We start from the raw sequence: 288,358 nt of genomic DNA, 5'->3' as shown, positions 1-288,358 counted from the left end.
AGGAGAGGCCATTGTAGAGTCCTATTTGACAAATGGCTTCCTGATGGTCAGCACGTGGTTCAGCAAGACAGACCATCACAAGATCACATACAAGAGTGGCCAACTTGCAACTCAGGCAGACATCCTCCTTTTTAAAAACGGACATTAGGGTAGAATCAGCAATTGCAAAGTCATCCCCAGTAAAACAGTCAGCCCACAGCTCAAACCACTAGTTGCCACAATCAGCTGCTGGCAGTGGTAAGAGAAAGTTATAAGATCAACTGGAAGTTGACTGGAGAGAAAGCACAAGAGTTTAAGGAAATACTCAAGGCTGTATCACTTCAGGAAAAAGAGAAAATAGAATTGAAGAAGAATGGCAGTGCCTCAAAACAGCATGCTTGAGGACTATAGAACAGATATTATATATAGAACCACAAAACGGAGAATCGGTGCCAAAATAACACAATTAAACACAAAAAAGCACTGATGGAAGGATGATAGCAGCTTCTGTTTAAGCTGCTTTAATGTCAAAACAAAAGCATGCAGTACACAGCATACATAAAATGCCTTAACGTATCACCGTGTTGATCGCCCACAAATAGATGTCTTCAGATGTTAAATCACAATAATCCAAGCCTTTTTATCCAAACATCAATTATAATGCCCCAATAAAAATTCTCTATTAATAATTAATATTGAATTTTATTTTTAGAAATATTAAAAGAAGTATAATTACGTTTTTTTTTATGTAAATGTTTATTTTATTTTTGTATTTATCCTATGCTTCCTACATTTATAGTGTTTTATAGTTTTGGTTCGTTGATTATTTAATAGGTAGAGAATTTTTATTGCAGCATTATAATTGATGTTTGGATAAAGGGGCTTGGATTATTGTGATTTAACATCTGAAGAAGTCTGTTTGTGGACGAAAAATGCTGTGATACATTAAGGCGTTTTATGTATGCTGTGTACTGCATGGTTTTGTTTTAACATTAAAGCCTCTTAAACTGAAGCTGGTATCTTCCTTCCATCAGTGCAGTTTTGTGCTTAATTAGATATTACATATATAACAGATATTCAGCCAAACCAGGTATGAAAATAAGGTGAATAAGGAATGCTGGTGGAGGAATGCAGAAGTCCGGGAAGCCATCAAAAGAAAGAAAGAATGCAAGAAAAAGTGGGTGAGAGAAAAGACAAACCAGGCTAAGAAGGAATACTGTATGACTCAGACAGCAATTGCAACAGCAAGGAACACGGTATCAGTGGCACTGTACCAGTTTCTGGAAAGTGACTCAGCATGTGGCACAAAGAAACTCTATCAGGTTGCAAGGCAAAGACAGAAAGATGAAGAAGATAGTCATCAGACACCCTTTACAAGGGATGTCAACAACAACCTGCTCATCAGACCACAGGCCATTAAAGGCAGATAGAAGGAGTACTTCCAGCAGCTGCTAAATCAAGGAAATGTCACATAAGCTGTACTGCCCCGTACAAAGCCTTCAATGAAAGAATAAAAGGAACCCACCATAGGAGAATTAACAGCAGCCCCAAGGAAAACTAAGTCAGGGAAAGCAGCAGGCTTAGATGAGGTCACAATAGATATGATGAAGACATTGGATGAGTTAGGAGAGGACTGTCTCCTCATGGTACTCATGGCAGTATGGAGAGAGCAGCATATCACAGATGACTGAAGAATAAACATACCAGTGATAGTGTACAAGAAAGAGGGGAATATTCACAAGTGAGGCACCAGAGAGGTATCAAACACCGATTATAGTGCATGAAAGTTCTGGAGATGATAAATGAATATACAAGGTAAAATAGGAGATGAGCAGTTCAGATACAGATCAGGATGCAGCACAACCACCCTGATCTTTGCAGTGAGACAAATAATTGAGAAGAAGCTAGAGATATGGAAAGAGTCCACCTGTGCATTCCTAGACTTTGGACAGTGCTATAATGATTCAAAGTCCCAGAAACATTGGTAGGATTAGTGCAGCCTAGATACAAGGACTCAATGACACAGGTACAGAAAGTGTTGGGACTCCCATAAAAGTTCGCAGTGGGAATGGACATGCACCAGGGTTCAGCTCTGTGCACACTGCTATTCATACTGTGATGGACTACATTAGATAACAGGTCAGAGGAGAAAGATCAATAATGCTACTATATATAGATGTGGTATTTCAGGCAGACTCTGAGGAAGAACTTCAAAAAAGGATAGGAAACTTTAATGCAAAACTGAAGGCACACAGCTTGAAATAGAATATAGATAAGACTGTTGTAATGGCAGCAAATGGGGGAAATAAGGAGACTCCGAGAAATGAGATAGAAGGGAAAATAGTGGAATGGATTAACAACTTCAAGTATCTGAAAGAGATGGTTGAGGAGAAGGGAACTTTGAATGAGAAGGTCAAAGCTATAATCAGAGGGGCTGCAGCCAACTGGCACAGACTTTCAGGGGTAATGTATAACAGAAGAATGCCAAATGAGCTGAAAACTAAGGTGTACAAAACAGTGGTGCAACCAGTACTACTGTATGGTACAGAAACCTATGCAGTAAAGGCAGAGCACTTGAGAAAGCTAGAGATGATGGAAATGAAGTGCTTGAGATGGGTGGTAGGATGTTTAATGTGGGACAGATGAAGAAATGAGGACATCAGAGCATTAGCCAAAGAATTCCTAATTGCAGAGAAGGTCAAAGATAACAGATTAAGGTGGTTCAGACACGTGCAAGAAAGCAAAATACAATCTGGAGAAGATAATTTGGGGACAGAGAGGAAATGAGGGCAACCAGCAAAGAGATGGATGCAATGTGTGAGGAAAGACCTGAAACAGGCATGTATGACTGTTGAAAAAGGTAGGATAGTGACATTAAATCAATAGAGATAGCAACAGTTGACACAACACCCCAAACTCAAGTAGAAAAATGGGGAAAAGAGTGGATGATAAGGGTGGTGGTGATGATGATGATGATGATGATGATAACAAAATGGCATACTGTGTAAGATGTGTCCAGATGATTTCTGAAGATTTATAAAGACTTTCTTTGGCTCTATGACAGTTTGCTGAATCATAACCTATTAGAAAACAATTAAACTTAACTGATGTCCCTAAAACAGTGTCTTCTTGAAGGAAACCATATTTAAGGTAGATTCTAGCCCAAGGCAAAGTGCCTTATACACCAGCAGCATTGTGAATTTCATTATACAAATTGTTAGACGCGTAAGGGACAGTCTCTATTCACATCTCTCACTACATGCAGATAATGGAAAAAATAATGCAGCATTTTATAAACTTCTAATGCAAGTTAATATAATTGTTTAAAGATGTTAATTTTGTGCAGCAATAACAGTTTTCCACGTTTTTACCCAACTATGAACAGCATCTTAGTACTGTGAAGTCACCTCTCTGGGCCAGTAATCCAGGAACCTGAATCCTCACCACTGACACTGGAGAAGAATGTTCACTTGGAAAAAAAATAGATTTTAAGATACAGCTCTCTGCATTAAACACAATTTCCCTTAAGTGCACACAGGGAACACACTCAGTCCAGGGTCTGGATTTCTCTGTCTGTCTCCCTCCAGGTCCCCAGTAAGACTCTCTACTGGCACAGCTATAGAGTTGAGTCCTCAGCCGAGTGTCCAAGCCAAGTCCCCCAGCACCCTCTCTGTGAAACCAGTGCTTCATGTCCCTGCTGCAAGCACCTGAGACACATTCTCTTTGAGATTTAATTTTCACACACACACACACACACACACACACACACACACACACACACACACACACACACACACACACACACACACACCTTGAAAGGCTGGCACAGATTCACTAGCTATGCTCGCTTTTCTGCCCCGACTATAAGATAATTACTGCCATCAGACACTCCAAAGCCAGCTACTCTAAGGCTCTTACAAGGGTACCCAATTATACTGAGTGAAATTAATATTAGTACAAATGGTAGTGTTTTGACCAATGCAGTAAAGCTTTCAGGAGTGGCCACAGAGTCACCAAATAGATATGAGTACTCTCAGATGTTAAAATATTCTCTTAATGGACCAGCCACAATTAAAGGTTTAAATATATTTAATAATAAATAACAAAAGAACATGAAAATACTAAATATATATTTACAATAAACACCAGACTTTCAGCCACAGTAAATATTAAAATAACACAGATGAATAGATTCACACAGATACGGAAATACAGTAGTTATCTAATGTCACTATATTTTCCTGACTGATCTAAAGAATTACTATTCTCTAGTTTACTTACTAGAGCAAGGCAAGATGAAGTAGGTGAGGGATCCTTCCTGGGCAGGTTCCAGAAAGAGTCTGCTCTGAGACGTCTCTGTCATCTGGTATTAAAACATCATTTTTATCCTAGATTACCAAATGGCATCATCTGCATATGGTCATCTGGTTTCTGGTTCCCATACTACTCCCCATTGCTAGAAACTGAACCAGAATTTAGCACATATGTGTTACCAAACACACAGACAGAGATTTGCTGAGATGTGGTATAGCATCTGGAAGCTATAAAACCATAACACATTTCCACTCTTCCTATAGGAGCTAAAAAAATTCTCTGGCACAGGAATTTAGTCTCTGGCTGCAATCAGAACTGTAATATATAATCTTTATGGCCTAAACCAGGTAATTTAACTTCAGGGTATTTTTCTAAAAGTTAGCTGGGGTTGAGCTTAACCTCTTCTCTTCCAGTATTCTCTGTTAAAACATATACATGAATCAACTACAATACAGTCAAGACTCATTGTTGGTACATTTTTTAACACAATCAGCTTTACAAATACATTTTTCAACACAAGCATCTGTACAAATCATTTTGATATACAAATTACATATATTTTTTTATAAAATTCCAGCAAGCTATACTGACATATGTTGCACATCCACTGCCCTACATCTCCCGGCACAGCTGGCAATACCTCACAAATACCATAAAAATCTTAACCCATATCTCTGAAAATCTAAATATATTACACATTTTTATATTATGCACTATCAAAAGAAGCAGAATAAAATATGTATACATTTTATAACTATATTTTGTTGCCATCTACATCTGCCATCAAACCGGTGTTTTTGCTCCTCTTCAGAATTCAAAAAACATAGTAACTGCTTCTTAAACTCCAAAATCATGATGGACAGGAGAACAGGGGTGTCCTGGTATGATGCTATCTTAATGAAAGGAACAAGAGACTTGTTTGCAGTCTGTACAATGATATTGTTGTGTTTTTTTGTGTGAATGTTTCCTTACACAATACCATTCATTGCCAACACCCAGTTGCAGGGTTGATTACAGCCCCTGCAAGCCAATGGGGGTATTATGAAGACAAGAAACCTGCACCCTGACAGGTGAAACTTATCAAGATCCATTCAGTTGTTCCTCGCACCCATGACCCTCTTGCTCCTGAGTTGTTAATCAGATATGTCATCAATATCACAGACATTAGATCGCCATGTGTATCAGTCTCAGATAGGAAACAGAATGAAAATACAAGAGAGAATATAAACTTTGACAAAGAAATTTCTGGATGATCAAAGCAATACTAACTTAGTATAACATATGCAGTTATGTTCAAACAGCATTTTACACTAGTATTTTACTGTTTATAATAATTTCCAGCAGTTTCTAAAGCAAGTCTCTTGCTAATGGCTCTGTGAAATATTTGCAAATAAGTATTATTTGAGCTCAGACAATAACTGAAATCTCAACATTTGAGCCCTAATTCATGAACTCAGACATGACAGAACTAAGACTCCATTCTGCATACATATTCTGTAAAATTATGTACTTGGGAAAGGGAAAATTAACCCATGGCATTATTCAACACATCTGCAATACTAAAGACTGTATTTTTGCCTTGTCTCTTCATTTCTTACTATTGATTTGATCTGACATTGTGCACAAGAGCAAAACCCATTACAAGCACTTAAGGGACAAAATCAGCTTTAATAAAACAAAACAAAAACTGCAGCCTCACAACAGCTTCCTTGCAAGACAAATGTGAATGTGCCTGCACTTCCATTCAACAGTGCACTGCACTAAAATGAATACCAGTTTAATGAGATTGCACAAACAATACCACAGTACTGACAGCCTTTGCTGTAGGAGTTAGTGCATATTATTGACCCTCTAGACCAATGAAATAATCCCTTCAAGAAAAGGCAGACCTCCCCCACCCCTCACCCATTTTACTGTCTGAGACAAGAACATATGGACTGAGATAAGGGGACAATTTTTTCTACTGAGATAAATGTATCAGTTGTGTCAGCAACACAAGATGTTTCTGCTTTTAATTTCACATACTCAACTAACAAGCAGGTATATAATAGAATTATATAAAAGAAAAAAATGTGCCATTTTTGGCTTGTCCAAAGCCCTAGGATTCCCAACAAGCTCTGAAAAGACAGACACTTCTCTGGATGTAATACGAAACCTCAACTTACAGGATGAGGAACCAAAATGACAAATACAAATACTTGAAATACCTAAAGACCCTAAAGGGCCCATCTCTATACCAGAAGAATCCAAAGTTCCTGTAATCATGGCTGCACAGGTAAAAACCACACTCTGCAAAGCCAAGAACACAGCATCCATGGGACCTGACAACATCCCAGGCTGTGTTCTACATGAACTACAGAATGTCACAAGATGGATTGCCAACTGGCTCACTGACAGAACACCTAAGCACCATGTTCAATCATAGCCTCACCTCAGGCTTTGTGTCCACTGAATGGTGCACAGTGACAGTTATCCCACTCCACAAAGGGGGAGCCACCACGGACCCTGGGAACTACCGCCCCATTAGCCTATCGAGCCTGGTCGGCAAGGCCATGGAATGTATCATCATGGAACTTATAAACAAAGACATTGGTAATTTCAAAACTCTGGACCCCACCCAGTTCGTGTTTGTAAAAGGCAGACCATGTCTCCTAAACCTGATTGACTTCTTTGAAGCAGTCACCAAAGCCGTAGACGAGGGTAAGGTGGTTCACACATCCTATCTAGATCTCGTCAAGGCTTTTGACACCATCCCCCACTCTGGAATTATAGATAAACTCATTAAACTAGGTATAAATGCCTATGTCACAAGATGGGTTGCCAACTGGCTCACTGACAGAACCCACACTGTGAAAATAGCAGACTCCAAATCCGATTTCAGACAAGTCACAAGTAGAGTACCACAGGGTTCAGTCCTGGGTCCTCTCCTGTTTGGAATCTACTTTTCTGAAGTACAGGCTAACACAGAAGGTCTTTGGCTAATGAAGTTCGTAGATGACTGCAAACTAGGAGCCATAATTGAAACTCCTAATGATGTGGACATCTTTCAAAAGGGCCTCACTGAGACAGATGCCTGGTGTCAAAGCCATGGCCTCAAGCTCAATGCCAAAAAGTGCACTGTCATCCTCTGTGGTAAAAACTCTGTACCCATGAGCTACCACATAGGTGGTAGTCTACTTAACACCAAAAGTGTGATAACAGACCTTGGGACACAGGTGGACAGTAGTCTCTCCTTTGATAATCACATTGCTACACTAGTCAGGAAATTCTTCTACGTGGCACACCTCATCACAAAAGGTTTCTCATCCAGGAAAAAAGAGGTCATTGTTCCCCTCTACTCATCACTCATTAGACCCATTATAGAGTACAACGCCCCTTTTGGTATGTACCTCACAAGACATCTACAACAACTGGAAAGGCCATAGAAATACCTCACATACAGGATTACCAGCCTCAAACAGATGCCCTATGCGACCGTCTCAAAAAAACTCCAGACCTAAACCTTGTCACCACAATAAACAGAACATGCTGGAGGGATAGATTTCTGTCCCAGAGACTTTGCATACTCTGGAACAAACTACCTATCTATATCAAACAAAGCTCCTCATTAGCACTCTTTAAGAAAAATCTTGATGATTGGATGGGAAATAGGAAATTCACCCTGGGGATCACCTCTGTGGCTCTACTCGACATAGGGACAGGAAAATAATTTTATTGGGTGGCAAAAGCCAGGGTACCTTTTTGGCTAGGCTTTGTATAGGGCCTAGGGCCAATAGCCTAGTATCTGCCTATGAACCTATGAACCTAAAGGACAAAAGTTCAGCTGCCTGCTTTTTGCTGGAGTATGCCGTCCTGTGTCCATCATGTGGGTAGTCAGGCCCCCCAAACCTCCTGAACTCAAATATACCAGATCCACAGCTGTAAAAACACAAAGAAGGGAGACAGTTCCCAAATAAAGAAATCACTCTCGGTGCACACTTAGAAATCATATTATCGGTGCACACTTAGAAATGGTTTTCTAATGAAAACAGCAATCCACATTTTGTTCCTCAGCATCTTGTGATTCAGGCAGTTGCTACTCAGGGAATTTCACTTCAATTTCCTATACATATCGGATCCACTATGACTCTTAAAGTTACAGGACAACAAAAGAAGTAAAGGGGGAATATTCCAACAGTGGGCATTTCTTGCAAGGCCCTACAGTCTATCTTGTTGGCAGTTAGTTACATGGTCACATGACTTAGCAATCAAAGCCTGCAGGAAGGATTGTCTAATCAATTATGGAGTCATGACAGTACAATTTATGGGTACCACTTCCCAAATTTGAACATCTGGAGAGGCAGGAGTGGGGATAAATAATACCTATTGTTCGTAGCGAGTACCTCACAGTGTTGTTATCATCAAACAAATTATTTCTGCATAATAAATGGATTATAGAAAAGGTGATTGACAGGACTTAAATTGCATGCAGTTCCAATGATAAAAAAATGTTTGCATGGCATAAACATTGAACTGTCTAAATACAGTTGAAAAAATAATCTTACTTCTTTTTAACTTTTTTTTGCAGGTGGGCAAGTCCTTGTGCACCCCCACACTCCTGCAACTTTACACAGACTAAATCCACAAATGTTCAGCCATTAGTGAAAAACAGAACTCCAAATCCTACATGGTTATGCAATCACATTCAACAGCCCTACAGCCCCAGATCAATGTATCTATTTAGCAACCAACTTGCTTCCATTAATACATAGTTAGCAAACAGGTACGTCTATCATGAGGACAGAAATCCAATAACTGAGTCAAGGTCATGTTGGTCAACCTTATCACACATCACGTGGCATTAAAACTTCTTATTTAACATTATGTCACACATTACAAAGTGCTATAAGTTTAAATTCCCAGTTGTTTCCCATTTAACATTGTCACATATTTCATAATAAATTCAAATCCCCCCGGTGTCTCCCATTTAACATTACTTCACATATTTCATAATGCTGTAAGTTTAAATTCCCAGGTGTCTCCCATTTAACATTACTTCACATATTTTATAATGGTATAAGTTTAAATTCACAGGTGTCTCCAACCTCCCATTTTTTCAGTCGATGACAAACAATATGACAGAAAATCAGAAGCCATGTTCTCATTTCCAGAAACTATACTAGTCCTGCCATTATCATAGTGGTTATAGAATATGTATGTTACATTTAGTTAATTCAAATGAAAAGCTTGTAATATGTTACTGACATGATGTTAACAAGCTAATAAATGGAGCTTAGGGGTTACAAGTTCCATTTTTGCAAAAAAGTCTTTTTTAAATAGCAACCTATATTGTGTATCTGTTGGGTTGTTTTTATTTTTATTTTTTTTTTTCCTGGCCCCTTAAACTGCTAACCGTCTAGCTGCTGCTGAGATTATGCTAGTTCATTCCTCTTCACTAGGGTGAGATCATGATGCAACTACCTCCCAAGCAGCCAATATTTTTTTTTGCTTTTGGCCAAACCCCTTCTCCAGGGCTGATATTCACTCTCACAGATGTAAGAGCCTGCTATGCCTTCCCCTGATAGACACTGTCCTAATGAAAATGCTGAACATCCGCAAATCAAATAGGACAAGAGTCATTTGCTCCAGGAATCTCAGCCTAGCCTGTGACATTAACAGAACATGTGGGAGAGACAGATATATCTCTCAGAGATTGACACTCCTCTGGAATAAGCTCCACCTTCATGTGAAGTACAGCTCCTCAATGACCTAATTTAAGTGCAACCTTGACAACTGGACAGGTAACCATAGTTTCACCATGGGGGTAGCATCTATGTCCCTCATGGATAGGGACAGTCAGTGCTGAACATAGAATCACATCTGCAACAATCACCATTTAACTCTGGTCAGTTAGGGTACACAGGTTTTTACATGGCTAGGCTTGTAAAGGTGTTAGGGCAATTACTTTTTTAATTCTTGCACATGAGCCATGAGGTTACCACGTGGATGTAGTTTTGCAGTCCCAAGTCCATATCCCTGCCCCGTACTATACAAACTGTGCACCTCTGCCCCCCCCCCCCCAGGTGCTGGCATTGCAGTACTCTGAATCTTTTCCCTACCCCATGATGAGTAAGCTAACACTTATCCCTCAATCCTACCATCACTTGTCCGCTCCTCCAGAACGAGTGTCAGTCCAAAGTCATCTGCGTCAAATACAGGACTTCATTACTCTAAACTTTACACACTACTTTTCTGCTCATTTTGGCTGCTATAACCATGTATTTCTTATCTGCAGTTGTAGTTCAGGCTCATAGACAGTTCTACTTTAGCTGTATTTGTGTCTAGAATAAACTTTTTTTCAAAGGCCTCCTAGGATGCCATAGTACCGAAAGTGGAGTATCTGGACATTTTGTCTGTATCTATAGATAATTACCAGTGCATAAGTCTGAATTTTATTTATTTATTTTATTTTTATTTTACATTTGTCTATCTGGAGATATTTCCATTTTCAGTAGAGGCCCGGGGAGAAAAGCTCCACAGAAGTAAATCCAAGGCATAAAACCAACATAAGTAAAAGTACTAGAATTAGTAAAAAAAAATTAGTAAAAAACTAAAAAATTAAACTCTACAATTTAAAATTATTACTACATGAATTAGTTACTAGACTCAGTTACAATCCAAAATAAAATTACCCAAAGATAAAAATACTAGTTTTGATAGAGGTAACAAAGGAAAGGAGCTAAGAAGGAGAAGACAAAGAGAGTAATAAGAAAAGGAGAAGTTAAGAAGGGAAGAGTTTTGAAAATGAGATCAAGTTAAGACTGTTAACAGACAAAGAAGCTGTGGTAAGATGAAGTGAGATAAGAAAAGAAAGGTAAGTGGAGGAAAGAGTCACACATGAGTAAGAGGTGGATTAAAGTTGCATAATACAAGTGAAAGTTTAGTCAGGTTTACTGCAGGGACAAAGCCAGTGATTTTGGAAGTGCAGTTTAATATTTTTTTTGAAGAGAGGCAATGATGTGTTCATTGTTATGTTCCTAGGTAACAAATTCCATTTTGAACCTACTGAATTGGTGAATAGAGAGTCACCAGCAGTGTTATTTGCTTTTACAGAACTAGCCAAGATATTATTAGAAGAGCGGAGAGAGTTAAGATTGTTATAAAGGGTTATGAGTTGAGAGAGTATAGGGGTGTTATCTGGTTGGTACAGTATTTTATGGGCAATAGTGAGTTGAGGGATTACAAGAAAGTTCTGAAGCTCTAGCCAGCCTAGTTGTTTCAGGTTGAGAGAGTGATGGGTTCTGTAGGGGTTACCGGTAGCGAAACGGGCAATGTTATTATAACAGGTTGCCAGTTTGTTGAGGTTGGTTTTCTTGAGGTTGGTGAAAATGGGTGAAGCATAAAGGAGAGTAGATATAAGATGGGAGTGAGCAATCCTAGTTCTAGTTGTAGGTGTAAGACATGGTCTAATACGATATAAGGACCCTATTTTTCTGTTGACAAGTTTTATAGTGTTGTTAATGTGTTGGTTGAAAGAGAGATTGTTGTCAATGGTAATACCTAAAAGTTTAGTTGTGGAGTCAGGTGAGATGACAGTGGCACTGTTAGAAGAGATGGTGAAGTTTAAGGGGGACTTCCTGGAAGTGGGGGTGAAGAGGAGAAGTTTGTTTTTTTTTGCATTTAGTAGAAGGAACCGGCTGGAGAACCATGTTTCCACAGTGTTAAAGGTTTTTTGAGTAAGAGAGATAAGTTCTGGGGTGGAGGATGCTGAGCAGATGAGTGTAGAATCATCTGCATATTGAATGCAGGTTGCTTGAGGGATTATTGTTTGGAGATCATTAATGAAGAGGGAAAAGAGAAGTGGGCCAAGAATAGAGCCTTGTGGAACTCCGATAGAAACAGGCAAAAGAGAAGAAATATGGTTATCCCAGAGAACTGTCTGTTTTCTGTTTGTAAGATAGGAACTAAACCATTTAGTGGCTGGGGTATCAAAAGAGAGGGATTCAACAGTATTAATTAATAAAGAGTGGTTGACCATATCGAATGCTTTAGAGAGGTCAATGAAGAGGGCAGAAGAGAGTAGGTTATTGTTACGGTTCTGATTGATAGTGTCTACAAAGGACAGCAAGGCAGTAGTAGTACTGTGATGTGGTCTAAAGCCATGTTGACAGTTTGCAATTATGTTGTGAAGAGAGAGGTATTGTACAAGTTGATGATGTATACATTTCTCCATAATTTTAGCTAGAGGAGAGAGGAGAGCAATAGGTCTATAGTTCGAGTAGTCAATGGAGTTTCCACCTTTATGAAGTGGGATAATGTGAGAGACCTTCCAGATATCTGGGATGGTTCCTTCTTTGATTGTCCTATTTATGAGAATAGATATAGGGTATGCGATAACCTTGGCAGCCTTTTGAAGAAAAAGTGAAGGGAGCTTATCAGCAGAGGGGGTACAAGGTTTTAGTTTGAGAAGGAGTCTGTATATGAAAGATGTAGAGATAGGTTGTAGAGAGAATGTAAAGGCAGAGTTTGTTAGGTTATTTGCTGGGTGGAAGTTGTTGGCATTAAGTTGTTTAGCTAGAGCTTGTATAGTTTCAGTGAAGAAAGAGTTAAAAGCATCTGCAGTTTGTTGAGGGGTATCAGGGTCAGCATTAAGTGGGGGAGGTGTTTTGGAAGTTCCTGGGGAGAGGAGTCTAGGAGAGGAATTTAATTTCTTTAACATTTACTCATAGTATTATAAAAGTCTAACCTCTGGGATACAAATAATTAATGTAGCATTGACAAAGATCTTTTACACAAACTGATTCTGCAGTTTCACGTCTCTTGTAAACGCAATGACTGTACCACAGTTCAATAAGTAAAATGTAGCTTTTGCATCTGAAAACTTGATTCAGAATTATTGAGTCTCTATTAAATTTAGCAAATATAGCTTCACAGCTATGGAAAATTTCATTTGTTTTGTTACCTGATGAGTCCATATTCAGATTACATCATGAATACAACAGTTATTATCTATTAGATCTGCACCAAATGAATTTGTTTTTACAAGCCCTGATACGATTTCACCAAGACTATATGAAATTACATTTCAGATAATACTATTTTTTGTTAGGTTCTTTCTACCCATTGCCTGCTAGACACAAAGCCCATCCCTTTCCATTAAAGTACCACCTATTCATTTCTTAATGACCACGCTGAGAGACAGTTATGGTTACGGAAAGCTTTCTCCCAGGGTAGCCATTGTACTTTTATTTTGTTATTTTCCTTGATAGCTAACATGTGTCTGCAGATAGATGCTCATGCACATTCCAGGATGTGCACAGTGAAGCTAGCTTATAAACAATGTTTGGTAGAGCCAGGATCATGTCCAGGCACATACATATCATATAGCCCATAAAGCAGTGTCACTGGCTCAATAGGTAATACACTCTCCTTTTGTTCTAGAAGATCAAAAGGCTATGGTTCTATTCCCACACTGGGATACTGACATTGTAGTGCAGTGCAGCATGGGAGGGTGCATTTCACATGAGATGTTAAACCAAAGTCCCATCTATATAAGTTGGTGGTAGATCATGGGGATGTAAACGATCCACGTGCACTTATTGTACTAATATTGTAGTGCAGTGCAGCATGGGAGGGTGCATTTCACATGAGATGTTAAACCAAAGTCCCATCTATATAAGTTGGTGGTAGATCATGGGGATGTAAACAATCCACCTGCACTTATTGTACTAACATTGTAGTGCAGTGCAGCATGGGAGGGTGCATTTCACATGAGATGTTAAACCAAAGTCCCATCTATATAAGTTGGTGGTAGATCATGGGGATGTAAACAATCCACCTGCACTTATTGTACTAACATTGTAGTGCAGTGCAGCATGGGAGGGTGCATTTCACATGAGATGTTAAACCAAAGTCCCATCTATATAAGTTGGTGGTAGATCATGGGGATGTAAACAATCCACCTGCACTTATTGTACTAACATTGTAGTGCAGTGCAGCATGGGAGGTGCATTTCACATGAGATGTTAAACCAAAGTCCCATCTATATAAGTTGGTGGTAGATCATGGGGATGTAAACAATCCACCTGCACTTATTGTACTAACATTGTAGTGCAGTGCAGCATGGGAGGGTGCATTTCACATGAGATGTTAAACCAAAGTCCCATCTATATAAGTTGGTGGTAGATCATGGGGATGTAAACAATCCACCTGCACTTATTGTACTAACATTGTAGTGCAGTGCAGCATGGGAGGGTGCATTTCACATGAGATGTTAAACCAAAGTCCCATCTATATAAGTTGGTGGTAGATCATGGGGATGTAAACAATCCACCTGCACTTATTGTACTAACATTGTAGTGCAGTGCAGCATGGGAGGGTGCATTTCACATGAGATGTTAAACCAAAGTCCCATCTATATAAGTTGGTGGTAGATCATGGGGATGTAAACGATCCACCTGCACTTATTGTACTAACATTGTAGTGCAGTGCAGCATGGGAGGGTGCATTTCACATGAGATGTTAAACCAAAGTCCCATCTATATATGTTGGTGGTAGATCATGGTGATGTAAACAATCCACCTGCACTTATTGTACTAACATTGTAGTGCAGTGCAGCATGGGAGGGTGCATTTCACATGAGATGTTAAACCAAAGTCCCATCTATATAAGTTGGTGGTAGATCATGGGGATGTAAACAATCCACCTGCACTTATTGTACTAACATTGTAGTGCAGTGCAGCATGGGAGGGTGCATTTCACATGAGATGTTAAACCAAAGTCCCATCTATATAAGTTGGTGGTAGATCATGGGGACGTAAACGATCCACCTGCACTTATTGTACTAACATTGTAGTGCAGTGCAGCATGGGAGGGTGCATTTCACATGACATGTTAAATTAAAGTCCCATCTGTATAAGTTGGTGGTAGATCATGGGGATGTAACAATCCACCTGCACTTATTGAAAAAAGAGTAAGAGGAGTTCCCTGGTCAAATGTCCCCATAGTTTAAAAACTACCTCTGGCCTCCCCTGAAAAGAGGACACTAGCCTAGTGGGACTAATTTGGTCAACAAAGAGTCATAAAAAAGACTGCATGCCATACACTGCTCTTTCCTGTAGGTTTTGGCACTGTAGTGGACTGGATTACACAGTATTTTAGCCCCAAAACTGTTAAACCAACATCCGTCACTGGCTGTAGTGCCAGGTAACTAGCTGGTCATGCATCCTCTAGATTGGGGTCAGTGATTATCCGTCTGTGCCATAGAAACACAGATATCTTAACTATTTTATGCATGGAAAAGAGATGAAAAGGCCAAAGAGAAAATCCACAACAAATGTAAAATGAAATCCATCAACAGTGTTCTATCCAGACATCTAGCAATGACAAATGCCTATTCCAGAGTGTAGCAATTCAGCAGAATTACTGTTCATTGATAAGGATAAGGCGTGAAGCCGCAGTGGTGCAGTGGTAGCGTTGTTGCCTCACAGCAAGAGATTCTCCCGTTCGATTCTCGGCTGGAGCGCCTTCTATGTGGAGTCTGCATGTCCTCCCTGCAGTTGAGTGGCCTTCGTTGAAGGTTGTGCGTCAGAGCTGGCAACTCAGTACGTAAAAATCTACTCCCAATCATTAGTGGACCGGAGTTCCACTGTGGCGACCCCTAACCGGGAAAAGCCAAAAGAAAAACACCAACTGTTCATTGATAAGGCGTAAGATTCAAACTCCACAAAAACTATGACTCTCTCTCTCTCTATTTCTCAAAGAGGAGTTCAACATATATTTTTTGTGTATGTGCTTGGTTGTGTGTGTGTGTGTGTGTGTGTGTGTGTGTGTGTGTGTGTGTGTGTGTGTGTGTGTGTGTGTGTGTGTGTGTTATTTATAATATTTTGTATATTTTTCCATTGGTTAAGTCAAAAACTGAATTTGTGTAGTTGACCACATTCCTAGACTTCTTAAGTTGTTTACAAGCCTCTGGATATCTCTAAAAAAATATTTTAGTGAAGACCCCTTTATTTTATTTTTTCTTAATAAACTGGTTCTGGGCATTATATCTGAATTATTTTAAATGACAAAGCAGAACCTTCACTGCATTTAAGTGCATTCAATGCTGTTTATGCAGTCAGAGCAAGGTTCTCACATTTCTACAAGCTATTAATTTAGCAAGAGAATATTTCAGCAGAAAAGCAGCCAGCTGTTATTAAAAATGCCATAACTCCCACTGAAAATGCATGCTATGTTTGACAAAGTCAGACATACTGTGAAACGTCTTGTTTTCTTATGCTATAAAAATGAATTCCCTTTACTCTGATCATCAGTGGGTACACATAACAGGATAACCAGGATAATGAATGCATTGAGGAGCAGTGACAGCGAACCATTCTTTGTAAGGATAGCAATAATACGCAAAAATGTACCTGGTACTCAGTAACATGAGTATGGTCTTAAATGATATTCTCATTTAAAACAGGTTCTGTGCTGCAGTCTTAAAGAAATAGGTAGCACATCACATTTCAAGTAGGTCAGCTTACAGTACAAAATGTTCTTATGTTCTGCTAGAATTTATTGCAGAATTGATTATTTTGGTTATTTCTTTTGCCTTACTAGGGCATTTAAACACCACTGATATGTAGTGCTATTAGGACTGATAGGAAGCTAAAGTACTGTTAATTTAAGTGTGTAAGGGACATGTGCATCCTTGACAAACTTTATTTCATTCCTTGTCACATATATAGAGCAGAAAAACAACATGGCAGCTCATTTATTAAGATTATAGCACTGATCAGAAGGACTTTATTGAAGAATGAATGTGATTAATTAAATAGTTTAACCACAAGTAATAAAGGGATACATTCACTAATATTTGTTGCTGGAAGAACTTAGTAGCCAGCTGATGGTTGTGATTGCCCATGCCATTGTATAATTATTTATAAATGAGGGCTGTTCTTAGGGCAACTAAATAAAGTGTCAAGGCAGATATTAGAAAGGGCAGGAAGGGAGTGGTGGGCAGCTATATTTGCGTCCATTTCTGACAAAAAGTGGGAGGACAAATAGCCATTAAACCAAATCCTATCTAAAATAAAATTCAGTGATGGTTCATTTAATTGAAAAAAAATCTATTGGATTCCAGACACTTCAAATAGTTTACTGAAAAAAAAACTGCAGGCCTGAGTTACAGATACCTTTTTAGTGTCACTATGTACGGATGCAATTTTGCCAAGTAGGTATGTCAATCGAATGATAAAGCAGAGTTTTGTCAAAGAAGTTATGGATCCTTGTTGTATTTCTTTGCTTTTTCATTTTAATAATATGATATTCCTTCTTGAACACTCTAGTTTATTTGACAAGATAGGACTAGACAAAATAAGAATGCTTTCTTGGTATCATACATTCTACTAGTTTGAACTAAATGACATTCAAACCCTTATCTTCCAAATCACACACCAACAACTTTCGTGATATGAAACCAGTGAAAGCATGGTATTTTAAAATGGTCGTCCTCTGCCATTCTGCATTTAGTCAGGAATTTAAATTTCTATGTAATTTATTAATTTAGTTTTATACTGAACTGATAATTGCCTTGTTACAAAAGAATCCAGAATCAAAATCACACACAATTAAAAAAAAACAGTAAAACACAGTGATATGTAAAGACATAAACACTAGCTGCTTTTGATATTACTGATAATAATGCACTCAAACAGCTCTGTATGCAAGAAAAGTATAAAACAGAAGAAAAATAAATAAATCTACTACACTAAACACGTTAGTCTGAAACTATACAACAACGAAACTGACATTTGTCATTATCATGAACTGTACTCATTTTGAAAACCATACCTAAAGAAGCATCTACTATGACAAAACAAATACACTAGTGTGAACAAACCACTTTAGGAACATAAAATAAGCCAGCTTGGCATGAGCTACGTCCCTGTAGTCCTCGCATTGTTCCTGGGGCCTTGAATACATTTGTATACTGCCTGTCAAGCATCATCACTCTTAGAATTCTCCCTTAGACTGAGAGACAATCATTGGAGGTCATCATCCAGGCATCCAACACAATTTTCTACTTTAAGGGCCTATGGCCCTCCCCTGACAGTGCAAATGCATGATCACAATGTGTGGGTAGTTCTCTTGTTCTCTTTCCAGTGGTTTCATGCACAATTTTGCACATGCCCTGTCCAGAACATTGTTGCCTCACCACAGCTTGGCAGAGCTAAGTGCATATCTGCAGCCATATCTGCAAGCTGTGCTTTTGCCCAAGGGCATATCTGCAAGCTGTGCTCCTGCTTCACTGTGTCACTCAGACTTGTAGTGGGAAACCACCTTTCTCCCATCAATATAGAATAAGCAGGCTAGTGTTGGCCACTCAACACCATCATCCCAAGTCAGCTCCTTCAGTGACTGGACTGCTAATCCAACATGGTCACTGGGGTCATATTCAGGGCTTCACCCATCCACACCATGGTGCTTACTTTGGGTTTCTACCTAATTTTGGCTGCTGACTGACTGAAATGTCAGAATAATTTATTTATTTATTTTATTTATTTGCAGTTGGTTTACCAGGATAGTCCATTGGGCCAAAAGAACCCGTTTTCAATGGAGTCCTGGGGAGAAAAGCTCCAATACAGACGAAAACAGGTACATACAAAAAAAACTACAGTAATACTTATACAGAGTAAAATATAAAACATTTAACACATTTAGGCTCAAAAATTCAAGAAGCATTCAAAACAATACAATCTGATGTGGATTAAATGTCAGGAGAATAAGTTAAAAGAGTAATGTTTTATGCATTCAAAACAATATAATCTGATGTGGATTAAATGTCAGGAGAATAAGTTAAAAAGAGTAATGTTTTATGCATTCAAAACAATATAATCTGATGTGGATTAAATGTCAGGAGAATAAGTTAAAAAGAGTAATGTTTTATGCATTCAAAACAATATAATCTGATGTGGATTAAATGTCAGGAGAATAAGTTAAAAGAGTAATGTTATATGCATTCAAACAATACAATCTGATGTGGATTAAATGTCAGGGGAATAAGTTAAAAGAGTAATGTTATATGCATTCAAAATAATACAATCTGATGTGGATTAAATGTCAGGGGAATAAGTTAAAAGAGTAATGTTATATGCATTCAAACAATACAATCTGATGTGGGTTAAATGTCAGGGGAATAAGTTAAAAAAGTAATGTTTTATGCATTCAAAACAATACAATCTGATGTGGATTAAATGTCAGGGGAATAAGTTAAAAGAGTAATGTTTTATGCATTCAAAACAATACAATCTGATGTGGATTAAATGTCAGGGGAATAAGTTAAAAGAGTAATGTTTTATGCATTCAAAGAAGTTGTTCAGCAGAAAACATAAACTTACATTGCAGGGTAGGTATTGTGAGGGAACATAAGCTTAGATAGGAAGAGTTATGTATCATATATGTGAAGGAGAATGGGATAACATAGAATTATGAGGGGAGGGAGCAAGAACAATCCCATTGGGATCTTAGATATGTATGAAGAGATTTTTTGAACATGTACTGGTTAGAGGTGGTACGAATGGATGGTGGAAGTGAGTTCCAGAGACAGGCAAGATTAAAAGATAGTAGGTGTTTACCTGGGAGATGAGATGGTTTATGTACTTCTAGTAGGTTTTGATTGTTAGACCTTAAGACTCTGTTTGGTAGGTGCATTTTGAAGGCAGAAGACAGGGAGGGACAAAGAGAGGGGCTAAGGATGAGCTTGTGAGCGAAAGTCAGCTGTATATATATGAGATGATTAGGTAATTCGAGCCAGTTTAGTTTTTGGAGAGAGGAACAGTGGTGAGTAGCGGACCTATGGCTGTTGGCGAATTTGGCAATTTTGTTATAGCAAGAGGAAAGCTGTTTTTTTAGAGAAGTCTGAAGATTAGTCAATAAAGGAGCCCCATAGAGAAGGGAGGGGATGAGAAAAGAAGAAGCGAGTGTGATTTTGGAGGAGCTTGTAAGGTATTGGTTCTGACGGTAGAGCATACCTAGTTTTTGATGGGTTTTTTTAATATTTAGTTGTAGATGGGAGTTGTAACTAAGCCGATTGTCAATCTGTACACCTAGTAGCTTAGTTTCAGACACTAGTTCAAGGGGTGAGTTATTTAGGCTGGTAATTGAGAAAGAGTTCATGTTGAAGGAAGTGGATTTGGAGGGGGTGAATACCATAAGTTTTGTTTTGGAGGCATTGAGTGCTAAGTGATTTATTTTCATCCAATGTTCAGTAATTGAAAAAGCTTCCTGAGTAAGTTTTTGGAGCAGAGAGGGGGAGGTGGCAGAGCAGATGATGGTTGAATCATCTGCATATTGGATGATGTTTGCAAATGGGACAGATTTGTGATAATCATTGATAAATATATTAAAGAGGAGGGGACCAAGAATTGATCCTTGAGGAACTCCAGTGGGGGTACTAAGGAATGGGGAAGTGGCCTTTTTCCATATTACAGCTTGGTATCTATTTGATAGATAGCTGGAGAACCAGTTTATGGTAGAGGGAGAGAGGTTAAGTTTTGGCAGTTTAGTTAAGAGCAAGTTGTGTGAAATGTCAGGCTTTGGAGAGGTCAAGTAGTAAGGTGGAGACAATGTGGCCGGAATCACATGCTGTGTTAACAGTCTCAAGAAAGGACAACAGGGCTGTCATAGTGCTATGATTTGGCCTGAATCCATGTTGTGTAGGGGTTAGCAGGTTGTTGTCTAAGAGATGTGGCAGAAGTTGTAGGTGTATACACTTTTCTAGGAGTTTAGAAATGGGGGACAGAATAGCAATAGGACGAAAGTTACTGATGTTGCAATTGTTGCCTCCTTTATGCAGGGGGATGATGAATGCTTGTTTCCACAGTTGGGGTACAATGCATTCGTGGATGGAACGATTGATTAAAATGCTAATGGGATAAGCAATTGCATCTGCTGCTATACGTAGGAAGTAAGAGGGAATGTTGTCAGGGGCATTAGTACATGGCATTAGTACAGAATAAATGGCTAGATTAAAAGTAAAAGGGTAGGCAGTTCTGCATTTTGGAGGTCTGACCTTAGAATACTTTGCTACTTCTTAGGAGAGAATGTTGTGAAATGATGGTGAAAAGATTGTCATTTGGATAGTTGCATTCAATAGCTGATATGAGCAAACTGAAAGGCACAAGGTTGGGTACCTTCCTTAGAGATGATCAGTAAAGTACGTGCAGGATTTTATAGACTCACTTCCTGACCCTCTACCATCAATGCTTACTACCCTGCGGTGCTGATGGCTGACACATACTGAAATGCTTCCACTGAACTTTGCATTATTGTTTAAAGTTAGCTGAGTGATAAATTACTTATGTAACTGACATCCTGGTCTAACTGTCTCTCTCACTTTAAGACGCTACATCTAAATTTTCTTTACTTACCAGGTCCTGTTGAGCACTGTAATCAGGCTTGCTGAAATACCATTCTGCACATGCATGGTCTGATTTGCTCCAGCTGATGTGTGAGCTATTATCCCCTTTCCTTGCCTCCCCTCCCCTCGCATTCTCAACCCCTTCAGGTTCTCAGATTTATTTCTACTCCTTCCCAGCCATTTTCACCTGCATCACCAGTTCTTCATAAAGCAGCAACAAGATTTTCATAAAATAAAAGTACTACAAACCCACTTCAGGAAATAAACACAACTTCTGTTTGCAGGTAAGACTAATGTAGAAGGCACCTAAGCATCCACTGTTGTTAATAAACTAAATCAACCTTGCTGACTTCACACTCCCCGCCTGCTGTATGATAACTCCTCTGAAGTCACCACGTTTACCTACTTTACTCACTGGTACTGTACAGAAATCTTTTTATTATGTTTCATAGGATAAGGATTTCCACTTAGCCTTATATTGCAGCCACACAGAGAAGGGATTCTTTTCACAGACATTTATTCAAAGATCATTATATGAATCAGTACCCTGTCTAGTCCATCTCACATCTTTCATTGCTAAAGTACATCTTCTGATTACACCCTTTAGCTGTTTCTATCCCCTTCCCTAAACTATGATTCGCCCACTTCTTTTATCCCTTCTACATCTCTTGTCACTCACAACCAGCTCTTTCCATAGCTCATACCTAACAGTCAAGCAAAGCATGCCATAATTTCTCTTATTAACCCACTAAAAGCATATTACCCCCCTCCCAACCGCAATACTTCCTAAATGTAAACTAAGGACATATTTCCCAGTCAAGTACTACTTGAGCGTTAAATATACAAGCTAACATCTTAGTGGAGATATATACCTCTTAACCGGGTCTATATTGCAACACTGAATGCTTAAAACAGCGAACTATGTTACATCGACACATTTTCAGCGAAAGCTGAAAATGTCGAATTCAAAGAACAGCGATTTCTTTCCTAGGGAAAGAAATCACTGTTCTAACCCCCGCAAAAAAAAAAAAAAAAAAAACACATTACACACTTCCAAACACATACACACATACCCAATCCTAATTATACATCCCCCAAAAAACAGTAAACAACTAAATACACATATGCACATAACCCAAACATACACTTAACGGAAAAAAAACAGTAAACATTTTAAACCATATGCACTTACCTTAACTTGCACCCTAACCCTAAGGTCAGTAACTCTCGCACATTTACATAAACAGCTCCAAACACATACACACTTACCTTAACCCTAATTCTACCCCCCCAAAATAAAAGTAAACAACTGAAAACAGATACACACGTAACTCAACCATACATTTAACACAAAATATAAAACAGTAAACACTTTCATACATATACACTTACCTTAACCCGCACCCTAACCCTAAGGTCAGTAACTGTTGCACAATCATGCTCGGGAGCTATACCGAACAAGGGACCACACTACACTTCAGAACACAGCAAAACAATGAAGTGGTCAAGTGACTTCTTCCCCAGGGAAAGAATTAGCTGAACAGCTGCTTTGATGTTTTGCCTGTTCGCTCTACATGTGTCGACAAAAACGCATTCAACATAATGCATTTTCGTTGTACTCATAGGAACCCCTCTTAACCCAAGGCTTGCTACTTCACACTACTCCAACACCCCAAAATTAAATACCCTAAGACTGTTCAGTCTTTATTTATTTGTATCTGTTTTCCAGGGTAGAAGACTGATCTCTATGGACCTGTTTCAGACTCAGCCCAGGAGCACTGTCTGGTTAGGGAATCAAACCTTGCACCTCTGGACCATAGGAAACAGCTTTGTAAAAGCTCCTTAATCCTCTAAGCTAACTGCCAGATAATTACTTAAAATCCACAGTGTCTGTAACAAAATGACCCCTCTACACTCCTGCATTTAAACTCATTTCTCTGCTATACTAATATTAAAATAAATGTGCCTGAAACCTTCCATTTCCTTAATGAAACTGTAACAAAATACTCCACCACCAGCTAAAGTATATTTAAGACTTAACCAGCTATGAAAATAGTGAGTTGGAGTAGCAATATTGTCATCACAATTCCCTGTAATTATCCCTCTCCTTCGCTAAAGCAGAAATCTTTTCATCCAACTTACACATCAAAGCACAAACGTCATTAGCATAATCACTCTCTGTATGCCACTAAATAATTCCAATAATATTAGGACACTAGAAGGCTTCCAATAGCATGCATTCTGAAACATATATCCTAGGAGATGTAAATATACATTGGCGAAGTCTCCCAGTCTCCTCCCCATTCATCGGTAAACATTTTCAGGTTTACATAACTCATCTACAACCCCACATGATATAATGAAACAAAGGCATCTCTTCCATTCTAGACTAGATTCTCACTAAACATCTAGACAATATAACTCAATCAGGACTGCTACCTGACTCCCTAGGGGATCATCACCCAACCTACACCATTCACACTCTCTCTAAACTCTGCAAATCTACCATTTATAACTCAGACAAAGATATTTACAAATTTAATACAGGAAGTTTTATCCAGTCCTTAGGTCCCATAATTATAGTCACCTAAAACTCCTTTATTTAGATGAATCCATACAATACTTCAAAAACATCTGTCTTAACATACTCAACCACCATACCCTACTCAGCAAGAAAAGATTCAAAGCTTCTCCTGCTCTATGGCTCTCCTAATTAACAAAGCAACTAGTGAGACAAATACACAAAACTTGTCACGTCTGGCAATCTACCAGAGCTTTAGTCAACTATCAACAATATCTCCACCTCCACGGTGCCTAAATATAATCTTAGAAGACTAAATTACTACATTTCCAAACAAGAACCCCATTCTAAACCTTTTAAACTCTTCAGTGCAGCTATTTTCCAAATCCCGAAGCCCAGCAATCCTACATAACCTAACCCCTTGCCTTGAAAATGGACTACAATTTTTCATGTACTTTCAATTCTCCCTTTAACAACACAACCCTTTCTCTTTCAAAACTTGATACCAAACTTAAACCACAGTCAGCTTTCACCATTTGTGACAACACACTGACCTATAATTTTGAACCAATGTCCCACCTACACTATTAAACTCCACTTAAATAATTTGAAAACCACTACACTTGTTCCAGATAACCTCACACCTAATATATGAAGTTTACAACAGAAGTAATAGCATACACATTCTCAATTCTAATCAACAGATCCATCCAGGAATTCATCTTCCTTGATATCTGAAAAAACTCTTTCATATTGGCTAATCACAATTTTCGGACCAACTGACATACTATCACCCTTTCAAAAATCCTGGAAAAATGCATTCACAAACAGACAGTATCTCAACATATTCTGATGCAGGAATCTGAGTAGACTTTACCAGGGCTTTACTTCACCCTTGTTGAGTACTTAGTCAGAGAACCCTAACTATGTAAACAGTTGAGATTCTACATTGTTGGCATCTCCAGAAATTAACTCTAATAGAGATTGTGGACATTACCAGCAGAGGCATGGTCTAAGGGCTTTATGGTGGGTACACGGCTGAGCTGAGCTAAGGTAGGACAAAATGCTGAACATTCCCATTGTACAGCCACCCCTGACCATCATCACAGAAGTTGCGAGAGAGGGAGGGTATAACAGCGTAGGTCATAAATTAAAAAAAAAATCTTAGGACAGCATGACTCCCAGGATGTCCTTAAGATCCTTGCTGTCCCTGGCTAAAATTCAGGTAGTGGACCAAGGGTAAATGGAGTGCCGGTAGACCTAGTGAAGGACTGGTGCACTGGGAAGGCTGTCAGGGGACAGTAAGGGAGAAAAAAGAACTTAAGCGAAAAAAAATAGCTATCTATATCTATGTATCCATCTATCTATTCTGCATTTTTCATGTTACTGTATAAGGTGCTGGGAAAATGAGATGATTGTATATGGTATTACCTGAGATGATTGTAGTAAGTGTGACACACCCTTTACAGGAATTATGGTAGATATGTGTCATTAAATAGGCAATAGGATTTCGACTAATCCTTGATCTGGTGCCATTTTGAACTATTTAACCAAGGCAATGGAGAAAGTAGGTCTGAGAATGCCAGAAGAATTACCAGTTCCATTAATCTGGAGTGGTGGTTGAAGATCACTAAAGTATGATGTACTTGCCAAATGTCACCGCAATGTTGAAAATATGGAGAGAGAGAGAGACACAGAGAGATAAAAGAGCTTCATTTTCTAAGGCTAAAGGAGACAGTCAAGATATGAGAATTCATTCTGGACTGAAAGTAATATCTCCTGGTTGGTAGGAATTGGTATATTTCATTAGTGGGGATGTGGGGGGCAAAGCCTGCCACTTTGGTGGGTTTGACATTCTTCAGTTTGTATATTTTGTCCTGGTGGCCAAGTGGTTCTTTTCCCAGTTGATGTTTTCGGGGATGTAAAGCTTTATGTAGTTAAGGTTTTGGTGCTTCTGCCTCGCTCATATGTGATTCAAGTCAGTGAGTTTTCATTGTTATGAAGCTGACCCAGTAAGAGAATGAGCTGACCAATAGTGTTGTGAAGGAGTGACAGGTGATTGCCTACGTTAGTGACCATTGACTAGTAGGAAAAAAACTCTCTCTTTAATAATGTGTCCAAACAGTCCTCATCTGTTGTTAAAATCTATGTTTCTATGATTTTAAATGGCAAAACGGACACCGAGTCTTCCATATGTGAAATGGCATTAATGTTTTCACCTGTCAGAACATTTTCCTGACGGTCAGGAAATTGGGTTTTGGTTAGTGCTTATCGGGTATTTTGAGTCATTGTGGAAGCCAACACATTTCTGCAGAATATTTTTCCAAACTAGTTTCTGTTTCACATGGTTTTCCTATTTGCATGTAAACTATGTTGTCAGAATACCCTCTTACCTGTTATATCTGGCATTCTGGAAGGTGCGAAATGTGACCATTAACACTTGGTCTTATGAAAAATAATCCTTTTCATGTTGCATCTCACTAGAAGTGTATAAAGTCTAAAATGTCTGAGCTTTGTACAGAAGAAAGTAAAATAATTTATGTGTCCTCCAGTTGCCCTTAATTTTCTAGGCTGAAGTGATATTTTTGACTTCGGTATAAATCATTTGTATAAACAAAACTAGAATCAGGAAAAATCTAAAATACACATTGCAAGAAGCATTGTACAGTACAAATATTAGTCATTCTTTTTGTCTTTACCTTTCAGTATAATTTTAAAATCCAGTACTTACCTATTGTAATAGTTTCAGCAAACATACCAAATGACAGGACTGTAAGAATGATACATTCTAATATTTTTCAGAGTGTTTTATGTATTTGCTCATCTGTTGCATTTAGTAAATTTACTATTTTTTTTCCAAGATTGTTGCTAGCATCTTCTTCTCTTTCGGCTGTTTCCGTTAGGGGTCGCCACAGTGAATCATCTGTTTCCATTTCTTCCTGTCCTCTGCATCTTGCTCTGTCACACCAACCACCTGCATGTCCTCTCTCTCACCACATCTATAAACATTATCTTAGGCCTTTCTCTTTTTCTCTTACCTGGCAGCTCCATTCTTAGCATCCTTTTCCCAATATACCCAGCATCCCTCCTCAGCACATGTTCAAACCAACGTGCTCTCGCCTCTCTGGATTTGTCTCCAAACCGTCCAACCTGAGCTGACCCTCTAATTTACTGATTCCTAATCCTGTCCATTCTTGTCACACCCAGTGAAAATCTTAACATCTTTAATTTTTCCACTTCCAGCTCTGACTCCTGCATTTTTGTCAATGCCACCATCTCCAACCCATATAACATAGCTGGTCTCACTACCCTCTTGTAGACCTTCCCTTTCACTCTTACTGGCACCCATCGGTCACAAATCACTCCTCACACTCTTCCCCACCCATTCCACCCTGCCTGTACTCTCTTTTTCACCTCTCTTCCACACTCACCATTAGCATAATTATTAATTAAAAAGGAGGATCAATGTACATTTTTTAGTTGAAATGGGTGGAGCAAAGGATAAGGCCTTTGTCAGTTTTTTTGTGTGTATTCCAAAGATGGCAACAGTAAATGGAACTGAAATTTAATTTTCTGAAACAAATCCACTGTCAGGTAAGCATTATCTGATTTAATTGTATTTTTTATTTCATTTATTTGTAAAACAAAAATGCACAGACAGTTTTCTATTATATTATAATATGAAAATGCAGATCACAAGCAAGGCTTCTATTTTTCTATCCCCCCACAAAAAAAAAATCTGAAATTTGCAATGACTATTAGTAAAAAAGTAATAAAACTCGTGGAATTTAATGGCATTTGTTACTGTAGATGAGATACTTAGTAAGCAGAATTTTATGTATTGCAAGTCTTCTTTAATTGTGTTTTGTGCTTTTATTCTGCTTATTTAAATATAGAGTGACCTGTAATAATGTAATTACCAAAACTTATTAGGAAATCCTACATAATTCCTGGAATTTTAGCTCATAAAAATGTAATTTCATTATTTTAATAATTTTAAGTCAATGCCTTTGGGCATGCAAAATTAAATTATTCAAATCTTTTGGAAATTATTTCATTGATTTAATTGTAGTTTTCTGGCTTCTGATCTATTTCATTTGTATCTTTGCAAAATAATTCACTTTGTACAGCATATGTCATAGTGAAAAACAGACTACAGGATGTTTGCAAAGAACAAATTACTATTTAGGTGCAAGTATATTTAAATATTGTGCAGTTCAGGGATGTAGAAGACATCTTCCTACAATTTAATGTCTGAGAATAGTATGACCAAGATACACAATGGTGGGTTTCTAAAATATTTCCTGTTGACATTAGTCTGAATATATATATATATATATATATATATATATGGGTTCCCTTCAGAATCCTGAACTATTGAAATCCCGAATTTCAGTAGCCCGAGACCAGAAAGGAGAAAGTGTAGAATATGGAAACCCCAGAAGCGAAAAATTCAAAATCCTGATGTTTGGAGATTTTGAATTAGCGGTTCTGGTGTTGCGGTGTGTGTGAGTGGATGGTTGGAGATGTAGGTAAGTATTTGTGTTTTATGGGTTTTGGGTAGGGGCTTTAGTGTTTGTCCATGTGTTTTGTTATAGTGTGATGTGTGCGTGCGAGGGGAATGTAGCTTGTGTAGATGTGTTTTTGTGTGCTTGTCTGTGTAGTGCGACCTCGGAGTTAGTATATTTAAGTAGGGTGTGTGTGCCCCCCACATGGGGGGGTACAGAGCACTTGCACCCCTTTCTGTATGTCGGGTAGGTGTGTTTGTGTATGTATAGGGAAGTGTATGTTTGTGTCTGTGGTATATGTTTTACAGAAGTCATGATTTTAAATTTCGCGCTTCTGGGGTTTCGGCTTTATGGATTTTCGGCTTCATGGTCTCGAGATACTGACATTCGGGATTTCAGTATTTTGAGATTATGAAGTGAATCCATTGCTCTATATACATATATATATATATATATATATATATATATATATATATATATATATACATATATATATATATATATATATATATATATATACATATATATATTGCTACAGTCTCTGATTTTTGAGTTTAGCACCTGTCTCACTCTTAATAAGATAATGAGAGTTTACAATTAATAAGTAATATACATAACATTTGCATTTAGAAAAACAACAAATCCTGAATAAGTTCAAACTATAATCATCTGTGCTGAAACAAGAGATAATAGATTTAGAAAACACTGAGCATTAGAAAAACTCAAGAATAATTAGTAAAGGCACTAATTACACCTAATGTAAACAGTAGGGCATTACTCTACTTTTGATCAAAAATAACGGAAAGCATAGATGCTTAAAGAATAAAGTCCTTCCAGATAGCGTGAGTCCCTTGTCCTGCAATATACTCACAGCTGTTCAAAACTAGGAGACCACTGCCTCAGTTATAGGTAAACCTTTTCTGAGCATAAACTACTGAAACTAGATTTGCACCTTGCTATTGTTAGCCAGTCCCCTTTACACTTGTTGGCTGCCCTCACTGAAGCTCTATTGTACGTCATCTCCACTCTACATGCAGTTTAGGACTCGCTCTTCCCTCTTACGTGTAGAAGGATCATATGTCCCTGGCTCATAGACGATACTAAAATATGATGAAACAGAAAGGCACTGCACGGAAGGCCTGTTACCAGATCCCTCTAGTGATCATCTACACCAACCCTTCCTCACTGATAGAAAGTCCATTAGTATAGCCACTCATAGTGAAAAATATCTACACCAACCCTTCCTCACTTATAGAAAGTACATTAGCGTAGCCACTCATAGTGCAAAATGTGTATCAGACATGCCTGGCTCTATGGCACTAAGGGATCATCTACACCAACCCTTCCTCACTTATAGAAAGTCCATTAGCGTAGCCACTCATAGTGCAAATGTGTATCAGACATGCCTGGCTCTATGGCACTAAGGGATCATCTACACCAACTCTTCCTCACTTATAGAAAGTCCATTAGTGCAGCCACTCATAGTGCAAAATATCTACACCAACCCTTCCTCACTTATAGAAAGTCCATTAGCGTAGCCACTCATAGTGCAAAATGTGTATCAGACGTGCCTGGCTGTATGGCACTAAGGGATCATCTACACCAACCCTTCCTCACTTATAGAAAGTCCATTAGCGTAGCCACTCATAGTGCAAAATGTGTATCAGACATGCCTGGCTCTATGGCACTAAGGGATCATCTACACCAACCCTTCCTCACTTATAGAAAGTCCATTAGCGTAGCCACTCATAGTGCAAAATGTGTATCAGACATGCCTGGCTCTATGGCACTAAGGGATGGAGCCCTGAATGTGGCTAAGGTGACAATGGTTTGATTAATAGCTGCAGCCCTGAATGAGCCAGGCAGGAAGGCAGTGAAATGAAGGGGTATGGCCTGCTCAGCTTACTTGCTGAAGGGAGTGGTGGGGTTTGTGCACTTGGAGGCATATAAGAAAGTAGAGTGTGGTGGAGACTGGAGAACCCACTGTTCATGCTGTGAGGGAAAGTGCAATGATACTTGTAAAGATTGTCACTTACAGTAGAGAGGGGACACCTCTGCCATCATCCTCTCCACAGCACTTCACTGTGTGTGCAACATTAGAGTCAATCTAAAAAAATTAACCAACCCTAATGGCTGCCTGGATGACAACCCCTCCCAGTCAGATCTTGTCCTGTGAAGGGAATGAATGTGCCATTAGACCCAGGGAGGGTTTGATGGTTGACAGGCAGTGAGAGGAAGGGGGTCAGAAGGGCAAAAAAATCTGTTTCAGAGGAAAACAGGCTGCCTTCTCCAGTACACCTACATTTTTTCTGGAAAGAAATAGCTAACATGACATATTACTAATTTGTCACATAAGAATACTGAAATATCTAGTAATCTCAACTTTGGAGAAGACTTCAATATTTTTCTACTTACAAATATACAATATGGAATTTAACAGGCTAGTTTCCTACATTTGTAACTAATCCCCCTGCCCCCCACTCCTCCCCACACCCCCTGAGGGTCAGAAATCATTCTACTCTTGAACTAACCCTTCTGGCAGCATACTTCCAAAAATGTCCCTAAAACACCAAAGCTATATAAATAATTATCACTTCTGGCATATAGTACAGTATTCTAGTTCTTACTTGCCTTAGCAAACCAGCTGAAAAAATGGCTAAACTCCTTACAGACACATTTAGTTTGTCCTTAAGAACAGGAACAACACTGCCAACCTATAAGCATTCTCTCATACCATTTCCAAAGGCTCTTTCTATCAGTAACCTCAAAGATTATAGCTCCATTTGCAATCTGTGTCCTTTTACAAAAATAATTGAAAAGCTACTGCAAAAACAATTATTTGAACACATAAATCCCAACTACTCCCTGGAAAGCTACTTTTTTAAAATTTCTTCAGCTTCATAACAGTTATATTCAGTGCTACAAAAGCAATTTACTGTATACGAGTGTTAATTATAGTCTTATTACAGCTTTTTTGATTATAGACATAACTAAAGCATTTGAAACTTTAAATCAACATACCCAATTGCTTGCTTTAAAAGCTATCTTTGCTACTACTTGGAAGCTAGAACCTTCCAAGTCTGTGCCAATAACTAATTTTCAAAAAATGTAATCTTCAACACTGATGATTCTGATGGCTTGATGTTAGGCTCACTGATTTTCTCACTTTTTATTAATAACCATTCTTCTGACAAGACTAAATGTTTAATATTATCACTCATGCTAACCACGTATTACTTAACAAAGCTAATAAATCACAGCCAGCTCTCCAGGCATAACTACAAGAAAGGTCTTCTGACCTCTGCCAATGATCTGTTACTGAGACGCTCTTAATCAGGCCCCAAAATAGTGTCATGCTATTTTCCTCATCTCAGAAGCAAGCATACTTACCACCTCTGGTACCTTCAAGACAATCGCAAGAATATCATGTCTAATATACCCGAAAACAAGTAGTTAAGTAACTCTCACTCTCAGTCCTTCATTAACTTTCACAATCCATCCTGATAACATCACTAATAAAGTCCTCTGACAATTTATTATGGTAAAGAATTTTGCATATCCTATCAGCAGCTGCCTGCAAAGCATTCATTTTCTTTGAGCATTAAAAAATTACAGCAATGGCCTTTAAAAATCATAGCAGAAGATCAGAAAAGGGTGCACTTCCTTATTTTTCACAACAGACATTCTTTACATACTATACCTTATATAATTAGTGGTAGTGAATCATTGTATAGGTCTAGTTTATATATTTAAAAAGAGTATGTACCTACAATCAGGACAGATTTCATGAGGAGCATTGTAAATCTAGGAAAAGCAAAACTAAATCTAAGAGCCAAAATCATAACTCTGTGCTTAAATCAGAGCAGTTGAGAGATATGTCTACACCTATAGCAAAAATGTGCTTCTCCACAAAGTTAGAATACGGCCTGCCATTATCAGCCCTACAGTGATCAAACACTATATTGAGGCCTCATGTAGATGCATATATATATATATATATGGATCTACTACTATTCACTGAAAGCACATTTCACTGAAACACATTTCACCTCGCACTTTTCACAGAAAGCACAATTCACCGAAAACACATTTCACCAAAACACGTTTCACCGAAAGTGATATATGGCCTTTTCCCCACTGTAGTGTGACCCTGGAGTTAGTATATATAGTAAGGGGGGGGTGTGGGGGGCACCGCCCCTTACATGGGGGGTTGTGGGGGGCATAGCCCCCCACATATTTTGAATATTTTCAATTATATACATGGATATATGTAATTGCAATATATTACTGTTCTCTGACAATAATATATACAAAAAAATATGTGGGGAGCGTAGCCCCCCACACCACCCCTTACTTATGTATACTAACTCGAGGGTCGCACTACAGTGGGGGAAAAGGCCATATATCACTTCTGGTGAAACGTGTTTCGGTGAAATGTGTTTTCAGTGAATTGCGCTTTCAGTGAAAAGTGCACACTAATTTGGTTTTCAGTGAAATGTGCTTTCAGTGAATAGTAGTAGATATATATATATATATATATATATATATATATATATATATATATATATATATCTACCTCACATAATCAAACGCTCAAATGTTCAAAATTCATATGGCCGAGACCATATGATCGAACATTTGAATGTTCGAAAATGTGAGCTAGACCCATAAAAATAAAAAAACACACATTAAACTGTGTACAGCATGGGGGCTTCGCCCCCTGCACCCCCCCCACCCCCTACTTAAATATATCAACTCCGAGATCACACTACAGCAAGAACAAGGGAAATCTCCCGGTCCGAGCTGTATGCAATTTCCCATTCAGAATGTCGGTATTTCAAAACTTCGAACATATGGGCTGCGATCATATGGGTTTCGAAGTTTTGAATTTTGGCATTCTGAAGGGGACCCATAGATATATTTATATATATATATGTGCAGAGTTGTATTATTGGTAGATTCACAGGTGTAGCACTGCAACTTACTAAAGGGCTCACATTGGCACCCATTTCAAAGCAGAGGCACTATCCTTATAAGCAATCTGTTGTTCAAAATATTATACCTAGGATAATGCCACTCCCCACCCCCATCCCCCCCCCCCCCACACACACACACACACACACATACACTTAGACTGAAGTTTCCTCCTAGAAATCAAGTTTATTAACTCAGAAGGAATCAAATGATAAACTTAATCCTAGTCTGGCCAGGTAGAACAAAAAGAGACTTCTCCAGGGTAGGGCCTGCCATGTGGATCCTTTACCCAAATGTACTTAAGAGGACTTTAAATCTGCAATGGAAGAACACCTTCCCAAATAAGCCATGAGTATATGCTAGTAATAAAATGGTTTGTAGTACAGAGCAAGTAGTGTCACCACAAGCCTATATGTAATACTGCAAAAAAAAGGGAAAACTTGTACAGGTATGCTTAGTCTTGATATCAGTGTGCAAACTATTACAATAGACCATTGTCCCACCTTCCTATGTAAGATCCATGTCAAAGATCACTATGAATTCTTATTAAAAATAAGGAAACATGATTCCAGCTGGAATTGTTTGTTTAAACCGTAGTTTTGACAAACAATACCAGCTCAAATACAATGGTCTAACACAATGGGTTTATTTTATTTATTTATTTTACATTTGTAGTGGCCGACTTGGCCAAGGAGCGCAATTTCAGTGGAGACCCATTGAGAAAAGCTCCACATTCAATAGCATTGTAAAGATAATACAAAATCATAAAAATCATAAAATTACATACACATAATGATGCACTTAATACAAAGCTTGAACATGTACATTCCAGAAGTCCAGAGATAAAAATTAGGATGTGAGCAGCATTGCAAATAATGAAATAACAATGAGTTAAATTGATTGCCAAAGAAGCATCTATGGTGTGAAGATTGGGGGAAGATGGGTGAAGGCTGCCAGCCTAGTCAAATAGAATTTGATACATAATGATATCATTTGTGAATATAAATGTAAAACACAGCCTTGTTTCTTAAATGAAAGAAAACACTGTCAAATGTGAACTTCAAGATTGTAGCAACATTGCTATCTGCTGTAAGGAAAACTAAGCCAAGCATTTCTTCTGTTCTTTTGAAGTAAAAATTATGTCTTGTATACCCTTTTGATATAAATAATGGTGCCAAAGAGGCTAACTGAACACATTCTTTCTATTGTCTTAACTTAAGGAATAATTACTAGAGTGTACAGGTGAAATGCCTTTTATTGTTGTAGCTTCCTGAGCAGGTGTTAGATTGTTGTATAGTGTAGCATTTTGGCCAGGGAACTCCAGACTAAGTGTCAAAATGATGTAATGTGTATATTGGGAAAACCTAAGTGTCAAAATGATGTAATATGGGAGGGCTCGGCAGAAATGTGTTAGTCAGTTTAAAAACTATTGTTTAAAAAGAGACTGTAAATATTTTGATCTTGATATCCAAACCTCAGCACTGCCTTATGCTCTCTTTATGTAAGTAGTATGTTAGAAGTATGTTTTCTTCTAGAAATAGCTAGGACTATAAAGATTAGACTTGTGTTTTCTGTTATATCAGAACTCTCCTACTGTATTGTTTAAAGTTTCTGTGTGATCTCTGAACTCTTAGATATCACTGTGGTGTAGTAGTATTGTCTTGTGTTTTTAATTATTTATTATTAAATATTTTAATTTACCTGTGGCTCGTTTATGTAGAGTTAAATTAAGCTCTGAGTATATTGCATATTTATAGAGTTTATTGTACAAGGCCACTCTAGTAAGCCTTACACTGATTAGTCACATTCCCAATTGGATAATAATATTGCACAGTAATAATTGGACACCCTTTTAAGGGCCTTTGGGTAGCTGATAAGTATTAGCTGGTGGTGGCAGCAATTACTACCGTATAGTCTGAGTAAAGGGGTACAGCTGGAGAATCTGTGTCAGCCTTTCCCAGGAGTGTCTGTGAAGTTGTATAAATACTTATCTCAAAGTGTGTGTGGTGTGTGTCAGCTACCTGGGCAGGGACACGAAGCAATGGTGGCACAGAAAGGGTACTGGAGGTTAGCTTGCCAGCTAGGATGAGATCTGGACCCTATAGCTGTGCCAGTGGGGAATCTTACTGGGGACCTGGGGTGCAAGGGGGCAACCAGCCCCAGACTGACTATGATCTCTGTGTGCACTTAAGGGAAATTGTACTTTACTGTGTGTATTTGTTATCCTTTCCTCTTATATGAGACGCCCTCCCTGGTGCTAGTGGTGAGGATTGAGGCTCCTTGATTGCTGGGCCAAGGCACAGCTGTCACAGTGTGGTTGGCAGTGGTTGGGATAAGATATCCTCACATGTGGTTTGCAGTGGTGTGGGTAGAGTGAATCCTGTAGCTTACGTACAGTGATCTCTGAAGGTGTTTTGTACTCTAAATCAGCCACGCAGTGAATACTCAGAGTTCAGATCACAATTGTTTTAATTCTTTCATTAGCTTGGTTAGTCAGTGTGAGCAGGCAGCATGTCAGCAGAGGAGTATGGAAAGCTGACATGGAGCCAGCTGGTGGAGATGTACCAGGCTAGGGGACTGGTACATGGAAAGCTGACTAAGGCAGAACTGATTGCAGGCTTGGTTACAGCTGCATCAGAAAACAGCATCCAGGAGGACAATCAGACTGGCAGTGGAGATACAATACCCTCAGAGAATGGACAGCTCAACCTTTCTTCGAAGGACAATCAGAATGGCAGTGGATACCCAATAACCTCGGAGAATGGACAGCTCAACCTTTCTGCAGTGGACTTAAAAATCCAGCTGAACCTAAAGAGACTTGAGTTGGAGGCCAGGTGTTTGGATATAGAAACTGAAGAAAAGGGGCATCAGAGGAAGCTTGAGAGGGAAATACTGACTCTTCACCAGAGTCATGGAGGTAATGGGGAAGGGAGTAACTGGACCCCAGAAGTACAACAGGTCAGTACATTTCTTCCGCAATTTAAAGAGGGTGATAGTTTTGATAGTTTCTTTCATATGTTTGAGAGGGTATGCAAACAGTATAGTGTTGACCAAAGGCTCTGGGTAGAGTTCCTGACCCCCTTACTCAATGGGAACGCTGTAACTTGTATATCACAAATGCCTGACTCTGTTCTGATTATACTGCTGTAAAAAAAATGTCTTTTAGAATGTTTTAAGAAACAAGTAATCTCCGTGGTATCCCCAAAGTCTCAAAACAACCCACTAAAGTGTAGTGGGTCTAAAAACAAAACAGTGTAAGAAACTTCTCTGTGTGGAAGAGTTTCAGTCCATGTATTTCTAGTTAATCACTGCATATTAATCAGATCAGACAATAGTAGTAGAAGTAGCGAAAGTAAACTCGTCAAGTCAAAAAGTAATAATAGAAAATATATAATTCTACAGACTAAGTGTCAAAATGATGTAATGTGTATACTGGGAAAATCTAAGTGTCAGAATGATGTAGTCTGGGGGGGCTCAGCAGAAATGTGTTAGTGAGTTTAAAAACTATTGTTCAGAGAGAGACTGTAAGCATTTTGATCTTGATATCCAACTCTCAGCACTGCCTTATGATCTCTTTATGTAAGTAGTATCTTAAAAGTATGTTTTCTTGTAGAAATAGCTAGGACTATAAAGATTAGACTTAAGTCTTTTCTGTTATATCAGAACTCTCCTACTGTATTGTTTTAAGTTTCTGTGTGATCTCTAAACTCTTCAATATCACTGTGGTGTAGTAGTATTGTCTTGTGTTTTTAATTATTTATTATTTTAAAAACATTTTACATGTGGCTGGTTTGTGTAGAGTTAAGTTAAGCTCTGAGTACATTGCATATTTATAGAGTTTATTGTACAAGGCCACTCTAATAAGCCTTAGACTGATTAGTCACATTACCAGTTGGATAATAATATTACACATGGACACCCTTTTAAGGGCCTTTGGGTAGCTGATAAGTATTAGCTGGTGGTGGCAGCAATTACTACCATATAGTCTAGGTAAAGGGGCAAGCTGGAGAATTTGTGTCAGCCTTTCCCAGGAGTGTCTGTGAAGTTGTATAAATACTTATCTCAAAGTGTGTATGGTGTGCCAGCTACCTGGGCAGGGACACGAAGCACTGGTGGGACAGAGAGGGTACTGGAGGTTAGCTTATCAGCTAGGCTGAGATCCGGACCCTTATTGGGGACCTGAGGAGCAAGGGAGCAACCAGCCCCAGACTGGCTGTGATCTCTGTGTGCACTTAAGGGAAATTGTGCTTTACTGTGTGTATTTGTTATCCTTTCCTCTTATATGAGACGCCCTCTCTGGTGCTAGTGTTGAGGATTGAGGCTCCTTGATTGCTGGGCCAGGGCATGGCCGTCACAGGTATCATCACTTGTAGCACACTTAAAATGTGCATAGTTTACTGCATAGTAGCACATTTTAAAATGCCAGAGATAAGGTTTCTTAGAGAAGGGAAAAGACCAAAGTAAAAAGGGAGGGGATTGATTATCCAAGAGAACAGCAGGCACAAATCAACCTAGATGTGAGATGTTCTCTAGTTTTAATTTTAAAGGAAAAGTAGTCGGGGGTGTTTTGTATATGTTGTGGGAGAACATTTCAGGCCATAGCTATTTTATTAGAGTAGAGACAGTCGCCATGGTAGTTGCGTGACTGGGTTATTTTTGGCATCAATCTGTTGGAAGATCTAAGGGGCCTTGTATTGACTTGAGGTTCAACTAGAGAGGAAAGTAAGGGGCATTGGTTAGTGCTGCGAATTATTTTGTAAGTAAAGGTGAGATGGTCTAGTGTTAGCAGGTTGGGAAGCTCAAGCCAATTCAGTTGTTGGAAAGCAGAGCAGTGATGAGATTTATGGGGATGGTTGCTGGCAAATTTTGTGATTTTATTATAACAGCATGATAGGTTGTTTAGGTTGGTTTTGCAAAAGTTTGTAAATATGTGTGAGCAGTAGAATAAGGTAGACAGAAGTTGGGATCTAGCAGTGACTACTAAGGCTTGGTTTGTAAAGAAAGGTTTTGCACGGTAGAGAGATCCAAGTTTGGCGTGGACTTTTTTAATTGACAGAGAAACATGAATATCAAATTTCAACCTGTCATCTACAGTTGTACCTAGAAGTTTGGTATGGTTTGTGGGTGCAACTGTGGTTCCCTTGGTGGAATGAATAGTGAGGGATGGAGAGTGGTTACTCAATGGTTTGTTGGTGAGAAACATTAGTTTGGTCTTAGTGCGATTTAGCATGAGCTGGAGGTTGGATAGGTAGGTTTCTATTTCCTGAAATGCCTTTTGAGTCTTATCCTGAAGTTCTTGGAGGGTTGGGGCAGAGCAGATAAGGGATGTATCATCTGCATATTATACAATCATAGCAAGTTGGGTTGCTGAATTTATACTATTGGTAAATAGGATAAAAAGGAAGGGGCTGAGTATAGATCCTTGGGGTATACCAGTGGACACTGGTAGCAGAGGAGAGAGATTTTTCTCCCATTTGGTGGCCTGTTTACGGTCAGATAGGTAGCTCTTAAACCATGCAAGTGTGGATAAACTGAGATGGTAGGTGGCAAGTATGTTTAGGAGAAGCTGGTGGGAGACAGTGTCAAATGCCTTTGACATGTCAAGGAAGATTGCTGAGGCTAGGAAACTATTGTTCAGGAGGTGATGAATGGTGTCAGTGAATGATATTAAGGCTGTGTTTGTGCTATGCTTTGGCCTAAATCCATGCTGGGAGTGGGATAGTAGGTTGTTGTCGAGTTGATTTTGGAGTTGTTGGTGAATACATTTCTCTAGGATTTTTGCTATGGGTGGGAGGAACACAATGGGATGATAGTTTGTAATTTCCCTGGAGGGGCCGCCCTTGTGGAGGGGGATGATATGTGCAACTATCCAAAGGTGAGGTACATATTGTTCAGAGATAGAGCGATTGATAAGAAGAGATATAGGATAGGCGATAGATGGGGCAGCAATATTTAAGAATTCAGTGGGGAGTTGGTCTGCTGCATAGTTTAAGTTTGCTGAGGAGCTTTTTTATGTAGGAGGTTTGGACAGATTTGAAGGAGAAAGAGTTGGTGGTGTTACAGGCTGAGGGGAGATTGAGAAATGTAGGTTTTGATGGCTATCTAGGAGGGAGGTGATGGAGTTAATAAACTGGGAGTTGAATTGGGATGCTATGGATTCGGAGGTGTTGGTTGTGGAGGGGGAGGGATGGAGGTTTTACCTGGGTTAAGGAGGTAGTTAATAGTTTGCCAGAATTTGCGAGGGCTGTGAAGATGCCTTACTTGAGACGTATGGAAGCAGCATTTTTGTCATTTTTTTATACGTCTTTGTTTGGTTCCTTTAGCTGCTGATATAAGGTTTCATCATTTATGCTTTTGGTGGATTGATATAGAGCCTTAGCTCTATCTCTTTGTTTGATAAGACGTTTAGTGTCATGGGAAAGCCAAGATAGTTGTTTGGATTTGACACGTATTTTTCTTACGGGGGCCCAGACTATTTAGGAGTTCAACTAATTTGTTATTAAAGTATTCAACGGCAAGGTCCAGGTTAAGGGTTCTTAGTGATGAACAATCGCATCATTGTAGCAGTAGGTTGAAAGTATCAGAGGAAAAGTTTTCTTGCAGTGGGTGTATATGATGGGAAAATAGATTTGTATTCTTTTTTTTTAGTAAATAGGTGGGGGAGTGATCACTAAGGTTGATTGGGAGGCAGCCTCCTTGGTTGTTCTGGTAAGGTTTGTTGGTCAATATCCAATCAAGTAGAGATTCTTTCTGAGAGTTTGTTAGCACAAATGGGACAGTTTATGATTTTGGTATAGTTGTATAGATTGTTAAAGTTAGAAGGGCAGTTGGAAGAGCAGGTAAGCCAGTCAAGATTAAAATCACCTAGCATAATGTTTTTTTGACTGAAAATGGTGTAGGACCAGGACTGCTGGTCCAGGAGAGGAGATGTTCAATGTTGGGAAGGTTCTTACCTGGGGGTAGGTAGATGGCCATGATAATTATGGCTTTGTGTGAGTTAATATGCACACATGATATGAGTAATTCCATGTTAGGGATGTCTGGTGGGGTTATGCTTAGTTTTTTCTACCTTATGAGAGTCTTTGAACATTATAGCTACGCCACCACCTCTTTTGTTTAGTCTGTCTTGCCTTATTATGTTATAATTTTGCAGAGTAATTTCAGGGTCATTGATGTGTGCTTTTAGGCAAGCTTTGGTTAAAATGGCTATGTCAGGAGAGTAGGTGGCTAAGATAGCATGGGATTCTGTGATCTTATTTACTGGATTCTGAGATTAAAGTTGGTGATTAGGAAGGCAGTGGGTTTTAGATTGGGGAGGGTATTGGTTCCTTGCTGCTGCACCTCCCAGGGAGCCCCAAAGATGCAGAGGTAGGTGAAGTAATTTCCAAATAACAAAGGATAACACAAATTAAAAATTGCAGTTGCTACGTACTAAAAAACCTTGTTCATGCAGTTGAAAAATGGAACGAGCAGATTTATTCCTTGGCTTGATGGTATTGATGCCTGGAGAGAAACTGCACTGTGAAAAACTTTTATTGCAGGGAGAAGATCAAGGCAGTAGTTTACGTGCAAGACAAACAGGGTGCACTTTAAGGAGAAATAGAATACAAACAAATAGGAGGGTGAAATAAGCCTGAAGGGAGAATGATAGCAAAAGGCCTTCAAATTCAGATTAAACATAACGTAAATCAATAGCGAGTGTTTACATCAATAATAATAATGAGTACTTCTACAAAACCATAGACTTGTATCCACTAGTTATATGCAACAAGAACAGATGCTGGTTGTTTAAACAGTAAAGTAAGCACAAAATGCATGCCGTTGGCTAGTGTTTATAACAGTAGATCGCTACAAAAACGCAAGACATTTGCTGATGTTTTTATTAGAAAAAGACGTTCATTTCACAAAGTAACTCAATTTCAAAATGCAAAATAACTAGAGGCTAGGACTGCAGTATACTCTATAATAAAGTTTTGCGGCTCACGAGTAACCAACTATGTAGAGGGTACAGACAAGTGCATGAGAACAACAATGCTTGTGTGTAGTACTAAAACCAAAGTAGCTAGGTTGGAATTAGTCAGTATAGAATAACAGTATTTTAATAATATGTAACATAATTTCCTTAACTCCGATTATTTTTCTGATTGCACGAGATTGCTATTTTGGCCCAACCCACCTCGGCCAATCAGAGGTTACTTATCATACCTGGATCTCTAGGGTGCCATTTTCAATTTCCACACTTTCCCTTGCTGCTAATCACTGAAACAGGCTGGCAAACACGTTTTCAGGTGTATTGCTTTTCTGTTTGCTACCATCTCTGTTACAGTTAAATAACAGAATCAAATACAAGATTGACTGATGGATTTGCTTTTGTGTTCCAGGAAAGTCTAACTTGCTGTTATAAGCTTTTTCAGTAGATATTCAGGGAGAAAAGATCCAAAAATATATTACATTAAAAGAAGCATTGTGTGTGTGTGTGTGTGTATGTGTGTGTGTGTGTGTGTGTGTGTGTGTGTGTGTGTGTGTGTGTGTAGGGTTCCCTTTAAATCAGCGAACACTTAAAATAGCGAACGCTGATTTATCGACCCATTAAGAACGAAACCTTAAAATCCCGAAGACATGGAACAGCGATATTTTCCCAGGGGAAAAAAAATCACTGGGCCATTTTTGGGACTTTTCCATTTCCACCACTGTGGTATGATCTTGGAGTTGGTATATTTAAGTAGGGGGTGTGTGGGGGGTGAAGCCCCCCAGTTTATTTTGTGTTTTGAACTTTTTTTTTTTTTTTTTTTTTTTTTGTGGAACAGCGATTTTTTTTTTCCTTGGGAAAGAAATCTCCATTGTGCGTCTTCGAGATTTTAAGGTTTCGTTCTTAATGAGTCACTAAATCAGCATTCACTATTTTACGCATTCGCTGATTTAATATAGACCCTACATATATATATATATATATATATATATGTAGATATATATATATATATATATATATATATATATATATATATATATATATATATATATATATATATATATATATATATGTGTGTATATATATATATATATATATATATATATATATATATATATATATATATATCATTAAGCATCATTTTTTTTACATAAAATGAGAATTATTAAATGCATATTTGTAGAATACAGCAGTAGTTTGCACATACAATGATTAATAACATTATGAAAGGTGCATAGGTGGCTTTATGTAGCCTTTTTGCATTGTCTGAATAATGGCATTTAGACAGAGGTCAGAGACAAATGTATGTCAACATGGAATACACCTACAGAGAGAATTACATTATCTGAAAACAGCATTTAGGCAGTGAACAGACAAGGGGGGGCAGTAGCATGACATAGTTTTAGGTACACAGACAGAGTGTTTATGATTGTGCTTTAGCTACAGAAGCTATCTTATTATGGATAGGTAAATGCAGCATATTATGTTTTTAACAGGTGAAGTTGTAAAACAGACTATAGTTCTACTGACTACTGATAGTGGCAAGATATATGTTTAAAAAACTGGTATGTAGTTTTTATAAAATTATATCACATCATTGTGTGGGTGACTGGTTCTTCACTGCATTCAAATTGTAAAGCTCTGGCCATGCATATTATTTTGTTTTACACTGTGCGTCATTAGTAGCATTGCATTTTCACATTGAGAATTACTGTTCGTAGGTGTTTTCTAGGCTAATGACCACAAGGGCCTTTTTAAGCCTAGTCATGCATCCCAAATCTGATACCCTTGATAAGTCTAACCAGGGGACTGGGAAATGAAACATTTACAAGCAGAGGCCTGGGAGATGAAAAATTTACAGGTTACCTGTGCCCATTAGAGACATCGGTGCCAAAACAGGAATGAATTTCCTGTTCCCCATCCAGTTGTCCTAGTTGCACTTGAATTGGTTTAGGGAGGAAATCTGCTTCACATGGATGGGCAGCCTGCTCCAGAGATGGAGTGGTCTCTGGGATACATACCTGTCTCTCCAGCAGGTCCTATTCATATCACATGCAAGGTTTATGTCTTTACAATTGGTAATCCTGGTGCTGTTTGTTTTGTGGATATGCAGGAGGTCCATCAGAGTGAGGTCTGGCAATGCCCTGTATGCCAGGCATAGATCTCCCCTCAAAAGCAAGTAAGAGATAGAATATAGGAATAGGGCCTTGAGGCAGTCTGCATAGGGCATTTTACTCATACCGTGTATTCTTTTAGTGAGGAACCTCTGTGGACATTCCAACTGTTGGATATGCCTGGTTAGGTACATACCAAAGGGGGCACTGTACTCAATGATAGGTCTGATGAATGCCGAATGCAGTGGAACAATGACTTCCTTGGACTTGGATTCCATACTTTTGTTTATAAGTTGCCCAGCATAGAATGATTTCCTCACTACTGTAGACACTGGATGGTCAAAGGCTAGATTACTATCTATGTGTTTCCCCTAAGTCCCTGACTACTGGGTCAACTCTAAGGGGTTTGTTCTCAGTATGATAGTTACCAGGGGTGGATGACTTCCCAAAGGATACTATTATGCATTTCTTGGCATTTAGTTTTAGTCCATGGCTCTAACACTAGTCATTTGTCTGTGTCAGCCCCTCCTGGAGAACATTTGTGCCACTGTGGGATTCAATGAGAGCTTCAAATTTGCAATCATTGGCAAATTTAGTCAGCCAGAGACCATTGACATTGGCCTTGACTTCAGATAAGTAAATGCCAAAAAGGAGTGTTCCAAGAACTGATCCCTTTGGGAGTCCACTTCTGACTGGCCTCTTTGTAGAGGTGAACTCCCCAGTTCTAACTTCCTGGGTCTGTCTGTGAGCCATTGGCTATCCACCAGGTGACACATGAGTTTGTACCTAACATCTTGAGTTTGTCAACAATGCACGAGTGGGATATTGTGTCAAATGCCTTGGCCAAGTCAAGGTAGGCAGTGTGAACCATTCTTCCCTCATCCATTACTTTGGTACCTTCAAAAGACGTCCACTAGGTTGAGTAGTCATGATCTGCCCTTGACAAAACCAAACTGGGTTGGGTCCAGTGTCTGGAGGTTTACTATATCTCTGTCGATCATTTCCATGATAATTCTTTCCATGGCTTTACATATAAGACTAGTGAGACTTATGGGTTTGTAATTTCCAAGGTCTGTAGATGGCCCATTTTTGTGCAGAGGGATGACTGTTGCTGTTCTCCATTCATGAGGCACAGAGCCTGTTTAGAGGCTACAGTTAAATAGTAATTCCAGAGGCCCTGATAAGTCATGTTTCATGCTATTTAGAAGGCATCCTGGGATACTGTCTGGGCCCATTGATGTAGTGCTCTTGGTCTTAGAGAGAGCATTAAGGACCTGTTCCCTAGTGATAGTAGGTGGAGTTATATTTAATGGTATTTCCAGAGGGAAGGTTGAGGGGGAGAATGGGGCAAAGCTGGAGCTGAATTTATCAACTAGGAGGTTTGCTATATCTTCTGGCTCAGTATAGATGTATCCATTTACAATGAGCTCTGCACATGATTGTGCATTGCCTTTGAGGTTGCAGACATAGCAAAAGAATGCTTTGTGGTTGTCTTTGGCCTGGGAGGCTAAACTTACCTCAAATTTGTCTTCTGTAGTTTTACAAGATCAGAAATACATCGGAAGAATGAAGAAATGTAAGTGGGTTGCTAAAATGATAGGGTATGCTATGACAATGTTTTAATAAAGGATGTTAAATGACATGTATAAAGGTGATCAGCCTTTAACCTTCCCATCATATCATTACATGGTTTTATATCCCTGCCTAGCACAAACCCCATATGATTGACTATGGGGGTGCCTAATTCACTGAAGTTTGTCTAATTCTTCCAGCGTCACTGATGACGTTGATGGATGACCACATGTGATGACACTTAAAGGCACGTATCCTGGTGTGTCAATTTTTTCAGAAGTAAAAACTGTCCTTCTGAAACACAGTTGTGGTTTAAACATACAAATTCTCCAGCTTTCAACTACTATACGTGTCATTCATGGTAATTACAGTCTAGTCCACTCCCAAAACTAGCTGAAAATAAGAGGGAGACTGGAAAGGGACACACAATAAGATGTTGATTCAGCCTAGCATGTTGACTGCCAACAAAACAGAGAGAGCAATGGATAAAGAAAAGTGGGAGAGATGCATGAAGAAGGTGCTAGGAAGCAGAGTTTATAGATGGTCAACCAGAGTACAAGACCACTGACCTTGGGAGAAACAGCTGGAGAAAGTGGGGACTGCAGCAAATACCTGTGAGAATTCCTGTGCTTTAATGTTGGAGAGTCTACTTAATGGGAAGATGAGTCGGCAAGATTGCAGAGAAGGTAGAGTGAAAATGTATGAGAGGACGAAATGAAAGAGAAGGCAGTTATTTGGCTCCACTGCAGGTCAGAATCCCAAAGGTAAGAACTGAGAGGGAATGGGGGGGGCGCATAAAAGAAAGCATTCTGACAATCTTTTCGACTCCATGTTTATATTTAAGAGGTGTAATGAAAACCTGAGTCCAAGATCGGAAGCTGACACTCTCATGTGACGTCTCACGAATGTAGTAGTTCAAGGAAAAGGGGAGACAAGAAATGGGATAAGGAAGTCTTGGGAATGAAATGTATGAGTAGAAACTGTTCTGAAGGTGAACAAAGGCTGTGGGCTAAAGGAGCTGATCAGGTGTAATATTTAACTATTTTCATGCGAATGTGGAATTTTACTCTCATACTACTGTTAGTACGAAAGCATGAGAAGCATGTTGCAAGGTTATACTGTCATACTACTGTTAGCACAAAAGCATGAGAAGCATGTTGCAGGGTTATACTCTCATACTACTGTTAGCACAAAAGCATGAGAAGCATGTTGCAGGGTTATACTCTCATACTATTGTTAGCACAAAAGCATGAGAAGCATGTTGCAGGGTTATACTCTCATACTACTGTTAGCACAAAAGCATGAGAGGCATGTTGCAGGGTTATACTGTCATACTACTGTTAGTATGAAAGCATGAGAAGCATGTTGCAGGGTTATACTCTCATACTACTGTTAGTACGAAAGCATGAGAAGCATGTTGCAGGGTTATACTCTCATACTACTGTTAGTACGAAAGCATGAGAAGCATGTTGCAGGGTTATACTCTCATACTACTGTTAGTACGAAAGCATGAGAAGCATGTTGCAGGGTTATACTCTCATACTACTGCTAGTACAGGGTTATACTCTCTCTTACTACTGTTAGTACGAAAGCATGAGAAGCATGTTGCAAGTATATTAAGCTCATGGAAATTTGATGGTGGATAGTCTAGAGAAGGGCCATAGTGGATACTCCTGTTGTTACCTGTAATATGTTATTGTACTTATTCTTTGTACTTAATTCTTGTTCTGTAAATCTTGGAGCTTTTCTCCCCGGATCTCTGTTGAAAACAGACAACTTGCCCAGTCAGACACTACTGAGTCAACAAAATAAATAAATAAGATGGATAAAGAAAGAATGGGGTAAAACTTTAGACAGAACTGATCTAGGTAACCAAAATAGTAAAGACGTCAAGCTGCTGAATGAATGCAGAGAACTGGAAAATATGTAACGACATTGACTTGAGGGCATCTGCTGGTGGTATATTACAGAGCGGGTGTCCTGCAGCATAAGCAGCAGGTATGGGGGAGAGTCATGAAAGTCACATATGATGGATGATTTCTAGGAAGATGGGGACTTTATATGTTCTTAAGATTAACGCAGTTAATTAAGCAGACAGCACAGGTTTTATGATGAGTAAATGACCATGCTCTGGCCCAGCAATCAAGGAGTCAATCCTCACCACTAACATCAGGGAGGTTGTCTCCTAGAAGAGAAAAGGATAACTAATAGACACAGTAAAGTATAATTTCCCTTAAGTGCACACAGAGATCACAGTCAGTCTGAGGCTGGTTGCTCCTTTGCTCACCAGGTCCCTAATAAGACTCCCCACTGGCACAGCTATAGGGTCCAGATCTCAGCCTAACTGTGCAAGCTAGAACCACCAGTACCCTCTCTGTCCAACCAGCGCTTCATGTCCCTGCCAAGTAGCTGACACAACACACACACTCTTTGAGATAAGTATTTATACAACTTCACAGACACTCCTGGGAAAGGCTGACACAGATTCTCCAACTGTGCCCCTTTACCCAGACTATAGGGTAGTAATTACTGCCACAACCCAGTTAATAATATCAGCTACTAAAAGGCCCTTAAAAGGGTGTCCAATTATTACTGTGCAATATTAATATCCAATGGTAGTATGACTAACAGTCAAGGCTTACTTTAGAGTGGCCTATTACAATAACCTCTATAAATATGCAATGTACTCTAGAGCTTATCTCTACACAAATCAGCCACAGGTGGAAGGTTTTAAAAAATATTTAATAATAAATAATTAAAACACAAGACAAAACTACTACACCACAGAGATATCTAAGAGTTCAGAGATCACATATAGAAACTTAAAATAATACAGTAGGACAGGTCTGATTTCAAAGAAAAATACCTAATTAATCTTTACTAGCGTTAACTATTCCTACAAGAAATTACAGTGCTAAAAACTTACATGTGAGCATAAGGCAGAGTGCTCATAAGTCGGATGTCCAAAGTCAAAATGCTTTCAGTCTCTTCTGAGAAACAGTATTTAAACATTACTAACAAACATGTTTGCTGGGTCCCTCTCCAAATTACATCATTTTTGCACTTAGGTTTTTCCAAGCAAACAAACTGCTTTATTTAGCAATCTAACACCTGCATAGAAACTTACAACAATAGAAGACATTTCATGTGTATATGCTAGCAGAAACTAGAGCAATAAAGCACCTTCCACATCTAAATTCTAGTCATAAACTTTAGCCTTAAAACAATGGGCATGAAATCTTCATCCAGCCGCCCTGGAGCCGAATTCTAACATGAAAAGGTACAACATACACACTGAGCAGAGTGGAGGAGGGGCGTTGACTACAACTCTGATCTGAGATACAGAAGTATCCTTTTTTTTGGCTTATTTACACTGATTATTGTTTCTAGCAATTTATATATAGCACTTTTTTATTACCTACTGCATAGTTTTTATTGCATTTTATTGCTATTAACTAATCTGCACAGGTAACTGATTTGTTTGTAGTTAAAAGCATTCTGTAGAGTGTCTTTGCTCCTTTATCTGTTTAAAAAACCTTCATTATGTGGCTTTCTGTAGTGTTTATTGTCTAACGAGTGTAGGCTAATAGCTTTAGTATTGTCCTAGTTCAGATTTGCTGGCTCTGGGCCTGTTTGTCTTTACAGTGATTGTTCAAAGCATATGAACAGGCCATCTTAAATCAGCAGAAACCTTTCTTTACCTTTCTGTCTGGATTGTGTTAATTGGTTGCTGGCTAGTGGGGGCTGGTTCTTTTGTGCTTTAAAAAAAAAAACGTTGTCTAAGGTTGTATCTTCTGGTATTTAAGCCCTAATTTTGAAAGGATTTCTGTCTATACACTCTGAGCAGAGTGGAGGAAGGGGGTTGACTACAACTCTGATCTGAGATATATAAGTATCCTGTTTTTTGTGGCTTATTTATACTGATTATTGTTTCTAGCAATTTATATATAGCACTTTTTATTGCCTACTGCATAGTTTTTACTGCATTTTATTGCTATTAACTAATCTGCATGGGTAACTGATTTGTTTGCAGTTAAAAGCATTCTGTAGAGTGTCTTTGCTCCTTTATCTGTTTAAAAAACTTCATTTTGTGGCTTTCTGTAGTGTTTACTGTCTAAAGAGTGCAGGCTAATAGCTTTAGTATTTGTAGATCAGTTGGTTTAATGATCTGGTTATGCTATGTATGTGTTGGTTGGCCATAGCAATGCAGGTGGGCGTGTTCTACTCATTGCAGTTAACATAGCATTGTAACATTCCAGTGGCAGTTAATAAAGAAGCTGTTAAACTGAAAACAGGTCTCCTCGCTCATTTCAACATGGTGTCAGAAGTTGCTTGCCAATGAGCATTTTTTCCTCATTTTTCATCGTGCAAGAAAAAAAAAAAAGAGGTACGCGTTACAAGTGGTTAATGGGCTAACAGAGCATGGCGGAAGGATTTCGCAGACCAGACCCACTCGTCTTCGATGGAGACGTTGCTGAAAATTGGCGCATTTGAAAGGGAGTATGACATCTTTATTGAGGCGGCCCACTCAGATAAACCAGACAAAATGAAAGCTTATATCCTCCTCAATTTAGCAGGGGCAGAAGCCATCGAAAGGGAATGCTCGTTTGTCTATGCCGCAGAAATTAGGGTGCCACCCGCAAGAGACGGGCAGGACGGAGCCATTATTCATCCAGCAGAGTCCAGAGAGGACCCCAACTGTTTAAAAAAGAAATTTCGGGAAATATGCAACCCACAATATAATAAAATAATGGAGAGACACAAGTTTCATTCCCGAAATCAGAGACAAGGTGAGACTATTGAGTCTTTTATTAGTGATTTAAAGATTAAAGCCAAAAGTTGTCATTTTGGGGATTTAACAGATGAGTTAATCTGTGACAGGATTGTTTGTGGCATAAATAATGACAGTATAAGGAAGGCCCTTTTACGTGACAGTGACTTGACCTTATCCAAAGCCATTTCTATCTGTCGTATTTATGAAATGACTGAGGAGAATACTAGGGCTCTTGCCAAACAGCCGGCCGCAACGGTGGATGCACCGCAGCCAGGCTCCACCAGATGGCGTCCCAGGACAAATTATAAGCCTGTAAGTGGGCAGGATGTAAAACTCATCAGGAACTGCAACAATTGTAGAGGCAACCACACTGCACAGCGAGACAAATGTCCTGCGTTTGGCCAGCAATGCCACAAATGTCAAAAATGGAACCACTACAAAAAATGTTGCAGATCCAAGCCTCAACATGAACATCCTAAAAGGAAAAGTTTTGTTAAAGAATACCATAACAAACAACCCGTGCATCAGCTAGAGCTGGAGCCGCCGGACATCAACACTGATGACACGTTCTATGTAGATGGTGTTGAGCCCATTGCAGTTGTGGACAATGTAAATACCCAAGTAGAGTACAAGGATGAAGGATTTGTCACCCTGTATGTACGAGATAAGCCTATTAAAATGAAAATCGACACGGGGCAAAATGTAATGTGATGGCAAAAAGCACTTTTCTCCAGCTGTATGAGGGACAGATTTTGACATACAATAAAACAATAAACCTAGTGGCCTACGGAGGCAGCAAGATCGAAACAGCCGGTTCTGCTACACTTTCTCTGTCACTGGATGGACAACAACACTTACTACTGTTCTTCCTTGTGGATCGTGATGTTGTGCCACTGCTGGGGTTTCGAGCATGTGTACGTCTAGGACTTGTCACACTGAGCCCTCATGTCCACCAGGTCAGTACAGAGCCTGACACTGATTTTACAAAAAATGTCCGTGAACAGTATGATGATGTGTTCAACGATGAGCTTGGAGAACTTCCAATAATATATTCCATGACTCTAGATCCTGAGGTGCAGCCCATCATCCAGCCAGCGCACCGCATTCCTATAGCTATGCAAGCCCGAGTTAAGTCAGAACTTGAAAACATGGCCAGCAAAGGAGTCATTACAGCAGTCTCTGAGCCCACAGACTGGGTTTCATCAATGGTGGTAGCACACAAGAAAGACAAAGAGGAGATAAGGCTATGCATTAATCCTAAAGACTTAAACACGGCTTTAAAGAGACCCCATTACCCAATGCGCAGTGTTGAGGAAGTTGCCACCCAAATGGCAGGTGCGACTGTTCTCAGTGCTTGATGCGAAGAGCTCATTTTGGCAGATAAAGCTTGACCATAAGTCATCAATGCTAACTACATTTAGCACACCCTTTGGGCGCTACAGGTTTCTACGCATGTCTTTTGGCATCAGTTCAGCAAGTGAGGTTTTCCAGCACTCAATGGAGCAACTATTCGCTGGCTACCCTTGTGCCATCGTAGTTGACGACATCATTGTGGGAGGTTGTGATGCTGCAGAACACGACACGAACCTAAAGGAGGTACTTGACCGTGCACGAGAGATCAGACTCCGACTAAACCCCCACAAATGTAAGTTCCATCTGGATCAAGTTTGTTACGTGGGACACATGTTCACAAAAGAAGGTCTCAGGGCCGACCCCACAAAGATGGAAGCTATCACAAATATGCCAGTTCCCCAAAATTCCCTGGCTGTACAGCATTTCCTTGGTATGGTAAATTACCTGGGAAAATTTATCCCAAATCTCAGCAGCATTGCAGCACCGCTCAGGCACCTAATACACAAGGATACCGTCTGGTGTTGGCTCCCACAACATCAACAAGCATTCGAACACCTCAAATCATGCCTAGCCAGCTCACCAGTCCTATCGTATTTTGATGTAAAGAAGACAGTGACATTAACCTGTGATGCTTCACGTTACGGACTGGGTGCTGCATGTCTGCAACGTGGTAAGCCAGTAGCATACGCATCTCGCATGCTCACCGATACCGAGACACGCTACACACAAATCGAGAAAGAATTGTTGTCAGTTGTGTTTGCGTGTACCAAGTTTAGAGACTACATATACGGAAAACCCACGGTAGTTGAAGCAGACCATCAGCCCCTTGTTACAATCCTAAAGAAGCCAATCCACACTGCCCCAGCTCGCCTACAGAGGATGTTACTGCAATTACAAGCTTATGACCTAACGCTTGTTTACAAGAGGGGTAAGCACATGTACCTTGCGGATACTCTGTCACGAGCCCCAAGCAATAGTGTTTCCCAAACTCAAAGTGCAAATATCAACTTCGAGGTGATGTCTGTCAGCTACATCTCTACAGCCAGGCTGGAGGAGCTATGAGCCCACACTGCAAGGGACCAGGTCCTGCAAACTCTAAGCACAGTGATTCAGAATGGCTGGCCCAACAAAGACTGCCAGGTTCCGCCGTCTGTGCGTCCATTCTTCCCATATAGAGAAGAGTTGATAGTGGAGAACGGCGTTGTCATTAAAGGTCACAGGACGGTCATCCCCGACTCCCTACAACAAGAATATATTAATATTATGCACAGAGGTCACCCAGGCTTAGAAGCCACAAAGCGCAGAGCAAAAGGCACTGTATTTTGGCCAGCAATGAACAAAGACATCGAAAGAGAGCTGCTCTCCTGCTCTGTATGTAACAGTACCTGACCACACCAACAGAAGGAACCTCTACAACTACATCCAGTTCCTGCCCTGCCTTGGTCTACAGTCGCCACGGATATGTTCGAATGGCATGGACAACAATACATGGCGCTGGTCGACTCCTATTCAGGGTGGTTTGAAATTGACCTTCTCCGGGACACATCTTCAGCAGCGGTGATCACAAAACTGAAAAGACACTTCTCCGTCCACGGAGTACCTCACACCCTGATTTCTGACAATGCAAGACAATACACCAGTCAGCGTTTTAAAGTGTTTGCCCAGCGGTGGGACTTTGTCCAAATAACCAGCAGCCCAGAGTACCCCCAGTCCAACGGATTGGCTGAAAGGGCTGTCCGCAGTGCCAAGCTACTGATAGAAAGGTCTCACAGAGACGGGACAGACGTTTTCCTCAACCTACTGAACATCAGAAATGTCCCGCATGACAAAACGCTGGGATCACCCGCAGAACGTCTAATGTCCAGGCAGACTCGCTCAACTTTTCCTGTCAGCACCCGTCTGCTGGAACCGGCCCCAAAGGACGTGGAACAGGTCAATGTGCAACTTAAAAAGAAAAGGCTCATTCAGAAGCAGTACTACGACTCAACAAGCCGCCCATTATCACCACTCAGAGAGGGTCAAGTGGTCAGGTTGCAGGCAATTAAGGGACATGACCGCCTGGGCACAGTGAAGGAGGTATGCAGTGAGCCACGCTCATACGTCATCGAATCTAATGGTGGCATCTACAGGAGAAATCTTCGCCACATCCTACCTGTTGGTGAACCGCCACCACCTCGACAGATCGATCCTGCCGATGGTTGTTCCCATCCAGCTGACCCTGCCACACCGGACACTCCTTCCCTCACTCCACTGCCCCGGCAGGCACTTCAACCAATGCCTGCGCATACTCAGCATTCCAGTGTGCAGCAAGTTCCTGTAGCTTGCTCTCCCACCAAGAAGACACACAGTGATACCCCTATCTGACACGTTCAGGTCGCATTTGTAAGCCTAACCCCAAATACTGTTCTTAAGAAAAAAAAAAAAAAAAAGGGATGTGATGTATTAATGCATTGTATTTTGGTTCTTACTTATCTAGTATTCAGTTGCCATGTTAGATAGCCAGTGGTGAAAGCTGAACATTTTGTTCCATACCGTCTGTTTTACTAGCTCATCATTCATTATTTAAGTTTGAGTCATTGTGGTTCAACTTTGCAATACACAGCATGAGTTGGTTTTCATACAAAGGAGTAACTAAAAGGAGAGGATGTAGATCAGTTGGTTTAATGATCTGGTTATGCTCTGTATGTGTTGGTTGGCCATAGCAACTGCAAGTGGGCGTGTTCTACTCACTGCAGTTAACACAGAGTTGTAACATTCCAGGTGGCAGTTAATAAAGAAGCTGTTAAACTGAAAACAGGTCTCCTCGCTCATTTCAACAGTATTGGTCCCTCCCTCCCTGTTGGTGTCTTGTTGTTATACTTGGTGGCTTTGCAGCTGTCCACCCCTACTGTAAATTTGTTCTGGGACACTCCTCCCAGTCTAGTGTCATTAGTTCATTCTACCTAATACAGAGAGAACATCTGAGAAGGCCTTCTGTTCCTCCTTTCTCCCTTTCAAAAAATATACCTGAATCTCCCTGTGTTCTGACTGTGCTTCTCAAACATTTTGGAAATATAGAGTATATTTTAAAGCATTTATTATAACTGTATTTGCCTTAATATTGCTACACCTCAAGTGCTCTAAGTTGCACTGCATCTGAATTGTTTGTGTGTTTTAGCTGCTTTTCTGTATATATAGACTTCTATGTATATGTAGACTAGCTACTTATTCTGCTTTATTACTGCCTGTTAAATCGTTTTTCAATTGTGCACTTGCCTTGCTTCATTCAAAAAGTTTAAATTGCTAATTTTGTAGAGTTCTAATTGCATTTACTGTTTAGGACTACACACTCAAGTGTGTTAGCCTTTTCTGTGTTTATTTACTGCATTATTGCATTGTTTAGCCTGTTTTAACAAAAAAAAAAATACTATCTTGTTTGCTCATTTCCCACCTTTCCTAGCCAGTCCAGATCCCAGGCTTTGCTTGTCTCAGGACTTTATTTTCTGTGTCCAGAGCTATCCAGACCTTGCTGTGGTAGAGGGAAGTCCTACTGCTTAACAGTGGGAGTGGTGAGCATTGTACTGCCTGTCTAACACTAGAGGAGTGGTTTCCAGCTCTGAAATTGTAATTTTATTAGCCATTTTGGGCTGATTTATATCCCTTTCAACTTTCTGGCTTAAAAAAACGCATGTGTTTACACATTTTTCACATCGTGCAGCACTGCAAGGCTACAGTTATTCCAGGTGCCAGAAAGTCTGCTCTTCAAATTCTCCCTTAGAACTAGGTGGTTTCGCAGTAGTAACACTAAAATTTGAACTCCTGTGACTAGCACTTGCTCTAGAACCTGCTGGAAAGCACTAGGAAGCCTGAAACTGATACAAGCACTCAACTCTCCTTGTCACTAAGGAGAAATTAATTGTAGGCACTAAGCCTATAATTGCAAAGTACCTTGCAAAGGTAAGGGAAAACAGTTCTTATACTTTACAAAAAAAGCACCTAAACAGGCATATCCAAGGGTCAGCTTCTGGTGATTTCTCCTGTCCACCTGGTGAATCTGGGCATACTGGGGCAATGCGATAACTGCCTCATGTACACAGACAACCCTCTCCTCCTACCACCCAACACTACAACCTGCGAGAGATGCACTTACATAGCCAAACTGGAAGCAAAGCTCTCTCCAGCCAAGATTGTCCTAGACAGTCAAGAGGAGAAGGTTAACACCTGCACTACACCTCAAGCAACTCATAGCCCTTCAAAACCCACACCATCAACACTCACACATAGCAACACTAAACCCTCATATGCGGAGGCCCTTAACATTAACCAGCCCAAGCAACAAGGACCTCCGAAGCTGACACGCAAACAAACACCAGTCACAACCAAAGTGACACATAGCTCACAACACCAGTGTGCCACCCAACAACAGCCCCAAAGGCAAGACAATGTACCCAACACTTTAGTCATAGGTGACTCTATAGTGAGGCACACTGATGTCCTACTCACCAGGCTGAACAAGGAGAAAATTACAGTCAGCTGCCTATCGGGTGCCAGGATCCGCCACATAACGCATGCATTCAAGTCACGCCACAAGTACAAATACAACTCTGTCATTGTCCATGCTGGAGTGAATGACTTGAGATGTACCTTCCTGGACTACATGAAAAAAGACATGGAAGAGCACTCGGATCATGTGGCCAAAGCAGGTATGACCCTAGCCCTGAGTAGCATCCTGCCTACGCCCAGAATGATACCACAGTATAAGGACAAAATGACTTACTTCAATAATTGGCTAAGCTTCTGGTGTCATTCAAAGGGGATCCAGTATCTGTCTGCCTGGGAAGACATGATCGACAAACCACGATGCTTTGCCAGAGATGGTCTGCACCTGTCACCCCTGGTATTCAAGTGACTAGCTAAAGCTCTTGCCACCCCTATTGTGCCTTTTTTAGGCAAGGTTCAAAGGAAAAAAAAACACCACTGTAACAGATACACGCATGCAAAATCTGAAGGTAATGCTACTCAATGCTAGAAGTCTAAACCTCAAAATGCACTCGCTCGAGGCACTCCTAAAAATGGAGAACATCGATATCTATGCAGTAACTGAGACCTGGTTCAAGGCTCCAGAGAGTACCCCTGCAATACCAGGCTACAACTCTTACCACACTTTTCGGCCACAAAACCAAGACCGAAACACTAAAGGTGGAGGAGTGTCCATATTCACCAAGGATATTCACACCTCCAGGCTAGTTACCCAACACAATGCATCTGAAATTCTCCAGGTGCAACTAACACTAGGTAAGACTGCAATCCAAATTGTAGCTTGCTACAGATCCCCCACCATTCCCCAATATTCTCACTACACCTTTCTAAACATACTGGAAAATATTAAGATACAACCAAACACCCTAATACTGGGTGATTTCAACTATCCTGCCATTAACTGGAAAAACTACTTGGGTACCAACTCCTTTTCCCAACGGTTCTTGGAATTCATAAATAACAATGCCCTGATCAACTAATCCATTGTCCCACCAGGGGCTCCAATATCCTAGACCTGGTCGTTACCAACATGGGAGATAGATGCTCCACTCCAGTGGTCACCCCCTCATTGGTCAGGTCTGACCATAAGCAAATCACCTTTGACATCCACATCCCACCCCCACCCCCCAGTAAGGAAACCTCCTTAAAAAACTTCTCCAAAGTCAACTTCATGCTACTGAAGTCAGAAGTGACAAACTTCAGGACACCCATGCAGATGGGATCGGAAAGTTTTACTGCAGAATCCTACACTAAGGCACTGTATGAGCACATCTACTCATGCGTGAATTGTGCCATCCCAAATAGAACCAAGATGCTCTCCTCCAAAAAAAGGAAGCCAATCTGGTGGCCCTCTGCTATAAACAAACTATACAACAGAAGGAAGAAACTGTTGCAGAAAAGAGGAAAATCCCAGGATGCAAAAAACTTCCTCACCAGCCTCAGTAAGAAGCTGAGATCCCTCATAAAATCCTCAAAAGCTAGTTACGAAAATAAAATTGCCAAAAATTCCAAAGACAACCACAAGGCATTCTATAGTTATGTCAAGAATCTAAATGGCAATGCTCAGATCTGCTCTGAGCTTCAACAGAATGGCATTAAATATACTAAGCCCAAGGATATGGCACATCGATTTAGTGCCAACTTCACCCCCCTCACCCCCCAAAGGGCCCATCTCAATACCAAAAGATTGCCAAATTCCAGTAATCACAGCCATACAGGTAGAAACCGCACTCTCCAAAGCTAAGAATACATCCATGGGACCAGATGACATCCCAGGTTGTGTACTACTAATGAACTGGCACCTCAACTAAGTGTCATGTTTAATCAGAGCCTCACCTCAGGCTTCATGCCCACTGAGTGGCGCACAGCTACAGTTATCCCACTCCACAAGGGGGATCCACCTTGGATACCGGGAACTACTGTCCCACCACTCTGACGAACCTGATCTGGAAGGACATGAAACGCATTATGGAACTTATAAACAAAGACATTGGCAACCTTCAAATACTGGATCCCACCCAGTTTGGGTTTACGAAGGGCCAGTCTTGTCTCCTGAATCTGACTGACTTCTTCAAATCAGTCTCCAGAGCTGTGGACGAGAGTAAGGTGGTCCACACAGCCTATCTGGACCTCGCTAAGGCCTTCAACACCATCCCCCACTCTGGAATCATAAATAAACTTACTAAGCTGGGCATAAATCCCTACGTCACTCAATGGGTTGCCAACTGGCTTACTGACAGAACCCAGACTGTAAAAGTAGCCGACTCCAAATCCAGCTCCAGACAAGTGACAAGTGGAGTACCTCACGGTTCAGTCCTGGGACCACTCTTGTTTGGCATCTACTTCTCTGAAGGACAGGCCAGCACTAAGGGACTCTGGCTAACAAAGTTCGCAGATTACTGCAAACTGGGAGCCATTACTGAATCCCCAAATTATGTGGATATTTTACAAAAGGGCCTTACAGAAACAGATGCCTGGTGCCAGAGCCATGGGCTCAAGCTTAATGCCAAGAAATGTACAGTTATCCCCTTTGGAAAAAAACATGTACCCATGAATTACCACATAGGTGGCAGTACACTAAACATCGAAAGTGTGATGAGAGACTTAGGGACACAGGTGGACAGTGGTCTCACTTTCGATAACCACATCATCACAACAGTCAGGAAATTCTTCTATGTGGCACACCTCATCACTAAGGGCTTTTCATCCAGAAAAAAGGAGGTCATTGTCCCACTGTACTCATCTCTCATTAGACCCATTATAGAGTATAACGCCCCGTTTGGTATGTACCTCTCAAGACATCTGCAACAGCTGGAAAGGCCACAGAAATACCTCACTAAAAGAATCACAGGTCTAAAGCATATGCCATATGCTGACCATCTAAAAAAACTCCAGCTATACTCTGTGGAATATCGTCTACTCAGAGGTGATTTTTGCTTAACATACAAGGCCATGTCAAACCCTGAACTGCTGGACATGCTCCACTTAAAGAAATCCCAATCCCTCAGAGCCACATGCTCCAGGGATCTAAACCTTGTCATCACAATAAACAAAACATGCTGGAGGGATAGGTTTCTGACCAACAGACTCCCCATACTCTGGAATAGACTACCCATACATGTCAAGCAGAGCGCCTCCTTGACCCTCTTCAAAAGGAACCTTGATGACTGGATGGGAGATAGGAAATTCACCCCAGGAATCATGTCATTCACCCTGCTAGACAGGGGTCCAGAGAAGTAAACATTGCGGTAAGAAATATCCAGGGAATTGTTATGGCTAGGCTTGTATAGGCCCTAGAGCTGATAGCCTAGTACCAACCTATGAAACTATGAACATGCTTCACTGGGCCTGTAGAGTGCAATGTTGTCACATATTTTGCAGTTCCACATTTCACAGTATTCTTTACACTCAAGAAACATGCCTGTATTTTACATTTATTTACAAATGCCATAATTATATATCAAATTCTATTTGACTAGGCTGGCAGCCTTCACCCATCTCTCCCCACTCATCACATCCCCCCCCCCCCCCGGGGGAACTCAAGCAAGTTTTTCAAGTGCCCCTTGAGAAACATTGCTTAAGAGTGTCAGGTCTATTTGGGTGTACCTCACCCCATTCCCTGTCTTGAGAGCCCATCTGCATTGGTATTGCTACTTCCATTGCAGTGCTGCACTGACATATCATATGCTTGCAACCCCAGACTCCATCTTAGCAACTTGGCATTTTGCTGACTGGCTCTGTTTAACCATGTTAGCGGGTTGTGATTTGTCATCACAGTGAATTTTCTTCCATACAGATAAGGCTGAAGTTTTTGTAGTGCCCACACTATGGCTAGACATGCCTTTTCCACTGCTGCATAGCATTTCTCCCTGGGTTGGAGCCTATGACTGAGATAAACCACTAGGTGCTCTTTTCCCTCTGAAGAAATCTGGCTAATTACAGCCCCCACCCCATAGTTTGAAGCATCCACCTGCAAAACAAATTATTTGCTGTAGTCTGGACTGGCTAACACGGGGTCATCCCAAAGCCTACTTAAGCTTCTGAAATGCCTGCTCACATGCTGGGGTCCACACTACCTTATCTGGCCTGTTCTTCCTTGTCAGGTCTGTGAGGGGAACAGCTATGGTACTATAATTGGGAACAAATTTCTGTAGTACCCCGCTGTCCCCAAGAATGCCCTCACCTGCTTTTTGGTAACGGGTGGAGGCCATGCCTGAATAGCTTCCACTTTGGCAGGTTCTGGCCTTATCTTACCACTTCTCACTCTATGTCCTAGGTAGGAGACCTCTGCCATTCCCACCTGACATTTGCTTGGCTTAATGGTCAACCCTGCCCTCTGTAGTCTGCCCAGAACCTCCTTGACATGCTGAAGGTGTTCTTGCCAGGAATGGCTGTAGATAGCAATATCCTCCATGTAAGCAAGGGCAAACCCTCCTGCTCCTGCTAAGATATGATCTACCAGCCTCTGGAAAGTCGCTGGGGCATTCTTCATCCCAAAGGGCATCTTTGTGAACTCATACAAGCCAAAAGGACTCACAAAGGCTGACTTTTCTCTAGCACTGAGAGTCAAGGGCACCTTCCAGTAACCTTTGGTAAGATGAATAGTTGTAACATACTTAGCCCCACCCAGCTGCTCTAGGGTCTCATCTGTCCTAGACATGGGTTAAGCATCTGCCTCTGTGTGACTATTTAATTTCCTGTAAACCACACAGAACCTGGTGCTGCCATCCTTCTTTGGCACCAGTACCACTGGGGAGGCCAAGGGACTGTTGGACTATTGAATCACCCTTAATTCCAACATCTCCTGTACCTCCTCCTCCTCCCTCAGAGTCTGTTTGACTCTCTCAGGCACCATATAAGGGGCCTGCCTGATAGGCCTTTGGGGTCCTGTATCCACCTGGTGTTGCACCAGGTGGGTGCTCCCTGGTTTCCTGGTGAACATGCCCCCAAACTCCTGCAACACTGCTCGGATTTCTCAAACCTGGGTAGGAGATAGCTGCTGGGACATTGCTACCCCTTCCACCGAGGTGTCAGCCCGAGCCTTACTGAGGAGATCAGTCACAAGATCTCTCTCAGACTCCTCCTGCAGTCCACTGCAAATGCTCAGCACAAGGGCCTCCCTATCATGGCAAGGTTTCATCATGTTAACATGGTACAATTTGTGCCCCTGCCATCTACCTAGAACTTCCACCATGTAATTAACATCACTTACCTTTCTTACCACCTTGAAGGGTCCCTCCCAAGCTGCTTGCAGCTTGTTGTGTCTGACAGGAATGATAATCATCACCTGTTGCCCTACAGCATACTCTCTAGCTCAAACATTCTTGTCATACCATACCTTTTTCTGTTGTTGGGCTTCTGCCAGGTTCTCCTGGGCCAGGTCCATGAGTTCCTTGAGCCTTGTCCTGAGCTTCAGGACATATGCCACAACAGACTCCATGTGAGACTCACACTCACCTTCCCACTCATCTCAAATTAAATCTAGAGGTCCCTTCACCCTATGCCCATACAGCAACTCAAAGGATGAAAAACCTGTGGATTCCTGGGGAACCTCTCTGTAAGCAAACAACAGATGGGGCAAATATTTGTCCCACTCCCTCTTAAACTGATCTGCAAATGCCCGTAGCATGGACTTGATTGTACAGTTTAACCTCTCAACAAGACCATTAGTCTGGGGATGGTAGGGGGTCGTCTTCATGTGCTTCACCCCACAGGACTTCCACAGATAAGCCAGCCGGTCTGACATAAAACTGGCACCTCTGTCAGACAGTATTTCCTTTGGCAAAACCTACCTTGCTGAAAATCTCTAACAAGTGACCTCAATGGAGGACAAAGCCACTGCCTCAGGGTATTGTGTAGCATAATCTACAATCACTAGGATATACTTTCTTCCTGTGGAACTTGGGGTACTCAGAGGACACAATATCCATAGCTACCCTCTGAAATGGCTCCTCAATCACAGGCAAAGGCATCAAAGGAGTTCTCACCTTGTCTCCTGCCTTGCCTACCTTTTGGCACTGCTCACAGGTCCTGCAGTACCCTGTTACATCTCTGGAAATTCCAGGTCAATAGAAGTTTTACATAATATGCCTCTTTGTACATTTTATGACCTGCAAAGAGAATATCATGGGCTATGGCTAGAAGCGCCAGACAGTAAGATCTAGGCACTACCAACTGCTGTACTCTCTCACCTTCTAGCCCTCCCTCAGGGGTCCACTCTCTGTACAGTAACCCTTTGTTCCGGTATATAGATTCCCCCTTCCCTTGAGAATCAGGTGCCTCCCTAGCTACTTGCCTCAGGCCTTGCAATATAGGGTCTGAGAACTGAGCCTGTCTCAGCTCTCTCCTTGTAACCCTCCCCAGCTCCCCTTCCACAGGAAGTCTGGCATCCTCTGACAGTGGTGCTTCACTGTCAGCCTGGGTACTACTACTCACCTCTACCTTTGCAGTTACCCTGTCCAAGGGAACATCAGTACCCACAAACAGCTTTGGCTCACATTCAGTCTCACTGCTACAGCATAGCTCACTCCTGAAGTAACCACCTCAGCAGTCCTGGCTGCAAGTATGCAGTCTGTCTGGGTCTCCCCCAGGCTACCAGACCCACATGCTTGTCTCCTAGCTTCACTGCATGTAACTGCATAAGTACATAGTACTGCCTCATCTAAATCCTTCCCTCTCAGGACATCTGTAGGATGGTAGTTCCATATCCCTGTTGTCTCAAGACAACACACTGTTGGCATTTTGTCTTTCCCACTTACTGGCTCCTTCACCTTTGGTTTCCCACCTTGCCTCTGTGGACACCTGTGTGCCACATGGCCCCACTGGTTGCATTCAAAATGTTTAACCCTAGCTCCTGGACTTGAACCTGGACTAGTGGCTTCCCCTGCTACTGGTGTATTCTGTTGGGGCAGTCTGTGCTGCCCACCATGGGTTCCTTTAGCCCCATGAGCAGTACTGGGGGTCCCTTTCCTGTGCAGGGCTGCCCTGCTTGCTAGGTATAGGTCTCCCTTCTTCCCCAACTCCTCTGAAGTAGCACATTGTCTATTAGCTAACCAGATCCTCATGTCCTCAGGCAAAATGTTAAGGGCTTGTTCCCTTACCAAAAGGTCTGCCAACCCTTCAAACATGGTGACCTGACATCCACTCACCCAGCCATGAAAATAAGTAGTCAGTTCAGCAACGCATTCACATACATTTTCATCTGCCTTGTGTCTATGCTCGCAAAACTTTTTCCTATACATTTCAGGTGTTAGCTTAAAACATTCTAATAAATGTTTCTTTACAGCAGTATAATCAAAACAGTCAGTGTCATGCATTTTTGCTAAAGAAGTTACAGCTTTACCATGGAGTAAGGGGGTCAGGAACCATACCCAGAGCCTTCATACTTCATACTGTTTACATACCCACTCCAACATATGAACGAAGCTATCAAAATTGTCCCACTCTTTAAAGTGTGGAAGAAATTTACTGACCTTTTCTGGGGTCTGGTTACTCCCTTCCCCATTACCTCCATGACTCTGGCGAAGAGTCAGCATTTCCCTCTCATGCCTCCTCTGCGTTCATTTTCCTTAGCTTGTAGGCTCCTCATTTTCTCGTCTGCTTCTAGTTCCATATGTCTGGCTTCCAACCCAAGGCTCTTTAACTCCAGCTGGATTTTTAAGTCCACTCAAAAAGGTTGAACTGTCCATTCTCAGAGGATATTGTATCTCCACTGTCAGTCTGACTGTCCTCCAGGCTGCTGTTTTCTGATGCAGCTGTAACCAAGGCTGCAATCAGGTTTGCTTTAGTCAGGTTTCCATGCACTAGTCCCCTAGCCTGGCACATCTCCGCCAGCTGGCTCCTTGTCAGCTTTCCATACTCTTATGCTGACATACTGCCTGCTCACCCTGACTAACACTAAACTAACAAAAGAAATAAAAATATTGTGATCTGAACTCTGAGTATACACTGCGTGGCTGTTTTAGAGTGCAAAACACTTTTAGAATTCACTGTACATAAGCTACAGGAATTTGCTCTAACCACACCACTACAAGCCAATTAGTATGTGAAGGAGATCCCACCACTGCCAAACACTTGTGATGACCGTACCCTGGCCCAGCAATCAAGGAGCCTCAATCCTCACCACTAGCACCAGGGAGGTCATCTCCTAGAAGAGAAAAGGATAACTAATACGCACAGTAAAGTACAATTTCCCTTAAGTGCACATAGAGATCATAGTCAGTCTGGGGCTGGTTGCTCCTTTGCTCACCAGGCCCCCAATAAGACTCCCCACTGGCACAGCTATAGCGTCTAGATCTCAGCCTAACTTAGCAATCTAAAACCTCCAGTGCCCTCTCTGTCCAACCAGTGCTTCATGTCCCTGCCAAGTAGCTGACACAACACACACACACTTTGAGATAAGTATTTATACAACTTCACAGACACTCCTGGGAAAGGCTGACACAGATTCTCCAACTGTGCCCCTTTACCCAGACTATAGGGTAGTAATTACTGCAACCACCCAGTTAATAATATCAGCTACTAAAAGGCCCTTAAAAAGGTGTCCAGTTATTACTGTGCAATATTAATACCCAATGGTAGTATGACTAACAGTCAAGGCTTACTTTAGAGTGGCCTATTACAATAACCTCTATAAATATGAAATGTACTCTAGAGCTTATCTCTACGCAAATCAGCCACAGGTGGAAGGTTTAAAAAATATTTAATAATAAATAATTAAAACACAAGACAAAACTACTACACCACAGAGATATCTAAGAGTTCAGAGATCACACAAAAACTTAAAATAATACAGTAGGACAGGTCTGATTTCAAAGAAAAATACCTAATTAATCTTTACTAGCTTTAACTATTCCTAGAAGAAATCACAGTGCTAAAAACCTACATCTGAGCATAAGGCAAAGTGCTGGTAAACTGGATGTCCAAAGTCAAAATGCTATCAGTCTCTTCTGAGAAATAGTATTTAAACATTACTAACAAACATGTTTGCTGGGTCCCTCCCCAAATTACATCATTTTTGACACTTAGGTTTTCCCAGGCAAGCAAACTGCATTATTTAGCAATCTAACACCTGCATAGAAACTTACAACAATAGAAGACATTTCACATGTATATGGTAGCAGAAACCAGAGCAATAAAGCACATTCCACATCTAAATTCTAGTCATAAACTATAGCCTTAAAACAATGGGCATGAAATCTTCATCCAGCTGCCCTGGAACCGAATTGTAACAAGAAAGGGTACAAAATGCTTCACTGGACCAGTAGAGTGCAATGTTACATATTTTGCAGTTCCACATTTCACAGTATTCTTTACACTCAAGAGACATGCCTGTATTTTACATTTATTTACAAATGCCAGAATTATATATCAAATTCTATTTGACAAGCTGGCAGCCTTCGCCCATCTCACCCCACTTGTCACAGGCACCACTGAGTCATGTGAGATAAGTAAATTTTTGTCACATCATGCCAATTTAAAGTATGTGGGATGAATGCAGGAACAGGTAATAAACAACAACTGACCGGATTGCCTTCATTATAGTGTTTCCCATCCACTAGATACATATTTGGAGATGCCGAACATGAGAAAGTACTAATTCCTCGACTGAAGTTATCCACTGTCACACACCCTTCCTTCTTACTTTTGGCAACAGCAAAAGAGCATCATTACTTGACCCAAATATTTAGAATCTGTTATTTTTTTCTCCTTTTGTGTCACACCTGTCAACTGTCTCTGATATTGCAGAACTTCTATGGTTTTTGTAGTATATTTTTGCCCTGTCCCTCATTACATTTTTGATTTTTCCTGTTAAATGATTGAGTATTGCAGTTAGTCAATAATGCCTAGCATTAGTGGTTCAGAAAATGCTCATGAATGAAAAAATCTGTTGCTCTATTAAATGTTTAAGTGAGATAAAGTGATATTTAAAAATTGCACCTCATTTTGAGGCTTTGCCTCTCCCCCCATTATTTTTGGCTTTGTCCAGAATTCTTTTTTTTTTTAAACACCTATATTAATTTATCACTTAAGACATAGGCAAACATACATTAACAGAAAAGGAAACAAACAAGTTTAATGTTTCCATTTAAATACAATATACATTACATATATTTTATTTGCTACTATCATCAGTCCAACATTACAAAAATTAGTTGAATTCCTGCCTTCCCTTAAACCTCACTCCTCCTCCTGAACATTATTCTGTATGTATTATTCTCACATTCTATGTAATTTGCGTCTTCCCTTTTCTAAAGAGTCCTCTTTCGGTTCTTTTATCTGTTTTATAATATTCGATACCTGAAATAGAGTTGGTGTACACTTTGATTTTCAGGAAAGAAGTTGAGAGGTATGCCTTGTGTTACATGATAATATTTTATATTTACATATTTTGACAGCCCAGCAGTATGTCACACATACAACAACAGTATTATAAACACTAAACACATACTGTTATCTCATACAAATGTATTATAGCAAATATATGCAACTAAAATAATAAATCCAAAAGACCAGGAGGCAATAAGACTCCAACAAGGACTTTATTTAAAATACGGTTAAGTACTTTCGTCTAGGTCATGTTCGTAGACATAATCAGAACCAGAACAAATAGAATAAACAAAATAGTCAGTTAAAAACCTTCATCAAATCCACAAACCCATATCTATGACCAATCGGATCACAGTATTGCCAAACCCTGCCAATAATACTTAAGGTACAATACAGTACTGCATTGATCAATAAATGTCACATAAATGTAAACTGCTCGCTGTCATAATCTAGATGCTCTAAATGTTATTTTATTAGAAATAAAAATAGCCTCACTGAGGCCAGGAAAATTGGAAGCATCTAGATGAAGCTGCCAGAACATTTCTTTATGGAAAAGCCAGTTCTGACAATCACCGTCATGCGGAACCAAATATATTTTCTGAAGAATTAAAAAAATGAACTTAGTAAAGTTCCTGCAGATAGTGCTATGTCTAGCTAAAGCACTTTTGTTATCACCCTTGGTGTTGCTGTATAAATGTTGGTAAATCCACTTATTTAAAGCAATAACAGTTTTTCCAACTTAAAAAGCCAAGACAGGTACAGCAGCAGCAAGCCACATAAACCACCTTGTCTGACAAGCAAATGATCCTTTTCCCCTGCTCATTCATTTCTGCATACTAACAAAAAACTCATCATTAGGGTCAGTATCTATGTATGACCACTGAGAATAACAGCCGCATCACGAAGGTTTAAAAGATCCATTCTACATGGTTTGTACTGGCCTTTCCAAAATCACCTTAATGTTGGACCTATTCTTGTATGCAAAGGTTGGAAATTGACCAAAGGACAACTTCAGGTCAACATTACACTGTAAAATTGTTCACTTTGTACATAAAATGTTACAGATGTCCAGGGCATCTAAAGAATAGTATAAAATCAGGTTATTATGGTTATCAGGGCACTTGTAAAACTAGTTACCATCATTACTGCATACACTCCGAGTGTTAACTACACCTTTGTACTGTGCCTTAATCATAATCGGGGTATACTTGTCACATCTGTCACTTAAAACCTGCATATAAAAAATGTCTACTAGCTTCTTTGGATAGCCACATTGTAAAAACGTGGCTTTTAAGTTCTCAAAGTGCTCAATGCAAACTTTAACATCTGATGTTAACCATGATGCTCTAATAAATTCACTTTTAATAACATCCTTCTTTTGGTGTAAGGGGTGACTGCTTTTATAATGCAAAAATGCATTACAGGTGGGCTTTCCATAAATAGAAGTGTTGAACTTTCCATCCATTCTTTTGCTAATTTCCACATCCAAAAAAATGCATTTTACTGACATTGACATTGTGTGTAAATCTTAAAAATGTAGTTGTAGAGTCTAGTTGATCAACAAACTCAATGAATTGGTCCACTGGACCACACAACCAAAATATCATCTTCTTCTTCGTTCAGCTTTTCCCTGTTAGGGGTCGCCACAGCGGATCATCTGTCCGCTCATGACTGGCAGTGAAGTTTTATGGTGTCGAGTTGCCAGTCGGGTGCCCAACCTTCCACAGAAGGCACACACTCACACCTAGGGCCAATTTAAAGTGTCCAATTCACCTACTGCATGTCTTTGGGATGTGCGAGGAAACCCATGCAACCACAGGGAGGACATGCAGACTCCGCACAGAAGGCACCCCAGTCGAGAATCGAACCGAAGAACCTCTTGCTGTGAGGTGGCAGTGCTAACCACTGCACCACCGTGGCCAACCAAAATATCATCTAAAAAGTGGAAATAGCATTTACACTATGTAAACAAGTCAAGTTTAAAGACAACTTCCCTTTCCCACGACAGTAGTACAGCATTTGCAAAAATGGAGGCTCAAGCTGCCCCCATAGCAACATCCTGCATTTGTAGTCTCCATCAAAGTAAACAAAATTACTGTTCAAAACCAGTTCCATAAAATCAGAAATGAGTTTGACATCAATATCAGACAAATGTCCAAACTAGGAAAACACTTCCCAAAGCCAATTCAAACCAAGCTCATGTGGAATGACCGTATAAAGGTTCTTAATGTCCTTGGTCACAAGTAGAAAATTGTCACAACACTCAATATTCAAAATAGCTAGCAGTATAGCAGTATAGCAATGGACCATGACAATGATACCACTGGCACCTAGTAATGACACTTATCCCAGTAAATGAAATATACCCATTCTGAGGTCATACACCAGTGGAGAAAAAAGAAAACTCCACTGCTGGCAAAAGCTGTTTTACTTCTTTTTATTCAATTTGTCAGCACCTGAAAAAAGTGCTGCTGACTGAATGACAGGACTCCACAATTACATACATATGTATATGTGCACACATACACACACACACAAAATATATACACACATATAGATATATATATATATATATATATATATATATATATATATATATATATGTGTGTGTGTGTGTGTGTGTGTGTGTGTAGCTATATACAGACACACACACACACACACACACACTGTAGATATATATATCTATCTATATATGTATATATATATATATATATATATATATATATATATATATATATATACACGTGCACACACACACACACACACACACACACACACACACACACACACACACACACACACACACAAAAAAGGCCAAATGCCAATGACAAAAATGCAGTATCAAAGTTAATAGGGAGCTCTAAACACACCCAGAGCAGTTTTGTTAAAGGTTCGTCAGTGGGTAAAATAACAATCAAACTGCATTCTTGGCCCTTGGCTGCTCAATGTTTTTTTCAGGGAAGACCTGAGATGGCATTAATTCTACTAGGTGAAATTTGGCAAACACATAAGGGAACTTCCCCTACTTGTTGATGTTGTGAATGGGATCCATTTTCGACGAGCACTTTCTGTTTCCATTCCAGGTGCAGCAGAGGCAGACTGGAGAAAATGGGGAGGTGGATGAAGAGAGAAGGAGATAATGGAGGAGTAGTGAGAGAAATGGAAGAGAAGGCCAGTACAGAGACAGGAGAATGTGTGCAGGATCTCAGGAGACGTCTCAAAGAAATCTGTTTGTTGGAGATGAGTCAGCAAATAATGAATACATCATTACAGCTCTCCAGTTGGGAGGGTTGCAAGATGATTTACGTAAAGAATAGGTGATGCAGAGTCAGCTAGGAAACAAATTAGATATTTCTTGGGGACTTTATGGATAAAATACAAAAGAAGAATGCAGAGAAAATACTGGAAAAGAAAACATATGCAGAGAAAGTAAAAGAAGGCAAAAGTGGAGCAGCAGAAAAGAAAAAGGGAGGACAAAATGAAAAAAGGAAGTACATGCTAAGGATGCAAAGAAAAAAAGACAAAGAAATGGACAGGTATGAAGTGTGCGACAAATTAATAGCTCCTTTGGGTATAAAAGTAGGGTCAATGTCATATAATTGAACTTCCAAAATTTCGAACACCATATGTTCGAATTTGGAAGTTTGAAATATGACAACAACGAAATCCCAGAACAGCAAATTTTTTTCCAAGGGAAAAAATTTGCTGCTCCGAAAAACACACACACAACACAAGCACACCAAACACCTAATAAACCTACACTACACCTTGCATACACAACTATCTATGCACTAACATTTACCCAAGCCCTAACCCTAAGGTCCGTCACTATCGCACACTTACTTTACCTGCACCCTAACCCTAAAGTCCGTCACTATCGCACACTTACCTTACCTGCACTCTAACCCTAAAGTCTGTCACTATCGCACATTTACCTTACCCGCTCCCTAACCCTAAAGTCCGTCACTATCGTACACTTACCTTACTCACACTCTAACCCTAATGTCGGTCACTTTCACACACTTACCTTACCCGCACCCTAACCCCAACGTCCGTCACACTCACACACTTACCTTAACCCAATCCGAAACATTCGCACCACAGTACAGAAAATGTCGAAGCCACGGAAACAGCAAACCAAATTCTTTCCCTAGGAAAGAATTAGAATTTCTGTGGCTTCGACATTTCTATTTTTTTAACTTCCCCATTCGATCTTCCAAGATCCGACATTTAGAATGGTCTATTAAATAACAGGAACCCTAAAGGTATATGGGGTAAAACAGTATGTCTGAGACTGTTTTTTCAATGAAAAATTTTCTTGGAGAAGATGAAAAAAAAGAAAGATTGTAACCCATGGAATCTTTAAGTGATAAAAGCATTCAACATGGAAACAAAAAAGAAAATCCATGTACAATTTTATACAGAGGTGGAAAGAGAGGCTTTGAAAGGACATTTCAAAACTTTATATAAAGAAGTACTGGGCACTGTAAAAGTTTATGATAAAAGGGGTTTATTGACAGGTGAATGGGATTGTAATACTGTGTTAAAAATAGAAAGAGAAACAATTATACATATACCAAGCATGATAAATGTGGAGGGGAGAAGGAGTGTCATAAAAGGCTGCAGACAACCCAAAACACATATATATTTGTGGTTAAGATGCATATTTGATAAGTAACTGTGATGAAAGAAAATGTTATATTTGTGGGGAAATGGGGTATGATGCAAAAAAATTGTGACTTGAAATATTTTAAATGTAAAAAACTTGAACATTCATGTATGGATTTTAAAAATAAAAATAGTAAGGCCAAAGAAAAATAAAGAGAAGAAAATGGACAAACAGAATAAAATTTAAAAATAGTAGAAATAGAAAAATGTTAAATGGGACAAAATAATAAAGAGGACATAGAAGAATGAAATAAGTGATGAAGACATAAGATAGTAAAAGAAAAAATAATATTGGTAAAATGGTAAAAGACATAACAAAAAATTGAAGGGACAAGTACAAAATAAAACAAATGAAATGAGATGGATGAGAAAGGATATATGCAGCCAATGGTTTCTGGTTAGTATAATGGTTAAGATGTTTAACTCACAGATACAAGGTACAGTGTTTGATTTCCTCCTTTGAGAGGGAAATTAGATAGGCTTAGAATGTTCCTTTAAGGAGGCCAGCCTAAAAATTTGCTATGAACCTATGAAATCATGAACCTAAGGAAAACGGAAAATGAAAATTTTAGAGTGCTTTTTGAAAAGGTGAATAGTATTATGAATATGGTATGAGGTATAGGGATTTGGAATGGTATAATACATGTGAAGTAGATGTCATTGTATTAGAAGACACAAGATTTTTAACAAATGAACAAAGATTACAAACAGAGAAACTATGGGGAGGAAAGATAATATGGAATTTGGGAAATGAGAGATTATCTGGAATAGCCATATTTTGCAGAAATAAATTAAAGATATTCCATGTCACTTAAGCAAAAAATGGAAAGATTAACCATTGTAGATTTAAAATGGAAAGAAGTATATAGGTTCATAGGTTCATACTAGGCTAACTGCCCTTGCAAGCCATTTTAAGCCTAGCCAGTTATCCCCAGTGAGATTCAAACTCTGTACCTTGTATTTGTAAGGCAAACACCTTAACTATTAGGCCACCCTCCCAACCCAAATAATCAGCCCTGCCAAGTGTTGAACCCAGGACCCTGTACACCATAGTCAAAGCAATGTACCACTACACCATCTGAGCTGTTATAGAGGTATGATATAGAATTATAACATGATATGCTTATACTAATTTTAAAGAAAGGGAAAGCTTATTTCACGAGATTTTAGATGATGTAATGATAAAAATGAATATTATAATAATAATAAGAAACCTTAATTGTGATTTAAGAGGCAAGCATAAAAAAATGGAAATTATACAAGAAAAATGTTAGATGTTATAAAATGTGGTAAGTTATAACTTTGGGACAAAAACTCATGGACTTACAAAAGGGGTAATTAAAAAACTGAAATAGATTATTTTATAGTATCAGATGGTTTAGTTATAGGAGAAGGGGAGGCAGGTAAAACAGGATTTTCTAATCATCTTGGCTAGCAATAAAGGAAAACAAGGAATATATAAAATAGAGTCTATATCATATGAGCAAAAGTTTAAAAATGCAAATGCTCACAATCTTGAAACTACCAGACCTCCCAGATCACACTACAGTGAGGAAAGGGCAAATATTCCAATCTTCATCGTACCGCAGTCTCAGAATAAGCACTTTGAGGTCCGGTGGTTTTGAGATTGTGATTGTTCGCGTTTTTAAACTTTTGCTCATATGATATAGACCCTATAAAATAGGCAAAGGAATAAAAAGGATAAATAAGAAAGCATGGAATAAAGAATGGAAGAGAACAGTAATACAGTTATAGAAACATCATATTACTATGAGAACATTTTATAAAAACTGGTCTGAATGGTGATGATATTTAAGGACAAATATAAAAAATGTTTTTACAGTGACAATATGATGAGAGAAAACTAGAGAAAGAAAAATATAAATGAACATATAATGATGCATTGGAAGATTTAGAACATAGTGATAGACAGTATTTAGACAAAGAACATGAATTATATCTAAAAAATCAAGAAAAAATATAAGAATGGTCATTTAAGCAAAGATATTTTTAAAAGGAAAAAGAGAAGTATTGAGTTACTTAAGCAGATTTCTATAAGAAGACGGTAGAGTAATGAGAGAAAAATGTAAAAGGAGAAATAGAAAGAACCCAGGAAAACATTATGAATGGCATAGTACAATATGTACAAGAAATATTTAAAGAAAAAAAGGTAGTGAAAAATGTGGAAAGTAAAAGATTTAACAGGAAAAAGAGAATTTTATATATATATATATATATATATATATATATATATATATATATATATATATATATGTGTCATTTATATGGTGTTCTAAATTTAACACAGTAAAAAGAGGAGTTTTGTATGTAAATAAAGAGGAAGAAGATGTAGGGTTAATTAGCATAGTGGTATATGCTGCTTCATTAAATTTGATCAAAGTGTTTTCAATATTTTTTTTTTCCTGGAGAAGATAAAAAAAAAAAGATTATAACTCATGGAATGTTTATGTGATAAAAGCATTTAACTTGGAAATAAAAAAGAAAATCAATTTACAATTTCAAATCCAGGTGGAAAGAGAGGCATTTCAAAACTTTGTTTAAAGAAGTACTGGGCAATGCAAAAGTTTATGATAAAAGGGGTTTACTGACAGGTGAATGGGATTGTAATTTTTTTTTTAAAATAGAAAGAGAAAAAATTATACATATACCAAGTATGATAAACGTGAAGGGGAGTAGGGGTGTCATAAAACACTGCAGACAACCCAAAACATGTTTGTTTTGTGTTTTTTTTGTGGAAAAGTATGTATGATATTTGATAAGTAATTGTGATAAAAGAAAATGTTATATTTGTGGGAAAATGGGGTATGATGCAAAAACGTGACTTGAAATGTTTTAAATGTAACACAACTGAGCATTTATGGATGAATTGTAAAAATGAAAATAAGAGTAATGACAAATAAAAATAAAATGAAGAAAATGGACAAACAGAGGAAATTTTAAAAGCCATAGAAATAGAAGAAAAGTTAGATGAGACAAAATAATAAAGAGGACATAGACAAAATTAAATAATTGATGAAGACATAAATTGGGAGAGAGTAAAAGAAAAATAATTATATTGATAAAATGGTAAAATACATAAAAAGAAAATTTGAAGGGACAAGTACAAAAGAAAAAAAAATTAGATGGATGGAAAAGCATATCTACAGCCAATGGCTGAAGGTTAGTATAATGGTTAAGGTGTTTGACTCACAGATACAAGGGAAAGTGTTTAATTTTCACATTTGAGAGGGAAATTAGTTAGGCTTAGAATGGCCCATTAAGGAGGCTAGCCTAATAATTAGCCATGAACCTATGAAACCATGAATCTAAGGGAAAGGGAAATAAAAATTTTAGAGTGCTTTCTATAAATGTGAATAGTATTATGAATATAGTATGAAACATAGGGATTTGGAATGGTATAATACATGTGATGTAGACGTAATTATATGAGAACACACAAGATTTGTTAACACATGAACAAAGATTACAAACAGAGAAGCTATGGGGAAAAAATATACCATGGAATTTGGGGAATGAGAGATGATCTGGAATAGCCATATTTTGCAGAATTAAATTAAATATATTAGATGTCACTTCAGCAAAAAATGAGAAGATTAACCATTGTAGATTTAAAATGGAAAGAAGTATATAGAATTATAACATTATATGCTTATACTAATTTTTAAGAAAGGGAAAGCTTATTTCACCAGATTTTAGACTATGTAGTGATAAAAATTAATATTATAATAACAGGAAACTTTAACTGTGATTTAAGAGGTAAGAGTAAAAAGAAAGAAAATAATATAAGTAAAATTTTAGAAGTCATAAGATGTGGCAAGTTAAAACTTTGGGACAAAAACTCGTGGACTTACAAAAGGGGTTGTAAAGAACTTAAATAGATTATTTTATAGTATCAGAAGGTTTAGTTATAAGAGAAGGGAAGTAGTTGAAATGGGAATTTTTGATCATCATTCACTATGGCTGGCAGTAAAGGAAAACAAGGAATATATAAACTAGGCAAAGGAATAAAAAGGATAAATGAGAAAGCATGGAATGAATAAGGAAAGAGATTAGTAATACAGTTATGGGAACATCATATTACTATGAGAACATATTATAAAAATTGGTCTGAATGGTGGTGATATTTAAGGAAAATATAAAAAAATGTTTTTACAATGACAATATGAGGTGAGAAAAGTAGAGAAAGAATTATGTGAACATATAATGATGCATTAGCAGATTTAGAACACAATGATAAAAAGTACTTAGACAAAGAAAAATAATTATATTTAAGAAATCAAGAAAAAATACAAGAATTGTTATTTAAGCAACAATATTTTAAAAGGAAAAAGAAGTATTGATTCACTTAAGCAGATTTCCATAAGAAGATGGTAGAGTAATGAGAGAAAAATATAAAAGGAGAAACAGAAAGGAGAGAGGGAAAACATGAATAGTGTAGTACAATATGTACAAGAAATGTTTAAAGAAAAAAGAAAGTAGTAAAAAAGAACATGAAAAGTAAAAGATTTAACAGAAACAGAGAATAACATTTTTTTTCATTTATATGGTTCTAGATTAAACACAGTAAAAAGAGTTTTGTATGTAAATAAATGTTCCTCACAAATCTCACCACTGTCTTGCCCTTAGATCACTCCAATGGCCAGAATTCTCCAACCAGCTACTTATACCCCAGCTACATATTGGTCACTCTATCCTATCTGAACCCTCATCCTGTCTCTCCATCTCCAACTTAGTCTCCTTCTATAACCCCCCTCGCCACCTCAGTGCTACCAATAAACACCTCCTTCAGTTATACAAACTTAACAAAAACACTGATTAGACCCAATAGAAATACTCTGTATCCCATGCCTGGAACTCACTCCCTTTCAACATAAGAAGCACACAGCAAAAACACCTGTATAAGAAAGAATTTAAACTTTTACTCCAGAAGACTAGGTCGTGCCCTTGTCAAACCCTCACTTGAACTAGTCTCCTCTTCTTTACTGGTTTTCCCTATCTACTCTGTTTCCTCCTTCTACTTGCTCTAGCAAACTGCATTTATATTGTATTCCACTGGGCAATATTCTCTAAACCTTTTAATTGCTATTTGACCTTTGCTATAAACTGTTGTTTTTAAAATTTGAAACTTTACTTGTTAACTGTTATTTTACCTACACATTGTACTGATGTGCACAGCTCTTTTGACTTGTATTATATTTCTGTGACCTTACTGTAATATTTTGTAAATATCACAATTATTTGCATTTTTGTATTTTTGTCTGGAGCTTTTGTCCTTGGGTCTCAAATGAAAATTGGCCCCTGGCTCAGCTGGACTAACTCAGTTAACAAACGTCAATAAATAAATAAATAAATAAATAAAAGGAGGTTGATGCTACTTCATTAAATTTGTACAAAGTGTTAAAGTGGATACATGAAAAAAATAAGAGATTTGTGGTAAAACTGTATAAATATAAGTAAGATCAATTTTGAGGTACGGTAAAAAAGAGTACGTGAGAAAAAGAGTGTATAAACAAATAAATAAAATATTACCAAGAAAAATTATTTTTGTGGAAAATAAAAAAATGACGATATAGAAAAAGAAAGAAAACTATGGTAAAATAATGTACAGATAAAACATTGTTATGCAAAATAATGAGAAAATCTAACAGATACAAAAATAAAGCAATAAAAATAAGAAGGAAGTGCTGTAATAAGAATGTCATCATATTTTGTGGAGACTTGTAATAGATAAATTACCAGTAAAAGGAAATATGCCATATAAAAAGAAAAGTGATAGAATATGTTTACACTGTCAAGAAGAACTACTCACATGTATTTTTGAAATATAAAAGAGTGAAAAAATTATGAAGAAAATTATGTAAAGAAGTTTTTTTTAAGATATAAAAGAAGTGAATAGAATACACATGGATATGATTAAATATGGCTATTACAAAAATAGAAGTAAAAATATGTTAAATGAAATGGATAAAAAGTTATTTTTGTCATATGGGTTATATGGAATGAAAGAATAAATGAAAGTATGTTTAATGGGAAATGGATTTTAGCAACAATATTAAGTAAAATCAGATCGTGGCTATAGAAAAAGGAGTGGCGCCTAATAGGGATGAAAATTTACTATGATTTTAAGGAAAAGTATAAATATGTGTAAATTGATGTACATGTCTATATATTTGTGCATTTGCAAATATTTGTAAATATGTAAATATGTTATAAATAATTGTTCTTTTATTTTTGTATATAAATAAAGGACCCTTACTCATTTTGATAGGTGCCATGCAATCCTTTTCATCTACCTGAGCGAACTCAGGCAGATGGGGCTTTGGTTTAATATCTCATCTGAAGGACAACACACATAAGATTGCAGCAGCCTACCTTATGCAGTGTCAGCAATCCATCTCTCTGGTGTGGGAACAGATCTCACAGCCTTCTGCAACAAAGGTGATTGTGCTACCTGTTTCACCACTGACACTGCTATATACACACACAGACACACACACACACACACACACACACACACACACACACACACACACACACACACACACACATCCATCTATCCACTACACCTTCCCATTTTTGCACATGGAGTCAGGGTGCCACTTCAACAGTGACAATCTTCTATAGCCAGGGATTACACAACCTGGTAGCTAGTCCTGCCATGGTAGTTCTTCCACAACACAAATTTGCACATACAATCACACCTATGGCTAATTTAGAATGTCCACTTCACCTACTGCATGTCTTTGGAATTTGAGAGGAAACTGGAGCACCCAGAGGAAACCCATCTGAATGCAGGGAGGACATGCAGACTCTGCACAGAAGGCACCCCAGCTAAGATTCAAATCGGAGAATGTCTTGCTGTGAGGCAACAACATTATCTCCTGTGCCACACACAAATATATAGCGACATATTTATATATCTATATCTATATATATATATATATATATATATATATATATATATATAGCTCAATCCACGGTGGTGGTGCTGCGGTAGCGTTGTTGCCTCACAGTAAGATGCTGTCCGGTTCTATTCTCAGCTAGAGCGTCTTCTGCGTGGAGACATGCATGAATGGGTGTACCTTCGTTGAAGGTTGTGCGCCAGGGCTGGTAACTCAGCACGTAAAAATCAACTACCAATCATTAGCGGACCAGAGTTCCGCTGTGGCGACCCCTAACTGGGAAAAGCCGAAACACAACATCTATATATATATATATATATATATATATATATATATATATATATATATATATATATATATATATATATATATATATATATAGAGAGAGAGATGTGGGATGTCTATGTTTGGTCAAAGACTGCTTTGTTTGAAGGAAAGAAAAATCTGTACGATTCTGTACAGTTGTGTGTGCAAGACCATGGAACAGTGGGGACTGGGGAATTTGTTGTTTCCCTGCTATAGTGTGACCTTTGAGTTAGTATATATAAGTAGCAGGGAGTATGAAGGTTTGCATTAGGACTTGCACCCTGCAAAAAAGTATTTGTTATGCTTTTTATTTTCTTTAGTGATTTGAATTTCAGTCTTTTAAAATCAATGATTTCAGATTTGATGTCTTGGATTGTCAATTATAGGACATTTTATATATTTTGTGTGTGTGTGTGTGTGTGTGTGTGTGTGTGTGTGTGTGTGTGTGTGTGTGTGTGTGTGTGTGTGTGTCTCTTCTCTCTCTCTCTATATATATATATATATATATATATATATATTTATATATATATATATATATAATATGGTTTCACTTTATAATCTTGAAATACTAAAATATCAAATTTTAATATTTCGAGACTATAAAGTCAGAAGTGCAGTTACGCGAAACTGCATAATATCGAATGCGGAAATGTCGAATCCGCCGTTGTGTTGTCTCATTCTTGATGTGCGGTGCAGTTTGTGGATTTAGCTGGGGATTTGGGTAATTGGTGTTCTTGTAAGGGTATTGGGTAGGGATTTTGTGTGTGTGAGTGTGTGTAATGGTGAGTTTTATGTGTTTGTGTGTTTAGTGCGACCTCGGAGTTAGTATATATATATATATATATATATATATATATATATATATATATATATTATATATATGGGTACCTATCACTTCACCGACAGGTCAGAACATCGACACTCACATCTTCGCCAAATCATCGACAGTTCATAACATTGACATTTCAGGTAAGCGATCTTCCCCCTCACAGGACCCATGGTAGCACTCGTTTCACTATTACGAAGGTAAGGACAACGCTGTCAGGGTAAATTGTAAATAACGACGTAAACCTTAAGCGTTGTAACAGAGAAAAGAGTGCTACCATGGGTCCTGTGAGGGGGAAGATCGCTTACCTGAAACGATGTTATGAACTGTCGATGATTTGGCGTCGAAGATGTGAGTGTCGATGTTCTGACCTGTCGGTGAAGTGATAGGTACCTATATATATATATATATATATATATATATATATATATATATATATATATAAAACTAGCGGGGGTGTGGGGGGTGTTGTAGTGTCATTAGATAGGTGCATATGTGCTTGTTTGTGTGGCGGTGCGTGTATGTGAATGATCGTGATTTTGAATTTCGCGGTTTAGGGTGTCGGTTTTTTAGGCTTTTGGCTTTATAGTCTCAAGATACTAAAATTCGGCATTTTAGTATTTCGAGATTATAAAGTGAATCCATATATATATTATATATTATTAGATACTATTTGAGAAAGATGTGGTGAGTTTAGCTATTGTGTCTATGAAGGAGTTAAATTGGATAGCTAAGGAGGATCGGAGGCATTGAGATCTGGGCATGGGTTGACTTTTTTACTAGAATGGAGGAGGGTAGAGATACTATTCTAGAATATTGGGGGGTTAGTTTTCTGGTTATTTTGAAGTAGGGAGTAGTAGGATTTTCGGTCACAGGCTATATGCTTTTTGACTTTGTTACGAAGTTGCTTATACTCAGTCAGGGAGGAATAGGTTTTGTATTTCTGGTAATGTTTCCATGCTTTGTCCCGGAGGTGCATGAGGGTTGTAGTTTCTTTGGTTATTAAAGGGCAGAATTATATTTGACTTTTTTAGTTCTGATGGGACAGCCAGAGTGTTAACATGTATGAGTGTGGTAGTCAAGTCTGTTTATATGTTTATTTAAGTTTAAGTTGCAAATCCTCATTTCTGATGGGTTTGTGTGTAATGAAGCTGCTTGAACTGAACCCATGAATGTTTGACAAGCGACATAGTGTTGATCAGAACCGGGATCAGAAGAACAACTTCTACAAGCCATGAGGTACAGAGTTGAAGGTGAAGGCAGACTAAGCAGGTTGAGTGAAACAGACCTCAGACAGACAAAAAAAAGCCACAAATGAGCTAAAGGTAAAGGAAACTGTACAAATGATTTATTTGGCGAAGAAAATGGAATGGCACATTTATAAAGCATAAAATGCATTATTAATCAAACAAGTAGCACAAAAACATATTATTAATCAAATGAAAGGAACAAACCACATTATTAATTAAACAAAATGTTCAAAAGTATAATGAGCATGATAAGAGGTTAAAAGGGCATAATAAGTACAATAAAAGGGCAAAATTGAGCTTAAAGAGCAAGGCAGCTGCATGTTTTTTAGTAAAAGATCATGTTTGGTGTACAAACTACTATTTTGCATTGACCAAAGCCATTCAAAGCATAACTAGAGCTGTTTGAAGTATCTAAGTGTCCAGTGTTTGCAGAGTGTGTGCTTTATTACAGTGCAATTATTTCAAAAAGTTTGCTGTGTGCAAAGTACGGTTATATTGCAAAGTGCAGTCAAAGTACAGCCATTTCGAAAAGTTTCTTGTGCTATCTGCATTTATTACCAGAAAGCTAACATTTCAGAATCTGTATAGTTATTTCGCAAAATACAGCCATTTTGAAAGGTTCTTGTGCTGTCTACAATTTATTTGCAAAGTGCATTCATCTCGAAGTATTTCTTACTCTGAGCTTTTTCTGTTGTGTACAGTTTATTTGCATAGTACAGTCATTTTGAAGTATTTCTTACACTGATAAGGAGTGGTTTCATAAAATACAGTGATTTCAGAGTGTTCTTGTGCTACAGAGACTGTTGGCAAAGTGCAGTTATTTCAAAGAGTTTGTTGAGCTGTTTTGCATAATTACAAGTAGTGGCATACAGTTCTGGCATATATATTTATGTGTGTATATTCGTACATGATTTCAAGCACATTCACTACTGTGTGTTGATATGGCAGACGCATTTTACAGACCAAGTCCACTTGTGTTTGATCATAATATAGCTGAGAACTGGACAGTATTCGAGCAGGAATGCAATATTTTCATGCAGTTTTTTCTGACAAAGATGCACATACAAGAGCATTCATTTTGTATAACTTAGCTGGGTCAGAAGCTATTGAAAGAGAGTGCTCATCTGTGTATGCACCAAAAGTATATAAAGGAGAGGGGGACCGCCATATGGTGGTACCAGCTGAATCGAGGGAGGACTCTGAGTGCTTAAAACATAAATTTAGAGAAATATGCAACCCCCAGGCAAATGTTACATTAGAGAGGCACTTACTTTATACAAGAGACCAAAAGCCAGGTGAAACTTTTGCAGCTTATATTACTGTCTTAAGAAACAAAGCTAAAACATGCAGATTTGTTGATTTGAAAGATGAGTTAATAAAGGGCAGGATTGTGTGTGGTATTAATAGTGCTGCAGTGAGAAATATTTTGCTTTGTGACAGTGATTTAACGTTAATCAAAGCCATAAAGATATGTCAAATCCATGAGCTCACAGAAAGGCCCACAAGTATGCTTGCAAGTGATAAAGCATGGTTTTGGGTTACCTATTGTATTCTCAAAAGATGACAATGTCGAATCCGACATTGTTGACACGAGAATAGCGAAAATGAAGAACATCGAACAGGTAAACGTAAATCTCCATAAGGGGAGATTTCCGTTTAATTCAATGTAGTGCGGTTTTGGAGTTGGTATATTTAAGTAGCAGGGGGGTGCATAGGGGCTTGCCCCCCTGCCTACACCCTTTAGATTTTCTTTTTTTTATTTATTTTTTCTGAACATTCGAAATTTTAATGGTTGGATCATTAAAGGTTGACCTTTAGTGATTCGAACCATTAAACTTTCGATATTCTAATATAGACCCGATTTCAGCAGCCTCTAGAGCAAATATAGACAGAATTCAACATGTGGCAAGCAAAAACAGGCCTAAGCACATGGCAGCAGCAACCCCTGTGGGTGTGGCAGGGAGAACCAGTAGCTTTCTAGAAAGTTCCAAGACTAGCTCAGTAAAAAGGGCATGCTCAGTAAGAGTGAGTCAGCAAAACCCAAGTCAAGTCTTATTGTTAACTGTCGTAATTGTGGTGCCAATCATGAGTCTAAAAGAGAGAAGTGATTAGCATTTGGTCAGCAATACCACAAGAGTAAAAAATGGAACAATTTTCAAAAGTTTTGTAAATCAAGTAATCCTCATTCTGGTATTAAGAAATGTCATTCAAAAAAGCAAGTTGATCATATAGAGAGCTGCAACCCTACTATCAGTGGTCAGTGAAAATGTTAATGTAGTAGAATTGTTGGCAAAGAATGAAGTATTTTGTACTGTCCTAATCAATTGTAAACCCACAGAGCTCAAAGTAGACACTGGTTCAAAGTGTAATGTAATGTCAGCAGAAACATTTGCTAAAGTGAGGGCTGGTGAACAACTTGGTTTGGTCAATTGCGAGAAGCTTGTTGCTTATGGAGGTGAAAAGATTCAAACCGAAGGTTCAGTAATGTTTTCATGCTATTCGGCTGGGAACAGTTACAGCTTACAATTTTATGTAGTCGGAAGACCTGTACAGTCATTATTAGGTCTCAGAGTCAGTCTGAGAATAAACCTACTTTCTTTTACCAAAGAAGTACATCATGTAAGCACATGTCCTAGTTCCAGCTTTACTGATACTATTTTCTCAGAGTATGCTGATGTTTTTGACAACAAGCTAGGCAAACTTCCAGTTGTGTTCTCCATGAAAGTAGACCCAGAGGTCAGTCCAGTGGTCAGACCAGCAAGAAGACTTCCAGTAGCTATGCAGGACAAAGTCAAGGTCCAGTTAGACAAAATGGTGCAGCAAGGTGTGATTTGTCCAGTCACAGAACCAACTGAGTGGGTGTCTTCCATGGTAGCTGCTCATAAGAAAAATTCAGATGAAATCAGAATATGCATTGACCCAAGGAACTTGAACAAGGCATTAAAAAGACCTCATCATTCTATGCGTACAGTCAAGGAAACTGCCACCCTTATGCCAAATGCCACTGTTTTTCTGTCTTACATGCAAACAGTTCATTTTGGCAAGTGATGCTTGATCACAACCCTTCACTACTGACTACATTCAGTGCCCCATTTGGTAGATACACATTCCTCAGGATGCCTTTTGGAATAAATTCTGCCAGTGAAGTCTTTCAGCATGCTATGGAGAAATTTTTTCAGGCTACCCATGTGCAATAATAGCTGATTATTTATTGTTGGAGGCAATGGTGAAGCAGATCATGACAGAATCCTCAGGAAAGGTCTGGACAGAGTGTGTGAAGTAAATTTAAAACTCAATCCTCTGAAGTGCAAATTCAGACTACCAGAAGTTACTTATGTATGACATTTATTTACCAGTAAAAGCTTATGACCAGATCCTTTCTTGAGATGCCAGCTCTAGACAATGTTCAAGCCTTACAGTGTTTTCCGATCTTGTAGCCCAGGCAGGTATGACCCTAGCCCTGAGGAGCATTTTGCCATCACCCAGAATGATGCCGCAGTACAAGGACAAAATGATTGACTTCAACAATTGGCTAAGCTTCTGGTGCCATTCTAAAGGGATCCAGTATCTGTCTGCCTGGGATGACATGGTCGACAGACCACGTTGCTTTGCCAGAGATGGCCTACACCTGTCACCCCTGGGATTACGGATACTGGCTAAGGTTCTTGCCACCCCATAGTGCCTTTTTTAGGCAAGGTTCAAATGACAAATTCACCACCATAACAGGAACAGGCAAGCAAAAACTGAGGGTGATGCTACCCAATGCCAGAAGTCTAAATCTCAAAATGCACTCACTTGAGGCACTCCTTAAAATGGCGAACATTGATATCTGTGCAGTGACTGAGACCTGGTTCAAGGCTCCAGAGATCACCCCTGCACTACCAGGCTATAACTCACACCACACTTTTCAGCCATGTAACCTGAACTGGAACACCAAAGGTGGAGGTGTATCCATATTCATTAAGGATATCCACACCTCCAGGCTAGTTGCTCAGCATAATGCAGCCTAGGTTATCCAAGTGCAACTAACTCTGGGCAAAACTGCAATCCAAATGGTAGCTTGCTACAGATCACCCACCATGCCCCAGGATTCCCACTCCTCTTTTCTTGATGTACTGGAAAATATTAGGGTTCAACCAAACACCCTAATAATGGGCGATTTAAACTACCCCACCATTAACTGGGAAAACTACTCATGTACCAACTCCTTCGCTCAACGCTTTCTGGAATTCATAAACTCCAATGCCCTGGATCAACTTATCCACACACCCACCAGGGGCAACAATATCCTGGATCTAATCATTACCAATATGAGTGACCGGTGTTCCACACCTGAAGTCAATGCCTCATTGTTCCAAATCGACCATAAGCTAATTACCCTAGATATCCACATCCTGCCTCCACCTCCCATTAAGGAAACCATAACAAAAAATTTCTCGAAAGCCAACTTCATGCTTCTTAACACAGAAGTGGTGAACTTCATGACACCCATGCAGATGGACAATACAGTTACGACTACTGAATCCTACACAATTGCACTTTATAAGCACTTACATGAGTGCATGGATCGTGCTATCCCAAACAGAACCAAGACGCTATCCTCCAAAAAAAGGAAGCCAATCTGGTGGTCCCCTGCCATAAACAAACTGTACAACAGAAGGAAGAAACTGTTGCAAAAGTCAGTAAAATCCCATGAGTAGAGGAGCTCCCTGGTCAGCCTCAGTAAGAAGCTGCGATCCCTGATAAAATCCTCCAAAGCTAGTTATGAAAACAAAATCACCACTGACTCTAATGACAACCACAAAGCATTCTATAGCTATGTCAAGAATCTGAATGGCAACACTCAGATCTGCTCTGAGTTACAGTACAATGGCACTAAATATACAGAGCCAACTGATATTGCCAACATCCTGGCAGATAGGTTCAGTGCTAACTTTACCCCCCTCTCACCCCCTAAAGAGCCCATCTCTATACTGGAAGAATGCAAAGTTCCTGTAATCACGGCTGCACAGGTAAAACCACACTCTCCAAAGCCAAGAACACAGCATCCATGGGACCAGACAACATCCCAGGCTGCATTCTACACAAACTACAAAATGAACTGGAACCCCACCTAAGTGCCATGTTCAATCATAGCCTCATCTCAGGCTTTGTGCCTGCCGAATGGCGCACAGCAACGGTTATCCCACTCCACAAAGGGGGAGCCACCACGGATGCCGGGAACTACCGCCCCATTAGCCTGACGAGCCTGGTCTGCAAAGCCATGGAACGTATCATCATGGAACTTATAAACAAAGACATTGGTAATCTCCAAACTCTGGATCCCACCCAGTTTGGGTTTGTAAAAGACAGATCATGTCTCCTAAACCTGATAGACTTCTTTGAAGCAGTCACCAAAGCCGTAGACAAGGGTAAGGTGGTTCACACAGCCTATCTAGATCTTGCCAAGGCTTTTGACACCATCCCCCACTCTGGAATTATAGATAAACTCACTAAACTAGGTATAAATCCCTATGTTACAAGATAGGTTGCCAACTGGCTCACTGACAGAACCCACACTGTGAAAGTAGCAGACTCCAAATCTGACTTCAGACCAGTGAAAAGTGGAGTACCACAGGGTTCAGTCCTGGGTCCTCTCCTGTTTGGTATCTACTTCTCTGAAGTACAGGCTAACACAGAAGGTCTTTGGCTAACGAAGTTCGCAGATGACTGCAAACTAGGAGCCATAATCGAAACTCCTAACAATGTGGACATCCTACAAAAGGGCCTCACTGAGACAGATACCTGGTGTCAAAGCCATGGCCTCAAGCTCAATGCCAAAAAGTGCATTGTCATCCCCTTTGGTAAAAACTCTGTACCCATGAACTACAACATAGACGGTAGTATACTTAACACTGAAAGTCTGTTAAGAGACCTTGGGACACAGGTGGACAGTAGTCTCTTCTTTGATAATTACATTGCCAGAGTAGTCATGAAATCCTTCTGTGTGTCACACCTCATCACAAAAGGTTTCTCATCCAGAAAAAAAGAGGTCATTGTTCCCCTCTACTCATCACTCATTAGACCCATTATAGAGTACAATGCCCCTTTTGGTATATACCTCACAAGACATCTCAAACAACTGGAAAGGCCACAGAAATACCTCACAAAGAGGATTACCAGCCTCAAACAGATGCCCTACGGTGACCGTCTCAAAAAACTCCAGCTTTACGCCGTCGCATATCGCCTACTCAGAGGTGATCTCTGCCTAACATACAAAGCTATGTCAAACCCAGAGCTGTTGGACATGCTCCACTTAAAGAAATCCCAACCCGTCTGAGCTACACGCTCTAGGGACCTAAACCTCGTCACCACAATAAACAGAACATGCTGGAGGGATAGATTCCTGCCCCAGAGACTTCCCATACTCTGGAGCAAACTACCTATCTCTATATCAAACAAAGCTCTTCATTAGCACTCTTCAAGAAAAATCTTGATGATTGGATGGGAAATAGAAAATTCACCCCAGGGATCACCTCTGTGGCTCTGCTCAACAGTGGCACAGGAAAATTATTTTCTTGGGTGGCAAAAGCCAGGGTACCTTTTTGGCTGGGCTTGTATAGGCCCCAGGGCCGATAGCCTAGTACCTACCTATGAACGTATGGTTCACTATTTGGGCAAATTTATCCCTGACTTTAGTGAGTTATCAGTGCCTTTAAGACAGCTGATACACAAATAATGTTGCATGGCCATGGTTAGAACAACACCAGAGAGCATTTGATAACCTCAATCAGCAAAATGCTAACCCACCTACATTAAGATACTATGATGTCCACAAACCAGTAGTTCTTTCCTGTGATGGTTCAAAGTTCAGTCTTGGTGCAGTTATTCTTCAAGAGTGCAGACCTGTCACCTATGTATCTAGAACTCTTACCAAACTGAGATGCAGTATGCTAAAATTGGGAAGGAACTTTTGGCAATTGTGTTCGTGGTCAAAGTTCCGTGATTATATTTATGGCTGAGCTATCCAGATAGAAATTGACCATCAACCTCTAGTCATTATTTTAAAGAAGCCTATGCATTCCACTCCAGCAAGACTACAAAGAATGATGCTCAAATTGCAAAACTAATATGGTCTACATGAGTGGTAAACTTCTTTATCCGGCTGGTACCTTATCCAGATCACCGAGAAATACCATGGAAGAGCGAGATGCAGAGAATTTTAACTTTGATGTCATGAAGTGTGTAATTTTTCTACCACAAGACTTGATGAGCTGAGAGATCATACAAAGACCGATCCAATTTTGCAAAAGCTCAACCACTTCATCGAAGTAGGATGGCCTTCAAAGCAATCCTGTGTACTGCCAGAAGTACAACCTTACTTTCCATACAGAGATGAGATGCTGATGAAAGATAGTATAATTTTCAAAGGTCCAAAAGTTATTGTTCCTACTTCCTTACAGCATGAATACATTCAGATTTTACATCGTAACCACCCAGGTTCTGATTCTACCAAAAGGAGGGTGAGAGGACTAGTATTTTGGCCTTCTCTAGCAAAAGACATTGATAAAGTGTTTTCTTCTTGTTCAGTGTGCAAAAGTACTAAGTCTGTTTTTCTAACTGAAAAATTGAAACCACTGTTAACATGTGTTAGAGCAAGAATCAAGGACACGACTGAATTTTTGCAGATAGTCTCCGAGTCTCAATTGGACCCTGAATGGCTTATGTGTACCCTTGATGTATCCTCGCTTTATACCAGCATCCCTCATTGGGCGGGTATTAATGCCTTGGAATACTGGCTAAATAAAACCAATTTATACCCCCCAGGGATGAACACCTTATTGTTGTGTATGGCTGAACACATTCTAACTAAAAATGTTTTTTATTTCCAACAAAACTGCTATTGGCAACTACAGGTACGGCTATGGGTGCATCCTTTGCACCCATTTATGCTGATCTTTTATGGGCTACATGGAAGATATGATTTTATATGACCCTTTGCACAACATATATCTACCTGAGATTGATATATGGAGAAGATACCTGGACGACTGTTGGCTTATATGGAAAGGAGGTGAGGAATACCTCCAGGAATTTATTCAACATTTGAATGGGAACATCTGGGGTATCGAATTCACTGTGGAATATAATAGGAGTGCAATCAGTTATTTGGATGTCAATTTAATTCGACAGGAGGATAACACTCTTAGAACGTCCGTACACAGAAAATTCTCACAATATAATACCCTTCTACATGCTGATAGTTTTCATCCGAAACATATTATTCGGAACATACCGAAATCATAGTTTGTGCGGATGAAAAGGATTTGTTCCTCAGTGGATGATCTTCAGAGTCATCAAATGGATCTAACCAAGAGATTTTTGTCCAGAGGTTATTCCACTTGTACTATTGAGTCAGCAGTCCAATTTAGTAATGCTAAATCCAGGGATTCTCTTCTCCAATACAATACTAAAACTCATAATGAGGAATCAGATGTATGTAGATTTGTCACCACTTATGGCAGGAATAGTGCCAATTTAGTAAATATTATTAATACTCATTGGAATATATTGAATTCTCATCCATTGTTGGAGGATTATCTCGGAGAACGATGTTATTTTTCCTATAGGAAAGGCAAAACTTTAGGGAATTTATTTTCACACTAAAAAAACCAGGGTCATGGATCACACTCCAACTCAAAGAACACTTACTGGAGATAAACTTTCAGGCATTTATCCATGTGGACATTGCAGTTTTGTAACTATATTTTCAAAACTACTTCTTTCACTAGTAGGAACACTGGACAAATATCGACATACAGTTTTTGGTAACTGCAGTTCAGACTGGATTATTTATCTTGCCACATGTACATGTCATGCATTTTATATTGGCCAAACGTCTAGACAGTTTCGTGTCAGGATCTCTGAACACCTTGGTGACATTAGAAACAGAAGATTAACTAATGCACTATATAGACATGTTATCAAACATCCCACTGCCAAATTTACATTCACCATCATTGATCATATCACAGGGAATCGTTCTTTTAAAACAGGTTGGCATGATATCCTAAATACCAAAGAAAAAAGGTGGATCATTAAACTTGGGGGGCTTTTCCCTCCTGGATTAAATGATAAATTATAATTTGTAATTAACCAATACTTGCATTACGTATATGTACTTATTTCTTATCAGGTTGCATTGCTTAGGTTTTTGCATTTCAGCTCATTTTAGGATACTGTGGCTGGTATTCAACACCAGAATTCTTATAACCTGACTTTTGTTTCGGGTTTATTTTTGGGCATTTACCCTTTATTGTATGTTTTTTATTAAGTTTGTTTATTATCATTGATATACCAGTATACTGTGTCTCTTTGGATTTTTTCATTATAATCTGGAGATATGCATGCAACTCAGGCAAACTTTTTTGTTTACTGAACTATGTATTTTTCAATTACTTTTGCCTGATTGTATTTTTCAATTACTTTTGCCTTGTTTGCATTTTTGACTTATCAGGAAGTGATGTCATATAGATGCCTTAAAGAACATTATATAAGATGATGACTAAGTGCTTTTTGCTGACTATACTACTGAGGAAAGCCTTGCTGCTGAAACCGGTCTAGTTTCAGTTTTATTAAACTACTTTTGAACCTTCCTTGGTGCTGGCCTTTTTTTCTGATTTCAGTCTGAGAATAAACCTACTTTCTTTTACCAAAGTACATCATGTAAGCACATGTCCTAGTTCCAGCTTTACTGATACTATTTTCTCAGAGTATGCTGATGTTTTTGACAACAAGCTAGGCAAACTTCCAGTTGTGTTCTCCATGAAAGTAGACCCAGAGGTCAGTCCAGTGGTCAGACCAGCAAGAAGACTTCCAGTAGCTATGCAGGACAAAGTCAAGGTCCAGTTAGACAAAATGGTGCAGCAAGGTGTGATTTGTCCAGTCACAGAACCAACTGAGTGGGTGTCTTCCATGGTAGCTGCTCATAAGAAAAATTCAGATGAAATCAGAATATGCATTGACCCAAGGAACTTGAACAAGGCATTAAAAAGACCTCATCATTCTATGCGTACAGTCAAGGAAACTGCCACCCTTATGCCAAATGCCACTGTTTTTTTCTGTCTTACATGCAAACAGTTCATTTTGGCAAGTGATGCTTGATCACAACCCTTCACTACTGACTACATTCAGTGCCCCATTTGGTAGATACACATTCCTCAGGATGCCTTTTGGAATAAATTCTGCCAGTGAAGTCTTTCAGCATGCTATGGAGAAAATTTTTTCAGGCTACCCATGTGCAATAATAGCTGATTATTTATTGTTGGAGGCAATGGTGAAGCAGATCATGACAGAATCCTCAGGAAAGGTCTGGACAGAGTGTGTGAAGTAAATTTAAAACTCAATCCTCTGAAGTGCAAATTCAGACTACCAGAAGTTACTTATGTATGACATTTATTTACCAGTAAAAGCTTATGACCAGATCCTTTCTTGAGATGCCAGCTCTAGACAATGTTCAAGCCTTACAGTGTTTTCCAATCTTGTAGCCCAGGCAGGTATGACCCTAGCCCTGAGGAGCATTTTGCCATCACCCAGAATGATGCCGCAGTACAAGGACAAAATGATTGACTTCAACAATTGGCTAAGCTTCTGGTGCCATTCTAAAGGGATCCAGTATCTGTCTGCCTGGGATGACATGGTCGACAGACCACGTTGCTTTGCCAGAGATGGCCTGCACCTGTCACCCCTGGGATTACGGATACTGGCTAAGGTTCTTGCCACCCCATAGTGCCTTTTTTAGGCAAGGTTCAAATGACAAATTCACCACCATAACAGGAACAGGCAAGCAAAAACTGAGGGTGATGCTACCCAATGCCAGAAGTCTAAATCTCAAAATGCACTCACTCGAGGCACTCCTTAAAATGGCGAACATTGATATCTGTGCAGTGACTGAGACCTGGTTCAAGGCTCCAGAGATCACCCCTGCACTACCAGGCTATAACTCATACCACACTTTTCAGCCATGTAACCTGAACTGGAACACCAAAGGTGGAGGTGTATCCATATTCATTAAGGATATCCACACCTCCAGGCTAGTTGCTCAGCATAATGCAGCCTAGGTTATCCAAGTGCAACTAACTCTGGGCAAAACTGCAATCCAAATGGTAGCTTGCTACAGATCACCCACCATGCCCCAGGATTCCCACTCCTCTTTTCTTGATGTACTGGAAAATATTAGGGTTCAACCAAACACCCTAATAATGGGCGATTTAAACTACCCCACCATTAACTGGGAAAACTACTCATGTACCAACTCCTTCGCTCAACGCTTTCTGGAATTCATAAACTCCAATGCCCTGGATCAACTTATCCACACACCCACCAGGGGCAACAATATCCTGGATCTAGTCATTACCAATATGAGTGACCGGTGTTCCACACCTGAAGTCAATGCCTCATTGTTCCAAATCGACCATAAGCTAATTACCCTAGATATCCACATCCTGCCTCCACCTCCCATTAAGGAAACCATAACAAAAAATTTCTCGAAAGCCAACTTCATGCTTCTTAACACAGAAGTGGTGAACTTCATGACACCCATGCAGATGGACAATACAGTTACGACTACTGAATCCTACACAATTGCACTTTATAAGCACTTACATGAGTGCATGGATCGTGCTATCCCAAACAGAACCAAGACGCTATCCTCCAAAAAAAGGAAGCCAATCTGGTGGTCCCCTGCCATAAACAAACTGTACAACAGAAGGAAGAAACTGTTGCAAAAGTCAGTAAAATCCCATGAGTAGAGGAGCTCCCTGGTCAGCCTCAGTAAGAAGCTGCGATCCCTGATAAAATCCTCCAAAGCTAGTTATGAAAACAAAATCACCACTGACTCTAATGACAACCACAAAGCATTCTATAGCTATGTCAAGAATCTGAATGGCAACACTCAGATCTGCTCTGAGTTACAGTACAATGGCACTAAATATACAGAGCCAACTGATATTGCCAACATCCTGGCAGATAGGTTCAGTGCTAACTTTACCCCCCTCTCACCCCCTAAAGAGCCCATCTCTATACTGGAAGAATGCAAAGTTCCTGTAATCATGGCTGCACAGGTAAAAACCACACTCTCCAAAGCCAAGAACACAGCATCCATGGGACCAGACAACATCCCAGGCTGCATTCTACACAAACTACAAAATGAACTGGAACCCCACCTAAGTGCCATGTTCAATCATAGCCTCATCTCAGGCTTTGTGCCTGCCGAATGGCGCACAGCAACGGTTATCCCACTCCACAAAGGGGGAGCCACCACGGATGCCGGGAACTACCGCCCCATTAGCCTGACGAGCCTGGTCTGCAAAGCCATGGAACGTATCATCATGGAACTTATAAACAAAGACATTGGTAATCTCCAAACTCTGGATCCCACCCAGTTTGGGTTTGTAAAAGACAGATCATGTCTCCTAAACCTGATAGACTTCTTTGAAGCAGTCACCAAAGCCGTAGACAAGGGTAAGGTGGTTCACACAGCCTATCTAGATCTTGCCAAGGCTTTTGACACCATCCCCCACTCTGGAATTATAGATAAACTCACTAAACTAGGTATAAATCCCTATGTCACAAGATAGGTTGCCAACTGGCTCACTGACAGAACCCACACTGTGAAAGTAGCAGACTCCAAATCCGACTTCAGACCAGTGAAAAGTGGAGTACCACAGGGTTCAGTCCTGGGTCCTCTCCTGTTTGGTATCTACTTCTCTGAAGTACAGGCTAACACAGAAGGTCTTTGGCTAACGAAGTTCGCAGATGACTGCAAACTAGGAGCCATAATCGAAACTCCTAACAATGTGGACATCCTACAAAAGGGCCTCACTGAGACAGATACCTGGTGTCAAAGCCATGGCCTCAAGCTCAATGCGCATTGTCATCCCCTTTGGTAAAAACTCTGTACCCATGAACTACAACATAGACGGTAGTATACTTAACACTGAAAGTCTGTTAAGAGACCTTGGGACACAGGTGGACAGTAGTCTCTTCTTTGATAATTACATTGCCAGAGTAGTCATGAAATCCTTCTGTGTGTCACACCTCATCACAAAAGGTTTCTCATCCAGAAAAAAAGAGGTCATTGTTCCCCTCTACTCATCACTCATTAGACCCATTATAGAGTACAATGCCCCTTTTGGTATATACCTCACAAGACATCTCAAACAACTGGAAAGGCCACAGAAATACCTCACAAAGAGGATTACCAGCCTCAAACAGATGCCCTACGGTGACCGTCTCAAAAAACTCCAGCTTTACGCCATCGCATATCGCCTACTCAGAGGTGATCTCTGCCTAACATACAAAGCTATGTCAAACCCAGAGCTGTTGGACATGCTCCACTTAAAGAAATCCCAACCCGTCTGAGCTACACGCTCTAGGGACCTAAACCTCGTCACCACAATAAACAGAACATGCTGGAGGGATAGATTCCTGCCCCAGAGACTTCCCATACTCTGGAGCAAACTACCTATCTCTATATCAAACAAAGCTCTTCATTAGCACTCTTCAAGAAAAATCTTGATGATTGGATGGGAAATAGAAAATTCACCCCAGGGATCACCTCTGTGGCTCTGCTCAACAGTGGCACAGGAAAATTATTTTCTTGGGTGGCAAAAGCCAGGGTACCTTTTTGGCTGGGCTTGTATAGGCCCCAGGGCCGATAGCCTAGTACCTACCTATGAACGTATGGTTCAATATTTGGGCAAATTTATCCCTGACTTTAGTGAGTTATCAGTGCCTTTAAGACAGCTGATACACAAATAATGTTGCATGGCCATGGTTAGAACAACACCAGAGAGCATTTGATAACCTCAATCAGCAAAATGCTAACCCACCTACATTAAGATACTATGATGTCCACAAACCAGTAGTTCTTTCCTGTGATGGTTCAAAGTTCAGTCTTGGTGCAGTTATTCTTCAAGAGTGCAGACCTGTCACCTATGTATCTAGAACTCTTACCAAACTGAGATGCAGTATGCTAAAATTGGGAAGGAACTTTTGGCAATTGTGTTCGCGTGGTCAAAGTTCCGTGATTATATTTATGGCTGAGCTATCCAGATAGAAATTGACCATCAACCTCTAGTCATTATTTTAAAGAAGCCTATGCATTCCACTCCAGCAAGACTACAAAGAATGATGCTCAAATTGCAAAACTAATATGGTCTACATGAGTGGTAAACTTCTTTATCCGGCTGGTACCTTATCCAGATCACCGAGAAATACCATGGAAGAGCGAGATGCAGAGAATTTTAACTTTGATGTCATGAAGTGTGTAATTTTTCTACCACAAGACTTGATGAGCTGAGAGATCATACAAAGACCGATCCAATTTTGCAAAAGCTCAACCACTTCATCGAAGTAGGATGGCCTTCAAAGCAATCCTGTGTACTGCCAGAAGTACAACCTTACTTTCCATACAGAGATGAGATGCTGATGAAAGATAGTATAATTTTCAAAGGTCCAAAAGTTATTGTTCCTACTTCCTTACAGCATGAATACATTCAGATTTTACATCGTAACCGCCCAGGTTCTGATTCTACCAAAAGGAGGGTGAGAGGACTAGTATTTTGGCCTTCTCTAGCAAAAGACATTGATAAAGTGTTTTCTTCTTGTTCAGTGTGCAAAAGTACTAAGCCGCATTTGCAAAAAGAGCCACTTCAGCTAAGCCAAATTCCTGAACTACCTTGGTCAACAGTAGCAAGTGACATATTTGAGTGGAATAGTCAACATTACTTAGTGTTGGTAGACTCTTATTTGAACGGGTTTGAGATTGATTTGCTACCTAGCCTAACCTCCAGTGCTGTTATTACTAAGATGAAACATCATTTCTAAATCCGTGGCAGTCCACACAAAGTTATTTCTGACAACGGTTCTCAGTTTACCAGTCAGTTGTTTCAGAGATTTGCTGAAGAGTGGGACTTTATTCATGTTACTAGTAGTCCTGAATACCCACAGTCAAATGGTCTTGCTGAATGTGCAGTACAGAGTGCAAAACAATTACTGGAGAGGTCAAATGTGACAATACCAATATCTTCTTGAATTTACTTAATCTCAGAAATATACCCCGTGACAACCTACTAGGCTCACCTGCTCAGAAACTTCTATCTAGGCAAACCAGAACAACCTTGCCTATCCATTCTAGTTTGTTGGCACCCAATGCTAAAAACAACAGAGCAAAGCCCACCTTTTTAAGAAGCGTTCTTCTCAGAAGTCCAGCTATGATGAAACGAGCAGACTTCTTTGTCCATTAAAAGAAGGAGAGAGTAAGGATGCAAACGGCGAAAGGCTTTGATCAAATGGGTCAAGTGAGAGGTATGTGTACCGAGTCGAGATCCTACTTAGTGGAATCTGAGAGTGCGGAGAAACCACAGACATCGTCTTCCTGTATCAGAAAAGATATTGCAGCATTGTACCTGTAATACAGACTCTAGATCTCAGAGCAACCCTGACAATGTTTGCACTGAAGAACATGTCGCAGTATCCATTCCTATTCCTAATGATGTCCCAGATGTCCCCCAAGTTGAATATTCCTTGAATACAGTCCCCATTGCTAATTCCAATTCTGACTTTTATGTTACATGATCAGGTCATATTTCCAAACCTAGTGTAAAATACACAGCGACCTGGACATAACTGTTTTATATGTGTCTGATTTTGTATATGCATGTCAAATAAGTAGTTTTGTATAACTGCATGTCAAAAGATCATTTCTGTAAGTTGCCTGTCATTATTCCGCTCCACAAAGGAGGGACCACAACTGACCCTGTTAACTATCGCCCCATAAGCCTGACTAGCTTGGTCTGCAAGGCTATTCATGAATCATCATGAAACTCCTAAACAAAGACATTGGGAACCTACAAACTCTTGACCCGACCCAGTTCGGCTTTGTTAAGGGCAGATCATGCCTACTAAACCTGGTTGACTTCTTTGAGACAGTCACCAAGGCCATAGACGAGAGAAAGGTGGTTCACACAGCTTACCTTGATCTTGCCAAGGCGTTTGACACCATTCCTCACTCAGGTATTATAGAAAAACTCACCAGCCTGAACATAAACCCCTATGTCACGAGATGGGTTGCCAACTGGCTTACAGACAGAACTCACACATTAAAAATAGTGGGCTCCAGGTCTGACTCTAAACCAGTCACAAGTGGTGTCCCACAAGGCTCGGTCCTGGGACCCCTACTATTTGGCATATACTTCTCAGAAGTACAGCAAACACAGGAGGACTATGGCTAACCAAGTTCGCTAATGACTGCAAACTGGGAGCCATAACTGACTCTCCGGCTGACACGGACATTCTCCAAAAGGGCCTTATTGAGACGGACACCTGGTGTCAAAGTCATGGTCTCAAGCTAAATGCCAAAAAATGCATAGTCATCCCGTTTGGGAAAAACAAAACACCTGTGAATTAGCACATAGGTGGCAACCCCCTTAATACAGAAGAGGTAATAAGAGATCTGGGGACCCAGGTAGATAGTAATCTCTCCTTTGACAATCATATTGCCAAATTAGTTAGGAAATCCTTCTATGTAGCCCATCTAATTATTAAAGGGTTCTCATCTAGAAATAAAGAGGTTACAGTGCCCCTCTACTCATCACTCATCAGACCCATCATAGAGTACAATGCCTCATTTAAGATGTACTTCACAAGACACTTCCAACAGCTGGAATGGCCACAAAAGTACCTCACCAAGTGGATTATTGGCCTCAAACATATGTCCTATGCAGCCCGACTAGAAAAACTCCAGCTGTACTCAGTCGCATATCGCTTACTCAGAGGTGATCTCTGCCTGACTTACAAAGCCATGTCCAACTCAGAATTGATAGATATGCTCCACCAAAAGAAATCCAAGTCACTGCGAGCCACTCGCTCTAGTGAGCTAAACTTCACCACAACAATAAACAGAACATGCTAGAATGATAGATTCCTGTCACAGAGACTCCCCATGCTTTGGAACAAAATTCCTAACTACATTAGGCAGAGCCCCTCACTAACACTCTTCAAAAGAAACCTTGACGAGTGGATGGGTAACAGAAAATACACCCCTGGGATCACTTCATTGGCTCTTCTTGACAGGCTCAGTTAATTAATCAATGGGGCGGCGAAAGCTGACACACTCTGGCTAGGCTTATAAATAGCCTGGTACCTACCTATGAACCTATTAAATACTGTCATTTCGTATATGGACTATTTCTCATAGAGACAGGATGTAGATCAGAGCATGTGTATGTACTTTTAAGAACTATTTCCAGATGTAGCACTTGCATATAAATACTAAGCATGTGCAGGCAGCAGTGCCATTTTGAGAGAACAGCCAGAGTGTTAACATGTATGAGCATGGGAGTCAGCCTGTTTATAAGTTTATTTAAGTTTAAGTTGCAAAGCCTCATTTCTGATGTGTTTGTGCATAATAAAGCTGCTTAAAGTGACCCCACAAATGTTAATTTGTTTTACCCTGACCAGACGAGCAACAAAACCCACTAACACACCTCTTCAAATGCTTAATATTCGATATTTACTAATGCATAACTATCGTATCTACTATAATAGTTGTCATTATTTCATATGAATGTAATCCAGTTTTGTAAATTAATGTGAAATTGTTAGCATATATTACTCAATGTATGCTTACGTACATTACTAAATGTCTGTTTAAAATGTTTATAATATGTTGGGGCTTTTCTTCCCATCCTCCACTGAAAATATATTTTTCACTAAACCTGGTTGGACCAACCTAGTAAACAAAAGCAACGTAAATAAATAAAAAATAAAAAAATAATACAATTTGCTAATGTCTTACCTTTGTGCACCCTATCAGCTCATTTGTTCCTCCTCTAAGGTGGGAAGTGAGATGTTAGAACCCTGCAGCCAATTTGTTCCCTTACTGGAGAGCAGGGTCAGCAAAACTGTCCCCCAGGAGGCAAGAGTCACTGTTATGGAGTGTGTCGCTCAACCAGCCCTGTGACCCTCTCACTGGCAGTGGCTTTCAAGCTTCATATAATCACTGCTCACACATGGGCACATGTAGCTACAATGAGCCTTCTACCTTGTGGCTCACCACTGTGCTGCATGGACTCATTAAGCTACTTCCTTCAGATGTCACCAGAGCAGCAGGTGGAGACACTTGTGCCCCTCTCCCCAGGATTGGTGAGCGAGTACTGGATGCTCACTCCATCTGTCCAACACTTGCCCCTCCCCTCATCTCCCACGCCACTAAACAACCACACATTGCCTAGCTCGTAGTTAGCACTTCATCTTTCTGTGTCTAGGTCAGTTCTAACATTATTTTACTTTTATGTAGTACTTAAAAATCTTAAAATAAAACAAGCAAAGGATAATCTGGAATAATAGTTTTCCTGCTTTTGTATATGCTTATTTCCCTGTGACCATACTTTACATTACAGTTGGATACATTTAGGTATACATACAAATATTTCAAACAAGGTCAATAATGCCCTTCTAGCCTGCCAAAATACCAAATCAGTTGTTCCCTTAATATTTGTTCAGGCTATTCTTAAAATATCTAAACTAGTACTTGCCTTAATGTAATGTGATAGCCTATTCCATGCATCAGCTTCTCTCTCAGAGAACCAATTAGTACGCTTCTCATTCCTATAGAATCTTCTACATAGGTTGTCGGATAATTGTCTACTATTTTTGATAACCCCAACAATTCCCAGAGGTAGTTGTCTCTAAATGCCCTATATACATGAATAAGGTATCCTCTTGAATATCTGCATGAGACACTGTACAAGTTCAGAATCAGATATTTTCATAACTCAAATTTTCACATCCATGGATACCCTTGATATATTTCCTCTGTACCCATTCCAGTTTAATCATTTTTGCTTTCTTGAAAGTTTTCCATATTGTTATCCCATACTCAGTTTGGATCTAATTTAACTGACAAACGATGTCATCATTTCTGATTGTCTACACTTTATAAATATTTTTATGCAACCTATAGTTCTATAACTATCATTAACCGATTGGTTGATATGTTTAGAAAACTCAAAGCTGGAGCTACCCACATACCCAGGTCTGTAAATGAATTTACAGCTTCAACCACTGTGTGCTGTATTACATATTCACCTTTCAAATTAATTTATGGCTCCCAAATTTCATTTGCTTAGTTTTTGATGTATTTATCAGCGTATTATTCTACTATCTCCAAATGATCAATTTAGTCAAGTTCTTTTGCAGACATGCCCTATCTCTAACAGATGTAATCAGTTTATCCACTGTCATATCATCTGCATACAGAACCTAGAACACATCAGATGAAAAAGATAAAACCCTGTGGGACACCCTGACTTTAACCAAAACTTTTGCCTGTCCAATTGCTGCATGTTAGTTGCATTGTCCTATTTGTGAACCATGTAGCTAACCATATTTTCAAAATTGCACCAATGCCTAGCTGTTCTAATTTATTGATAAGTGTTTTGTGTATGACCCTGTGAAATGCTCCAGTTAAGTCTATATAAATTACATCACAGCACACTTTTTCAATTGTAGCTATTATAGAATATCAAGTTACAAGTGGTTATGCCCTATCCTCAACATATGCATGCTGATATATGGTTTCAAGTCCCAAACATTCCAATTCTGACAATAGTTTACCCAAAATAAACTTCTCCTTTATTTTCCATAACAAGAAAGTGCACTTATGGGTCTGTATGATTCTGGGTTTGTCCTATTTCCCTTACAGTTTAAGATAGGTTTAACAAGTACGTCTCCAATCTTGAAGAATTTCTCCATACTTTAATGACTTGCTGAATAATAAATACAATGGTATTTTTTTTTAATTTCTCAAAGTCTTTTGGATTTCCTAATACCATGATGGGAATGGACCCCATAAAGTCAAATTTAATGTCAACCAAAAGTGCTCTTCGCAGCACCTGCAATGTGCCCAGTAATGACTCCTTCTACATTTTGTAGGGGGTTACATGGATTGGTAACATATCTAACTAGGATTTTTTTTTAATGAGATTGTCATTTGGTCTTGATAAATGTGCAAAAGCAACCTTTAAAGCAGGAAAACTGCAACGCCAGGAAAACATCAGTTTGGGACAAGAATGTGATATAAAAGAACTTTATCAAGAAAGAGTGTATAAATATTTGGGAACTGATGAAGGATCAATAATAAAACATGAACAAATGCAAATGAAACTTAGTAAGGAATACTTCAGAAGACTTAAATTAATCCTGAAAACAGACCAAATTACATTCTTATATCATCTGAAAAAGTTTTCACAACTTACAGTTGTGCTTTCAATTCCTCATCTGATGAGCTATACAATTTTAAATCATCAACAAAGAGAAGGTGAGAAGTCTTTACACTTTGTTATTTACTAGGAGCCAGATTATAGCCATGGCGTAAGCTGATGAGTAAACAGTTTAATGGGTTAAGGGCAAGGAAGAATAGCAGCAAAGACAGAGTCACCCTGGAATATCCCCCTTTGAATTTTATCCCTGGGATAATAATGTTTCCTTTATCATGGCTTACTTGCAAAGTGATCTGCCACTGTTTCATGGTCACTGTAATGTATTCAATCAGTGCAGGGTGTATCTTATACATTTTTAACCACTCTTTTATCCAAGAATGTAGGATACTATCAAATGCTTTTTTGTAGTTAATCCATGCCATACTTAGATTCTTCCCCTTTTTACAGTTCTCCACTATGACTTTATTTAACAACAAATGATCCTTTGTTCCATATGACTTTCTTTTATTGCCTTTTTGTTCTACTGCCATAACTGAGTTTTCTTCTAAAGGACTATAAACTCTGTCGGCATCAGTTCCCGTGTATAGTTTATACATTGTCGGAAGGCAAGTTATTGGTCTATAATTTTTGGGGTAGCTTGCAGGTTCACTCTTAAGTAGGAGCATTGTTTTTCCTTTTGTTAGCCAGGTTGGTGTCTGTTCTGGGTGATCATATAAATAGTTATTACTCATGGCTAAATCTTCAGGCAAAGATGTTAATACTTTTAACCAAAAGTTAGGTACTGCATCTGGGCCTATGGTTTTCAAATTAGAGGCTTTTCTTAACTTTGTTTCAATCTCTCTAGCTGTTACTTCATCCCATTTCATATCCTGTACCTTTAAACTTCTTATTTATTTTACTTATTCTATCCAATGGTACTGTACGCTCATCCTGAAGTGGTCTCAGATCATTGCTATTAATTCTGCTTCCTCACAATGCTTTGTAGGGTCTAGTTTGCAGAATTCTTTTTCAATATAGTCTAATTTAATTTCAGTATCTTAAGTTACCACAATGTTACTAGGACAATTTATCACAGAATACCTTGCTTTTCTTGTAAATATTCTGGCAAGAGTAGAATTTTTGATTTGATTTTAATTAGCTTTTGAGAGTACTGCAAGTAAGTTCTTTAAAAATATATTTCACAGAGTTATCCTAGTTCTTCAGGTATATGGTTTCTTGTTCTCTTGTAAACGAGTTCAGTTACATTCTAGATATATGGAAAAAATCTTTTTTCAGCTTATCTCAGATTCAGCACAACAGTAAAAATGACATTTATAACAATTTACACTATCTCATAATAATGTTTGCTTACTTTCCTGCATTATATTTCTTTGTGATATCTGCTTTATCTCTTCTAAGCTTCCACATTTTAAATTGGTTTCTTCAGCTTACTTATGGTACAGCTTTATTAAATGAATACTAGCAAAAGGAATGGTGTTTCTCAATTTCCTGCAACGATATTAAGCAGTAAGAATTTCACACAGCAAGCAATAATGTATTAATGTTTCAGTAAAGTACTGAAAACCTTACACACTGTAGAAACTAAATTCATATTTATTAATTGTGTTGCACAAAACAAAAATATTATATGGCAGGTATAACCTGATGACTTTTAACAGTAACTGGGATTTATCTGTACTTATTGCTGCATTATATTTTTAGCTGTTGTTAACTTCACTGAATGAAATGGCCATTGGTTTTCGCAGACTTAAACATCAGTATGTTTCTCAGGGTTCCTATTAAGTAAGCGAATGCTTAAAGTTGTAAATGCTGTTTAATCGAATGCGTTTACCCAAAATGGCGTAATTCTGAAAGTACAGAACAGCGATTTTTTCCCAGGGAAAAAAAATCAGTGGGCCATTTTTGGGACTTTGCCATTTCCTCCACTATGGTGCAATCTCGGAGTTGGTATATTTAAGTAGATGGGGTGTGGGGGGCACAGTGTTTGGGTCGATTATACAGCGGTCGCAATTTCAAGCATTCGCTGATATAATATAGACCCTATTTTCCATCATGACACTGGAAGTTGTTCTAAACATTACATCTCTTTTCTGTTATTAAGTTCTTTGCAGTCTTTTTCATGTTCTATTTTGCTGCTTAACTGCTTATAAGTACTTTCTAGGCATTATTTAGTTATGCAAAATATATGAAAGTCAAAATAACTGGGTAAATAAAATTCTTCGATGTAAGTGACTCACACTTCATACACTGAGTCACCTTACTCATAAACAACCATCTACCTCTACTTATCTCCATCTTCTACAATTCCTGTTTTCCAACTCTATCTAGTTACCATCTCCACTAAGAAAAAAAAACTACTTCACAAGCTAAAACCCACTTGAATCTCTGCTGAAAATATTCCTTCAGAATACATTAGCATGGCTGCTGTGACATTTAGCATACACTGTCTCTATCTTTAGAAGCAAATCTATTCAAAACACTTTGAACCATTCTTTATCCATTATCAAAAATCCTTGAAGAGTGTATACAGTGTCGACTTGTCAAACACTTAACAGATAACAACCTCCTACTTTCCAATGATCAGCATGACTTCAGACCAAACCACAGCACTACCGCAGCTCACCTTAATTTCACCCATCATATCAACCTCCGCAGGAACTCTGGAAACTTTGCTTCCTCTCTATTCCTTGACTTATCTTATGGTTTCTGATACTATTTTCCATCAGACTATTCACACCAGAACTTGACACCTTCTCCCTCTCCTGATTCTATAGCCACCTTTCTAACTGGACACAGACAATAAAATTGCAGAAAGAACAATCACCATTCTTGACCATCTCAGTCTGAGTGCCACAAGGCTCAGTCTTGGATCTCATACTCTTTAACATTTTTATGAATGATCTCCACACTGACACTAACAATACAACTGCCAACTGATAACCACACCGAAGTCCCTCCAACAATGTCAGAGAAAGACAGAAAGCTTTTTCTTCTATAGAAACCTAACTCAACAATTCTCACTGCATGCTAAATTCTAAGAAACCAAGTTAATTTTTTATCACACCAAACCTTGCATCTCATACAAAAAATAACTTCTCCATAACTTCATCGGACAATGTTCCTATTAATGTTCCACAAAAAAGCTACTTGGATTCATTTTCACTAACCACCCAAAGTTGGATATTCACATACAACAAGCCATCAAGAAAATAAACAGAAAAATTGAACTTCTATATCACAGCAAACACTTTTTTAACTAGCAATGCCAAAAAAATAGCCCCTGTGTATATCCTACCTATACAAACATAGCTGGCCCCATCTACACTAGCCTTCAGCAATCTCTAATAAAAACTGAACAATCTTATAACAAGATAGTTAAAATCTTCCCTAAGGATCCATTAAATCCTACCACTATCCTGCCTTAAAACACTTAGGCTAGCTAAAATGTCTGCACTATCTCTCTCTCTCTCTCTCTCTCAGTAATATAATAAAATCCACAAACAACAACACTGATCTGCAGTATCACTATGCAGTAGGGACAATCCCTATTAACTATGACAAAAACCCACAACTCTGCTGGTCTGTCCCTGTGCTCTAATTATGTCTCCGCAATCTGGAATCCCATCCCTTCTACCATCAGATAACAAACCAGCCTATTCGGATTTTAAAACTTGTTAAATCAACATTTTAAAACACTTGGCTCTGCTCTTGCACATCCTCAGACCAGACTACCAAAGCCCTTACATACCTATATTACCCCTGTATAGCTTAACAAAGTAAATTCTCATTGAAAATTCCCTATTGTCTTCTTAACAAATTTGCCCTCCAGAAAAGTTCCAGCTGATAGGCATTACTTTCTACATCTATCTCAACTTCACTACAACTTTCTTTTAATGTACATCAGCTAATAAATATACTCACTTCCTCAATGCTTTGTGCTCATGTCTCCCACCCATCCTCTCTCATATTTCTTCTACCTATACATATAAAATTGTAACTTGACATTTTAAACCTCATTATGCATGCCAGGTTGTCATGTATTAATATTATAAGTTTAAGCTTTACATTTTTCTCTGTTGTATAAAACTGCATATGTCATAACTGGAGCTTTTCTCCTTGGGCCTCTGCTGAAAAGGGGCTACCACAGGACTACCCCGGTCAGCATAAGTAATAAATAAATAAATACGTACATACATACTTACTGCAACCATAGAAAACTGTTCCCATGACTGTTTTGCAGTGGGCCTCATTAAAATTACTCTGCTCACCAGCTTCTGTTATGTGTCCACACTAGGTAATATGTTTTTTCTGACCAGTTCCAGCCTTGTTTATTTTATTTCTATTTTGAGTTGTTGCCCATTTTCAAAAGAGATTTGGTAAAAAACTATATTTAAAACTGTTATCTTCACAACTAGTATTATTTTATATCTGATAATATTTTATTAGAAAATTGTATGTCATAATGCAACAACTTGACTCCAAAGTATCCTGTGACACAAACAGCCACTTCATCATTGTACCAGCCTTATGCGTTAAAAATTGTCCAACTGACAATTTTTTCCTACTTCCTACTACTAACATGTTCTTTACTTTCTGCCTTAAACATCTACAATCAGAAGACTTCTGAAAAAAAAAACATTATGCTAGCAGTAGACAACCTTCCACCTTAATTTTAAACTTGTCACTGATGCCCTCACCAACAAGTAAAAAAAAAAGTCTTCTATCCCCAGCATCTGGAAGCAAACATTTGTCTTTCTAGGCTGAAAAGCAGAAAGCCAGCTGAACTAGGCTGCTAACAACTCATTTTCCATCATCCATCCTTTACGCAAAATACTGGAAATATGTATTTGGTGGGCTTTGGCATGTTGGCCCATTTTGTAACTTGTTGGACACCTAGCTCTATCAGTTGCCAGTTGTACATAATGGATTTGTCCTTCAGGATGTGTGAGCTGGTATTAATCATCCATTCATTCCCAAGCAGTATCTCCAGCACCCTCACTGCTGCTCAATCCCGAGTCACCCGGATCACAGTCAGTGCTACCCCCTGGAATCTACCACATTGATAATACACCCCTAAGAGTAGATCCAGTGATCAGGGATTTTGAAATGCATGTAGACAGTAACCTGCCATTTGAGCAGCATGTTTCTACTGTAGTAAGGAGATAATTTTTTGATGCATAACTAATAAGCAACAGTTTGGACTCTGATGCCTCACCCGGTGTGTACATGTTGTCTCTGCTGTTCTTGTCATGAACAAGGGAAAAGATGCAGTAGAAGCAGTATAAAAATTGCATTATCATAAAAAGGTCCTGAAAGATGCCAAAGTGGCTAATATGTTGTAGTTGAAAGTCAGGTCCCAGTCTAGCAAAGCCTGTGTTTCTTTTCCAGTTGCTGTTTTGGATAAAGCAGTAATTGGTGAAGGATAGGAAATCGGCACTCATCAAACTGCTGCTCAGGAAATATCCTGCTTTATTAAATGTGGCTGGAATTAATATTAACTCTTTCCTCTGACACCAGCTATGCTTTATTTATTTACTTATTTGTTTGTTTATTTGTTTATGTGTTTATTTGTCTTTTCTTATTTGTGTCTGTCTGTCTGTCTATCTATCTATCTGTCTATCTAAATATCTCTCCATCTGTCCACTTAACCTGGTTGGTGGGCTAGACAAGTGGACCTTTTTCAGCCACAATACAAGCCAGTAACACTACACAGATTTCATAATCTGAACAGATCACAACAATCAATATATTATCACATATCATATATCTTTGAATTTATTACTGCTCAATATTTGAGTTGTTTGGCTTCTGCTGCATACCTACAATCAACTGCATTACTAGCTGAGTTAAGTACAAACTTGCAGTGTTAAAGATTGTACTGCATTTTATTTTTCTGTCTATTTAATTGTTTCATTGAATATTGTGGTCTGTGTCTCTCTGTATTTATTTATTTTTCTGTTTAATTGTTTCATAGAATACTGTGGTCTCTCTGAGTCTCTGCAATTAGTTTCCTGCCCGCACTTCCTGTTCTTGTTGTGGTATTAATCTTGGTGGCTTTGGAATTGCCTGCCCCTCCTGCAAATTTGTGTTTGAACACTCCCCCCGAGTCTATCTCATTTGCTCACTCAACCGAGTACAGTGAGATCATATTTTGACTTCAGACACTCCTACCAGTCCCATCTGTTCAGCTCTATCCCAGCTCTATTCCAGTTTAGTGTCACTAGCTCATTCTACCTAATACAGAGAGAAAAGCCACTTGGGTCCTTAATTTTAAATTATCTTCTGTTTCTCCTTTCTCCCTTTCCACCTTCCAAAAAATTTTTTTTCTAAGCTTGTTTCCTGCCTTTCCTGTAACTAGTCTAGTCCAGATACAGATTTACTGTAACCAGGACTGTTTGTAAGCTTCTGAGCCCCCAAAGCCTTTTTGTGTTGGAGGGAAGCCTTCTAGCTTATCAGTGGGAGTGGTAACACTAGGTAGCCTATCTACCACAAGAGTGGTTTCTGGCCCAGAAATTGTAGTTTATTGGCTGTTTGAACAGTTTTTCCATCTCTTTCAACTTTCTGGTTTAAAAGCCTGCATTTGCACTTGTTTCCCACCTTTCCTGTAACTAGTCTAGTCCAGATACAGATTTGCTGTATCCAGGACTGTTTGTAAGCTTCTGAGCCTCCCAAGCCTTTCTGTGTTGGAGGGAAGCCCTCCAGCTTATCAGTGGGAGTGCTAAGCACTAGGTAACCTATCTAGCACATAAGGAGTGGTTCTGGCCCAGAAACTGTAGTTATTGGCCATCTGGGCAGTTTTTCCATCTCTCTCAACTTTGATTTAAAAGCCCGCATTTGTACTTGTTTCCACACTTTCCTGTAACTAGTCTAGTCCATATACAGATTTGCTGTATCCAGGACTGTTTGTAAGCTCCTGAGCCCCCCAAGTCTTTCTGTGTTGGAGGGAAGCCTTCTAGCGTATCAGTGGGAGTGGTAAGTACTAGGTAACCTATCTACCACATAAGGAGTAGTTTCTGGCCCAGAAATTGTAGTTATTGGAGTTTGGGCAATTTTTCCATCTCTCTCAACTTTCTGATTTAAAAGCCGCATTTGCACTTGTTTCTTTCCTGTAACTAGTCTACTTCAAATACAGATTCTTGGTTTTAGCACTTGAATTTGCTTATTCGTGCTCAGCACTTGTTCAGAACTTGTTGTAAGCACTTAATGAGCTACAAATTACTACAGCATTTAACCCTCCTCATTATCTAGAGGAAAACAGTTTTAGTACTTACTTTCCTCACTTGCTTAAAGAAAAACAACTCTTGTACTCACTTTCCTCACTTGTCTAGAGGAAAATAGTTTTTTTATTCAGGCATGCCCAAGGGTCAGTTCCCAGTGTTATCTCCTGTCTATCTGATGAATCTGAACATTTTGGGGCAATGTAGCATTTGCCTCATGTACACAGACAACCCTCTCCTCCTACCACCCAACACTAAAACCTGTGAGAGACGCACTTATCTAGCTAAACTGGAGGTAAAGTTCTCTCCATCCAAGACTGAACTTGACAGTCAAGAGGAGAAGGTAAACACTTGCACCACACACACTCATCACATACTCCCACTAAACCTACACCACCAAAATCCACACATAGAAACACAAAAATATTTGCAGAGGCTCTCAATAATAATCTGCTCAAGCAACAGAGACCTCCAAAGCAGAAACCCAATCAACTTACACCCCCCAACACAACCCAAATGACACACACCCACAGACTCAGTGTTCCACTCAACCACAGCCCATAAGGCAAAGCAACGTACCCAACACACTAGTCATACATGACTCTATAGTCAGGCACACTGATGTCCCACTCCCCAGGCTAAACAAGGAGAAAATTACAGTCAGCTGCCTGTCGGGTGCCAGGATCTGCCGCATAACCCATGCACTCAGATCACTCCACAACAAGTACAAATATGACTCTGTCATTGTCCATGTTGATGTGAATGACCTGAGATGTACCTCCCTGGACTACATGAAAAGAGACATGGAAGAGCTCTCTGATCTTGTAGCCCAGGCAGGTATGACCCTAGCCCTGAGTAGCATCCTGCCATTGTCCAGACTGATACAGCAGTACAAGGACAAAATGAATGACTTTAACAATTGGCTAAGCTTCTGGTGTCATTCTAAAGGGATGCAGTATCTGTCTGCCTGGGATAACATGGTTAACAGACCACGATGCTTTGCCAGAGATGGCCTGCACCTGTCACCCCTGGGATTTCAGATACTGGCTAATGCTCTTGCAGCCCCCTGTAGTGCCTTTTTTAGGTAAGGTTCAAATGACAAATTCACCACCATAACAGGAACAGGCAGGCCAAAATTGAGGGTAATGCTACTCAATGCTAGAAGTCTAAATCTCAAAATGCAATCCCTTGAGGCACTCCTTAAAATGGAGAACATCGATATCTGTGCAGTGACTGAGACCTGGTTCAAGGCTCCAGAGTGCACCCCTGCATTACCAGGCTATGACTCATACCACACTTTTCGGCCATCTAACCTGGACCGGAACACCAAAGGCAGAGGTGTGTCCATATTCATTAAGGATATCCACGCCTCCAGGCTAGTTGCTCAGCATAATGCAGCCGAGGTTATACAAGTGCAACTAACTCTAGGCAAAACTGCAATCCAAATTGTAGCTTGCTATAGATCCCCCACCATGCTCCAGGATTCCCACTCCTCTTTTCTTGATATACTGGAAAATATTAGGGTTCAACCAAACACCCTAATAATGGGCAATTTCAACGACCCCACCATTAACTGGGAAAACTGCTCATGTACCAACTCCTTTGCTCATCGCTTTCTGGAATTCATACATTCCAATGCCCTGGATCAATTTATCCACACCCCCACCAGCATTAGTGACTGGTATTTCACACCTGAAGTCAACTCCCCGTTGGTCAGATCCGACCATAAGCTGATCACCCTAGATATCCACATCCCATCCCCTATTAAGGAAACCACAATAAAAAAATTCTCCAAAGCCAACTTCATGCTTCTTAAGACAGAAGTGGCGAACTTCATGACACCCATGCAGATGGACAATACAGTTATGACTGCTGAATCCCAGACAAATGCACTCTATAAGCACTTACACGAGTGCATCGATCGTGCTATCCCGAACAGAACCAAGATGCTATCCTCCAAAAAAAGGAAGCCAATCTGGTGGTCTCCTGCCATAAACAAACTCTACAACAGAAGGAAGAAACTGTTGCAAAAGAGAGTAAAATCCTATGAGTGGAGGAGCTCCCTGGTCAGCCTCAGTAAGAAGCTAAGATCCCTTATAAGATTGTCCAAAGCTAGCTACGAAAACAAAATCACCACTGATTCTAAGGACAACCACAAAGCATTTTATAGCTATGTCAGGAATCTCAATGGCAACACCCAGATCTGCTTTGAGTTACAGCACAACAGCACGAAAATTACAAAACCAACTGATATTGCCAAGATCCTGGCAGACAGGTTCAGTGCTAACTTTACCCCCCTTTCACCCCCTAAGGGGCCCATATCTATATAGGAAGAATGCAGAGTCCCTGTAATCACAACTATGCAGATAAAAGCTGCACTCTCTAAAGCCAAAAACACAGCATCCATGGGACCGGACAACATCCCAGGCTGCATTTTACATGAACTTTAGAATGAACTGGCTCCCCACCTAAGCACCATGTTCAATCATAGCCTCACATCAGGCTTTGTACCCACTGAATGGTGCACAGCAACAGTTATCCCACTCCACAAAGGGGAAGCCATCACTGATCTAGCAAACTATGCCCTATTAGCCTGACGAGCCTGGTCTGTAAGGCCATGGAATGTATCATCATGGAACTCATAAACAAAGACATTGGTAACCTCCAAACTCTGGACCCCACCCAGTCTGGGTTTGTGAATGGCAGATCATGCCTCTTGAACCTGATCGACTTCTTTGAGGCAGTCACCAAAGCTGTAGATGAGGGTAAGTTGGTTCACACAGCCTATCTTGACCTCGCCAAGGCTTTCGACACCATCCCCCATTCTGGAATTATAGATAATCTCACTAAACTAGGTATAAATCCTTACATCACAAGATAGGTTGCCAACTGGCTCACTGACAGAATCCACACTGTAAAAGTTGCAGACTCCAAATCTGACTTCAAATCAGTGACAAGTGGAGTACCACAGGGTTCAGTCCTGGGCCCTTTCCTGTTTGGTATCTACTTCTCTGAAGTACAGGCTAACACAGAAGGCCTTTGGCTAATGATGTTCGCAGATGACTGCAAACTAGGAGCCATAGTTGAGTCCCCAAATGATGTGGATATCCTACAGAAGGGCCTCACTGAGACAGATGCCTGGTGTCAGAGCCATGGCCTCAAGCTCAATGCCAAAAAGTGCATTGTCATCCCCTTTGGTAAAAAATGTTGTACCCATGAACTACCACATAAGTGGCAGTCTACTTAATGCCGAATGTGTGATAAGAGATCTTGGGACCCAGGAGGACAGTAGTCTCTCCTTTGATAATCACATCACCACAGTAGTCAGGAAATCCTTCTATGTGGCACACCTAATTACAAAAGGGTTCTCATCCAGGAAAAAAGAGGTCATTGTTCCCCTCTACTCGATACTCATTAGACCCATTATAGAGTACAATGCCCCTTTTCGAATGTACCTCACAAGACATCTGCAGCAGCTGGAAAGGCCACAGAAGTACCTCACAAAAAGGATTACTGACCTCAAACAGATGCTCTACACTGACCGCCTCAATAAACTCCAGCTTTACTCCATAGCATATCGCCTACTCCGAGGTGATCACTGCCTAACATATAAAGCTATGTCAAACCCAGAGCTGTTGGACATGGTACACCTAAAGAAATCCCAATCCCTCTGAGCTACACACTCTAAGGACCTAAACCTTGTCACCACAATAAACTGGACATACTGGAGGGATAGATTCCTGTCCCAGAGGCTTCCCATACTCTGGAACAAGCTACTCATCTATGTCAAGCAAAGTTCCTCATTAGCACTCTTCATGAAAAATCTTGATCAGGGGATGTGAAATAGGAAATACACCCCATGGATAGCTTCTGTGGCTCTGTTCGACAGGGGCACAGGAAAATAACTTTCTTGGGTGGCATAAGACAGGGAACCTTGTTGACTAGGCTTACTTAGGCCCTTGGGCCAATAGCCTAGTACCTTCCTATGAACACACACAAAAGTAATATATACAGTATATAATGGTGATTGTAACTATCCCATCCATTCTGCAGAGGTAAAAGTCATATGGCTCATTTGTTCCTCTGGAGTGTAGCCAATCAAGCCAGGAGTATGAGCCATCACCTGGACATGCATCAGGAATCAGCTCCCCCTCCCCACTGTGGCTTTCAAGCTTTGTAATAGCTGCTTACAGAGTACACATACTTTCTGACACACATACCAACTCCTTGTAAACAATGCGCTGCTGCAGATTCAGAAACATTGCTACTGGTTCACTAATTCAACAATGCACCTCTGCAGATTCGGAAAGACTCCTACTGGTTAACCAATTGAACAATGCACCACTGCAGATTCGGAAACACTCCTATTGGTTCACTATTTTAACAATGCACTGCTGCAGATTTGGAAACATTCCTTTTGGTTCACTATTTCAACAATGTGAGCTGCTGCCCTCCACCAAGCTGGTACCATTTGCTTACATCCCTCCATCCCCCACCTGGTTCCACTAGCACCCACCCATGTCACTAACTGAACATGGGTCATCCGGGGTAGAATCAGGGCTTTATTCCTCCATACCTTAAGGCTGGACAATGATTTCTAAATACTCCTCTGAGTATATATTTTGCAGGATTAGTACATGTGGGTGCCTAAACCTCTGTAATCATATGAAAAATAGTTCTTTAGTTGAATCAAAATGCACATCATTCTTTAGAAAGTTGTTTAACAAAGTTAAAGCATATTTTATTTAGCTCTTAAATCATATTTCATTTATTATAATACATGTTTATTTATAATATTAATTATGATAACATTGATGCGTCCAGCTGCTATTTTTAGGATATAATTTGTAATAGTATTTAGCATTATTACACACACTTAACATTCAGATAAAATAATCTCTTCATTCTGATTGAATTAAAAGAATGACAGAATTAATGAAACAGTGATCTGAGTTAATTCATTAAAAAGAAATAACCACCATTTCAACTGTCAGGAAAAGTGACAGAAAAGACAATTGACATCACTCTTTCTAATTGCCTCTTTCTAAAACGGTGTTTACTCACATGTGCATTTGATGTGGAGGTTTAATAGCATGTCTCTCTCGATTATTGTTGCTTGCTTGCTTTCCTTCTTGCTGATTGCTGCGTAGTAACCATGTAAGGCCTATTCAGTATGCATTAGAGTCGAAGTCATTAAGTTTTAAACATTAAGTTATATAGTTTAACAGGCTTTTTAACAAGTGCAAAGACAAATCATTCCACTTTGCATTTCTGGAAATACAAAATGATGTTCAGGAGCTTATTTGGTTAATCAACAGATCCCTAATTACTCATAATACTAATTACATTTTTCAACACTTCCACTTTTATTAAGATAACCTTACATATTTGATTTGAATTTTGAAAGGTTTTTTTTTTTTTTTTTTTTGAGATCACACCATTAGAGGCTGTCTTTCAGGTGTTGAGGCTTTATTACCTGTGCTCTGCACCTTACTTTAAGGGTTTACCCATTCTGTCAGAAATTCCTTATATACAGAATTCATGCAGTTGGTGGGGGTTCACTAGATAGAACCCTGTGACAGAACTGATTTCTAGTACTGAAGCTTAGATTAATTGTCCAGTGTAATAAGTAAATGAGACCATAATTAAGGTGATAAAATAGTGTTTTCTTCAGTTTTTCTCTTTTAAGGTGTACAGAAATAGTGTGGGTTAATTTCTTTAGGCACTCTGCATATTACTGTATATTGTAGTTTGGAAATTCTACTCCTCTTTCGTCCTTCACTGCTCTATGCTTATTACACTCTAATTGCAGCCAGAAATATGGCAGGGACATTGCACCGCAACCTCTGTCACTCTAAGGAAGTACAATTTTATGGACTCTCAGTTTTTATCTTTCAGTCTGCCCAACCCACAACATTCCCTTTCTGGTCACATATTCCAGTTCTAACGATAATGCTATCCCTTTGGGACAGAGATTTGTTTAATTGTTTTGGCTTGCGTAAATGTACACTCAACAAACTGATATGCTCACCATTTGGAGTTGTCCAACACATGTAACAACAGGACTCAAGAAAGTCGTACACTATATCTGAAATTCTCCAATAGCAGGTTTAGTTCAGGGATGAGCTAAGGAATGCTGATTAAAACACTCCATTTCAGATATGAACTCACTGTGATGACTTCCTGGATGTGGGAGTTAATCAAACTTCTAAAGGACAAGTCATCTGTAATTACTACAGAGTGTATCAGTCTTTACGAAATCTCACTAATTGCAGCAAATCAGTAGCCATAACAGCTTTATTTCTGATCATTGCTGACTGCCATTAAAACCATTATATAGACTGGAGCTCAAAAGTGGAACACAGCAGTCAACACAAAATCTTCCCTCTCCGACCATTGCTGTTCTTACCAAACTTAATACAATACATGCTGCTGAGGGCAGTGATGAATATGGTCCACACTGCCACTGTGGTTCCAACATCAGATATACACAAAAACACATTCAGCATAACAGACGTACACACTTCCTTAAATGCACTATCAGTAGTAATAAACCATCATTCCTGTATACCCTCTGCCTTTTACCAGCCGCACCCAACAGCCTTTATGTTCAAAGTTAAACTGATACAGGAGGTACCCAGTCCCTCAATAGAAACTATGCATTCAGAATAGACAAATGGTAGATAATGCATTCAGAACAAATGGTAGACTATGCATTCAGAATAAACAAATGGTAGATAATGGCAAGCTGAATAGTGCTCTATAGTGCAAGTACATTGCTAAAATAAAGTACATTGTGAATATAAATTCAGGTTAGACAAGAAGTACATGCTTCTAAAGGGCAACACTAATAATAATCATCATAATAATAATGAAAACTACAAGTGGTCACCACCTACATGCAATACCCTTCAGTGCAAACGTAAATGGATGCTAGGACTGCCGAGTCCACCAGTATAAATATATCTATATCTAGCCGTCTAACTATCTGTCTAACTATGTTATGAAGAACCAAGTATTATATGCTGCCAGGCAAAATGACATATGGCCCAGACCACAACTATGATTCTAAAATAAAAGCACTAAAAGGTAGTACCAAAAGTGAAAAGAACAACCCAGCTATTTACATACTGCATTTCACTAAAATCCCACCTATTTTAATCATCATCACCATCACCACCATCCCCCCTTTTCCAATTTTCTACATCGGGTCAGTGTGTCATGTCATCTATCACAACTTCTCTTGATTCATTGCCACTGTGCTACCTTCAGCAGTCACGCCTGACTTTGCCAGGTCTTTTTTCATACAACCCTTCCATCTCTTGGCTGGATGCCCTCATTTCCCTTTGCCTTCTTCCCATCTCTTCCAAATATTCTGATTTTCTACACATATGCCTGAACAACCTTAATCTTTTCTCTCACATTTTATTTTTGTAGTTGAAGTTACTTTTGGCTTCTGCTTTAATGTCGTCTTTCCTTTGATTGTTCCAAAGTGTGTATCCTACCACCCATGTCAGGTAGTTCACCTCTATCACCTCTGACTAACTACTTCTCTGCCTTTACTGCCCAGGTTTCTGTACCACACAGTAGTACTGGTCACATCACTGTTTTTACACCTTACTTTTCACCTTCTTTGGCATTCTTTTGTCACACATTACCTCTGACACTGTACCAGTTCACTGTACCCTTCTAACTGAAGTTTTGGCCTCCTCATTCAGACTTCCCTTCTCCAAACACACCTCTCCCGGATACTTGAAACTGTTAACTTGCTCCACTATTTTCCCTTTTAACGCAATTTCTAGCTTCTTCTGATTTTCTCCATTTGCTGCCCTGACAACTGTCTTATCTGATCATAGCTTCATTTTGTGTGCCTTCAGTTTTGCATTTCATTCCCCCATCATTTGCCATTGAGTCTGCCTGTAATTCCATATCATCTATATACAGTAGGAATACCCAGTTAGACTCTTTCCTTGTCTCAAAGTTTTTCTCGACTTTATATCACACCGCAAACATTGGACTTGTGCTGTATTCGGATCTGAATTCAAACTGCTCATGTCCCAATTGACTTTCTAGTACTCTGCATATCTGTTTATCAGTCACCTTTTGCAGAACTTTGGTGCAGTGTGATAAGAGTTGGATACCTCCGTTATCACTCACAGTTTTGAATGTTTCATTGGTTCTTGTTCACTGGTGCAAGCATGCTTATTCTCAAGTCCGCTGCGCTATGCCTTCCTCTCCTTAGTCTTATGAGTACCTTCACGATCCACTTCTCCCCTAATTCTCCCAATATCTTGATTATATCTGCCATGACTTAGCTGAGCCTGCTGCACCCCTAATATCATTTTCCTTAGTGATATTCTTATAATGTCTACGACGGGCTTTTCTTCCTCTTTCAGTGCAGGCTGTATCTGGGGCAGTACAATCTCTGTGGGATTTTGTTCAATAAGAACTACCCTTCCACCTGCTTTTGAAGTCTTATGAAATGACGAGTAAGCATTTCTTATGAATCATGTCTGATAATTATCTTTCGGACATTGCCTTGCAACCTGACAAAATTTCTTTGTGCTATTAGCTGAGTCATTCCCCAGGAGTTGTCAGAGTGCCTGATATTTGACAGGTTGATTTTTTTTTTTTGTCCAGTTTTCCTTCAACAGAGCTATCACAGGTAACCTAGGTTGGGCAACTGGCCATGCTGCTGGGCTTTATGGCGGACTGCCCTGGCACCTACTATTTTTAATGCTATTATTTTTCTCTATAACATCATACATTCTTTCAGAGATTCTTTGATTCACTCACCTTATTTGTTGATATACATGTATTTTTGTAAAAGTATATTTCTACATCTCATTGTATCTACTCCTTATTTTAATGACATTGTATTAGAGTCCTGTGCTTTTCTTATCAATTTTTTCCTGTATTTTGTTGGACTGGGACTGAAATTAGTCTGTTGTGATCAGTGTTCTCTACTAGTTAGCTTGGCTCTTAGCTTCATAGGTAGGTACTAGGCTATCTGCTCGAAGGCATTTATAAGCCTAGTCGGAATGCGTTGGCTTTCGCTGCCCCCTTAGATTAGGTCCCTGTGCCTCTGTACAGCAGAGCCATTGAAGTGATCCCTGGGGTAAACTTTCTGTTTCCCATCCACTCATCAAGGTTTCTCTTGAAGAGGGTTAGTGAGGAGCTCTGCCTAATGTAGATTAGAATCTTATTACAGAGTATGGAAAGTCTCTGGGACAGGAATCTATCCCTCCAGCACATCCTATTTATTGTTGTGATGAGGTTTCGATCCCTGGAGCGTGTGGCTCGAGGGGATATGGTTTTCTTTAGGTGGAGCATGTCCTTCAATTCTGGGTTGGACATGGCCTTGTATGTCAGGGAGAGATCACCTCTGAGTAGGCGGTATGCAACCGAGTACAGCTGGAGTTTCTTCAGTAAAGCTGTATAGGGCATCTGCTTGAGGCCAGTTATCCTCTTGGTGAGGTACTTCTGTGGTCTTTCCAGTTGTTGCTGGTGTCTTGTAAGGTACATCCCAAATGGGGTATTATACTCTATGATGCGTCTGATGAGTGATGCGTAGAGGGGCCCAATGACCTCTTTTGATCTGGATGCAAAGCCTTTTGTGATTAGGTGGGCCACATAGAAGGATTTTCTAACCACTTTAGCAATGTCATTATCAAAGGAGAGGTTACTATCTACTTGGGTCCCCAGATCCCTTATTACATCTTCCATATTTAGGAGGCTACCACCTATGTGGTAGTTTGTGGGTACTTTGTTTTTTTCCAAAGGGGATGACTATGCACTTTTTGGCATTTAGCTTGAGGCCATGGTTTTGACACCAGGTATCTGTCGCAGTGAGACCCTTTTGGAGGATGCCTGTGTCAGCCGGAGAGTCAATTATAGCCCCTAGTTTGCAGTAGTCTGTGAACTTGGTCAGCCATAGTCCTCCTGTGCTTGCCTGTACCTCTGAGAAGTAAATGCCGAACAGAGGGGTCCTAGGTCTGAGCCCTGGGGAAGACCACTTTTAACCGGTTTAGAGTCAGACCTAGCACCTGCAACTCTTACCATGTGGACTCTGTCTATTAGTCAGGTGGCAACCCATCTCGTGACTTAGGGGTTTATGTTCAGGCTGGTGTGCTTGTTTATAATACCTGAGTGGGGAATGGTGTTGAAGGCCTTTGCAAGGTCTAGGTAGGCTGTGTGGACCAGCTTTCCTTCATCTATAGCCTTGGTAACTGTCTCAAAGAAGTCCACCAGATTTAGGAGGCATGATCTGCCCTTAACAAAGCTGAACTGGGTAGGGTCCAGTGTTTGGAGGTTTCCAATGTCTCTGTTAATGAGATCCATGATGATGTGCTCCATAGATTTGCAGACCAAGCTAGTCAGGCGTATAGGGCGATTGTTCCCGTGGTCCGTTGTGGCTCCACCTTTGTGGAGCGGAATAACCATTGCTGTGCGCCACTTTGTGGGCACATAGCCTGTGGTGAGGCTGAGTTTAAACAGTGTGTTTAGGTTCATCTTTGAGCTTGTGTAGGATGCAGCCTGGGACACCATGTGGTCCCATTGATGCTGTGTTTTTGGCTTTGGAGAGGGCTGTTTTAACCTGAGTGTCTGTGATTTCAGGGGCACTACATTCTTCTGGTATAGTTATGGGCTCTTTTGGGGGTGAGAAGGGGTGAAGTTTGCACTGAACCTGTCTGCCAGGATGTTGGCTATATCGGTCGGTTCAGTGTATTTTGTGCCATTCTGCACTAACTCCGAGCAGATCTGAGAATTGCCACTTAGATTCTTGACATAGCTAAAGAATGCCTTGTGGTTATCTTTGGAGTCCATGGCAATTTTTCTTTCGAAGCTAGCCTTGGATGATTTTATGAGGGATCGTAGTTTCTTGCTGGTACTGATCAGGGATGTCTTCCCTTCTTGGGATTTTACTCTTTTCTGTACTAGTTTCCTCCTTCTATTGTACAGCTTGTTTATGGCAGGGGTCCACCAGACTGGTTTCCTTTTCTTGAAGGAGTGAGTCTTGGTTTTGTTTGGGATATCACGATCCATGCATTCTTGTAGGTGCCCGTAGAGTGCATTAGTAAAGGATTTTGCAGCTTAACTGGGGAAATGTGTTCTGTGTAGACTCTGCATCTCCTCCCTGTGTCACTGTGTATGTTTTTGCTGGGTACCCCTCTTTCCTCCTATATCTAAAAGATGTTCCTTAGGTGGGCTGGCAATCCTTCAAATTTCTCATAGATATGAAGGGTGTGTGTGTGTGTGTGTGTGTGTGTGTGTGTGTGTGTGTGTGTGTGTGTGTGTGTGTGTGTGTGTGTGTGTGTGTGTGTCCTGTTGTGGTCTGCTGCCTATTCAGCATTGTTTTCCCTCCCTTGCAACACTCTGTCCACCCCACTGTAGGGACATAACACAGCAATCTACAAAGCCTAGATACCTTCTACAAACCCACAACCTGATATTCTTCCAGAGATAGAGTTGTATGTCTTTGCCAACCTGCTGCTTACTGATGAGACTACACTCAAACTTTTTTTCATTTTTTTTTTTATTTGGACTTTGAACGGGACTATAACTTCATCATTTCTCAACATTCTGACCCTAAATATTTAATGAACTATACCACTGTGACGGAAACATTTGGCCAGAAATGCTGTTTCATACAGAGACTGTGAAAGACTAGAGTGTATAACAACATTTCAGACATCACAATAAAGACTCATTAGTAATTATGAGCAAAAATGAAAACGTTAGGACTGCATTTACTTAGATGAATATTTCCTTTTAACTTTAATAATGTTCAAAAGTTACACACCAGATTTATAATGCACCATTTATGCAACAGCACTACTGTTTATCTTATGCTCTTTAGACAGATCTGAAAACATTGTATTTTTGAATACATTTTGTGTTGAAGCCTTAGTAAATTAGCACTTCCTTTGTCACATCTGAGCTGCTCTATTCTGAGAATTCACAATAATGAGTAAATGAAAAAGACAAGTTCCGTGTTTTGACACTTTTCCCTAGTCTATGAGTTTATGTAATCTTGGAAATAGTTTATACATAGACATCAGGAGCATGGAGGCTATCCAGATATTGGGGTATGTACAGGGGAAGCATAGCTGTCCTGCAAAAACAATTGTTTTTTATTGTTTTCCACTGTTTTATACACTGATTTAAGTTTAACATCACAGTTTCGGTAAGTTTGGATATAGTAGCTGCAATGTTTATTTAATCATGACTGAGGCATATGTGCTGTTTCTTAATAAACTCCTTTTGTAGAACTCCATCTTATAGAAACCTACACTGACTTTGTGTGTACTCCTATGATACAAGGTTGTTTTAGTCAGGATGCATCATTTGACAAAGTCCTTGGGATTCAGAAAGGTATGGTATGATGCAGGAGCCCAGCCTTGAAGGTGTCTACATTGCGGTAATCCTTTTGAATTCAGTGACTGCACTAGTGCTGATATTTCCCCCCCCTCAAGGGGGCTTCAGCATGGAGAGTGATCCCTTAGGTGAAGTAGCACAACAGTCTAGGAAGTGGCTTATGCTAATTAACCACTTGTTCTGCCCCAGAAATATCCACAGCTCCAGAGTTGTTCACATAAGCAACTCAAACAATCACTCAGCTGAACAAAGTTTTACTCTTGGAAGAAAAAGTGACTCCTGTAAAATCATGTCAGTCACTTATTTACTCCTATGAAAGTCCTTACAGTGCAGGTATGGTCAGCAAAGTAATAGGGGTGGGTTGTTTGCAGGTGTGTATGTGTGTGTGTGTGTCTATGTCTGTGTCTAGACAGGCAGGAATGAAGATGCATGAATGTATAAGCACTAGTGTTTGTGTGTGTGTGTGTGTGTGTGTGTGTGTGTGTGTGTGTGTGTGTGTGTGTGTGTGTGTGTGTGTGTGTGTGTGTGTATGTGCATGTGTCTGTGTGTGTGTGTGTGTGTGTGTGTGTGTGTGTGTGTGTGTGTGTGTGTGTGTGTGTGTGCGTGTGTATGAACATATGTGTGCGTGTGTGTGTGTGTGTGTATGAGCATATGTGTGTGTGTGTGTGTGTGTGTGTGTGTGTGTGTGTGTGCTCGTGCACGTGCAGGCACAAATGCATGCACATGTCATGCGGTGACTTTTCCAATGCGAAGCACCGGCTGTTAAGTAGTGCAGTTAAGGTCCGACAGGGATACTGTTCAATTCAGAGACATGGAAATGGGTCGATAATGTGATCTTTCTTATTACTGTCTCTGAATCATGATTTCTCACCATTGCACTGACCAGATTCTTTGGGTAATTAGCATAAGCTGTGAAGATTTTACTGAATCCTAGCCAAAGACTGTGAAATCACCTTTTAAAATGGAATTGATCAGTGATAGTTAAAAGTGCAAGACTTGGAATGTATTATGAGTATTTTAAATGTTTTGTCCCAAATATTACTAACTAGTAGTTCAGGAGTCTGCATCTAATCTGACTAACATTTCCTCACAACTTTCTAGAAGTTCAATATTTTTTTTGCTAACTCTGCAAAAAGCTTCCTATGACACAAGTATTCTGAAGAATTTGGTCCCTTAATTACTAACGTCCAAACTTTTAAGTCTGTTTAGATTTGTTAAATATTTCTTCATAACTACAATGGAGTTCAAAATTTTTAAATCGAATCTAAATAAATGCCATTTATTAGACGTCTTCAAGAATAGAAGTGTTGTATTTGTGCTCCCCTTTTCACATCCCAAATTTAAGTCCAATGTTTGCTAAGGTAATTTTTCTGAATTGAAAATTCAGAGAAGATTTGGAACTTTTCTCCCAAGTTCTCCACTGAAAATGGAGCCTAGTTGGACTTTCCTGATAATTAAATAGCAACAAATTAATAAATCTAAAAAAATTACAATATTTCCCCAACTCCCAAATTTATGTTTAGTGCTTGGGTTCATAGCTGTTTACTAGGCTAACGACCACATGGGGCTTTTTAAGCCTAGCCATGAATCCCAAATCTCTGACAAGTTCTGATACCCTTGATAAGTGTAAGCATGGGCCTGGGAGATGAACCATTTACAGGTTACCTGTTTGCATCAGAGATATAGGTGCTAACCCAGGGATGAATTTCCATTTTCCCATGCAATTGTCCAAGTTGCACTTGAATCGGATTAGGGAGGAACTCTGCTTCACATGGATGGGGGGGGGGGGGGGGGCTGTTTCATAGACAGGATAGTCTCTGTAATACATACCTATCTCTCCAGCATGTCTTACTTATATCACAGGCATAAGTCTTTAGAATGGGTAATTCTGGTACTGTTTATTTTGTGGATATGCAGGAGGTCCATCAGAGTGGGGTCTGACAACGCCCTGTACGCCAGGCATAGATTTCCCCTCAAAAGCCTGTAGGAGACAGAATACAGGGATAGGGCCTTGAGGCGGTCTGCATAGGACTTATTACTTGTGCCCTGTATTCTTTTAGTGAGGAACCTCTGTGGACGTTCCATTGTTGGATATGCCTGGTTAGGTACATACCAAATGGGGCACTGTACTCAATGATAGGTCTGATGAATGCTGAATACAGTGGAACAATGACTTCCTTGGACTTAGATGCTATACCTTTGTTTATAAGTTGCTCAACATAGAATGATTTCCTCACCACTGTATACACATGATGATCAAAGGCTAGATTACTATCTATGTGTGTCCCTAAGTCCCTGACTACTGGGTCAGCACTAAGGGATGTGTTGTCAATATGATAGTTACCAGGGATGGATGACTTCCCAAAGGGTACTATTATGCATTTCTTGGCATTTAGTTTTAGTCCATGACGCTGACACCAGTTGTTTGTCTGTGTCAGACCCTTCTGAAGAACATTTGTGTCAATGTGAGATTCAAAGACAGTTCCTAATTTGCAATCATCTGCAAATTTAGTCAGCCAGAGACCACTGACATTGGCCTTGATGTCAGAGAAGTAAATGCCAAAAAGGAGTGGTCCAAGGACTGATCCCTGAGGGACTCCACTTGTGACTGACCTTTTTGTAGAGGTGGACTCCCCAATTCTAACTTCCTGGGTCCTGTCTGTGAGTCAGTTGACTAGCCACCGAGTGACATACGGGTTTGTACCTAACCACTTGAGTTTATCAACAATCCCTGAGTGGGGTATTGTGTCAAATGCCTTGGCCAGGTCAAGGTAGGCAGCATAAATGATTTTGCCCTCATCCATTGCTTTGGTGACCTTCTCAAAGAAGTCCACCAGGTTGAGTAGGCATGATCTGCCCTTGACGAAACCAAACTGGGTTGCGTTCAGAGTCTAGAAGTTTACTATATCGCTATTGATCATCTCCATGATAATTCTTTCCAGGCTTTACATATAAGACTAGTGAGACTTATGGGTCTGTAGTTTCCAGGGTCTGTAGATAGCTCACCTTTGTGGAGAGGAATGACTGTTGTCTTTCTCCATTCATGAGGCATGAAGTCTATTTAGAGGCTACAGTTAAATAGTAATTCCAGAGGTCTTGATGGTCATATTTCATGCTTTTTAGAAGGCATCCTGGGATATTGTCTGGGATCATTGATGCAGTGTTCTTGGTCTTAGAAAGAACATTAAGGACCTGTTCCCTAGTAATAGTAGGGGGAGTTATATTTGATTATATTTCCTGAGGAAAGGTTGAGGGGGGAGAGAGATGAGTAAAGTTGGAGCTGAATTTATCAGCCAGGAGGTTTGCTATATCTTCTGGCTCAGTATAGGTGGCTCCATTTACAATGAGCTCTGCACACAATTGTGTATTGCCTTTGAGGTTGTATACATAGCTAAAGAATGCTTTGTGGTTGTCCTTGGCCTGGGAGGCCAAACTTACCTCAAATTTGGCTTTGGTAGAATTTATTTGTCCTCTGAGTTGTTTGTTTAGTTTAATGAGAGTGCTTTTATCCTGCTGGGTGCTGCACCTATTAATTTTTGCTATGATTTTCTCCTCCTGTTATACATTCAATTGATTTTGTGATTGGAACCTATGGAGGGATAGATTCCTGCTCCAGAGACTTCCCATGCTGTGGAACAGACTACCCATTCATGTCAAGCAATGATCCTCATTAGACCTCTTTAAGAAAAATCTCGAAAATTGGATGGGAAATAGGAAATTCACCCCAGGGATCACTTATGTGGACAGGGGTGCAGGAAAATAACTTTCTTGGGTGGCGAAAGCCAGGGAACTTTTTTTGGCTAAGCTTATATAGGCCCTAGGGCCGTTAGCCTAGTACCTACGTATGAACCTATTCCACCAGGGTCTTTTTTTTAGTTAGTTCTGTACTTCTTCCTGGTGCATTAACATGCTTGTACAGGGTTTCTGTGAAAAGTTCTGCATAGGCAGAATTTCCAGGGTTTATAGGGGCTTGAAATTTTGCCAGGTTCGCACTTAATAGCAGGTGGTTAGCCTTAGAATAGTTCCTGAATATTCTCAGTTTAGCTGGGGGTCAAGGTTTTATTTTTACTTCAAAGGAGACCATTCTGTGGTCTGACCTTACCAGGGAATTACACTAGGGGGTGTGCAGCACTCTCCCATATTAGTGAGGACCAGATCCAGTGTGGTTGCACCCCTGGTTGGTGTACTGACTATCTGGTCCAGGGAGTTTGTGTTTACAAAATCCAGGAATCTCTGTGCATGCACGTTTGATGTTGTATAGGATTTCCAGTTAATAGTGGGGTAATTAAAGTCATCCTTGAATATGGTATTGGGTTGGATGGTTAGTGTTTCTAATAAGTTTAAATTCATGGCATGGTTTTCCTGGGTCATAGAGGGGGACTTATGGCTTTCAAGGCAGTGGTATTGGATTTTACTTATGGTGTATGGGTTGCCACACATCTCTTGAATTCATGTTTAAGATTTATAAGTCAGAGTCACTCCCACCCTTCTCCCAAATACATGTTCAGTGGTCGTTAGTCAGGGTCACTCCAGCATACCTCCTGAACTTGTTTTCATTGTTTGCTGCCAAGGGTCATTCCCCTAACTCATTTAAGCTTTATTACCTATTTCTATTGAAGTCCTCAAGTTATGCTCATTTCATGTATGTGAATAATTTACTGGCTACTGTTAAATATCTATGCATATATCTTTTGTCTTTGCTCTCAATGCCAAAATGAGCAACATGATCAAGCCACTTTCAGTTTTCATAAGTAAAATGTAGATGCAATGCTTGGGTACTTAAAGCACTGTGACAGATGGGTGTACTTCGAACTCCTGATGACCATATAACCAGCATTCATTCACACAAGTTGAAAATAGAGAAACATAAAATGCCCAAATGATCAAGCCCAATATTCCCTTTTCTCCACTGTAGTGCAATCCCAGAGTTGATATATATATATATATATATATATATATATATATATATATATATATATATATAAGTTAGGGGGTGGGGGCACAGCTCCCCACATTGGGGGTGTGGAGGGCATAGCCTCTCACCTAGGTGGGTTTTACTTACTTTGGTATGTGTTTTGTTTATGTTTGGGCAAGTGTTTACTTATCCTGGGAAAATTTCAACATTCAGGCATTTCATCTTTCACTATTTAACATCAGTTATATGGATGAAGTAGATCCGTGACAGAGACAGCCTCATACCATCTAACTGGTCAACAAGTGCAAAGGAGAGCAAGAAAAAATAATTTGACTGCAGCATTAGTAAACCTTTAGTACATTAACAATATGTATACACTGACTGAAAATGTTTTTGAATTTGTTTTTTTTATTGACACATGCAGTACAGTATTTTATTGTGAGAAAAAAGTGTGTGCAATTGATATTCATTTTTTTAAATCAAGCATTCAGTGTTCTGCTGTTCCTAGAGCTGCAAAAAAATCATATACTATAATGCTGCTTTGTAAAATATATATTTATTTAGGCTAATCTTAGCACTTTTTACCATATTGTAAAAGGGTCATTTGTACTATGTGATTAAATTTAAATTTTGTTAGATGATAAAGCTATTTTAATATTGCTATTGCAACAAGGATGCAAATACAAAACTTTATTTGACTATGCGTTTGTTTCAGTTATATTGTTTTACATTTCATAATTGTTTGGTTTATTTTTAAGATCTAATTTTACAAGATTTGATTTAAGCTTGAATTACTCGTTTCACATTTTCTTTTGTGATTAAATTCTCATCATGAGTGGATTCAAAGGTTTATTTTGCATTTCAGTATAAATAACGCCAGACATGAAACAAGACTGTGGTACTTATGAGTAAAACTCGTGAGTTGATGTGCACGACAAGGTAATACCATTTGATTTTGCAGGTGTTTTCTCTGATGTAACTTAATAAAGGGGTACTCTGTCTCTTCTCTGTTGGTTTGTCTGTTCTGTTTCTCCTGTCTTACTGATGCTGTCCATAACCAATGAAAGTCAGCATTCAGCAGTGTGAAACACTTTCATATTCTTAGGATATTCTTTCTTCTTCTTTCGGCTTTTCCCAGTTAGGGGTCACCACAGCGGATCACTTGTCCGCTCATGATTGGCAGTGGAGTTTTACAGTGTCGAGATGCTAGCCCGGCACCCAACCCACAGAAGGCACACACATGCACGCACTCATGTCTAGGGCCAATTTAGAGTGTCCAATCCACCTACAGCATGTCTTTGGGATGTGGGAGGAAACCGGAGCACCCGGAGGAAACCCATGCGACCACAGGGAGGACATGCAGACTCTGCACAGAAGGCACCCCAGCCGAGGATCGAACTGGAGAACCTCTTGCTGTGAGGCGACAATGCTAACCGCTGCACCACCATGGCCACCCCATATTCTTAGGGTATTAATATTGTTTATTATGTCATACCATCATCAATAAGTTAATTTTGGTTCACCTATTGTATTCTTTTCTTTGATGTTTTAAATGTTCGGTTTATTTGCTGCTTTAAATATTGTATTTGTTTCTTTTAAATGTGACAAATCTAGTTTTAGACTTGAAGAATTAAGTTTCACTGTTTAAATTTGGTTCACTTATTTGATTTTCAAAGTGGAAACATGTCTGCTTTACTAAGAGATGTTACTTATTATTAAATTTCAATACATTCAAAAACCTGCTTTAAAACATACACCATTAAAGATGCACTGTTGGACTGCCATGTTAATGCTGAAAAATAACTAATATAAGTAGTTTAATGGCCTCCATTAATGCTTGATTTAAAGCTGATAAACAGAAACCTCACCATTTAATGTAGGATGTAAAAGAGAGAGAGGGGCATGCATGATTACATTTGGAACGGAATAGTTTAAAGAGCCATGTTACCGAAATCTCTGAAATAAATCCACTGAGTTTTAGGTGTTGATCATAAAGGGAGGATGAACACTCTAGACATCCCAGAAAGGGAGGAAGAGAAAACAACATGCACATATATAAATGTACATACACACACACACACACACACACACACACACACACACACACACACACACACGCACACACACGCACATACATACACACACATACACACACACACACACACACACACACAAAATAATGGATGGCATTTACAAGGGAGAAGAGGAGAGGAAGATGGTGGGATGATGGTGAGGTTGTTCCAGCTGATTTTCTAATCTGATGACAGGACATTAAAAATATAAATCATTTAGAGACCAAATCTCATCTGCACAACATGGGCAGGGGATTAAAATATATAAAAATGTTTCTGGAAAAGTTAAATCTCTCAACATTTCTGAATAATGTTTTTTTTTTTTCATTGTGGATATTCCTGGTTCTGCCTTGTGGCACAACTTGTGCTGTCCGGCCTCTTTCTATTTTGATAGTCTCAGCGGATGCAAGGTTGTTTCCTTGGGGCAAACTCTTATCTCATACAAAGACCTGTCTCTTAAAAATGTATATCTTGAGAGAAAATTCTAGTATTTGCAACATATCTCTCAACTATCCAGATTTTCACAGAATGTCCAGATTTTTGCCTCATAGTTTTGATCTGTTCCTCATAAAACTGGGGTTTTCTGGCATATCACTGAAGACTGAAGTCAGAAAATAATGTCAGACATTTGAGTTTCAGACTTCATATCCTTTATAAAAGTCATGCTAATGCAAAAGCTGTTAGTCTATAAAAGTTTTAAGTTTGTAATAGCAATATTTAAAAAGTGTCCCTATTTCCGGGCATTTGTCCCCCCATTATTTGTGGCTTTGTCTAGATTTCTTGCTGTAAGAGGTTGAGAGGTATGATGCAAACTAGTGAATACCCAGTGAACAAATGATTCAGAGCTATTCATCAGTTATACTTGAAAATAAAAGCACCCAGACTGAAGGATGTAACATGAACTTGTTACAATATGACAACCATTTAGAAATATATGGACAGTGTGAAGTAAGTGAGCAAAAGGAAAAATTGCACTCTTTACTAAACTACCTAGGAAATGTATGCAGTAACACAAATACATTGAACAGAAAAAAGCTATGAAACAGTTTTATATGTATGAATGGTGGTAAAAATTTTACAAAAGAGTAACTGTTATCAAAGAGAAGCAATATCTCACGTAGAAAATATAACCACATTGTTAAACAGCATAAAAAAGCCAAGAAAATTAAACAGAGTAATTTAATTACAAACACAATCAGAGCAGATATAAAGTTAACTAAATTGTAAATTGAATGCACCAGAAACAGCAGGTCATGAAGGGTGACAGCCTGGATAACTGTGAGTATACAGCAGAATAAGACAATGACCTAACATTTCCTATTGTTACAAGTAGCAGCTTACGAAAAATCATAGATTCATAGGTATTGTTTAAAACATTGTTATAAACAGTTATATCCAGATAATCAATACTGCTACTCCTCATATTGTTAATACATTTCAAATTTTATTTTTATGGTGTTTTCATGTATAATATATATTCAAACAAAAAAATAAAAATTGAGAATTGCACCACCATTAGCCAGACTGGAACCAGGTAATATAATGAAATAAGTAAATTGCACAGTCTTACAGGAAGTAGAAGGACTGAGTGATGGCACAGGACTGAAAACTCCAGCATATAAAAATGAAGTAAGCCTTGCAAGCAGAAAACGTAAGTACTGTAAATATATAAATAATTGGTGATCATGTTATCGAATGAGACCACAGGGATGTAATATAAATAAAATGTTACTCTGCCATGATAGGATCAAACGCTTAACCTTGGTTATCGCAGGCAGTGTAGTGTAACATTACGTTACTGAGCAGCTGCCAGAATTATGTGTATCAGCTTTAGTGCTGCTCATACTTTAGGGTGAAACGGTAGGGATAGCATTCTTGTCTTTTTTAGTTATTTTACAAATAGTCGCCTCACAGCAAGAGGTTCTCCCGTTTGATTCTTGGCTGGAGCGCTTTCTGTGTGGAGTTTGCATGTCCTCCCCGCGGTCAAGTGATGTCTAAAGACAAGCGGATAGGTGCGTGCATGAATGGGTGTGGTTTCTTTGAAAGCTGGACATCGGGCTGGCAACTCGGCACCATAAAAATCCACTGCCAATCATTAGCAGACCGGACTTCCTCTGTGGCGACCTCTAACCAGGAAAAGCCAAAAGACGTTTTAGTGATGTGGACATTCGGCATATTCTGTATGACAGAAAGTAGACTGAAGTTGCTTGCTTAAATTTAAACACAGGAAGACACTTGATACTTCTACATAACCTTCTGCAAGTTCATTTGGTTATTTGCAGCAGTTACTAACTTCAGTATAACTATTGGTTGATTGTTAGAAGAAACAATGGTTGCTCCTAAAACTCATTTACATTTGGAAATTGACACTAATGTAGACTTGACTAATTATATTGATCTGATAATTTTCCATGGGTAGCTTCATTCAGGAACTGTAACCTTGTTTCTGTGTATGTTACAGATGCCTACTTATGACAATACATTTCCAGAGCTTCTAAAGCAATGCCAGGAACTGAATCTGTGTTTGAGTTATGAATATATGAAACTGACAAATCATTTCTTCCTCACAGCTGAAAGTAACATGCCATCTGAGTCTTATGCTCCTGAAACCAGAATAACAGTTGCTTAGTTCTCCAACTTACAGTACAAAACTTAACTCTTTGTTGGATCAGATTAAGTTATTTGAACAATGCCTGCGTTCTGTATAAATGATGGAAGATTCTAAGAGTTTGGACAAACTTTAAGGAAGGACTCATCTTCTCACAACTGAAAGAAGCTGTTAAATCAGCACAAGATAATTTTAAAGGTATAGTTACTACAAGAACCACTTGACAGCATCCAAGAACCTGAACCTAATGCCAGGGTTACTGATATATGGACATTTCCATCCATGCTGGCTACTGCATCAACAGTCAGAGTGACCATGGAGACCCTGCATCCGGTCAAGATCTGCCCAAATGTTGCAGGCACCGCTTCTAAAATGAGTAGATACACAGATGAGAGTCAGATTGAGAGGAATAGGATGAGGATGGCAGGTTGAGTGGAAGAGGATGAGGGTGGATTCCTGGAGACTTAATGTCGAGAATTCCATCTGTATTTATACCAGGTAACTCAACCTGACTTAATTTTTAATATTTCAGATTATAAACCATGTACAACTGAAGTTCTGGACTGAATAAAGGCCTGACGTCTGTGCCAAGCCAAGATGGCAACCTGGCTGATACATTCTCTTACTAAATACGTTTTCCTAAAATTTAAATTTGAAATTACTTTTTCCTGGCTTCAAATGAAATGTTTACTCTACAGGTAAAAAGAAACAGTATGTTTTTATCTGTTAGATACCCTATTATTTTATACAACATGCGAAGTGCACATATGCAAACTTTATAACAGTACTAAAGCTTTAAGGTTTTATTTATTTATTTATTTGTTTGTTTATTTATTTGTTGACATTTAATGACTGGGAAAGTCCACTGGGTCAAAAACCCATTTTCAGTGGAGGCCTGGGGAGAAAAGCTCCAGTTACAGATCATAATTTTTATAACAAGATTGTATTTACAATAATAAAACACTGTACAAAAATATATTTTATACAATTTTCTAGTGATTAGTAATACACACAGTACAAAGTCTTATACAATCTGGTTGGGTGTTAGTAGTACACATTTAATGGCATTCATTACATGGAGGGAAAGACTGTAGATACATTCAGAATAAACAGTTCATTTTTGCACTTCAATATATGGAGGTTTAAGGTTTAGCCTAATAATGATTATAAAGACAAGAGTAATTGACATTCCTTAACTGTTGTAGTAAATTCAACAAATTATTACTTGAAATTGAAAAGCGTCATACTAGTAGGCAAGTCTTAGAATTTATTTATGGTGGTCTACATTTTGGGCACAAGGACAGATTTGATTGGACAGATTTGATTGTTAAGAAAATGGCTTTTTAGGGCACATTTGAAGGTTTTTATGAAATTAAGTTGTGTAATCGAGGGGGAAGTGCATTCCATAATTTTGCTATGGAGTGGGAATACAAGCTTTGTCCAGCTCTCTTATTGGGTTTGAATATGCATAGAAGTTGCTTATTAGTAGACCGAAGATTCCTGGTGGGGATGTAGGATTGTAGGATAGTATGAAGTGAAGGTCAGTTTTCTGGGTTGTATATCAGTTTATGAGCAAGAGTTAGTTGGGTGAAGTGAAGGAAGTGGGGGAATTCAAACCATTTCAGTTCCTTTATGGCCTGACAGTGGTGTGTATGGTTTGGTAGGCCAAAGGCAAATGTTGTAATTTTATAATAGCATGATTGTAGTTTGTTGCTTAGGGATGTGTGAAGGTTGGTAGAGAAGAGGGGGGCATAGAGGAGGGAAGGGAGTAGGAGGGTATTTGCCAGTTTTATTTTTGTGGGTTTATCTTTATTTATTTATTTTTATTTTATTTATTTATTTTTTTTTATAAGCTATCACGTGTAGAATGTAGAGCTTTTGACAGTCTAACATCTGACATGAATATTGTAATAAAATAGGCTGATAAGGCTGGTGCAGTTGTATTTATGAAGAAAGTGGATTACTTAAGTGATATTTTAGAACTGTTATCAGATGTTACAACATTCAGAGAATGAATAGGATACAAACTGATAAACTTACCCAAAGGGTCAGACATGCCTTGTATGAACTGCAGCTCTAATAACCTTCCAACACACTTTTGAGATTCCTTATATATCCCATCTCGAAAAATGAGCTTTTTTATATAAACTTCCCAAGATCTATAAGCAACTGAGACCCCACCACAGTGTATCCAGATGTGTCAGGTAAATGGTTGAGTGACTGAACCAATTTCATTATACTAGGAACACTTTGTTAAACTGTAGTTGGAAATTTTTAAAAGTTAGATGCAGGAAGCACATAGTTTTCTGAGTTGTTTAAATGCATGATCATAAGAGTATAAACAGCATTTTTTTATTGGTAACATCAAATACAGAATCTTTATTCACTGTGATATGCAATGATGTTAGCTTTGAGTCATCAACACAGCACTTATGCCAGCAGAATGATTTTTTTCTGTCAGTAAAATTGAAATTTGAAATTATTCTTTCCCGGTTGTTTGTATATTACTCAGCTCGGTGGAAACAAATAATGTTTTCATGTTTAACACTGTTTATTACTATAAAGTAACTGACACTACACTGGGCATCTCTGTTGCCAATAAATATGAAAATGTATTACTGCCAAAGTGGGAAAATTAGCATGTCCTCACTAACCAGAATCCATATATGAGTCACATATCATTCTACAAAATATTAGGTAGATGCTGAAATACTGTCATTTGTTACATGCGTCACTAAAACTACAGAATTTTTGCTTTATAATTTGAATTACCACAATACTTGCCTTAATTTCCATGATATATCTATAGAAATAGGACAAAAAGGCATATTTGCATCAATATACTAAAAGTATGTGTAATTCTTTACAGAGAACAAGTTTGCATACAAAATTCAAGTTCAAAGGTGTTTCACGTGGACAGCTAGTGCACAGTAATCGAACAAATGTAATGGAGAACTAGACGCTCTGGTAAGTGATTTAGATCATACAGAGTACCAGACATAAACAGGGTTCCTTAAAACAGGAACTAACGGTAGGTAAATTTGGTTCTATATTGCAAGCTCAAAAGCCCTAATAACCGAATACAAAAACGCCGACACATATTCCGCGAACCACGAATACACTGAATGCCTTAAAACCACGAAATTCGAAAGCTCGAACCATCATACTTGTCCCCCCCACCACCAAACAAACTAAACAAACACATACATACACCAACCAAAACCCTACTTCGAACCCTAAACTAAACCCTACTTCTAACCCTACACTACATCTTGCATATACCACCATCTATGCACTTACCTTAACCCACACCCTAACCCTAAGGTCCGTAACTATCGCACATTTACCTTAACAAGCTATACCCAAACAAAATAAATAATCCACACACATACACGTAACAAAACCCTACATCTAACCCTACACTAAATCTCACATACATTACCATCTATGCACTTACCTTAACCCGCACCCTAACCCTAAGGTTCATAACTATCACACACTTACCATACGGAGCTATACCACGGAAGGGCCAACCATGACGATTCGATGTTTCGGATTTCGCGCTTCAGGACAATCAATGTTTACGTGGTTCGATGGAGACGTGTCGGCATTTATGTATTCGGGTAAGTGTGTCTTCGAGGATGTAATAGGGAACCGGGAACCGGTAAATTCATATTTTTCATATATCCTGTATTTGCCAGAAAATACCAGAGTTCATCCTGAAATAAGAGGGTGCCACAAGGTTATGAGTGGATCCCTTTAAATCACAATTTATTTATACTTTGATTCTGCCTTTTCAGTCTTGCATTATCAGCCTGTATCCATAGCTGGGATGACTGTCACTACGCTTGATGTCGTCATTAGAGTCATAACAGTGAATTATAGTGAGAAGACTCAGCAGGTGAAGACAGGCAATGAATATACTATCTGATATTGTTAATCTCCACCTAATCCTTGATGGTGGGATCGGTTCCAAACCCTCGGAACCAACTCGGCCATTATTTTCCAGCTTGTCCTCTCCAAACTATCGAGCCTGGCTCTACCCATAATGCTCTTCACAGAGATTACCCCAGATCTCATTTGCCGCATCGCAGACCAGATTTGCCTTCATTATCTCTCGAGCCTTGGCAAATGTTGTGAGTTATAAAACTTATTTTTCTATACCTTTACCTATAAAATCTCTAGTACTTAATTCTATCTACTTTATCTAAGCTATCCATTCCTCTTGTAACCCTTTTTTATCTTACTGCAAGGTATTTCTCCTACTCACCGTTGTTGGTAACTCTCTCTTTCTCGACCCTTAGAGTATTGTCGTTACCATCGCTGGTGTTTTTTCTTGCTTCCTTGTCTTTTTCAAAAAAAAAAAACCTCTCTCTAATTATCTTCTAGCCTTCTTAATTCCAGTATGTCTGACAAGAAACAATCTCATATGAAACCGAAGGGCTATTCAGGTTTCAAGAGATGTATCAAGTGTGAAAGGAAAATGCCTAACTCTGACGGGCATACCCTGTGTGCATATTGTTTAGGCGAAATACATTTACAACAAAATTGTGCTATTTGGCACAGATTTTCCTCCCATACCTTATTGGAAAGAAAGACTATGCTTTTGTTGAAAGGCTTTTTAAAATCTCCTTTCGACTAGACCATTTCTGGATCTAAAGAGAAAACTGGGGAAGCGGGAACTTCTCCCCACAGTTCAAAAAAGAGACCTTCTTAGGTTCTGAGCTCTTTGGAACCGATAAGATAAATTTCTAAAACTTCTTCAGCTCCAAAAAGTTCTTCGGTACTGGGAGATTTGTCGGTGCCTAGCAAGAAACCTTTGGAACACTCTGGTGCCTCGGCCTCGGCTCCGACTGAGCCGTCGGTACCTAGGACTTCAGAGTTGCCTATTGCACCAAGGACGTCGTACTCTCCTTCTGTCAACCCTTTTAAGGACACTCCTTTTGTGGAAGTCAGATGATCCAGATCTCCTTCCATGGTATCGGTGAGGTCTACTAAATGTTTATCAGAACAGGACGTTATGAGGTTAGTGGACCAGCTCCTAGTGGCAAGAGGATTAACTTTGGTTCTGAGCCAAACAAGCATCGAAACTGCTCATTCCATAACACCTACATACACTCATCCTCGAACTCTATCTGAGCCCTTGGAGTCCTCGGTTCTGACAGCCCCAGCTCCAATGGAGTTGGTTCTGACAGCCTTTCAATCTCCGGTTCCGACTACAGCCTTGTGTTTTTCCGGATCTTCTGCACCGGGGTACTCCCAGGGTCGGGACTCGAAGGTCAGTTCCAAGATGCATGATATCATTTTGGCTCCATCTGAGCCATCCATGCCTCTCGGAGCTTGTAGTTCAGACTCAGGCTCCAGGTGTGGAGGCAGTCTCCTCGGTGTGGGTTGTGACCCCGGTTCTGAAGCAGTCTTTTTCAGTTCCAGGCTCCCACTCTTGTATGGGGGGAGCCTGCCTTCTGTATCAAGGAGAAGGTGCTATTCCTTGGGGATTCCCAGTCATTGCCTTCCCTGTCAGGGCAAATATCTTCCCCTTCCTCTCGGTCGGAACTGCCATTGACCTCATACCCCAGACAGAGGGTGTAAAAGCTCCAAGTAACATCCAACTTGGTGGCCACCTCTTCGGAAACTTCTCTGGAACTTTCCCCAAAGAAGTCCCTGCAAAGAGGAAGTGCAAGAGGAAGCACCTCGACTCCCCAGAGGAGTCCTACACCGAGGATACTGACTTCAATGAAGGCAAAGGTTCCCCAAAGTCACCCCTTGAAGATGTTTCCATCGGGGCCATCCTTAAAATACTGAAACAGAGGGGTGACTGGCCATCCACACAAGCTTCCACAGAGGAGTCAGTATAGCTCGAGGCTTTCTGAGCCCAACCCCCCAATTCTTGGATTTCTCCTCCAGCTGAAGAACTGGTGAAATTGATCACCCAGAGGGCTTGCAAGATACCTGATGCCATAGAGTCTATTCCCAAAAGGCCTGACTGTATTTTGTCTGCACCAAAGGAGGAACCACATTGGTCCAAAGGAATCTCTGTTGATGCTGTAGTGGCAGCAGCCACCAAAAAAGAACTTGCAGAAGAGTTTCACACTATCCATCCTCCTAACAAGGAGTCCAGGACCTTTGATAGATTCAGGAAGCATGTTTATGCTTCAACAACCTTTGCGCTAAGGTCATTGAACTACATGGCACACTTTACTGGGTTAAAAAGAGACTTAATTAAGGAACTTTCTAACACTCTGGCAGAAGCAGTAGCTGAAGGGATTCAGGATAAGGTCTCCTCCTAGCTTGCAACCCTCGATTCCATCTCCAATTCATCCATGAGGGTCACAGCACATGCAGCCAAAGGGACGTCCAGAGCAGCGGGTTCAGGCATAGCCATCAGACGGCATTCCTGGGTGTGCTTATGTGACTTCATGGACCCATTCAAAGCATCATTTCTCAATGCACCCTTTGACGGGTCTACCTTTTTTGGTCCAAAAGTTAAGGAAACTCTGACCAGAAGTGAGCAGGATGGCAAGACCCTATCTGCTGTGGGCATACATTTCTCTACTCTTCTGTGACCCTACTCAAGGAATCAGAGGAGTGGGAGACTGTGGTTCAAGAAATCCAAAGGGCCTTTCTGTGACTCACGTGGTAAAGATTTCCACCGGGGCAGAGGGGGAACAATGGAAGATGCCACCCTAAGGGCTGGAAATGACCACAAAATCAGGGGTCCAGGGAATCCTTCTCTGGTACTTCCTATCAGCATCCCTGAAGGGTTGCCCGACTGTCTTCCTCTGGAGGCAGTCGGGGGGGTGATTATCCCTGCACCTACCAGCCTGGCAAACAATAACTTTGGACAAATGGGTGCTCAAAAATAATATCCAGAAGCTAGCAAATCCCCTTGTTAGTGAACCCAAAACCTCAGAAAAAACTCCCAGATGTTCCACCCAATCAAAGGGAGGCAGCAGCTTTAGAAACTCAAAAGCTGATAAACAAAAGAGTCATCCAAAAAGTCCCACCAGACTAGACAGATCCGGGTTTTACTCAAAATTCTTTTTAGTGCCCAAAAAATAGGGGACTGGAGAACAATTTTGGATCTCAGTCGATTCAACAAATCAGCCCACCATACCAAATTCCGGATGGTCTCAGTACAAATCATACTTCTTTTCCTGGAAAAAAGGTGACTGGATGTGCTCAATAGACCTCAAGGATGCATATTACCACATAAAGATTCTACATTTATATGCTTCTGGCTAGGGAAAGTCAATAGCAATTCAGAGCACTGCCCTTTGGACTCACCACATCCCTCAGGGTGTTTACCAAATGCATGGCAGTAGTTGCAGCACATCTCAGACTGCAAGGTTTTTGAGTATTCCAATATCTCAATGACTGGCTCCTCACTGTTACCACCAGCCATCACTTAGAAATAGCAAGAGACTATACACTGTCTGTTTGCACATCCCTAGGCATTTCAATAAATCTCAAGAAATCCCAGCTGCAACCCTCACAACGTTTGTATTTCATAGGGGCACAACTAAGCACTATCTCAGGGATAGCTTCCCTTCCTCCAGAAAGACTACTGAACATCAGGGCTCTGGTGAGACAGATCATTCAGAGTCCCAGTGACATTAATTCTTCAAACCTTGGGTTTAATGGCCACCACAATCACTCTGCTTCCTCTAGCAAGGTTGCATGTGTGATTTCTACAGAGGTTACTAGCAGTACAATGGTCTCTAATGCATCAACCAATGTCTTACTGAATTTTAGTAACCAATCTCTGCAAACAAGACCTCAAATGGTGCCTTCATTCAGATCAGATTTTCCTGGGCCAGCCCTTCTCTCTACCTCAACCCCAAGCCATAGTGACCACGGATGCTTCCCAGATAAGGTGGGGGGGTCATTACTTGGGAAAGGCAGTCCAAGGCACATGGTCCCAATTGGAGGCCAACCCGTAGATCAGTGTTCTAGAGATGACGGCAGTGCTATTGGCATTGCATGCATACCAGGATTCCCTTCCTCTAGGAACAGTTGCAATTCAAACAGACAACATGTCAGTGGTCTGGTACATCAACAAACAAGTGGGAACCAAATCATATCCACTATGTCGAGAGGCCCTCAGAGTGTGGAAATGGGCGATTTCTTCCAATCGCTCTCTCATAGCAATGCACATTCTAGGAAGTTCAAATGTGATAGTGGACTAATTGAGCAGGACTTTTCTCATGCCTCATGAGTGGTCCCTGAATCCAGTAGTGGTGGATAAGATTTTCTGTTGATTGGGCCAACCTTGCTGCAACCTCTTTGCCTCTCCCCTGAACAACAAATGCAGAAGTTAAAAACTCAATGGCATGACAGATTGATAATCCAAAAAAATGGTCACAGCAACAATAGAATCAACACCAAAATTTATTAAAAAACTTTAAGCGCTTTTCGTTTGCTATGTATGCAAACTTCATCAGAAGTAAAACAAATGAAAATACGTCATCCTTTTAAAAAACTCAATCAAAAAAACGCGAGACAATCTCATCAATTATTACCACTTGACATACTACCTTTAAAGTGGTATACAAAGCTAAAAATTATAAATAAAAAATTAAAAAAATATATTATAAAATGACATTCCGTCCTTTTACAAAAGTCAAGTTTATAAATTAAAAAGTGCATTGCATTTGCATAAACCAAGTAATGCAAATATAATAACTAATACCTAGGAAATTAATGTTACCTTGTGTAGTAAACATAGTTAAACAATTAGAACATGCTTGTGTATGTTAACTTAATATAAGCTGTCATCTTTGCAAACTCTTCAGTTTTATAATGCTGCTAATAAAACAGGTCTCATTGAGACCTGGAAAGTTGTATGCATTGAGTTTAATTTGCCAAATAAGCTCAAGCTCTTCCAGTTTGAGAGGTGTAGGGCCAACCCTAATGTCTTGCAACACATGATCTATGGCCATGAATTTGAATTTACGGTCAACGTTTAGTTGAATATGTTTGGCCAAGGCACTGTCAGTCTTATTATGACTTATGGCATACAGGTGTTCATACATTCTGCCATGGAGTCTTCGCTCTGTCTTGCCTATGTAAAAGGCCGGACAACGTAAACATTTGGCCAAGTAGACCACAAATTTGGAATTACAGTTAAATCTGGATTTATGTTTACACTGCAAACCATTAATGACAAATGAATTAGCTACCTCCACATTTTTACAGAAGTTAAATTCTCACATTTATTCATGCCAACTGTTCTGATACTGGGAATCGGAATTTGTTTTTAAGAACAACAATGTCCAAAAGGATCTAGTATATTATACTAGATACCTGGATGACATATTCATTTTGCTGAATTAAGTTTGCATACATAGCAAACGAAAAGCGCTTAAAGTATTTTAATAAATTTTGGTGTTGATTCTATTGTTGCTGTGACCATTTTTTTGAAATGCAGAAGTTAATTTGCCTTAATCCCCCCATCAGAGGAGTCACCCAGGGACAACTGGCCACCCAGTCTATTACATGCCTTTCCCCCAGTTCCGTTAATCTCTCAGTTTCTGAAGAAAGCAAAAAGGACGAAAAATACCATAATCTCCATTGCCCCATTCTGGCCTAGGCAAATCTGGTTTCCCTTCATTTGGCCTTATCTGCTACAGACACCATGGATTCTGCACCTGGTTCCAGACCTACTTACTCACCCAGAAGGCATGGTTCACCAAGTTTGCAGCACCTCAAACTGATGGTGTGGTTTCTCCAATTCCCATGATTGCCAGGCAAGCCTCTCTGTCATCGGCCGTCAAACATATTATTAGTGCACACCACAAACCTACAACTAGAAAACTTTACCTGAGCAAATGAAGAAGATTTACCATGTGAACTTTAAATAAGGGACTTGATCCCTTTAATGCCTCAAATGAATACATATTGGACTTCTTGAATACTCTGTTTGAGTCTGGTTCCTCTGCTTTGACTATAAAAGTTCAGTTGGTGGCAATCTCTAATTTTCATACTGGGAAAAATGACTCTTCAACAATGTCCCATGCTAAGACCCCCTGTTGAAGATCCAGTTCCTCCATGGGACTTGACAACAGTCCTGCAAGCATTAACCCAAAGTCCTTTTGAACCAGCTGATTCTTGTCAATTAAAATCTTTGACTTGGAAGACTTTATTTCCAGTAGCCATCACTTCTGCAAGAAGAATCTCTGAGTTACAGGCTTTATCATGCAAATCTCCCTATTTAATTCTACACAAAGACAGCATTCAACTTAGAACAAATCCTTCATTTCTTCGAAAAGTGGTCACTGAATCTAATATTAACCAGACCATACACTTACCAACCTTTTCCTTAATTTTACCAATAAAGGAGAATACGCTCTGCATTTGCTAGATGTTCATAGACAGTTGCATTTTTTATCTCCACAAAACTAAAGAATTCCATAAATCTGACCAATTATTTGTGTCCTTCTCTGCCTTAAAAATGGGTTGTGCAGCCTCCAAAGTTACTTTGGCTAAGTGGTTGAGAGACTGTATTTCTTTCACCTATCAATCTCAAGGACTTCAACTCCACAAAACAGTTAGTTAGCTCATTCTACGAGGGCTGTTGCCACATCAGCAGTTTTTCATGCAAGAGCTTCTCTAGATGACATTTATGCAGCAGCTACTTGGTCCTTTCATTATACCTTCATTGCACATTACAAACTAGATCAAATCTCGAGAAGTTGAGCATCCTTTGGCTCTATGATGCTTCAGAATATTCTTCCTTGAGACCTCCCAAGGTACATAAATTGCTGGGGATTCTGTCCCACCGTCAAGGATTAGGTGAAGATTAGCATCATCAAATAAAGAAGTTATGTCTCACCATAACATTCCATCTGTGTTGTTCATCTTCATCAATCTTTGACATACCCTCCCACCGTCTTCCATCCTAAAGCTTTTAGTAGGCCTCACCGATTCTGATCCAGTTTCTCATCAGGAATCCATAGATGGCCTCGTCTTCTTTGTATATTTTTCTTTGTATATTTGTATGATGTTCGAATATTGCGGCTATATTCTGCCATCTGACAAACTTGATCTGAGGTAATCTATGTGAGGTGCATTATGGGTAGAGCCGAGCTAGAGAGTTTGGAGACCGTGAGCTGGAAAATAACAGCCGAGTCGGTTCTGAAGGTTCAGAACTGAACCCACCGTCAAGGATTGGTGAAGATGAACAACACAGATGGAACATTACGGTAAGACATAACTTCTTTTTATATACAGGAACAAGGCTGATTTTTCTGTGTACTTTGTTTTGATGGTGCTTCGGACGGCTTTATCTTTCACTACAACTGTACAAACTAGAATGTGGTATGCAAGTCTCCTGAGCCAACGAAACTGGTGATAGTGTGTCTCCATCTCTTTATGAGCTTTTACTTGGCTGAAAGGCACTATATTGTGTATTGTGGGAAGTTCTTGGCCATTTTTTGTGTTGGCATCAAATTTCAAATCACACATTTGTAAATGTACTTAATCCAAAACAGCATAGAACTTTTGCTAGATATCTGTGCTATAGATGTTTTTCTCTTCTCAAAACTGCACACCAGTAAATGGCAAAAGGAAAATTAATAGGCAGCACATTTCAAAATGACAAACTGCTTGGAGGATCTTTGTATGAAGTATTTTAATACTGTAAATTTGCTGCCTTTGAATAAGTATGTTCCCTTTTTCTGTTTGCTTACTTGATATACCATTTAGGGGATGAGTATGACTCTCCATCTGAATGTAATGTTTCTGAAAATTCTGGAAAAGCAGAGTCTTGTTATAAAAGCTAAAGCTACCACATTCTACTTTGTACATGTGCAGTGAAAGGTAAAGCTTTCAGTACAAAGCACCATCAAGGACTTCAAGTCCAAGCTGACCTTTAAGCAGTAGTGTCTGCTTTTATGAAGAAAAAATATATAATTATGTGTAGCAACTCAGTTTCCTTCACCTTTAGTTTTTAGTTTGCTTTAGACTACATGGATGGACTTCTGGGTTCTGAGAGGTGTTATCATTCCTGGACTTCAGATCAGTGGCATTTATGAATGATTAAGTACACCGCACATAGTATGGTGGGGATATCCCGGGAGGGGTGTTTGAATGCAACAATTATCTGTGCAAGTATGCATGAATTTAAAAAAGAAGATGGAACTTTGTAAATTAATTTTTTTGTTGTTGTTTCATTGAATGGCAATGCAGTTGCATTTTCTTTTCTTTTTTTAATCCATCATTTTACCAAATGCAGATTAACTGCAGGTTATAATTCCAAGTAAAGCATTTGGACTATCATACTAAAATTGTTAACGCTGTTGCACTATATTATCTTGCATGACTGACTGCAGCCTGTAGACCTCAGTATGCAGATTTGTCACCAGACTTGTGACCAATGATGGTTTTGGTTTTGTTTTCTTAATGACAAGTGTTCATAGGTTGGTACTAGGCTATCTGCCCAAAGGCATTTATACACCTAGCCGGAATGTGTTGGCTTTTGCCACCCCCTTAGATTAGTTCCCTCTGCCTCTGTCCAGCAGAGCCACTTAAATGATCCCCAGGGTAAACTTCCTGTTTCCCATCCACTCATCAAGGTTTCTCTTGAAGAGTGTTAGCGAGGAGCTCGGCCTAATGTAGATTTGAATCTTGTTCCAGAGCATGGGAAGTCACTGGGACAAGAATCTATCCCTCCAGCACATCCTATTTATTGTTGTGGTGAGGTTTAGAGCCCTAGAGCGTGTGGCTCGAGGGGATATGGTTTTCTTTAGGTGGAGCATGTCCATCAGTTCTGGGTTGGACATTGCCTTGTATGTCAGGCAGAGATCACCTCTGAGTAGGCAGTATGCAACCGAGTACAGCAGGAGTTTCTTCAGTCGAGCTGCATAGGGCATCTGTTTGAGGCCAGTGATCCTCTTGGTGAGGTACTTCTGTGGTCTTTCAGGTTGCAGGTGTCTTGTAAGGTACATCCCAAATGAGGCGTTGTACTCTATGATGGGTCTGATGAGTGAAGCACAGAGGGGCACAATGACCTCTTTTGATCTGGATGCAAACCCTTTTGTGATTAGGTGGGCCACATAGAAGGATCTTCTAACCACTTTGGCAATGTGATTATCAAAGGAGAGATTACTATCTACTTGGGTCCCTAGATCCATTATTTCATCTTCCGTATTTAGGGGGCTACCACCTATGTGGTAATTTGTGGGTACTTTGTTTTTTCCAAAGGGGATGATTATGCACTTTTTGGCATTTAGCTTGAGGCCATGGTTTTGACACCAGGTATCTGTCTCAGTGAGACCCTTTTGGGGGATGTCTGTGTCAGCTGGAGAGTCAGTTAAAGCCCCTAGTTTGCAGTCGTCTGTGAACTTGGTCAGCCATAGTCCTCCTGTGCTTTCCTGTACCTCTGAGAAGTATATGCCGAATGGGGGGGGGGTCCTAGAACTGAGCCCTGGGGAATGCCACTTGTAACCAGTTTAGAGTCAGACCTAGCTCCCACAACTCTTACCATGTGGGTTCTGTCAGTGAGCCAGTTGGCAACCCATCTTGTGACGTAGGGGTTTATGTTCAGGCTGGTGAGCTTGTCTATAATACCAGAATGGGGAATGGTGTCAAAGGCCTTTGCGAGGTCTAGGTAATCTGTGTGGACCACCTTTCCCTTGTCTATAGCCTTGGTAACTTGGTAACTGGCTCACAGAAGTCCACCAGGTTTAGGAGGCATGATCTGCCCTTAACAAAGCCGAACTGGGCAGGGTCCAGTGTTTGGAGGTTCCCAATGTCTCTGTTAATGAGATCCATGATGATGTTCTCCATAGCCTTGCAGACCAAGCTAGTCAGGCTTATAGGGTGATAGTTCCCAGGGTCTGGTGTGGCTCCACCTTTGTGGAGCGGAATAACCGTTGCCGTACGCCACTCTATAGGCACGTAGCCTGTGGAGAGGCTGAGTTTGAACAGTGTGTTTAGGTGAGGGGTTAGTTCATCTTTGAGCTCATGTAGGACGCAGCCTGGGACACCATCCGGTCCCATTGATGCTGTGTTTTTGGCTTTGGAGAGGGCTGTTTTAACCTGAGTGTCTGTGATTTCAGGGGCACTATATTCTTCTGGCATTCAGTGTATTTTGCGCCATTCTGCACTAACTCTGAGCAGATCTGGGAATTGCCACTTAGATTCTTGACATAGCTAAAGAATGCCTTGTAGTTATCATTGGAGTCCTTGGCAATTTTTCTTTCGAAGCTAGCCTTGGATGATTTTATGAGGGATCATAGTTTCTTCCTGATATTGATCAGGGGATGTCTTCCCCTCTTGGGATTTTACTCTTTTCTGTACTAGTTTCCTCCTTATATTGTATAGTTTGTTTATGGCAAGGGTCCACCAGACTGGTTTTCTTTTCTTGAAGGAGTGAGTCCTGGTTTTGCTTGGGATAGCATGATCCATGCATTCTTGTAGGTGCCCATAGAGTGCATTAATAAAGGATTTTGCAGCTTGGGCAGCATTATCCTTTAGCATGGGGGATTTGAAACTTCCACCTCGGTCTTACGTAATGTGAAGTTTGCTTTTGAAAAGTTTTTCACAGTGTTTTTTTTTACCTGGGGTGGGGGCGGAATGTGGATATCCAGAGTGATTACTTTATGCTCAGATCTAACCAGTGAAGGGTTGACCTCCAGTGTAGAACACCGGTCGCCCATGTTGGTGATGACCAGGTCCAATATGTTGTCACCTCTGGTAGGGATGTTGACCAGTTGATCCAGGGTGTTTGAGTTTCTGAACACTAGGAAATGTTGGGCAAGGAAGTTAGTAATTGAGTAGTTTTCCCAGTTAATGTTTGAGTAATTGAAATCAGCGTGTTTGAAAGGACCTTTATGTTTCCCAGTGTTTCCAAAAATGTGGAATGGGGGTCCTAGGACATAGTGGGTGATCTGTAGCAAGCTACAATTTGAATTGCAGTTCTGCCCGTTGTTAGTTGCATGTGGATGATCTCTAAAGCATCGTGCTGTGCCACTAGCCTGGAGGTGTGGGTATCCTTGATGAATATGGATACGCCCCCACCTTTTGTATTTCAGTCCGGGATTTGTGGCCGAAATATATGGTATGAGTTGTAGCCTGGTAGTGCTGCAGTGCTCTCTGAAGCCTTAAACCAGGTTTCTGTTACTGCACATATATTGATTTTCTTCATACTGAGGAGTGCCTCGAGTGTGTGCATTTTGAGGTTTAGACTTCTGGCGTTGAGTAGCATTACCCTCAGTTTTTATTACTTGTGCTATTTATGGTGGTGGGTTTGTCTTTTGAGCTTTGCCTAAAAAAGGCACTATGGTGGTGGCAAGAGGCTTGGCCAGTATCCAAAAGCTTAAGGGTGATGGGTGCAAGCCGTCTCTAGTGAAGCAGCGTGGCTTGTCGAGCATGTCATCCCAGGCTGACAGACACCGGATCCCCTTTGAATGACACCAAAAGCTTAGCCAGTTGTTGAAATTGATCATTTTTTTCTTTATACTGTGCTATAATTCTTGGTGAGGGCAGAATGCTACTCAGGGTCAGAGTTATACTGGACCGGGCTATGTGATCAGAGAGCTCTTCCATGTTTCATTTCATGTAGTCCAGGGAGGTATGGCTCAGGTCATTCACACCAACATGGACAATGATAGAGTCGTATTTGTACTTGTTCTGGAGTGACCTGAGTGCTTGTGTTATATGGCAGATCCTGACACCTGACAGGCAGCTAACAGTAACCTTCTCCTTGTTCAGCCTAGTGAGTGGGACGTCAATGTGCCTGACTATAGAGTCACCTATTACTAGTGTGTTGGGTATGTTATTTTGCCTTAAGGGCTGTGATTGCATGGCACAATGGCTTCGTGAAGTATGTGTTTCATGGTTTGTGTTGCGGGGGTGGAGGTTGCTTGGATGCCTGCTTTGAAGGTCTCTGTTGCTTTTGCAGATTTTTATTTAGAGCCTCTGAGTATGTTTTTGTGTATTTATGTGTGTTTTTTGCCAGTGCTGGTTTCATAGGTTTATATGAGACTGGTGGTGTGATGCAAGTAATTGCCTACTCCTCTTGACTGTCTGGTCTAGTCTTGGGTTGAGAGAGCTTAGCCTCCAATTTGGCTGTATAATTGCATTTCTTGCATGTATTAGTGTCTGGTGGTAGGAGGAGAGGGTTGTCTGTGTACATGAGGCAGTTGTAACATTGCCTCAAAATGTCCAGATTCACCAGTTGGACTGGAGAGTAAACCTGAAACTGCCCTTTGGACATGCTTGGATAGGTACAGTGAGCTGTTTTACTGATTGGCTGGTAAGGTCGAATAGAGAGCCTTGTCCTTCTCTACAGTATGGGGGGGGGGTCCAGTGCTAAGGTTTATTAGTGCTTGCTATGTGTTTGGAGCAAGTGCCGGGTTGAAAAGTGAATGGTTTGAGTGCTTAAGTTGAAAGTTTGTCTAGTTCCAAGGGAAAAATTGAAGAGTAAACTTTGTGGAGCCGGGAATAGTTATACCCTAGCTAACCGGCGGTGCCTGGCGCACAAAACCGTGCTAATGCGGGTTTTATAGCAGGGAAATGAAAGAGATAGAAAGAGACAGAAATTAGCCCAAAATGGCCAATAAACTATTAATTTCTGGGCTAAAACCACTCCTCCAGGGACAGATAGGCTGCTCAAAGCTCCCCTCTCTCACAGGTGAACAGAGAAACTTCCTTCTATCCAAGTAAGGTATGGGCAAACACAGAAACTTGTAACACAGCCCTGAATTCAGCACTAACCTGAAAACTGGACTATACTAGCTTAGAAAGGCAGGAAAACAAGTATATTTTTTGTTTATTTCAGAAAATAAAGCAGATAAAATAAAAAAAAACACTTTAAATGCACAGAAATGGCTATCACACTTGAGTGTGTAGCCTACAACAGTTAAACAGGTAATTTAAACACAAAAAACAACTTTTTTAAAATGCAGGCAGTAAAATAATGCAGTATGTAGCTGAAACAAGCTTTTTAAATCACAGAAACTCTAAAAATTGGCATTTTTGGCAGAATTAGCTAAAGGCAGCAAGAAAATGCAGAAAAATGATACTTAATCACTCCAAAGTCTCTTTTGTCTCTCTGATGCTGTAGAACTCTGCAGGGCACCAGGCAGGAGCTTGCTGAGCTGTATACTAGCACAAAAACCTTGCAAATGAGAGTTTTATAGCAGGGAAATGAAAGAGAGAGAAATTAGCCCAAAATGGCCAATAAACTAGTAATTTCTGGGCTGAAACCACTCCTCCAGGCCTTGAGTGTGTAGCTTACAACAGTTAAACAAGTAATTTAAAAACAAAAACGACTTTGTTAAAGTGCAGGCAGTAAAATAAGTACAATATGCAGCTGAAACAAGCTCATCTGCATTTAATGGTGATTTATATAGAAAATGCGACTATACGGATCATTTTGTAAATAGCTACTGATCAAAGTTCTTTGGTTACAGACTTTTGAAATTTAATTGCCGCGGTGATACGGCGGTAGCGTTGTTACCTCACAGCAAGAGGTTCTCCCGTTCGATTCTCGGCTTGGCTTGGGAGTGCCTTCTGTGTGGAGTCTGCATGTCCTCCCCGCGGTTGGGTAGCGTTCGAAAGACATGCGTGCATAAATGGGCGTGCCTTCGTTGAAGGTTGGGCGTCAAGCTGGCACCTCGGCATTTCATAAAAATCTACTGCCAATCATTAGTGGACCGGAGTTCTGCTGTGGCGACCCCTTATCGGGGAAAAGCTGAAAGACAAACAACAACAACCAGCCAAAGAAAGGTTGTTCTCTTTTTCAGCTTTACATGAGGAGTATACTTCATGACCTTGTAATCCATCCATTCTTTCTTGAAATCTGTTTAATATTTTGTGTTTTTCTCAATGTTTTGAATATAATAGCTGTAGCATTAGTTCAGGTTGTAAATGAAAAAAATTAATAAATCAAAAGCATTTTGTTTCTAACCCCAACTACCCCAGAACTGCTGAGTATTGAATTCTCCTGATAATTTTGAGTTTTATAATTGGGTAATATTTTCCTTTTATTTATTGCAACTTTGTAATTCCATTGCTTTCGGTGTCCTTTGAAGAGTTCATTATAGGGATTTTAAAAGTAGAATAATTTAACATGATGCCACAAATGTAACCCGAATGTTTTAATTAAATTTTGTGAAACTTGTAAATTTTTTTTTTTTTGAGTAGACCGAATCCTTGAAGCACTGTTCTGAGCTTTGAGCATCTCTGATTATGCAAGATACCTGACTAAGACTTTCTGAAATGTCTGTATGAGGTTAGGTGGGATGTATTCAGTCAAGGAACCTAAGGTCAGGTCTGATGTGCTCAGACGGGGAACCTGAGGTCAGGTGTGATGTGCCTAGACAGGGAACCTGTGCTCAGGTATGATGTACCCAGACAGGGAACCTGAGGTCAGGTGTGATTGTGCCCAGACAGAAGACTGAAGACAATTTAAGGTAGGACCAGCATCTCTACTTCTGAAAGCCATTGGCTGTGCTTCCACTACGACTTGTCAAGTTACAACTGATTGTGGAACCAACTCACCAACCATAAATATTCAGGAAATGAATCTGACTAAAATTTAAATGTAAGCATTTTTTATAGGGGAAACTCGCCCTCTACAGCCCAATTATTTCTATGTATATTAACTCTATGGTTGCATATGCATGAAGAGGGGAGAAATCTTTCAAAAGAAAGGAATCTCTGCTAGCACATGCACTTAGAAACTGTACCAGCAGTGAGATCTTATGAAAAAACATGAGTTTGACTTAGTCATGCCACACTCAGCAAATTGGTTCCTTATGCAGTTTCCACTCAGTCACTTTATCTAGAATGAGGTACACTTGAACCTGGCATTGCTAGCTATAAGAAGGATTTACAAATTCTCTCTCACTTCTTATGAATATTTAGTAGCCTCAGAAGGTCTGTAGAGGGTGAGTCTCCCCTATAAAAAGCGCTTACACTGAATGCGATTTACTGTTCTTAAGTAATTTCATTCTTTGAAAAAGAGAAATGTCTTACTTTTTAAAAGTAACATCAACATCATTGCGTGACATCACTTCATTGCGTGACATCACTTCATTGCTCATCCATCACCTTCTCTCATGTGAGTTTTGTGAGCTGGTTTTGGATGTGTTATTCAGGTGCACATAATGATGGTTGCACAGTATATCAACTGTTTTTGAACATTTTCCCTACTGCCTGCTGATCATGCATCCCTTATTTGATCAGATTTTCCATTCATTCCCCCTCACTGCAGCAAGGTTCAACTGAGAGGTGTTATTTAGGCAGCCATCAGAGTGGTTTGCAGTTTTTCTTATTTTATGCCCTACTCTCCTGAGCTGCCCACAGGAGTTCATGTACTGGGGTGACCAAGCTGGTCAATCCCACAATTTCTGCAGGAGTGTTCCCAACAAACCTCCCCAACATCACGATGTAGAACATGCCACACTGTCTTTCCTGGTTTTCTCCAGTGACAAATCAGGTTGTACGTGTGCCCCTGAGCCTAGACCCCCCCCCCCCAATAGAGGTGAGTGGACTCTTCATCTTCATCCATCTCTCTCTCTCTCTCTCTCTCTGCCTGACTGCTCCAGTGCTGAGGCTGTTAATTGAACCCTGGTCACCTGGGTTGTAATTAGAGCTCCAACCCCCATGTCAAGGAAGCAAATTAGCACATTACATTAATATTTCCATTTCTTGGCTCTACAAGAGATTACTGGTTGATAGTAATCATCTTTTAAATATATTTGAAAGTCTGACTAACAGACTACCTATTTTACTTGAAATAAAAAGTAAAAGTTTTAGATTTTTTAAACAATAGATCTGACTCAGAAAAGTGTTTGTAGTGTGCAAATAAATTTCCAAAATATCTGTGTGTTGGTAATTGCTCTGAAATATAAGTCACTATAGCTACTGAATTATTTTATACAATCACTGGCTTTGGAGCGGGTCTTTATTAAATATTCGAACGCTTAAACGTTCGAATCACTAAAGATCGAACTTTAGTGATCGAACATTCAAATGTTCAAGTATTTTAAAAAATAAAACAAAAAAAAGAAGTAAATGGTGTAAGCACGGGGGCAAGCCAACTCAGAGATCGCGCTACAGTGTAGAAAATGGAAATTTTCTGTTTCCACACTGTAGTGCACTGAAGTGCGATGTCAGAGTTGGTATATTTAAGTAGTGGGGGGTGCACAGGGGCTTGCCCCCCTGCTTAAACACTTTACATTTTTTTTTTTTTTTTAATTTTGTTTTTTAAATATTCAGACATTTGAACATTCGATCACTAAAGTTCAATCTTTAGTGATTCAAACGTTTAAGCGTTCGAATATTTAATATAGACCCTTTGGAGCCAGGCTTATTTCTGTGCATAATGCTCAATCTAGAAGAAAAATAGCCATTTTTTTACATTTGTGAATATTAGTTTTTATTAAAGCCATCTCCTATGACACAGAGTTATAAAGTCTGTATTAGGGCTCAGGGGAACAGAGTTCATTTAGAAGCTCTGGCACCTACTGGAGCTGACAATGGAGAACAGGCATGTCCATGTTGGGGGAGACAGCAGGACTGAGCAGGACATGGACAACCAGAATCCTGAAGAAGAAGGACAACAATGTAAATGTGTGTCCTGGGGGCAGGCTTTTGGATACTAAGTCACCATCAGGTGGTAGTTTAATAGAAACGGTATGAGAGCATGGACATGCAAAAGGAAAGCACTGTGTATCTCCACAATGAAACTGATAGCTCATTCTTCTGTCCAAGGATATGGTCAGGACAAGTACATATTTCCTCATAGTCAGGATACAATCAAGGAAACAATATTATTGTGTCACCTGTGCGTTAGATACTCTTCATGGATGGTTCTAGGCATCATGTATGTAGTACATTTATATATATATGTTTACCAGAGTAGAACAGTGATCAAACTATGACCAATTACAGGCCCAGCTCATGTAAAACAGTGTACATTATACAATTAACACTGATTTACATTTGTGAATATACACAGAAAATATGACAAACAATACATATGCATAGTTTCATAAGCAGGACAGGAAAAGGGAGACTAGAATTATAATAGGAGAAGCAGTGGTGGAGTTATGAGCAGAAAAAGATAGGTTAGGAAAGCTAATAGAATGCAATACGATGATAGAAGAGACTAGATTATGCAGACTGAATTTAGAACAAGAAGGATTTAATCAATTGAATCACATTTTAGGATGAATGAGTCTCTATCAGGTAGGTGTGATAGGAAGTAGGGAAAGAAGCTACATTGTCAAAACCATTGGTTTAGATGACATGTCCTTTGGATGGACAGTTGCATTCAGACCATTTTGTAAGTATTGCTTGGATCATACCTTGAACAGGGAGTAGTTTTTGTTAAGTCAAGGGGAAGTGACTGCCATAATTTGGGTGCCAGTATAGACAGAAGCAATGTATAGCAGAGTGTAGCCTGCAAAAAGGGGTTTGTAGGGAAGGACTATCTGGCTTCTTAGCTTATAGGTTTGAATTGCAGCAAGAAGTTTGGAAGAGACAGGGGAGCCTATCATGTCTGAGTTTTTTTTCAAATAGTGAGGAGCCAAGAATAAGACTGGACCTGGCCTGTTATGGAAGTCCCTTAGCCTTGGAAAAAGTGAGGTAGTAGTTTTCATTCCTTGGTAAGTTTGATGTGAATCTACATGTTTTATTAGAGAGGGTCTGCAAGGTAGCAGTGCTTTTTGCAAGAGATAGAGGCAAATGAAGGGAGACCATACTCAAGTTAAGCAAGGAGAATGACTTTGCCTATAGCAGTCCTAGCTGGGTATGATAGGAAATGAAATATTATGTTGGCCCAAACAAGAAGATAGATGACTTTGGTTCACATTGTGCCCATAGAAGTATAGTGATTTATCTAGCCAGATCCCTAAGTACCTAAAGGAGGAGGCTAGTTTCAATGGGATTGTTATCACAGTCACTGATATGAAAGGACAGGAGAGATTTGGTTAGTCATTTATGAGTGCTGAATATCATGGATTATTTTGGGGTTTTTTTGGCACTGAGTATCAGTTTATTTGAATTTTAGCCAGTTCTACAGCTGCAGAATGTCCTTTTGTCTTCCTTAGCATCATTCCAGACCATATCACAGCATCAAGCAGTAGTGTGCACAGAAAGCTGTAGACAGTAAACTAAATGTATTAAATGTATCTGTAGATCGTAAGCTAAATATATAAAAGTGTCTTACCATCTACTTTTCCTGATGACTACAGAAAATACACTCAGGGAAACCTTTAATCTCCACCCATGGAAAAGAACGGTTAATGTTTTCAAATTATAGTCAAGAACTACTGTTTCTTCCCCTGTATGTACGTAATTAGCTATCTATGTTATAGTGTGCACACTACTAGAGGACTCCAGCCCTTCCACTAAAACTCAGCCAATTATACCCTAGACATAAATATTACTAAACTGTAATTAAGCACTCCTCTTTCAATTTGGGACATCATAGTAAGCATAAAGTATAATAAAAGGCAAGTTATAACAAAACAAAATAACCTAACTGTGATAGTGGCTATGTCATAACCCCCCATAAAAAATCTTTTAATGAGTTTTGAATTCTTATCCAATTCCCCATGTTTGTTAGACAGTAAGCTTTTTTTCTAAACAATTCAGGTTAACAAAAGGCTTCAGCTTGTTTACCTAATATACTGGCACAAAACTGTCTGTCCCTGTAAGAAGATTCATATAGTTTTCATATTACTGAGAATATAATTCAACACCACTGATTATTTTTCTGCAATTCAATACTTTAATCTGAAGTGGGGACCCACTCCTTTCTGCCTGCACAATGTTCAGGCTTGCTGCACTCCCCTACCCTACCCTAATTTCCCACCCACTCCCAGTACCAGTAAACTTATACCAACCTAGCTCCAATCACACCTCCTCTACAACCAATCAGTGCATACAACCAGCTAACAACTCTAGCCATACCTCCTCCCAAGATATAAGTCACACAGCTTCCTACCTTGTGGATCTTTCTCAAACCACATTAATACTGTTTTCTCCCTATCATACTTACACTTGCTAACAGTTTCATAAACAACAATCTTTACAACATCATCCCCCTCATCTCACTCACACATCAATATCTTTCTCTCCATTTCTTGAAAAATGTTACACTACTATTGTATCACCCACATATCTTTCCTTCTGTATCCTAATCTAATACACCATGCTTACACCTACTGCCTTCCTTCACACAAAACTCACCACATCAAGTACTATGCACCCTCTAACCATCTGTTATCTGAAATCAATAGATCTCTGACACACTCTCCAATGTACCCTCTCACCTGTACACCACACACTGTGATATGCATGCAACTAATCTCACTAGTACTCCTCACCACACTTACACACACAACCAAATATCAGACTCCCATTTCACCCTCCAACTCTTATTTGTATACACCATTCAAAACATCACCCTCCTTTTTCATCTCATCTAAAATATACTCTCAAATTTCTACAACCTCTGTAGCTACAAATATGTAATAACTAAGTTAAAATCAATACATTTCCACCTTCAAAACACATACAAATTTAAATATCACTTCAGTCTTCATCTCTACAAGACTCCCCTAAAACTCAGTGGTGACATCCATCCAAACCCTGGCCCTCTTGCTATGTCGCAAATTGTACCAACATCCCTTCATCCTCAACAGTCCTCTCACCCCTAACTACCAAGAAATCAGACCTAATACAATTTCATATAAAGAAGAGCTTGTAATAAACTCCAAGAATTCCAAGACTGAAACCTGGCTAAACCACATATAAAATACAATGAAATACTACATAATATAACATTTTTAGACTTGAGAGACGAAACAAAAGGGGTGTAGGAATAACCATTACATGTAAAAACTACCTATAACTTAACCTCTACGCATACCCTCTACCCATATTTAACAATGCAGAATACCTTATAACAATTCTTAAACTTAGCAAAAGAAAAAACATCTGTATCACTGGACTGTACATCCAACCAAGACAAAACATAAGTACTCAAGAGCACCTACTGCAATGGCTATCAATATACCCCACAAAACCATCATAATGGATAAACCCAACATAAACTGTGATCCAAATGGTACAACCAATTGGATTCTCTCAACTGACAAAAAGAAGCTACAAGAGTACAAAATCACAAACAAGGAATCCATCTTCGATTGTAAACTTTCAAATAAAAACAAAATTAAACCGAACCAGAGCCAGAGCCAGAACCAGAGTGTTGAATTAAAATATTTGTCATTGCTTTTGACTCTGGTTTGGTTTAATTTTGTTTTTATTATTTGTTCCGGATTTCAGTAGTTTTTTTATTTTAAACTTTCAAATAAGCCAAATAAAATAAACTCCTCATGTTGCCTAGCTGACAGTATTTGTGTCCACCTACCTACTTATGCTGCCAGAAGCCATCTAAACATTTGCAAATAGGTAACATATAAACAAGTAAACAACATAAAGAACTTTAATGTAAACAACTTCATATCAGCACTCAAACTCTACAACTGGAATATGCTAACACCCATGCCACTAGATGATGCAGTAACCCATTCAATAATGCTTTGCTAAACATTCTAAACAGCCATGTACAACTCAGAACAGAGAGAGTCAGGTCAAACCCAGCAGCCTGGTTAGCAAAAGAAACAAGGTAGGTACTCCTCCAAATGGATAAAGCTCGGAAACTAAGGTCCAAAAACAAAACCCACTCCAGCTAGCAACACTTTAGATACTTAAGAAATCTTCCAAACAAATTAATAATGAATTACAAAAAAATCCTATTTTTCAAACCTTCAAATTTCACACAAAAATCTCAAGCTAGTTTAGTCTTACATAAAACTTTTATACTCTGGCCAAACAACAACCCCCTTATCAACATTTAATATAAACATAGACAACATAGCAACCCATCTCAACTACCACTTTATCAATAGTATAATCTCTCTTACTAAACAAAACTCTTTCACCAACAATACAATAATTTCCTTTTGCCACCTGGTCCAAATTGCCACTATAAAAAATAATTAGAACATCTCAAACCACAACTTTAGCATCTGATAACCTGCCAACAGACTAGCTAACGCTCACTGCCACTGCTCTAGTATTCCCTGCCTCTATACAAATTAACTGATCAATAACAGAAAGCAATGTCCCAATTATAAGGGATAAAATTCATTCATAATGTCACTATATAAAGGAGGAGATTCAACTGACCTGTCCAACTACAGGCCTACAGCTATACGGCCACCTATAACAAAAATTGTAGGAAAAAGTTATTCACTCTCAACTTCTCAGATATCTTAGTGACAACAATCTTCTGTCCATGATCTAACATGGCTTCTGCCTCAGTCATAGCACAACTGTTCTTAGCTTTATCAGTATTATCAACTAAAATAGAAATAATAACAATCTAATATTGGCACTGTTCTTGGATCTGTCAAAGGCCTTTGACATAGTTTCTTATCAAAAACGTCTTACTGACCTCTTTTATCTAGGTCTCAGTCACCTAGCTGATAGTCTACTCTCATTTGGTTTCACAGCTATTTCACAAATAGACAACAATCAGTTAAATGGAAACATGAGTTATCTTCCTTCCTTCCAGTCACAGTCGGAGTTCCACAAGGCTCAGTTTTGGGACCACTTATTCAGTCATTAACATATTCATGAACAACCTCCATACTTCTACCAAATAGGCAAACCTAAATCAGTATGCAGATGATGCAACCATTATCTACTCTACCCCAACACTAAAATCCCTACAAGAAATCACCCAAGAGTCCTTATCCTCTATTCAGTCCTGGATAACCACTGCAGACGTACTCCTAAATGCAAAAAAAATCCAAATTCATCCTCTTTATAAAAAAACGTTAAAATGATCAGAAATATAATTTCCATATTGTCTCACCTGATAATACAATAATAGAAACTGTGACAGAAGCCAAACTACGTGGAGTACTCATAGATAACAAACTCAAATATAAACAACATATTCTCCAAAATAAAAAAAAACACACACACACACGAAATAAGAATCCCTATATAAAACCAAGCAATGTCTTATGAGACATAAAAGAAGACGCATAGCATCCATTTACCTACGCCCAACTCTTTTGTATAAGTCACAAACATTAATATTACCTTCCTGTCCAAACTTGAAATATGCTATAATAATGTAGCTAAGTTCACCCACCAAATGCCATCACTGCACAGCCTTAAGGGACCTAAACTGGCTTGAACTCCATAACTAGCTAACCTACTCTTAACTGGCAACAGCCCACACACTTATCCACAGACAAGATAACTGCCCCTGTCTAAAAAAAACATACTGCAACCTTACAGTAGTAGGTAGCAGAATACTGTGCTCCGATAACATGTTCCTACTAGTTGAAAGTAAATCAAAAAACTCTGTGTGAACCTCACTGTACTCTTACTGTGTTATAAAACTATGGAACTCCATTCCACTACTGATAAAACTTACAGAACATGACAAATGCTTTAAAAGCCAACTAAAGCAGCACCTACAACACACCTGGCTCTGTTCTTGCACTTCACTTGATCAGTACCTACCAAAGTAACTCATTAGGCTACAGCACCTCTGACAACGCCATACCTCCTCCCGCCTAACGAATCACACGAGGCACAAAGGATGATGATGAGCCTAAAACAATTCCCTTCTTCCCTACTGCAAACAATCAATACTTCTCGATTTATTTCCTTTCCTCTCCTCTACTAATTTTTTTCCTTCTCATATTTACTTGTACTTTGTAACTACAAAAGGATATACAAATGTAAATGAATGTTTTTTTTCCATTGGTTTTACTGTTTGTTTTTCTTGACATATCATTGTCTATACAGTTAAATATTATGTATGCGTGTATTTATTTATTTATATCTGATTACCAGGGTACTATACTGATTTCAATGGACCATTTGCAGGCAGAGCCCTGGTGAACAGGACCTCAACGGAAATGAACAAAACATTTACAGATAAAAGGATATGCTATAAAACATAGACATGTTTACAGATGCAAAAAACATGCTACAACATTTAATTCAAGCAGCAGTTTACCAAGTCAAAACATGCATGGAAAAAAGTTCTATGGTAATCTAAGACATAATACTATCTACAATGTAAAAATGAAGAAATGTAATAAAACTGCCCATGTATGTGAGCATTTGTAATTTATGAATGCAAATATGAAGCTTTTCATCCAGGCCTCTGCTGAAAAGGGCATTTGATCCCAGATGGACTTTCCCAGTCAACAAAGACAAATAAATAAATAAATAAATAAACAAACTGTGAAGTTGATTTTTCATAGCACTATGCATAGAAGTAGTGGCAAATGGGGTAGATCTAGTGGATGTTAAAAGACTTAGACCAGAATAGCTTCTAAAAATAGAGCCATGTGGGACACCAGAAGAGAATACATGCTAGAATGGAGCCTTGTGGGACACCAGAGAGAATGAGGGTGCTATTAGAATACCTAGGTCCTACCTTTGCCTGGATTGAGCTGTTGGATTGAAAGTCTTTGATCCATGCAATGACATCAGGGCTGATCACCAATGTCTTGCAAATGGAGAAGTAGAACTGGGTGGTTCACCATTTCAAAGGCACAGGTTACGTCAGTGACCAGAGCTCTGGTCAGATTTCCTCTATAATATTAACTAAGATGATGCACAGAGTCCAAAGAGTAGTCATTGAGCTCTGACCATCCCAGAAGCCATGCTGTTTAATGGAGAGTAAGAGATGTTTTTGTTGGTAAGTTAGCTACATATGAGTTTTCAGTAATTTTATTCAGGGTGGGTAGAATGAAAATGGAGCAAAATGTGAATGCAAGATGGGAGCTTGCTTTCTTTAGGTATGGGTCTGACCAAAGAGGATTTCCATATATCTGGCACAGTATTACTCATGAGGTAAAGTTTATAGATGTGCTTATGAAAGGTAGTGAAGAAATATCTGCAGACGTAGAGAAACCACTGCCAGATATTGTCACGCCCAGGTGGTAAGTCCATAGAAATATTTTCCAGTAGAGGTAAAGTTTGCTTAGTGGTGATTTTAGAAAGTAGATAGAATGAAATCAGAAGGGGTTAGGTCCTCTCTATTGTGTGGCTGCTCTTTGTGTAAATGATGGTGTGGAAAAGTTTGAGAATTCTGTGAGGAAGTCTGAAGGTGTAAGATTGCCAAACAGGTAGGATATGTAGCCTACACTGGATATTTCATGGTTGAGGGGTGGCAGGGATTCTCCTGTTAATTTAACTGCCTGCTAAAATCATTTAGGTAAGGGAAGAAGGTAAGTTTATTTTAATTTTAGTCTGGTTTTGTACCTATGGGTAGCCTGTTTGGTGCTCATTTTCCGAGTTTTATATTGGTCAAGGTTCTTGGTAGTGGGGCTACATTTCTCAGGCATCATCACATAGTTTCAGTGGATACTTAAATTCTTTGGTAAGCTATTCAGTTTGGAGTCCTAAAGTAGCATTGAAATCACTGGGAGTTGGGAGTCATGGAGTGAGAGATGTAAGCATGAATGTTAGCATTAGAAAGAGAGAGTATTGACAACCAATCAATACTAGAAAGCTGTGAATATAGTATTAGGATTTATGAGGGGGCTTAGATCTAAAATGTACATATCTGGGAGGTATATGAAGCGTAGATTTTGTAAAGAGAATGAGATGGGGCGATAGTCACTAAATTTGGGAGGGGGAATTGAGACAGAGGCGATACTGTCAGGATGGGAGGTAATAATGAGGTCAAGAAGTGAAAGGTGATGAGATCTGAGGTTCGGTCTGGTTGGGTTGTCTACTAGTTGGGGTCAGCTTAAGCCTACAAGAAATGTGGTTAAATCATCCTTAGTTGGCCCCAGGAGGTTTAGGTTAAAGTCGACAATGATGATGATGTGTTTATTTGGCTTGCGGTAAGAAAGTACGCACAGCAGTTTTTAAAAATTTGTGAAGCAGAACTAAATGTGGCAGTTGAGCAGTGGACAGGCAGAAATATGTGGCATCTAGGTCTGAGAAGGTCATTATTCAACTGTATTTGGCATTCATCAGACCTATCAATGAGTACAATGCCCCTTTGATATGTACCTAATCAGGCAAATCCAGCAATCGGAACATCGGGTTACCACCTGTCCCTGTTTGGGCAGCTGTGTCCTGTGAAAAAAAAATAAAAATGGCAAATGTCCTGAGATTTTAGGACAAAAAATATGTTCTACATTTTCTTTAATAGTTGCATAAAACAGTTACTTTATATCTGAAATACCTAAATGTTATAAGAAACAAAATAAGTAACTCAAATGCTACAAGAAAAAGCTTTCATTTTGACAAATGGGGTGTTTGGGAGGGTGTTTGGGGTGTCTTCTTGGGAGGGTGGCTTAATGGTTAAGGTGTTTGCCTTACAAACACAAGGTGCAGGGTTTGAGTCTCACAAGGGATAATTGGCTAAGCTTAAAATGGCTCGCAAGGGCAGTTAGCTTAGTACTGATCTATGAATCTATGAATCTATGAAAAAAAAGGGAAGTTCTGTCCTTTGCTCTGGCCATATTGTTGTTTTGTCCTGCAAAATCTAATGTTTTAGCAAAACAATGTCCCAATCTGGGCATTTGAAAAGATGGCAACCCTACTGGAATGTCCAAAGAGGTTCCTAACTAAAAGAGTAGAGGGCATAAGTAACATGTCCTGTGCAGACAACTGCAAGGCCCTATCCCTGTATTCTGTCTCCTACAGGCTTTTCATGGGAGATCTATACCTGGCATACAGGGCATTGTCAGACCCCACTCTGATGGACCTCCTGCATATCCGCAAAACAAGTAGCACCACAATTGCCCATTCTAAAGACTTAAACCTTGCCTGTGATATAAATAGGACCTGCTGGAGACACAGATATGTATCCCAGAGACTATCCCATTTCTGGAACAGACTCCCCATCCATGTGAATCAAAGTTCCTCCCTAACCCAATTCAAATGTAACTTGGACAATTGGATGGGGAACAGGAAATTCCTCCCTGGTTTAGCACCTATGTCTCTAATAGACACAGGCAGCCTGTAAATGGTTTATTTCCCAGTCCCCTGCTTGTAAATGTTTCATCTTCCAAGACCCCGCTTACACTTATCAAGGGTACCAGAACTTGTCAGATATTTGAGATGCGTGGTTAGACTTAAAAAGGGCCTTGTGGTCATTAGCCTAGTAAACACCTTTGAACCTATGTACCTACGAAGAGAACTCCACCTCCAGGCCTAGTGTCATGCCGAGCATCAAAATAATGCGTTTAGCATGGAGAAGTGCACACGATATAAAGACAGACTTTGGCATGAGTGTTTCTGTGTTTGTGTGGGTGACTGTGGACCTGAAAGGTATTTAGAAAAGATGCCACAGAAATGGAAAGAAGAGAAATAAGGTGGTGCATGTAAAGGTTTGTGAGGCTTAGGTGTAGTAAGATGGTAAAAGCAAGAAATGTTGATAGATACATAAGTTTTAATATTAAACTAGCGGTTTGGGAGGTGGGAAGGATGAATGTTTTATTTACTTATTTCCAGTTTGATTACAGAGATCCAAATAGGCCCAGTTAGAAACTGCCCAAGACAATGTATTGCAATTTTACAATTTTAACATGCTGTCTCTATGTACAGAGGTTTATACATTAAATATAAAAGAAAAATCAAAAATAGAAAAGAATAACCCCTTTTGCATTTTAGTGTGTAATGTATGGGAATGAACTGTTAGACAAAGACTAAAGGCGGCATTATTATAGTAGTGAAGGTCTTTGGCTAACGAAGTTCGCAGATGACTGCAAACTAGGAGCCATAATTGAAACTCCTAATGATGTGGACATCCTACAAAAGGGGCCTCACTGAGACAGATGCCTGGTGTCAAAGCCATGGCCTCAAGCTCAATGCCAAAAAGTGCATTGTCATCCCCTTTGGTAAAAACTCTGTACACATGAGCTACCACATAGGTGGTAGTCTACTTAACACCGAAAGTGTGATAAGAGACCTTGGGACACAGGTGGACAGTAGTCTCTCCTTTGATAATCACATCGCCACAGTAGTCAGGAAATCCTTCTACGTGGCACACCTCATCACAAAAGGTTTCTCATCCAGGAAAATAGAGGTCATTGTTCCCCTCTACTCATCACTCATTAGACCCATTATAGAGTACAACGCTCCTTTTGGTATGTACAGCACAATACATCTACAACAACTGGAAAGACTGCAGAATTACCTCACAAAGAGGATTACCAGCCTCAAACAGATGCGCTATGCAGACCGTCACAAAAAACTCCAGCTTCACTCCATCGCATATCGCCTACTCAGAGGCGATCTCTGCCTAACATGCAAAGCTATGTCAAACCCAGAGCTGTTGGACATGCTCCACTTAAAGAAATCCCAATCCTTCTGAGCTACATGCTCTAGGAACCTAAACCTTGTCACCACAATAAACAGAACATGCTAGAGGGATAGATTCCTGCCCCAGAGACTTCCCATACTCTGGAACAAACTACCTATCTATATCAAAGAAAGCTCCTCATTAGCACTCTTCAAGAAAAATCTTGATGATTGGAAGGGAAATAGGAAATTCAACCCGGGGATCGCCTCAGGGGCTCTGCTCAACAGGGGCACAGGAAAATAATTTTCTTGGGTGGTGAAAGCCAGGGTACCTTTTTGGCTAGGCTTATATAGGCCTTAGGCCAATAGCCTAGTACCTACCTATGAACCTATGGATGTTTGGAGGTCTGAGGATGTGGTTTGACTATTAGATGTGCTCTGAAAGGAATATTAACTAGAGTACTGAAGTTAGGAATGTGTAAGCCATGGGCTAGGTGCATGCTTGAATGTGTTGTATTGCTTTAAGTGGTTGGACTGTTACTGGCACTTGTAGGTGTGCTACTAAAAGATTAAATCTGATGATCTAAGGGAAGATGGGAAATTGAGAGTGTCTCTTGTGGGTGACAGCCAATCTGCAGTCGCACAGCTGGTCTGTGTAGTTAACACGTCTGTGAGTGATTAACAAGTAAGTGCAAAAGTTTCCACTGTATGATGGATTCATTCAGTAGGGGGGGGGGGGGGACCAGATGAGTCATAAGGCATAAGGAGAAAATAAGACAAGAAAAAAAGGTCATTATAGTCAGTCACACACCTGTCTACCATCTGATTATTTACAAAATTGTGTTGAAACATATGTTGATGTTAACCACAGTCTATTAAATTAGTGGTTCCCATACACACACACACACACACACACACACGTATATATATATATATATATATATATATATATATATATATATATATATATATATATATATATATATATATATCTACATATATAAATATAGATGTATTCCAGCTCTGTGATTGTGCAAACTCAGAAAAGAGGAAGAAAGTGATAAAAACAAAACATGCTCCTCCTAACGCTTCTATTATTCTAACCACCAGTATGAGATGCTGGTGACCTTCTGAACATCGATCAACTGATCACTAATGGTAATTTTCCCCTTTCTAGCAATTCAGCCATTTAAAATTCTGTTTAACAATTATCTTGCAGTTACACATTAACCCAGAAGCATGGCTGGCTTGACCAGCTTCCTGTGATGATCCAACAAACTAGCACCCCACCCCCCAGTTCTTCAAGTGAAGAGCAAAAAAAAAAAAAAAGAAAAGAAAAAAACAAAATGCCTGTTGCTTCTACTGGCACTCCAGCCAGGTGGTCAGATACACAACACCCCCCCTTTCCTGCTCCAGCCATTCAGGTCCTGTTTCTGTGCCATGATCCTGACCCTCCTTCCACAGATTTTAATAACAAAAAAAAATCTTCTTTTAAACTGTAGCGAACTGCTTGCTACAGTTTATATCCTGCCTGCATGAAGCACTACAATGTAGCAAGCAGATGTTATAATTTATACCCAACATGGAATACTACTTTTAAACTGTTGCAAGCAGTTGCTACTATTTGGACCACACACAGTGCACTGTTGTTTTCAGGTTTGACTGCAAATGCAATAGCAGCTTTTAAAAGCTGCTATTGCATTAAAGAAAGATTGAGATTGGCTGATCATTCTCCTGCAAGACTTTGTGCCCAGGGCAGTTAGCCCTCTCACCTAGCTACATTACTCTTTTAACCAGCAGTTTGTTGTTATAACACTGTGAAAAGATATATTAAATCACAGAACCCTTTAATTAAGCACATATCACCTTGGACTCACTAATGCTACTCCATGGTAAAGTACACGTCACTAACAACAAGGTTATTTGTACTGCCAGTTTTTAAACATGCTTATATGCATTCATTTAATCATTCTCTCATAACCAGCTTAAGCCACTTCAGGGTCATGGGAGTGATAGAGTTTATCACAGTACTTAGTGTGTGCAAGGCAGTAAGACTAATCCTGATGGATCACCAGCCCATTGCAGGATCACACACATATATACACATCCAAGCACATATGTTGCACTGTACATGTGTACACATGCAGGCAAGCATGCAGACACAGACACAAGTATGCTAAGCACACCTATAGCTCATCTGGAAGATCATCAATTCACCTACTGAAGTAAGCAAATATCAGACCTATACTTGAATTTTGCAACTATCTCATATTTTGAAAATCCTTACCTGAAATCCGACAACATTCAAACAATATTATGCTATCTCTGAACAATGTGACAGAAAAAAGCCAATACACTGTGTTGGAAAAAATGATATGAAAAAAAACTGTGCTTCATCATGTCTTTTTATTCACACACCTTGTCTTTGTTTTAATTTTCCTGGTTGTGAGAAAACCCACAGTACAGAAATAAGATGTAGTCCGTCATCTGACGTTTATACATTTGGAGCCATCACTTTCTACATAGTTTCTACTGGATTTGATGTGCTGTATTCTTGTATTCTGTATCTTATTTTCTTTTGAAAAGAACGATTTGCTGGTATTATAAACACACTGACAGAGGCTGACTTACCACTGTCTGTGAAGCCGTATCAGAATGTGAGGTACTTGGCTACATTTCAGCTAGGTCATTTTAAAATGAGTACAAGATGAGATGAACCTTGTTTCTTTGTTCTTGAGCTTTGGGATTCTATTTAATTAGGATGAGGCTGCATTAGACAATAAAGAACTCTCATGATAGTTACTACCAAGAAACTGCTGGGTGAATCAACCAGAGAATGACCTCTGTCAAGGTACACTCTGACAGACATCTGGCTATGATGTCCGATTGTTCTTAATCTAATGAAACTTTAGTATTCAGTTTAGCAATGTCTGTGCAAAATGTTTCTCATTACCTCCAGCTCATCTGTTTTAGCACTACCCTCATTACTGTAATATTTGTATGCCTAAAATATGTACTTAATACGCTTTTCTTATTTCTTTGTTTTAGACTTTCAGTGGCAAATACTCTGGATTGTGACTTAAAACCAACACTTGTAAATATCTACATGATATGTATAGACTACGTCATCTGACTCTATCAAGTGAATAATGAATATCCAATGTCTGACTCATTTAAATGATTTTACAAGGCGGGAAATGATTTTTCTCATAATGTTTCCCAATCTAATGTGTGATCTGTCTCAAAGAAAAAGCATAGTCACTAGTTTTCACACGTAATTCACTGGAAAACAGCAGCTCTTGAAGTTAGTGCAAATATTATGTGATACTGATGACAACTGGTAGCAGATACATTATATATAGATATTCTATCTGCCTCTGCCATGAAACTATGAAAATGAGGTCTGCACCTGTGAATTTAAGTGTAAATGCAATACATAAACTCTACTCAGTCTGCTGTCTGCACAGCTGATGCATGCCCCTTGTACCTTTTCTTTTGTGATCACCAGCTGTGAAATTCAAATTCTAATTAAGGAATTAAGCGAATGGCTCTTGGTCATTATAGATGACATGTATAGCATGGCCAGATTTGCACATCAAGGATAATAAAACACCACTGGAGAGGCCTCATCTCTTACCTATATTCAAAAGATTAGCTATCATTCGGATTCAATTTTCTTACAAAAACTTTGATGATGCAGTACTGATTAAAAATATATCTGTTTGCATTGCCAGTGAGTGATAATTCAGACAAGCTTTTACATATCTAATTTATAAGAAGGCAATTAATGAAACCAGCGACAAAACATCAGTTCATAATTCTATTAATTTGATTGTGTATTTTTTTTTTTTTGGAAACCAATTAGTCCGCCTTGAATGTTCAAGTTCATTTTGCAGGAATAATCTTGAAGCACAAGTAAGTCAAATGTCTGATTTAAAGTTATGCTTGCGCAAGTATGATCTGATTGTCTTTTTTTTCCACTCTTCTATCACTGTTGGGGCTCCTCAAGCAATTAATATAATAAATTCCCTTTTCCTTTGTCCCAGATATTCCACTTAGTAACCCCTCCTGAAATACTTTCTTTATCAAATTCACACATTTATTTCTTTCGAAACGTGCCTCTTGTAGCACTTAAAACTTGCTGTTAGATCACTCGCAGCCGGCCTTAGGCACAGGTGAACTAGGCGACTGCCTAGGGCGCCATACATGCCGAACTCGTAAAGGGCACAGTTTTTATTTATTTATTTTAGTGAATTTATTTTTCTTATTCTTAGTCCATAGAGTATGCACGCTCTTCTCGGCACCCTGTCTCCAAGTCAAGGATGCCGGAACAGTAAGAGTAGAGGCTGGAGGGCAAGCTTTATAGCTGCAGGTTAGCCAGGAGGCATCAACAATTAAAAAAAAATCTTTACTAAATGGTACTAGAGTTATCTCCTTTAAGGAGGAGCATGTGCACATCCTATGCATGTGCACCAACGTGAATGTAAATACATTCTGCAGTTCTGCAGTCGCATGCGGAATTTAAGCTAGCAGTTTGGTTAAGAGAGGGGTTAAGTCCATGTGTGCACTTGTGGCCATTCCACTTAAAAAGAAGGTAAGCATATGTGTGTGCCTATGTGTAATTTAAACTGCTCACTTCTGGGAGAATATGGGAGAGAAAGTGTGTGTGTGTGTGTGTGTGTGTGTGTGTGTGTGTGTGTGTGTGTGTGTGTGTGTGTGTGTGTGTGTGTGTGCACGCGCACATGTGTGTATGCATATGTATGGAATTTAAATTAGTCATTCTGTTTAAGAGATAAGGTGCATGTGTGTGTATTACTGTGAGAGCAGGAATACCAGTATAGCATTGTAAGTATTAAGAGAATGCAGGAAAGCTTCCATTTTTCGTTAACATTATAGTAGGGTTTTGTAAATGTACGTCATTTTTGTAGTTACCTCAGTCTTCGTGTGCTAATATGGTAGCTTTGATTTGGCCGTGCAGTTATTCAACTGCTATTATTGCAATGCAGAGCAGTAGCTGATTAGATTTGCCTACCTGTTTCAGGTCATCCGAGTTTGGGGTTATGCTGTTAGTGTAGATCCGTGGATCATATAATTTTTACCTTGGCTTACTTCCAGAACTGAGGAGAACGCCAACAGTTTTAGTAACACTGACTTAGAAAGTAGGCAGACTAAGAGAGTCTGAATTATTATTATTATTATTTTAAAATAAAACAATTCCATAATTCTTAATAATTGTTATAATTTGTTAACTGTAATGCACCACTGCTTCTGAAAAAGATTTGTGCCAAAAGCAGGGCCGCTGTTGAAAACCATGCACAGTTTCGAGATATGGTGATAACTGACATTTCATTAATAGCAGACATTATCCTGTACTCAACATGAATTTCTATCCATATGTTGTTGTTTGCATAATTATTCGTTTTAGTACTGGATTAGTGGTGGTGTTGGCTGTCCTTTTCTTCATTCTGAAGACTCTTAGAAGCATTACCACAATTTTTCCTTACTCAACACTTTCCCAAAAGCATTCATTTACAGATGTGCCCTCTATACAGTCTGTGCGCCATGTTAGTGAACATTACAAGCTCATGTTTTGAGTTGATAGGTGTAAGACGTGTGTGCACAAGCACGTAGTATATATTTGTCACAAGTACACAAAATATAACAAGAGTGAATGTGTAGTTTAGTACATACGTATCTCTCTATATGTATGCAATTGTGTATGAGTGTGTGCAGTGTGTATTCTTTTTTCTAACCCAGATTATTTTTTTTACTTCAGACACCATGGTCTTGTTCCTGTACCTGTATAGCTGGATTTTTTCACTTCTACTCTAATATACTATTTTTCTGTGGACAGACTTTTTTCAATTTATGACCCAATGTGACGTTTGGTATTTAATATGGCCTAAGTAATAAGACTAATGCAAATAAGACACAGAGAGAGATGTTTAGCTTCTGTGTGTGTGTGTGTGTGTGTGTGTGTGTGTGTGTGTATATATGAATATATATATATATGGATATATACATATATATATATATATATATATATATATATATATATATAATATATGTGTGTGTATACATACATACACACACACACACACACACACACACATATATATATATATATATATATATATATATATATATATATATATATATATATGGTTTCACTTCATATACTTGAAATGCTGAAATCTCGAATTTCAGCATTTTGAGTGCATGAAGCCAAAACCATCACAACAGCGAAACCCCACAAAGCTGAAATCACAAACCCGAGCATACATACACTACACCACACACAAACCACAACACCTACACCACAACAAAACACATAAACACAACAAAACACCACACATACACATACCTACACTAAACATAAGCAGAGGGGCAAGCCCCCCTGCACCCCCCACTTGGGGATATATATATAGATATATATATATTTATATATATATATATATATATATATATATATATATATATATATATATATATATGTAGTGAGAAGACATGTAGTGTACATATAATTTGTTTTATTATTAAAGGAAGCTGTTTTAGACCTTCCTTCTGATGATGGAATTGTGAGGAGGAAATTCCGTACTGGGAGTAGTTGTGTTTTCTTCTGCTTGTAGCATAATTCAGTACAGAGTGACTGGAATGTATCATTATGAACCTCATAAATGGACACAGGTGACCTACAAACCCTGGATCCTATCCAGTTTGTCTTCCTAAAGGGCAGATCCTGTCTGTTAAATCTGGTGGATTTCATTGAAAATGTGACCAAGGCCATTGATGAGGGTAAATCTGTGCACAAAGCGTATCTCAACTTGGCAAAGGCTTTTGACACAATCCCACATTTAGACATTACTGATTAAACTTAGCAAACTGAATGTAAACCCCTTCCTTGTAAGATGGGTTGACAACTGGCTCAAAAACCAGACATAGTCATAGGTCATAGTGGGTGACTCCACATCAACCAGCAGACCTGTTACTAGTGGGGTGCCACAGGGGGGTCAGTGCTGGGCCCCTACTGTTTGGTATATACTTCTCAGAAGTTTAGGTCAAAACTAAAAAGTTGTGGCTGACCAAGTTTGCAGATGACTGCAAATTATGTCAGTATACTCCAGGAGGGTCTCACATGGATCAACGACTTGTGCATTTGTCATGGTCTCAAACTAAATGCAAAGAAATGCATCATCATTTCCTTCACCACAAACTGTGTCCCTTCACACTATCATATCAATAACAATACCCTAAGTACCCGTGAAGTGATAGGGGACCTAGGATCACAGGTTGACTGCAACCTTAACTGTGACCACCAAGTGTCTACTGTTATAAGGAAAGCTTTCCAAGTGGTGCACTTGATTAATAAAGGCATTGCCTCAAGAGCAAAATAAGTTATAACCCCCCCATACTCGGCACTTATCTGGTCCATAATTGAGTATAACAGCCCATCTGGTATGTACCATACTAAGTACCTACAGCAATTAGAGAGACCTCAGAGGTTTCTAACAAAGAAGATCAAGGGCCTTCAGCATGTGCCTTACACAGTCTGACTAAAATCCCTGTCACTATACTCCATATCGTATAGACTTCTTAGGGGAGACTTATGCTTTGCCTACAGAGCAGCCCAAGACCCAAACCTAATTAATATACTGCATATCCATAAATCAGATGGGTCTAGGGCTACCCATTTCAGGGACTTAAATATGGCCTGCGACTTAAATAGGACATGCTGGAGGGACAGATTTATCTCCTAGTGACTGCTATGTCTTTGTAACAGGCTACCAATTCATGTGCAACAGAGCACCTCTATTACACTGTTCAAGAGGAACCTGGATGAGTGGATGGGGCACCATAAATTCTTACCAGGGATAGTGCCCACAACTCTCCTGGACGTGGGCAGTCATCACTAAATGCAATCTTAGGTATTGACTAGTACGTCTACGGTATTACATTGGGTTGAAACAACTAGGCTTAAAATAACCTCCAGGTCGATAGCCTAGTAATCTGCCACAATCCTATGAGAGAGTAGATGTGTGTATGCTTGAGAACAGAGAGAAGGTAGGTGTGCGTGTGTATAATTTAAATATAGTGGCTCTGTTTGTTTCTGTATGAGAGAAAAAGTGCATATCTGTGTGCTGTGTGACAGAGTAGGAGTGTGTGGAATTTAAACTAGTCGTTAGTTGCTGTCTGATGTGTGTATTGCTATGTGAGAGAGCAGATATGTGTGTGCCTATTACTATGTGAGAGAGTAGCTGCATGCGCACATGTGTGCATGTTTAACATACCTCTTAAGTGTCCAGATTTAGCATCACAGTTTTTATCTGCTTCTCATAAAATTTGTAGTTTTGTGGCAAATCCCAGAGGACTGAAGTCACTAATAATGATATATCTGCATATGTGTGTGTGTGTATATATATATATATATATATATATATATATATATATATATATATATATATATATATATATATATATATATCATGTGTGTATATGATTTTCAGACTTCATATCCTTCAGACGTGCATGTTAACACAAATCTTGTTATTCTATCAACTTTCTAAAGTTAAAAAGAGCATTACTTAAAAATCTGTTATTTTGTCAGCCGTTGCATCCACATTATTTTAGGCTTTCCTTAGATTTCTTGCACTAAGATGCTGAGAGGTATGCATGCCTCTCAGCTGTCCAGATTTTTCCCTCATATTTTTGGCCTATTCTTCATAAAATTTGTGGTTTTCTGGCAAATCACTGAAGACTGAAATAACTAAATGTCATACATCTGAGTTTCGGCCTTCATTTCCTTCAAAACAGGAATGCTAAGACAAATGCTGTTATTGTAGCAACTTTCTAAGTCTGTAAGAGCAGTAATTATAATCTCTTCCTGTTTGAGGGCCTTTGTCCCACCCCCATTATTTTAGGCTTTGTTCAGATTTCTTGTGCTAAGAGGTTGAGAAGTATGGAGGCATGGTATGCAATGCCTTAGCTGCCGATTATTTGGTGAATTTTGTTGAGGATAGGGATTCTGCACTGAGTGTGCCCTCCTTTGTATAAGATGCCTAGTAACTATGAACTTGTCAGTTTCTCAGCCATTCCCTGTTGCAATATTACCAGCGTACCATTTTTTTCTTTAATGTAATGTAGGCAATGAATTTTTCAAGGGCAGCACTGAATTTGTAGATGAAACACTGAAACATAAAGTTGTTTGCCAGTAACAGCCTCTTCATTAGTTACAAATCGTTTTAATGTAGAATTAGTCAAATTAATTTTACTTCTGCAGAGATTGTGCTTATTGACTGATACTGGTGGATTGTGATTGTAATGACAGAAGTCTGAGTGGCCTTTTATGATTAAAATGTTCTGAAATGCCCAGTTTTGTCATTATTGAGTCGTACATTTTGTTTCATTGCTTACTTCAAAAATGTTCAAAAATAAAATTTAAAACACACTCTAACAAGTGCTGCTTCATTATACAAGGAATATAATTTAATACAATCAGGAAGGTGAATCAAAGAACACATACATGTATGCATGGCCCTAAAAATGAGTTCAAGGAGCCTATAGTTTGAAAATAGCCCAAAGGTAAACTTAATTCTCCACTAGAAGTAAATAAAACAGTCTACACACTGATAAGTTTGAACAGTGTTTATGGTAACTGGTGAGAAATAGGCAAGTAATGGAACACTGGAATAGCTGGGTAGGGAGTTGCTGCTGGGAGGGTAGGGGGTTGATGCACGAGGGGCTGCTCGGGGGGGGGCAATCTATAACCCTGCCTAGGGCCCTATTTGACCATGATCCGGCTCTGGTATGTAAAGTAGGAAATACATACACAAAGGTAGTTACTTTACTCATTTGTGCCTAAAGCCCTTAGTCAGTTTGCATAACAGCTTAGCTAATAAGTCTGTTTTATAGAAAGTCTGTCTGTCATGGAATTATTTTAAACAGAACAAACAATCAAGAATTTCCATTGTGCTGGGAGGAAGAACGATGGTGTATAGGACAGCACCATACCTAAACATACTTTAAACAGTGACATGCATGGACAGCAGAGTTCTCAGTTAACTTCCCCTGCTGGCATTCTTTATTTACATATGTGAGGAAACTTTTAACTCAACAAGATTGATAAACCTTTTTTTTAATTTTGTGTGTGTAAGCACCATTTGGCTTCAAATACATGTTTTTCTTTAATGCTAAGTTAATTACATTTGTCGTCTGGTTATTTTGTTTGTAAGAACTGCTTACTGATATTTTATCCATGAGGTTGCATCTGACCTCTCAACTCTCCATAATTTTCATGGATGTCCCTACTTTTGACTCAAATTGTAGTTCTATCCCTCTTAATCCCTCCTAAAACTGGTGACTTTTGGAGAAAAGGTGGTAAATTACCCTTAATAAGTTGTGACAATAATGAGAGTTATGGACTTCCTTTAATCCAGAACATGTGTATTAATTCACATTCTCTTATTTTATTACTGATTTTGTTTTCTGGATTTGTTCCTTATTCTGTTAATATTTCTCCCCAATTAATTGAGAGCTATGGCTGGACTGTTTAGCATACTTACCTTGTTAAAAAGTAATACAAACCTTATACTGTGCTGATTAGCAACTAGTTTTCTACAAGGCTGTTCCTCCAATGCTGAAATATCGTTTCTGTAAATGCATATTTTGTCCCCCTTCCCTTTGCATGGTACTGTGTCCCCGAGGCTTAAGCTACTGTCCACAGGGAGGAGAAAGGTTGCTCTTCTACTTTCATTGAGCTGCAAGGCTCACTCACCTACCCCAAAGTAAATTAAACTGTTTAGAGTAACTTAAGCAACCCTTTGAAACAAGGCACATGGGCTTCTATTTTCTGTGGACATGACTTTTACAGTAAAATGTGTGTGAAGGAGCAACAGATAAAGCAGGTTTATTAAAGGCAAATTCTACCTTCACTTGCAGTTTAACTACATTTCAAGGTATATTTTCTTCCTATATGTTTAAATAATTGAAGGAAATGACTAGAGTGGCTTTTTTGGGAAGTGTGGCTCAAACAGGGGTGTTTCGTGGTGGGGTTTAAGGGGCACCGGAGAACTACTTCACCTAGGGCACCATTTCAGCTAAGGCTGGCCCTGAGATCACACCAAATGCCTTAATCCAGTCTTTCCCCTACACAAAAGTAAGAAAAATCTTATAAATGTTACTTGTATCATGGTCTTTTGTCCAGACCTGCTTCTATTTTTACATTCCAGTGTCTACATTTCTTAATACTAGACAAGAAGAAAGAAAGAAGGAAAAATGGGTACCTTTTACTTTAGTATAACTATTGCACACAAAACAAACTGAAAAAGCTTTACTATATAACATGCCGTATATGTTATGTTTTATAAAATTACTGCTAAGAACAAACATTGCTGTCCTCTAATTCTACCATTTTTTGAAATAGCTCTTCTTGAGCAGTTTCATACTCAGATAGCCTTTTCTTCACTTTGTCCTCTGATTTTTGCGGTGTTATCAGCTTATTTGAATATCTGTTTAAAGCTACTTCCATTTTTTCCATCCTTTTGTTATTCGAGTTATTATCTTCCTTCAGTGTTTCATTTATTTTAATCAATTCTGAGTAATTTGATTTTTTTCCTCTAGATTACTGAAAGTCATGTTTTGTACCAAAGATGGAGTTTGAACTGCTTTTTGCTGAACAGCTGCAGGATTCTTCCCAGATAGTGTTTTCTCCTTCACCTTTTGTGGTTGTTTTTCTTTCAGGTTCTCTAAATGTCTTCTTTGCTGACATCCAGGCAGTGCACTTAATAGCTAGTAACTGAAATTTACCCAACAAGACTAATTTACTGGCTCTCTTTTTCTGAGTTTCTGTTTTCACAATAGGACAGCTGAGATTAAGCTGTTACTTAGTGTGCAGCCATCTTGGAAGTCCTGATTTCAGTCAAATCTATTATTTATTATTTTATTATTATTTTTATTTTACATTTGGTTACTGGGATAGTCTAACTGGATACAGCTCCATTTTCAGTGGAGGCCTGGGCAGAAAAGCTCCATATTACATAGTTTATTATAAATGTAAACAATTAAAAACAAATTACAAACAAATTAAACTCGGTGCAAGATAGGAGGGATTACAACATCAAAAACTAAGACTATGAGGCAGTACAGAGTGATAGTAGATAGCTCCAGATAATACGTAACACCCAGGTAGAGACACACAGTTCATAATTACATGTGTCTTCTGGTAATATAATGATTATAGATAAAGAAACAATCTATATAAATATGACACCCTTAACAATAGATTAAGTGGGATTATCCTAACTTTCAGACATAGTATTGTGTCAGATGGTGAAAGAAAGTTAAATAATTACTAAGTAAAAGGAGAGGAAGGATTACCTAGTTAAGACTGTATGACTAGGAAATTCGGAAAATAAGATGTTAGTGAGACATGAGGTGTAGAGTGGACAGATTAAAGTGAAGATTATTAAATTGGTACGAGATATGTGAGGATAGATAAGTGGATGTGACAGAGTTAGTTATGAGAACAGTTGGTTGTATGATAGAAGATGGATTGTTAAGTAGGTGTTTATCCTGGGGGAGTCACAGGAGCATAACCAGCTTCTCCTATAGTGTGTATGTAAGAGTTTTGTAAATTGGGCCATCGAGTTAATAGATACCAGGTGACCAGACAGAGTATTCCAAGCTTTAGAAACAGAGTAACCAAAGAGAGATTTCCCAGCATTGTTATTACATTTACTGACAGTTGGGAGGTTTTGGGTGCTAGATCTTAATGCTCTAGGTGTAGTATAGGGTTGAATTAGATTCTGGAGTGCTGGGACCTTATCAGGGTGGTGGTAAAGCTTGTGTGCAAGTGACAGTCGATTAAATCGCAGTAGCTGAGGCAGCTCAAACCAGTTTAGTTGTTTGAGTGACACACAGAAATGGGTGCTATATGAGGCTTCTGTTGCAAACCTAACAACCTTATTATAGCAGGATTCTGATCTGTCAGACTTGCGAAGGTTAGTTAAAACTGGGGATGCGTATAGGACGGTAGATAAGAGGTGTGTCCTGGCTATTATTGCTTTAGTGGGTTTAGTGAGAAATTTCTTGTTACGATACAGGATTCCTAGTTTTTTATGAATTTTCTTGATAGTTTGGGATATGTGAATATCAAAATGTAGATTGTTGTCTATTTCTACACCTAACAGTTTTGTGTGGGTGGACAGGGAGATCATAGTTTTATTTCTAGACGTGAGTCTAAAATCATTACATGAGGGGGCATCTACTTGGGCTGAAAATAAGTCGTTTTGTTTTGTTAGGGTTAAGAATAAGTTGGGAGTTAGTCAATCAGGTTTCAATTAGTGAGAAGCAGTTTTGGGTTAGGAAGTAGAGGTCATCTAATGTATGGGCAGCACATATGAGTGGTGTCATCAGCATATTGCATTATCGAGGCGTTGGGTATGGAGGAAGACAGCTGGTTGGTAAATAAAGAGAAGAGTAATGGGCAGAGAATGGAGCCTTGGGGGACCCCTAAGGATACTGGAAGAAGAGGGGAAACAGAAACTAACAAAATGGCTCAGGGTAAGGAAAGGTGCAAAATCAGCAGAACAAACAAGCAAAGAAGAGGGTAAAGTTGGTTATGCCATTAGACTGTTTGTTGTTGGTTGGATAGGTAGCTCATACACCATGAGATGGAGGAGGTGCTGATGTTTAGGGTGGATAGGGCATTAAGTAGTATATTGTGGTTGACCATATTGAAAGCATTGGATAAATCCAAGAATACAGTAGACACAAATTGTCCGTTGTTTTGTAATTGTCTTGGTGAAGGATAGTAGAGCAGTGGTGGTCCTGTGGAAGGGTCTAAAGCCATGCTGAGATTTACCCAGTAGATTGTATTTAGGAGGCAGGTCATTAGTTGAGTGTGGAAAAACTCTTTCTAATATTTTTGATAAGGGGGACAGAATAGCAATTGGTTGGTAGTTGTTGAGTTCTAAGGACTTACTGCCCTTGTGTAGTGGTATTACATGGAATATTTTCCAAATAGTAGGTACCTGACACTGAGAAATGGGTATATTAATAAGAATAGCCACAGGAAAGGCTATTGCCTCTGCAGCTGTCTGAAGGTATTTGGCTGGTAGATTGTCTGTAGCTAAGGTGGTTGGTTTAAGTTTCTGGAGGAGTTTTAAAATAGTTTTGGTAGACACTGTGTGCAAGCCAAGGTAAAGTTGGAGGGATTGTTATGAGTATTTGTGCTATTGTGGGTGGGTTGTGGTAAGTGGCAGTTAGCATTAGTTTTTGAATGTGCCAGGGCCTGAACAGTTTCAGTGAAATATTTTTGAATTGGGTGGGAATCTTATCCTGGTTGTTTATTAATGTTGGTGTTGGAGTAGCAGATTTTCCTGTTTGAAGAATAGAATTTATTGGAGCCCAGAATTTTTGTGGGTTGTGGGTATGTTTTTCTTGAATTCTTTGGTAGTAGTTAATTTTTTCTAGTTTTATTAGTTTCATGGCTTCATTTCGAAGTTCTATGTAACATTGTTTTGAAGTTTGGGATTTGTTTTTGTGAAATTGCTACCAAGCTTTCTCTCTGTCTTTAAGAATGGATTTAGTTTGTTTAGTTAGCCATGGGGCATACTTTGCTTTTATTCTTATATTTCTGGTGGGCATGATGGTTTAATATTTCTAAGAAGGTTGATGTAAAGTAGTGAACTGCTTCATCAAAGGATAGTTGTCAGTCGTTTTCAACTGCAACATTTTTGGGAGGAGATGAAGTTAGAAGGTTTAAAGTTTGTTTTGTTTCTGACTACCCTTATGGTCATATGACTGAGTTGGTGAGTTCTAGTTCCAAGTAGATAAGTTGGCAGCTGGTCACTAAGACTATCTGGTAGACAGCTAGACTGGGATGCAAGGGAGGGATCGCATATAAGAATCCAGTCCAGTTTGGACTGATGTTTGGATGTTTTATCAGTTCTAGTCGAAGATGAGATAAGTTGGGTAAACCCATGGAGGTTAAGATGGGTAAATGGATTCTGGCTGTAGCAGGTAAGCCAGTCTATATTAAAGACACATAATAAAATAGCTTCTTGAGGAAGGGAGTGTGAGATCCAGTCTAGTAGATTTTCCATAGTAGTAGTGTTATTACCTGGTGGGAAATAGCCACCTATGATATTTATATGTTTGTTCGGGTTCGGTTTTAATTTTGTAAATAGTTTCACATTGTTGATGTTTGGAATATTAACATCAAGTTGTTGAAGGGTGAGGTGATCTTGGAATGGTATTGCTACTGCCCACCCTTTTTGCCTATTGTATCCCTGCATATGATGTTGTAGCCTGGTGCTGTTATTTCATTATTACTGTTCTCTGGTTATAGCCATGTTTCTGTGAGTACTACAACCTCAGGTTTATAGATGGCTAGTAGTGCATGAAGATCATGAACTTTGTTTAAGATACTTCCAACATTCAGGGTGAGGAAGAGAAAAGAGGAATTTTGTCTGTGGTGTAGTGAGCTAAGCTGATCAGGGTCGGTTATACTGTTAGGTCCAGGATTGGGGTGTATGTCACTGCAGCATGTACACTTTTTCAATAAGTGTAGGTAGAGTTTGGTAAATCTATCTCTATTGCTTTGCAGTGCAGCACCATGACTATCATGCTATAGCTGATGTTTTCAGGTACTGAGGGCTTTTATCGATCACTGCCGTAAATGTTGACCATGTTCTGCTTGTGCCTAACAAGAGCATTTTCTTTCTCTTTCTTTCTCTCTTTTTCATTCTTTCTTTCATTCATCTCTTTCCCATTATTGTGTCCCTCCAGCGCAGGCCTGCAGGGAACTGAAGCCTGTTCTGTAATTAGGCATTAAGAGTCAGTATAGTTCACTGAAACATCCTGCTCACTATGCTGTTTTACAGCTGTCTCCATATCTGTTCCTGGGAGGGACTATTAGTCGATTAACTTCTTAAGTACAATTCAAAGGGTCATAAGTCTGGTTGTCAAGCTTATGGCCTACTGTTTTAAATAAAGCAGGCACAGGATATGACTGATAGCATCTCTTTCTATGAATCTGATGGCTCTCCACCAAAACACTATACCTGCTGTTGACCGGACTTCAGCTAGATCAGGTTCTTCACAACTCGTGTTGGTCCTCAAATTTTTGTGATGCTCATTTGCTCTAGTTTTTCATTTCACAGTTTTTGAAACTTTCTCTACCTGTATCCTACTCATGTGTCTAGTTCAAGCATGCAGTGATAATGTCGGTCTACTCTGTTTCTTATTGTTTTTGTTACTTTCAGCTTCAAACTGTACCCTGCCTTCCCTCCAGAAAGACTTTGTGTGCTGCCTAGACACCACATTACTCTTCTTCATAACTATTATTCACCTATTTAGGTGCCTTTGCTCATCTCACCATTCTTCCACATGACTCGCCCGTTTGTCACCCATTAGGCAGATTTCTTACCCCATGCCTCAGTAAATGTTGTTAGCTTAACCATTTTATTTATTAATTTGTTTGTTTTATCTGTTGTTAACTGGATAGTTGGGTCAGTCTAAGGACCTTTTCAACCACTACCCAGGCCACAAAGACAACACATAAACATTTGAATGCATTAAATAGTAACTCAAGTGGATGTTAAAGATCCCACCACACCTATCAAAAACAGTAGGGGTAGGTCCCTAATGCCCAGGCCAAATTTCCCCTAGTAGTAAAAATACCACCTCAGGTCTCCTCAGAAAAGAGGCTACTAGCCTAGTGTTAACAAACCTGGTCAACAAAAGGATAAATAAAAAAATTAATCTGTAAAAATGGAAATAACCTGACATTCTGCCCCAAGCTTGTTAAATGTGTTGCTCAGCCTGAGTTATCTTGGCTCCAAACAACAGTGAGTGGACACCAGATACCAAGGTAACAGATGCGTGTGTTTTTCTTTCCTTTTTTTTTTTTTTTTGTTTTTAGTTAAAATCATTTTTAAATTAAAAATAAATGTAAAGGCAGCTGAAAATGAATTCAGGATACCATATTCCTTTCTAGATTAGCTGCATTTGTTTCTAAGTTTAGGTGCTAAACCTTGTAATAATATGGACTTGATAATGAGCTCGCCTCAGTCATTCATACCCTGTTGGAGAAGGTCTGCTGTGTGCTAGGGTATCACATGTACAACAAAATAAACACGCAGAACTAATTTTAAATATTGCTCTATCTGAACACAGATTTTGATAAGTGATATACTGTTTCTTTTCCATCCATGTCAGCCCTGCCATGTCTGCATGCGGTATAAAAATCAGCATCATTTGTTTAGAAAAGACCTGATATGAGTTCTACTCACTTCAGCCTGGGAACATTCAAGGAGGCAGACAAAGTACTTAACAGATACACTGCTTGTTGTAATATGCTTAAGGCCATACTCTTACTGTTGGACTGGTACAGTTTTATATGCGTCTGCTGTTTTCTTTAATCTTTGAATTGTACTGTGCAAGAAATAATGCATCAGGCCTCTCTAGCAAACAAGCTTTATTTTCCCTATGACACCCACTAAGAAAATAGGCTATCTCTTAAATTTGTATGTATTGGTTTATTATTAGTATATATATATATATATATATATATATATATATATATATATATATATATTTTTTTTTTAAATATATTTTTGATATTAATATGTTTCATAGTTGCTATAGGATATGTTGTTGTTGTTGCTGTAGTACAATGATGTGCCCCACATCCCCCCATAATATATCAACTCAGAGAGTGTCACACATATGTGGCTTTGCCATGTATTGAAATGTGCATAAAAAAAGTTGGTGGTGGAAACTAGAAGTCCTGGAAGTTATGTAAAGAAAGGACTGCAAGAAGCAGGAGATAGAAAAACTGGAAAAGTCTAAGAAATGGAAGCACAGGTGTTTGATGAAATAAGGCTCTAGAGCCTCATAAAGAAAATGAAAGACATGGAGATGAAGAATGGCATTGCCTCAAAACAGCATGTGTGAAAATGATAGATATGCAGCCAAAGTAGGCAAATAAGGAAAGCTGGTGATGGAATGCAGAAGTCTAGGAAGTTATCCAATGAAAGAAAGATTGCAGGAAGAAGTGGGAGATAGAAAAATGGGCCAGGCCTAGAAGGAATAATGGCATTTACTATATAAATGAAGCCGCAGTGGTACAGCGGTAGCGTTGTTGCCTCACAGCAAGAGGTTATCCTGTTCGATTCATGGCTGGAGTGCCTTCTCTGTGGAGTCTGCATGTCCTCCCTGTGGTCGATTGGCCTCCGAAAGACATGCGTGAATGGGCGTGCCTTCACTGAAGGTTGGGCATCGGGCTGGCAACTCGGCACCATAAAAAAATCTACTGCCAATCATTAGCAGACCTGAGTCCCGCTGTGGCGACCCCTGACCAGGAAAAGCCGAAAAGACAAATAAACAAACTATATAAATAATAAAGGCTCTTCTGAGCAAAAAAAAAAATAAAAAAAGTCTTGTAGTTTTAATTAAGTGCACAGTAAGTACTTTTATCTATGTCTAAGGTTGCTGGAAAGCTATCTGTGTTGGTAGCCCTCTCTAGATTCCTCTGTCAAGAAAACTTTCCAGGTTTCTCCTTCCACACCTTCTTTCACTCTCGATTATCATTTCTCCCAGACCCCAGTGGTGTAGATACCAGGTTCCTTTGCACAAAAGGCAAATGTTCTCAGACTGGGCTTCTCTAATTCCTCTTTTTATAACATGTTCAATGGCTCATTAAGCAAGTCTGCTCTTAATAATAATACAGTAAGGTATCTTTCTGATCTTATAAGAAAGTTACCAACCTCTTAAATTAATTAGAAAAAACATAATTTGTCCTCTTCTATTTAGTGAGAACCACCATGCTACAATGTTCATAGGTTGGTACTAGGCTATTGGCCCTAGGGCCTATACAAGCATAGCCATAACAATTCCCAGGCTATTTCTTCCAAGAGTATTTACTTCCCTGGACCCTTGTCTAGCAGGGTAACTGACGTGATCCCTGGGTGAATTTCCTATCTCCCATCCAGTCATCAAGGTTCCTTTTGAAGATGGCCAAAGAGGCGCTCTGCTTGACATGTATGGGCAGTCTATTCCAGAGTCTGGGGAGTCTCTGGGTCAGGAACCTATCCCTCCAGCATTGTTTGTTCATTGTGATGACAAGGTTTAGATCCCTGGAGCATGTGTCTCTGAGGGATTGGGATTTCGTTAAGTGTAGCATGTCCAACAGCTCTGGGTTTGACATAGCCTTGTATGTTAAGCAGAGATCGCCTCTGAGTAGACGATGTGTGACAGAGTATAGGTGGAGTTTTTTTAGATGATCCGCATAGGGCATCTGCTTTAGGCCTGTGATTCTTTTAGTGAGGTATTTCTGCAGCCTTTCCAGTTGTTGCAGATGTCTTGTGAAGTGGGTCTACTTCACGTTGTCGAGGGCCGACAATATCAAAGCTGATATTGTCTGCACCAGATTAGCGAAAGCAAAAAAACATCAAAGGTTTAAACGGAAATCTCCGTAAGAGGAGATTTCCATTTAGTTCAATGTACTGCGGGCTTGAAGTTGGTATATTTAAGTAGGGGGTGTGTGTGGGGCACAACCCCCCATATGGGGGGTGCAAGTGGGCTTTCCCCCCTGCTTGCAAAGGTAAGTTTTTATTTATGTTTGTTTTTAGGTACTTTTTTATCTTTCAATATTTCAGAATTCGATTATATGGTGTTGACCACATCAGATTTGATATTCTGAAACTTCAATAAGATAATATAGACGCTTGAGAGGTACATACCAAACAGGGCATTGTATTCTATAAAGGGTCTAACGAGGGATGAATACAGTGGGACAATGACCTCCTTTTTTCTGGATGAAAAGTCCTTAGTGATGAGATGGGCCACACAGAAGGATTTCCTGACTGTTGTGGTGATGTGGTTATCAAAGATGAGACCACTGTCAACCTGTGTCCCTAAGTCTCTTATCACACTTTTGGTGTTTAGCGTACTGCCACCTATGTGGTAATTCACGGGTACATGTTTTTTCCCATGGGGATAACTATACATTTCTTGGCATTAAGCTTGAGCCCATGGCTCTGGCACCAATCATCTGTTTCTGTAAGGCCTTTTTGTAGAATATCCGCATCATTTGGGGATTCAGTAATGGCTCCCAGTTTGCAGTCATCTGCAAACTTTGTTAGCCAGAGTCTCTTAGTTTTGGCCTGTACTTCACAGAAGTAGATGCCAAACAAAAGCAGTCCCAGGACTGAACCCTGAGGTACTCCACTTGTCACTTGTCTGGAGCTGGATTTGGAGTCGGCTACTTTTACAGTGTGGGTTCTGTCAGTAAGCCAGTTGGCAACCCATCAAGTGATGTGGGGATTAATGCCCAGCTTAGTAGATTTATCTATAATTCCAGAGTGGGGGGTGGTGTTGAAGGCCTTGGCAAGGTCCCGGTAGGCTGTATGGACCACCTTACCCTTGTCCACAGCTCTGGAGACTGATTTGAAGAAGTCAATCAGGTTCAGGAGACAAGATTGGCCCTTCACCAACCCAAACTGTATGGGGCCCAGTGTTTGAAGGTTGCCAATGTCTTTGTTTATAAGTTCCATGATAATATGTCCCATGGCCTTGCAGATCAGGCTCATCAGACTGATGGGGCGGTAGTTCCCGGGATCCAAGGTGGATCCCCCCTTGTGGATTGGGATAACTGTAGCTGTGCGCCACTCAGTGGGCATGAAGCCTAAGGTGAAGCTATGATTAAACATGACACTTAGGTGAGGTGCCTGTTAATTTTGTAGTTCATGTAGTACACAGCCTGCGATGTCATCTGGTCCCATGGATGCTGTATTCTTAGCTTTGGAGAGTGCGTTTTTTACCTGTGTGGCCTTTATTACTGGAATTTGGCAATCTTTCAGTATTGAGATGGGCCCTTTAGGGGGTGAGAAGGGGGTGGAGTTTGCACTGAATCGATCTGCCAGGATATTGGCAATATACTTGGGATCAGTATATTTAATGTCATTATGTTGTAACTCAGAGCAAATCTGAGCATTGCCATTTAGATTCTTGACATAGCTATAGAATGCCTTATGGTTGTCTTTGGAATCTTTGGCAATTTTATTTTTGTAACTAGCTTTGAAAGATTTTCTCAGCTTCTTACTGAGGTTGTTAAGGGAGTTTTTTGCATCCTGGGATTTTCCTCTTTTCTGCAACAGTTTCTTCCTTTTGTTGTAAAGTTTGTCTATGGCAAGAGACCACCAGATTGGCTTCCTTTTTTTGGAGGAGAGTGTCTTGGTTCTATTGGGGATGGCATGATTCATGCACAAGTGGATGTGCTCGCACAGTGCCTTAGGGTAGGATTCAGCAGTCGAACTTTCAGTTCCTGTCTGCATGGGTGTCATGACAGTTGTCACTTCTGACTTGAGTAGCGTGAAGTTGGCTTTGGAGAAGTTTTTTACGGAGGTTTCCTTACTGGGTGGTGGGGGTGGGATGTGGATGTCAAGGGTGATTAGCTTATGGTCAGACCTGACCAACAAGGGGGTGACCATAGGTGTGGAGCATCGATTTCCCATGTTGGTAATGACCAGGTTTAGCATATTGGACCCCCTGGTGGGACTAAGGATTAGTAAAACACAAGGTAAATAAAACAAATCACAGTATTCAAAATAGAAAAAGACAATAAAGTAATGCAACAAATAAAAAGCAAACTAACCTTTCTCTCACAGCAAAGTGTAGCAGAGTCTGGGTGAGCCTTTCTCTCTCTCTCTCTCTCTATATATATATATATAGAGAGAGAGAGAGAGAGAGGGAGAGAGACAGAAATGGAATAAGAGGCAGAAAGAAAGAGAAAAAAGAGATAATGTGATAAGAGGGAAGGAGCGAGAGAGGGAAGCATCAAAGTCTAAGTCTGCCTTCAATGAACTCTACTCTTTGGTAGGATTCTCCTAATCTAGTTAAAGTGAAACTATATTCTTGAAGAACTGCACAAGGGACTGGATGACTGTAATGCATTTTTCATTCTCTGAGTGACCTTCGAGTCAGAATATAGTACAGTGGGCATTTTCAGACAAGACAATCACATATAAGGAAACGCTGGCTGCCTGCTTTATATATATATATTTTTGTAACTTTTGCAGTCACGTTTGTGTTCGTGTTTTTTATTTTTATGATGTTAGAATATAAATGTCATGTTACTACTGCAGTACTTAAGCACTTAGTCATATTGGTATTTACAATTAGTGCTGTACAGGTATCCAGTTGTAGATGTTGCTGATACCCCAACTTCGGAGTCTCAGATTCAGTTTTACCCTACTGACAGTCTTCGTAAACATTGCAAGCTGTCCATGTGGTTGTCATTGGGTATGCTGCTACATTCCAAACACCCTCTACTTACACTGACCATTTAATCTAAAAAACTGCCACAAGTTTTGTTTTGTGGAGCTTGTCTCCCCTGACCCAGTGGGACAAACTTGATTAAAGATAAATATAATGTTGCCATGCTAAAATGTTGCAGTTTTCAGCTATTTTGTTGCAAATGTACTGCTGTCCTGATAGATCCTTCAAGATCCATGTTTCACATTTCACAACATTCTGAAACTCTGAGATGCCACTCTGCACAGAGCCTTGCCTTACATCTATAGCTCATGACATCTAACTAAGATTTCTTACAAATATCCAGTACATCTGGCTGATCTAATGGCATGAGGGTAAGCCATCAGCTCACTTTTTCAGCAACCCATGTTTGTCTAGCTGCCTAGGAGTTAAAGAGTGGCTGCAGAGGGGAACATATCTCTTACCTGTCCCTAATGTTGCAGAAAGGTCCTTGATTTTGTTTCATACTTTGGTCTTGTCCCTTGAAAATTTATATTTTCTGATAAATCACTAAGGATTACAGTCAGTCAGTCATGCTAGACATTAGTTTCATAGTTGTTGTTCAAGAGATGTATATTAATGCACAACCTATTATGATTTTAACTTTTTTAGTGACTGAGAGTATTAATTAAAATATGTCCCTGATTTTGGGCCTTTGCCCCACCCCGCATCTATTTTTTTTGGCTTTGCCCTCCATTCTTGAGTGAAGGTGTTGAGAGGTGCATGGTAACAGAGAGGTGTAAGGAGCTGAAGGTCAGCCTGATTCTGCTGGGGGGGGGGGGGGGCGTCACCATCACAGTAATGCCTGGAGGGCCCTTGGAATGTTTGAGGCAGGACGATTTCCAAGACAGCTCCATCCTCATTCATGCTGAAGTAAAGGAGCATGTACTTGTGAATAAATATTCATAATCTAAAGAGTTTATTGAGTAGGACAAAATATAAAAGGCATGACTGATGTATGTAAACTCCAAGCATCCCACTAGACAAGCTTTCACCCTTAAAGTGAATAAAAGAGGTGCATCTGGCAGTTGGTAGATCCCAGGAGTTAAAGGACTACAAAAGACTTACTGAATATTTGTACATTTTCAGTAACAAGCTATAAACTTATAAAACAAAAGCAGTTGCCATCTAACAGAAAAGATATGAAACTGGAAAAAGATGTGGTAGGAAGATGAAACTCACTGAAGAAAGGCAACACTTGGCGGTAGATCACCGAGTAAAGCACGGCATGCAATTTAAAAAGGTACAAGAGCAGGAAACCCAGACGTGAAAGATTAATGCTGTATTCGAGGGAAAACATCTTAGGCTTAGATTAAGTTCACTGCTGAGAGAGTCAATATTTAATACAGAAAAGAGTAGGAAAATAAAGTGCAGTCATCTGAAGCAACAAATGACATGTGAACTACCTAAGTTTACCAGGATGAAAAGAAAATGAAGGAAAAGTATGTGACAAACACTGAAAATGCTAAATTCCTTAAGGTGCTCCATGTACACATTGTTCTGCCTTCCTGATGAAAACAGCTGCTATGTTCATTGTGTAGAATTTCTAAATATGTCAGCTTGACATAACTGAAATGCAATCTGTCCAAACTCATGTTAAGAAATGGTATATCAGAAGTGTATCACTGCTCAAATTATGGAAGTTGCCAAGGCAAAAATAAAATAGTCGGTGGTATGTAAGCTAAAAATAAACTATTTAACCTTTTTTTCCAAGAGCAAATCTGCCCTTATCCCCATACCCCCACTCTAATATTGGGACTGCAAAACCATGAAGAAGAGGAAATACCACAAAAAGAGCAAAAGGTATCCATAAAGGTAAACAAACGAGAGTTTAAATCCCACAAATAATGAAGTGAAACACTACAGGCAGGGTCAGAAATTGAATAAAGTAAGGACATCCAAAAAAGACCAGTAGCCCCCATAGCAACACAAAACAGTCAGTCACACTAAACTAAGAGGCAAAACTTTACCACAACATATAAAGGCCTGTTTTATCAAAATAAGCAAACACAGGCAAAAAGACACATGCACAGAGAAATACAAAATGCAACAATAGAAAACACATAAACACAGTAGCTATTTTCTAAGTGCAATAATGACCTCCAGGGTGGACATTGCAGAGAAATAATGGAGTTTCAAAGGAGTGGGGCAGTGCTGCAATTATGCTGACAGACCTCACAACACCCATGGATGGTCCTTCTTGTCTCTATAATGCCTACCCTGGTGGGTATTATTTCATGTGTAAGCACTGCCTAGCTACAAGTGGAGCAACATACAACAATGAGTACAGGCAAATTTTACTGAGAATTTGTAAAGCCTGCTTCAGCAACACTCAGGGACTGATTATTACTGTTACACACCTGGGTTATTTAAATGATATTTCTACCTTTATTAAATAAGTTTGAGTGTAACTGATGTCATTAAGTGAAAGTATCTGCATGTAATAAACATGTACGTTTCTATACGTGTTCACACACAGTGAAAAGATGAACATAAACTAATTCCACTGATGCTGTAGTATCGGGAGAGCACGCAAGGTTGTGTTCTTTGCATTTTTATAAATTAAATCTAACAGATCTCCATTTGGGTTTCCTATCAAATGCTCAAAGCGGAAAGTCTGCTCCTTGGAATAGTGAAAATTTAACAGCAGTTGGGAGAAATGTTTACTACGTCTGAAATTGTTCTATCTTGGAGAATTGCACCATTCTCTGAGGTACAGCAGTTTCAGAGTTAGTACTCAGAAATGCTAGACTGTGGGATACTCCACACTGAAGGTACAGGAGGAATTGTCCCTTTCAAAAACGCTTTTGATTTGTTACAGTGTGCTTCATACTTTGTCTTTTTAAATAAATGCCTTCACAGTTTCTACTTTTGGGACTCATAGTACCAAGTCTTGAATTTCTAAAAACAGATCGTCTTTCTGCTATAAAGGTGGTGCTTTTTATTTCCTGCTTAAAGTATGATTCCATAATCTTATGACTGATGTCTTAATGGCAGCAAGTTTGAACAGTTCAAGCTTTTCTGTTGAAAGGGCCTTTTTTTGCGTTGATAATGACAGTTCAGTACCACTAATATGATTCAGTTTAGCCTACCAACTATTCCAATTTCAAGCCTGTTTTTAGAAATAATACATAATAAGGAAGTGTTTTTAGTTTTGAACTGCAGAATTTTGAATGATAGAACAGATAGCTGTGTACAAGCCCTAATGTAACGGAAGGCCTGTACCCCATCTCAGAACACAGACAGTGGAATTTGATGTCGAACTATTAGCATGCAATATATTTACTTGTTTTAATTTGACCTTTTTTTTGTTTTTGCTTAATGCAATGTAGAAAAGTTGGATAACTTTCCACTGAGTTTTCCTACCAGCTCATGATTATAGGGCACCAAGACAGCAAAGTTTGTCAAAGCTTTTTTAAATTTTTTTTTTTGGGGGGGGGGGGGTATTAACAAATTTGGCCTGATTTAAAAAGACTTGCTGTCAGTGTAAGTGACCACTTATGCTGACAGCAGGTCTTTGGGAATCTGGCCCTCGATGTAAGCCTTTATAGGATTTATGCCAAAGTAAATCACTTACACTGATAGAAACTCTTTTGGAATCTGGCCAATTGCATATTTATGTGATTTCCAGGCTGTTTACTTTCTGAACCTATTTCATATTATGTCTTTGTAATTTATATCTTAATTATTTATTTGTTTATTTATTTCACTTGATTTATTGACATTTAATTACAGGGAAAGTTCAACTGGGTAGATGCCACTTTCAGTGGAGGCCTGGGGAGAAGAGCTCCAAAGTATTCAAAAAACATTTTAAGAAAAATTAATTTACAATTTTTTTACAAATTTAATTTTACTTGTTTGACAGGTATACAAAGTAAACCAAATGTATGTTATGTTTGGTTACTTTACTAGTGTTTTTTTCTAGTTTTTTTTGTTATTTATCCTTTGTTGACTGTGGTAGTATAACTAGGATGACAGCCTCTTTTCAGAGGTAATTATATTACTAGGGGACATTTGGCCTGGGTATCAGGGAACTTCTTCAACCCTTTTCTATAGGTGCCATGGAATCTTTTACATCCACCTGAGCTACCATCAATTCAATCAGATGGGGCCTCAGATTAACATATCATCTGATGGATGACACATTCAGGAGTCCACTCTTATACGGCACTGCATTGTCAGCAAGAGATCTACCTGGTGTGGGAAGAGAACCCACAGCCTTTCTGAATGAAAGGCAAGTGTACTACCTCCTGTGCCATGACACTGTTTAAATTTAAATATCATATTTGGGCAATCATGAAACTGAGGGTTGTATAGTAATTTTACACTGAGAAAAGTAAGTTTAGCCAAAAATTTCTTTAATGAAATAAATTCTCAGTCAAGTCTGTAATATTAGATTTTATTTATTTTATTTGTCATTTGTTAACCGGTTAGTCCAACTGAGCCAGTGGCCTGTTTTCAGTGGCGACCCGAGGAGAAAAGCTCCAATTCACAATACAAGTAAATACAGTTTATGAAACATTTCAGAAGATTGATATACATTACAGGAAATACAAATTATAGGAAATACAAATATTTAGTCAGACTAGAAAGAAAAATAAATTACAGGCTTAGAAAAATGTTATAGAGTAATTACAGGCAGAACTAGGAATGAGTATACATAAATTGATGAAATATGTTAGAAATAAGAAGGTATTACGTAATACAATATATGTAGGTGAGAGACAGATATAGAGCACAAGAAAATATTTGTAAGAAGTATGTAATGAGTCAAAGATGACAGCTATGGTAGCAATTTGAGAGGTGGTAAAGAGGTGTAAGGGTGGGGAGCATGGGAGATTAACTGGGATCTTGGCAGGTGCTGGTATTTAGGAAAATATTTTTGAGTTTCATCTTAAAGAGATTTGTACTAGAAATGGTTCAGATGTTAGGGGGAGGTTGTTCCAAGCCTGGGACACACAGTTTTTGTAAATAAGTTTGCAAATATTTTTGTTAGGTTTGTAGATGTCAAGCGGGTGCTGGTCTGAGCTGCAGAGAGTGTGAGAGGGGGTGTATATAAACCTGAGAAAACAGCAACCAACAGTAGCCAATTTAAGTAGAAAGTGACAATCACAGCAAAGCTCCAGCAGAACTTCAAAACACACATAAACTGAAGAATACCATTAAAAATAAGGAATTGTATAAACACACAACAACCCAACCTATAGAACACTGAATTCAAACCTAAATAAAACAATACAAACCCTAATCTAACAATAAATGGAGAACAATGCATACATGAATATACAAATAAGTCATATTTCAGCAACTTAAATTAATAAAACATTTAAAAAATATACAACCTTCATACATATTCTTGCAATTTGGCAAACAACGTTGAATATAAACACTGAAAAACAACCCCTGTCACCGTATCAGGAAGGACTGACACTGTCATAAAAATAAAACAGTAAGCCCCAAAGTACTGATGATAGAAACATGGAATATTTTAATTCTTACTAGGAAAGAGCTGAACTGCCCTTCTAACTGAACAGGAAATGTGAAAACTGTGGGAAAAAATCTAACCTACACACAAAACATTCAGAAACAGTGGCACAAAACATTGCAGTAAATAAATTGGAAACTGCTACAAAACATTCTTATGGATTTTGTGGATTTGGTCATATACAAGGTCATGAAGTTTGATCTGCAGAAAGAATAAACCTATTGGAAAGCCAATAAGACACGACACCATAAGGGCTGTGCAATAGGGCCCTGTTTCCAAAATGCACAACTAGCACACTTAGAGACACATGAGCGGCAGTAAGGAAAGACCTCATTATCAGCTAATCTGCATGTCTCTGAACCATCATTAACAAATGCAAGTGCAGATCATCACATTCTGCGATGGCAGCAGCCTCATCGTGGTAGCACAGGTATTATCCCTTATCACTGTTCCACACACAATACATACATTGAACCCCACACACTTACACACACAAAATGTACCCCATATCTGTCCCTGTGTTGTCAGAACATCCCCAATGTCTCCCTTTCCCTACCAGGTAATTTAAAGATGATTCCAATCAGTAGTTAATGTTAGACATTAGAGTTTCACACTTCATATTTTTCAGTAATTGCATAGTAGACAAGCAACTGTTACACTAATGAATTTCTAAGTTTGTGGGAGTAATATTTAAAATTTGTCTGTGAACGTATCCCACCATTACTTTTGACTTTATCTTAAAGACTTCTGCTATGAGGATGAGAAGTACACTTAACATTCCCTGCCCCTCCATTGTAAGTTATTAACTGATTGCAGACTGATTAGTGCCCAATATCCTCATTAGATATTAAAAAAACCTGCTGGGCTACCTTATCAGGGTTAATGCTGACGTTTCCGCTGACAGGGGTGCAAACTTTGAAGCCTTTTCCCTCTTTGCAGTTTTCGTACACTTTATAGTCTTAACGTCTTATTTTTATTAAATCAAATCACTGGTGTCCAGTGCTGGTGCAGTACCCAACTAACATATGTGGGAATTAGGAAGGTATATGGTTGTAATCCCTCTTGATGTCTTTAAAGCATGCAACTTATAGTATTCCTGGTGTCTAGTTATTTCCTGCACACACTTTTTTTTTTATCCTGACTCATGTTATGTATAAGTGCTGTTAAACCATGCAACTGCAGAGTAACCCTTGGTGTCTAGTGCCCCCTGTCTTACATTATGTGTAAATGCTGTTAAGGCATGTAACTACTGTGTAAGCTCTGGTGTCTGATGTCCCCCTAACTCACATTATGTGTAAGTGCTGTTAAGGCACGTAGATATGGAGTTATCCCTGGTGACTAGGATCCCCCTGACTCACGTTATGTATATGTGCTGTTAAACCATGTACCTGCAGAGTAACCCTTGGTGTCTAGTGCTCCCTGTCTTACATTATGTGTAAATGCTGTTAAGGCATGTAACTACTGTGTAAGCTCTGGTGTCTGATGTCCCCCTAACTCACGTTATGTGTAAGTGCTGTTAAACCATGCAACTGCAGAGTAACCCTTGGTGTCTAGTGCCCCCTGTCTTACATTATGTGTAAATGCTGTTAAGGCATGTAACTACTGTGTAAGCTCTGGTGTCTGATGTCCCCCTAACTCACGTTATGTATAAGTGCTGTTAAACCATGCAACTGCAGAGTAACCCTTGGTGTCTAGTGCCCCCTGTCTTACATTATGTGTAAATGCTGTTAAGGCATGTAACTACTGTGTACGCTCTGGTGTCTGATGTCCCCCTAACTCACGTTATGTGTAAGTGCTGTTAAGGCACATAGATATGGAGTCATCCCTGGTGACTAGGATCCCCCTGACTCACGTTATGTATATGTGCTGTTAAGGCATGTAGCTATGGAGTAACCCTTGGTGTCTAGTGCCCCCTGTCTTACATTATGTGTAAATGCTGTTAAGGCATGTAACTACTGTGTACGCTCTGGTGTCTGATGTCCCCCCAACTCACATTATGTGTAAGTGCTGTTAAGGCACATAGATATGGAGTCATCCCTGGTGACTAGGATCCCCCTGACTCACGTTATGTGTATGTGCTGTTAAGGCATGTAGCTATGGAGTAACCCTTGGTGTCTAGTGTTCCCCTTTCTCACATTATGTGTAAATGCTGTTAAGGTATGTAGGTACAGAGTAATGTCTGGTTCCCATGCCCCCACAATTCATGATATGTGTAAGTACTGTTAAGGCATGTTGCTACAGAGTAATCCCAGGTTTCTAATGCCCCCATCACCAAATCACGTTATGTGTAAGTGCTGTTAAATAATGTAGCTATGCAGTAATCTGTGATATCTAATACCTCCCCCCTTGACTCATGTCATGTTTAAGTGCTGTTAAGGCATACAGCTATGGAGTTATCCCTGGTATCTATTGTTCCTTCCCTCCAACTCATGATATGTGTAAATCCTGCTAAAGCATGTACTCATGGAGTACTATGCCCCCCCCCCAATTAACTTTATGTATAAGTGCTGTTAAGGCATACAGTATGGGGTTATCCCTGGTATCTAGTGCTCCTTCCCCCCAACTCATGACATGTGTAAATCCTGCTAATGCATGCACTTATGGAGTAATCCCTGGTGCCCTATGCCCCCCCCCCCATTCAGTTTATGTATACGTGCTGTTAAGGTATGTAGCTACTGAGTAATCCCTGATGTCTTGTGTACCCACATCCCTTTTATATGGAAGTCCCATTACAGCATGAGAAGCTATCCCTGGTGCATAGTGTTCCCCCAGCCCACATCTGTAGAGATACCCCTGGTGTCTTGTGTTACCCACTGACTCATATCTGTATAGATATCCCTGGTATTTAGTGGTCTCCCTAACATGCAGTTGCAGTTTTTGCTCATTAGTCTGGAGATGCATGGAAGTGTGATAGTCACCCCAAAACACCCCCCCACACACACACACACAGACAGACAAATTTGCACATTCCTTCTATAGACACATAGACACAGACACATCCACACACACCTGAACTAACCTCTCTACTGCTTCTTTCCAGGCAGGCACACAGATACACTCACACAGTTAAACATACACTCACCCGTGCAGCCCCTCACATACAGATGAGTACATACAACCCAACACTACCTGCCTACTAAACTCCGCACCGCTTATCTCTACCGCAATGGATGAACCCTGCCACTGTGAGCAGACAGGAACAGCCATGTTAATCAAGACAGTCAAATCATTCTCTGAATTGCTTGGCTGTGTAAATGCTTTACTACAGGCAGTTTCAGGGGGAGAGCAGATGGCTAATTATCATATGACTTCCCCCCAGACTGCCCCATTAGCAGATAGAAGAGCTGCAGAGGCAGCTCTACACAGTGCTGCATGCCTTTGTGCCAAACCACTATGATACGGTTGCTTCTAAAGGTGAAAAATGTAGCGCGAGGTGTATACTTTGAGAACTCTTCATGGAGACTTTTATCAGTGCCCCCCACCATTATCTTGGTTTATTCAGCTGCTTGTTGACCGGCAGCAAAATTGCTAAAATAAGTGTTTCTGCAGAGAGTGGGCAAGCCCTCCTGTATCCCATATGGAACTCTGCACTGTGTATCCTCTAATGCTGAGATTGCTCTGTCAGGGTGAAAGGGTGACAGTTCACTAACCATATAGAAAACTCAGATTTCTACAGAGGGAGCTGTCCCCGCTTTCTCTGTGACTGTTCTCCATAGAAAAGGAGAGAACAACTTGGACCAAGCATACAGTGGGACACTCCATGAGAGCAACTCAACTTAGGGTCTTGTCAATGAGTTCTATGATGATAAAATGGATTGCTCCCCATTCCTACTCTAATTCTAAATCAAGCAGTCATGTACTAAGCATATGCAATGAAGAATTTAGTTTCTATCTTCATAAGTGTAGCTAGCAATCTTCCCTTTTGAGCAAATCCACCACCAACAAAACTGCACCAAGCCTGTAAGCAGCAAACACGGCCATGCTCCATATTACACACTGCTACAGGAAGTGAATTCAAAAGCCCCCCCCACCCGCATAAATCCCATCACACAGTCTAGTGTCCAAATCCACTGATCCTAACCATAAACCACAGACCACAGAAAAATAATAAAGCTCCTTCTAAAAATAAAAATGATTTACACCAACTAATGAAGACAAAGCAGAAACCACACTCCCTTCAACACAAACTTAGTAGCTGTGACACTCTAAATGAATAAAAGCTTAGAAAGAGGAGAAAATATCCCCATCCCAAAAAATACAACAACCAATGAAAAAGTCCCTCAAAACATACCTAATTAGAAAATCAAATAAAAAATACAAAAAAATATCAAAAACACCCCCTACCATGCAAAATGTACAAAATAGTAATCAAAGCTATAACCCAAAATTGTGAAGCATGCTTAGTCTGAATAATCACCCTCTAACCTTGCATACTAAAGCCATTCAGAAGACATTTATGTATTGAGTCCTAGGACTAAAATAGAAAACTACAAAAAAGAAAAAAAACATAACGTTGGGGTAAATAAATAAAATATGTGGGAGATGAGGTGTTAGATATGCATAATACCTGGTACTTTGGGGGTAAAGAACCCTTAACATGGATTATGGTTTCACCCCGAGTATAAATTAAAGTACTGAGTATAATGAGGTGGACGTGGTAAACTTTGGATACAATAAAGAATTCTAGCACCTTAAAAGAACAATAGAGATTATCTTAATACCAGTTCTAGTATGCTAAACATCACAAAATGCAACATCTCACTTCAAATTTTCCTGATTTCCTTTTTGGTATGAACAGTTTCAAACTCCCTTCTAGTTATAATGAATTGTGTATCCACTCAAAATGTTTAACTCCAATAACCTCTCCCTGCATCTGACATAAGTTGCACGGTATGATAATGAAAGTGGTCAAAGCAATCCAACCAATAAGGATACTTGACAGTGGAGTACATTATGGGAGTCCTTAATGGTTCTGCAGCCATCCTTTAGGTAAATATTCCATTTTTCCTGTTTGGTCTCAGTGCAAATTAAAGCCATGTACAAAAAGCAAACTGCCAAATGAGAGCAATAATTACAAAGTCTGTTTTTTTGGAGTTTTGTATTTTTGCAATATTCTGCTGGGTATGTGCTATTAATATTGTGCTGTGTACTGACAAAACACAAATAACAGGTATGTTGTAGTTCCTCTGAGCAGTTGAAACTGTAGGGTCGTAAAGCCTTCTGAATTTTTCTTTTTAATTAATTATATTTCACCTGTGTTGAGTAATGGAAAAAAGAAAGTGGCCAATGTAGACAATCAAAAAGTGGGGCTTCACAATAGTGTATGACAATTGCGTCATGTATTCTGCATCATTTCCCATGTCTGTTGGTGACATCATGCCACAAGCATATCACATCATCATCATCATGGAAACTTATGGGACTGTTTCCAGAGTAGTAGGACGCAGGAGTTTATTTGCTTTGAAGTTTGTTTTCACTTTCAGAAGATTTCATGCAGGAAAAATCCACTGAGTACATATATTGTTAAGGTTGTAAAATGTGATGACAAAAGCAAAAATAGACCAAAAACTACTTATTACTTGTTAAGAATGGTAGAGAAATGAGGGAGTGGGAAAACCTTCCCAGTTTTGTGTAAGAATATCACATTCCCCTTCTCATCTTGTTGTGCAACATGTTGATAGTGACAAAAAAAGTCAAGAGTAGTGGTAGTGTTTCTTCATAACATAATGGATCATCAGGGGTGACACATGACCTTCTCTGTTGCTCACCTTTAGCTATAAGTGTATGGTAGCCACTGAGGGACATAATACTCATCATCATCTTTCAGCTGTTTTCCGTTAGGGGTCGCCACAGCGGATCATCTGATTCCACTTCTTCCTGTCTTCTGCATCTTGCTCTGTCACACCACCCACCTGCATGTCCTCTCTCACCACATCCAAAAACCTTATCTTAGGCCTTCTTCTTTTCCTGATACTTGGTAGCTTCATCCTTAGCATCTTTTTCCCAATATACTCAGCATCCCTCCTCAGCACATGTCCAAATCAACGTAAACCTGCCTCTCTGGCTTTGTCTCCAAACTGGGCTGACCCTCTAATATACTTATTCCTAATCCTGTCCACCCTCGTCACACCCAGTGCACATCTTAACATCTTTAACTCTGCCACATCCAGATCTAACTCCTGCCTTTTTGTCAATGCCACTGTCTCCAACCCATATAACACAGCTGGTCTCAATACCCTCTTGTAGACCTTCCCTTTAACTCTTACTGGTACTCGTCTGTCACAAATCACTCCTGACACTCTTCTCCACCCACTCCATCCTGCCTGTACTCTCTTCTTCACCTCTCTTCCACACTCACCATTACTCTGAACTGTTGATCCCAAGTATTTAAACTCATCCACCTTTGCCACCTCTACTCCCTGCATCCTCACCATTCCTCTATCCTCCCTCTCATTCACACACATATATTCTGTCTTAGTCCTGCTGACCTTCATTTCTCTTCTCTTTAGAGCATATCTCCATCTCTCCAGGGTCTCCTCCACCTGTTCCCTACTCTCACTACAGATCATAATGTCATCTGCAAACATCATAGTCCATGGGGACTCCTGTCTGATCTCATCTGTCAACCTGTCCATCACCATTGCAAATAAGAAAGGGCTCAGAGCTGATCCTTGATGTAATCCCACCTCCACCTTAAACGCATCCATCACTCCCACCACAGACCTCACCGCTGTCACACTACCTTCATATATATCCTGTACCACTCTTACATACTTCTCTAGCACTCCTGATGTCCTCATACAATACCACAACTCCTCTCTAGGCACCCTGTCATATGCTTTCTCTAAGTCTACAAAAACACAATGCAACTCCTTCTGACCTTCTCTGTACTTCTCCATCAACACTCTCAGAGCAAACATTGCATCTGTAGTGCTCTTTCCTGGCATGAAACCATACTGCTGATCACTAATCATCACGTCCCTTCTTAACCTAGCTTCCACTACTCTTTCATGCTGTGACATAATACTGACACTTGAAAAATCCATTTTTCAAATAGACGTTCTTTACTCTTTTTTTTTTTGCTCTCTCTGTTTTAGATCAGTCTGTTCCAGAACATTCTGTTGATTATGTCTTATTTATTATTTTTTATTACTGAAACTTTAGGTTCCATGCAAAACAGTTTTGCAGACTCTGTGACTTAAAGCTCAACCTCCATTTGCCTTCTGTATGACTTTAAGATATTTAATCAGAGAATCTTCCTGGGCGGAGTTTCAAAAAGTTTCATATGGATCAATTCTCATATGGTTAACAAATAAAGAAAGAAAGAATCATGATGTATGTAGAAGTGATGGCTATTATACTCTACTGCTGGCCACTAAGGACACCTAAACAAAAATTCTCACCAGGAACAAGGGCATTCCAAAGAGTGATGTGACATGCTAAACTATATGTGCAAGGTGGGGAGATGTACAAGTCAACTGGGAACTTCAACATTTGGATGCAATGGCTAGAGAGGGGGCAAAAACTTGCATATTGGTGGCACAGGACATAAATCCTAAGCCTTGCATTTTACATAATGATTCTCTTAAAGAGATTATAGGTGGTATGAAACATAAGATCCTATTGTGCCTCAAACTATTAAGATTTTGTGAGCACTGGTAAACTATTTTTTTCTTTTTTAGAAATGGAAATTTTGTTGCAGTATCAATTTTATTTCTCAATATTCCAATATCATGCCACCAAACGTAGGAAAATGAAATGTTGGGATTCGTAGCAGTTTTTGGAATTCTGAGCCCACATCCGCAGTCATTATTCTCATTTCCCTTCCTAATATTCCAATATCATGCCATCAAAGGTAGGAAAATGGAATGCTGGGATTTGTGCCAGTTTTTGGAATGCTGAGCCCACATTCCCAGTCTTTATTCTCATCTCCTTTCCTGCAGCCTTTCCATACACAAACTGGAAGGAGTGGAGTTATGTTCTGCAGACTGTTGCCAAAATACCTGTCTAAATGTATTCCATGTTTGTGCCCATGCCAGGGATGTGAGGAAGTGAGAATGACTCTTTTATGGGGCACATTACATGGGCATGAGCTTAACATTTGAAATAAGTGTAAAATCTAACATTTCATGTTATTACTTTCAGGAGATTGAAAAGAACTGTACCTGAATGCAGTGATAAACTGGAGTAGTTTGCAGCTGCCTCTGTGTTCTTCTATCACCACAAACCTAAAATGAGAAAAACAGTTTTATAAAATATTACTATAGGCTTTATGATAGTATACATGTTTTTTTAAATGTTGCTATACTCTGTGTACTGACTATATTATGTAATATAAATGTTAGTAAACTTTAGGTAGTAAGAATTATACTGTTAACATCCCATGTACAGACAAGAACTAGTATTAAACTAGAAGAAAGCTTTTTAGTTATTATTAAAAAAATCAGTCCAGAGCAGCCAGAAGCATCTGGGGTTCTTGTACTATTTATTGAGGTTTAATATCAGTGAAAAACAGTTTTATGAGGATTTACTGTTCGCATGAAAATGCTGCTTAGCAGGAAATAAAACTCCAGACGGCTTCACCAGAAATCAAAAACATAGTAAAACTGTATCCCTGACTCCAGAGTCTTGGATAATTTATCCAATTGCTATTGTGTATTGAGTAACTTAAATACTTAAAGGATGTAAGTTCAGGAAGATCCTACATTTATATACATACTTTTTACCAATAATTTCAATAAGTACTGCATTCCGTCACATAATGATCTAATCTCTGTTGAGACATGATTTTCCTTTGTGGCATGAATTGTGAATTCTTCCCAGGATTTGTCTGTCTGTTGTAAGCAAGTTTGTTCTCTTAAACCCTTTTGATACACTGTTATTCTCTTACTAATTACATCTCATGATATTGTGCAAGTCTTCTTTCCGAGATAAGAGTCAGTTAATTAAAATACAAATGATCATTGATTATTCTGAACCCTAGTGAAAAAAATCTTCTGATGTTTTCCTGTGGGAACTGGCTGTGTTACTTTTGTTAATTTTCTGACTGATACATTAATCTTGTCCTGTGAAATACAGCCCTTTTGATAAAGCTCAAAGGTTTAGCTTCTGTTTTGATTCTATTACTATTGCAGTGCAGAGTACAGATTGTGAGTAATTGTCTCTGCCCACTCTAACACATTTGCAAATCTGTAGCTGGACTTTGCTGGGGTTATCAGTCATGTCTTATGAAATGTCTTCTAGGTTATACCACTTGTACAGGTACTGACAGAGGTAAGTGGATAAGAAGGATTCTTCTATTTAATTTATAATTAACTTGCTTAATATTTAAAGTTAACTACCATTATCCTATAGCATAAGGGGTATGCTCCCACCTGCAATAAGTTAACAAAGATTGATTATCATTTAAGGACTTCGTGGGAAGGAAACCATCAAGGCTGCTTTTCCTCCTTGGGATGAGCGTTGTCAGATGCATAGGTGAGAATTGGAATTTACTTCAGGTCGTACCTTACCTCATGAAGGGCATAAGAAAACCAAGTCACAAAGAAAATCTAGTGCAGAGCCAGATGGCAAGCTAACTGCTAGTAGGTTCATAGGTAAGTAGCAGACTAGCTGACCTTGCCGGCCATTTTAACTGGTCAGTTTCCCTTTTTATGCTCAGAATAATCTATCCCATTTGTTTATAGATTGGCCTTGTCCATACCATGGTCAGTAATTATATATTACCCTTAATAAGAATAACTAAGATCATACCATGGATAATTTTAGGGGACTCATGCATGGGATGAAGCATTTAGGAGCTGCCTCTGTCCATTAGTAGTACACGGGGCAGTCCTGGAGTAAATTTACTGTTTTCCACACAAAGATTCTAGTTGCACTTGAAAATGGACAGGGATGAACTTCATTTTATGTGTATTGGAAGGCTGTTCCACAGCAATGGTACCCTCTGCAAACTATACCTGTCCCTCGGTTTAGATCCCTAGACAGATTATTTCTGATGCCATTTGAATTGCTGATGTGCATTAAATCCATCAGTAATGGGTCGGAGGATGCCTTGTATGCCAGACATAGGTCACCTGTTAGCAGTCTGTAGGATACTGAGTACAGTGACAGCAGTGAATTAGTCCACGTAGGACATGTTGTTTAGACATTGTATCCCTTTAGTATGGTATCTCTGGGTGTTGCATTTGTTGCATGTGTCTGAACAGATGCATGCCAAATGACTGGGATAATAAGGGTTAAGTAAAGGTGGACAAAGAGACCCCTAGATCAAGGCACATTCCCTTTGTTTATAAGTTGTGTAGTATAGGACTTCCTTACAACATTGACGCACGTTGGTCAAAAGTTAGTTCTCTGTCCACATAAGTTCCTAAATCCTGAACAATCGGGTCAGCTCTTAGGGGAGTATTGTCAATGTGGTAGTTTCATGGGGTAGATGACTTCCCAAAGGATACAATAATGCATTTTTGGCATTTTGTTACAGAACATAATTTTGACACCAATTATTTATTTGAGACAAACCTTCCTGCAGGATGGCTAAGTCATTTAAGGATTTAATGACTGCTCCTAGCTTACAGTCTTCTGCAAACGTAGTCAGCCAGAGCCCTTTGGTATTGACTTCTACTTCAGAAAAGTAGATGCAACAGGAGATGTCCTACCACAGAACCTTGTGGGTCTTCACTGGTGACTGATCTCTTTGTGGAGGTATATTCCCCTATTTTGATTATCTCTGTCCTATTTGTGAGCCAGTTGGCGATCCAGTGAGTGACACAGGGGGTTATTCCCAGTTTATTTAGTTTCTCTACTATACTTGAGGGGCTAATTGTGTCAAAAGCTTTGGCCAGGTTGAGGTATGTGGTGTGTACCATTTTACCTTCATCCATTGCTTTGGTGACTTTTTCAAAAAATCCACCAGGCTGAGTATGCATGACCTGCCCTTGATGAATCAAAACTGAGACAGGTCCAGTTTATGGAGGTTCCCTGTTTCCTGACTGATTAATTCCTTGATAAGTCTCTCTGTTGCTTTGAACATGAGGCTGACCAGTCCTATGGGTCTGAAATTTCCTGGGTCTGAGGAAGGTCCTCCCTTATGCAGGAAAATGACTGTAGCTATTGTCCATTCAATTGGTAAAAAACCTGTATTCAGGCTTTGATTGGACAGTGTTAAGGATTTGGCTAAATCATTCAAGCAAGGGATATTGTCAGGATCCATAGATGCAGTATTTTTAGCTTTTGATAGCAATTTTAGGACTTGATCTTGTGTGATAGCTAGAGGTGAGCCAGTTTCAGGTATATCTTGAGGGACATATACAGTGAAGAGAGGGGTAAAGTTAGAGCTAAATTTATCATCCAGTGGGTTCACTATATCTTCAGCCTCAATGTAGGTAACATTGCACAGTGTGTGTGATAAAGCATATATGTACATACTGTATATGTAGGTGCAACAATGAGACCATTTGGCATAATGGTTAAGTATTCATCTTCCATGCACAAGGTACATGGTACAAGGTTCAATCCTGACCTCTGACCAATTGCCTATATTGAGTTTGTATGTTCTCCCTCTGTATCTGTGGATTTCCCCCACATCCTAAATCTATGCTGAATATTTCAACATGAAAAACTCACTCTACAATGGAGTTGTAGGCAGAAGCACACACTCTAGCTGGTGCCTATAAGGGGGAAGACTTGTATATAGCAACCACTTTGGGCATTAACTATTAACACAGATGGCAGACTGCATGCAGTGTCAGGGTTAGCCACTCAACAGTGTAAAAAGTGTCTCTAGGTGATTCAGTTGTGTTGACTAATGTCACCAAAATGGACATGGGTAGTTACCAGTGATAAGTAGGTTGAGTACTTGTCCTACTATTACCTTCATCAGGGACTCATGCTAATTGGGGGAGGGGTGCATGTGTCCCTATTGGCCAGTGTGTGCCTAACATAAAGCCCATCAGCCTTGGTTCATTGGAGATGACAGCCCTGGGCCAATAAGCTACTAGGTCAATAAGTTACTGGCTGGCTGGTGTCCAGCTGCCAGCTTGAGTTACATGGGATTAATCAAAAGCTGTATGTAAAGTCAATGAACCAGCCAAACATGAACTAAACTAAGAATTGCTGCATTCAATACAGGTTCACTGACAGGACATAGCTTGGAAGTGGAGGACATGATGGTAAGGAGGAAGCTTGAAATCCTACATATCCAGGAGACAAGATGGAAGGATAGTGCAGCAAATTCACTTCGTTTGGAATCCAGATTCCAGACTCTACAACTCAGGAGGAAGACAGACTAGAAATAGGGGTGGAAATTTATTTATTTACTGACATTTGATTACCAGAAAAGTCCAACTGGGTAGAAGCCCATTTTCAGCAAAGGCTTGGGAAGAAAACCTCCAAATTATTATAAAACATTTTAAGAACAGTAATTTTACAATCTTCAAAAATAAAACGAAAAACATCTACACTTTAAATAATTATAACAAATTAGTCATAATAAAAATTGGTTAAGAATTGATACAAGGTATATGACAATCATTTAATATTTAGAGAAGTTTTATACAGATTGTAGAGAAATTAAAGGTAAATCAGTGTAATACAAATAGGGATTGAAATATGAAGTGAGAAATAAACAGGATTATGGTATATTTAGAGATAAAGTCAGAGAAGAGAATTAGATAGTAGTAAGTAAGAAAGTGAAGAAGGGTGGCCATGGTGGTGCAGCGGTTAGCATTGCCACCTCACAGCAAGAGATTCTCCAGTTCGATCCTCTGCTGGGGTGCCGTCTGTGCAGAGCTGCATGTCCTCCCTGTGGTTTTACTCTGGGTGCTCCTGTTTCCTCCCACATCCCAAAGACACGCTGTAGGTGGATTGGACACTCTAAATTGGCCATAGGCTTGAGTGTGTGCGTGTGTGTACCTTCACTGCCTTCTGTGGAAGGTTGGGTGCCAGGCTAGCAACTCGACTCCTGTCTGATCTCATCTGTCAACCTGTCCATCACCATTGCAAATAAGAAAGGGCTCAGAGCTGATCCTTGATGTAATCCCACCTCCACCTTAAACGCATCCATCACTCCCACCACAGACCTCACCGCTGTCACACTACCTTCATATATATCCTGTACCACTCTTACATACTTCTCTAGCACTCCTGATGTCCTCATACAATACCACAACTCCTCTCTAGGCACCCTGTCATATGCTTTCTCTAAGTCTACAAAAACACAATGCAACTCCTTCTGACCTTCTCTGTACTTCTCCATCAACACTCTCAGAGCAAATATTGCATCTGTAGTGCTCTTTCCTGGCATGAAACCATACTGCTGATCACTAATCATCACGCCCCTTCTTAACCTAGCTTCCACTACTCTTTCATGCTGTGACATAATACTGACACTTGAAAAATCCATTTTTCAAATAGACGTTCTTTACTCATTTTTTTTTTTTTTTTTGCTCTCTCTGTTTTAGATCAGTCTGTTCCAGAACATTCTGTTGATTATGTCTTATTTATTATTTTTTATTACTGAGACTTTAGGTTCCGTGCAAAACAGTTTTGCAGACTCTGTGACTTAAAGCTCAACCTCCATTTGCCTTCTGTATGACTTTAAGATATTTAATCAGAGAATCTTCCTGGGCGGAGTTTCAAAAAGTTTCATATGGATCAATTCTCATATGGTTAACAAATAAAGAAAGAAAGAAAGAAAGAATCATGATGTATGTAGAAGTGATGGCTATTATACTCTACTGCTGGCCACTAAAGACTAAGGACACCTAAACAAAAATTCTCACCAGGAACAAGGGCATTCCAAAGAGTGATGTGACATGCTAAACTATATGTGCAAGGTGGGGAGATGTACAAGTCAACTGGGAACTTCAAAATTTGGATGCAATGGCTAGAGAGGGGGCAAAAACTTGCATATTGGTGGCACAGGACATAAATCCTAAGCCTTGCATTTTACATAATGATTCTCTTAAAGAGATTATAGGTGGTATGAAACATAAGATCCTATTGTGCCTCAAATTATTAAGATTTTGTGAGCACTGGTAAACTATTTTTTTCTTTTTTAGAAATGGAAATTTTGTTGCAGTATCAATTTTATTTCTCAATATTCCAATATCATGCCACCAAAGGTAGGAAAATGAAATGTTGGGATTCGTAGCAGTTTTTGGAATTCTGAGCCCACATCCATGATCATTATTCTCATTCCCCTTCCTAATATTCCAATATCATGCCACCAAAGGTAGGAAAATGAAATGTTGGGATTCGTAGCAGTTTTTGGAATTCTGAGCCCACATCCGCAGTCATTATTCTCATTTCCCTTCCTAATATTCCAATATCATGCCACCAAAGGTAGGAAAATGAAATGTTGGGATTCGTAGCAGTTTTTGGAATTCTGAGCCCACATCCAGTCATTATTCTCATTTCCCTTCCTAATATTCCAATATCATGCCACCAAAGGTAGGAAAATGAAATGTTGGGATTCGTAGCAGTTTTTGGAATTCTGAGCCCACATCCGCAGTCATTATTCTCATTTCCCTTCCTAATATTCCAATATCATGCCATCAAAGGTAGGAAAATGGAATGCTGGGATTTGTACCAGTTTTTGGAATGCTGAGCCCACATTCCCAGTCTTTATTCTCATCTCCTGCCCTGCAGCCTTTCCATACACAAACTGGAAGGAGTTGAGTTATGTTCTGCAGACTGTTGCCAAAATACCTGTCTAAATGTGTTCCATGTTTGTGCCCATGTCAGGGATGTGAGGAAGTGAGAATGACTCTTTTATGGGGTACATTACATGGGCATGAGCTTAACATTTGAAATAAGTGTAAAATCTAACATTTCATGTTATTACTTTCAGGAGATTGAAAAGAACTGTACCTGAATGCAGTGATAAACTGGAGTAGTTTGCAGCTGCCTCTGTGTTCTTCTATCACCACAAACCTAAAATGAGAAAAACAGTTTTATAAAATATTACTATAGGCTTTATGATAGTATACATGTTTTTTTAAATGTTGCTATACTCTGTGTACTGACTATATTATGTAATATAAATGTTAGTAAACTTTAGGTAGTAAGAATTATACTGTTAACATCCCATGTACAGACAAGAACTAGTATTAAACTAGAAGAAAGCTTTTTAGTTATTATTAAAAAAATCAATCCAGAGCAGCCAGAAGCATCTGGGGTTCTTGTACTATTTATTGAGGTTTAATATCAGTGAAAAACAGTTTTATGAGGATTTACTGTTCGCATGAAAATGCTGCTTAGCAGGAAATAAAACTCCAGACGGCTTCACCAGAAATCAAAAACATAGTAAAACTGTATCCCTGACTCCAGAGTCTTGGATAATTTATCCAATTGCTATTGTGTATTGAGTAACTTAAATACTTAAAGGATTTAAGTTCAGGAAGATCCTACATTTATATACATACTTTTTACCAATAATTTCAATAAGTACTGCATTCCGTCACATAATGATCTAATCTCTGTTGAGACATGATTTTCCTTTGTGGTATGAATTGTGAATTCTTCCCAGGATTTGTCTGTCTTTTGTAAGTAAGTTTGTTCTCTTAAACCCTTTTGATACACTGTTATTCTCTTACTAATTATATCTCATGATATTGTGCAAGTCTTCTTTCCGAGATAAGAGTCAGTTAATTAAAATACAAATGATCATTGATTATTCTGAACCCTAGTAAAAAAAAATCTTCTGATGTTTTCCTGTGGGAACTGGCTGTGTTACTTTTCTTAATTTTCTGACTGATACATTAATCTTGTCCTGTGAAATACAACCCTTTTGATAAAGCTCAAAGGTTTAGCTTCTGTTTTGATTCTATTACTATTGCAGTGCAGAGTACAGATTGTGAGTAATTGTCTCTGCCCACTCTAACACATTTGCAAATCTGTAGCTGGACTTTGCTGGGGTTATCAGTCATGTCTTAAGAAATGTCTTCTAGGTTATACCACTTGTACAGGTACTGACAGAGGTAAGTGGATAAGAAGGATTCTTCTGTTTAATTTATAATTAACTTGCTTAATATTTAAAGGTAACTAGCATTATCCTATAGCATAAGGGGTTTGCTCCCACCTGCAATAAGTTAACAAAGATTGATTCTCATTTAAGGACTTCGTGGGAAGGAAACCATCAAGGTTGCTTTTCCTCCTTGGGATGAGCGTTGTCAGATGCATAGGTGAGGGATTGGAATTTACTTCAGGTTGTACCTTACCTCATGAAGGGCATAAGAAAACCAAGTCACAAAGAAAATCTAGTGCAGAGCCAGATGGCAAGCTAACTGCTAGTAGGTTCATAGGTAAGTAGCAGACTAGCTGACCTTGCCGGCCATTTTAACTGGTCAGTTTCCCTTTTTATGCTCAGAATAATCTATCCCATTTGTTTATAGATTGGCCTTGTCCATACCATGGTCAGTAATTATATATTACCCTTAATAAGAATAACTAAGATCATACCATGGATAATTTTAGGGGACTCATGCATGGGATGAAGCATTTAGGAGCTGCCTCTGTCCATTAGTAGTACACGGGGCAGTCCTGGAGTAAATTTACTGTTTTCCACACAAAGATTCTAGTTGCACTTGAAAATGGACAGGGATGAACTTCGTTTTATGTGTATTGGAAGGCTGTTCCACAGCAATGGTACCCTCTGCAAACTATACCTGTCCCTCGGTTTAGATCCCTAGACAGATTATTTCTGATGCCATTTGAATTGCTGATGTGCATTAAATCCATCAGTAATGGGTCGGAGGATGCCTTGTATGCCAGACATAGGTCACCTGTTAGCAGTCTGTAGGATACTGAGTACAGTGACAGCATTGAATTAGTCCACGTAGGACATGTTGTTTAGACATTGTATCCCTTTAGTATGGTATCTCTGGGTGTTGCATTTGTTGCATGTGTCTGAACAGATGCATGCCAAATGACTGGGATAATAAGGGTTAAGTAAAGGTGGACAAAGAGACCCCTAGATCAAGACACATTCCCTTTGTTTATAAGTTGTGTAGTATAGGACTTCCTTACAACATTGACGCACGTTGGTCAAAAGTTAGTTCTCTGTCCACATAAGTTCCTAAATCCTGAACAATCGGGTCAGCTCTTAGGGGAGTATTGTCAATGTGATAGTTTCATGGGGTAGATGACTTCCCAAAAGATACAATAATGCATTTTTTGGCATTTTGTTACAGAACATAATTTTGACACCAGTTATTTATTTGAGACAAACCTTCCTGCAGGATGGCTAAGTCATTTAAGGATTTAATGACTGCTCCTAGCTTACAGTCTTCTGCAAACGTAGTCAGCCAGAGCCCTTTGGTATTGACTTCTACTTCAGAAAAGTAGATGCAACAGGAGATGTCCTACCACAGAACCTTGTGGGTCTTCACTGGTGACTGATCTCTTTGTGGAGGTATTATTCCCCTATTTTGATTATCTCTGTCCTATTTGTGAGCCAGTTGGCAATCCAGTGAGTGACACAGGGGGGTTATTCCCAGTTTATTTAGTTTCTCTACTATACTTGAGGGGGTAATTGTGTCAAAAGCTTTGGCCAGGTTGAGGTATGTGGTGTGTACCATTTTACCTTCATCCATTGCTTTGGTGACTTTTTCAAAAAATCCACCAGGCTGAGTATGCATGACCTGCCCTTGATGAATCAAAACTGAGACAGGTCCAGTTTATGGAGGTTCCCTGTTTCCTGACTGATTAATTCCTTGATAAGTCTCTCTGTTGCTTTGAACATGAGGCTGACCAGTCCTATGGGTCTGAAATTTCCTGGGTCTGAGGAAGGTCCTCCCTTATGCAGGAAAATGACTGTAGCTATTGTCCATTCAATTGGTAAAAAACCTGTATTCAGGCTTTGATTGGACAGTGTTAAGGATTTGGCTAAATCATTCAAGCAAGGGATATTGTCAGGATCCATAGATGCAGTATTTTTAGCTTTTGATAGCAATTTTAGGACTTGATCTTGTGTGATAGCTAGAGGTGAGCCAGTTTCAGGTATATCTTGAGGGACATATACAGTGAAGAGAGGGGTAAAGTTAGAGCTAAATTTATCATCCAGTGGGTTCACTATATCTTCAGCCTCAATGTAGGTAACATTGCACAGTGTGTGTGATAAAGCATATATGTACATACTGTATATGTAGGTGCAACAATGAGACCATTTGGCATAATGGTTAAGTATTCATCTTCCATGCACAAGGTACATGGTACAAGGTTCAATCCTGACCTCTGACCAATTGCCTATATTGAGTTTGTATGTTCTCCCTCTGTATCTGTGGATTTCCCCCACATCCTAAATCTATGCTGAATATTTCAACATGAAAAACTCACTCTATAATGGAGTTGTAGGCAGAAGCACACACTCTAGCTGGTGCCTATAAGGGGGAAGACTTGTATATAGCAACCACTTTGGGCATTAACTATTAACACAGATGGCAGACTGCATGCAGTGTCAGGGTTAGCCACTCAACAGTGTAAAAAGTGTCTCTAGGTGATTCAGTTGTGTTGACTAATGTCACCAAAATGGACATGGGTAGTTACCAGTGATAAGTAGGTTGAGTACTTGTCCTACTATTACCTTCATCAGGGACTCATGCTAATTGGGGGAGGGGTGCATGTGTCCCTATTGGCCAGTGTGTACCTAACATAAAGCCCATCAGCCTTGGTTCATTGGAGATGACAGCCCTGGGCCAATAAGCTACTAGGTCAATAAGTTACTGGCTGGCTGGTGTCCAGCTGCCAGCTTGAGTTACATGGGATTAATCAAAAGCTGTATGTAAAGTCAATGAACCAGCCAAACATGAACTAAACTAAGAATTGCTGCATTCAATACAGGTTCACTGACAGGACATAGCTTGGAAGTGGAGGACATGATGGTAAGCAGGAAGCTTGAAATCCTACATATCCAGGAGACAAGATGGAAGGATAGTGCAGCAAATTCACTTCGTTTGGAATCCAGATTCCAGTCTCTACAACTCAGGAGGAAGACAGACTAGAAATAGAGGTGGAAATTTATTTATTTACTGACATTTGATTACCAGAAAAGTCCAACTGGGTAGAAGCCCATTTTCAGCAAAGGCTTGGGAAGAAAACCTCCAAATTATTATAAAACATTTTAAGAACAGTAATTTTACAATCTTCAAAAATAAAACGAAAAACATCTACACTTTAAATAATTATAACAAATTAGTCATAATAAAAATTGGTTAAGAATTGATACAAGGTATATGACAATCATTTAATATTTAGAGAAGTTTTATACAGATTGTAGAGAAATTAAAGGTAAATCAGTGTAATACAAATAGGGATTGAAATATGAAGTGAGAAATAAACAGGATTATGGTATATTTAGAGATAAAGTCAGAGAAGAGAATTAGATAGTAGTAAGTAAGAAAGTGAAGAAGGGTGGCCATGGTGGTGCAGCGGTTAGCATTGCCACCTCACAGCAAGAGATTCTCCAGTTCGATCCTCTGCTGGGGTGCCGTCTGTGCAGAGTCTGCATGTCCTCCCTGTGGTACTCTGGGTGCTCCTGTTTCCTCCCACATCCCAAAGACATGCTGTAGGTGGATTGCACACTCTAAATTGGCCATAGGCTTGAGTGTGTGCATGTGTGTACCTTCACTGCCTTCTGTGAAAGGTTGGGTGCCAGGCTAGCAACTCGACACTGTAAAACTCCTCTGCCAATCATGAGCAGACAGGTGATCCACTGTGGAGACCCCTAACCGAGAAAAGCCGAAAGAAGAAGAAGACATAAGTAAGTAAAGAAGGGGCAAGTAAAGAGGTATACTTGTTCACATTTTTGTTGAGGGAGAGTCTTCAGAAGAAAGTGAGGGATGTCATCAGAATTAGTGATAGACTCATGGCAAGCAGATTCCAATGTAAGAAGAAGGTGGTATTCATAATCTCAGCATATGTCCCACAGCATGGTGTGATAGTGAGGAAGAGTGCATTCAGACAACTCTAGCAGGACCTACTAGATAAAGCAGGGCAGTGTGAATTGGTGTTGATTATGGGTGACCTGAATGAATATATTGGGATAGACAGAACAGGATAAGAGGACTGCCTGAGTCCACATGGGTGTGACAACAGGAATAAAGAAGGACAGACCACTCTAGACTTCTGTCTGGCAAATGGCTTGATGATGGCCAACATATGATTCAGCAAGAGAAACGGTCACTAGATCATAAAAAATTGTGGCCAGCATGCAACTCAGGTAGACTTCCTCCTAGTAAGGAAAGGGCACTGGGGTAGAATCAGTGACTGCAAAGTCATCCCCAGTAAAACAGTTGGTCCACAGCATAAACCTATGGTTACTACAATCAGCTGAAGACCTGGAAGCTGATTGGAGGGAAGGCACAGGAGTTCAAGGAAGTACTCAGGAAGAAGAGGAAATAGGTGGAGCTGTAGAAGAATGGCAGCAGCTCAGAACAGCATGTGTGAGGATTATAGAACAGATACGTGGCCGAGTCAGGTATAGAAGCGAGGTACATAAAGAAAGCTGGTGGTGGAATATCTGATGAAGGAGAGACATCGTTCCCTCCAAAAGCGCTTATTTAATAAACCTACGTTTTTGGTCCGAAGAGCTGGTTGTGATCATTCCATTATCACTTGCTATTTTTGTGTTTTATCCAGCTGGTGGTGGAATGTAAAAGTCCAGGACATCATCAAAGTAAGGAAGGAGTGAAGGAAAAAATGGAAGATAGAAGTGGGCTAGGCTAGAAAGGAATTCTGTTTTCCTCCAAAGTGGCTAATAAAGGAGTTGCAGTAGCAAAGAACAAAACATCAAAGGCACTCTACTAGCTTCTGAAAATTGACTCAGTAAATGGCACAAAGAAACTCTACCAGTCTACAAAGCAAAGGCACAAAAATAAAGAAGATAGTCAGACACATAATGGATGCCAGCAACAAACTTCTCACCATCCTGCAGGACATCATATCAGATCAAAGGAATACTTCCAGTAGCTTTTGAATGAAGAAAACCCCTTAGGCACTGTACTTCCCCAGACATGGCCTATGATGAGACAAGAGGAGGAGCTCACCCTAGAAGTTGTAAGAACAGCATTAAGGAAAAGGAAGTCAGGGGAATCAGCAGGCTCAGATGAGGTCACAGCAGATATGATAAAGATGTTGGGTGAGATAGGGAAGGAATAGCTCCTGAGGGTACTCATAGCAATGTGGAGAGAAAGACATATCCCAGATGACTGGGTATGCATACTCATGCCAGTGTACAAGAAAAAAGGGGGCACCCACATCTGTGGGCAGTAGAGAGCTGTTAAAAGTCCTGTCATGTTATATGAAAGTTCTGGAGTGGGTAACTGACAAACTAATACACATCGTAGTAGAAAGTAAGACGGGAGATGAGTAGTGCAGACTCAGATCAGGACGCAGCACAACTGAAACCAATGTTTGCAGTGAGACAGATAGCTGAGAAGAAGCTAGTGATGAGGAAAGAGTCTAAATGGACATTCCTAGACTTGGAGAAACCATATGACAAGGTCCCAAGAATGCTGATTTGGGCAGTCTTCTGATGGTTTGAAGTACCAGAAGTATTCGTAGAATTGGTGCAAGCTATGTACAAAGATCCAATGACTCAAGTATGAACAGCGTTTGGTGTCACAGAGGGGTTCCCAGTGGGACTGGGTTTGCATCAGGATTCAGATCTAAGTCCACTGCTGTTCATACTGGTGATAGACTACATTACCAAAGAGGTCAGAGAGGACAGGTCAACAAAGCTGATGTATGTAGACAATGTGGCATTAGAGACAGACTCTGAGCAAGAACTACAGCAAAGGATAAAGGAATGGAATGCAAAACTGAAGACACATGGGATGAAACTGAGTACAGAAAAGACAGTTATAATGGCAGCAAATGGGGAAATCTGAAGAAGCTGAGAACTGAGATAGAAAAGTAGTGGAACAGGTTAACAGCTTCAAGTATCTGGGAGGGGTGATCAAGGAGAAGGGAAGTCTAAATGAGGAGGTCAAAGCTAGAATCAGAGAGGCTGCAGCCAACTGGCAAAGAGTGTCAAAGAAGCTAAAAAGTAAGGTGGACAAAACAGTGATGTAACCAGTACTACTGTATGGTACAGAAACCTGGGCAGTAAAGGCTGAGCAGATGAGAAAGCCAGAGGTCATAGAGATAAAGTTCCTGAGATGGGTGGTAGGATGCACATTATGGGACAGACGAAGAAATGAGGACATCAGAGCAGAAGCCCGGCAGCTCCAATTGCAGTCAAGGTAAAAGAGAACAGAGTATGGTGGTTCAGACACGTGAAGAAAAGCAGAATTCAGTCTGGCGAAGAAGATTTGGAACAGACAGGAAGAAGGCAAGAGGAAATGAGCATGTCCAGCAAAGAGGTGGATGGATTGTGTGAGAGAAGACCTGTGAGAGTCAGACATGAATCAAGAGAGATGGTGACAGCTGACACAGCACCCAGATTCCTTGTAGATAATGTGGAAAAAGGGAAGGCTGATGATTCTTTATTATATTATGTAAGTACAACAATGATTTACATGCTGTCTGCTCAGGGGAGAGTAATACAAAAATGAAAGAATGGACATCATGGTGGACAGTACACTGGGCAACTGAGTCAAAGGTCAACAGCCATACCAGAGAACCAATAAAGTATTAATATTCAGTTATAGTTGAATTACAAATGATAACATATCACAGTCCATGTCTCTTGGGTTTTCTGTTTATCTGTCGTTGCAAATTAAGTATACAATCTTCGACTAAAAAAAATATTAGTTATTACAGATATGGCAGGCAATGCCAGTGTTTAATGAATAACCCAACAAAACTGATATCCAGTAGTCAATGCCCTCTTATAAAGAGAAGAACATTTATAAGTTAAACATTTTCTAAGTCAGAATACAAAAATAAAATTCTGATAAATAAATATCACATTGTGTGGTTAATGTTAACTTATTAAACAAAGCAACATGTGGCATTTGTGTTTTCTTGCCTTTGCACATATCAACATCATTTTCAAAACTACTGCATTTAGCATTCTTTTCACTGTATTAATATTCTAATTTCACATTTTCAGGATGTAGGCACTATTTATGGAAACTCATAAAAAGCATTACTGTTAAAAATGCCAGTGGTATATATGGATACTTTCTGATTTGGATTAAAAAAAAAATAGCATACCGAATCCTCACTTAGACTGGCAACAGAAACTAAAAAGCACAAAGGTACAAATGTAAAATATGCTAAATACAGTCACTTAATAGGCAGTTCTGTGGCAAACTGATATTTAATCAGAATACAGTGGATATAAAAAGTGTACATACCTCTGTTAAAATGCCAGGTTTTTGTGATATAAACAATGAGACCACAATAAATCATTTCAAAACTTTTTCCACATTTTATGTGACCTATAACCTGTACAATTCAATTGGAAAACAAACAAATCTGTTAGGGGAAAATATAAAAAATAAAAAGCGTACAATAAGCTGGTTGCATAAGTGTGCACACCCTTAAACTAATACTTTGTTGAAGCACCTGTTGCTTTAATTACAGCATTCAGTCATCTTGGGTACACACCTGCCATCAATTAGAGAGACTCTGATTAACCTCAAATAAAGTTCAGCTGTCCTAGTAGGATTTTCCTGACATTTACTCAGTTGCCTGCTACAGTAAAAGCCATTGTTCGCACAGAGCTTACAAAGCATCAAAGGGATCTCATTGTTGAAAGGTATCGTCAGGAGAAGGGTACAAAAAAATTTCCACAGCATTGGATATACCATGGACCACAGTGAAGACAGTCATCAAAAAGTGGAGAAAATATGGGACAACAGTGACGTTGTAAAGAACTGGACGTCCCTCCAAAATTTATGAAAAGACAAAATGAAAACTGGTCAGGGAGGCTAGCAAGAGACCTACAGAAGCACTGAAGGAGCTGCAGGAATTTCTCGCAATTACTGGTTGTGTACTACACGTGACAACATTCTCCCATACTCTCCATATGTCTGGACTATGGGATATGGTTGCAAGATGGAAGCCTTTTCTTACACAGAAAAACATCCAAGCCCAGCTAAAATTTGCAAAACAATACATCAAGCCTTCCTAAAGCATGTAGGAAAATGTGTTATGGTCTGGTGAGACCAAGGTTGAATTTGTTGGCCACAATTTCAAAAGGAATGTTTTGCGCAAAAACAACACTTCACATCACCAGAAGAACACCAGCTCCACAATGAAGCATGGTGGTGGCAGTATAATTCTTCGGGGTTGCTTTTCAGCTGGAACTGAGGCTTTAGTGAAGGTGGAGAGAATTATGAACAGTTCCAAATACCAAACACTTTTGGCCCAAAACCTTCAGGCATCTTCTAGAAAGCTGAAGATGAAGAGGAATTTCACCTTTCAACACAACAATTACCAAGCATACATCCAAATCAACAAAAGAATGTCTTCACCAAAAGAAAATTAAAGTTTTGGAATGGCCCAGCCACAGCCCAGACCTAAATCCAATATAAAATCTGTGGGGTGAGCTGAAGAAGGCTGTGCACAAGAAATACTCTCGCAATTTGACAGGTTTGGAGCGCTTTTTCAAGGAAGAGTGGGCAAATATTGCCAAATCAAGATATGCCATGCTGATAGACTCCTACCCAAGAAGACTGAATGCTGTAATTAAATCAAAAGGTGTTTCACCAAAGTATTAGTTTCAGGGTGTGCACAATTATGCAACTGGCTTATTGTATGTTTTTTTTATTTTTTATATTTTCCCCCTAACAGATTTGTTTGTTTTTCAATTGAACTGTACAGGTTATAAGTCACATTAAAAGTGGGAAACATTTTGAAATGATTTATTGTGGTCTAATTTTTTTATATCACAAAAACCTGGCATTTTAACAGGGGTGTGTACACTTTTAATATCCACTGTATCTTCATTTTTCCAGAGTGTAAATCAGTCCTCTAGATTTATGCATTTTGATTTACAGTGTTACTAGATTTGAACTTTGTATTCATAGGCATGATATATATATATATGGGAAATATATATGGGAAAGAGTAGTGGAAGCTAGGTTAAGAAAGGAGGTGATGACTAGTGATTAGCAGTATGGTTTCATGCCAGGAAAGCGCACTACAGATTTGATGTTTGCTCTGAGAGTGTTGATGGAGAAGTACAGAGAAGGTCAGAAGGAGTTGCATTGTGTCTTTGTAGACTTAGAGAAAGCATATGACAGGATGCCTAGAGAGGAGTTGTGGTATTGTATGAGGAAGTCAGGAGTGTCAGAGAAGTATGTAAGAGTGGTACAGGATATGTACGAGGGTAGTGTGACAGCGGTGAGGTCTACGGTGGGAGTGACGGATGTATTTAAGGTGGAGGTGGGATTACATCAAGGATCAGCTCTGAGCCCTTTCTTATTTGCAATGGTGATAGACAGGTTGACAGACGAGATCAGACAGGAGTCCCCGTGGACTATGATGTTTGCAGATGACATTGTGATCTGTAGTGAGAGTAGGGAACAGGTGGAAGAGATCCTGGAGAGATGGAGATATGCTCTGGAGAGAAGAGGAATGAAGGTCAGCAGGACTAAGACAGAATATATGTGTGTGAATGAGAGGGAGGATAGAGGAATGGTGAGGATGCAGAGAGTAGAGGTAGCAAAGGTGGATGGGTTTAAATACTTGGGATCAACAGTTCAGAGTAATGGTGAGTGTGGAAGAGAGGTGAAGAAGAGAGTACAGGCAGGATGGAGTGGGTGGAGAAGAGTGTCAGGAGTGATTTGTGAAAGACAAGTACCAGTAAGAGTGAAAGTGAAGGTCTACAAGGCCAGCTATGTTATATGGGTTGGAGACAGTGGCATTGACAAAAAGGCAGGAGTTAGAGCTTGACGTGGCAGAGTTGAAGATGTTAAGATTTGCACTGGTTGTGACGAGGGTGGACAGGATTAGGAATAAGTATATTAGAGAGTCAGCCCAGGTTGGAAGGTTTGGAGACAAAACCAGAGAGGCAAGATTACTTTGGTTTGGACATGTGCTGAGGAGGGATGCAGAGTATATTGGGAAAAAGGTGCTAAGGATGAAGCTGACAGGTAACAGGAAAAGAGGGAGGCCTAAGATCAGGTTTATGGATGTGGTGAGAGAGGACATTTAGGGGGTTGGTGTGACAGAGCATGATGCAGAGGACAGGAAGAAATGGAAACAGATGATCCGCTATGGCGACCCCTAATGGGAGCAGCTGAAAGAAGAAGTTCATAGGCATGATATGAAGATGGAATGAATGTGGAATAAATGTAACATTTCAGTGCTTTACCTATCCAATGCAAGCTCATATTCAATAATATAAGGTGTTCATGTCTTGTACAGGAAATATTTAGCAACGAGGTATGTGGGATAACAGTATAATCGCATAGAGCATCAGTTGGAAAGGGCTGGCACTGCAACTCCTGGATTTTGGCATAGTCTCATTATAGTCTCATGTCTAGATTATGGAGGTAGTGATAAACTCATGCACTAGTGACTGTAAGAATCCTTTTAAGAATTTCAGTTCAGTACATTCAAAACTAATATCAGAACAAATGATAGCTTACTATTCATACTACTCTATTCAGGAAAAACTATAACTTACAAATAATAGTATCTCATTACAGGTGTAAAATGCTAATGAGGTTATTTTATGTTCTAGTCACACTGGTTATGTAGTCCACCTGTACTCAGCTAAAACAATTAGTATTCCTTGTCTTACCTAGAAAAGCACTCCATTACACCACAAGGAGGTGTCCCATTTCCAGAGTGAGAATACCTTATCAGTAAGTGCTTACAAATAGCAAACTAATGAGGATATGAGTTGATGTGTGTTGCTAAGCTATATCATCTTTTCATACTGCTAGTCATTGTATAGGAAACCAGACTGTATGATTCATGTAGTGGCACTCTGAACAGTGTACCAATCTCTTAAAGAAACATTACCTATATACTACAGCACCAATTTCAGAAGCAAAAAAAACTAAAGTGAGTTAGTTTCATGTGGTAGACTTTTTCAACAGCATCACTGAAATATAATACATGGGTGATACAAATTAAATGAGAAAATTAATATCCTTTTTATACTGTCCTGCCTGATCACATGGCTTATGCTTTACTGTCCCCATAGGACAGCATAGCGTAAAGCAGGTAACGTTCCCCTGATATAGTTTTATTAAGTTATTACAAATAATTATTATATATGATTCTTGACCCAATCAGTTGACTCTGTTTATTTCTCAAGCATACCCATGCTCTCCAGTCTGTGTAACACTCTGTCAGTTCTACCTCTCAGTGCGACTGGAATTTTCTTTGTAGCATAACTGATTTACACATGGCATGCTCTATCTGAAAATGATGAACTGGCAAATACATTTGACCATTAAATAAATCCTCATAGACGGAAAGTAAGCCGTCGCTCGTTATGTGTGCATTATAATCACTTTTCACTACACTAAGCTTCATTCAAGTTAATCAATGTAATATAAAACTGATACCTAAAACTGTATCTTGGAAGTCTTATATTCACCAGGAACTAATTTCTGACCCATTGCTGACATCTGATCACCTGAATAAATAAACAGTCTGCACATGGAATGCTGCAATTTATTCTCTTTCAGTCAAAGCGCTTTGAATGTTTGAGAAGATACTACACTGCTATAGTACCTACTTTAAAAGTTACAGAGTAGAGAGGCAATTATCTGAACTAATTGGGACCCAGGGTCATTCGGATAATCAAACTGCTTAGATAATCAAACATATAATTGAACCGGATTAAAAAAAACTTCTAAAATGTTTTTTTCTGCATGCAGGAATACACTTTTCAATCAGTGATTCCAGTGAACAATAAAGAATATTTTTCTCACACGAGCTGGCTACAAGCTCAAAAAACATGCTCAAGTGAATAAATATACTGTTTACATATTCAAACTTTATGATTTTCCGATCCAAAAACTTTGGAAGGCTGATTCGGATAATTGACATTTCAGATAATCGACTTTCAGATAATCAACTCTCTACTGCACTTTGATTATTTATTTCAAGCTGCTCTTACTAGATATGTGTCCCCTGTCAAAATCTTTTCTTCACAACAGTCTCTGTTTCAACACTTAATGTACCAGCAAACAAATCATGTCCATGACTTTGTTATATTATATGCATTATCTTTAGTTGCATATTTCTCATAGAGCATGATAGATAAGTACTAGTCTAGCTGCCTTTGCAGGCCATTTTAAGCCTAGTTATTTGCCTTTTTGGTACTCAAATTAACCAATCCCATTTGGTGTTAGCTTGGCCTTGCCCATCCCATGGCCGATAACTATATACTAGTCCTAGTAAGAATAACTGTGATCATAACATAGATAATTTGAGGGGCCTATGCATGTGATACAGTGTTTAGGCACTGGCTCTGTCGATTAGGCCTATGCATGTGATACAGTGTTTAGGCACTGGCTCTGTCTATTAGGCCTATGCATGTGACACAGTGTTTAGGCACTGGCTCTGTCTATTAGGCCTATGCATGTGATAAGAGTGTTTAGGCACTGGCTCTGTCTATTAGGCCTATGCATGTGATACAGTGTTTAGGCACTGGCTCTGTCTATTAGGCCTATGCATGTGATACAGTGTTTAGGCACTGGCTCTGTCTATTAGGCCTAATCATGTGATACAGTGTTTAGGCACTGACTCTGTCTATTAGGCCTATGCATGTGATACAGTGTTTAGGCACTGGCTCTGTCTATTAGGCTATGCATGTGATACAGTGTTTAGGCACTGGCTCTGTCTATTAGACCTGTGCATGTGATACAGTGTTTAGGCACTGGCTCTGTCTATTAGGCCTATGCATGTGATACAGTGTTTAGGCACTGTCTCTGTCTATTAGGCCTATGCATGTGATACAGTGCTTAGGCACTGGCTCTGTCTATGAGGCCTATGCATGTGATACAGTGTTTAGGCACTGGCTCTGTCTATGAGGCCTATGCATGTGATACAGTGTTTAGGCACTGTCTCTGTATATGAGGCCTATGCATGTGATACAGTGTTTAGGCACTGGCTCTGTCTATGAGGCCTATGCATGTGATACAGTGTTTAGGCACTGGCTCTGTCTATTAGGCCTATGCATGTGATACAGTGTTTAGGCACTGGCTCTGTCTATGAGGCCTATGCATGTGATACAGTGTTTAGGCACTGGCTCTGTCTATTAGGCCTATGCATGTGATACAGTGTTTAGGCACTGGCTCTGTCTATTAGTAGCACAGGGGGCAGTCCTGGGATGCATTTTCTATTTCCTTTCCACAGATCCAAGTTGCTCTTGAATATGGACTGGGATGAGCTCTGTTTTATGAGGATGGCTGTCTACAAAATTCAAAATTAGTTTCACCATAGCATATACACTACTGCAAGAGATTTTCTTTTATCATATTTATCACTACAGTTCATACAGACTTTAGCAACACAATTGATATGCTTTTTACATCTATTATTCATTTCATGCTGCAATGTGGCCATTTCCCTATTTCCATTCCCACATGTACTATTACAGACTTCTAACTATTCACTTAATATTTTTTAACTTAAATTACTCACTCTAAGGACATCATTTGTTTTACTTAGTATTAAATCAGCTCCACACAGCAAGTTGCCTTTTTGTTTACCATTTCATCTGCCATACACTTCTATCTTAAGCTAATAATTTATGTAACTCACAACTTTAGTGTTTGGCTTGATGCTTTTTTCCTAAATTTAGTAACATAAGCTTTAATATTTTCTATTGGATCTTCTGCTATGAGGAAAAACAACATTCTGAATTATGGAAGTTTTTTTTCTCAACTAACAATAAGTCTGGCGTGTGTGTTTCATTGATAGAGTGTTCTCCCCCTCTCCCACCCCACCATAAACTCAACTGCATTATGTGGCTTCCTAATGGCTCTTTGAATCATAACAAATCAAATACTTAACTCACTACATCAATGAATTTAAAATTATCAGTTTTTGCCTTATCAAGAAAATTCAGAGATTTTATCATGGGTGTTGTGGGAGAACGCGCTTAAGTTATACCTGCCAGTTCCTTGCTGTGCATCATAAGGGAAAAAAGAGAAAACAGAGCACATAAACTCACTGATACAGGACTTACTTCTGCTGTGCTGAATCATTAAGTTTCCATTTTACAATATTTAAGACTGTCTTCCTCATGACATGCAGAAATGCGGTCACTTTACCTTGTCAGGCTTCCCAGACAATTTGCCATCTGAGGAAGATTTCTTGGCAACTGCAGCATGTCTCAATAAATAAAGGATCATGATTCACATCTGAATTTACTTCTAATTCCATTTTACATTTTGTATTCTAAACATAGAAATAACAGGATGGACATCAGGTGATAAGCTGCCCTGTACCAACTTTTCTTTTAGACCTCATAAGTCTGCATTAAAAAAAACATACCACATGATTCACATACTTCTGCTATAAACATTACTAAGGTCTCTCATTTGTTACAAAGAACCCATATGTTAAAGTTACCACACCTTAATTCCAAGTAGCTAGTTAAGTGACAGATGGTCATCAGATGGCCATTGTGTGTGTGTGTGTGTGTGTGTGTGTGTGTGTGTGTGTGTGTGTGTGTGTGTGTATAAATATATATATATATATATATATATATATATATATATATATATATATATATATATATATATATATATATCTGCAGAAGATCTTTTCTATACACATAATGCTGCTATCCTTTCTGAGTTTAAACTGCATTATGAAATGTACACTATGCTTGTTTTAGGAATGTCAAATATATATATATATATATATATACACACACACACACACACACACACACACACACACACACACCTGTGTGTATGGGATCCTAAATTTTCATCAAAATGAAACACTGAAGTCAAATCATTGAATACAACTCCTCAGGAAACAAAAAAAAATGATCTACACAAAGTAAATGATTTAGAAGAGAGGCAAGCCCCCTTGCACCCCCACACTCCATGCTAATTATATATATCAATTCTGAGACTCCAATGCAGTGGGGAAAGGGCATATTCTCTGATCCCCATTGTACAGCAATCTCTAACTTAAACAGCCAGCACATTTCAAATAGCTGATTTTTGATCACCTATACCAGCTCCCTCCCCATTGATGAAAAATACTCACTGATGAAACTCTATGCACCAATATCTGTATGTGCATGTGTCTGTGTGTGTGTATGTGCGTGTGTGTGTGTTTGTGTGTGTATATACATACATACACACACACACACACACACACACACACACACACACACACACACATACACAGACACACACATATATATATAGAGAGAGAGAGACAGCCTGCCATCTGCACCTCTGTGTTGCCATTTAGAACATTGTTCTGAATTTCCTTAACTCTACAGGCATGTGCAATGGGAAAGCATAAAAAGTTCCATTTTGATATTAATGGAGTTTTAAAAACATGTTTCTTAACTGTTTTAATAATTGATTTCAAATATGCAGGGTCTAAAAATTTAAATTAATTTCCTTCTAAGGTAAATTTTATTAAGCAGATGAAAGGACTTTTACATATTTCTAATGTATCATATTTGATAAACATAAGAATTTAGTATAATCTGCTCCTGAATGTTTTTCCATTGACTTGTGTAACTTGAGTTTATCCAAAGTATAATAGAGTTAAAATTTGCAGCAATAGAATAAGAGTCTACATCTGGAAAGCTAATACCACCATACTCTCACAATTTTATATGATTTCTATAAGCAATTCTCGGCTTTTTAGGATACGATAAGAATAAAGTTAACATTTTTTTTCTGTTTTCTTTAAACATTTGTTTTTGTCAGGTATTAAAGCTATTTAATGCAATATGTATATAATCTTGGGTAATATAATAATCCTAATAAGTTCTAACCTATCCTCAAAAGTAATAAAAATAATTCCATTTTTAATAAGAATTAAAACTTCTTCAATTATTTTTTCAAAATTATTATTAATAATCTTACTCACATCTTGACAGATTTTATTCCTAAATATTTTATTTTTTTCCTTCCAAATTATATTTATATTTATCTTTAAACTTACTATCGATTATTGATTTAACACTAAAGTTTTAGTTTTATTATTAAATGCCAACAGCAATATTTCTTGAAACATTTCAATTTTCTCATCTATTTCTTCAATTGAAGAATTTAAATCTCCTATAGTTAATAAAATATCATCTGCAAAAAGCTGTATTTTAGATTGGCAATCCTTGTTTATTGAGAATCTAATGTTTTTTCATTGCTTCTTATACTATTAGCTAGGAGTTCAATAACTAATGCAAATAGTAGAGGGGACAAGGGATACCCTTCCACTGTGCCTTTGTTTAAAAGAAAATCCTTAAGAAATGTAAGATCCAATTTTAACACAAGCTTTAGGGTCTCTATGCAGGTTTTTTAATATTCAAATAAATTATTATAGAAATACAAGTGCTTCTAAAGTTTTAAGCAAGTAGTTTCAATCTACAGAATCAAAAGCTCTCTCAGTATCAAAGCTGATTAGAGACAATGTCTTGTTCATTCATTTTGCCAAATCTAAGTTAGTTACTTCACTTTTAATATTATCATACGTTAATCGATTCACTATAAATCCTGTTTGATCTTTATGAATTAATTGATCTACTATATCTCTTAATCTTGTAGTGAAGATAGAAGTAAATATTTTATAGTCTATATTTAATAATGAACTAGGTCTACATGAGGAAACTAACATATTATCATTTCCTTGTTTAAGTATAGGTGAGATTACAGAAAATTTCCATGAGGTTGGAATTATTTTGTCAGTCTGAATTATTCCAAAAAGTCACTCAGTAATTCTAAAATATTTTACAGAAGCAGACTATATATTTCAATACTTAAACCATCTAACCTTGGAGTGTTACTGATTTTCACTTTTTTTTTAAACTTCTTTAACTTCTATTAGGGTAATAGGCTTATTCGACAGATATATTTGTTGGACATTAAGTTTATTAGTAACATTTTTATTAAATATTTCTCAATTTTGTAGTCATCAGGATTATTATTTTTATGCTTATTAATATTCTCATACATTTTTTAAAAATATTAATAATTTCCTGTGTGTCTGAAGTAAGCTTATTTGTGTGATGATTTTGGATTTTACTGATCTGTGCCTTTTTTCTTAACATCTTACTTCTATTAACTAATCTATGCAGATTTTTTTGAAGTCACTGCATAACTGTGCAATTTTATTTTTTTCTAAAGCAGTCCCCACTTTATGCATCAAAACTGTTTGATATATTGTCATTAATTTTTTTAATGACTTCAGTATTATTTACTTTCTTTATTGTTCACATCTCACTTTGTGAATTTCACCTTATAGTTCTAACAACTCTTTACCCCACTCTTTCATTTTATTACTAGCCCATCTTCCCATTCTATCTTTAATATCCATTTTTAATGAGTCTCATAGTCTGACTTTACTAACCTGATCATTATCATTCAAATATTAAAAAAAAAAATTTGATTTGTCTTTAAGATAACTCTTAAATTCTTTTAATTTCATCATATATACTGAGATTCTATAAATAATCTGAAAATACTATTCAATCAACTAAATTGTTATTACTAATCCATCTGTTTAGTGCTTTAGCTGATGCCAGAATTTTAACTTAATTCTGTTTATTTTTATCTACTATACTAGATATTTATTTAAACTCCACTGCTAAAATTAAACTACCCTTCCAAAGACTTTGTAGTTTAAGTGATCTTCAGCTACTCTTACATCTATTCCAGGGATCCAATAAAAATTAGCTACTCTATAAAGTTTGCCATTTTATTTAAGTTATTTAAATGTTTTACATATTTATTTATCAAGTGAGTCTCTTGCAAGAATATGTATCTTCTGTTTAATTTTAGATATCTCATTAATGATTTCCTTTTGCTGCCATTATATAATCCATTTGCATTAGTAGATAATAGATAAAAACTTAAAAAATATTAAAATAATTTATTTTAAAATATAATATGACACATTTATCTACCATATTAATTTAATTGTATATAAGACTGTAATGCATTCCTCCAACACTATCTTAACATTCCATGTTTTTGGAATGCTTCCTTACTACAAATTAAACTACTAAAACTTGTAAACAACAAAAACAGTCTACAACCATAACTGCATATATTACTCATAAAACGCAACCTACCATAGATACCATTGTTCCTAGTTTGCCTATCAAATAGGCAAACTATGATACTATCTCTCTACCTAGAATACCTACAAATTCATCAAAAAGTAGCCAAAAGCTACTGTGACTTACAAATTGTTAATATAATATTATATACAAGTTAAAATAATAAGAGACTATTAATTTAGTTATATATGTTGCTGTTTAAAATTATTCCCCCCATTACTACATAAAAGTTTTAATAATCTCCTTCTGTTAATCACAAATATTAAATAATCCAACAAATAATGTACTATACACATATGTATGCAATAGCAGTATAAATTATCCATTAAATATTCCTAAATTATTTAATCATTCAAAATCTCTAATTAAATAAATAAATAGAACGAAGTGAGACCTGAACAAATAAAGATATCTACAAACTTAAACACAAACCAAATAGTAGGAAACCAAGGTACAACAACTAATAAGCAACAAAGCACTTCTGTGTTGGCACCCCCTAGTTCAATCCAGGCTGGACACTCATGCAAAATGCAATCATTTATTATTTAGTGCTTTTGTCTCTAAAGAAACACCATAAGAATAACAGTAAACATCTATTTATAGCCCTTATATATACTCTAGTAAACTAATTGGTTAATTAAATTACTTCACTTCCTGTGTTACTTAATCAGTATAGCTGTTATACTACAAAAAGTTCTCATAAAAAGTATACACTGAAATAAGTATACAATGAATATATATACTTTGCATAACTACAATAATTTATACAATGCCCATCGAATAACACATATACACAAATATATATTTTAAATTAATTAAAATCAGATTATTTTAATTTATCTGCTCATATTTTCAAAACTGGGCCCAATGACAGTTGCCCATTGAGTCCTGGAGGGGCCCCTACATTAAGTCTTACTTGCCAAACCAATTTGCAGTATTCTAGCTGCATTTCCCACTCAACTCCCTCTGGGATTGGGTTCCACCTGTTCTATTATCCAAAACAGAAACCCACCTTATTCACAATCTTTAAGTTGCCTATACAGAGCATTACATTTGACCTGTATAAATATATCATAATAATGCTCATATATCACAGTTTTTAAAGTTCTTTTTGTCTTTCCTAAATAAAAACAGGAACAGATTTGGCAATAGGCAAGGTATACTATCCCTTTTGAAAAGCAGGTAAAATATTCATTTGCTTTCACAGGGAACTTTATAGTAGGAATACTCAAATTGCCACAATTTGATATATACTTACACTGGGGCATGTCCCAAATTTATATGTACATACTCTAGTCCTTACATCTAAGATATTTTTAATATTTTGTCCTTTCCTATAACTAACTAATTAAGGGGTGGTTGGGAGAAGATTTCTAACCCACTGGGCATCTTAGAAAAGCTATCCCAGTACTTTTGGATTATCTTCTGTACCCCCTCCCCCATATCTTGACTGGATTTTAAGATTAAGGGCTTAGTGTAATTTGATCCATTTCCTGGTGTTCAGCTTTCCCCAAGTTAATTTCTGGTTGTACAGTTGCATTTTTATTGCCAGAATCATCATTGTTCTGTACAACAATTTGTTCAGTTTTCGTATTCAAACTTACTAGGGGAACATATTTACTGCCCCATCCTTCCAAAATTTCTTTCTTTATTCCCACAACCAAAGGTTCAGGATAATCCCTTTCTACAAATAGTGCTGTAACAAATTTCAATTCTTCCAAAAGATTTTTTTTATCGGAAGTCATTCTGGCAACACGGACCATTTGCCCCTTCACTATACTTTTCTTTTGGTGAATTGGGTGGTTGCTTGTAAAATGTAAATACATGTTGCTGAAGTTCTCCTTCCTATAAAGCTTAGATTTGAAATTGTTCTCATTTAGGTCTTTAATTAATCTGACATCTAAATAATCTATCTCCTTTTGTCCAATATTGTAAGTAAATTTTAAAAATTCTTTAGTGGCATTAATATAGTGGACAAATTCATTAAGATCACCTCTGGACCCTCTCCAGGTTATAAAGTTATCATCCAAAAACTGTAATTAAAGGCATATATACTGCAAAAAAGATGATTTGAATACAAATTCCTTTTCCCAATACAGTAATGCCAAGTTAGCAAAAAGAGGGTCACAGGCCACACCCATAGACATCCCACTCCTTGCTTGTAATACCCCCCTTGTAGTACACATAATTGTTATCCAAAATCAATTCTAACATTTGATAATCAAATTCAACAAAGTATTAGTCAAAAAATCATGCTCTTTTAAGATATTAGTACACCAGTCTAAACCTATAGTGTAAGGAATAACTGAAAAGAGATCTGATCTTGAACATCTATAGTTACTAAGTAACCTTGGGGTTTGTAATAGGCATCAGTTTAATAGAAAATCCCATGAATCCACCAATATGTGTTCATACATACTTAGTAGCAACTTTAATTTCCTGTCAACATAGACTGCCAGGGGTAGGTTTTGGATCCAGCTGCTGCAACAATAAGCCTAAGAGGTAGATCCAGTATGTTCTTATGGGTTTTGGGTATTCCAAAAATGGAAGGAATTGTTGATTTACAAATGGTAAAAAAGTCATGTAGGCTCTTATCGGTAACACTTTGCAAAAAACTGTTCAATATTAGATCAATCTTCTTATGCACCATGTTTATTTCATTCTTTGATACCTGGGTGTACCTAGAATCACTGTTTAATAGAGTTAGCATCCTAGCCCCATAATCCTACATGTTCATGTTAACTACCCCCACCCACCCTTGTCAGGTTTCATAATCCTAATTTCTTTATTCAAACTTAATTCTTTCAATATTTTCCTCTCTTCTGTGTCCAGGTTTGCTGTCCGTTTTTGTTTTTGACTCAAGTAGCCCCTAATGTCATTGCCTACTATCCTTCTGAAGTGTGATATGGGGGGGTGTAAAGGGGGATTATAGACACTCTTTCTCTTAAATACAGTCTTGTCAAATATCCTTTTATTACCAAAAATAAGGGCCAATTTAATTTTCCTAAGAAAAAGTTAGAAATCAATAAGTACTTCATTAATACCTGTTTTATCTAGAAGTATAAAGGTAAACCTGTTGGTAAAAAGTGAAAATGCACTGGTGTTAATTCTAAGTTACTGTAATTATATATTTCAAAGTCTTTATCTTTGATTGGATTATATTGGATTCTCAATACCACTATGATCGATGGATGTTTAAAAGAAGAATCTAATGTACTTTTTCCTGTTGATGCTACTAGTAGTTTTAGACTTTTATGAAAATGTTATGTACTACAGTCTGTCTGTTAATTACACCCTCTGTACAACTATGTTTGTAAAATTATGTCTTACTGTGGAGCTTTTCTCCCCGGGCCTCTACTGAAAATGGACATTAATCCAGCTAGACTAGCCCGGTCAACAAATGCAAAATAAATAAATTTATAGAAATAAATATCATCATTCCATATCACATCAGGGGGTAACCTATCAGGTAATAAATAATTAGCTTGTGTCAATGTCTCCCTGCTTTTCAGCCGCTTCCCCTGTTGGGATGTGAATCCCCTCTGTTGTTGCAATTGTCTAGATTTGACTCTATGTCTTTGTTCATCAGTCAGTCTGACCTCCTCAGAGGAGGAAACTCTAACGGTTCACATAAGTCAATAGGTTCATTTACTAATTCAGGGAACTCATTGATAGGTTGGTTAAAATGTACAACATTACCAGTTACCTGGGGTGATTTATACTTAGGTTGCTGATATGCTTTCCCCTTAGTATCATCTTTTCTTTCCCTCTCAATGCCCCCACTTCCGTTTTTTCATTGTTTTTTTCAAATTTGTCATTCACTTATTTCAAAATAAGGAAATATTTATTTTTATGTTCTTCAACAGTAAATAACAAGGCTCTCTGAATTAACATGTTGAGTTCCATAATCTCTTTATATAATCCCAATAATAACCTATCATTGTTTTAACAATGGCTTGCATAATATTTATGTCACACATGTTGAAAAGCTCTAAAAGTTCCTTATGAAAGGCAGTCCCCGGTTCAGCCCTATTAGAGTATTTACAAATTCTAAGTCCTCTAGGGACTTCTTTCTTGTTAATACATTCCTTTAGAAAAGCATTGTCTAATAATAAGATCCTGTATAAAGTAACCTCATTCTTCAGTTTAAAAGTCATACCTCTGTATGAGTCCATAATCTCCATACAATTTTATCTTGTAAGATCCATTTGATCTAACCATGCATGAATGTCGAGTTGTTGATATATAAAATAAGAATTATCACAAACACAGGATGATTTCATCCATTGAAAATCACTGTCAACATGAAGTATATTTTTTGCCTCCATTGCTTGTGAATAAGATTTAGTAAGGTGACCGAGTGTTAACTGTTGCTGAGATACATCATTGCTTGATAGAACACCAGCTAGTTCATGATTGTAGTTCCATAAATGGCTGCTGTGGTGAAGCACAAGGTTGACGAAACTGCTCAAAACCCTGGGTTTCTGGTTCACTCTGTGGAATAGTGGTAGATTCCTGATTACAGGGAATACTGATGTTCATGTCTTCTCCATAAATAACATTCTCTCTCTCTCTCTCTTTGTCCAATCTGATTTTTCACCTTGCAAGAATAGGTGAATGATTTTAGTCAATTCGCCCAATAATGTTTCATCTCATATTGAAGGTGAATAATCATTATCCACACTAGGGGAAGCCATCCTCCTGCTATAGCAGCAACCAATACACAAATCAAATAGTAGGAAACCGAGGTGCAAACACAACTAATAACAGACTTTGGTGTTGGCTCCCCCATGTCAATCCAGGCTGGACACTTGTGCAAAATGCAATAATTTATTATTTAATGCTTTTGTCTCTACAGAGAGTTCATCAGAATAACAGTAAACATCAATTCACAGCCCTTATATATACTCAAGTAAACTAATTGGTTAATTAAATTACTTTCTTCCTCTGTCACTTAATGAGTATAGCTGTTATACTATAAAAAATTTGCATAAAATGTATACACTGAAATAATATATACAATGAACGTATATACTTTGAATAACTACAATAATTTATACAATGCCCATCAAAGAACACATATACACAATTATATATTTAAAATTCATTAAAAACAGATTCTTTATAATTTAGTTGCTCTTATTTTCAAAACGACAGTTGCCCATTGAGTCCTGAAAGGGCCCCTGCATTAAGTCTTACTTGCCAAACAAAACTGCGGTAATCTAGCTACATTTCCCACTCAACCCCCTCTGGAATTGGGTTCCAACTGTACTATTATCCAAAACAGAAACACATCTTTTTCACAATCTTTAAGGTGCCTATATTGAGCATTAGATTTCACCTGTATAGATATTTCACAATAATGCTCAAATATCCTAGTTTTTCTACTCCTTACTTCTAAGATATTTCAATATTTAGTTCTTTCCTATTACTAATATTTGTAAACTTACAGGTGACAGATAATCGTATCAGACTAAACTATTATACAAAAGGAAAATCATTGCATATATACAAATTCATCATGTTAAAAGATTCACACATATTTTATATATCTAACAAAAGCTCTGAATTAAGTTTAAAAGTTCAAGTGTCTATATTTCAAAATTGTGTAACACTCTTAATATAACTGTCAAAATATTTAAAAATCCTACAGCTTATTAAAGTAATGCATAAAAATATGTACATTACTGAGGTCAAAGAGAACATCTTGCTATTTCTATGGAGTCAAAAAATTGCAGTCTATATTGCATTCAAAAGTTACAATGTGCTTAATTCCAATCCCATTCCCCAGTCTCAGGTTCAAACATATTGAAAAATCTACTGTATTTTCTATTAAAATGGGTGTAGTAATTCAGCAATATACAATTAAAACTTCAGCTCTGACTTACGAAATGAGTTATTACAGATAGTATTAGTGAATCTAATAACATATGATATACAAACAATTTCAAAGTTCACATGACCAAGCTTCAAATTTCAACTTTTGGGATATTTTCAAATATTTTTATATGATTTTCTATGTAAATTATATGAGATCTTGTACATTCACATTTCTGCCATATCCAGGTATATGTAGTACATATCTTTCCTATAAGCAGTTTGTTATTTAAATATATTTTTTCTGTCTTATTTGCCCACTAATATTCTACCTTAAACTAAATAACTTGTAGTTCTAAAATTTCCCAACAAAGAGCTATTCAATAACCAGCTCTCATGGATCTATGTGCCCTTTCAGTTCCAAAATATAAAGTTTCAGGTAGATTTAATGTTTTAATATAGCCAGGTTGCTAAGAAGATTTTTATACTGTCTCCTTCATACTTTTTAGGTATGTCATAAATTCTAATGTTATTTCATCTCAGTATATTTTCTAAATCATCAACTTTATCTATGAGCCAGTTATTTTGTTTTAAAAGAAATTCAATCTGAGGCTCACCTTCAGTTATTCTGCTTTCACAATCATTTAAAGTTTCTTCCATACTGCTGATTTGCACACTTTGTTGCTTCATTAGAATTTTTAAATGTTCCATCTTCTTTCTGGTCTCTTCTATTAAACTTTCTCTTTTGGTATCCAGTTTGCCCATTTTAAGTAATATATCCTGCATACTAGATATTAGTGACTGGATTTCTTTTTAACAAAAGAATTCTGAGTACCAGGGCTTGGCCAAGATGTGCTCTAGATAACAGCAGTTCTCTTCAGCTCTGCCACTTCAATTTCTTTTATGACAGGACTTTTTAGTCAAAAACTATCCTAAAAGGATCTATTACTCACCCATAGATTCATTTAAGCATACTTTAGGATAGTATATAAAAATGTTTTTAAAATTTTCAATTTTTCCTGTCAGAATTACATAGGATATATCTCTCATCACTGACTTCAGAATGAGCTTCTCAAAATCCAGTCTTCAAGAATCAGCCCTCAAAAAGGAACTACAGTCTCTGCTTTCTAATATCCAGGAACGTTTGGTGAAATTGATAAAATGGACTCAAAACTGGACAACTTTAAGGAGAAATGCTCTAAACATATTGAAACTTTACATGAAGACCTTCAGCAACAAAAAACACAAATTACTGGAATAGAACACGCTTTAAATGACATGGATAGCAGACTACAAGAAGAAGAAGAGAATAATATAGAATTCTTGCTTAAACAGAACACTTTGCTTCAATCTAAAGTAGATGACTTAGAGAATAGGTTATCCAGAAACAATATTAGAATTTTTGGTCTACCTGATAATACTGAAGGCAACAACAGGGTTAAATTCTTGACTTCCTGCCTACACAAAACTTTGGATCTCCCTGAAGCTCTATCCTATGGCATCAAAAGAGCTCACAGATCTTTAGTAACATCAAAAGCTGGTAAGAACAATTTATCTAGATCTGTGATTGTAAGATTCCTTTCCTCTCATGACAAAGAAATTGTCCTTAAAACAACTTGGGCTAAGGCTCCCAATAAAATAGAAGACAACCTTATTTGTTTTGATAATGATTATTCCCTAGTAGTCATGGCTAAAAGGAAGCTCTTTTTGCCTTTAGTAAAGGAACTTTAAAAAGTCAAATAAAAACCCATCTGTTGTTCCCTGCTACACTGAAAATTTTCCTGCAAGACGGCTCAAAAATCTTTGATGACCTGGATACTGCTCTTACTTTCATTAGATCAAATAAAATCCTGGACAGAATTGAAGAAATTGAGTGGGCTAATGCTAGTTTGAAAAGAATAGCTGACAATGGATCCTGGAAATCCTCTGACAAGAAAAAGAAGTTAAAGAAATGAATAACCTTTATTTTCCTCTTAAAAACTATTTTCAACATGTTTTTATTGTTTCTGGAAAGACTGTATGATTTCACTTCAATTAATCTTTTGTTGACATTATTCTATGGACTTGACACACAGGTGAGCCTTTCAGGTTGCTATGCTGTTTGTATATATAACAAAAAAGGGGGGCGGGGGGCTTTATCAATACTGTATGTCTTGTAAAAGGGAATGTTTAAATATCTGCTTGTTAAAAGATAGTTTTTTATAGCATAACTTCCACTTCAATATAACTTCTGACATTAGGCATGATATATTCTTTTGTAGTAGTGTACAGTAATTACCGGTCTTTTTATGGCCTGGCTTTAAATGCTGGACTTGCAGCCTAGTGCCTCCATACTTAATTATGCTAATTAGTAACAGATTGTTATATAAAGGATTCAGTTACTAGTGGTATTTGTTCTGATGAAGTCTCTTACAGCTTGAGACGAAAGTGCTTAACCTTTCATATGTTTTATGTTAATGAATATGTTAATAAATAGTAATACTTTCTTTGGATCTTGGATTTTTTGGATACTGCTGGCAGTGTATTGGATGTAGCACAGTTGTGTGGGGTCAGTTACTTGCTTAGGATGGCTTTTTATGCTTTCTGATAGTCTTGTTTGAGCCTTTTTTTGACACACTGCTTTTTGCTTTACATATTTCTATATGTACATATTTATTTTGTTTATTACAACCTTCAGAGACAGTCATTGTGTATGTGTATTTAAAAGTCATTGCAAGCTGCAGCTTATCTGAATTAATGTTTTTTTGCAAGTTGTAGTGCTTATGATGGAATTCTACATTTGTTTCGCTCACAGGGAATATTAATGGTCAGTCTGTATTTAATTGATAAAATGGCTTCATATGTCTTTATTAAAAGGCATCTCTATCAATATTAATGGTTTAAACAACTCTTGTAAGGGGGGAGCTTACTTAAATATCTTAAATTACATAAATCACATTTAATGTTCCTACAAGAAGTGCATTTAATAAATGAAGACCTTACCAAACTTAATTCTACATCATATACTGCACTATCAAGTTCAGAGCATTCTCAAAAGAAAAGAGGGGTAGCTATACTATGGAATAATTCTTTACCTCTTCCAAAGACAATATAAACTTATAAAGATGATAAAGGAATGTTTTGCTTGGTTACTATAGTATTAAACAAAAAAGTTTATACACATAAACATTTATTGGATACCAGGAATTGGGGTGAATACAGTCAAACAGCAATTAAACCAGATTGTACTTTTATCCAAAGGCAGCATTATAATAGCAGGAGATTTTAAATGTATACTAAATGACAAGGACACTAACACCATGGGCAAGAGGAGGATTTCATTGTCAGTTAAATTATTAAGAGATTTTATTGATCTATATCTCTTGAATGATATTAACAAATTTTCTGAACCAAACTCACTATTTTTTACATTCTATTCTCATAGACATAATACTCAATCTAGAATTGACAGAGTTCTTATATCTAAAGAGTTGACTAACAGTCTAAATATAAAGTTATCTCTTGCCCCTTATCTGATCACAATTCTATAACATTTGAATTATTAATTAACTCATCCCATAGTATTCATATTAAAAGAGTCTCTGCATACATCACAAAATTAAAGGATTTTAATGAATTCCTTTCTTCAGAAATCCAAAATGTTGTCACTTTAAATATTACTAAAGATTCTTCTGAAATATATACATGAGATCCTTTAAAAGCTTACTTATATGGAAAATCACCACCTGGTATAATAATAAAAGGAAATTATGGGATAAAGAATTACAAGACATACAAGTTAAATTAGACAACTTAAAACTTAAATATAGGGGAGATAAAGATGAAAAGAAAAATGAAATCCTCTCATTAAATAACAAATATTTGGAGATTCTGAATCATAAAACTATGATCAGCTTAGAAAAGTTTAAATTTATAAACCTCTCAACTAATCCTAGATCATTAAATATATTGGCCAATAAAACTAAAAGACTTAGTAAATTCAATCATATTAATGAGATTTATTCCTCAAAAAAAGAAGGATCGTCTCTGATCTACAAAATATATTAACAAAATTTAGAGATTTTTTTTTAACAATATTACTAAGAAATCTCAAACAGTAGACCCGAAAGAGGACAAAATACACTAAAAATAGGCTATCTGAGGAACAAAGAGCTTTTTTAGATAAATCTCTTTCCTTTATTGACCTCCAAAATCAAATTAGCAAACTAAAACAAAATAAAGCACCTGGTAACAATGGCATCATTCCAGAAATTTATAAATTCTGCCCAAATCAGCATTAAATTTACTTCATAAAGTTTTTACTATTTCCCAGAATAATACCTTTATACTGCCTTCTTGGAAGTATACCTTTATATCTCCTATACTGAAATCTAACAAAAATCCCACAAAATGCTCCTCTTACAGACCAATTTTCCTATTAAATATTGATTATAAAATGTTCATGTCCATATAAGCAGATAGACTGAAGACATTTCTTCCAACTTTGATAAATGAAGATCAGACAGGTTTTATTGTGAAAAGAAATACTTACGATAATATAAAAAGAACTATTACACTGATTGATGCTGCAAAGAACTTAAACAAAAGTCTAACTCTGATAACTCTTAATATACATTGTGCCTTCTACTCAGTCATCTGGGACTATTTATTCTTATTAATGGAGGAGTTAAAATTTTTGGATAATTTTATAAATCTTATAACAAATGCATACAAAGACAGCCAAGTTTATATTAAAATTGGTACTAGTATTTCCCAAAAAATACCAATAACAAAGGGGACTAAACAAGGCTGTCCATTTTCCCCATTACTCTTCACATTAATAATGGAACCCTGGGCTAATTTAATTAGGCTGGATAAAAAAATAAAAGGTTTTAAGTTAAATACTAATGAAGCTTCCAAAATACAACTATTTGCGGACAATATACTTATTGCTTTGGGAGAAAATGATTCATCTATATTGGCTGTTTTTAGAAATATGGACATTTTTCAAAAAAAATCTGGATTAACCTTCAATAATACTAAAACAAAAAAAACTTATTATCTATCTAAACAATTATAAACTGGATAATAAGTTTGTAAAATACTTAACTCAAGCAAACCAAATAATATACCTGGGGATAATAATTACTAATAACATTAATGATATTATTCAGATTATTCAAATTATGATCAAAGCCTATCTATAATAGAAAACACTATAAGTAAATGGAAGAAACTTCCTTTTACTGTGTAAGAAAAACTCTCAATCATAAAAATGATCCTACTCCCTTAAATACTCTATATTATTTAATCAATTTCCTTACCTCCACCTAAAAAAATAAAATATTTTAATTCTATGATTCAAAAGTGTTTGTAGTTTCCAAATAAACCCAGAATAGCATTAACATATCACATGAGAGGCTGGGATAATGGGAGTATAGGTTTACCTAATGTGGAATTATATTCAATTTTGTCCATGATTAAAACTATAATTATCCTTATTGATACAAAGTATTCTGCAAAATGGAAAAAACTTTCTTGAGATACTATATCATGGTTATGATAACACCTCTAACTCCCAAAAAATATCTATTGTGACTAACCCATTCATTTGGTTAAAAGATTATTTTTCTACATATACTCACATTGTGCATACATCTAACTATATGCTACTTCTTTTAATAACATTCAGAAACTTTTTATATAAATACCCTACATTTAAAGCCTGTTTTTTATTCTTTTCCCTATCATCTTCACTCAAGAAGTATGTTTTCTTCTGATTACACCAAAATGTTATTATTAAAAGAAAAGAATTTAATTTATTGGTCTCAACTGATAGTAAGTGATGAGCTGACATCATTGACTTATCTGACAGCTGAATCTGAATTAGATAAATATTTATGGCTAGACATACAAGCTTGTAGACAATTCCTGCTAAACAAAATTGATTTAATGTCTCCATTGATAAAAAACTCAATTCCTAAACTCTTACATTATATGATTTCATTTACACAACATAAATTTCCTATTAAAGGTAAATTATCATGCATATATAAAACAGTTAGAAATGAAACAGGTAGTCATTCAGAGAGCTACTGGAAATACTTTTTATGATAAATGATCATTTACCTAATGACAGAGATAAAAAATAATATTAGAATCTGCTAACATGACAACTTCATCTATCAAATGGAGACTATTTACATGGAAATTCATGTATAGAGCTTTTGTTACTCATTACATTATAAGTAAATTTAGCAAAAAGAACAATGTATGTTGAAAATGTAAAAGCGATGTGAAGGCTGACTGGTCTGATATGTTTTTTGATTGTGTAAACCTTAAAACGTACTGGGAAGAGATTAATAACTTTCTACAAGCTTTATTCTCAGATAACTTTACACTTTCTAAATCTATGGTTTTATTTAACACACATCTACCTGAATGTATCAAGGAGAATAGGTTTCCTTTGGTTTGGGCTATACTTGCTGTTGTGAGGAAAACCATAACAAGAAATTGGAAATGTGATACTTCTCCCTCATTTCAAGAATTTGAAAATCTTCTCACTGAAGTCTGCCATCTAGAAATATTGATCATTAAATCAAGATCTGTCAAAAACACATTTTTGTACAACTTATGGAGTAAACTGTCTGATCTACTGGGAAAATAGTCCGTCTATTTAGGAAGTTGTTAGTATACATCAATATTTATATAATGTATTTACTGTGAAAGTCTTTGTAAATACTTTGGTTATGTTTGTTCGTTATTGTTTAGTTCTTTTTTTCTCTCAAGTTGAAATATTTGTTTACATTTTTATGAGAATATTTGCTTGTATCTTGATAAATTAATAAAGTTGTTTAAAAAAACAAGAATCCAGAGTATCATTTCTTGAATGGCTCATGTTGAAGTCTCTTCTCTTTTAAACAAGCAGCTGAAATTCTGACAGGAAAATTACAGCTTTTGAAGAACTTGAAGCTATAAATCTTTTTTCTGACTATTAGTGACTAACATTACCTAACAAGTATCTTTACATTTTAATTTATAATTATTTTTTCTGTCAAAGAAAAGTTTTTAGTCACAGAGCCTTCACCAGTTGTTGCTCTCAGTTATCCATCTTGGGCAGGCCCCCTAGCTTTCTGTTTCTTTTTGCGAGGAATTTCTGAAGAAACAGACCTAGAAGTGCCAGCAACAGCTTCCCCAGGGATGGGCACTGAGCACTACATTCTGACTAAGCAATGCATTGTGGGTGAAGTACTTTTTAAAATGGCAGTGCTACTACATTACTTCCTTAAGTGTCAATCTACTATATGTATTCAGAGAATATACAAACACAAAGCAGCTACACATTTCTTATCATCACAGTATTACATATTATGGACCTCTGTCATGGAGCTTTTCTCACTGGCCTTCCACTGAAAAAGGGCATTAACCCGGCCATCAAAACATAAATAAAAATAAAGTTATACATCAGGCCTATGGACATAGTGCTTGAATTACAATTACACAGTTACAAAAATGAAGTCAATATACAGGATTGTGCAATACCTTTTAAATGGCGAGTAATATGAAAATGTAACAAACACCTGCGTGACTTACAAATTAGTTTTTAGAACTCTTACTGTGCATATGCAAATCACAAACTAATAGTAGTTTTCTGCAAGGAAACTAATTACTCTAAAGATTGCAGCACTGTTGACCTCTGTCCATCAAAGACATGGGGGCCCAGACCAGGAGTGAATTTTTGATTTCCCATCCAATGATCAAGGTTTTGTTTGAATAGGGTCAGGGATGAACTCTGGTTCCCATGGATGGGAAGCTTATTCCATAATGCAAGGATCCATTGAGACATATTTTATTTATGTCACAGGCAAAGTTCAGCGCCTTGGATGTAGTTCTTCTTGTGCTGTTTGTTTTGCAGATGTGCAAAAGATCCATTGGAGCTAGATCTGAGGATGCCTTATATGCCAGGCATAAATCTCATCTCAGTAACCTGTAGATGACCGAGTACAGAGTCTTATGAAATGGGTGACATAGAATGACTTTCTTACTATATTGGCTACATGTTGGTCAAAGGCCAGATTACTGTTTATATATGTTCCCAGATCCCTAACTACTAGGTCAACTTTTAAGAGTGATTTATCAGTGCTTGGGTGGATGATTTCCTAAAGGGCACTATAATGCACTGGATGACTGTGGTCATGTTGTACTTGTCTTGCTCTTTTTAAATGGAAGAAAATTGTTTAATCCTTTGGTAGGATGCCAGTTTTGTCATGGGAATCTAGAGAGCTCCCAATTTACTGTCATCTGCAAACTTGATGAGCCAGAGGCCTTTGACTTTCAAGAAGTAGCTGCCAAGCAGGTTAGGCCCAACTCGGAGCCCTGGGGTACTCCACTGTTGAATGGTCTCTTGGTGGAGGTGGTCTCACCAATCCTGACTTCTTGAGTTTTGTGTGTGAGCCAGCCAGCAGTCCAGGGTGTTGTGTAGGAATTTACACCTACTTCTGAGAGTTTGCCAATAATACCAAAGTGAGGTATTGTGTTGAATGCCTTGGCCACATCAAGGTAGGCAGTATGCACCATTTTCCCCTCATCTATAGCCTTGGTGACCTCCTCAAAGAAGACTAGTAGGTTGAGAAGCCAAGACCTTCCCTTAATGAAGCCAAACTAGGGTGGTTATAGTGTCTGCCGGTTGCCAATGTCCTTGATCATTTCCATGATTAGTTCCATGGCTTTGCTTATTAGACTCATCAGACTGGTGGGTCTGTAGTTACAGGAGTCAGTTGATGGTCCACCCTTATGAAGAAAAATGACCGTTGTAGCACACCATTCACCTGGCATGTAGTCTGTTTTTGAGCTGTAGTTGAAGAGTGCCTCAAGTGGTCCTGCTAGGTCATGTTTTAGGCTATTTAGGAGGCAGCCAGAAATTTTGTTGGAGCCCACTGCAGCAGTGTTTTTGGCCTTAGCAAGTACTGCCAGGACCTGCTCCCTCTTGATAGTTGGGGAGGATATGCTAGAAATTATTTCATGAGGGGTAGTGTGGGGAGTAGGGGGGGCAAGGTTACAGCTAAATATATCTAGCATTGCCACCTATCTGTTTTTTTTACATCTGGTAGTCCAGAAAACACTTTACAAACTCTAGTATTCTGTTGAAAAAAAGAAACAGACTTTCAGAGTTTGTTAAATCTGTGGATTTACTATGCTTTTTTTTTACAGAAAAGTAGAGTAAATCAACAGAAAAAAGCATCTGAAATGGGATAAATAAGGCATTCCTCCTTATCTGACGTGACAATGATGTCACAAAATAGGTGCAAAATAGGTGGGGAGAGCGATGAGAAGGTCATGGTTATGGGAGGTGCCAGAGGTGTGGCCTTGGACTGGTTTTCACCACAACAAAAGATGACAACTCTAAATATATCAGTCAGTAGATTCACTATGTCACCTTAGACAGTGAAGGCTGTGCCAGTTACAACCAGTTGTGCACACTGCTTAGTGTTACCTTTAAGGTTTCTGAAATAGCCAAATGTCTTGAGATTGTCCTTAGCCTGGGAGGCTATCCTTATCTTGTAATTGGCCTTGTTGGACTTTATTAGAACTCTTAGTTTCTTATTTAGTTGAATCAGAGAGCTCTTGTCTGTATGAGAGTTGCTTTTTCTGATCTTAGCTATGACGTTTTTTGTTTTGGAATACAGTCTGTAAAGGTAAAGATTCCACCAGTTGGGCTGTTTCTGGTGTTGGATTTGGGCCTACATCTGGTAGGTACGACAGCTTCAGTGCAGCCATTTATATGTTTGTACAGGGTTTTTGTGAATAATTCCGCATAGGTAGCTGTGATCTTGGGATTTGGCAGAGCAGTAAATTTCGACAAACTATCATTTAATAGGATGTAGTTTGCTTTTGAATAGTTTCTCACTCTTATGGGTTTAGTTGCATTTTCTGGTCTGATTTTTAATTTCAAAAGAAACAGCTCTTTGGTCCAACCTCAGCAATGAAGACAAGACACAGGAGAGGGTGTAATGCTCTCCCATGTTGGTGAGTATTAGGCCCAGTATGCTTGATCCTCTGGTTGGAGAGTGCACTATCTGGTCTAGGGTGGTTTTGTTGATAAAATCCAGGAAGTTTGTGCCTATGAGTTAGAGGCAGTGTACATTTCCCAGTCTATAGAGGGATAGTTAAAGTTTCTCATGTGCAGAGGTCAGAGTTTTGGACTTCATGAGTTATAGAGAGTGACATGTAACTGTCCAGGACATGGTAAGGAACCTTGTCTATGGAGGCCTAGACATGGATGAACTCCAGGGCATCATCCTGTTTACCTAAACTAGAGTTATATCATTTGCTAATGTAAACTGTGACAACTCCACCTTTAGCCCCAGTCTATACTGCTGCTGTTGACCTAAATGTATGGAAGGCACTGTAATCTTGTACTACCAGAGTACTTTCTGCAGCTTTAAACTAAGTCTCAATAAAAGCACAGATGTCCACATTCTCCGAAGTGAGAAGAGCTTGTATAGTGTGGAGTTTCTTGTTTAGGCTCCTAGCTCTGAGCAGTAACACCTTAAGATTGCTTTGAGTTTGTTTATTTATTTATTTATTTTGCTGTGTTGGTAGTTTTATCATTTTGACATTGCCTAAAAGGGGGGTAGGTTCAGAACATCCTTAGCAAAACACCACAGTATGTTACCAATTTCCTCCCATGATGATGGATCCCTCTGGAGTGACACCAGAAATTAAGCCAATAATTAAAATCAACCATTTTCTGTTCATACTGCGGCATCATCCTTGGTGAAGGTAGAATACTTCTCAATGAAAGGCATGTATCTGTCTGAGACATATTCAGAGAGATCCATAATGCCTCTTTTCAGAAGGTTCAGAGAGGTACCTTTCAGATCACTTACACCCACATGGACTATGATAGAATCACATTGGTACCTGTGGTGCAGTGGCATGAGTGTGTGCATGATATTGTGGAGCCTGGCTGTCTCAGATCATTTACACCCACATGGACTATAATAGAATCACATTGGTACCTGTGGTGCAGGGACTTGAGTGTGTGCATTATATTGTGGAGCCCGGCTGTCTCAGATCATTTACACCCACATGGACTATAATAGAATCACATTGGTACCTGTGGTGCAGTGACTTGAGTGTGTGCATTATATTGTGGAGCCCGGCTGTCTCAGATCATTTACACCCACATGGACTATGATAGAATCACATTGGTACCTGTGGTGCAGTGACCTGAGTGCGTACGTGATATTCTAGAGCCTGGCTGTCTCAGATCATTTACACCCACATGAACTATGACAGAATCACATTGGTACCTATGGTGCAGTGACTTGAGTGCGTATGTGATATTGTGAAGCCTGGCTGTCTCAGATCATTTACGCCCAGATGGACTATGATAGAATCACATTGGTACCTGTGGTGCAGTGACGTGAGTGTGTGTATGATATTGTGGAGCCTGGCTGTAGAATCACATTGGTACCTGCGGTGCAGTGACTTGAGTGTATGCATGATATTGTGGAGCCTGGCTGTCTCAGATCATTTACACCCAGATGGTCTGTGATAGAATCACATTGGTACCTGTGGCACAGTGACTTGTGTGCGTACGTGATATTGTGGAGCCTGTCTGTCTCAGATCATTTACACCCAGATGAACTGTGATAGAATCACATTGGTACCTGTGGTGCCGTGACTTGAGTGCATGCATGATATGGTGCAGCCTGGCTGTCTCAGATTATTTACACCCACATGGACTATGATAGAATCACATTGGTACCTGTGGTGCAGTGACCTGAGTGTGTGCGTGATATTGCAGAGCCTGGCTGTCTCAGATCATTTACACCCAGGATGGACTATGACAAAATCACATTGGTACCTGTGGTGCAGTGATTTGAGTGCGTAAGTGATATAGTGGAGCCTGGCTGTCTCAGATAATTTACACCCAGATGGACTATGATAGAATCACATTGGTACCTGTGGTGCAGTGACTTGAGTGTGTGCATGATATTGTGGAGCCTGGCTGTAGAATCACATTGGTACCTGTGGTGCAGTGACTTGAGTGTGTGCATGATATTGTGGAGCCTGGCTGTCTCAGATCATTTACACCCAGATGGACTGTGATAGAATCACATTGGTACCTGTGGCGCAGTGACTTGAGTGGGTACGTGATATTGTGGAGCCTGGCTTTCTCAGATCATTTACACCCAGATGGACTGTGATAGAATCACATTGGTACCTGTGGTGCAGTGACTTGAGTGCATGAATGATATTGTGCAGCCTGGCTGTCTCAGATAATTTACACCCAGATGGACTATGATAGAATCACATTGGTACCTGTGGTGCAGTGACTTGAGTGTGTGCATGATATTGTCGAGCCTGGCTGTAGAATCACATTGGTACCTGTGGTGCAGTGACTTGAGTGTGTGCATGATATTGTGGAGCCTGGCTGTCTCAGATCATTTACACCCAGATGGACTGTGATAGAATCACATTGGTACCTGTGGCGCAGTGACTTGAGTGGGTACATGATATTGTGGAGCCTGGCTTTCTCAGATCATTTACACCCAGATGGACTGTGATAGAATCACATTGGTACCTGTGGTGCAGTGACTTGAGTGCATGCATGATATTGTGCAGCCTGGCTGTCTCAGATCATTTACACCCACATGGACTATGATAGAATCACATTGGTACCTGTGGTGCAGTGACCTGAGTGCATGCATGATATTCTGGAGCCTGGCTGTCTCAGATCATTTACACCCACATGAACTATGATAGAGTCACATTGGTACCTGTGGTGCAGTGACCTGAGTGCATGTGTGATATTGTGGAGCCTGGCTGTCTCAGATCATTTACATCCAGATGGACTAGAATAAACTTACATCGGTACCTGTGGTGCAGTGACTTGAGTGAGTATGTGATATTGTGGAGCCTGGCTGTCTCAGATCATTTACACCCACATGGACTATAATAGAATCACATTGGTACCTGTGGTGCAGTGACCTGAGTGCATGCCTGATATTGTGGAGCCTGGCTGTCTCAGATCATTTACACCCAGGTGGACTATGACAGAATCACATTGGTACCTGTGGTGCAGTGACTTGAGTGCATACGTGATATTGTGGAGCCTGGCCGTCTCAGATCATTTACACCCACATGGACTATGATAGAATCACATTGGTACCTGTGGTGCAGTGACCTGACTGCGTGCATGATATTGTGCAGCCTGGCCATCTCAGATCATTTACACCCACATGGACTACGATAGAATCACATTGGTACCTGTGGTGCAGTGACCTGAGTGCATGCGTGATATTGTGGAGCCTGGCCATCTCAGATCATTTACACCCACATGGACTATGATAGAATCACATTGGTACCTGTGGTGCAGTGACCTGAGTGCATGTGTGATATTGCGGAGCCTGGCTTGTCTCAGATCATTTACACCCAGATGGACTGTGACAGAATCATATTGGTACCTGTGGTGCAGTGACTTGTGTGCATACGTGATATTGTGGAGCCTGGCCATATCAGATCATTTACACCCACATGGACTATGATAGAATCACATTGGTACCTATGGTGCAGTGACCTGAGTGCATGTGTGATATTGTGGAGCCTGGCTGTCTCAGATCATTTACAACCAGATGGACTATGACAGAATAACATTGGTACCTGTGGTGCAGTGACTTGAGTGTGTAGGTGATATTGTGGAGCCTGGCCATCTCAGATCATTTACACCCACATGGACTATGATAGAATCACATCGGTAGCTGTGGTGCAGTGACCTGAGTGCGTGCATGATACTGTGGAGTCTGGCCATCTCAGATCATTTACACCCAGATGGACTATGACAGAATCACATTGGTACCTGTGGTGCCGTGACTTGAGTGTGTACATGATATTGTGGTGCCTGACCATCTCAGATCATTTACACCCACATGGACTATGATAGACTCATACTGGTACCTGTGGTGCCGTGACCTGAGTGCATGCATGATATTGTGGAGCCTGGCCATCTCAGATCATTTACACCCTCATGGACTATGATAGAATTGTTACCTGTGGTGTAGTGACCTGAGTGCATGCATGATATTGTGGAGCCTGGCTGTCTCAGATCATTTGCACCCAGATGGACTATGACAGAATCACATTGGTACCTGTGGTGCAGTGACTTGAGTGCATATGTGATATTGTGGAGCCTGGCCATCTCAGATCATTTAAACCCACATGGACTATGATAGAATCACATTGGTACCTGTGGTGCAGTGACCTGAGTGTGTGCATGATGTTGTGGAGCCTGGCTCCAGATAACTAACCATTATCTTCTCCTTGTCTAGCCTGGTGGGAGAGGTATCTGTGTTGTCCAGTGGAATCTGCTACAAGAGGATTAGTTAAAGTGTTTGCTTTCCTTATAGGCTTTATTCTTGGGGGGGATCATTGCGTGTAGGCTTGTGTGTGTGTGTGGTATTATGTTTTCTTTTGGTGTGTGCTTTAGTGACTGCTAAGATAGGTGCTGCCTTTTGATGGTTTAGGGGGTTTTGGAAGTTTGGGACGATTTATTTCTTGTGCCTCAGTGTAAGACAGTCTAGGTATCTGGAAAGTGGTATGTGTGAAGTATGTAGTGTGTATGCTCCTTACAACCTTGCCTTGTTTGTTTCACATGTAAAAGTGCTCCTAAGTTTAACACAGTCCTAATCATTTTGTTTCATCTTATTTTCTAAAACCTCCTTAATATTAACCTTCTTATTTATGAACAACAGTTTGTTGTTTATAAATAAGAAGTTTAATATTAAGGAGGTTTTAGAAAATAAGACAAAACAAAATGATTAGGACTGTGTTAAACTTAGGAGCACTTTTACATGTGAAACAAACAAGGCTGTTAGGAGCATACACACTACAAACTTCACACATACCACTTTCCAGATACCTAGACTGTCTTACACTGAGGCACTAGATACAAGGCCATGGTGGTGCAGTGGTAGCGTTGTTGCCTCACAGCAAGAGGTTCTCCTGTTCGATTCTCGGCTGGAGTACCTTCTGTGTAGAGTCTGCATGTCCTCCCTGCAGTCGAGTGGCGTTCAAAAGACATGTGTGAATGGGTGTGCCTTTGCTGAAGGTTGGGCGATGGGCTGGCAACTCGGCACGATTAAAAATCTACTGCCAATCATTAGCGGACCGGAGTTACGCTGTGGCGACCCCTAACCAGGAAAAGCCAAAAAGACAAACAACATTTATGAACAATAGCTTATCACCAAAATCTTTTTAACTTTATTATTTGACATTAACATTGTCCATTTGTTAACTATTTTATCTCAAATGCTACAAAGTATAACCAAATTGTAAATTAAAGCAAACCTTAATTCACTAGTAGACAGTCCACTTGAATAGTGTGAATCTCAACATTGTCATCCTGAACTAATGTCTTGTAATTAGCAGCTTTCTTTCCATCAACTGTCTGCAATTCACAATCCTCTAATAATCTTTCAGGATACCCCCTGATCAGAAATACTGTTTTCAAACCAAAATTTCACCTCTAAATTCATCTGCAACCAGTAACAACTGACTAGTGTGTACAATCTGTCCTTTAATTACATTATTTTTAAAATATGATGGGTGCATACATTTTGTGTTCAAGATAAGGATTACTACCAACTTTCTTGAGATGAATTTGTGTTTTAGTGCCATTATGAAAGTAATGAAGAATTTATTAACACAAATAATATTACTGGCAAGTACTACTAAATGCTTCAGCATATCCTGCCCTTTATGACCATAGTAATTTCAGGATACTTTTGCTTAAAAGGGCAGTTATGTCAACCTCTGTCATCACATGATTGTATCTTATGACCTGTTTACGGTATGTAACCCGTGGATATCTGTTTATACACCAGTCTGAGGAAATCTCCTTGTCTGAGATGAAAGCGTTTACTTGTGATACTTTTCATTTGCTGCAATGCTTCATATCCTGTGCATCCTGTTTCTCATGCAATTTTTAATTTTATTTCACAACAATTATTTCACATGAGCCTTGCTTTATATCATTTTTTTGGACTGTGGTTTATTGTGCTTAAGTTATTAATACTATTATACAAATTACAATCACCTCAAATAATACATAAAGCAAAATTGATTGCTATTATTATTATTATGATTATTATTATTATGTAACATGAAATACACTGTTCCACAATAGATAAAAAACACCTTCCCATTAACAGCTAGTCAGTTCTATGGCAAACTACCTGCTAATGTCAGCTTATTAAAATTCCTGCTGTAGTGTAATAGAATTCAGTACATTTTCTGTAGTGGGATTTGTAAACTTTTGAAGATTAATTTTATGTTTCTGTTAGGTGATTGCATTTTTTTGTTATGCACTGTTTACACTTCCACTAGATCTGCATTTGTTACAACAAAAAAAAATAACCAGTAGGTGAGTGGTTGAGGTGCTAGCCCTCGTATCATTGCATTAAAAAAGTGGGGATAGAGCATTCACAATTACTGAACTCTCAAACAGCATATCAATGCTTCATTTATGAAAACCTTTTTTACCAAGTAGCAGGGACTCTGATGGGGTGGTAGTCGTAACCCCACTCATACACATATTTCAAGCAGTTACACAGACAATACTAATTTAATAACTGGTACGAATTTTATAATCTTAGGATGTTTCAATACAAGATCAGTGAAAGTTTCACATTCTAAATGCAGTAAATTAGCACAAACTGATATGTGTCATCAGTTATATCAGTCACAGATGATAGTACTATCGGCCATTCAGTCCTTCCCCAAATCTACAGAAAAAGGCAAAAGAGGTTACTCAGCTCCACAATAACCATGCTTTTGTCCTGTACAGTATCTCAAATCATTAGAAAAAAAAATTTACTCCAGCTTAATATATTGTGTATCCAAATACAATCAGCATACACTGAAAGAGATAAATTACAATAGGTTGTACTTGCAGCCTAATGAATGCCTTTATAAAAAGCAAAACACAAAATGCAGTTAAAATATCTCACAATAAACACTGACTATTGCAACAGAAGGCATGAAAATTATGTTCAGTCATCCTCACTGTACAACTACCATTGCAGTTCATCGATCTCACTAGAAAAACAGAATTACAGTTCCTATAAACTACTATATCAGGATGAAAATACAGCTATAAAAGTAAAGCAATTGATGAGTGCAATGTCACCACTTAAAATTAGAAGACCTACATGAATGTTTTTAGGCTGTCTATTAATAGTCATTGTTGCACAGACGTTTTCAGCAGTATAACTACAAGCTACTTGTTACATAAAACACAGTTTTGTGTGCCACAGCAAATATATCTCATCTAATCAAGGAAGGTGAGGTGAACCTAAACTCCAGCTGAATAGGTTTAAGTACCTAATGAGATAAATGGATTTATTTAAAATAGCTTGCAAGGGCAGTTAGCCTTCTACTAACCTATGAGCCTAAGAACCTATGTGGCAGTACACTGGTGTTCTTTGCCCCCACTGTCTGCTACCCATCAGACCTTCGCTCACTCCATCAGCCCATTTAGTCCCTACCAGGTTGCCATTAAAGGTGGTTTGAGTTTTTTTCTTGTGTTTGCCCTTGTTGTAATGATGTGTGCATGCACCAAGGCATCCTGGGGGTGGGTGCAATGGGATAATAGCAGAGGGTGTTCTATCACTTCTATAAGGGGCATTTCCTCCTAGCAGCCTGCCCCCCCCCCGTAAGGCTATAAGGCTACCCAATAGTATTTAATATTGTGTAGCATTACAGAAAATAAATTAGTTATAATTGTAAATCATTCTAGCTTTCTCACAACTTAAAAATATTCTTAAGTATCCTATATAAATCAAATCAATGGCCGCCCACAATAGAATATTTAGTTGAAGCATACCAAGAACAAAGGTACTCCTGTCTTCCACTAAACTAACTCTAATCACAGTGGTGGTCTCTGCAGTCTTCACCAGGGAGATCACACTGACTTATGTGTCTCCAAGGGTATGAAACCCCCCCACAAGACAGGTGATCAGGTAATACCCCTTCACTTTCCCCCTCTCTGTCAGGCTCCTCTAATGCTGCAGCCACTGATTGAACCCTGGTCACGTGGACCACAGTCAGCATCCCCTTATACCACACAGACAGGCACCTCTGACAGATTGTTACCACCTGCCTTTTCATTACCTCCACCTTTCCTTAGATGATGTGTCACAAGCCTGAGCCAAACTTACTATCAGGCAACTCACCAATATGAGTCATTTCAAAGTATATTCATGTCAGTACTTTAACACCTAGAATTCACCTTGATGCCCTTCTATTTCTGGAATTCCCATTAGAATTGCAGGCAGTATTCTGAAGTCCAACAGCTCGGAAGATCTCTTTCTCCTACTTCCCTCAGTCCTTCACCTGCCTTTCAGTATTCTGTTATAATCCAATCTTCACTGTAGTCATGCCTTTCTTAATACCTCAGCCATTGACTATCATCAGATAAACCTCCATCATCTATACCGCCCATCCCTTTTCCAAATGCTCCACAATAAATTGCATGAAATTATCCCATATTGCTCATTTTCTCCCCATATTGCTAATTTCCTCCCCATATTGCTCATTTCTCCCCATATTGCTAATTACTCCCCATATTGCTCATTTCTCCCCTCTCCCCATATTGCTCATTTCTCCCCATATTGCTCATTTCTCCCCATATTGCTCATTTTCTCCCCATATTGCTCATTTCTCCCCATATTGCTCATTTCTCCCCATATTGCCCATTTTCTCCTCATATTGCTCATTCCCTCCCCATATTGCGCATTTTCTCCCCATATTGCTCATTTCTCCCCATATTGCTCATTTTCTCCCCATATTGCTCATTTTCTCCCCATATTGCTCATTTTTGCCCCTCTCCCCATACTGCTCATTTTCTCCCCATATTGCTCATTTTCTCTCCTCTCCCCATATTGCTCATTTCTCCCCATATTTCTCATTTCTCCCCTCTCCCCATATTGCTCATTTCTCCCCATATTGCTCATTTTCTCCCCATATTGCTCATTTCTCCCCATATTGCTCATTTTCTTCCCATATTGCTCTTTTCTCCCCATATTGCTCATTTTCTCCCCATATTGCTCATTTTCTTCCCATATTGCTCATTTCTCCCCATATTGCTCATTTTCTCCCCATATTGCTCATTTCTCCCCATATTGCCCATTTCTCCCCATATTGCTAATTTCTCCCCATATTGCTCATTTTCTCCCCATATTGCTCATTTCTCCCCTCTCCCCATATTGCTCATTTCTCCCCATATTGCTCATTTTCTCCCCATATTGCTCATTCCCTCCCCATATTGCTCATTTTCTCCCCATATTGCTCATTTCTCCCCATATTGCTCATTTTCTCCCCATATTGCTCATTTTCGCCCCTCTCCCCATATTGCTCATTTTCTCCCCATATTTCTCATTTCTCCCCATATTGCTCATTTTCTCCCCTCTCCCCATATTGCTCATTTCTCCCCATATTGCTCATTTTCTCCCAATATTGCTCATTTTCTTCCCATATTGCTCATTTCTCCCCATATTGCTCATTTTCTCCCCATATTAATCATTTCTCCCCATATTGCTAATTTCCTCCCCATATTGCTCATTTTCTCCCCATATTGCTCATTTCTCCCCATATTGCTCATTTTCTCCCCATATTGCTCATTTCTTCCCCATATTGCTCATTTTCTCCCCATATTGCTCATTTCTCCCCATATTGCTCATTTTCTCCCCATATTGCTCATTTCTCCCCATATTGCTCATTTTCTCCCCATATTGCTCATTTCTCCCCATATTGCTCATTTCTCCCCATATTGCTCATTTTCGCCCCTCTCCCCATACTGCTCATTTTCTCCCCATATTTATCATTTCTCCCCATATTGCTCATTTTCTCCCCTCTCCCAATATTGCTCATTTCTCCCCATATTGCTCATTTTCTCCCCATATTGCTTATTTCTCCCCATATTGCTCATTTTCTTCCCATATTGCTCATTTCTCCCCATATTGCTCATTTTCTCCCCATATTGCTCATTTCTCCCCATATTGCTATTTCCTCCCCATATTGCTCATTTCTCACCATATTGCTCATTTTCTCCCCATATTGCTCATTTCTCCCCATTTTGCTCATTTTCTCCCCATATTGCTCATTTCTTCCCCATATTGCTCATTTTCTCCCCATATTGCTCATTTTCTCCCCTCTCCCCATATAGCTCATTTTCTCCCCATATTGCTCATTTCTCCCCATATTGCTCATTTTCTCCCCATATTGCTCATTTCTCCCCATATTGCTAATTTCTCCCCATATTGCTCATTTTCTCCCCATATTGCTCATTTCTCCCCTCTCCCCATATTGCTCATTTCTCCCCATATTGCTCATTTTCTCCCCATATTGCTCATTCCCTCCCCATATTACTCATTTTCTCCCCATATTGCTCATTTCTCCCCATATTGCTCATTTTCGCCCCTCTCCCCATATTGCTCATTTTCTCCCCATATTTCTCATTTCTCCCCATATTGCTCATTTTCTCCCCTCTCCCCATATTGCTCATTTCTCCCCATATTGCTCATTTTCTCCCCATATTGCTCATTTCTCCCCATATTGCTCATTTTCTTCCCATATTGCTCATTTCTCCCCATATTGCTCATTTTCTCCCCATATTGCTCATTTCTCCCCATATTGCTAATTTCCTCCCCATATTGCTCATTTCTCCCCATATTGCTCATTTCTTCCCCATATTGCTCATTTTCTCCCCATATTGCTCATTTCTCCCCATATTGCTCATTTTCTCCCCTCTCCCCATATAGCTCATTTTCTCCCCATATTGCTCATTTTCTCCCCATATTGCTCATTTCTCCCCATATTGCTCATTTTCTCCCCATATTGCTCATTCCCTCCCCATATTGCTCATTTTCTCCCCATATTGCTCATTTCTCCCCATATTGCTCATTTCTCCCCATATAGCTCATTTTCTCCCCATATTGCTCATTTTCTCCCCATATTGCTCATTTCTCCCCATATTGCTCATTTCTCCCCATATTGCTCATTTTCTTCCCATATTGCTCATTTCTCCCCATATTGCTCATTTTCTCCCCATATTGCTCATTTCTTCCCATATTGCTCATTTCTCCCCATATTGCTCATTTTTTTCCCCATATTGCTCATTTCTCCCCTTATTGCTCATTTTCTCCCCATATTGCTCATTTCTTCCCCATATTGCTCATTTTCTCCCCATATTGCTAATTTCTCCCCATATTGCTCATTTTCTCCCATATTGCTCATTTCTCCCCATATAGCTCATTTTCTCCCCATATTGCTCATTTTCTCCCCTTATTGCTCATTTTCTCCCCATATTGCTCATTTCTTCCCCATATTGCTCATTTTCTCCCCATATTGCTAATTTCTCCCCATATTGCTCATTTTCTCCCCTCTCCCCATATAGTTCATTTTCTCCCCATATTGCTCATTTCTCCCCATATTGCTCATTTCTCCCCATATTGCTCATTTTCTCCCCATATTGCTCATTTTCTTCCTTCACATTTCTCCGTTCTTTCAACATGAACATTTTATTCTACCAGAACAGGCTTTCCCTCTCCTTGGACATGCAATGGGTCATTGCTCCCACATTACCTACATAAATCATGCAAAGCTTTTTTCTTATACCATTCTCTCATACTTACTTATGCCAAGCATGGTTTCATTACTTTCATGTACTTGGCACCCTAAGTAGAAGACATTACATTTTACACTTTTATTACTATTTCATCTGATTGTTTTCTTTCAGTCCTCATTGTTGTTTCTGGCCTAAATTAATATTTTGTAGTTACTCTTCAGTTGTGCACCTGCCTAAAAAAAGGTTCTGGCAAATCCATATGAAATTTAAAAGACACCCTCTCTTCCTTTTAATCTATGTTACTTAGGGTTCCTTGTGGATCAGTCTTAGGACCTTTGCTATTTAATATATATTCATAAATATGTAAAAAACTATTAGTGCTACAATCATATAAAATGTAGATGTCTAGCACAAACCAACAAGAGGTGCCTGGACCACTGCCTTAAACTAAATACCAGAAAATGCAGCATTGTGTACTTTGGCACCATGTATTTACTGTTGACAGGAAATCCTTTTATTTAGCCACATTGACCACTGTAGATATATCTTCTAGCTCTAAGGAAAATATCCCCCAATATTTCTCCCTCTTCAAGTGCATACTAAAGTAGATATCTCACCACCTTGGCAGATGACAGCACTTCTTCACTGAGATAATCAAGGACATGTCAGCCCTGAACTTCCCAGACCACCTTAAAGTGCTATCGCTCTTTCCTGTTTCTTACAGACTCTTAAGAAGGGATCACTGTTTACTGTACATATCCTCAAATGATCAGTCCTATGGAACCTGCACATCCACAAAAAAAGCCATAAATGCCCACTCAAGACATCTAAACTTCTAATGAATCATACATTTTACATGCTGGTGAAATATCTATGCCAAAGTATCCATTTTTCTTAATGGTTTTATGTAGCTAAGACTGTGATGTTGCAGTTGCTGTTGCAGGTGGAGCAGAGGTTAAGGTTGCAAGCTTTAGTTCATTTGGTACAGGGTTTGATTCTCTCTGTCCTTATTTGCATTGTGTATGACCTTGAGCAAGTCACTTAACTAACCATTGTTGCCAGGTCACTCCTGAAGAGGGACTGTGTGTCCAGTGGGCTTACCTGGTTAGCAAATAGGATTATTATTATTTTATGGAACAGACTTCTATTGGGTGTAAATCAAAGTAGCTCCCAGACCCTCTTTAAGCATGACATGGACAAATGGATGGACAATCATAAATGCACCCCAGGTCTGCACCCTCAAGCTCTCATTGAAATGAATCAAAACTAGGTATTACTTATCCATTTAAATGAGTACTTATGATCTGGAATCTTGTGGCTGGGCTACACAAGGTCTACCAGATCAACTCAAAACCCTAAATCTTTCTAGACACGCATAAACCACCCAGCCATCACATTTTTACATACTCTTTGCAACTCTGAAGACACTGTCATGCTATTCAACTCTCACTTTATACAATCTGTACAATCCCTACTCAAAAACAACATCAGCACTAACCTCCCCCCATCCCCACAATCCTACACAACTCTTCTTTCTTCAACCAGTCCCCACCTGTAGTGTAAAAAGGCACTTCTCAAATTAAAACCAACAACCATTGCTCCTAACAACCTGCCCTCCAAATATCATAAGACAGCCACAAAGGTTTTAGTTTATCCTATATCAATCTTTATAAATAATTCTGTCACACATTCCTATGTTCCCCTTCTATGGAAAGAATCCTACATCATCCCCTTTCACAAAAGTAGTAACGCCAAAAACTCCAGTAACTACCATACTGTAGTACTTGTATATCAACTATTCTGGAGATGTGTACAATTAGAGGTAGTCTCCTACCTCTCTCAACATTTTCTCCTCTCTCCATCCCAACATGCTTTTCACCTTCCCGACAGCACCTCTACTGCTCTTCTCAGCTTCAATGCTATTAACTTAAATAGAAATGCAGGTAACTACATATCATCGTATCATCCCTCTTTCTAGATCTCTCAAAAGTTGTTCACATGGTCCCTCATCCCATCCAGCTATAAAGACTCTTCAATTAAGGCCTCCACAGATCATCCCTGACCCAGATCCAATACTATCTATCCCACAGTTAGATGACAAAACCCCTCCTCATTTTTACCAGTTTCAGTTGATGTTCTTCAAGGATCCATTCTTCTTCAATTCCACCTATTTCCTCTTCTTCTTGAGATGCTAGAGCCCTGAGTAATTCATTGAATTGTTGTGTTTTCTCTCCAGTCAGCTTTCAGGCCTTCAGCCTAGTCTCTGTTGACCTAAGGGCCTTCTTTGACCACTGCTTGCAACTGATTATGACAACCAGTGTTTTTTACCATGCACCAACTGTTTCATTGAAGATGACTTTGCAATCACTGATTCTACCCCAGTGCCCTTTCCTTATGAGGAGAAAGTCTACCTGAGTTACATATTGACCAGTCTTGTATGTGATCTTCTGACTGTCTCTCCTTCTAAACCATGTGTTGGCTACTATCAAGCCATCTGCCAGACAGAAGTCTATAATGGCATCTCCTTCTTTAAACCCGTTGGCCCACCCATGTGAACCCAGACAATCCTCATATCCTGTTCTATCAGTGCACTGGAATCTGACTGACATGACTTTGTCATTAATTCTGATGACATCCCTCATTGTCTTCTGAACTTCTCCCTCACCACAATTCCCACACCATTTCTAGCCTGTCCTCCATTTTACTAGTAGACTCTTGATCCCAGCTAAGTGGCTTTGCTGCACTGTCCTTCTTGCTTCCTGGATACATGGGATGTCCAGCTTCCTCTGTACCATCATGTCATCCACTTCCAAGCTGCGGCCTGTCAGTGAACCTACAGTGAGTGCAGCAGTTCTTAGTTTATATTTAGTAGGTTGATTGGTTTTACCTCCATTTTGCTCAATGGAGCTATCCTAGGTAACCTTAGCAGGGCAACCGGACACAGGACAAATTGAATAATTTTTAATACATTATGAAACAGAGTTATGTTCCCTTAACCTTTGAGTTCCAATTTAATTTTGATGAAATGTCTTATTTGGTTGTATATGTTTATAAGAAAAGAGGAAGCTTTTGTTCCTGATATTTAGAAAAAAAAGTCACAGGTAACAACTTGCTCCGTAATGACAGCTGTCATCCATGTTTGCAACAACCTAAAAGGACACATTTTTCAGGTTATTAGCAATTTAACTGGTTATAATAATGCCATAGTTGAAATCTCAAATGTTAAAGATTTATAGAAAGAAGGCTTCTTCTGAACAGGTATTCAACAACTATAGCATTACAAGGTATGACAGGTGGTTTGGCTTGACTTCATATTACAGGTATAGTTAATGTTAATGTCAGGCCAAAACTAATCCCTAAAAGTAGTACCAACCACAGCAGTAATGTCAATAATAAATTAAGGTTTGTCATGCCCTTCTGTACAGCCCATTGGTCTGTTTGGCAGTTCAGAGTTAAGTTGGGCCAGTCTCCCAGATTCATGAACACTTGCACTAAGCGTACACTGTTCTTAGTAAACAGACAGCATAAGCATAACTCACAGCATATTTCTCCTAATTTTAGTTTTCCTACTGATTTTCTTGCAGCCTTAAATATCGAGGGGGATTCATAAAGATTATCACAAAGTGTAGACTATGAGTATGCTTAGTGTAATCTTTATGAGGGACTACAAAGCACAAGCAGTGGGGGGTGGGGTTGTTTTTTGAAGACAGAACCTATACATTAACTATACACAGTGTAAGTATTAATGAAGCTGGCATTTTGTCTTTGTTTTCTAATAAAAAAAATCCACTTTGAGTGGACCTACATTTCAAATATAGAAATGTTTGTAGTTTGAAGAAGAATTTCACTTTTATAATTCTTCTTAAAAATACAGCCCCTAGAATTTTTTTTGTCCAAAACGTAAATTTCTATAAAGATCACCAATTTATAAAATATTACCTAAGGAGTATGCTAAATTCAATTCTAGTGTATAGTATATATTTCTTTTGTAAATCCAGGGACATAATTATTCATAGGTGGTTAATAGGTTATCAGCCCAATAACCATTTTAAGCTTAGCCAAGCTTACCCTAGATTTACCAAAATATAGCTGGTGTCAATAACCAATGAATTTTATATTTACAATATAGTGTTTTTACATATCATGTTCACAGCCTCCCCTTGTACATTAGGGACATAGATGCCAAACCAGGGGAAAATGTGTGATTTTCTAGTCATTGGTCCAAGTTATGTTTGAGTATTGCAAATCCACAAAAACTCAGTATGTCCACCGAGGCTCTAGGCTAGAGCCTCGGTGGACATACTGAGCTTTTTGTGGATTTGCAATTTTTATTGCTACAGTTTGTCCTTTAATCATTGGTTTGGTGTTGATTTCTTTTATGTTTGAATATTATTAGGCATGAGCTTTGCTTCACATGGATGGGAAGGCTATTCCCAAGAAGGGTAATCTTTGAGAGACATACTTGTCCCTCCAACATGTATGCTGCAGATGAAACCTTAGAATGGGTATTTCTGATGTTATTTGTTTTGCAGATATGCAGTATATCTATCAGTGTGAGATCAGAAGATGCCTTGTTAGCTAGATATAGATCACACAGCAGTTTATAGGAGACTGAGTACAATGATAGGGTTTGAGATTATCCACTTAGGACTTTTTGTTTACTCCCTGTATTTTTTGTGAAGAACCTCTGTGGTCTCTCAAGCTGTTTCAAGTACCTGCTCAGGTACATGCTGAAGGGTGTACTGCATTCAATGTTTGGTCTGATGAGATACCACTACAGTGGAACAATGACCTCTTTTGACCTGTATGCCATGCTGTTACTTATAAATTGTGCAATGTTGAATGATTTGCTTACCACAGAAGAAATGTGATGGTCAAAGGTCAAGTTACTGTCAACATGTGTTCATAGATCCCTGACCACTGGATCTATTTTTAGGTGTGTAATATCAATTTGGTAATTTCCAGGGGTGGCAGTCTTTACAAAGGGTTCTGTTACGCATTTTTAAATGGCTTTGGCAACAGCTGTTTGGCTGTGTTAGGTCCTGTTGAAGGGGATCTGTGTATTTAGAGGATTCAATGGCCTACCTAGTTTGTAGTCTTTTGAAAACTTAGTCAGCCAGAAGCCCTTGACATTAGCATTGGTTTCAAACAATTAGATGCCAACAAGGAGGGTCCCAGCACCAATCCTTGCAAGACTCCAATACTGACTGGCCTCTTTATAGAGGTAGATTCCTCTGTCTTAACTTCTTGTGTCCTGTCAGTGAGCCAGCTGGATATCCATCTGGTGGCATATGGGTTTATACCTAATTTCCTAAGATTATCTACAATTGCTGAGTGAGGTATTGTGTCAAATGCCTTGGCCATGTCGAGGTAGGCAGTGTGCACTATTTTGCCTTTCTTCATAGCTTTAGTGATCTTCTGGAGGAAGTCTACCAGATTAAATAGGCATGACCTGCCTTTGACAAAACTGAACTGAGTAAGGTCCAGAGTCTGTACCTTTCCTTAGTCATTGTTTATCATATCTATGATAATTCTTTCCATGGGCTTGCATTTGAGACTAGTCAGTCTAGTCAAATGTATGGACCTGTAGTTCCCCAGTCTAAAGAAGTCTCCCATCCCCTTTGTGTACAGGAATAACCATTGCAGTCCTCTATTCATTTGGTATGAAGCCTTTATAGTAGCTGTGGTTAAAGATAGATTTCAGCAAGCCTGACAAGTCATGTTTCATGCTATTCAGGAGGCATCCTGTAGTATTAATGAGACCTATCAGCTCAGTGTTCTTGGCCTTAGAGAGCACAGTGAGGACCTGCTCCCTAATGATAGTTAGTGAAGAAATGGTGGGGTATTTCCTGAGAGGTGACTAGGGGTGATGGGGTAAAACTGGAGCTAAATGTATTGGCCAGTAGATTTGCTATATTCTCTGCCTCTGGCTGTTCCATTTGCCATTATTTCAGCACATTGTTGGGTGTTGCCTTTAAGGTTGCAGACATAACTAAAGAGAGCCTTATGGCTGTCCTCAACTTTGGAGGCTATTTTTATTTCAAATTCAGCTTTGATGGACAGCTTTGATGGACTTGCTTAGTCACCTCAGTTGCTTGTGTAGAGTGATGAGGGAATTTTTACCTTGCTGAGCAACACCCTTCCTGTTTTTTGGACACAATTTTCTTTTTTTTGTTATACAACCTACTTATATTGGGATTCCACCAGTGTGGCTTGTTTTTGGAAGTTGTCCTGTGTTTATTTTGGGTAGGTACAGCTGTCTCTGTGCAGATATTTACATGATTGCACAGGGTTTCTTTGAAATATTCCACATTGGCAGCTGTGTCCTCAGGGTTTGAAGGGGCATGGAAGTTTGCTAGATCATCGTCTAATAAATGATAGTTAGCCTTGGAATATTTTTTAAAGATTCCAAAGTGAGATGGGGATCCAGGCTTAATATTTATTTCAAAGATGACAGCTTTGTAGTCTGGCCTTACCAATGAGGACATTACACTAGGTGGAGTGCATCATTCTCTCATATTTGTAAGCACCATGTCAAGGATACTTGAACCTCTGATGAGAGTAGAGACTAGCTGTTCCAGGGTGTTTGTGTTAACTAAGTCCAGGAATCTTTGGCTCTACATGTTTGAGGTCGTATATGACTCCCAGTTAATGCTAGGGTAGTTAAAAGTCACCCGTGAATATTGTGTTGGGTTAAATGGGAAGTGTCTCCAGCTTGTTCAAATGCATTGGATGTGCTTCCGGGGTCATGGAGTGGGGCAAACAGTTTGGAAGGATATGGTATGGGACTTCATTTATGGTAAGCTGGACATAAAGAAACTTGTGTGTCTTACTGTTTGACCAGCAGTGAGGTGTGTTCATGTTTTATGTAAAGTGTGATTCATCCACCTTTAGATGCTACATGTACAGGTCTAAATGTGTGGAAAGCATTATAGCCATCCACTGCTGGGGAGCTGTCTGTGGCGGTTAACCAAGTCTCGGTAACTGTACAGATGCCTGCTATTCTCCAGAGCTTGTAGGGAGTGGATTTTCCTATTTAGACTCCTGGCATTGTGCAGTAACACATTTATATTATTCTGAACTGGTGTAGCTATGTGGTAGGTTTAACAGTATGGAACTGCCTAAAAAGGCACCATGGGGCGGACACGGTTTTAGCCAATATTTGAAAATCTAGGAGAGACAAGTGCAGGCCATCCCTGCCAAAATAGCATGGTTTCTGTACCATATCCCCCCCCAGGCAGACAAATATTGTACCCCCTTGAAGTGACACCAAAAAATAAAACAGTTGTTAAAGTCTATTACCTTCTGTTGGCACTGTGGCATCATCCTTGGAGAAGGCAGAATGCTGGCAGGAGATGTATAATCCTAGAGCTCTGCCATAGGTTCATAGGTTCATAGATTCATACTAGGCTATCTGCCCTAGGGCATTTATAAGCCTAGTCAGAGTGTGTATGGCTTTCGCCACCCATTTTAAATTAATTTTGTTATGCCCTTTTTCGAGGTTAGTATACTGTGCCTCTGTCTAACAGTGACACAGAAGTGATACCCGGGGTAAACCTATGATCTCCCATCCACTCATCAAGATTCCTCTTGAAGAGAGTCAATGAGGGACTCTGCCTAACCTGGACTGGGATTTTATTCCAGAGTGAAGGGAGCCTCTGGGTTATGAATCTGTCCCTCCAGCATGTCCTATTTATTTCAGTGCTGAGGTTTAAGTCCCTCGAGCGCATAGCTCGATGGGATTTGGATTTTCTGAGGTGCAGCATGTCCATTAATTCCGGGTTGGACATGGCTTTATACGTCCAGCACAGAACGCCTCTGAGCAGGTGGTATATCACTGAGTAGAGCTGGAGTTTCTTTAACCGGGCAGCATACGGCATCTGTTTGAGCCCCTTGATCCTCTTGGTGAGGTACTTTTGGGGTCTTTCCAGTTGCTGCAGGTGTCTTTTAAGGTACATCCCAAAAGGGGCATTGTACTCAATTATGGGCCTGATGAGGGATGAGTAAAGAGGCACGATGACCTCCCCTGATCTAGATGTGAATCCCTTCATGATTAGGTGGGCTATATAAAATGTTTTTCTAACCACTTTGGCCACGTGGTTGTCAAATGAGAGATTGCTATCAACTTGGGTCCCCAGGTCCCTAATTACTTCTTCTGTACTTAATGGATTACCACCTATGTGGTAATTTGTGGACACTTTGTTTTTGCCAAAGGGGATGACTATACACTTTTGGCATTTAGCTTGAGGCCATGGCTCTGGCACCAGTTGTCTGTTTCTATGAGGCCCTTTTGGAGGATGCTTGTGTCAGCTGGAGAGTCTATTATGGCACCCAGTTTGCAGTCATCTGCGAACTTGGTCAGCCACAGTCCTTCCATGTTGGCCTGTACCTCCGAGAAATATATACCGAACAAGAGAGGTCCCAAGACTGAGCCTTGTGGGATGCCACTTGTAACTGGTTTGGAGTCTGACATGGCTCCAGCTATTCTAACCATGTGGGTTCTGTCCTTGAGCCAGTTTGCAACCCATCTAGTGACATAGGGGTTTATATTTAAGCTGGTGAGCATATCTATAATGCCCGAGTGGGGTATTGTATCGAAGGCTTTTGCGAGGTCCAGGTAGGCTGTGTGGACCACCTTCCCCTTGTCAATGGCCTTGGTGACTGTTTCAAAGAAATTGACCAGGTTTAAGAGGCAGGATCTGCCCTTAACAAAGCCGAACTGGGTAGGATCCAGTGTCTGTAGGTCCCCATTATCTTTATTTATAAGGTCCATGATGATCCTTTCCATAGCTTTGCAGACCAAGCTAGTGAGACTTATGGGGCGATAGTTTCCAGGATCCGTTGAGGCACCACCTTTGTGGAGAGAGACCACTGTTGCTGTACGCCACTCTTTGAGTACATATCCTGTAGTAAGGCTGAGATTGAACAGAAGTTTTAGGTTTGGGTTTAGCTCTTCTTGGAGTTCATGTAGGACGCAGCCCGGGACACCGTCTGGTCCCATTGATGCTGTGTTTCTTGCTTTGGAGAGGGCAGCTCTTACCTGAGCATCTGAGATGTCAGGGGGGCAGCACTCTGCTGGGATAGATATTAGCCCTTTTGGTGGGGGGGGGAGAAGTTTGCGCTGAACCTGTCAGCTAGGATGTTGGCAATGTCTGTGGGTTCGGTGTATTTTTTGTCATTTTGGACTAATTCTGAGCATATCTGGGAATTCCCACCCAGGTTCCTAACATAACTAAAGAAAGCCTTGTGATTATCCTTAGTATCCTGTGAAATTTTTCTCTCGAAGCTGGCCTTAGACGATTTTATGAGTGCCCATATTTTTTTGCTAATACTGATCAGAGATGCCTTCCCTTTTTGGGAATTTGCTCTATCATGTAGTAGCTTCCTCCTTCTATTGTATAGTTTGTTTATGGCTGGGGTCCACCAGGCAGGACGTCTGCCTTTGGAGGATTGGGTCTTGGTTTTATCTGGGATTGCATGATCCATGCATTCCTGAAGGTGTTCATAGAATGCGTTTATAAAGGATTTTGTGGTCTGGGCCGTATTATCCACAGGCCCGGGGGCTTTGAAGGATTCCACCTCGGTTTTGAGGAGTGTGAAATTTGCTTTAGAGAAGTTTTTCACTGTGGTTTTCTGGGCATGGGGTGGGGTTGGGATGTGAATATCCAGTGAGATTAGTTTATGGTCTGATCTTACCAGTGAGGGATACACTTCTGGTCTGGAGCATAGAGTCCCCATGTTGGTGATGATCAGGTCCAGTATGTTTTCCCCTCTTGTGGGAGTGGTAACAAGTTGTTCCATAGCATTTGAGTTTATAAATTCTAGGAACCTTTGGGCTAGGGTGTTGGAGCTAGAGTAATGCTCCCAGTCTATGGTTGGGTAGTTAAAGTCACCCAATATAATGGTGTTTGGAGAGACCTTCATATTTTCCAGTGTTCTCAGGAAGGCCGAGTGGGGTTCCTGGGTTTGGGAGGGTGGTCTGTAGCAGGCTATAAACTGGAAGGCAGTTTTACCCACTGTTAGTTGCACATGGATAGTCTCTGATGCTTTGTGCTGTGCCACCAACCTGGAGGTGTGGGTATCTTTGACGAATACTGATACTCCCCCTCCTTTTGTGGTTCGGTCCAAGTTTTGGGGCCGAAAAGCATGGTATGAGGTATAACCTGGTAGTGCTGGGGTACTCTCAAGAGCCTTAAACCAGGTTTCTGTTACTGCACAGATATCGATGTTCTCCATGCTAAGGAGAGTTTCGAGTGCGTGCATCTTGAGGTTTAGACTTTTGGCGTTGAGTAGCATTACTCTTAGTTTCTTATCCCTTGTGATACCTATGGAGGTGGGTTTGTCTTTTGAGCCTTGCCTAAAAAAGGCACTATGGGGGTAGCAAGAGCCTTTGCCAATATCCGAAAGCCCAGGAGTGACAGGTGCAAGCCGTCCCTACCGAAGCATCGTGGCTTGTCGAGCATGTCATCCCAGGCTGACAGGCATTGGATCCCCTTTGAATGACACCAATACTTAAGCCAATTGTTGAAATTGATAATCTTGTCTTCATACTGTGGCATCATTCTTGGTGAGGGTAAGATGCTACTCAAGGTCAGGGTCATACCGGCCTGGGCTACATGCTCAGAGAGCTCCTCTATGTCTCTTTTCATGTAGTCCAGGGAGGTACGTCTCAGGTCAGCATGGACAATGACTGAGTCATATTTGTACTTGCCTTGGAGTGACCTGAGTGCTTGTGTTATGTGGCGGATCCTAGCGCCCCATAGGCAGCTCACCGTGACCTTCTCCTTGTTCAGCCTGGTGAGCGGGACGTCAGTGTGCCTGATGATAGAGTCACCTATTACAAGTGTATCAGGTGTGTTGTTTAGCCTTAAGGGCTGTGACTGTTTGGCACACTGGCTTTGTGAGCTATGTGTTGCACGTGTTTTGTTTTGGGGTAGCGGTTGCTTGGGTGTCTGCTTTGGAGGTCTCTGCTGCTTAGGCAGATTTTTATTTAGAGCCTCCAAGTATATTTTTGTGTGTTCATGTGTTTGGTTTGCTGTGTAAGACTGGAATTGTAGTGAGTGTGGTTTCCTTCTCCTCCTGACTGGTTACGCCAGTACTGAGTTGAGAGAGCTTAGCCTCCAGTTTGGCTATATGGTTGCATCTCTCACATGTGTTGGAATTTGTTGGGAGGAGGAGAGGGTTGTCTGTGTACATTAAGCAGTTGTAACATTGCCTCAAGATTCCCAGGTTCACCAGCTGGACCGGAGAGGAGATTCACAACTGACCTTTGGACATGCTAGAATAGTATTGGGAATTCCTTTATAATTGAAAAAAGGGCCAATGGGGAACAAGTTACTCAAGGGGAGTTTGTGAGGGTGTAGTGCTTTTAATTTTTTAGTGCTGACTTATATAATTGCTTTAGTGAGCAAGTGCTAGGCTTTAGCATTGGAATAGTGTGTTTATTATGAGAACTAGATCAGTTCCAAGGCTCAAACCCAAATAAGCGGCGCTGCTCGATGCCGTGCTATGCACAAAGCAAAGCCGCGCTACAGCGGGTTTTATACAGGTGGACTTGAAAGAGCTAGAAATTGGCCCAAAACAGCCAACAGACTACCAGATTCCTGTGCTGGGAACACTCCTCCAGGGACAGATAGGCTGCTCCAAGCTCCCCACTGCCACTGGTGAACAAAGAAGCCTCCCTCTATCCAAGAAAGGAAATGGCAACACAGGAACTTTCCAAAAGTCCAGAATACAGCAAAGCCTGTATTTGGACTACTCTAGGTCAGGAAAGATGGGAAACAATGATAACTTTTTTTTTTTTTTTTTTTTTGCAACAAACAGCAGGAAATTGCAATAAATATGTAACACAGGCTAGCGCACTTGAGTGTGTAGCCTCAACAAGTAAATGCAACAAACAGGACAAACTTTAAAAGTGCAGGTGCAAAAACAACTTTAGACAGTTTAAAACAGTTCAAGAAGCAGAAATATTTGCAGTTTAGCTAGATCGGACAGTCGCCCAGGTAGTAGCAGGAAAAAACACTTTTATCAGGTTAGCAGTCGCTTACATGGGTCCCCATACCTCTTATCATATTCATACCTGTCAACCTCTTAGAGCAGGAAATCTGGACACAATCACAATGGGGGGAGAAAGGCCCAAAAATAGGGATACGTTTTAAATATTGCTCTTACAAACTTAGAAAGTTAATAGAATAACAGGTTTTGCATTAGGATGGCCTTTCTGAATGATATGAAGTCAGAAACTCAAATCTTTTTCATTATTTTCTGACTTCAACTCTCAATGATTTGTCAGAAAACCAAAATTTTATCAGAAATATACTAAAACTAAGTGATAAATATCTGAACATTCTGAAAAAATCTGTACAGTTGAGAGGTACGGTCATATTGTGAAGTTTAGGTATAATATATGTTTTTATTGTAATTCCAAAGATATATTTGTGATAGGTTTAATTGTAAGAACCTAAAATAAATTTGAAGTATAAATAGTAAGCATGGGGCTGCAGTACCTCAGAGTATGTTTCCTACTCCAAGGTGCCTGAGCCTTGGAATTAGTATCAACAATTAGCAAAAAATGTCGAGGGTGTAGCCCTGATGTTAAGGGATCTAGAGTGTAAAGCTTGCCCTGCAAAAATATTTAAATAACATAACAACAGCTTCCTAATTGTCTGTTCCCCTGTTGATATATGACTTTATTTTCCACACATTTGAGACAGTCAGAATGTATTGTCACAGATGTGACAGGAAGTCATGTGACACATATTTTATGTAGGAAACTAAAGGTCGGTTGCACTATAGAATTATAGAACACATTCGATATTTGAAAAATGGGGGCTCAATACAAGCATTAGCTACCCATAGGCGCCAGAAGCTGTTGAAGACTGGGGGGAGCGGAGGGTGAGAGGGGCACTTAGTGATCTAAAAAGGGCAATTTATTATAACTATTTACTACCACAACATAGGTTCACTTGAATGACATTTTAAGCTTAACCAGTTCCCTTTTTGGTGCTTGAATTAACATTTTCTGATTGGTCTCACCTATCCCATGGCTGATAATTGTATGTTAGCCCTAGTAAGAATAACTGTGATCATAGCATAGATAATTTGAGGGGACCCATGTAAGGGATGCAGCATTTAGAAACTGCCTCTATCCATTAGTGGCATGAGGGGCAATCCTGGAGTACATTTTCTATTACCCATTCTTAGATCCAAGTTGCATTTGAATATGGACGGATGAGCTTTGTTTTATTTTTATGGAACAGTGGTAGCCTCTGCGATATATATCCATCTCTCTACAACATCCAGTTTAGATACCTGGACTGAGTTTATCTGATGCCATTTGACTTGCTGATGTTCAGAAGGTCTATCTGTATTAGGTCAGAGGCAGAACATGTCATCTCTAAGCACTCTGTAGGATACTGAGTATAGTAAATCTTTGAGGTGGTCCGTGCAAGACCTATTGTTTAGGACTTGCATCCTTTTAGTAAAGTATCTCTGAAGGTATTCCAATTGTTGTATGGGGCTGGACAGATACATGCCAAAGTGGGCATTATACAAAATGATTGACCTAATAAGAGCGTTGTAGATGGGGGACAAAAAACATCTCTAGATCTAGTCACAATCAATGTGTTTATAAGCTGTGCAATACAGAATGGCTTTCTTATGACTCTGGGCACGTTGGTCAAAAGTTAGGTCACTGGTGGGTCAGTTCTCAGATGGCATTGTCTTGATTTTGACACCAGTTATAATTTGGGACAAAACTTCCTGCATGATGGTTAAGTCATTTAGGAATTCAAGTTGGCAGTCCAGCTGGTGATGCAAGTGTTTGCTCCTACATTATTCATCTTTTGTACTACACCTGAGTAGGGGGTTGTAGCAAAAGGCTTGGCCAGGTCAAGGTAATGTGGTGTGAACTGTTTTACCTTCATCCATTGCTTTGGTAACAAAAGTAAAGCTTAACATTTGCCCATGATTTTGAGCCTTTCACACTTTCCTCTGGGCTGTTTTCAAACACATTTTTAGGGTCATGCATACATGTATGCATTCTTTGATTCATCTTCCTGATTGTATTAAATTATATTCCTTATACATTACAGCACCAGTTGTTAGAATGTGTGAATTTGTAGTTTGGAACAGTCTTCTAGTAAACAATGAAACAAAATGTATGAACCAATAATGACAAAACTACACATTTCAGAAAATTTCAACCATAAAAGGCCATTCAAACATCTGTCATTACAATCCTCCAATATCAGCAAATATGCAAAATGTCTGCAGAAGTAAGTCATCTAAATAATTCCACATTAAAGGGATCTCTAACTAATGAAGATGTTGCTGCTAGCAAACAACTCTATATTTCATTGTTTCATCTACAAATAAAGTGGCTGCTGCCCTTGAAGAATAAATTGCCCATGTTACATTAAAAAATGATAAGCTAGTAACATTGCAATAGGGAATGGATAGCAAACTCATAGTTACTAGGAACTCCTCCAAAGGAGGACATTCACAGGACTGCAGCATCCAATCCAGTACAGTACCAGCGATCCATCTGCATCAGAACCCCCAGCCTTCTGCATCAAAAGTAAGGCTATTACCTGTTATGCTACTAACAATGCAAACAGACTTGGAATAAGCAACACTAAACTTCTCTTCCCCTGAAGCTCTCAGCTCTTTGTAAATTTTTTTATTTATTTAACATTTGTTTACCAGAAAATTCCAACTTGGGACAAAGCCAATTTTCAGCAGAGGCACAGGAAGAAATGCTCCAGAGGCATGTCTTTGTAATGTGAGAGAAAACCAGAGCACCCAGAGGAAACCCACACAAACACAGAGAGGACATACAGACTCCACACAATCGGCACCCCAGCCAAGAATCAAACCAGAGAACCTCTTGCTGTGAGGCAAAAACATTACCACTACACCATCCACTTGACACGACTAGATGCATCAATTTCACAGCAGAAGAAATCTGGAAAAAAGCCAAAATTTATTTGGGGAGGGCAAAGGACCAAAACCAGGGACACATTTTAAATATTGCTTGTATAATCGTAGAAAGTTGCTAAAATAGTGTTTTGTGTTACCATGTGTTTCCAAAAAAAGATAGGAAGACTGGAACTTAAAGGGCTATCATTATTTAGTAAATTCCATTCTCACTGATTTGCCAGAAAACCACAAATTGTAAGAGGAACAGACCAAAAGTATGAGCCAAATGTTCTGTGAAAATCTTATAAACTGAACTCCCTGAATCAGAAGTGGTGGTGTGGGTACAGAAGAATGCAGGCTGTTGTGTCTAAGGGTCAGGGTTTGAGCCTGGGTAATTCCAACCACCAGGTATACGTAACTGGCACATCACACACACACACACACACACACACACACACACACACACACACACACACACACACACACACACACACACACACACCTTCAAAAGTACATAAACAGACCTGCAGCTTCATAAAATGGAGCATTTCTTACTGGGCTTAGCAGCAGCAATGATGTAATCTATGCGCTTTTGTTTTAAATTCACGTTAGCGTGCAATGCACGCATGAATCCTCCAATGGGCCCTCCTTAAAGGAAAACACCATGATCTTGCAGCTGTAAAAAGTGTGTGTGTGTGTGTGTGGGGGGGTGCTCCCTCCACCTCACTCTGTGGTTCCGGTGCCTATGCAGCTACCATGTTGCAAGGGTAGATTGTGTCTCTTTTAGTTTAAATGTCAAGTTTTGCATATGATTTTCAAAAAATCTGATATAGAGATTTTGTTATTAATAAGTTGTTAAAGATGGGACTAAAGAGTGAATCTGAGCACACAGCTGTAGCAGGACTGTGACTGAAAACCATTTTTTCTGCCCCATTACTGAAGCTATGGGGTGATAATCAGATAGTTTGCTTTATCAGTCACATAGAGCATATTAGAAGAGAGGGAATTATCTTTTAATTTTTAGTGTAACTAGATAAAGGGTACATTGCTCTGGAATCTCATCTCTTTGGTTTACTTATATTTTTCTGATTTGTGAGAATCATAACTTCATATCAAATTTGCTCATGCATATCATTAATACGTTGAACTTTGATGCAGGGAATAAAGGAAAAAAAACTTCCCTTCTCAGACACCAAAAGTAAAATGGTTGAAAATGTTACCAACAGCAAAGGTTTTAAAGCCTTTTCAGAAAATTAGTAAAGACATGTTTCTTGAAAAATTCACTGGTAATTTCCAGTCTTAAATCTAGACCTTTATCAAGTTATTAATTCATTGGACATGCCTTTACTTGGTCCAATTTCTTTTGCATGAAATGTTTAAGTAATATAAATAGACATTGTTCAAGAACACAAGGGTCTAAAACCCAGACCTAAAATCAGACCTTAACATTATAGAATAACCAACACTAACTGTAGTGGAAACTGTTTAACAAGAATCCATAACATAATCTTTTTTTTACCACTAAAAGACAATTTCACATTTCTTCCATTCAGAAAACCCTTTTTGAATGAATGTTAATGATTGTTTTTACTTAGTTCCAATTTAGAATAAAAAATGTCAGAAAAGTTGGGGTTCATAGGTGTGTACTAGGCTAATGGCCCTTGAGGCTTTATAAGCCTAGCTCATAGAAGTGCCCTGGCATCATGCGGCCTGACATATGTTCCCAGTGCCTCTATCAAGTAGAACCACTGGAGTGATCCCCAGGGTGAATAAGAAGTTATGTACTCACCATAACGTTCCATCTGAGTAGGTAGCTTCATTTGTCTGCAACCTGTGGGTCTTGGATCCGATATCGGATCCGAGCCGGCAACTTGTTTCAAGCTAATGGATCCGAGCTCCTAGCTCCTCCCCTCACCCATAATCCCCTGCCAACCCTCCATGACCTCAGATCGAGTTTGCCCCTCAATATGTACCCAAAAAGGGTATCCAACTACGATAGATCCGAAGAAGGTCAGGGGGAAGGAGGGGGGGATGGTTGCAGACAAATGAAGCTACCTACTCAGATGGAACGTTATGGTGAGTACATAACTTCTTAATCTGAAGTAGGGACTTCATTTGTCAGCAACCTGTGGGACAGAGTCCCCAGCTACCTGAACCTTGGGTGGCCATCATGGAAGGATATTGCGAAGCACCGCACAGCCAAAGGATGCTCTCCCTCTAGAAATCATGTCCAGTTTGTAGTGGTTAATAAAGGTATGAGATGAGGCCCAAGTGGCTGCTGAACAAATATCATCCAATGGGACTCTAGACTTGAAGGCCGCAGAAGTAGAGATGGAACGAGTGGAATGTGCGTGAACTCCTTCAGGTGCGGGTCTCCCAGAGGCTTGGTACGCTAATAGGATACATTGTGAAATCCAGCGTGATAGAGATACCTTTGATATTGCTTTCCCCAAATTAAATTTGGCAAAGGAAACGAACAACTGGTCGGATTGTCTATGACCAGCCATTCTATGAGTATAAAAACGTAGCTGCCTATGAACATCTAATGAGTGCAGCTTGTATTCTCCTTTATTCTTATATTTAGGAAAGAAAACCGTTAAATTTATGGATTGATTTATATTGGTTTCTGATGCTATTTTGGGAAGGAAAGAGGGATTGATCCTGAGGTACACTCTGTCCGGGTGAAAGATCAAATAAGGAGGCTTCACAGAAAGAGCTTGAAGCTCCGAAACTCTTTTCGCAGAAGTAATGGCTACAAGGAATGCTGTTTTCCAGGACAAGAATTTGAGATAGACTGAAGCAGCAGGTTCAAAAGGTGGAGCAGTCAAGGCTTGAAGAACTAGTGAAAGATCCCACAGTGGTACGGCTTCTTTTATAGGGGGTCTAAGCAAAAAGGTGCCCTTGAGAAAGGTTTTACACAACTTGGCCGACATCAAAGGCCCTGTATCATGTCCCTCATGGTAATGTGAGATGGCCGCCAATTGCACTTTGACAGCTGAGCAACTAGCGCCTTCCTGGAAAAGTTCGGTTAGGAAGTCTAACATGGACGGAAGAGGAGCCATAAAGGGATCTAGATTATGATGCTCCACCCAGATGGAGAAACGTTTCCATTTACTGCGGTACACTTCCTGGTGGAGGGCTTATGCGCTGCCACAAGGATGGCTTTGACTGGTGAAGAGATACAGGGAGTCCTAACTAGGAGTGGAACTGGAGCAACCAAGCTGTCAGCTTCAGATTGTCCAGATTTGGGGTTGGTAAGTCCGATGGATGGGAGATTAGATCCGGACTGGGATCCAGAATCCAAGGAGGATTCACTAGGTGAGACCACAGGTAAGGGAACCAAATTTGCCAAGGCCAGAATGGGGCAATGAGGATTATCCTGCTCCCCAACCATGAGGCTTTCTGTAAGAGTTGCAGCATCAGGGGTAGAGGAGGATAGGCATAAAGTCAACCGGGTGGCCAAGCATGCACCACAGTGTCTCTTGGAGTTTCCCCTGGAGGGGGAATCAGAGCGAAGAAATTGCCGCATTTGGTGTTTGAGGGACAGGCAAAAAGATTGCAGCAGGGTTGCCCCCATATTGCGAATATCTGCTTCGCTACTAGTTGGTTGAGAGACCACTCATACGGGGTAAGAAGGGTGCGACTGAGTCTGTCCGCTAGGATGTTGGTCCTCCCCAGAATGTGCATTGCAATCAGAAAGCGGTTGGTGGAGATTGCCCATTCCCACACTCTCATGGCTTCGCGGCATAGAGGGTAAGATCTGGTTCCCCCCTGTTTGTTGATGTACCAGACAACCGACATGTTGTCCGACTGAATTGCAATCGTTCCTATGGGGAGGAGATTCTGAAGTTCTTGCAACGCGTACAGCACCGATCTCATCTCCAGAACATTGATATGCAGGGAGGTCTCTGTATCGTTCCACATGCCTTGGACCGTCCTGCCTGAATAATGCCCCCCCCCCACCCGAGGCGGGAGGCGTCCATGGTCACTGTGGTGAGAGGGGGAGAGGTGCAGAAGGGTTGGCCAGTATGGAGGTCCGAAACATGGAGCCACCATAATAGAGCCCTCCTGCAAGCCTTGCTGATAGCAATGGGGTGATGAAGAGGAAAAGACAGAAAGGACCATTGTACTAGAAGGGTCCATTGCAGTACCCGCATGTTCAGACGGGCGCATGGAAGGAGCGTTATCACTGCCGCCATGGAGCCCAGTGCCCTCAGGACCAATTCCGCTGGTGGGGTCTCTGACTGGAGGATAGCCCACACATGGAGTTGCAAATTCTGAAGTCTTTCAGATGTTAGAAAGGCTCGTAGCTCTCTGGTGTCTATTCTGGCTCCTATGAATTCTATGGCTTGTGTCGGAGCCAGAAGGGATTTGTCGGCATTGATGGTGATGCCTAACTGTAGGGCTAGGTGGAGAAAGAAATCTCTGGCTGAGCAAAGTAGATGCCTTGTTGGGGCGGTCAGGAGCCAGTCGTCCAGGTACGGAAAGACCTGTATTCCCTGGAGTCTCAGGTGGGCCGCAATCACTGCTAATACCTTGGTGAACACCCTGGGGGCTGTGGTGAGGCCAAAGGGAAGGACCCTGAACTGGTAGTGACTGGCTCCCAGCCGGAAGCGGAGGAACCTCCTGGATCGTCTGTCCATTAGAATGTGGTAGTACGCATCCTTGAGGTCTATAGAGCACATCCAATCGTTTTCCCTTAGAAGGGGGAGAATAGACTGAAGAGTGACCATTCGGAATTTTTCTTTGGTTACCGACAGGTTCAAGTGGGAAAGGTCTAGAATCAGTCTCAAGTCCCCCGTCTTTTTTGGCACCAAAAAGAACCTGGAGTAGAACCCTAATCTGAGCTGGACTTGGGGGATGGGCTGGATGGCTCTTTTACTTAGCAGCTGCTGAATTTCTGTGGCTGCAGCCTCCCTCTGATCGGGTGGGTACATCGGGGAGGTTCTTGAATTTGGGGACATGAAGTAATGGTATTTTGTACCGTCTGGATATAATTCAAAGCACCCAGCGGTCTGTCGTGATGGACTCCCATGCCGCTAGCTGCTCCGAGAAGCGCCCCCCGACTGCCTCCAGAGTGGAGCAGTCGGGCAACCCTTCAGGGCTGCTGCGTGGGCCATTCAGAGAAAGGTTCTCTGGACCCAAAGTTTCTTGGAGCCCCTCTGCACCTGGGGCGGCATCCTCCCTGTCCTCCTCTGCCACGGAAGGACTGGTTGTCCGGAGCGGGTTGGGAATGTTGCGATTTCCGGAACCACATCTTCTTCTGACCCTTTTGGTTCCTCGAAAAGGACCGCTGGGGCGCAGAGAAGTGGACTCCGATGGCAGACAACGTCTTCCCTTCCTTCTCGCTCTGGACAAGTGTCTCGCGAACCGTTCTGCCAAACAGGGCAGAACCATCGAAAGGGGCGTTCGTAAAAGATGCTTTAAAGGGCTCCACAAAGTCACAATGATGGAGCCAGGCCTGACGTCTCATGACTAGGCCTGCTCTGCTAGCCCTAGTGGCTCCCTCGGTGGCGTGGGACAATAGCCGCATAGAGGTATTTGAAATGGATCTCAGAGTGGCCATTCGGGTGGAGTACAATTGTTTGTCCTCCGCCGACATGGACTCAGGGGGGGAGGCAGCGTATTCTTTGATAAGATCCCGCTGCATCCTGATGACATGTGCCATATAGTTCAGAGACCTTACCGAGAAGGTCGCTGAACTAAAAACTCGATTCCCTAAGTGGTCCATCGAGCGGGACTCCTTGCTTGGTGGATGGACTGAGGGGCTCTCCTGAGCTAGTTCCCTCTTCGTGGCTGCTGCCGTCAACATGGCATCTACGGGGGGACCCTTGCTCCAGTGCGACCGGTCTGAGGGGGGGCTTAGTATTCTGTCCGGGCATTTGGGTATTGGCTCCACGGTGTCCGGATCCTTCCACGCCCTGGTGGTAATAAGGTCCACCAAGGAGTCGGCTAGAGGGGACAGCCAAGAGGTAGACGGGCCTGCTTCAAATGCCTCCAGAAACATGGACTCGTCGGAGGAAGACTTGGGGGCAGACCACCCACCTCTGATCCTCAGCATCTCCATGATATCTCCAAAGGAGACATCCTCAGGGGGTGATCTTGGGGAGCCTTCCCCTTCATCCAAGTCCGTGTCCTCAGTTAAGGACTCAGGGGAGTCCACGTGCCTCCTCTTGCACTTATGCTTGCGGGGCACTTCCTCGGGGGGGCTGTCTGAGGAGGCCTCACCAGCAACATCCTGTTCCAATGGAACCATCGGGGACATTGAAGCAGGCTGTCCCTTTGGCCAGGTGATGGAAGCCTGGCCCAGCAGAGAGGGAGTGCAGGGTGGAGCCGAGACAAGGGCCGGGGGTCCGTATGCTCTCAACAGAGCCCTCTCCACTACATCAAAGGCTGAGGGGGAAACCACTCTCTCTGGGCTCCAAGAGTCGGCTCCCACTCGGATCCGATGAAGGGATCGGAACCGGCACCGAGACCATCGGATCCGAAGGACCAGTGCGCTCCAACCTGGATGGAGCCGAAGGCACACTGAATCCCTCAGATCCAAAGCTCGGGCCACGGCTCCGAGAGGTCGGATCCGACAGGCTCGAGGGCAGGGTCGGATCCAAAGTACCAGGTACTGTCGGCACCGACCCACCCCTGGCTCCAACGCTGCTCGGCTCCGAATGCTCCGAGCCCGGATAGCGGGTTGGAGAAGGAGCAATAGGATGGAAAAAAGGTGTCGAGCTCCCCCCCAAAGGGGGGGGAGGCAAGAGCACTCCCATCTGCAACTGGGCCTGGATGAACCTTCGCATCATCCGGTCCAAGTCTGCATCAGACATGCTGAACGTCGATCTCGAAGAGGCCACCGAGGCAGGCCTGGAATGCCGCCTCGATGACCTTGATGGAGATCGGGCCTCCTCCTCCTCGGGCCCTGGGGAGAAACAAGGGGATCAGAGCCGAAGAGGAGACTTAGAAGCAGTGGAGGGAGAAGCCCGCTTAGCTGGTGGGGCTGAAGCGGAGGCCTTGGCCCGCCGCTTGTGGTGCTTCTCCCTCCGTTTCTCCCTCCTGGCCTCCCTGTCCTCTGGCACTTTAGCGGGAGTTTGAGTCCCAGCCGAAGGAAGGGGGGCAGGAGTGGCAGCAACCACAGCCTGTGGTAGTGCCACGGGAGCAGCTGAGGCCGGAGCCGAGTCCGGGGGTAAAAGTCCCGACAAGACCAGCTTCGACCTCCGCTCTTTCAGTGCCCTGGGGTTGAACGCTGCACAAATGGTACAGCCTGAGGTGAGGTGTTCAACCCCAAGGCACCGAACGCACCGAGTGTGGCCATCAGCCGGGGAGAGCTTATGGCCACACTCGGTACATTTAGTAAAAATGGCTTTTGGGGCCTCAGCCATACTTAAAAGAAAAGGTAGTGTTACACAAACACATAGGCCCCAAAACACAACACACACGCACACTCACTAACGACCAGCGAAGGGAGGGAAAAAAACTAATTAAAAGAAAAATATTTTTACACTACAGGGCACCTAACACTTACAAACTTTATATTTTTGTAAAAAAGAAGAAAGTTTGACAGAAAAAACACACTTAACTGACGATTACTAGTCGAGCTCAAAGGAATCCAGCTATCCACAAGCGCAGCAAACTAGATCTGAGGTCATGGAGGGTTGGCAGGGGATTATGGGTGAGGGGAGGAGCTAGGAGCTCGGATCCATTAGCTTGAAACAAGTTGCCGGCTCAGACCCGATATCGGATCCAAGACCCACAGGTTGCTGATAAATGAAGTCCTTACTTCAGATCTTTCTATTTCCCATCCACTCATCAAGATTTCTCTTGAAGAGGGCCAGTGAGGTGCTCTGCTTGACATGTATGGGAAGTCTATTCCAGAGCATGGGCATTCTCTGGGTTATGAACCTGTCCCTCCAGCATGTTCTGTTGATTGTGGTAATGAGGTTGAGGTCTATGGATCGTGTGGTGCAGCGGGATTAGCATTTCTTTAGATGTAGCATTTCTAACAGAGCTGGGTCAGACATGGCTTTGTAAGTCAAGCAGAGATCGCCTCTTAGTAGATGATATGAGACAGAGAATAGCTGGAGTTTTTTGAGTCTGTCCATGTCGGATGTGTTTAAGGCCTAGGATCCTCTTTGTGGGGTACTTTTGTGGCCTGTCCAGCTGTTGCATGTGCCTAGTGAGGTACATGCCAAATGGGTCATTATACTCGATGATTGGCCTAATGAGGGAAAAGTAGAAAGAGATGATGACCTCTTTCTTCCTGGATGCAAAACCCTTGGTAATGAGATGTGCCACATAGAAGGACTTTCTGACCACAGGGGCAATGTGGTGGTCGAAGGAGAGGTTGCTGACAACCTGTGTCCCCAGACCTCTTATAACACCTTCAGTGTTCACTGGGCTCCCATCAATGTGCTAATTAGTGGGAACTGAGTTTTTCTCAAAGGGGATGATAAAGCATTTTTTTGGCATTAAGCTTAAGGCCATGGTTTCAATACCAGTCATTGATCTCAGTGAGGCCTTTCTGTAAGATGTCTACATCACTTGTGGAGTTAATAATGGCTCCCAGCTTGCAGTCATCTGCAACTTGGTCAGCCAGAGTCCCTCCGTGTTGGCCTGGACTTCTGATAAGAAGATGTCAAACAGGAGAGGACCCAGGACCAATCCCTGTGGGACTCCACTCGTGACTGGTCAGTAGTCTGACTTGGAGTCCATTTCTTTCACACTGTGGGTTCTATCTGTGAGCCAATTTGCAACCCACCTAGTGATATAGGGGTTGATGCCTAGTTTGGTGAGTTTATCAGTAATTCCTGAGTGGGGGAATGGTATCAAAGGCCTTGGCCAGATCAAGGTAGGCTGTATGAACTGCCATGCCCTCATCCACAGCTCTGGTGACTGACTCAAAGAAGTCAACCAGGTTGAACAGGCATGATCTACCTTTCACAAAACCAAATTGTGTGGGATCTAGAGTTTGGAGATTCCCTATATCGCTGTTAATTAGGTTCATAATGATGCACTCCTTAGCCTTACATATCAGACTCGTCAGTCTAATGGGGCGATAATTCCCAGGGTCTGTAGTTGCGTCCCCTTTATGGAGAGGGATGACTGTGGCAGTGCACTATTCTGTAGGGACAAAGCCTAAGCTGAGGCTGTGATTGAACAGGGCACACAGATCTGGTGCTAGTTCACTTTGTAGTTTATGTAGAACACATCCAGGGATATTGTTGGGTCCCATTGAAGCTGTGTTCTTGGCCTTGGACAACGCAGCTTTAACCTGTGCTGCAGTAATGCTGGGTTCCTGGCATTCTTCCTGTATTGTGACTGGTCCTTTAGAGGGGAGGAGAGGGTTAAAGTTGGCACTGAATCTGTCAGCCAGTATGTTGGCAATATATGTTGGCTTAATATAGGAGGTACCATTGTGCAGTAACTCAGAGCAAACCTGGGTATTGCCATGGAGATTCCTGATATAACTATAGAAGGCTTTATGGTTGTTTATAGTGTCTTCCACAATTCTGCCTTCATAGCTGGCTTTAGAGGTTTTGATGAGGGATCTCAACTTTTTTTGAGGCTAATAAGGGAGTTTTTCCAGTCTTGGGACTTCAACTTTTCCTGCAACAGTTTCTTCCTTCTGTTGTAGAGTTTATTAATGGCAGGGGACCACCAGATTGGCTTTCTTTTTTGGAGGAGAGCATCTTGGTTCTGTTGGGTATGGTTAGTTCCATGCATTTATGTATGTGTTCGTACAGTGCATTGGTGTACGATTTGGCAGTCATGCATCTATTTTCCATTGACATGGGTACCGTGAAGTTAGCCACCTCTGTTTTTAGGAGCCCAAAGTCTGCTTTGGAGAAGTTTTTCATGGTGGTTACCTTGGTGGGGGGTGTGGGTGAGATGTGGATTTCCATGGTGATTAGTTTGTGGTTGGATCTAACCAGGGAGGAATTGACTATTGGTGTAGAGCAACAGTTGCCCATGTTAGTAATAACCAAGTCAAGGATGTTGCTTTCTCTAGTGGGGGTAAGAATGAGCTGGTCCAGGGCACTGGAAATGATGAATTCCAGAAAGCATTGGGCCAGTGTATTGGTGCATGGGTAGTTTTCCCAGTTTATGGAGAGGTAGCTGAAGTCACCTAGTATGAGAGCATTGGGTTGGACCCTAACAGTTTCCCGGGTGCTTAGGAATGTGGAGTGAGAGTCTTGGGACATGGTTGGGGACCTATAGCAGGCTACGATGTGAATAGCAGTCTTACCCGATGTTTGTTGTACCTAAAGTATCTCAGATGCGTTACACTGGGCTACTAGTCTGGAGGTGTGCATATCCTTTGTAAATATGGAGACACCACCGCCTTTGGAGCTTCAGTCCATGTTTTGGGGCCGAAAGGAGTGAAATGAGTTATAGCTTGGTAGTGCAGGTGTGCTTTCTGCTGCTTTAAACCAGGTCTCCATTACAGCACAAATGTTGATGTTCTCCATTTTGAGGAGTGCTTCGAGCAAGTGCATCTTGACATTTAGACTTCTAGTGTTGAACAACATGACCCACAGATTGCATTTATTTATAGCTGTTATGGTGGTAATTTGGCTTTTGGAACATTGCCTAAAAAATGCACTATAGGGGTGGCAAGACCCTTAGCCAGTATCCGGAAACCCAGGGCTGAGAGATGCCGGCCATCTCTGGCAAAGCATCGAGGTCCGTCAGTCATGTCATTCCAAGAAGACAGATACTGGATCCCCTTAGAATGACAACAGTCCTGGATGCAGCAACTCTGTATCTGGACTATACTAGTTACAGGAAAGGTGGGAAACAAGCATAAATGCAGGCTTTTAAAGCAGAAAGTTGAAAGAGATGGAAAAAACTGCCTAAATGGCCGATAAACTACAATTTCTGGGCCAGGAACCACTCCTCTTGTGATAGATAGGCTACCTATTATTTACCACTCCCACTGACAAGCTAGAAGGCTTCCCTCCAACACAGAAAGGCTTGGGGCTCAGGAGCTTACACACAGTCCTGGATACAGCAAATCTGTACCTGGATTAGGCTAGTTACAGGAACGGCGGGAAACAAGTGCAAAGCAGTCTTTTAAACCAGAAAGTTGAAAGAGATGGAAAACTACCCAAACGGCCAATAAACTACAATTTCTGGGTGAGAAACCATTCCTCTTGTGGGAGATAGGCTACCAAGTGCTTACCACTCCCACTGATAAGCTAGAAGGCTTCCCTCCAACTCAGAAAGGCTTGGGGACTCAGAAGCTTACCAACAGTCCTGGATACAGTAATCTGTATCTGGACTAGACTAGTTACAGGAAAGGCAGGAAACAAGCGCAAATGCAGGCTTTTAAACCAGAAAGTTGAAAAACTGCCCAAATGGTCAATAAACTACAATTTCTGGGCCAAAAACCACTCCTCTTGTTGTAGATAGGCTACCTAGTACTTACCACTCCCAATGATAAGCTAGAAGGCTTCCTTCTGACACAGAAAGGCTTTGGGTGCTCAGAAGCTTACAAAGAGTCCTGGATACAGCAAATCTGTACCTGGACTAGACAAGTTACAGGAAAGACAGCAAACAAGCTTAGATTTTTTTATTTTTTATTTTTTTACAGAAAAGCAGCTAATACAGCAGTAAATACAATTCAAATGCAGTGCAGGCTAGCACACTTGAGTGTGTAGCAATATTACGGCAAATACAGTTTAAATAAATGCAATTAAATTAACAAATGACTAAATACAAGTGCAGAAGGCAGTAAATTAGAAGGCTACTTACAAGCAGTAATAAGTGCAGAGTAAGAGCAACTGAACAGATAGCATGCAGAACAGCAAACTAAGACAGTTACAATAAGAACAGCTGAATAAAGTATATATATATATATATATATATATATATATATATATATATATTTACTTTTTTTTTTTTTTGAGGGAGGGAACAGAGCAGGATTAAAAGGCTACAAGAGTTGTAACTCCCAAATGCTCTCTTTGTACACAGTGGATACAGTTACAACTAGAGTAAAACAGTTTTTATTCAGATTTGCATATCCAAGGGTCAACTCCCAGTCTTCTGTAGCCTTCTAATTTACTGCCTTCTGCACTTAGTAGAAATTGCCTGATGTACAGAGACAATCCTTTCCTCCTATCACCCAACACTACAACCTGTGAGAGATGCACTTATCTAGCCAAACTGGAGATAAAGCTCTCTCCAACCAAGACTGAACTTGACATTCAAGCGGGAAATGCACCACACCACACTCATCATAGTCTCACTAAATCTACACCACCAAAATCCACACAGAGAAACACAAAAACATTTGTGGAGGCTCTCAAAAATAATCTCCTCAAGCAACAGAGACCTCCACAGCAGAAATGCAAGCAACCTCCACCCCCCAACACAACCCAAATGACACATAGCCCGCAGACTCAGTTTGCCACTCAACCACAGCCAATAAGGCAAAACAACGTACCCAAAATGCTAGTCATAGGTGACTCTATAGTCAGGCACACTAATGTCCCACTCACCAGGCTAAACAAGGAGAAGGTTACTGTCAGCTGCCTGTCAGGTGCCAGGATCCGCCACATAACCCATGCACTCAGGTCAATCCACAACAAGTATAAATATGACTCTGTCATTGTCCATGTTGGTGTGAACGACCTGAGATGTACCTCCCTGGACTACATGAAAAGAGACATGGAAGAGCTCTCCGATCTTGTAGCCCAGGCAGGTATGACCCTAGCCTTGAGTAGCATTCTGCCATCACCCAGAATGATGTCGCAGTATAAGGACAAAATGATTGATTTCAACAATTGGCTAAGCTTCTAGTGTCATTCTAAAGGGATCCAGTAACTGTCTACCTGTGATGACGTGGTCGACAGACCACGATGCTTTGCCAGAGATGGCCTGCACCTATCACCCCTGGGATTCCAGATACTGGCAAAGGTTCTTGCTGCCACTATAGTGCCTTTTTTAGGCAAGGTTCAAATGACAAATTCATCACCATAACAAGAACAGGCAAGCAAAAACTGAGGGTGATGCTACTCAATGCTAGAAGTCTAAATCTCAAAATGCACTCACTTGAGGCACTCCTTAAAATGTAGAACATCGATATCTGTGCAGTCACTGAGACCTGGTTTAACGCTCCAGACTGCACCCCTGCACTACCAGGCTATAACTCATACCACACTTTTCGGCCATGTAACCTGGACCGAAACACCAAAGGTGGAGGTGTGTCCATATTCATTAAGGATATCCACACCTCCAGGCTAGTTGCTCAGCATAATACAACCGAGGTTATCCAAGTGCAACTAACTATGGGCAAAACTGCAATCCAAATTGTAGCTTGCTACAGATCCCCCACCATGCCCCAGGATTCCCACTCCTCTTTTCTTGATGTACTGGAAAATATTAGGGTTCAACCAAACACCCTAATAATGGGCGATTTCAACTACCCCACCATTACCTGGGAAAACTACTCATGTACCAACTCCTTTGCTCAACGCTTTCTGGAATTCATAAAATCCAATGCCCTGGATCAACTTATCCACACCCCCACCAGGGGCAACAATACCCTAGATCTAGTCATTACCAACATGAGTGATCAGTGTTCCACACCTGAAGTCAACACCTCATTGGTCCGATCTGACCATAAGCTAATTATCCTAGATATCCACATCCTGCCCCCAACCCCCATTAAGGAAACCATGGTAAAAAATTTCTCCAAAGCCAACTTCATGCTTCTTAAAACAGAAGTGGTGAACTTCATGACACCCATGCAGATGGACAATACAGTTACGACTACTGAATCCTACACAATTACACTTTATAAGCACTTACACGAGTGCATGGACCGTGCTATCCCAAACAGAACCAAGATGCTATCCTCCAAAGAAAGGAAGCCAATCTGGTGGTCCCCTGCCAAAAACAAACTGTAAAACAGAAGGAAGACACGGTGGCAAAAGAAAGTAAAATCCCATGAGTGGAGGAGCTCCCTGGTCAGCCTCAGTAAGAAGCTGCGACCCCTGATAAAAATCCTCCAAAGCTAGTTACGAAAACAAAATCGCCACTGATTCCAAAGACACCCACAAAGCATTCTATAGCTATGTAAAGAATCTCAATGGCAACACTCAGATCTGCTCTGAGTTACAGCACAATGGCACTAAATATACAGACCCAGCTGATATTGCCACCATCCTGGCAGATAGGTTCAGTGCTAACTTTACTCCCCCTCTCACCCCCTAAACAGCCCATCTCTATATCGGAAGCATGCAAAGTTCCTGTAATCACGGCTGTATAGGTAAAAACCACACTCTCCAAAGCCAAGAAAACAGCATGCATGGGACCAGACAACATCCCAGGCTGCGTTCTACATGAACTATAGAACGAACTGGCACCCCACCTAAGTACCATGTTCAATCATAGCCTCACCTCAGGCTTTGTGCCTGCTGAATGGCACACACCGACGGTTATCCCACTGCACAAGGGGGGAGCCACCACAGACCCTGGGAACTACCACCCCATTAGCCTGATGAGCCTGGTCTGCAAGGCCATGGAAAGTATCATCATGGAACTTATAAACAAAGACATTGGTAATCTCCAAACTCTGGACCCCACCCAGTTCGGGTTTGTAAAAGGCAGATCATGTCTCCTATACCTGATAGACTTCTTTGAAGCAGTCACCAAAGCCGTAGACGAGGGTAAGGTGGTTCAGACAGCCTATCTAGATCTTGCCAAGGCTTTCAACACCATCCCCCACTCTGGAATTATAGATAAACTCACTAAACTAGGTATAAATCCCTATGTCACAAGATGGGTTGCCAACTGGCTCACTGACAGAAACCACACTGTGAAAGTAGCAGACTCCAAATCCGACTTCAAACCAGTGACAAGTGGAGTACCACAGGGTTCATCCCTGGGTCCTCTCCTGTTTGGTATCTACTTCTCTGAAGTACAGGCTGATACAGAAGGTCTTTGGCTAACAAAGTTCGCAGATGACTGCAAACTAGGAGCCATAATCGAAACTCCTAACGATGTGGACATCCTACAAAAGGGCCTCACTGAGACAGATGCCTGGTGTCAAAGCCATGGCTTCAAGCTCAATGCCAAAAAGTGCATTGTCATCCCCTTTGGTAAAAACTCTGTACCCATGAACTACAACACAGGCGGTAGTATACTTAACACCGAAAGTATGATAAGAGACCTTGTGATACAGGTGGACAGTAGTCTCTCCTTTGATAATCACATCATCACAGTAGTCATGAAATCCTTCTACGTGGCACACCTCATCACAAAAGGTTTCTCATCCAGAAAAAAATAGGTCATTGTTCCCCTCTACTCATCACTCATTAGACCCATTATAGAGTACAATGCCCCTTTTGGTATGTACCTCAAAAGACATCTACAACAACTGGAAAGGCCGCAGAAATATCTCACAAAGAGGATTACCGGCCTCAAACAGATGCCCTATGTAGACCATCTCAAAAAACTCCAGCTTTACTCTGTCGCATATCGCCTACTCAGAAGTGATCTCTGCCTAACATACAAAGGTATGCCAAACCCACAGCTGTTGGACATGCTCCACTTAAAGAAATCCCAATCTCTCCGAGCTACATGTTCTAGGGACCTAAACCTTGTCACCACAATAAACAGAACATGCCAGAGGGATAGATTCCTGTCCAGAGACTTCCCAAACTCTGGAATAAACTACCTATCTATATCAAACAAAGCTCCTTATTAGCACTCTTCAAGAAAAATCTTGATGATTGGATGGGAAATAGGAAATTCACGCCGAGGATCACTTCTGTGGCTCTGCTCGACAGTGGCACAGGAAAATAATTTTCTTGGGTGGCAAAAGCCAGGGTACCTTTTTGGCTGGGGTTGTATATGCCCCAGGGCCGATAGCCTAGTACCTACCTATGAATCTATGAACCTATGAAGAGATGGGACTAGTAGGAGTGCCTGAAATCAGAATATGATCTCACTGCACTCAAATGAGATGGGCCCAGGAGTATTCAAATACAAATTTACAAGAGGGGCCGGCAATTTCAAAGCCAGCAAGATTAACACCAAAACAAAAACAGGAACAGAGGGTGGGGAACTAACTGTAGAGACACACAGACCACAATTTTCAAGTCAATTAATATTCAGTGAAAAAAAATAAAATGCAGTGCTATATGAAAAAGTGCAGATAAAAGTGTACTTAAATTCGCTTATACGTCCAGCTGGCTGCAAGTAGATCTTGGCCAGCCAAAGCTCAGATATTTTAGCAGAAATAACACAAGATGTAACACTTATATGGCAAGAAAAACCCTCTAGGCTAGGAGCTAAACACAGAATATCAATGAAATTATCTGATTTCTTATGCTATTACTTCCTGAATGTGCAGTAGTCAGGAGTGAGTCATCACTCCATACATGTACAATATGAACATCAGAATATATCATACTACAACTGATGAAATGCGATATTCTAAGCAATCACAATGCGAAGTTATAGTCTTGCAATACCTACTAGTATAATATTTTCTAATGTCTTCCTGTCCAGTTGTGGTAATTTATCATGTTGTTAATATTTTAATTATTACTGTATGTGCATTAGTCTTACTGTCGCTCAAACTATGTGTTCATTGCTATGTCTTGCTTGGGGACCAAAGCAACGTAATTTCTTTCAGCTTGCTTTGCTGTGTATATCTGATCAACAATAAAGTTTACTTTGACTTTGCCTTTGACTTTACAGTAAAAACTGAGAATACCATTTATGGCATAGAGGATTATGATTGGGTAACTGATCGCAACTTCCTTATCATGTGCTTGAGACATGGATGCCAAGTTATTCACCTTGAGAGCAAAGCACAAGAAATAAATCTTGCGATCTATGCAGGAATATATCATTTCAAGCTATGATCGGTGATCCAATCACAATTCTTTGCAGTGTTTGGAGTTTTGTCTGCACTATGTACTAGTAGCCACAGGAAAAAAAACAGGTCTGTTGTGTTGACTTTTTAATTCAGTGATGTACTTGGGAATAGCTTTACTCTTTATGTATTCTCTGTGTACATGAAGCAGCTGGTTTCCAAATGCGTTTTACAGAGTAAAATGTAGACAGCAGTCAGAAACAGATAACATTAACCCATTTATTGTTCTGCTGGTGTTACGTACACTCAGTTATGTGTTAAATAACACTCTGGTTCATTGCTACTATAGCTCCAGATGCAATGTTAACAGCTTAGGTGGGTGCCAAACAATTGTTAAGCACCCTTCTAAATGTTGTTAAAGTTAGATCTCACACTATAGTGGTGCCTTTTCCAAGGATCTCATTTAACTGATATTTGAGTGTAGTAAATGTACTCCATGCACAACATCATAGTTTAAAAGGAATATAGTGTACAGTAAAATATGCAAAAATAGTTAATCTGTTTTATCGATAAAGATTTTTGGTAAAAGTAAATAGAAAATAAATTATTTTTCTATACCAGTAAAGTTAACTTTCACTAGCCAGTTCAGCTCTAAGCATTTTAAACTGACTGAGACAATGTAACATATATAGGTTCATAGGTAACTTGGCTAATGGCCACTAGGCCCTTACAAGACTGCCACAAACAACAAACCATTTGCAGCCCAAGTATCATACAACTGAGGATGTTAGTAGGCAGGTAGCTAAGGATCTGCAGGGGAAGGGTGTTAGTTAGGACAATGCTTTTCTTATTGACGGCTTCTTTTCATAAGGGACATGGGGACCAGACTGAGGGTAAATTTGTGATTTCCCATCCAGTTGCCAAGGCTTTGTTTGAATAAGGTCAGGGAAGAACTTTGTTTTACATGGATGGGAAGCCTCTTCCATAGTGCGGGGATCCTTTGGGACATACATCAGTCTATCCAGCACGTTCTGCTTATGTCACAAGCAAAGTTCAGATCCCTGGAGCTAGTGTTTCTGGTGCTGTCTGTTTACAGCATATGCAACAAATCCATCAGGGCTGGATCTGAGGAAGCACTGTAAGCCAAGGATCAGCAGCCTGTAGGAGACTGAATACAGATACAGAGCATTCAGGCAGTCATTGTAGGATAGGGTATTCATGCCATGAATTCTCCTGGTGAGAAAGCTTTGTGACCATTCCCACTTGCAACAGTTGGGAATGGTCACAAAGGTTTCTCCTGGTGAGAAAGCTTTGTGACCATTCCCAACTGCTGCAAGTGTCTGGTTAGATACATGCCATAGGGAGCACTGTATTCCTTAACAGGTCTGATAAGGTCTGAGTAGAGTCGTACAATATCTTCCTTGGATCTGGATGCAATACCCTTACCAATAAGTTGGGTGACATAGAACTATTTTCTTATTATCTTAGCTACAAGTTAGTGAAAGGCCAGATTGCTGTCTACTTATGTTCCCAGATCCCTTATTTCTGGGCTGAGTCTTGGGAAGTATTATTGATAGAGTAGCTAACTTGCTTTGACAGCTTCCCAAAGAGCATTATAATGGATTTTTGGCATTGAGTTTTAGCCCATGGCTTTGGCACCAGTCATTTCTCTGTGTTAAACCCACTTGCAAGACATTTGTGTCTTGGGCAGAATCTATAATAGCTCCCAATTTACAATCATCTGGTAACTTGATGAGCCAGACACCTTTAATGTTAGCCTTGATGTCTGAGAAGTAGGTGCCAAACAGGAGCGAGCCCAGCACAGAGCCCTGAAGTACTCCACTACTGACCAGTCTCTTGGTTGAGGGGGTCTCACCAATCCTGACTTCTTGGGTCCTGTCGGCGAGCAAGCCAGCAATCCAGCAAGTTATGTAAGGGTTTATGCATAGCTCAGAGAGCTTGTCAACAATGCCTGAGTGGGGTACTGTATCTAATGCCTTGACTATGTCAAGATACACAGTATGCAATGACTTACCCTCATCCATTTTCATAGAAGTCTACCAGGTTACATAGGCATGACCTTCCATTAACAAAGCCAAACTGTGATGGGTCCAGTGTCTGTAGGTTGCCCATGTCTTTGTTTATCACTTCTGTCATAATTCATTCCATGGCTTCACATATTAGGCTTGTTAGACTGGTGGGTCTGTAGTTCCCTGGGTCAGCTGCCGGTCCATCCTTGTGGAGGGGAATAACTGTTGCAGTCCTCCATTCACTTGGAAAGTAGCCTGTTTCAAGGCTGTAGCTGAAGAGTGCCTGAAGTGATCCTGATAGGTCATGTTTTAGGCTGTTTAGGAGGCAATCAGAGATGCTGTCCTACGGAGATAATGTTATTAGCTTTAGTAACTGTTGCCAGCATCTAGTCCCTGCTGATAGCCAGGGGGCATACATTGGAGGGAATTTCACCTGATGGAGTTGGGGGGAGTGGACAGGTGAAGTATGAGCTGAATTTATCATCCAGTAGATTTGCTATTTCACCTTGACCGGTGGTACTGATCACCACCAGTTCAGCACACTCTTGTGTGTTACCGCTAAGGTTCCAGACTAAATAAGCAACAAATACACCTTATTGTATAAGCAGTAAATACATCTTAATGGATAAGATGACAAAATAGATTCCCAAAGTTGATCAACACTTAAAATTGTTCAGGAACTCAAGAGCGAGACCAGATTACATGATATGAGCATTGAAATCAAGTCACCAATAAAAGAAACATCTTGGCAGCCTTTTGCAGTTGTATGTATGTCTGTATGTCTGACTGTCAATCTATCTGTATGTATGTATGTATTTAGTTATTTATTTATGTATTTATTTTGGGACCAATAGGTCTATGAGCTGAAAAATGGAGCATTTTTCTGCCACAGCCTGGGAGAGTAACAAAGATCAGAGGGAAAAGGCAAACAGCAGCTATGCTAGAATACAACAAAAGGCAGTACAATACAGAATTGGTATACCTATGTAATTAAAAAGAACTAGTTTAAAATACAGAATGGGTATATTCATCCCTCCCTTTAATGTAGATATTAAGAAGGTGTTTGAAGGATGTGAAGTTGTAAGAATTCCAACTGCAGTTAGGAACTTACTACTAAAACGCATTCCTCCTGTATCTAGCCTGATTTGTGGGATAAACAAATTCTCCTGAGAGGCTAGGAATTATCATTCAAATGAATAATATTTCAGTACATGTAGCAAACAAACTCGCTGACCTCTTTGCTAAGATGTAAATAAAATAGGTCACCCGACCAATGACAAATGTATTTATCACTCAGAAATTAGTCAAAGTGGATTACAAAATGTCTAGACATTTTATTTTTTACAAACTCTAAACAGCACTGAACCTTCTCATGGAACATTGGATTAGTTTGATGTTTATAGCTACACAGTTGTTGCTTCTGTGTTACATATAGCTGTCTTACCCTGCCAGACGCCTGATTATTTGTTATTAGTATCGACTTGCTTTGCTCTGGGCCTGAGTGGAGGCTGTTGTTTATTGACAAGAAAGAAAAAAAAAACACTCAACCTGTAGCTTTAATCTCACTTTTTGATTGGACTCTGCAGGATCTCTCCTTTATAGTGTGTGTTCATTACATCTCCACTGAAAGAAAACAAATCAATTAGAGGTCTGCTTTCCCATGAACCTCAACTGCAGATACATTTACTTGTTACCTACTTAATAACTGGATGCAATGAATCATTGTTGCTGTAAAACTAATTTGTGTTGCTGTAAAACTAATTTGTGTGCCATTGCTTGTAAACATATTTTTGAGACGAAAAAAAAAAAGAACTGGAGTGTCTATTTCTGTCTGAGAGAGAATAATTTTAGAGTTTGTTACCTGTGATCATTTTCTGACAGAAGACTACGCACACGCACACACACACGCACACACACACACACACACACACACACACACACACACACACACACACACACACACACACACACACACACACACACACACACACACACACACACACACACACACACACACCCTGCAAGTAGCTATATGAATAAGTCATGAACCTTCGCCGTATACCTATTGTTGTTGTTATAAGGTGCATCAGTCAGAACTTAGGGAATCTACTGCAATGCACAGCAACTAACTGTACTAATTTCCATCATTATTACTAACTGAAAGGTGCACGTAAAATGTACATGCAAACAATTATTTCCTTGGTTTTGTTGTTTTTATTGTGATGCTAGAAATTGTCTGGGTGTTCAGCAGCAGCAGTAGGGCACACAGGAACCTCAGAGGTGGCTGCAAACATGACAGGTTTAACAATCTGTCTAACAGGGATAGACAAAGCAAAATAGGAGAATCAGTGCTTTATAAAAATAAGGGAACAAAGCAGTAAATGTAGACAATATCGGTGAAAAGAGGAAGGAGAAGGGGCAAGTTATTTTGAATAAGGAAAATAGTTCCAAAGAACATGTGTATAAAGCCCTATTGCTGGGAGAAATTTAATAAATGGAAAAATCTAGAACAAGGGAATCATAGTACGGATCTCTGATATTTATGGGACTTGCTTGATTTGTGAAGGTACTAGAGATCTTGGACTACTGTTTTTGTGACTTGTCAGAAGACAAGGCATAGGCCTCTTCTGAGGAGTCTGTAAGATGCAGAAAAGAGGAAACGGTGCTTCTAGTCTTTTCTGGTAGGGATTTTAAGCCTACCATCGTCTGTTAAGAACCTCTGAGATCTTTTCAACTGATTGAAGTCTGGTGAGGTACATCCCAAAGTGACTCTCAACTGCACCTGTTTTGGAGGAACATTCCTATTCTAGGACTGATTTACCCCTGCAAAGGATGTCCCTATTTTTGGAAGAATATCCATATTTTCAGGCTTGATTTACCCCTTCATACAATTTTCAGAAGCCCCCTGATCATATGTGATGTTTGACAATGTCTAATACATTGAAAACTACACTGCATAGAACCAACATACTAGTAGCACCAATAATTTAAAGCAAGAGGACACACGCCTTACATCTTCTTTTTTCTGAAGGAAAATAAATGACCTTGTGTGGCAGCAGTGGCGTAGATGTTGGGTGGGGGGGTCAAGAGGGGCGGTCTACCCCGGGAAGCACTTTTTGGGACTGTCACATTTAGTTACAAAAATCTGTACTTTCTCCTTTAAGAACAGGGTCCCGTAGCATCAACGTGTGTGCATGTGTTGGGCATGCACAGACATCCTGTTCTTTCTGAACGCCCGTGCTATTTGAAATCGTGTTTACAAGTGTTCGGCTTCTTCCTGTCCTGTCCAATTGATTCTTCCCATTTGAAATTCCTATTTCTGCTGCCTCTTTAAGTAAGGGAATTTAGTTTACTACTGCTGCTTTTTGGTATCAGTTAGGTATACCTCGTGGTTAGTGTTACTCAGGCTCAAACCCTGTACCTTAGGTACAAGGAGCAAGAGCCTGAATTCTCTACCCATACCACCACTTGTTTATGATTCAAGGAGTTGAGTCCATAGCTCTCAACTGTCCAGATTTTCATAGAATGTTTAGTTCATACTTTTGGTCTGCTACTCTTAAAATGTGTGGTTTACTAGCAAATCAGTGAGAAGTGAAGTCACTAAATAATGATAGCAATTTAATTTTCACTCTTCCTGTCTTTCAGGAAATGCATGGTAACACAAAACATTTTATTCTAACAACTTTCTAAGATTATACAAGCAACGTTTAAAATGTGTTCATGGTTTTGCTGCTTTGTCCCCCACCCAATACATTTTGGCTTTTTCCAGATTTCTTGTGTTGCAAAGTTGAGTGATATAGTTGAGTGTCAAGTGGATTTTACAAGAAGCTGAGAGCTTCAGGTGAAGAGTAGTTTAGTCCTGCTTATGTCAAGTCTGTTTGCATTGTTAGTAGCACAACAGGTAATATACTTGCTTTTGATGCAGAAGGCTGTGGTTTCTTCCCTCACAGCATTTAGGATTACTGACACTGTACTGTGTTGTACTTTAAAGGGGGTAGATGCTGCAGTTCTGACAATGTCCTCCTTTGGAGGAGATACCTAGTAACTATGAAACTGTTATCAGTTTACCATCCATTCCCTATTACAATATTACTAGCTTATTTTTAATGAAACATATGCAATTTATTCTTTAAGG

The sequence above is a fragment of the Protopterus annectens genome, chromosome 2.part2, assembly GCF_019279795.1.
Source record: "Protopterus annectens isolate FY-2018-M chromosome 2.part2, PAN1.0, whole genome shotgun sequence".
Taxonomy (NCBI): Eukaryota; Metazoa; Chordata; order Ceratodontiformes; family Protopteridae; genus Protopterus; species Protopterus annectens.
Note: the sequence above shows the minus strand (reverse complement) of the source record.